General features: G+C 52.3%; 5 protein-coding genes across 24 annotated transcripts; 1 reads left to right on the plus strand and 4 right to left on the minus strand.

Annotated features, from left to right (window-relative positions):
• Positions 1-6,641: 6,641 nt before the first annotated feature.
• Positions 6,642-21,932, minus strand: FANCG (FA complementation group G). 4 transcript variants are annotated; one of them, XR_005559839.1, is made up of 15 exons: positions 21,815-21,927; positions 21,658-21,721; positions 21,419-21,550; positions 21,145-21,338; positions 20,426-20,579; positions 19,698-19,828; positions 16,841-16,987; positions 16,212-16,375; positions 15,894-15,960; positions 14,117-14,469; positions 13,556-13,608; positions 9,786-9,953; positions 9,216-9,339; positions 7,454-7,948; positions 6,644-6,708 (listed from the first exon to the last, which is right to left on the minus strand). XR_005559839.1 is itself a non-coding variant. In XM_039369061.1 (14 exons), the coding sequence occupies exons 1-14, from the start codon at positions 21,887-21,889 to the stop codon at positions 7,837-7,839; spliced, it is 1,926 nt and encodes a 641-aa protein (XP_039224995.1). In that variant the 5' UTR covers positions 21,890-21,927; the 3' UTR covers positions 6,642-7,836. The 4 variants fall into 4 exon arrangements, 3 of the variants coding, with proteins under 3 accessions (XP_039224995.1, XP_039224994.1, XP_039224996.1); XM_039369061.1 differs by having other exon boundaries at positions 6,642-7,948; positions 13,568-13,608; XM_039369060.1 differs by having other exon boundaries at positions 6,642-7,948.
• Positions 21,933-23,887: 1,955 nt separating this feature from the next.
• PIGO (phosphatidylinositol glycan anchor biosynthesis class O) lies at positions 23,888-35,989 on the minus strand. Its single transcript, XM_039369047.1, has 10 exons — positions 35,422-35,989; positions 33,021-33,164; positions 32,150-32,273; positions 31,692-31,851; positions 31,193-31,366; positions 29,175-30,648; positions 27,825-28,028; positions 26,960-27,150; positions 25,931-26,001; positions 23,888-24,672 (listed from the first exon to the last, which is right to left on the minus strand). Exons 1-10 carry the CDS (start codon positions 35,939-35,941, stop codon positions 24,543-24,545), a joined length of 3,192 nt encoding a protein of 1,063 aa, XP_039224981.1. The 5' UTR covers positions 35,942-35,989; the 3' UTR covers positions 23,888-24,542.
• A 142-nt stretch (positions 35,990-36,131) lies between these two features.
• STOML2 (stomatin like 2) lies at positions 36,132-43,819 on the minus strand. Its single transcript, XM_039368982.1, has 10 exons — positions 43,663-43,819; positions 43,415-43,555; positions 41,376-41,475; positions 40,238-40,296; positions 39,875-39,976; positions 38,911-39,045; positions 38,393-38,537; positions 37,916-37,995; positions 37,126-37,254; positions 36,132-36,368 (listed from the first exon to the last, which is right to left on the minus strand). The coding sequence occupies exons 1-10, from the start codon at positions 43,717-43,719 to the stop codon at positions 36,231-36,233; spliced, it is 1,086 nt and encodes a 361-aa protein (XP_039224916.1). The 5' UTR covers positions 43,720-43,819; the 3' UTR covers positions 36,132-36,230.
• A 1,152-nt stretch (positions 43,820-44,971) lies between these two features.
• Positions 44,972-67,975, minus strand: FAM214B (family with sequence similarity 214 member B). Of its 10 annotated transcripts, none has more exons than XR_005559830.1 (10): positions 67,820-67,974; positions 53,248-53,465; positions 51,802-52,866; positions 49,652-49,710; positions 49,367-49,463; positions 48,979-49,137; positions 48,549-48,617; positions 48,011-48,201; positions 45,777-46,292; positions 44,972-45,734 (listed from the first exon to the last, which is right to left on the minus strand). XR_005559830.1 is itself a non-coding variant. In XM_039368975.1 (10 exons), exons 4-10 carry the CDS (start codon positions 52,774-52,776, stop codon positions 46,139-46,141), a joined length of 1,704 nt encoding a protein of 567 aa, XP_039224909.1. In that variant the 5' UTR covers positions 52,777-52,866; positions 53,248-53,465; positions 58,728-58,816; positions 67,820-67,971; the 3' UTR covers positions 44,972-46,138. The 10 variants fall into 10 exon arrangements, 9 of the variants coding, with proteins under 9 accessions (XP_039224909.1, XP_039224913.1, XP_039224906.1 ...); XM_039368975.1 differs by adding an exon at positions 58,728-58,816 and having other exon boundaries at positions 44,972-46,292; positions 67,820-67,971; XM_039368979.1 differs by having other exon boundaries at positions 44,972-46,292; positions 49,367-49,460.
• A 4,704-nt stretch (positions 67,976-72,679) lies between these two features.
• Positions 72,680-225,901, plus strand: UNC13B (unc-13 homolog B). Of its 8 annotated transcripts, XM_039369071.1 has the most exons (41): positions 73,096-73,272; positions 90,548-90,577; positions 92,412-92,511; positions 93,573-93,690; positions 96,250-96,373; positions 102,354-102,427; positions 105,322-105,379; positions 126,724-126,934; positions 127,703-127,828; positions 138,714-139,004; positions 140,358-140,448; positions 171,154-171,200; positions 172,993-173,071; positions 173,956-173,961; positions 174,508-174,582; positions 175,290-175,509; positions 178,800-179,027; positions 179,167-179,308; positions 189,870-190,039; positions 191,769-191,884; positions 192,950-193,113; positions 194,238-194,388; positions 194,942-195,010; positions 200,380-200,469; positions 202,880-203,014; positions 204,422-204,555; positions 205,196-205,281; positions 206,273-206,399; positions 210,440-210,536; positions 212,048-212,191; positions 212,299-212,376; positions 213,345-213,422; positions 217,542-217,630; positions 218,616-218,759; positions 219,737-219,860; positions 220,987-221,043; positions 222,315-222,395; positions 223,178-223,325; positions 224,099-224,191; positions 224,426-224,585; positions 224,960-225,901. In XM_039369071.1, the coding sequence occupies exons 1-41, from the start codon at positions 73,251-73,253 to the stop codon at positions 225,243-225,245; spliced, it is 4,863 nt and encodes a 1,620-aa protein (XP_039225005.1). In that variant the 5' UTR covers positions 73,096-73,250; the 3' UTR covers positions 225,246-225,901. The 8 variants fall into 8 exon arrangements, with proteins under 8 accessions (XP_039225001.1, XP_039225005.1, XP_039225006.1 ...); XM_039369072.1 differs by lacking the exon at positions 173,956-173,961; XM_039369073.1 differs by lacking the exon at positions 127,703-127,828.
• The last annotated feature ends 3,989 nt before the right edge of the window (positions 225,902-229,890 follow it).

The following is a 229,890-nucleotide window of genomic DNA, read 5'->3' on the forward strand; positions in this document are numbered from 1 at the left end:
TTCCGGCTAGCGACGCAACGCTGATTGGGGGGTACGTCGAAAAAACTCGCAGCCAATTGAAAAACGGAGAGATTGATTGGCACGACGGCACTCTTATGGAAATAAGCCCCTGTGCCAGAGTAGGATGAACCGGGCCGTGGACGACCCCGGAAGTAGTCCGCCAGCGTGGCATCATGACGTTGGGAAATTGGAAACCTGTTTCTGAGCATTTGCTGCTGGGAGGATGGGCCTTGTAGTCGCTCGCGTCTGAAGGCTGCCCAGGTGGTGGCAGATCCGATAGTGGGGCAGCCGTGGGAATCGCTGTCGCGGGTGGGCAGAGGAGAGGAGGCTGGCAGGGCGCTCCTTCGCCCACCTGGAGTCGGGCAGCCTCTTGCGCCGCCTTCTGCTCGTTCCTGAGCTGAATGAAAATTCCTCGTGACACATTAATAGGCGCCCAATGCCCCTAACTCAGGGGTAGGCAACCTTGGCTCTTTTATGACTCGTGGACTTCAACTTCCATTGCTGGCTCAGGAATTCTGGGAGTTGAAGTCCACGAGTCATAAAAGCCAAGGTTGCCTATCCCTGTTCTAACTCAATATTTCTCAATCTGGGCCATTTTAAGATGAGTGTGTGGGGAAAAGAATATTTTTTTTACAGAAACTGTAGAAGGGCATGCTAACCCTTGGAAGAAGACATTGTATATGTTTCTAATCTCATGAATTTTATTTAAGCATGGAAACTTTACGGATCAGAGGCCCCTGCTATGCTCAAAGCCAGTTTTAACTATAATTAGTTGTCATGATGGTTGTTTCAGAGATTAGCCCTCAGGAACTAATAGCTATAAAAGGTAATTTGTAAATAAGCGTAGGGAGTGATAGAATTTGAGGAATGGGAGATGTAATCGGGCGGGGAATAATGTGTTCACTTTAGGGCTAGGCGATTCGGATAGGTTGTGATGATTTGAGTACTCAGCTAATGAGGAAAAGGTGGTAAGTAAATTTGCGGCGGTGATAGGGAATATAAAGAAAGCATACAGATTTAAGGTGTCTACTGTACTTGTGAGTATGTGATACACCCTCTTTTCAAAGTAATAAAAAATAAAATAACATTGTTTTCTTTTGGAAGTTTTGGCTGGTGAATTGTTTATTCCAAATTAGACAATGAATTCTGGGAATTGAAGTCCACCCATCTTAAAATGGCCCAGGTTGAGAAACACTGCGTTCAAGTCTCCTTAGGGTCTCAAACAGCCAAGGCTAAATGTTACCTTATAATCATTGTCAGCTTCTTACATTGTTGGGAATTTGTTCACTCGTCTGAAGCACAAAGGATGTAGGCCTGTTTTTAGAAACAAACATACTATTGTCCCCCAGGAACAGGCCTGGATTCCCTGTTCATATATCCTTGCAGGAACGCAACAAGGAGATGGTGAGCTATATATAAGGTAGTCCTTGACTTAAGACAGCAGTTGGGACTGGAATTTTAAGTTGTAAGTTGAAGCACTCACATGACCAGACCCAATTTTATTGCCATTTTTATGGTGGTCATAATCCGAAACCATTCTCAGTCACAAATTGAGGTCATGTGACCACAGGCCAGTGCAACCTGTTGTAAATATGAGCTGATTGCCAAGCAGCCAAAATGCAGTCATGTGAAGGGGTGGCAACATTTTACAACAATTGGAAATGCTTTACAGGCCATAAAGCAACCTTGAGGCTGATTCTGAATGTTTTACCTGTATGATGGCAAACTATTCAATTGAAGGAACATGCTGCACTCTTTAGCAAATCACATTTATGTTGCACCTCTTCAAATAATAAAGAACCTTTCCTCTATTACTATTTATTAGGGTTGGTCACCCAGTTAGCCAAAAAATTTGACTTGATTTGGCATTTTTTGCCCATGTGTCAAATCCTTCCCAAAGACTTGGAATAAGCAGATGTTACTAAATTTATTGGCTACCCAACCCCAGTGGATTTGGACTGTAAATAATACAGTAATAATTCATTAAATTTATTTGCCATCCAACTCTCAAGTGTTTCTGGATAATTTACAATTGCTAAAAACAGTAAAAAAAAAAACCAAGATCAATGCAGAAAATAAAATTTAAAAAAAACCACAAGACATAAGGACAATGAGGCAGAGGGGAATGTAAAAGAAGAAAGGGGTATCAGCCAGATCTTTAAGCCCTTGAAATCTGAATAGAAGAGGATGCCTGTAAAGGTACACATTCTCAGAAAATAATGGCTTCTGGTATCTAACGGAAGGATTTAAGATGCAGAAGGTGAAGAATCCCTGCTCTAAGTCATCCATTAACTTTTTCAAAAGGACAAGTGAAACTAAAGCATCACTCCACCTACCGATCAACATTTCCGAGTGTCATTTGTGAAACAACTGCCAATTCCTCCAGGATTTCTGCCTGGAAAAAAAATAATTGCTCCCATAGGTGAAGGTGAAATCACCAGACATGTGACTACAATCTGGCTGTATTCACACCACATACTTAGCCTGACTAATAATGAAGTATTTTCTGATTTTGCACAGCATAAAGGTTGATATGTGGCTTTTGAAAACTTCCATTGAGTCCATCCCAAAGGAAACATTCTGGCTTTTACTTAACAATGCTTGCACAGAAAAAAAAAATCCTTTAATTCAGCATCTCTATTTGGACACTAATAATAGTGATGAATAAGACAGCAAAATATGGAAAGGGAGGCAGTTTGATGAACTCCATTCTTATTGGGAAAGAGGCTCAACTGAGCTGTAGTTTTGCTCCCAAATTTGCTTCTTGTATTAAGGTAATTCAGTGAACTTATTCTTCTGCCTGTTTGCATTCTCCAGAAAGAGCAACATTCAGGCTGCCTTTGTTTCTGTATCACTCTTGAGTCCCTGTGAAACATTTAGCTGGGAAACACTAGATCCGTGGTGGCGAATCTATGGCACGCGTGCCACAGATGGCACACAGAGCCCTCTCTGTGGGCGCGTGTGCGGTCGCCCCAGTCCTAGGCCTTCAGCTGGGTTTTATAAAACCTTTTCACTTTAGGCCTCCACCGTGTGCAACAACAAAAAAGTTTCAATCAATCAATTTCAACTTCTAGTGGAAAAAAAAAAGATCTCACAAAGTTGGAATTGATTGAACTTTTTAGTCCCAGTCTGCCGTTACTACCGCAGCCACGCCCACCTAATGGACCACACCCACCCGGCACCCGATGATACATAAGTGGGTTTGGGCTGCAGTTTGGGCATTCTAAAAGGTTCGACATCACTGCACTAGATGACCTGTGAGACCATTCCAAATTCTTCTATTATTTTCCCTTAACAAATGTAGGCCTGAAGCATCTTTTGTGTGCCTTGTTCAACAATTCTTGGTGGTTAAAGAAAGAATAGAATAGAATAGAATAGAATAGAATAGGATAATATAGAACAATGGTTCTCAACCTGTGGGTCGGGACCCCATTTGGGGTCGAATGACCATTTCACAGGGGTCGCCAAACAATGCAGTCCACTATTTTTTTCCCTTTTCCTTAGCTGTGCTACTCCCTTTTATTCTATTGGCTTTTGAGAGCCAATAGAATAGACTCTCTTGAATAGAGTCTAATTCTATTGGCTTTCAAAAGCCAATAGGAATTGTCCAGGCTGTCTCTGCCCTGCTGAGCCCGCCAAAAGTCCCAGTCTGCAAATGGTGCTGCACCAGTTGAGTAGTCCTCGATTTACGACCGGTTGAGTAGTCCTCGACTTACGACCGGTTGGGGGGGGGGTCGCAGCATTAAAAAGGTTGAGAACCACTGATATAGAATATAGGATATAGAATAGAAAATAGAATACAACAGTATTCTTTATTGGCCAAGTGTGATTGGACAATAAACATCAATAAAGAATGATGTTCTTTTACAAAACAAAAGTGTTTTTGTGCAGAGAGGAGGGCCAATAAAACAAAATCTAGCAAACTTGCATTTGGGAGAAATTAATTGGTCAGTCCTCTTTCCTGGGTGCCTATAGTGAATTTTTTCCTGCTATTTTGCAAATCCAGGTGCTCCTCAACTTATAACCACAAAGGAGTCCAAAATTTCTGTTATTAAGGAAATCAATTGTTAACTGAGTTTTATCCCATTTTACCTTTTTTTACAGCAGTTAAGTGAATCACTGCAGTTGTTAAGTGAATCTGGCTTCCCCATTGACTTTGCTTGTCAGGTTACAAATGGCCATCACGTGGCCCTGCGACACTGCAACTATCACAAAGATATGCCGGTTACCAAACACGTGAATTTTGATCACAATGTTTCAGTGGTTGTAAGTGTGAAAAATGGTCATAAGTCACTTTCTTCAATGCCTTTGCAACTTCACTAAATGAAGTCAAGGACTACCTGTACTAAGGCCAATCCCCAAGTTTTCCCCCAATTGTTACATGCAATTCCAGAATAACTTTGCTGCCCTTCATCTAGGATACTGTTTTCTTTCCATTGAACGGAGGGCTTGATCTACTGCAGCGTTTCTTAACCTCAGCAATGTAAAGATGGGCAGATGTCAATTCCCCAAGCAGCACCTTCACTGGGCCCGGTTCAAGCTGCCCACTTTTGTTTTGCTCTTTCCAGGGTGGCTGCATCAGGCTACTGATTTCCACCATAATTATTTGGCAGCTGAGAAAGCTACACACCTGTCCATGAAATGCATTAGGAATACAAGAAGCCTCCAAATTATATCCTTCAGATTTTCTTTTCTGTATATCTTGGGCTTAAGTCTTTTTTTAAATAAACATTGCTTGATTTTTTTTTTACCATTTCAGTTTGTTGAGGGGGGACCTATAGGGGTCTTTTTAACCAGGGTAACCCAACAGTGGCAACCTTTAAGACCCATGGTCTTCAATTCTCAGAATTCTCCAGCCAGCATAGGTGGTGAAGAGTTGAAGCCCACAGGTCTTAAAGTTGCCAGGTTTGGACTCCACGTTCTAAATTCTCTCTGTTGCCTCTAATTTAAATGCCAAGTCACGGGGATTAAGGAGAAAGGCAGAAAGAAAGGCAGCATCTGGATGCAAGCAAAGAGAGGAGATGTCTGCTTTTCCTCTAAGAGTCTCTGACTTTCCCGCTGCCTGGAATTCCCCTGCAAATAATTTCACCAGCCAAGATGACAACCGAACCCTTTCATTTTCTATTCTCTCCTTTCTGTGGGGCTTTTGCTCAAGCAAAAGTCAAGACTACACGAAATGAAAGCTAAAAGCCTGGTTTTGGCCAACCGGTGAAAGAATGGGTGTGGCTGCACCACCTCTTTGCCCCCATGAGCTTCATCAGCATGGCAGCAAGTGGTGAGAAAGAGAGAAGGGGAAGGGTCCCCCCAAGCCCCTGCCCCTCATCTGGCCTGCTGTAGGTTAAATGGATCTCTGGGCTTCTGAAGAGCAGCAGAGACAGAACTGGGGGTTGACTAGCCTCAGGTATCTCTTCATCTCCTTCGAATATGATGAACATCAACACTGAGAACGGGGGCTTTTGCATCCAACACAGCTTTTCCGAGAGGGGGGGGCACACAAAGAATACCAACTGTTGTTCAACAAACAAATACGGCTAATCCTCAACTTATGACCACAATTGAGCCCACGTTTTCTGTTGCTAAGCAAGACAGCTGTTAAGTGAATTTACCCCATTGTACAATCTTCTCACCACGGTTGTTAAGTGAATCACTGCAGCCGGTGAGTTAATAACAGGGGTGTTAAATGAATCTGGCTTTCCCATTGACTTTGCATATCGGAAGGTAGCAGAAGGGGATCACGTGACCCTGGGATGGTGGAACCGGCATAACTATGAACCGGTTGCCAAAGGGCCGAATTTTGATCATGTGACCATGGGGATGCTGCAAGGGTTAAGTATGAAAAATGACCGTTAAGTGCTGTTGTAACTTTAAATGGTCACTAAATGAACTGCTGCAAGTTCAACACAATCTGTAAGCAGCACTCTTCTTTTCTGACAGGAAACTGTTACTTACTGGGTGTTCTTTTAGCACAGTGGGGAGCAGATCCTTTAACAAGGGCTGCTTCTGAATTCAAATCTCCAGCAAAGACTCCCCTAAGCAATCCTTATCAGGTGGCCTTCCAGAACCGTCCTGAAAGTTATACCACTATTCAAGGGGAACAGTTCTTGCTACCAGGAAACGCCTTCTAATATTTACAGCAGGGATCTTCAAACTTGGCCCTTTTATGACTTGTGGACTCAACTCCCAGAATTCCTCAGCCAGGCACATGTGCCTGGCTGAGGAATTCTGGGAGTTGAAGTCCACAAGTCATAAAAGGACCGGGTTTGAAGACCCCCAATTTACAGAATCACAAAATTTAAGGAAATCTTGTTGTCAAATCTAGTACACAAATTCATTAAAACAGCATCCCCTCCAGATGAGGAGCCTGCATGATCACCGCCGGGCCTTCTGTGGCTGCTTGCTGCAGCTCACGTGCGTCATCCCTGGCCTCTGTTTCACCAGGTGGGCCTGGCTGTTGGCCCTTCCTTGCCATCCCATTCCCCCCCCCCCACTTTCCAGTTTACCCTGTAACCCTGGGACTCCTGGCAATTTTTCATGGAAGTATTAGGCAAGCACAATCCTCAGCTTTTCCATGATTAGTTAGTTGCTGCCATCTGCTGTTTGCCAGTCACTGATTAGGAAAAAAAGAGAACGAAGAGACATGATCAAACTGAAAATACACATCATGTATTGTATACGGAAAGGGGATAGGGAGGAAGAATCAGGTGGGATCTGAAAAAGAAAAAAATTAGGACAAATCAAAAAAAGCACTTCTATACACATTGTTCCCATTTTGACCTGGTGGCCACTAACTTGGATGAATGTAACAAGGGGTTAAACAAATCATGGAAGCCTATCAAGACCACTAATTTGGAAAACTTCACTCGTTTCCCTATATAGGAGGAGAGGCACTAGGAGAACAATACTGGTCAGGTAGATCTTGGCTTGATGTAAGGAGTAAATGTACAGTACTTACATTCCATTCATCATTCAGTTCTCAAGAGAGAGGAGAAATCTGTGGGAATTTGACTCTTTAATTTTTCAGCAAATATTGGGGCAACTGAAGGTTCCTATTACCACTCGAACGATCTTGAAAGGTGACTTAGAAAGGAAGCATTTGCATCCTCTGCCTGGGTGAAGGGGGCTACAGTCAGATCCCCAAATGGCCTAATTTGGTTTTTAACTCCTTTTAATCTTAACCAAGAAAGATCTCAGGAGGACTTCCATATTCAGGAATCTTCTTTCTTTGTGGTACATCTCGAAGTCTTGCTTTGTCTGCTACTTTAGAACAAGGGTCTCCAAACTTGGTAACTTTTAAGTCTTGTGGACTTCAACTCCCAGAATTCCCCAGCCAGCATGCACTGGCTGGGGAATTCTGGGAGTTGAAGTCCACAATTCTTAAAAAGTTGCCAAGTTTGGAGACGCCTGCTTTAGAACAACTCATTTTGCTCGATGTCCATATTTCAATGGGTCTCACCCCAGCAGGATGCCTATTTGAAGTTCTTCCTGGTCTTGATCCAGAAGCTCTGGAAACCGTTCCTCTGAACTGCTGCCCATTGAGGGTCACCCATTCTCCTCCATTACGAAGGGGAGCCACGTTCTCCGTGCCTGGGCCTCTTCTCCACTTCCCATTGAGCGTGAAGCCCTCCTGAGTCATACCAGTCAGCTCCATGAGCCAGAGCTCCTTGGCAGATATTTATGTGGGAGCCATTAAGAAAGGTCACCCCTCCCACTCCCCTGCCCCCGAGAACTCAAAACAGAAAGCATCATCTTCTTCCCACAAACTCTGGAGAAGCTCTTTCGAAAGGGAGAGAAGCAGCTGAGACGAAGGCTGGCAAGGGGAGAGAAGCCACCGCAATACTAAAGCGCCTGGCCGTTTTCCCCAAGGTGGCTTTTTATGTCCTTGGCAAAGGATTCCTTGTGAGGAAACTCCATCTGTTTCATGCACGATCTCAGGTATAGTGGGAAAGATCTGGAACACAAAAGGAGGGGCGGGAGGAGGAACGAAATTAGCAGGAGCTTGCGATGAGCAAAGATGGAAGCTCAGCCTGCCCCCCTTCACCCCCCCCCCCAAGCCTTCTGCTGTACAAACCACAAGGCCAAAGCCCGGAGAGAAGAGAGATGAAAGTTTCCTCTTCACCAGGTGGCTCTTCCTGTCAGGTGCAGGCTGCACTTCTGCAGCTGTTTATGCCCAGAATTACACAAGCACCAGCTGACAGCCAGAACACTTCACAAAAATGCCTTCATTTCACAACACACAGGCAGGCTTAACCACAGTTTCAACTGGGAAACTGTTACCATCTCAGATCAAGCCAGATTCAACAATGCTAGGGAATTCCTTGAAGCTTGCCCTCCCAATACATCACCCATCGACAGAGATCCAGGGATAAACCTTGTTTATATACCATTTAAAAAGATATACCCGAGAGTCTAGGAAAAAAATCAACAGCCCAGCAGACAGGCCCTCCAACAGTTGCCACTCAGATAAACTGGAAACTGGCAATAAACCCTAATCAAGGCACCACACCATCCCTAAACCTAGCAGGGCAAGCTACTCTACATAAACAGCCAGCAAATTCCTCCTCTGCCTTGCACCAATGATGTTACCAAGTCTGATCACGAAATGTCTGCAGGAAAACAACCAAGCTCAAAAAACCCAACAGTTCAACCTTTAGCTACAGGAGTTCTAACTTAGCTCAGGGGAGGCAGCACCCGGAATTTCCAGAAAGGGTTAGGAGTTTGGTGTAGTGGGGAAGGAGCTGGCCTAGAAACTGGGAGATGGTGAGTTTTAGTATCTGCCTTGGGCACGAAAGACAACCGGGTGACTTTGGGCCAGACCCTCTCTCTCAGCCCAACTACGTCACAGGGTTGTTGCTATGGGGAAAATAGGAGGAAGGAGTAGGATGTATGTTTGCTGCCCTGGGTTGCCTATATATACATAGGCACAATAAAAATAAATCTAATAATAAATAAAATGCTTTTTGTTTTAAGTTTTTTTCTTTGTCTGGGTCACCAGACAGAGTAGCAGAAAACCCCAGTAGAAAGGAAGTGTTTGTTTTGCGTATTTGTAGCCAGGAAGCAGAACTAGACCCAAACTGAATGCCGTTAAGGTGAGGAGAGAGAGAGAGAGAGAGAGAGAGAGAGAGAGAGAGAGAGAGAGAGAAAGAGAAAGAGAGAAAGACTGAAGGAACTTTCATAGATTGAGTTAACTTAGAGGGACAAACTCAAAGGACACACACCTTCCTGTGTTTTCCTCCATCGGACCAGATTCTGATGGGAGCTTAGGCCAGTGTGCAACCACCTCCTGCTTCCGGTCAAGTTTCCAGAGGGTATGTAATAAGTACAAGGTGGACGTGTGGCTGTCTATAAGACAAAAAGGAAGAGATTGTAGGAGAAGGGATGGCAGAACCTGGGGATGGAGTGAAAAGAGGGATCAGCCTAGAATCCCTACATGGCCATAAGCAGGCTACCCTTGAATTCTGCTGATCCAAGAAGATTCCTGTGAATAGGCATAAATAGCAATAAATCAGCTTAACTGGACCTTCATGTGTGGTCCTGGTCTTTCGTGCCTGACAGAGATATGATCACAACCGACCTCTTGGGTAACAGCTTCCTCTCATCCTCATGCTTACCTTGTCCAGGGTCTTTGCCATTTTCCCTGTCACGAACCCAGATTCTGTGGCCTTGGCCAAGTCCACCCCACCCCCCGGCACACACAGAAATGGCTTTTTTTGTGTAGTACATCCTCCTTGCCAGCCCAGTTAAATAGACCCTAACCTTTAAGAGCAGGAATTTAGTGCTGAAGGTACCTGGAGAGACCTGCAGGCTGTACTGAAAATCCATCAAGGCTTGTTTAAACTTCCCCAGCTCCAGAAATTGGATCCCTCTTCCCGTCAAGGCCAGGAGTCTGATTTGGGGGAGCTGCTCCACCTCCGGGATGGCTGTCTTCTCCCTTTCTGGTTCAGTTCTGCAGTTGCCTGGCAGAGAAAGAATGTCAACAATCCTTGCCCATGAACCCTCCCCCCCAAATATGACCCACCAAAACAAAGCCAATTCTTCCATTTTTCAAGGACTGTTGTGATTCCTCGCCAGCCAGTGGACCTGGCAGCTGAGTCTGGGGAATCAGAGGAGGAGGAGGAGGGGCCTGGAGTGACATCAGAGTCAGAGGAAGGCTCTGAGGAGCTCCAAGACTTACAGTCTGACAAGGAACCTGGGCCCTCTACTCGTGCTCAGGCTGAGACACAGCTGTGCTGGGAGTCTGAGTTGGACAGTGATGACTCACAGCTGGAAGATATCCAGGATGCACGTAAACAAGAGTCGGACAGAGGAATGCAATGGGGCGGTTCCAAAGGCAGGCATTAGGAAACTATGCCTTGGCTGCATAATAAAAGGGAAGGTGTGGGAAGTGCTGGTTGCTGAAGGCAACCGTTTGCGTTAAGGAATCGAGTTTTTGTGAACTGTGTTTGTTTGCCTTGGACATTTACTCGGGTCTGTAAATAATAAAAGGGGATTGGTTTTTTTCCTGCGGTTCCAGCCTGCTTGTTGGAAGAGGGGTTTCTCCTTGTGAGCTTAACAAAGACTCACGTAGGCTGGGTTAGAACAGGGACAGCCAGCTGCCAGATAAAGCCATGCCAGGGCAGAGTTGGCAAAAAGGAACTCCTTGCCCGAGTGAAAAGCACTGGAAGCAGAGACCTCTATACTGCCTAGCAGACCCCCCCCCTTTTTTTTTCATTTGAGGAAGTTCAGCACTAGGTAAATTGCACCCTGCACCTTGGTTGAAGGAACCAGCTGATGGCCGGTCTCCAAACCTGAAGAACTGACATCCCTCATTGAAATAAGGAGAAGACTCAGGGAATTAAGTTGTTTGCTTTAGATTCTGTGCCACCCGGGGCCATAATGGTGACGTATAAAAAAGGAGATGTAAATGCAGTCTGAAGTGATCCTGGGGAGATCCCAAAGGGAGCCATCATGAAAACAAAGTGGTAATTTTCAGAAGCCAGCAGGGTTGTCAGTTTTGGTTGTGCACTTCTCAGGTACATTGCACAGGTGTTACAGAGCTTGACTTTTTGTTTGGGAAAGACTGTCCATCAATAGCTCATCAAATTGGAGAGGAACAGCTCATCAGGTGAGGAACTACTCCTGGCTCCTCTGGGCTTCAATAGTTTAATAATTTAGTTGAAGGAGGAGAGGTTCGACAAATTTGCAGCTAACACAAAATTAGGGAGGATAGCTAATATCCGGAATGCAGAAATAAAATTCAAGACCAGGTTACCAGATTAGAACAAGATTCCACAAACTTTATAAACCGGGGGTTGTTTTTTATCACTCCCTCCTTTGTGACCTATTTCTCTGCTAGTTTGCATATGTACAAAGAAGATGAATGAATTTTTAAATTTTTTAAGGAAATAATAATAATAATAATAATAATAATAATAATAATAATGGTGGTGATGATGATGATGATGTTGGAGGTCATCTAGTCCAACCCCCTGCTCAGGCAGGAAACCTATACCATTTCGGACAAATGGCTGTCCAGTCTTCTTAACAACTTCCAGTGTTGGAGCATTCACTGTTTCTGGAGGCAAGTTGTTCCACTGGTTAATTGTTCTGTCAGGAAGTTTCTCCTTAATTCTAGGTTGCTTCTCTCCTTGGTTAATTTCCATCCGTTGCTTCTTGTCCTGCCTTCAGAAGCTTTGGAAAATAGCTTGACTCACTCTTCTTTGTGGCAATCTCTGAGATATTGGAACACTGCCATCATGTCCCCCCTCGTCCTTCTCTTCATTAAACTAGACCTACCCAATTCCAGCAATTTGGTTAGAGGCTCCATGGAAAAGCTTTCTTCTTCCTCTCTAACCAGAAAGGTAGCAAAACTGTGGCTGTAGGGATTTTTTGTTTGCTTGTTTTTATTTATACAGTTATTTGTAGACCAGCCAGCTCCCAAAGGGTTAGGGTTTATAGCACTGTACAATACTGTATAGCACTGTACAATACTAATGAAGCCGAGGTGGCGCAGCAGTTAGAGTGCAGTACTGCAGGCCACTTTAGCTGACTGTGTTCAGCAGGTCAGCGGTTCAAATCTCACCGGCTCAAGGTTGACTCAGCCTTCCATCCTTCCGAGGTAGGTAAAATGAGGACCCAGATTGTTGGGGGCAATGTAAATAAATATATACATTGCTTACTGGTGTACACCGCTTAGAGAGTGCTTGCACTTAAAGCGGTATATAAGTCTCATAAATAAATAAATAAATAAATACAAATACAGCAATTAAAAACCACCAACAATCTGACTAGCTAGTTAATACAGCCCAATGTTATCAGCACCCAAACCCTCTGCAGAATAAAAAGGGTTTTAAGGTTGTCCTAAAAAACGTTTGGGAGTATTATCTGGGGAAGCAGGCACCCCAAAGGCAAAGCCAGCCACCCAAAAGGGGAAAGGGAGAGAACTGATTTCTGCTTTGGTCACACCCCACACCCAAATTATATTTAAGAAGGTTCCAGAGAATTGGAACAGATTCACAGAAAGGCAACCAAATTTAGGGGAGCTGAAATAAACCCATGAAGAGAGGCTGAAGGAAATAGGCACACTTGACTTTGAGAAGACTTTTAGAACAATTAATCAGCGGAACAACCTGCCTCCAGAAACTGTGAATGCTCCAATACTGGAAGTCTTTAAGAAGAGATTGGATAGCCATTTGTCTGAAATGGTATAGGGTTTCCTGCCTGAGCAGAGGGTTGGACTAGATGACCTCCAAGGTCCCTTCCAACTACTACTACTACTACTTATTATTATTGTTGTTGTTGTTGCTGTTATAAGACAAGACAGAGAAGGGAAATGCCAACACCCTTCAAAGACAAGTGGTCCTCATTTAATAACCACCTGTTCAATGATTATTCAAACTTACAATTAGGTCATCATTATGACCAGTCCTCGGAGTTCCAGCTGCCACAGTGTTGCTATGTTGATGTGATTGTGATGTGGCACTCGGTTTGTGAATACAACTTTGCCGCGAAGCATAGTCACACATTGATTGTGATTCCTGATATTCCCCACTGGCTTCCCACAAAGTCATTGGGGAAGCCGGCAGGAAATCAGAAGTCAACCATGTGAAGTTCTCATTCAACGATGATAACTGGAACGGTTATTGCTAAGCAGTGTGATCACATAACATCGCACTGGCAATTCCGGTCTGAATTGCTGTCATAAACTAAGAATTATTTATACATGAAAAAGTATCAGAAACGAAGGCCGAGACATTTCTTTGGTCTTCCCAGAGTGCACAACACATAGGATGGATTTAAGTGACAAGAAGGCAAATTCCAAATCATTGGTGGGGAAAACCCTAACAGCAGTTCAGTAATAGAACCAGAAATGGAAGGTTGTCTATTACTGGGTGGACCCAAATTTGGACTCTTATACTGAGTGGTATTTGTGTATGTGCGCGCATGTTCACTCATGGCATGGGTCAGCTAAACTGATCCCTTCAATCCTGTGATTCAGGATTGAAGACCATTTCCCCTGGAAAGGGCCTGCTGGAACCCAGAAAATCAAGTCAAGGAGGCAGAAGCAGGCAATGAATACCTCTGTCCATACCTGTGCTGACCAAATGGACTCTCAGGAGATCATTAAGACACCTGTTGGAGAAGGATTGAGGCGCCATTATTTCTGTGCTGCCAGAAGAATTTAGCCCCACATAGGGACAGAAAACCCTATTTTGCTGATAAAGCCCTATTCTGTTATTTTGAAAGAGGGCTATGAGCTTTCTTTTGCTACAGTGAGACGATGGATGGATTTCTTACTTCTCCTTTTGGAAACAGTTTCTACTTTTCAGCGATTCCAAAAGAGGCTAGAGGTTGGAAGGAAACCTTCACTATTTCTCTGGCTCTCGGTCACAAATAGCGCAAGCAGGGCAAGTAGAATCAAATGGAGGAAATCACATTCAAAATGTGGAGAATATTCAAAATATCATATACAGCTCTATTCCTCCTCGGGGGACTGTTCCTGACTCCACAAAATGAGGTTGCTGTATCCCATCAGCCTCTCCCCTCTAAACAATACCCAGCAGTGTAACAGTGCAGAAGAGAGAGACAAGCCCAGTCAAAGAGCCTGACTTGGATCAGGATCCACTCAGATTTCAGTTACCTGCTAAAGCTGTTTATGGCTTCCTTGGTTTCTCTCAGCTGGGCTCTTGCCCAGCCCTGGATCAAGTGGGCAGCTGCTTGCCAAAGGACACAGCGCAGGCTCTCTCTCTGCTCTTCCAGGACAGCAGCAGGAGATTTGGCCAAGGGGGACCTCTCCGCCCCTATGGCCTTCTCTTCAGAACTCAGGTCCAGCACAATGCGCAGCCTGGCCGGGATGAGCCTGCTTACGCGGGAGACCACCTCTTCGCACACCATGATGGCCTCCTGGTGCCTGGCTGCCTCCTCCAGAGCCGAGGCTGCTTCCAGGAAGACCTCTGGAATTCTGGGCATGGCCAGCTCACTGCACTGAGACACCTGGAAAAAAGAAAGCACACCCCATCCCACCCAGGGCAAATGAGTCCTGCTCCAGGAAGCAATATTCACAGGTGAGAGCGGAGATAATCACCTCCTCCCGAATTCAACCTTGGTGCAACAAATCCAGCCCAGCACCCTGACTGGAAGATCTTTTGGGGATTGCACCAAAAATAAAATGAAGATCCAGTAGTTGTTTTCACCCAAAGCTCAACAGCAGGATTCGTTTCTGCGCCCGCATTCTTCTGCCCACAACCGTAGGTGGCTTTTCTTTGCCTCTTCTCTTTTTAACACAGAGCTTACATGAGGGCACCAGAATCCCTGGGAAAGTTCAGTAATCACGGAGACCACATTTTAAATATCTCTGCACTTGTGAAGAAAAAAATTCAGGAGTCCTGTAGCCCTTTTCTAACTAGTCCTTGACTTACGAATGGTCCCTTAGCGACCACTCGAAGTTATGAACGACCTACCTGGGGCTAGCTATGATCCAGAGTTCCAACAGTCACACACAACCCACATGGACACATGACTGCACTTCAGCTTCTCGGCAGCCAGGGCCCTTTTATGGTTATTCCAGCACCACATGGTCATGTAACTGCATTTTATGATGGGTTTGCTGAAAACAGGCATTGACTCCTGGTTTTCGGCACACTGTGCCCAGGGCGAACCACTCATTTGCTTATTTACTGTGGCGTTCACTTACTGACCAGTTGCCTAAAATCATCCTGCTTTTACAACCATCATGAGTTATGACCATGATGGGCACGCTCCGTTATAGTCGTAACTTGAGGGTTATCTGTAGCATACTTTATTAAAAGGCATCAATTGTAGTGTCATGGTTCCGACTAATGGAACACTTCAAAGAACTTCCAGGCGTTGTTTATCCTAAAAGGTCTTTATTCATGTAACAAAGCCTTGGCATGGCATGTAGGATGCCAAGATCTGAAATCTCCTCCCCTGAGCACATATTTTGCTAGCATATTCCCTCCCTTAATTTACTATCATAAATCACAATCTCCAATCAGTTTGAAGGGCAAAGGTTCTAGTCCGTTTTTATAAGGCTGCCATTTCTTATCTTATTAAAAACAACGGGGGGAAACATTCTTCCTCCTCCCTCCAGCATCTTCTAATTCTAAGAGCAAAGCAAACTAAAGGAAAAGGCTGCCTCTATATATTGTCAAAGCAAAAAACATCCAATGTTTGCAGTGTTGACAGGTAGTTTGTGAGAACATGTGCCTTTCCATAAAACAAGTTGGTCGGAAAAGGTGCCACCAGGCTATCACGGCTCCCCCTCCTCCAACCCCTCCACCTGAAAGAGAAACTGAGGGTCAAGGGGGGGGGGGATAGTCACTGGAGTTGTTAACACATTCAAACTCTGTCTCCGTGAGGCATTCAAGCAAATATAACCCAAATGAGTTGCAACTCACCTGGGGAAGAAGTCCTTCCTGAAAGAGAGCCAGAAGGTCCAGGTAATGTTCTGCAGCCTCTGTTGCCCTGCAGGAGACACCCCCCCCACACACATCAGGAAACATCATCTCCGTGGCCTGCTGTCCTATCAGCCCAGGGACCCCTGCCCTACTCAGGCACGGACTGTGAGCCAGGAACAGTTTCCCTCCATTGGGCTCTCGCTGGGCTGTTGTTTTTCAAGGCACCTGGGACTTGGAAAGAAAAGGCTTCTCTCTTGAGAAACCGGGGCCAACATTTTCAGCCCAGCCCCAGGGGTCTGGGAGGAAGGAAGCCCTCACCTCTCTGCCTGCAAACATCTCTTGGCCAGCATATATTTCACTCCTGACGGGCAGCTTGGGGCAAGGAAAGCAGCCGGATGGCATCCGCTGGTGAGGAGCTCTGTTCGGATAAGGAAATGGAGGTTGTGGGACTCCAGGGTTACCTGTGGAGGACTCTCCAGAGCCTGGGAAGAGAAGAAAGAGGGTGAAGGAAAAACGCTGAATTCTGTAATGAACTTGGGCCTTGCTCAGGTTCAGCACTATGCTACTGAGCCCCAGCATGTTCCTGCTACCCTTCTCATTTTATCAAATTTATTAGAATCTGTTATTTCCCAATCTTGATCCCTTGAAGATCTGTGGGCTTCAACTCCCAGAAAAACTGGCTGGGGAATTCTGGGAGTTGAAGTCCATGCATGTTCAAGGGACCAAGGTTGGGAAACACTTTATTAGAAGAATGCAACATGCATCATTGAATCTGACAGATTCCAGGCAGCTTACAGCATTATAATAATAAAACACCCTGCTAACGTTTGCTGTAGCCTTTTCCCTCTTCCCAGCCTGACAGAAAGGAGAGTGGTGCAATCAGTTCCCCTCCTCCCTGGAGAAGGAAGGCGGAGAGGCCACCGCTGGGTCATCCTCTTGAGACCCACCTGACAAAGCAGCAGCAGAGCTTCCAGTTCTGCCTCTGTGAGCTCCAGTTGGTGGTATACGAGAGCGGCTTGGTACAAGGCTGGCAGGAAGGTGGAGTCCATCTCCAGGGCTTGCTTCAGATGGTGCAGCGCTGTGTGTGGCTTGCCCTGGAGATTCAAAAGAGTAAGAGGATTGAGGATCTGCTTCTCACCATAGAGCGTCTACACCAGTTGGGTTCACGCAACATATTAAACTGGAATAAAACAAGGCTCGGCAGTTGTGTCTCAGTGTTTTCAGAGAGCTGTTTGGAGCTGAAAGGATTTCTGGGAGTCACAACAAACTGTTCTGAGCTCAGTCAAGCCATCCTTGCTTGGATGGTCCACAGGGGGTTCCATAGGAGGGGAACTTCTGTAAAGAACACCCACCAATGGGGACCCTCCTATCATAAATGGGATATTCAGCAGATGCTCCCCCTCCTTATCCTATTTTGTAATCCAAAGACTGGAGTGATAAGCTGACTGGGAAGGACCAATACAAAGAGCAGTCAGTCAGGTTACATAACCAAGGATTCCTGGGTCTCTGTAGAAACATTCCAAGAACTAGGAACAAGTTGGAAGAACTGGAAGTGCTAATGAGGGGAGGCCAATAAAGGCAGTCCTCGACTTACAACAGTTTAGTGACCGCTTGAAGTTACAAAGAAAAATGTCATTTAAAAAGTGAATTTTGGTCATGTGAGCAAAATTCCAACACTTGGCAACTGACTCATACTTATCACGGTTACAGTGTCCCAGGGACATGTGATTCCAGTTTGCATCCTTCTGACAAGTAAAGTCAAAGTGGACATAGTGCAACTTCAGCAATGCATTGGACAAAATTCTACCAGAAAAAAGGTGAAATGTGATCCCATTACATGCAGAGTTAATGGGACAGTTATAGCCAGTAAGGGTTATATTTCATAATGGTAACAGTTATGAAGGCCACCTGAAGAGACTAGAAGCATTGGAAATGTGGATTTACAGGTGGCCGTTAAGTATAAGCTGGGTTGACAAGATCAGAAATGAGGTGATAAGACGCCTGGGAAAGCCAAGGGAAATCATCAAAACAATTAAAAAACGAAAATTAGAATATTTCGGACATGTGATGCGACACCCCAAAAAATAGGGCATATTCCATTTAATCCTCCAGGGAAAGACTGAAGGCAAACGAGGTCCAGGCAGAAGAAGAACATCGTGGCTTCAAAATCTAAAGGATTGGTTTGGACAAAACTCAGCAGCACTTTTTCGTGTGGCCGCTGATAAAAACAGGATCGCCAATGTCCGATAACGGATATGGCACAAGAAGAAGAAGAAGGTTATGAAAGTGGAAAGAGAAGTCAAATACTATATTTATATGGTTTGATTCTAAGCCCTGTACAGGTAATCCTTGGCGTACAGCAATTCATTTAGTGACTGTTCAAAGTTACAATGGCCCTGAAAAAAGGGACCTATGGCCATTTTTCACATGTATGACGATTGCAGCATCCCCATGGATCAAAATTCAGATGCTTGGCTGTTAACTCATATTTATGACGATTGCTGTGTCCCAGGGTCATGTAATCATTTTTTGCAACCTTGTGACAAGCAGTCAATGGAAAAGCCAGCTTCACTTAACAATAGTGTTACTAATTTAACAACTGCAGCGTTCACTTAACAAATGTGGCAAGAAAAGTTATAAAATGGGGCAAAACTCACTTAACAAATTTCTCACTCAGCAAGATAAATTTTGAGCTCAATTGTGGTCGTAAGTTGAGGATTAGACTTACAGCAGTTCATCTAGTGACCGTTCAAAGTTACAATGGCACCGAAAAAGGGACTTATGACCGTTTTTCACACTTACGACCATTGCAGCATCCCCATAGTCACATGATCAAAATTCAGACGCTTGGCAACTGACTCATATTTATGACGGTTGCAGTGTCCCAGGGTCACGTTATCCCCCTCTGCGACCTTCTGATAAGCAAAATCAGAATGGGGGAGCCTGATTCACTTAACAACCATGTGACTCACTTAAGAATTGCAGCGATTCCCTTAACCACTGTGGCAAGAAAAGTGATAAAATGGGACAAAATTCACTTAGCAACTGTCTCACTCAGCAACAGAAATTTTGGGCTCAGCTGTGATCGTAAGTCAAAGACTATCTGTACTTTTCCAAATATGTATGCATTACTTGAAAAAATACGAAGGTCTTCAACTGGTAGTGATAAAAACTGGCAATATGAACTTCAATGTAGACCAAGTTCTAGACCTCAATAGGATAACTCAGGGGTAGGCAACCTTGGCTCTTTTATGACTCGTGGACTTCAACTCCCAGAATTCCTGAGCCACCATGGCTGGCTCAGGAATTCTGGGAGCTGAAGTCCACGAGTCATAAAAGAGCCAAGGTTGCCTACTCCTGGGATAAATCAAGGTTGTGATGCAGGCAGATTATGTGCCATCAGGTCACTGTCAGTTCTCAATGTTTACATAGTTTTTCTTCGTGATAATCTGCCTCCTCCAATCTGGCCTTTCAACAATTCCCCCTTCGTTGCAGTAACTGAGTGCTTTCCGCCGAGTGCTGCTTCTCGTTCCCCCCATGTTTCCAAGCAACAGAGCAGTGGCTCTGCATTATGAGGAAGAGGATCTGATTGGCCCTCAAGGAAACTATCCCAACTCCAGCAGCTATTCAGCAGCATTACAAATTGCTCTCTTTTATTGGAAGTTATCTTGGACGGGCCTCTGTCAGGGACATTGTACAATACATTTTTGCACTAGTTGGTTTCCAAAGTCCCTTCCCATTCTTATATTTGATGATTCTCTGGCCTAGATTTGTTTTCATTTTATCCACATAATGTTCCCTTACTATTTTCCGGTAGCAGCTTCCCATTAAGGTGAAGATCTGGGCAAGGACCCGCTTAGAACATAGCCCAGATGCAGCCGCTTGGAGTAAGACAAGGGCATGGTGGGGGTTGTCAGATTCCAGCTCCTGAACACCTGGAATAAGCAAACAGGCATCAAAAAGTCTAATTTGATTCAATTTAATGTGTTGCTGCATGCTGAGATCTCTGTGCCAGTTATCTAAAGAGAACTACAGATAGTTCCTTGACTTACAACCTTTCATTTAGTTGTGACCTCTTGAAATTACAACAGCACTGAAAAAAGTGAGTTATGACCGTTTTTCACACTTACAACAGTTCCAGCACCCCCACGGTCACATGATCAAAATTTGGACACTTGGCAACTGACTCATATTTATGATTGGTTGCAGTGTCCCAGAGTCACGTGATCCCCATTTGTGACCTTCTGACAAGCAAAGTCCACGAGGAAGCCAGATTCACTTAACAAGTGTGTTACTAATTTAACAACTGCAAAGACTCCCTTGACAATTGGGACAAGCAAGGTCATAAAATGTGGCAAAGGTCATTTAACAAATGTTTTGCTTAGCAACAGAAATTTTGGATTCAATTGTGGTCGTAAGCGGAGGACTCTCTCTGAAACTACAAAAGTGTTACTGGCAAAAGGAACAGAAGGGCAAAGGTGAAAGTTCAAAGGATCATAAAGCCTGCAGAGAATGGAGGATCTCACATTTACCTTGCAAGAAGGCAGCTGAAGTCCACAGAGTCTCTTTCAAATCTGTGATGGTTTGCACCACCAGGGGGTCAGACTCTCCCATTTCATGGGGGTGCCACATCTGCAGCAGTGAAAGGAGCTCACTGTCACAACCAACACAAGAAGGGTCTGGGATCTGAAAAGGAAACAACAAAGAATTCCAAGCTGTGAAGATGGTCAGAGAGACAGCAACGCCGATCATGATATAATCAATTCGCTGAATCTAATGGGTGGATCTAGGGAAGCACTGAACGGGGCTGCATCGCACAGCCCAAAGAGAGAGAAGAGGGGGTCCTCATTACTTTTGTCATCCTTCTTGGTACCCACTTGTCTGCCATTCTGCCGCCTCCTACTTAGGCTGCTAGGGAAAAAATGGTCTGCTTTTACCAGAAGTTTGAGCTGACTGTTTGTCAAGGGATTTAATATCAGGCCAAGACTCATAAAGGTTGCAGAACAATAACAGTTTATCACAGTTATCCATGCCCCTCCCCACCACAAAGAAGGCCCTGTGGTATTCGGACTTGGCCTGTGGCCATCTTTTAATGCTGGATTCGAAGGCTAGTAAGGCATTTTTCTCAGTAATTCACCAGGTCCTGATTAGCTGCTACTCTAGTGTAAAGCTCCCACCTATCCCGGCTTTCCTTAGGGAAGAGGCAGCCAGGGTCGCAGCCCCAACACAACCTTCCCCTTCTCTTCCTCACCTGGGCACCGTTAAGGAGCAGCAGGAGATCCCGGGCTCTCTCCAGCTGGTGGCCGGCCAGCCACGACGCTGCCTGCAGAGCCGCCAGGTGCTGCAAGGGGGCCCGGAGCTCCTTGGGCGCGGCCTGCTGGAGGACCCTCGGCCAGAGTTCCCCACAATCGAGACCCTCTTCGGGCGCAGCGAAAGCTTCCAACACTGGCGGGAAGGAGGGAGGGGGGGCGTTGGCCAGGTCTCCCTTCCAGACCAGGAGACGCCCGGCCCGTTCCGCTTCTTACCTCGCCGGAGTCCCCGCTCGATCCAGGCCGAGGCGCGCTGGGGGCCGCCGCCGGGCGGGCGCATCTCGAAGGGCAGGGCGTTGCAGAGGATGGCCAGCTCCAAGGAAAGGCTCGGGAGGACAGCGGGGAGCCCTGCGGGGGGGGGGCACACCCGAAAGCTGAGGGGAAGGGGAAAGAGGGGGGTGCCGGGGAACACCCCAGCCTCCCCGTCGAGACCCCGCCCACCGCCTGTTTGCTACCTTGAATCTTCCTCAGCAGTTCCGCGAATTGCTGAGGTGGAGCCGAGCCGGGAGAGGGCGCCGCCTGCAACGGAAGCACCAGAGACCGCCTTAGTCCTACTAGGCCGAGCGCACGCCGCCCCCTCCCCCTGCCCCCCTCTCTCCCTCGGCCGCGCACCCTCCGCCAGCGCCGGGCCAGCCGGTCGTTCTCAGCCCGCCACAAGGCCCAGCACCCGTCACCGTCGCCCGCCATCACACACGCTAGGGCGCACGCTCCTACCGCGACGCCCGATTGGCCGGGACGCTTTCGTTGCCGAGGCAACACCGACCGGCGGCAAACTCGAGTACTGCAGGGGAGCCAATGGGCGGGTCCGCTCACGAGGCCTCAGCCAATGAGCAGCGCACGCCGGCCACGTGCATTTCCTCTTGGCTGAAGAGGCCAAAAAAGGGGACTCGGCCCCACCACCTCCCCTTTTACTCGAGGGGAGTAGGCATCGACCCCACCACCTCCCCTTTTACTCGAGGTTGCCGGGCAGGTCCTAAAGCCGACCTTTACTATGTTTATCTCCTAAATCAGGGGTGGCCACACTTGGTAACTTTAAGACTTGTGGACTTCAAATCCCAGAATTCCCCAGCCAGCATACTGCATAGCTGGCTGGGGAATTCTGGGCATTGAAGTCCATAAGTCTTACAGTTCCCAATCGTGGAGGCTCCTGTCCTAAGTTTATCCTTCAAGAATTCAGGGGAGACCTCCTTTGAAAAACTCGATTCTTTTGCACTCTTAAGGAGCAGCAGGTTTAATTCATCCAAATGTTGAAGGTAGCAGCAAAATGCTGGTGGGTTGTAAAAACGCCTTATTTGGGGGCTGAAAATGCACTTTTGCAGGGTCAGGCTGCCCAGGGTCAGGCTCTGCCCAAGCAGCCTGTGGTTTAAAGCAGGGGTCTTCAACCGTGGCAATTTTAAGACTTGTGGACTTCAAGTCCCAGAATTCCTCACTCAGCTTGCTGGCTGAGGAATTCTGGGAGTTGAAGTCCACAAGTTGCCAAGGTCGAAGACCCCTGCTTTAAAGCACCCATGGATTAGGAGGCCCTAATGACAAGAAGCATGCCGACCACTGCAGGGCTGGTGTTTAGCCATCTAATGAGCCACTCTAGAGAAATGTGTTAACTGTAAAAATAACATCTGCTTTCTGAACCATTATGCTTTTGTCTGTGGCTCATACATCCTGTGATCACCCCCCCCCCCCAATTATTTAGACTAGGAACATACCTGGCCTTTTCTGTAAGCTAAGAAGGAAATCATATCAGCCGCACAATATCATGCGGAGACAGTTTCTGGAATTTGCAGTCCATTTACTTCCTTGTGCTCGTCAGTTCAGTATCAAAATTCTAAATCCCCTCTCGTGACTTCTAGCATCCTTTTCGTGACAGCCATCAATAAAAATCTTGGGTAAACCCTCTGCTGAGCTGCCTTGGACTGGCAAGAGGCAGCAAGACACGGCAGCAGCAATCCCAAAGGGATTTCAGACACTGCTGCAGTTCAGAGCTCCACAGATCTCTTCCCAGGAAGATTTACATTCAATTTATAATGTAATAAAAATAATAGAATTAGTTAATCAGTATCCTACATCTTCCATAGAGCCACCTCTCCTTTCCATTTTGACTGCAGGAAGAATCCAAAAGGTTCTTTTTGCCACAAAGCAAATCCAGAAGAAGGGAAGGAGGGACAGGCGTTACAAAACCTGCCAACTCAAAAGGTGAGAAAGGGGCAGGTTCTCAGGGGGCATATGTGTGTGTGTGTCTCAGGGGGCATGTGTGTGTGTGTGTGTGTGTGTGTGTGTGTGTGTGTGTGTGTGAGAGAGAGAGAGAGAGAGAGAGAGAGAGAGAGAGAGAGAGAGGGAGAGGGAGATATGAGATACTCTCACCTGGGAGAGATTCTCTGGAGGTGCTCCAGACTGAAATCAGGCGTAGCTAAACGCTTTTCTCCCTGCGCTAGTCCAAAATAGAATCAGTATTCTAACTACCAGCCCCGGCTCAGTGGATCTAGGCAAGGAGAAGCTGAAATCGGTCAGGGATACTCAGCTCCATCAAAGAGCGTGTGGAAGAGCAAGTGAGAAGCTAGAGCACATCTGCTGCACAGAAACATCCAGCCAGGGCAGCAGGGAGTGGCACTCGTGGGGCAGAGAGACAACTGACTTGGCACACATGCAGCCTCTGATGTTTCTTCAATGAACCCCAGATCAGGCAAGTGGTTCCTTCTTAGCTCTCCAAGACCATATGAGCAGCCATTGAAGCTACTACTCCAATCTGAAAAGCTGTACTTTTATTTCAAAAAGCCAAATCCAAAACCTGGAACCCAGAATCTAGCATCTCAACTTGATAGCAGCAATGATCTCCAAATCCCTGGCCATTCAGCCTTCAAGCCTGGCCTTGTGTCTCAGAGCCCCTGAGCCAGGCGAAGCACCTTGCCCACCGCTTGGCCCTGCTGGAGCTTCCCTCCCCAGGACACTGTTCAGTACCAACCGGGCCTGGGACGCCCAGGGCTGCCAAACTGTCGCCAAGCCAGCCTGCTGCACACTCTCCTTCCGAGGTAGTTGCTGAATCCTCCAGAATTATAAAGAAAGAAAGAACTGCCACCCTGTCGTTCCCCACAACATGTCTGTGCGCCCCAGGCACCCGGCGTGCAGGAACCGAAAGTTCTCTTTGGTTTCATCTGGTGCTTCTTCCCATTCCTTGGCAAGTCTTGCCAGGGGGCCGTTCCGCTGCATCTGCCCGCCATTCATATGGTGCAACCAAGGTCCCCTCCTTTCTGCTGCTCCCAAAGTCTCTGTCCTTGGCAGAGAGAGGAAGCAGAGAGCATCTCCTCATTGCAAGCACTGACTCGACCGACTCCTTTGCACTGCTGCGCTATCTGGACTGCGCAAGGATGACCTGCTTGAACCACTTGCTGACAGCACAATCCACGCGCATCACCAGGCCAAGGCCCAGGAGGAGAAAGACGCAACTCACCACAAAGCCCACCGCTTCGAAGAGGAACCTGCCAGGGTGAAGAAAAGCACAGGGTGAGGTCATGGGAAGTAGGCAACCAATGCTCAGTGGGGCAGATCTCCCCACCAGCTCTCTCTGCAGGAAGCTCAGCAGTCTGTCCCTGAAGAGGACAGAACCTGGGGAAGGACACGGACTCCTCTGCGGTTGGGGGGGGGGGTCTGCGCTCAGGACAAATGGGGCCTCATCTCATCAAGCAAATGCCAAAGCCCCCAGGGCAGGGGGTAGGCAACCTCGGCTCTTTTATGACTCATGGATTTCAACTCCCAGAATTCCTGAGTCAGCTGACTCAGGAATTCTGGGAGTTGAAGTCCATGAGTCATAAAAGAGCCGAAGTTGCCTACCCCTGCCCCAGGGTATCCCCTGAAGTTCAGGTGCAAGAAATCAAGAGCCAAGATGTTCAAATGAGTACACATTTAATCCATGCTGCCTCTAAACAAGAACAACTGGTAAGAGTCAACTGAGTTCAAGGAGGGCTGGACTTAGCGAAGGGATGCCAAACTGATGACATGCTTGACCCCTCCCTCTCTCAAGCTCAGTCTGGTACTCTCCTACATCCTGTGTCTCAGGAAACCAGGCAACCTAAGTCAGGCATCCTGGGGCTGACATTACAGCCTCCCTGTTCTTTATCAATTCCCCGTTTCTTCTGCTTTTAGCTGCCTGAAGCTAACAAAGTTGGGTGTGCAGTAAAAGGAGAAATCTGGCAAAGCACAATACTGACTTCTGATCAGCTCAACTGCAACTCTTCCAGCCATCCACCCCGCCTCCAGCCCAAGCTCAGGAGTCCTATCCTGACTCTTCCCGTGTGGGTTTTTGGACTGGGAGGAGTTAGAGCAGTGGTTCTCAACCTTTTTAATGCCGCGACCCCCCAACCGGTCGTAAGTCGAGGACTACTCAACCGGTCGTAAGTCGAGGACTACTCAACTGGTGCAGCACCGTTTGCAGAATGGGACTTTTGGCGGGCTCAGCAGGGCAGAGATAGCCTGGACAATTCCTATTGGCTTTTGAAAGCCAATCGAATTAGACTCTATTCAAGAGAGTCTATTCCGATTGGCTTTCAAAAGCCAATAGAATAAAAGGGAGTAGCACAGCTAAGGAAAAGGGGGGGGGGAAATGGCAGACTGCGTTGTTTGGCGACCCCCGTGAAATGGTCGTTCGACCCCAAATGGGGTCCCGACCCACAGGTTGAGAACCCTGAGTTAGAGAAAGAGCTTCTCACCACGTGGCACCGACTTAGTGGGGGGACTTACTTTGGGGCAAAGACCTTCCACACCATCAGATGTCTCCTGAGAATCATGGCTGCCAAAACAGAAGCCAGAAGCTGTTGGGAGAAGAGAAGAGAGGGAAGTGGTTCAGTCCAGCCAGAAGAGGAGAGAGCTTGGTTACCGGCAAAACTAGCTGAGTGAAACAACTTTATGAGGGAACTCCAGAGGGATCTTCAGTAAGAGCTGCTGCAGCCAGCAAGGAAACAGGTGCCCTGTCCCTGGGTAGAAGCCTGCTGGCCTTCTCACACCTGAGCCAGCAACCTCGCAAAGGAAACATACGGAAGGGACAGAGAGCTTATATCTCCCCCCCCCCCCCCACAGCAGCTCTTCAGCAGGGCCAGCAGCCCTGGACTCAAGCAAGGGAGAACTAGAGACTGTTCAGGACAGAAGGGCCCTCTGGGAGACAGAGAGATCAAGGAAGGGCAGCCTCTGCCCAGAGAGGCTGGGTGTGGCTTTGCAGGGACAAAAGGAGGCCTCTCCCCTGTTACATCTACTCTGCCCACCAGGAGGGGAAGGCAGGGCACCTTGCAAGCCCCATCAATTAGGAACCGTCATCTGGTGGGGCACGAAAAAGGGGGTTCTCGGTGGTGCCTTTTTCTTTAAGGAACATTATTCCCCCCCCCCCAGGTACAGTTAGCCCATCACCTTGCTGCTTTTCCAAAAGCCCTAAAAACATGGCTTGGTGGGCAGGCCTGGGGACCCCGAATGGAGACCGAGCCGATCAAGTGGCTGATTAGATTGTGTGGCTGCTGCCGTTTATGAGTTTTTATTGTACGGCGGATTTTAAAAATTGGTAAGCCGCCCAGAGCCACCTGTGTGTAAGTTGGGAAGCTATATAAAGTTTAATAAATCAATAATGAACGTTCCTGATCTCCACTAAGTCACAAAATGGACATCCTGGTGGATCCACCGGTTGCAGATGAACCAGGTGAGGCTCCCGGGGGGGGACACCCGTTGCCACTGAATCCCCATCAACGCCTTCTCTCACGGTGGCTCTCATACATACACACAGACCTGAAGCCCCAAAATAAGCAGGTATCTGAGGCCCAGCTGCAGCAGGGCTGCTGAAAACCGCTCCGGCGCCTCCCGCAGCTTCATCTCCATCATCGGCTCCTCCCTGTCCTGCAGTCGCGTCTTTGGCCTCCCGGCCCCGGAGGTGCTGGCCTCACAGACAAAGGGCCACAGCAGAAGTAATGGGCAGCCAGCTACCTCGGGAGAAAGAGGATCACCAAGAGACGGGGACCAAAAGCCAGATTATACGGGCGCGTAAAAGAGAAACACACAGAGAGGCTGGCACACACACACACAGGGAGGGAATCAGGAAGCCCCTCTCCCCCTCCTCAGATGTGGGCCAAAGAGCTTCGAGAGACCAGATGCAGAGACCCTTCCTCTTTCTTCTGAAGGAGGGCCAAAGGGCAACTTTGACTCGCCATGGATGCAGAAAAGGCCTGTCCCCAAAAAGGACCCGAGCCCCCCCCCACACACTCTGCCAGGGCTCGTCTATTTATTTATTTATGAGACTTATATACCGCTTTAAGTGCAAGCACTCTCTAAGCGGTGTACACCAGTAAGCAATGTATATATATATTTACATTGCCCCCAACAATCTGGGTCCTCATTTTACCTACCCCGGAAGGATGGAAGGCTGAGTCAACCTTGAGCCGGTGAGATTTGAACCGCTGACCTGCTGAACACAGTCAGCTAAAGTGGCCTGCAGTACTGCACTTTAACTGCTGCGCCACCTCGGCTCTTTTGACTCCCACTGTCAGGTTGCCAGCCGTCGCCGCTGCCATTCACTCGGGAGCCCATTTCTCTCTCTGCTGGGCAAGAAGCCGGGCTGGGTCCCCGAGGCCATCTGAAAATCGAGCACGGAACTCACCTGCCAGGAGGATCTGAGAGGCAAAAGTGTTGGCCCCAACGAGGAACGCAGGCAGCAGATTGGTGGCGTGTCCCTGCTGGAACCCCACGAAGGCCGCGTTCCAGTGGATGGCGGGGAAGACGGGCTGATGGCCAGTGGCGTAGAAAAACTGGGCGGCAGCAAGAGCCCAAGCAACCAGGGCTTCCCACGGCACCACAAAGGGGTCTGAGGAGGAGGAAGAGGAACACTAGCGAGAGCCCAGGAGCCCACGCACCCCAAAGCACTGCTCTCCTTGCTAAGGAACACAGCGCACAGCCCCCCCCCACACACACGGAGAGAGTTCAGTAGGAGATTCACATCCCTCTTGTTCCTGCCTCCCAGAGGCACAGCAGCATCTACGGCAGTGGTTCTCAACCTTTTTAATGCTGCGACCCCCAACTGGTCGTAAGTCGAGGAGTACTCAACTGGTGCAGCACCGTTTGCAGAATGGGACTTTTGGCGGGCTCAGCAGGGCAATATTCTATTGGCTTTTGAAAGCCAATAGAATTAGACTCTATTCAAGAGAGTCTATTCTATTGGCTTTCAAAAGCCAATAGAATAAAAGGGAGTAGCACAGCTAAGGGGAAAAAAATGGCGGACTGCGTTGTTTGGCGACCCCCGTGAAATGGTCATTCAACCCCAAATGGGGTCCCGACCCACAGGCTGAGAACCACTGATCTACGGTTTCTGCTCACAGCCCAGTGGCTGTTGCTAAATCTTTGTGCATTGCAGATCCGGCTGATCCGAGGGCTGCCAGGCCTAAAAGCCCCGCTAAGAACCTCTCTAGTAGGCCGGAGTTCTAGCTGCCTTTAAAAGGGCTCCCTTAGCTTGCTAGAAGCGTTCGGGGGGGGGGGGCATTACTGGGCCTCTAGCTACTCTCTCCTGCTTTTCCTTTAAAAAGTCTCCAGGATTGCACCAAGCAAGGGAGATTGTGCTCACGACAGGTAATATCCACCGTCACCTTCCCTGCCTCACCTGACTGGTTGCCAAGTATTTCTCAGGTACAATTCAAGATGCTGGTTTAGCCTTAAAATCCTACAGCGCTTACAAACCAGCTATGACGCTGTTTAACTCTTTATGAACCTGCCCCGAGGATAAAGCTGGACTTGCTTCCCCAGCTCTGTCTGTCTGTCAGGCAGAGACGACAACCCCTTTTTTGCAGGCCGGACCCCCAGCCCTGTTGGCCTCCTTTCCCGGGGCTTCTCTTAAGCTGAGACTCCCAGCTTCCGCTACTCTGAACTGAGTTTAACTGCGTCTCGAGAATGTGCTTTGCTTTTGGACGATTCCTTTCAGGCCCTCCGGCCAAGGCCGAGCCAGAATTCCCTGACTCACCCGAGTCTGCAGAGAGGGCCCTGGCACAGGCGTGCATCCACAGCAGGGCGAAGGCCTCCACGAACAGCAGGAGGAAGGCCAGGCTGAGCCGTTCCGTGTGCAGAGTCATCAGAAGGAAGCCCAGCAGGGCCAGGCTGATGAGCAAGGCGGCCGAATAGACGCTGCCCAGCCCGTAGGCGACCACCGTGGCCCTGCAACCACCGGGCGTTTCCTCCAGCCGGCTTTTCAGAGACTCCTGGATCCGGCGGTCCAGCTGGGGGATCAAGGCCTCGGAGGTGGAGGACATGAGGGGTGGCTCTTGGCTGCCTTCCAGAAAGACGGTCATGGGCTTCCACAAAACCAGGAGCAGCCCCGCCATCACCAAGACGTAAATCCCGCGGGGGAAGGCCTCCAAAGCCAGCTGGGCCCAGGCGTGGCGTTTGATCAGCATCTCTTCGGCGCCAGAGGTGATGGCCCAGTAACCGGCCAGGGTCAGGGCCAGGAGTGGGAATCCCCACCGCACAAAAAGGACCAGGGCGCAGGAGCTGTTCAGGTTGCCGTAATGGCGCAGCCAGCAGCGGGTGCCCCACACCAGACTCGCCACCGCCCCCACACACAGCCCGTAATAGAGGTTCTTGGTCCTCGGTTCCTGCACGCTGGAGAGGGGCCCCAAAATGGAGGCAGTCTGGCAAACAGGGGTCTCCTCGCGGCACTTCTGGAAAAGCCCTGAGAGCCGTGCACACACCACGACAACGCCCAAGGTGGCCAGCAGCTGCCAGCACAGCAGAGAGCCGTCCAGCCTGCCCTTCCACTGCAGCTTCAGAGCCTCCAGCAGCACCAGGGAGGTGAGCAGGAAGGGCACCACCTGTCCCTCCGCCACGACAAAGCTGTCCGAAAGCATGGCTGCGCAACGCAGGAACAGGATGCCCAGGGGCAGCCCCGCCCAGAGCCTCGGCTTCAGCCTGAAACCCTCCAACGGGGGGCAAAGGCCAGCCGTATGCAGGGCTGGGGGGCGCCTGGTCCAGCAATGCCAGAAGAAGCCCAGTTGGGAAGTCGCCGCCCCCCCGGAGGACAGCATAAGGAGGTCAGCTCTGGCCCCCCTGAAGACGTGAGCCAGCCCCAGGAGGGTCACCCCCGCCAACCCCCAGAGCAGGGGGTAGAGGAAGAAGTGGCGGTAGGAGAAGTCCAGGCGAGTGGCCACCTGGGAGGCCACGTAGCACAGCAGGCAGGAGGAGGTCAAGAGGGCGCAGCCGGCCACCATGCAGCCGGGATGGAAGCGGGCCCAGGACTCGGCACACACGGCCCGGGCCTCCTGCAGGTACTGCTGGAAACGTGTCCGGAGCCCCTCCATCTGCGGCAGGACCAGAGAAGCCTCCTGGGCCAAGAGGCGCTCGTGCTCCTCCGTGGCGGAGCGAAAGAGATGCTGAAGGTGCTGCAGTTTCTCCGCCGGGAGGTCCTGAGCGGCCTCTGCATAGGAGTGCAGAAAGCGGTCCACCTGCCCAGGCAAAAAGATCAGTCACTCAGATCACTGGAAGGCTGCTTCAGCAAGGTGGGGAGGGGGGCACTTCACTAAGGGCCTCCCAAGCAGCTCAGCATGGCCTCCGAAGCCTCAGCCTCTCAGCCTCGTGGCTGCCAGACCAGCTGTATCTTCTGTGCTGTGAGGGGCAACTGGAGATGCCACTGTGCCTCTGGGAGGCAGGACAAGGGGAGCGTGAATCCCCTGGTTCCCCTGCTGAACTCTCTCCGAGTGGGGTCCTTTGGGCTGTCTTAATAGCACTTAGCAATAGCACTGAGACTTATACATCGCTTCACAGTGCTTCACAGCCCTCTCTAAGAGGTTTACAGAGTCAACATATTGACCCCAACAATCTGGGTCCTCATTTTACTGACCTTGGAAGGATGGAAGGCTGAGTCAATCTCCAGCTGGTCAGGATCAAACTCCTGGCAGCGGGCAGAGTTAGCCTGCAATGCTACCTTCTAACCATTGCACCAAGACCTCACTTTTGAAGGCCCCCCCATGGGAGGGGATCCACTCTTACCTGCCTGGCATTGATGTTGTAGGCTGCCAGCTGGGCACGGAGCGAGGCAGCTGCATCCCCCTCACTTGCAAAGAGATCAGCCATCACTTCCCCAATGTTGCTATACGGCACTGGCACCCCCAACAAGAGAGCCAAGGTCGGCACCAGGTTCACCTGTGGGACCGTCTGGGGCTCCTGAGGAGGAATGGGGAACAAGCAATGGGGCAAAGATGGAAGATCCCCGGGAAACCACCCAGTTTTTCATCCAGCCTTTTGTCAGGGATCAGCCACCTGGCGCTGCCTGCCGGAGGTGTGGCTGCTGACCTTGATGATTCCATCAACACCACCAACGCAAGGAATTCTGGAAGCACCTAGAAGACTGCAGGTAATCTGCCCTTGCCCAAGGACACACCTTATCGCAGCCCAGGGGTTGTCCTTTCTCCCAGATGTCCCACACCAGGGAGTGCCAGGTCTGTTTTGGCAGGGCTGCTCATGCTGGCCAGGTGCCCTTCTGGCTCACCTCAGGGGGAAGGTCCCGGAAAAGCGGAGCCTTGCTGTACACAAAGAGAGCCGCGTCGAGTTCCTCCTCACTGTCTCCACCGTGGTCCCCGGTCGCTGTCATGCCGTGGTCCCCTGCCACCAGGAGGAGCGTGTCATTTCCCAGGTGGTCAACCAGTGAACTGTCCATCAACAATATAGAACTTAAGCTACACCCTCTTGGCCAGCACCAGCATGAAACAGACTGGTGGAAATAGTCAACTTGCACTTTTAGAAGCCACACCAGAAGCAACGGGGCTTCAGCTGGGGCTGGATGGTTTGTGTCCTGAGCTGCTGCTCTACCCTGCACTAGATGAGGGCACCCAGTAGAAAAGCTGCCTGCCATTCTGCCACGTGAGGCTGAGGACAGGAGGGACAGCCATCCTGGGGGGGGGGGTGGCAGGGGGGAGGGCTTCCCCTCCAGTTCCGGTTCCAACTCACCTGAGCATCTCATCCATCTGGGAGAGCTTCTTGGCCATTTCAGGGTGATCTGGTCCATGTTTGTGACCGCAGTGATCCACACCCAAAAAATGGGCAATAAGTAGATCCCACTCGCCATCATCCACTGTGCCACAGGAAAGAGGGGAGAGAGGTCAAAGGTGAAAAGGAGCGCTGCATTTTAGGGAGGGCTGGAAGGAAGAACAGAGGCCGCTTGGAGCCTTCCCTCCATTGCAGTGCAATAGCAGGGTATGGATTCAACTAGGCAAGGTACCAGGAAGAGGATGGCAAAACACGAGAGGGGAGGGGAAAGAACTACATCTGCAGTCCCCAATCCCCAGATAGTGGCCCAATGCCAGGCTCTGGCCCGTTCAGAAGCCAGCTGTGGAAGTGGCGGGTGAGCGTGCACAGGCAACTCCACTTGTGCGGGCAGAGGAACCAGCACAGTTCCATTTATGCAAGCGAGGGGTGCATGTGCTCACTGCTTGCTCAAATGGAGTTGCGCGTGTGCTCGCATGGAACCATCCCCTCTGCCCTTCCCCCCCACTCCCCGCCGTCCACAAAGCCAGAAAGATTGGCAACTGCTGAGCTGAATGGAAAGAGAACCAAGGGCAGTTGAGGCTGAGATTCCCTTTCCCTGTTCTTATTTGTGAAACTCACAGAAATCTGATTGTCGGCTTTGGGTTTATTGTTAAAATATATGCCATTTGGCCACCATCGCTGGTTATGTTACGGAAGCAATTAAAAAGCATTTTCTTAACAAAACCCAGGTCACTTTCTAGCTGGAGAGATCCCGCTCCCCAGAGTTGGCCTTCCATTCTGACTCCAACTTCACTCATCCCCCATTCTCCCACCCAGGACCAGACCTGCTCACCTGTCTGGTACAAATGCTGCAAAATGCCGTTGTCCACTGTGTGCAGATCTTTCACGTTAAAAGAAGGGAAGAAGTGGGCCCGGTGGAAGGCCTGGGGGAAGAGGCCGTCCCAGGTATCGTCCCCCATGAAGACCACTTTTTTCCCTGAAAGAGGAGGGGGGACGTTGGCAGAGGTACGGAGAAGGGGGGTTCACAGCATGGCAACCAGCAGGTGGCAATACACTCCTAAGCATAAAATCTGCTGCTGCTCCAGCATCACCACCATTCCAGGAGGCTTCATTCCTGCTTTTTCCAAGGGCAGTAGTTCTCAACCTGTGGGTCGGGACCCCATTTGGGGTCAAACGACCATTTCATGGGGGTTGCCAAACAACGCAGTCCGCCATTTTTTTCCCCTTTTCCTTAGCTGTGCCACTCCCTTTTATTCTATTGGCTTTTGAAAGCCAATAGAATAGACTCTCTTGAATTGAGTCTAATTCTATTGGCTTTCAAAAGCCAATAGGAGTTGTCCAGGCTGTCTCTGCCCTGCTGAGCCCGCCAAAAGTCCCATTCTGCAAACGGTGCTGCACCAATTGAGTAGTCCTCGACTTATGACCGGTTGAGTAGTCCTCGACTTACAACCGGTTGGGGGTCGCGGCATTAAAAAGGTTGAGAACCACTGTCCAAGGGGGTCTCTCTTTCTCAGGGTTAGGGTTAGGATTGGAATGGGATGGAATAGATGACCTGTGAGACCATTCCTAATTCTTTCTTCTTTTATTTTCCCTCAACAAATGTAGGCCTGAAGCATCTTTTGTGTGTCTTGTTCAACAGTTCTTGGTGGTTAATTAAAGTACATCTGGAAGGATAGGATAGGATAGGGAATAGAATGGAATGGAATGGAATGGGGAACAGAATAGAATAGAATAAGGAATAGAATAGAATGGAATGGAATAGAGTACAGTAGAAAAGAATAAGGAATAGAATAGAATAAGGAATAGAATAGAATAAGGAATAGAATAGAATAGAATAGAATAGAATAGAATAGAATAGAATAGAATAGAATAGAGACAAGAGTTGGGATGGACCTTGGAGGTCTTCTAGTCCAACCCCCTGCCCAGGCAAGAAACCCTATACAAATGGTTGTCCAGTCTCTCCTTGAAAACCTGCAGTGTTTAAGAAGAGATTGGACAACCATTTGTCTGAAGTGGTATACGATATAGAGCAGGGGTAGGCAACCTCGGCTCTTTTATGACTCATGGACTTCAACCCAGCTATGCTGACTCAGGAATTCTGGGAGTTCAAGTCCATGAATCATAAAAGAGCCGAGGTTGCCTACCCCTGGTATAGGGTCTACTCACACCCCGAGTCCAAAGTTTGGGGTGGGTGGGTGGGCTGAGGGATCAACAGCTAGATTTCCCAGCCAAAATGAACACCGTTTATGTCTGACAGGCTTTTTAGATTGATATGACTGTGTGAACCACTGAGCCATGCCGAACGTCCAAGATTTCTGAGGAAATAACATCTTTTCAGTCATGATACGTAGGGGGGGAAAAAGCCTAGAAACACACTCCGTTCTCCTTGAGGTGGTGGGACTGGTACACCGTCCTGACTTTCTACCCAACATCAAAGTGCTCAAAGGTCCTAGCACAGGGGTTTTCAACCTGTGGCACGTGGATCCCCGGGGGGGGGGCATAATGTCATCACAGGGGGATCCACCAAAGCTTGGAGAAATGTTATGATTTAAATCTTAAGTGTTGGAGATCCATGGCCATGGTCCATGGCCACAAAAGGTATTTAAAGGGGGTCCATGGTGAAGAAAAGGTTGAGGAACACTGTCCTAGAACAATCTCGGGGAAGGGGAGACCACCCCTCAAGTCAAACGTGCAGGGGTGGATCCCAGAGCCTCAGATCATGGGCCAAAGGTGGAATGGCACAGCCCAACCACCAATCAAATCCCTTTGCCCCAGAGGGAGGCCGTCTTTCAGGTTGCTGGGCCGGTTCTGCCTTAGAGCCTGAAGGGTCGCCTGGAAGGGATGGGAGGTCACTGGGGTTAGCTGATACCTGGAGGGGGCTCTTGCTCAGCTTAGGACCAAGAGCTCGACCAGCCCAGATCCGTCGCAGAAAGGAGACACGAGCGAGGACTGGAGAAGGGAAAACGAACGCTTGGGGGCTGCTCAAAGAGCAGAGACTGGACGCCGGGCGAGGAGGGCACCTTCAGGAGGGGGAAGTCGGAGGGGGGGGTCTTTCCAGGGTAACTAGTAGCAGCGAATAGGAGATCCCCGCCCGCCCATAAAGAAGCGTTTGCGACTCTCGCGAAAGCAGCAGGCGAGGCTGAGCGAGGGCAAAGGAGCCTGGGCAGATTTCAGCCTTCCTTCAAGAGGACTAGCGCCTCACCGAGCCGCCTCCCCCCCCCCCGGCTTCCCACCATTGCTGGCCAGCTGCCAGAGCAGGTTGTCCTCGCGGATGGCGTAGGAGGCGAAGTTGCTGCCGGCGTCCACGAAGGTGGGTAGCGAACCGGTGGTCAGCGCCTTCAGCCGCTGCATCGTGGTGCTCGGCGGGTCGGCACGGAAGCGGTAGAGGCGGCCGTGGCGGGGCTGCTGGAGAGCCAGGCGGTGCAGGACTCCCAGCCGGTCCTCGAAGGGTCGCGGCGGGCCAGCCGAGGGGTCTGGCCGGGGCCGCGCGAAGTCGAAGCGCAGCGCGTCAATCAGCACCAGCGCCGCCCGGGCGAAGCGCGCCGGCAGCCAGCAGGGGCTCCGAAGCGGGCGGGCGGGCAGCGGAGGACCGCCCGGCGGTAGCGCACAGTCACTGCGATAGCCCAGCTCCAGCCGCACCAGGAGGAAGCCGCCGGCGAAGAGCGCCAGCGCCGAACAAAGCAGCAACCCGACCCAGGCCACCAGCAGTAGCCCCGCCGCCGCCGAAGACACCGCCACCCGCCTCCCCGGCATCCTGCGCCCTTGGCTCACGCCCGCCCGCCGGAAAGGGCACGGCGGCCGGAAGAGGGCGAGAGGGCAGGCGGAGCGGCCGGAGGGCGCCCTCTTCCGGCGGGAGGAGTCAAGGGCGCCGCCGCTTCACCAGGAAAAGCCCCCCCCCCCCGCGATCCCAGACGCGCCCCCCTTTGCTGCTGCCGACACAGACTCTGCCATCTCCTTTTTATTGCAACATGATTCAATCCAATAAGAAAATAAACAGGGGTGCATCCGGGGCTCCTTGGGGGCCAGTCCTTGGGGGCTCCGGCTAGCTGGTGCTTGACTGCTCCAATTCCTCATAGCTGGTGCTGGGAGGCTTCTGTGCCAACCGGGGAGGGTCAGTGGGGCCCTCCAGGCTCTCGGGAGGCTCCTGAGTCTTGGTCAGGGAGGAGTAGATGGTCAGGGCCTGCGGAAGAAGAAAGGAAGGGGGTCCATCACCAAGGATGCCGTGTGTGTGTGTGTGTGTGTCTGTGTGTGTTGTGTCTGTCCCACCCCAGTTGCTGAGCCCCCCAGGAGGTGTAGGCCCTTCCTTGGGGGAGTTGCTGCTCCTTCCCCACCCCAAAAGAGCCTTGGAGACCGTCTGCAGACTCTTAAAAAAGCTGCAAAGCGTGCAAGCCCACCTCAGTCCTTTGGGGCTCCAAAGAAGCCTCTTGGCCTTGGCCCCACCTAATCCTGGGGTCTTGCTCACCCCACAGGGCCCTTTCCCCCATCTATTACAGAGCTTACTGGGTGTTGCAACTGCCATCCAGCGGTCATCCCAACCTCTGCAGTCAGCCAGCCGGCTCCCCCTTTCTCCACCCCCCATCCCTTCTCCAGCCAGGCTGCCCCTGCTATCTCCAAGACAGAGGCTGCCAGGGCCTCTGAGACACCATCTCCAGGGCTGGGAAACTTACTCCCTCTTCCTAACTCCCACGCCAAAAGAGAGCTCCCAAGACTGGCTGCAGCAGATATACCCAAAATCAAGAGCCTCCCTGCTGAGGTAGCCTTGATTTCTAGTGCCTCCCCACCCCAGGGCAGCTGGCTCTGTTGTTCTGCAGTTATGGCTGGGGCTTCCCTCCCGCTACCTGCCAGACCCACATATCCCACCCTCCACCTGCCCAGAGTTCCCGCCCATGCTGCAGCCTGCGTATCCCAGGCCCCCGGCTCTTGTGCTCCAGACTGACCTGGGCGACCATACTGGTCACGTCTCCAGTGCTGGTGGGCAGGAGGATGGTGTTGGACTCTTTCGCCAGCTGGGAGAACGCCTGTACGTACTGCTCAGCCACCGATAGGGAAGCCGCCATGTTGCCATTCTGAGAGGAGGGCAAGAAGCATGAGCCAAAGGCCGCTGGAGCGGGCTCTGGGGGGAGGGAGGGAGGGAGGGAGGGCCTTCCTGGCCTTCTCCCACCCAGCCTTTCAGAGAAAAGCCATCCTTTGGCTCTTAACAGGAATCTTTCTTTCCCTTCCTCGCCCAAAGCAGAATAAACAGGCCCCTCCTGACTCCACCAACCAGTGTCATTCAGCCACTTTTTCATTTCTGCCCAGTGGACTGCTCTGCTTGGGCACCAGGAAGGGGGTCTGCATGCCTGGTGAGCGGAGATGAACGGAAGAGGGCCTCCAACCGGGCAATATGCAGGCCTCCCCCCCCCATGGTCAGTGGGCCGACATCACCACAACAATCCTGTGAAGTGGGTTGGGCTGAGAGAGGGAGAGTGGCGGGACTTGAACTCTTGATCTCTGGTTTTCTAGTCTGGTACCTTAACCACTAGACCAAAACACTCTCTTTAGAACCCGGGGTCTCCAACAGAGACAGACCTCCCAACTCTCTTCGCCTCTCATGAACACGGACTTGCCTCCAGCAAGCAGCCCAGCCCCACACAAAGGCTTGCTTGGAGCCCCTCTTCAGTTGCAAAGAGGGGCAGCCCCTCCCCCAACATGGCCAACACCTTTTTCCTCCCTCTTCCCCACTATCACCTGCTGGGTCAGAGCCATGCTCAGAAGTCCGATGGCCTCGGCCTTGGCTTGGGCCTTCACCAGGATGGCGCTGGCCTCCCCTGAAAGAGAGACCGCCCATGGAGTTTTGAGGTGGCCCACCTCAAGGTCGGCTCTGCCAGCAGATGCCTCACCCACCCCCTCAGCTGCTTTCCTCCCCAGAGAAGAGTGGATGCAGAGAAGGGGAGGGAGGAGGCCTGGGTCTTCCATGAACCAAGGGCAGCCCCCTTGCTCCAGGCTGCCTGGAAGGAGTCTTTAGTTGAAGTGCCAGGCCTCCCTCGAAGAAGGCCGGGACCTTCAGCATCTGTGCTTGCCCCAAAGACGTCTCTTTCTGGGCTCCCATTCCCTCAGTGCTTCTGACCCACCCATGCCAGATATGGGCACCCCACATGGCAGAGGAAAACACTCGTGCTTTGGGCCAAGCCTCCTTGCCGCGAGCCGTTTCTGAGCTCTCCGTACCAGAAGCCTGGTTGATCCGCTCTGTCTTCTCAGCCTCTGAAGCCAGGATCTGGGCCTGCTTCTTCCCCTCAGCCACGTTGATGGCTGATTCTCGCATCCCTTCGGACTCCAAGACGGTGGCCCTTTTGCGCCTCTCGGCCTCCACCTAAGAGCAACAGGGGGCCTTTTAGTAGGGATCCCCTCGCCTCTTGGCAAAAGGGCCTGGCTGGCTGCACAAGGAACCCCCAGGCCAGGACTGCAGGAGTTCAGCTGTTGCTGCTGCCCTGGGGCTTAGAAGGCATTGCTCCCCTCTCTGAAAGTCCCGAGCCCCAAACCCTGTGCAAAGACAGGGCCAAGCCAGATCAGGGAGCCCACTCCTTTTTGGACAGATGACCTGCATCGACTTCATTTCAGCAACAGCCAGCCAGTTGATAAAAGGAGACCCATCAGAATGAAGAAAGGCAAGTACCAAGCGGCTCCACAGCCCAAGGACGGTGCTGCCTAGAAAGGCTTCATTTACCCAGGAATGCCACACTGACCTGCATCTGCATGGACTCCTTCACCCGGGGGGGCACGTGGATGTCCTTGATTTCGTAGCGCAGGCACCGGATGCCCCAGTAGTCCGAGGCCTGGTTGATGGAGTCCACAATGCTGGAATTGAGGGATTCACGCTCCTGGACGGAACAAGGGTGGAGTCAGAGAGTCCAGCAAGGGCAGAGCAGAAAGGCAACCCTGGAACCTATGGGGTTCCTTGGCCCAGCCCAGCTCAGGCCCACCGAACCTATGGACCAGAAGCAGCCAGTGTGTGCAATTGGGCAGATGAAGCATCTCAGCGTGGATTCTGCAATCACCCTCCACATTCTTCAGAAGTTGCTGAGCTGCCCCTCTTTGGCTTTTGCCTCAATAGGTTTGTTTAGTCAAAGGAAAAGGCCAGGTAACTCTCTTCAATCAAACACCCTGCGCATTGACAGCTATCTGGTTAACCTAGATTATTTATATAAAATCCTGGGGAGGCCGCCCCTGTGTCAGGTCTGCCATCTTCAGCATACCTCACTTAGCTGGCATTCTGCCATAAAATGGGGGAGGATGGGGTAAGATTGGGGAGGTAGAAGGGGAGAATGACAGGGCGACAGGAACCAGAGGTGTCAATCCAGAACACACTGGCGGCTGATCAAGCACGGCCAAAACTCCAGCAAAGAGGCGCCAAACCTCAAAACCGTTCCCCAAACATTTAATTCGAACATTATTGGACACTGACAGACTGGTCAAGGGCCAGGGGAGAGGGAAAAACGCAGGCTTTGCACGGGAATATTCAGATCCAGCTTTGCTTATGCTGTAATGGTTTGACTTTAGTAAACCTTTCACTTCACAAATGGAGTTGAGGGTCTTTCTTTCCTAAATGTCCAAGTCGGGACAAGCCTGACACTCTGCTCTTCTCTTGTCCGCTATTAAACAGTACATAGAGTGTGTGTGGGGGGGTCTTCCTTCTCTTCTGTTGCTTACCCGGAAAACTTTATCCAGGGAGAGCTTGCCCAGCTCGGATCGCATGGTAGTCTGGGCAAGCTGAGTGACAGCATACTCGGGATCCTCCACCCCATAGCTAGCCTAGAGGAGGAAGAGGGACATCGGATGGAAGGAACCGGGAAATAGGTGAATTTCTTCCAGGCCAGGCAGAAAGGCCAGACCCACAATCAAGGGAAAAGGCCTTGACTTTCTGAGCCCGATGTCGTCCTGGCCCTAGAGAACATCAACCCAAAAGAGATCCATCTGCCAAACCTCCCAAATCCACTGAGGAAAAGCAGTTCTGAGAGCCCCACACAGCCACTGAAAACAGTCCCCGTTCTGTGTGGAGCTTCTGCTTGGTACCTTGTAAGGATTCATGATGCGCAGGTAGAGAACCCCATCGATCTGGAGGGTCACGTTATCTGCAAAGACGCAGGAATTCTTTCAGCGGAAGCAAAGGCAACTTTTATCATCTATACAGCAAAGCTTTAGGGAAGGCCCAGATGCCAGAAAGCAATCCAGCACTTGGACCGCTAACACAAGGCTCCTGCTTTTTCAACCTAAACAAAGAACAAAAGACCCCACAAGCATCAAACGTCCAAGGCACTGGGCTAAAGGCCCAGGGCAAGTGGAGTCCAGCTGCCCGTGGAGCGGACGGCCCTGACCCGTTTCTGCTCTTATGTTTAGTCCAAGGACATCAGCGGCCCTGTGAACACCCCCAGCTTTCTGCTTTGTCATTCCAAAGGGGGTTTTAAAGTCATTGCATGCGGCCTTGAATAATTTCAATTGGGCAGCCCCGAATTATTATCATTGCCACAATGTTTTTTGTCAGAGTTTGGACAGCTCATCCTGGAAAACTTCAGTGTTTTTATGCTCCAACAGGGGCTACGAAACCAGACTGACAAGTACCAGGCAGTCCTTGACTTACGACCACAACTAAGCCCAAACATTTCTGCTGGTAAGCTGGGCAGTTGTTAAATGAGTCTTGCCCCATTTTACAACCTTTCTTGTCACAATTGTTAAGCCAATCACTACAGCTGCCAAGTGAATCGCACGGTCGTAAAGCGAATCCGTGCCCCCCCCCCGACTTTGGTTGTCGGAAGCCAACCAGAAAGGTCACAAAAGGGGACCCCAGGACTCTGCAACTGTCATAAATACAAGCCAGCCACCAAGTGTCCCAATTTTGATCACGTATATCCTGTAATGGTTGTTAACTGTGAAAAACGGTCCCAAGTCACATTTTTCAGTGTTGTTGGAATGTTGAATGGTCACCAAATGAACCGTTGTAGGTCGAAGACCACCTGCACTGAGTGTGACCCGTTCCGTGGTGCACCCTTTCCCTGAAGGAACTAATGGAGCCGGCAAACCAAAAGAATCAAGGCTGCCTCAATTCAGTTGGGCTGATCTCTGAACGCACAGCAGACCGGCCCCTTCCTTCCCCCCCACTCCCCAGGGCTTCTGGTCCCCCAGCTCCAACTGTCCCCCAGTCGGGCCCTCTCACCATGGGTAACAGCCGACTGCTCTGGCACGTTGATGACAATTTCCTTGAGGCTCTGGACATAGCGGATGCGGTCTAGGAGTGGGATGAGGAAATTCAGTCCCTGGCAAGGATCAGCAAAGGACAAGAATCATCCTTTTCTCTATCTATAATCATCTCAGGCTGTCCAACAATCACAGCATCACAAGGTTGGAGGGAGCCAGGCAAAAGCCTGTCTAAACTCTGCTAGAAAACCTCACGATGAAACAGCCACCACCAAGGTCATCTAGTCCAGGGGTCCCCAACCCCCCGGGCTGTGGACTGGTACCGGGCCACGGCATGCCAGAAACCGGGCTGTGCAAACAAGCAAAATCCCATCCATGGGATGCAGGCAGTAGATGAAACCACACCCCCTCCGGTCCACTGAAAAACCTCTCTCCACGGAACCAGTCCCTGGTGTCCCAAAGGTTGGGGACCTCTGATCTAGTCTAAGCCTCTGTAATATGCTGCAAAACCAAACAGACCCTCCTTAAAGAGCCTGTTGTCCGGCCTCTTCTTAAAACCCTCCAGGCTGCTGTCAGCCCTTGGGAAAAGCAGCTGCAGCCAGGCAGAAATGCTTCCCACCCTCTTCCCCAAGGCTTGGCTCACCCCTCGTCCTTTGCCCCGAAGTGTACAATCTGAGAAAGCTGAGATTAGCTGGGCTCATTTATTCCCCACACTATTTATACTCACAAGCATCTGCAGTGACATCCAACTGTCTGGCTAATTGAGCCACACTCTGGCATTTTGTTAGGAACATGCTCAAGTCCATAGGCAGCTCACCTCCACCAGCACCACCCTCAATTGACAAAGATAAACCTAGCTCCAACTTTTTCTGGCTATGTGGGAGGAAAAGGAGTACAGGCAGTCCTCGACTTACAACAGTCATTTAGTGACCGTTCAACATTACAATGGCACTGAAAAAACTGACCATAAGTTTTTCACACTTATGACTGTTGCAGCATTACCATGGTCACATGATTTACATTCAGATGCTTGACACCTGACTCGTATTTATGATAGTTGCAGTGTCCCAGGGTCACGTGATCCCCTTTTGTGACCTTCTGACAAGCCAAATCAAAGGGGAAGCCAGATTCACTTAACAACCATGTTGCTGACTTAACAACTGCAGGGATTCATTTAACAAATGTGGCAAGAAAAGTCATAAAATGACAAAACTCATTTAACAAATTTCTTGCTTAATAAATGGTGGGCTCAGTTGTGGTCGTAAGTTGAGGACTACCTGTAAGAAGACAGCAAGCAGATGAGGAAGTGGCATGCCATCTCTGAGCATGGAACGTGAAAGCAAAATGGCTGCCAGGACCCCAAGCTCTCCTAAACAGCTCTTTGTACTGGACTCCTGCCTGGAGGCTCAGCTGGAGTGTTCAATGGCAACATGGCGCTTTCCCTGCCCCCATAGGGGGAGGGGGAGGCCCCAGAGCAGGCGACCAGAGCCGGACAGCCACCATGCTGAGGCAGCATCTGATCCTAACAAGTGTAAGAACGTTTGGAGGGAGGCAAAAGCTGAAGGCCCCTTCATGGGCTGGGAGACCTGTTCGCTTGAAGGACGGAGTATTATTTATGTGGCTGCACCAGCTTGCGAGGCTCAGCAGGGCAGAGGCAGCCCATAGCAACGACCCATTGTTGTGGGACGAAGCCTCGCGCTCCCTTCCCCCCTAGCCCAGCCTCCCTGGACTAGAAGGCATCCGGGAGGCCTTCCCGCGATTGCCGGGGCGGGGGGGGGGCTCAGAGGGCTGTTGCTGTTGCTACGAGCTGAAAAGCACGCCCAGCAGGGCCCGATCCTCCGGCCCAGCGACCAGGGGGCTCAGCAGAGGACCGCTGGGGACCACACTGTACAAGCGGCCGGGGCTCGCAAGAGACAGAGATCTTCAGGCAGAGCCGAGCGCCGTTTCGCTGGGGAGCCTCCTCCCGACCCCAGGCCGGCCGTGGCAATGGTGCCCGACTAGATGCCCTCCGGGGATCTCCCCAGCACAAACACACACCCACTGCCCCGCGGCTCTTACCGGCTCGAGGATGCGGTGGAAGCGGCCCATGCGCTCCACCACCCAGGCCTCCTGCTGCGGCACGAAGAGCACCATCGTGTTCATGGGCAGCCCCGAGGCGCTCCTCCGCGGCGACGATCCAGGACCCGCCCGACGGGCGCCCTGCAAGGACCACCAGGGAGAGGCTGGGGAGGCGCGGGGGAAAGGGCCCGACCCGCCCACTCAGCGCTCACCTCCCCAGCATCCCCTGCCCCTGCCCGCCCGCCCACCTCCCGCAGCAGGAGCCGCAGGCCGGAGAACCCGCGCGCCGTCCGCAGCGCCAGCATCGTGACACCCGCCCTCCCTGCGCCGGTTCGCTGCTCCAAGGCCTCCGCCGCGCTTCCGCTTCCGGGAAGAAACCCGCCCGGGCGCCAGACCGCCCCTTCTGTTTTCTCAACCAATGGGACGTCGGCCGCTTGGTTCCTCCCGTTACACTCCGGAGAGGAAACCGTTCCGCGTGGCCACTGGTTCCGCCCCGCAAAAGAGCCCGGCGTCCCTCCGGACGAAACTCCCAGGAGCCTCCGGCGCCCCAGAGATTTCCGGCGCTTCCGCAACGCAGCGCCTCCGCGGCTCGCCATCGCAAGCCTCTCCGGAGCGGCGCCCGTCAGAGGTCCGACAGCAGCGAAGAAAGCCCGGGCGGGCAGAGCCACCGAAGGGTCCGAGAGGGAGGGATGCAGCCAGGCTGGCCAACGGAAACGTGGGCCGCATTCCCGGTTTCAATGCAGGCGAAAATCAAAACTAGCGCCTCCCCAGAAACGCCTCTTGTCCCACAGGGTCTCTCAGCGGGAGGAAATGCGACTGCCAAGCACCGGATTTACAGGCCGGAGCCCTCCAGGCCTGCTTTCCTCCAAGAAAGCCCACGCGTGATGTTGGCCGTCTTTCCCATTAAAGAACCCTCCTCCCTTTGCCCTTTTGGCAGATGCTTCCATGTAGTTGCACAGCCGCCCTTTAACCCACTTTGATCGCTCAGAAGAGTCTCCCATGAATGGATGGGTGAAGCCCAAAGAATTGCAGCACTTAAGACTTATATACCGCTTCAGTGCTCTGCAGCCCTTTCTAAGCTGTTTACAGAGTCAGCCTGTTGATCCCAACAACCTGGGTCCTCATTTTACCGACCTCCGAAGAACACAGCTGAGTCAACTTTGAGCCCCATCAGGATCAAACTCCTGGCTGTGGGCAGTTTGCCTACAATGCTGCATTCTAACCACTGTGCCACAATGACTCTCTTTCTCCAGTTGCTTCTCACCTGGAAAATTGCACACTCTGATACGGCATGGCACTTTCCTTCCCACACTAGCCAGTCTGGCCCAACTCCTGCTGTTATAAAGAGTGAGGCTTCCTTAAGGAATTTGGCCAACAAGAGAGTTCAATAAATCTCTCATGTGTCACTGGCGACTGTCCTCCAATTGAAATGGGCTGATTTCTCCCCCCCCCAAAAATCAGGTCACCCACCAGTCCCAATCAGCTCAACTGTCTCATTTCAGCCCGATCCCATTCAGTGGAATCAGACCCTCTTGAAAATATCAAGGCAGGCAGACATTTTTTTCCAAACACACATTTATAGATCTTTTTCTGTTTCAAAAAAAAAAAAAAGGAAAGAGAAGCGAGAAAGTATGCCATACATTTCTGCCTGTCTCTCTTTCTTTCCTTTTAAATATAAATATTTTCAAGTCTCTGTAATTGTAGCCCCTTTCATCACACCTGCTCCCTGTTGAGAGAACAATGTAGGAGATGCAACCCAAACCAAAATACCAGGAGAACATAATGCTTGGGGCAACAGGGAGCAGAACTGTCCCTCAAAAGAGGCCTGGGCTTCACAGCAAGGCTTCCTTTCTTCTAAACTGGTGCAGCTCCAACTAGGACAGATTCAAAGCTATCCATGGACCCCTCAAAACAACTCCTGCCTTACTATCTCCAGCTTGGTTGGTGCCCTCGGCAGAAGCACCACACGGGTGGTGATAGTTCAGTTCACAAAGCAAAAACTTACACTGATTCACAAACCTTACTTCATACCTCCAGAGTTTATCTCTGTCTGAATTCTCTTTGGGTCACACACGCACCATGTGTGGACCAGAACTGGGGGCTGAGAGGCCAGCATGAGCCTCTGTAGGTGACCCAAGGACCTAGCGGTGTACAGCTGGTCCAGGGGAAGAGGAGGGCGCCTGAAGCAGCAGTCAGGAGGAAAGACACCCCCTCTCCTTGGAGTGTTACAGCTTTCATGGCTTCCTGGGAAAGGGGAGCAGCCCTTGCACGGCTGTCTTCAACTCCCTTCTCCAAGCTAGCTTGGATGGGGCTCCAATGCCTCTCCTGCGTGGTGATCTAACTCGATTCCTAAAAACAGCACCTCCCCCATGAAGTCCCTGGAGACAAAGACCACCTCCCAGTTCTGCACATGCTTTTGCGTGGCCCAGACACCTAGGCACCCTGCCCGCCTACCAAAGCCAGCAGGAGCCCATTCCCTGTGGCAACCTGCCCCCCTTCTTCTTCCCTTTCTGCCCAGCCTCCTGCACAGAATTGTACCAGCCACCAAAACAAGAGGTTGAGATATGCTGCATTTGTGATCCTGGCTGGGCTGGATCCAATGACTGAAACACAGCTCTGGGAAAGGCCTGGCTCTCCCTGCTCCAGTTGCACGGAAGCGTCTCCAACCGCCCCCCCCTCGCCCCATCTCTGCTTGGGCAAAGTGCTGCTTCCCGACTCCCTCCTTCAAGCCCGGGGGGAATAGCAGGGGTTGCGGGGCAGTTCCGTGAAAGACTTCAGCTCGTAAGGGATCCCAGAGTCCATCTCGATAGACTTGCGCGAGAAGAGTAGCCGGATGTTATCGTGCAGGTAGATCTTCCCCGACTTGGAACTGTGGAACCTGGGAAGGGAAACCAGAGACTCTTCAAATGGGCCTGTGGGGTGGGGAGATCCAAGGCTGTTGCTCCGGGGTGGGGGGGTCCATTTGGGAACCAAGGCATATTTGCCTGCAAGGGGGGTGGGTGGAGAGAACCTGGGCAGCCAGCACAATACTCTGTACAGACCTCAACTAACAACAGTTCATTTAGTGACCATTCAACGTTACAATGGCACTGAGAAAGTGACATAACCATTTTTTTTACACTTATGACTATTGCAGTATCCCCATGGTCACGTGATCAAAATCCGGATGCCTGGCAACTGGTTCATATTTATGACGGTCGCAGTGTCCCTGGGTCATGTGACCCTTCTTTTGTGGCCTTCTGACAAGCCAAGTCAACGGGGAAGCCAGATTCACTTAACGACTGTCTTACTACCTTAACAATGGCAGTGATTCACTTAACAACCGGGCAAAGAGAGGTCGTAAAATGGGGCAAAATTCACTTAACAATTTTCTCGCTGAGCAACAGAAATTTTTGGCTCAGTTGTGGTTGTTAAGTCAAGGACTACTTGCATATAAGCTTAGGGCCCAGTTAGAAGAACTGCCTGAGGCCAGGCAATGGGCTGAACTGCTGTATCCCTATCCAGCTGCTGCCCAGAGACCCCCAGTGAGGGAAACTTGCAATCAGACACAAGGGAAATAACAGCTCCTCCAGCATCTAGTCTGTGAGCAAAGAGCAATGAAAAGGGACGCAGCCCTAAGATAATGCTTGTGGGTCGTTCTGAACCAGTTAATCCTGGTTCATTGGATAAGGGCGCAACTGACTGGTTTAGGCAACTCAGAAGGAAAAAGACAGAGGAGGTTCTGCCAAGGGGTGGCATGATCCCATGCCCTGCTTTCCAGGCCCACTTTCATCTGGGCAGCGCAAAGAGCCCAATTCTCCACTTTCCCAACCAGGTCTCTGAGCTGATCCGTAACAAGGAGACCCAAATCAGCCTGAAGAACGGCTGCACAGGAAAGACACACCCCTCCCCCAGTCTTTCTCGGCTGCTTCACCATGCCACGGTCCCGGAGCCCACCAGTGTGGTTCAGGTTAGTTTTATTTATTTGTTTGTTTTGTTTATTTTGTTTAGGAAATTTGTCGGCCATCTCGTATCCGATGACTCTGGGCAGCTTGTTCTAAAATGAATGCTAAACCACATCCAAAATAAGCCCAACCATCAGCTCAGGTGGGGCACAGAATGTTTGTACTGCTGCCTCCAAAGGAGCCCAGAATCAAACCTAGGTGCAAAAGATGGCTGACTCTCTGCTAGTATTCGAATCCACCTCTGAATGCACCTGCGCGAACCCAGAACAGGCGCTGATATATGGCTAAATCTGGCCTCTCTCTCTGCCAACACCTGCCTCCTGCTTTCCCACTCCCCAACCCCAAATCTGGGAGAGGGTTTGGGGGTGTTTTCTTGGTGGCAAGCCACAGTGGGACGGGGTGGGCTGGAAGAGTGAAACAAATGCAGCGGAATCCACCAATCCCCTCCCTCCCTCCCACTCCCTGGGCCACAAATGAAAAAGGCCGCATTTGCCCTCCTTATGCCCAAGCTGGGGGCAGTGACCGCTGTCGGACAGCCGTGGGGCCATGAGAAAGAGCTGAGAACCACTCCGAGCACAGGAGGTTCAGGCCCTGCTTGCCCAGTCCTCAGCGAAGCCCCAGAGGCAGCCCCGCTCGGCTCCCCCGTCCTCACCTCAGGTGCATCAGGTAGCAGAGGACCCGCTTGGGCTGCTCTGCAAGATCCGAAGCGGAGGCCTCCCCCTTGCCCACCGGCACCAGGAAGATGCGATGGCGCAAGAAGGTGACGTGGTTGGCAGGCATGTCATGGAAGTCGTAGGTCACCAGGAACATCTTGACCACCGTCTTATTGGGGTTGAATAAGGTCTGGAACGGGAGAGGAGTCAGTGGGGAGGGAAGGAGGGGAGGCCGGCAGCGGCTCGTGGGTCTTGCCGACCGAGGAAGGAAGAAAGACAGGAGCTGCCGTGACATGGTTGGGAGTGGGGCTCTTCGCCCAGTCTCCCCCTGCCATGCCTTCCGTCCTCACCCCACTCTCTCTGCTCTGCTCTCTTTTCTCTGTAGAGAAAAGGAGAGGAGGAGGGGAGGGGAGGGGAGGAGAAGAGGGAAGGAAGAGGAGGAGGGGAGAACAAAGGGAGAGGAGAGCCAGGCTGGCCCCAGCTCCAGGCTATTCCCCACAAGCCAGAGTGCCCTTCTTTCCTCCCACCGCCACTCACCACTTGGATGGTGCCCGTCCTGGGGATGCTGTAGCCCTTCTTTCCCAAGGCTTCCAAATCAATGACTCCCTACGGCACAAAGTAGGCACGAGGACATCGTCAGAAAAGGCGGGATGTGGCCGGTTGCCACATGAAATTCCCTTGGGGAGCCCCTTGCTGGTGGAATGGGGGGGGAGGGCTGGAGGAAGCCCATCGTGAGCTGGGTGCTCCTACAGCAGATTGCCTTCCCTGGGCCAGCCCCCAGCACGCCTCCCCCCCCTCCCCAAGTCTCTGGCATTTGTTCAACCGTCTGCACAGACCCTGCGGGATCTTGAAGAAGGGCAGGAGAGACCGCTGCCAGCTGCCTGCCTGCTCACCTCCACCCTTCCCAGAGCAAATGCGGGGCTGGTTTGGGGCTCGCCTCCCAGCCCTCCTCCCAGCAGCCACTCACTAGAAATGGGGAGGGGGCGTTGTGCTCGGCTATGTCGAAGTAGGTGACCTCCACTGGCAGGGTGGCGTGCTGCGGGCAATAGGATCCGCTGGCCCCGATCTCTGCGGTGAAGCCTTCGATCCGGCCGGAGGGTGGGAAACGCCCCTTCAGCATCGACTCCTGCCAGGAGGGAGGGGGCGCCGTTTTCAGGAGACGGGGAGCTTGACCAGGATCCCCCCCCCCCAATTTCCCAACGAGGACCAAGCTTTTCTCAGCTCAGCCCCCTTGGCAGAAAGGAGGGAGCCAGCCCACAGCTTCGTGTTCGCGTGGGACATTAACGGTCCTACAGGGAGTGGTAGGTCAGGCCACACTTGAGGCCTCCCCAGACCTGCTCAAGGACCTCGGTTACCTCAAAATTCCCCAGAAGGGCGTGGCTGATAGAGGTGGTGGGGGGCCGCCGGCCCACGAGAGCCCTTCCCGGGCTGCTGCGCAGTTGCCTCCTCCTGCTTGGGGCAGAAGGGAAGTTTCACTCCAGGGGGGCCTCCTCCAGCCCCTCCTGACCCCTGCTTGGAGGGCCACATGGGCAGCCTTGGGGAGCTCCGTGGACAGGCCCCAGGGCCGTCCCACCTTGCTGCAGAGTTTGGAGGCTGCCGTGGGCTCTCTGCCTCAAAAGTGGGGAAGGGGGGGGACTCACGGTTTGAGGTGCAGCCCCGTTTTCAACTGAGAAGCGCCGGTCCTGCTGCTTGCTGAGCCCTGCACCGGGGAGACCGGAAGGGGAGGTCAGATCCTGCCGCTCTACCCAAAGCCCCTGCCTCCAATCCAGGACCCCCTCTGGAGCAGATCGCTCTTCCTGGGAGCAGCTGGGCACTTACAGCTCCATCGCCCCGTTGAGAGGTGAGGAAGAGAGACAGCCCACACGGCATCCCACACGGGTCACCTCTTGGAAGCCAGTCTAGCCTTGGGAAGGAGGCTGCTTTTCAACCTGCCCACCCAGCCAGCCAGCCAGTCTTCCAGAACCAGCACCATCTGATGGACCCATCTGACAGCTGCTCTGCTGAAAGACCAGTTGAGTTAAACCGGCGCTTCTCAATCTCAGCCCCTTGGAAGATTCATGGACTGACTCCCAGACGGTTGGGAAATTCTGGGAGCTGAAGTCCACACATTTTTGAGCGGCTGAGGTTGAGAAACGCTGAATTATCCCCATTCCCCCAGAAAGCCTTAGGGCAGGGGTAGGGAACCTTGGCTCTTTTATGACTTGTGGACTTCAACTCCCAGAATTCCTGAGTCAGCATGGCTGGTTCAGGAATTCTGGGTATTGAAGTCCACATAAAAGAGCCAAGGTTGCCTACTCCTGGCTTAGGGACATCTGAAACTTCTCCTCTTCCCACAGCAGGGCTGGTTCAGGAGGACAAAAAAGCCACAAGCTCCAGCAGAGAAGAGGGATGGGCCAGGGAACAAGGCTGCTGAGGACTGCCTGAGTGGGAACCTCAACTCAGGGTCTGTTTGTAACAAAGCATCTTCTGCAGCCTTGGCTGCTCGTCAGACTCGAAAGGCCAGGCCCAAACATGAAGGTTCAGTTAAAGTGATTTATTGCTAAAGCCCATGCATAGGACTCTCCTCAACTTAAGAATCAGCAACTGGTAAGAGTGAGATAAGGATCCATGGGATTCAAAGGGGGTTGGACTGCTTATGACTACAGTAGGGATTCTAGGTAGATTCCTCTTTTCACTCCGCCCTCAGGTTCTGCCACTCCTTCTCCTACACTGCTACCGATATGAAAGCAGGCTATTTGGGGTATCCTCTCTTGGCCCCGATCACCCAAACTGGGCTAGCAGCAGTCTGAGCACTGGTGACACCCAGGAACAGGAGTGCAGCTACCAAGCAGCTTCCGGTTGGTTTGACCCTTTACCGGGATCACCCACTGCAATTAGATTCTCATTCATTCTTTCTTTCATTCATTCATTCATTCACTCACTCATTCTCTCTCTCTCCCTCCCTTTCTCTCTCCCTCTCTCCCTCCCTCTCTCTCCCCCCTCCCTCTCTTACAATTATTTTTCTACTATACGTTAAAGTCCCTGCTTTTTATTCAGATTTTTTAATTGCATAGGAGTGTATCTGTCAACAGCCAATTAGACTGCAGTGGGGTAGAAGTGCAGTAAATATGTAAACTGGAGGCCATGCATTCTCCCGCATCTGGGAGAAAACGGAATGTCTGCCCCTCTCAGGAGAGATCCCAGAACTCAAGGGTGGGGAGGGGGGGAGAAAGAGCAAAGTGGCAGGGGGAAACGGAGCTGGGGGATGAGGAGGGGGAGGCTTCCTTTGCTTCCAGGACAAAAGGAGAGAGAGACATCTAGCACAACGGGTCCTCAACCTCCGGGCTGCAGCCAGTTTGGAAATGGGCCACACAAGAGGCAGGCGAGTGCGTAGATGCGCGCAGCTCCATTTGCGCAAGAGGCGCACATGCACTAATGGAGCGCGAGATCATGCGGGTGACTGCCACTCGCACGGAATCATCCCCTGCCCCCTCCCCCACTGCTCTGCCAAGCCGGAAAGTTCGGGGACCGCTGTCTAGCAGGATTTACTCAAAAGGCTGGGAAAGCCCAGGTGCTCCTGCCGCTTACAGAGGCTGGCTCCAATTAGCGGGCTGGGAACCCTCTTTTCAGCTCTAAGCGAGGCTCCTTTGCAGGACTGCAGGGAGTGCCCGAACTCGGGGCCCTGCCAGCAAGATGGCACCCCTTGGACACCACAAAAAGGCAGCTCTTCCCCTAGACTACAGCTCCTCACCCCCCCCCCCCGTCGGTTTTGGGAGACAAATGGTGCCCCCTCCCTGCCCCAGTTCCTCACCTTGGCTGCTGGAAGCAGGTGGTTCCAGAAAGGGGCGCCCTTGGCATCGGTGCTGCGGCAGGAGGCTGGCACTGTGGGAGAACACAGGGCCCTCCTTTTGCGTGCTGGTAGGAGGCTCTCTTCCTCCACGCCGTCGGCCGCCCTTCCTTCAACTGAGGGCAGCAGCTTCCTCTTGGCCGGGCAGCTGGTAGGGCCACCTGCCGAGAGCTGGCCGCTGGAGCAGGGCGTCTTCTCGGCCGAGCAGAGCCCGTTGGTGCCCAAGCTGGGGGCCTCCGGTGGAGTATTGGGTGCCTGGGCCTCCAGGGATGGCTGTCCTGGCGGGGAGGATGGGGGTGCAGGACTGTGCAAATCGTGACTGTGTGGGAAACGGGGGCCCCCGTTCTCTTCTGGCCTGGAGTCCGTGGCGGGCTGCTCCCCCCACACGACGGGGACCGAGTCTCTCATGTGCAAAGTGGTGCAAAGCCTGCCAGGCGCCGGCAGCCCCCAGCTTCCGTGCTGGCCGGGACTGGCCTCCTGTCGGTGCTCTACCACTCGCAGGCCGCTGTGGGAGAAGTGCTGGGCGGCGCCCCCCAGGGCCAGCTCATCCACCAGGAGCCCGTCCTCAATGGCCTCCTCCTCCTCCTCCTCCTCCGTGCCCCAGTGGGCCCTCTTGGCATCCCTCTCGGCGCTCTCGGCCACCCACCGGGGCTCCAGGCAGCCCCGCTTGACCGGCTGCCGTCGGGGGCCCCTCTGCTGCGGTAGGGCAGGGCCGCTGCCCCGGGGAGAAAAGATGGAGACCTGGTAGACCTTCTGGCTTCCCAGCTCTGGCGGACTGCAGCCCATCTGGAGGCCATGATGCTTCCAGGGCTGTTGCTGCTGCTGCTCCTCCTCCTCTTCCTCTTCCTCCTCCTCTTGCTGCTGCTGCTGCTCCTGCTCCTGGCTCAGGCCTGTGCTTGGCTGGCGGGGTGGTCCAGGCTCAGCTGTGAGGTGCCTCATGGGGCTGAGCGGGAGGACCGGCTCTAAAGTGCCGTGTGGTCAGGGCGTCCGGCCGAGTCCCCTGCTAGGAAGCGGGCTGCACAGCCACATCTGAAAGGAGGAGGAGAGAAGGCGGGGTTAAGCAAAGCCCCGATGGCCCCTCTCTGCCATTCCCCCCCCCCCAAGGATGCTTCTCTAGGCCAGAAGCAGGAGCCCTCACCCTGCCCTCCAAGGGGCAGCCCCAGACCCATGGATTTTTCCTCCAGACAGCCTTTCTCAGCTGAAGGCTGCTGCACCTCTGGGGAGCCAATTCTGGGGTCCTGTCCCTCCCCAGTTAGCCAAACCCCAAGGGGAGGGGGTGTTTTGATACCAGGACACCCTCCAAGCTGAGGGGCCAAGGCTTTCCTGACCCTCCAGCCCTATTGCAAAGGTCCACAGCACCACTCACAGTTTGCTCCTCCCCTTGAAGAGGTGCCACCACTGCTCACTCACCCCACTGTGCGGGGTCCCGTCCCCTGACCGGCGTGTTCTCCTGCTGCAGCAGCCGATGGTGACTAGTGAAGCTGATTGGGGACACCTGCCAGCCTGGCACTCCCCAGAAGCGGCGCGGCTGTCGGGGGATGGTTCCCACCATCACGGGCTCCGGGTCAGTTCTGTCCGCAGAGCACCACAACGTCCCCCCAGGCCAACAAAGCAACTGGGCAGCAGCCCTGGGGAGAGAGGATAGAAAGTCCGCCTGTAGCCTCTTCAAGAGGGAGGGGTCCAAGAGGGGAGGTCAGAGAACACTCCTGGCAGGGGGAGCGGGAGGGAGAAGGAGAAGAAGGGGTCTCTGGACCTCCTTAATAAGGAGGGGGTGACCAGGGATCTTCAAACCAGAGAAGGATTCTCTGGTCAATCCACAAATGTGTCCACCTAAATCCACCGGTGGCTTCAGGAATGAAGGATTTCTTAAAGGAGGAACACATTTCCTCTGTAAAGGAGTGGCTTGTGCTTCATCTGGGAAACATCTGAACTGCCCGTGGAAAACCTAAATTGGTCGTTTCAGCGATCTGCCTCAGGAGTCTCCAAACTTCAACATGGCTGGCTGGGGAATTCTGGGAGTTGGAAGTCCACAAATCTTATTAAAGTTGCCAGGTTTGGAGACCCCTGATCTAAATGCTGATTCCCAGGTCCTCTTTTCACCCATCCCTCCCTCCCACTCACCCACCCACCCACCCGGCCTCATCATCCCTGCAAGGACCAGAGAAAGGAGAGCCTGACTACCACAGATCGGCAGGGGTGTTCTCCTCTGGGTGGACTCTCTTCTAATTGCCCCCCCCCAAACACCCTCCCTACAGATACACAAAGGTTGTGTCCAGACAACATTGGAATCAAGAACCGGCAGCCTCAAAACCACATGGGCATGAAGTCCGCAAGTCTCAAAGTTTGAAGACCCCTGCTCTAGAGTCTAGACCAGGGGTCCTCAACCGTGGCAACTTTAAGCCTTGTGGACTTCAACTCCCAGAATTCCTCAGCCAGCCATTCCAGCTTTGCTGGCTGAGGAATTCTGGGAGTTGAAGTCCACAAGGCTTAAAAGTTGCCAAGGTTGAGGACCCCTGGTCTACACCACCCTGGAGGACCACAAGCAAATCACCATCAATGGCAGCCACAGAGCAGACCAACAAGAGCTGCTGCCAGAGGTCTGAGCATCTTCCTCACAGAGGCCTGTGTGGCTTCCAGCACAGGGGCTCTTGTTTCCAGGAGTCCCAGGCAGGAGCCCACCTGCCCTCCCACTGCCCCCCAAATAGTTACCCAGGCCATCTGCTGGTGCAGGCCTAGTGTCAGGGGAGGAGAAGGCCACCCAGAGGCTGCTCCAGCTTCCACCTTCCCTGGACAGATCCATTCAGCCCTGGTCACCATGACACCCCACCCCCTGCACCTCCCCTGGGCTGAGCCAGCCAATGGCAACCCAGTATGTAAATCAACCAGGCAATAAGAGAATGGCTGGGGGGAGCAGAGGTGTGGGGCAGGCAGGGGAGGCCAAAGCTGGGGACAGGACTTTGTTTCCAAAGTCCCTCGGAGGGTAGTCAAGGAGAAGCTGCCTCCCTAGAGCAGGAAGAGGGACCCTGCCCTCCAGACACCTGGGGCCTCCTCCAGCCTTCTTCCAAGGACGCCACTGCCACGACTCACATGAATGTCCCTGTGCGTGACCCTGATTGAACTGGGGGAGGATGGCAGGGAAGATGGCCGCCTCCTCATCCTCATTCCTCCTCCTCCTATGCAGCAACCGCAGCACAGTCAAGGTGTTCTGTGTTCAACTGCCCATCTCTCAACTCTGCTGTGCTGTGCACTAGGGCAGAGGTCTCCAACCTTTTGGGCACCAGAGGCTGATTCCATAGAGAGAAGTTTTTCCACGGACCAGAGGGTGCGTGGTTTTGTGTGCTGCCTGCATCCCACGGATGGGGCTTTTGCTTATTTGTGTGGACCAGTTGCTGGCATGCCACGGCCCAGTACTGGTCCACGGACCGAGAGTTCGGAACCCCTGCACTAGGGGACCTAAGCGATTGCCAGCATCACCAGAGTGGGCTTAGGAGAACTCGCCGTGGCCAACTCACCACGGCTAATTCACTGTGGCCAACTCAACACAGGACAACTTACCACCGGACAATTCCATGCGGGATAACTCAACACAATCAATGTTACCACCACTGTTCCATTTGTGTCAGTGGAAATAATGTCAAAGAAATAGTGGCAGATAACATTTATCACGCTGAGTTATCCCGCATGGAATTGTCTCACAGCAAACTGTCCTGACGCGAATTGGCTGTGGCAAGATGGCCATGGCCGCGATGAGTTGTCCCGTTCAGGACCAGCCAGAGCAGAACCCAGGCAGCAGCTAAGAGTAAAGAAAGAGGAGAGAGGAGAGAACTGGGGTTAATACAGAGCAGGGTGTGAAAAGGGCTAGACTGCTGCTGCTGGGAGACACACCAGCCCTCTTGGGTATGCTGGAGGCAAGATCGCCCTGGGGACCGTGGGCTGAAGGAGAGAGAGGAAAAAAGCTGAGCTGCTGCTGAAAAAAGAAACAGAAGCTTCTGCCCGTGGGCTGTGCCGCCCCAATGCAAAAGGTGAGGGAGATGCCAGGCCCAGAATTTCCCAGGAAAAGGGTTGAGCCAGGAATAAAGACCCAGAGACCCATCTCAGATGAAAGGGGGGGGGTGTCCAGGCAGCTGCCTGAAAGCCCCAATAACGAAGCTGAAACTTTAAACAGCATCCCTGGCGAAGATCCGGATGCCTCTCAGATTGGAGGTAGACAAATGAGACCGATGGCTAGACCTGTCCCCAAAGAGGCCGGCCGCTCACCGGGCAAAATGCTGACCTCCTCAGGTCCCAAACACCTGAGAGCAACTGAACTGCAAAACGATGAGATGCTCACATCTGGCATCTCCCCCCCCCCCACCCGGCAGAGCGGTGCCCTCCCCAAGCTGCTGTCCTTTGATAACGGCAGGAGGAGGCCCCACAGCCACCACTTTTACGCCCTTCTTAGCTACCCAGAGGAAAGAGACCCAGCGCATCTCCCGCTGTCCAGGAAGCTACTGCAGCCTCTTGAAACTTGCTGTTGCAAGAAACTGGGTTGCAGGAACTGGGTAAGTCTACTCTAATGAAGAGAAGGGCAGGGGTAGGCAACCCAAAACACTCAAAGAGCCATTTGGACCCGTTTCCCACCAAAAACAAAACACTGGGAGCCACAAAACCCTTTTGATATCTAAAATGAAACTAACACTGCATATATCCTTTTTTACCTTTATTATAAGTGTGCGTGCGTGTGTGTGTGTGTGTGTGTGTGTAAATAATAAAGGTAAAAAAGGATCTATGCAGTATTATCTTCATTTTAGATGTCAGAAGGGTGTCTCTCTCTGTCTCTCTCTGTATCTGTCTCTGTCTCTCTCTTTCCCTCTCTCTCCGATTTGCTGCTCACCTGGCAAGCTGGCTTCAAGCTGTTCTCCAACAAGCCCAGAGGTAGGCAACCTGGGCTCTTTTATGACTCATGGACTTCAACTCCCAGAATTCCTGAGTCAGCATAGCTGGGCTAGCTAGCTCTCTCCTGCCCTTCCTGCTTCCTGCAGAGACGCAGCAAAGGGAGGAGCTCTGCCCAATAAGCTTTTCAGCTCCTCAGAGAACACTGTGAGTCCACTCTCTTTTTTACTCACACACACACACACAGAGAGAGAGAGAGAGAGAGAGAGAGAGAGAGAGAGAGAGAGAGAGAGAGAAGCAGGGAAGCGCAAGTGCCTATCTTTGTCTCTGTCTCTCTCTGCAAATGGCAGAGGAGGCTGGGAGCCGCATGGGAAGGCTCAAAGAGCCACATGCGGCTCCGGAGCTGCGGGTTGCCGACCTGTGGACTAGGGGGTTGTCACAGACAGGAGGGGCTCAGCCCACTCTCCTGAAGGCAGGGCAAGAAGCAATGGATGGAAGCTAATCAAGGAGAGAAGCAACCTAGAACCAAGGAGAAATTTCCTGACAGTGAAGACAATCAACCAGTGGAACAGCTTGCCTCCAGAAGTTGTGGGTGTTCCAGCACTGGAAACTTTCAAGAGACTGGACAATCATTTGTCCGGAGATGCTAAAGGGTCTCCTACTTGAGCAGAGGGTTGGACTAGAAGACCTCCGAGATCCCTCCCAACTCTGTTATTTTGTTCTCAGAAGCCCCAGATCTCCGCTCCTAGAGGATTAGCCCTACAGACCCTTAATTTTTTAACAGAAATTAATTTGGTGCCATTTTTCTGGTCAGGCTTACCCAAAACAGTAAGAACACAGCAATCCTAGAAGAGCTCCATGCAACTGAAAGGTATTAAATGGACCTGAATCCAGCCCTTCCAAAGGCCCCCCCCCCCAGGAAGCAACCGGAAAAAGACCACCAAGGACCAGCAAGATTGGCATTCCCAGAGAGGCTTTAAGGCCTCCTTAAAAGGGCAAAAGAAACAGCAGACTTCCCATCGCACAACTCCTCTGCCAATGGACATCTGCTGGACCCAAGCCCAACCTTCTGGCCCCTGACCCAGAGCGCCCCCCCCCTCCGTTGGCAGCAGGTCAAGGCCACGTGAGGAGGGATGTACAGGCCCCTCCTTTGCTCTGCCAAAGCTCAGTTAGCAGCACGGACCACCTAGAGCAGGGTCCCCAGTACCTGGCCTGGCATGCCAGCAACTGGTCTGCACAAAAAAGCAAAGCCCCATCCATGGTATGCAGGCAGCACACAAAACCACACTCTCCGGTTCACGGAAAAACCTTTTACCATGGAACCAGTCCCTGGTGCCCAAAAGGTTGGGGATCTCTGGCATACAGTTTTGGGGAGAGAAACATTCTTCCCCCAGGTCAAGGGTAGGCAACCTTGGCTCTTTTATGACTTGTGGACTTCAACTCCCAGAATTCCTGAGCCAGCCATGTTGAGGGGAAAGGGTTTCCAAGTTGAGCCATGCTGGCTCAGGAATTCTGGGAGTTGAAGTCTACGAGTCATAAAAGAGCCAAGGTTGCCTACTCCTGCCCCAAGTAAACCAAAGCAAACAGACCAATCAAATGCAACATTATTTTCCAATGGACCAATAGGAAATGCCTTTGCAGCATTTACAATTTTCTTTTGGATCTGTTTATGAAATGAAATGTATATGTGCCATTGCAAACTTCAGGCCTTATTCTACCAACATGAAAAAGAAATCCAAGATTTTCACTGGGATTAAAAAAAAAGAAAGCACTGAGTAGCTTAAGATATTTCTTCAGGTTGATATTCCCCTTCAGTCATTAAACTCCCTGGTGGGCCTTCTCTTCCCAGTACCCTCCAGAGATGGTTCCCATAATCCCCAGTCACCGTGGGGATGACACTCTGGGGAAGCTGAGGCACAACCAGCAAAGAGCTAACATCCCCCACTAGGCAATTCAAACATTAAGGAATCATTGTAAATTAAACAATTTAATAAGTTAACAAATGTGTTATGGATTACTCAGCTTCGAGAAAACATCTGCTCCAGCACTGTCTGTTTCCATTCCAGGGGTGCGCACCACCCGAGAGCCCGTCGTTCCTTGGGGGACCCTAAAAAGCACAGGACGATGGCTGGTTCGGCTCTCCCCTCCCTTCAGCCTTTCCGTCTCCCTCCCCCCTTCCAAGATCGGCCCCCTCTGCAAACCCAGAGGAGAGTATCACTGCCGGCCAAATGGCAGCCGGACTCTGCTGCTAATCTGCAACCTGAGTCAGCAAACTACACCTCCCAGCCTGCTCCTCTTCCAGAATGCAGAGCAGTGCATGCTGGGATTTCTACTCCTCCTGATTCTCCCAAGGATGAGTGCGTGTCCTGGCTTAACCCCAGCAGTGCTCAGCTGGCCCCGAGCGCATTACATTACGGGTGAGAGGAAGGCTGAACACGCTTCTCCTCCCCACAGCCGCCCCCACACTCGGGCCCTCCCGCCAGGCAGGCTCAGGGAGAGTGATGCCAGTGATGATTCCCAGATGCGAGGCAGCGCCTTCCCCAGCAGAGGCATAGAGCCCTTGGAAGCATTTGCTCCGCTGGGGGAATCCAGCAGCCCCAGGTGCGCAGGTCATCCAGCTCTCCCCCCACACCAAATAGCAAAAGCTTAACCAGCAATCTAAGCTACGTAGCCCAACCCCCAATTCAAAAATACCTCGGCAGCACAAGGAAAAGCAGAGGCAGAAATCAAAGGGGCTTGTGTGCAGATGCATAAGTCCAGAGTCAGGAATGCTGGAACAGAAAAGCATCTCCTGCCCCCCCTCCCCATGGTTGGCCAAGTGCCCAGAGACCCCCAAGGAGCACCCAGGCCTGCTGCAGCGGCATCACTTGGCGATTGTTTGGCGATTGTCCCCTGCTGGGAGCCTCGTCCTTGGGTGACCCTGCAGTGGCTGAGCCCAGGACAAGCAGGAGGGCCGCGTCAGCATCTCACAAGATTTGCGGGGAGGGGGGAGCACCTTCTGAAGTAGCAGAGGCTCTGGGGACAAGATGCAGGTAAAAGAGGAGCTTCGTTTTGGGACCACCGTTTATCTCTGAGTGACTGGTGGGGTGATACTTGCCTCCGATGCTGATTAGGACAAAATTTGGTTTCATTCTGCCAAAGTCTACACTTAACAGACTCAATGGAGCTGGTAGCATAATTCTCTAGTTTTATACTTAATGGTTGCCTCCTTCCAGCACAATGAAAAAAACCCACTTTTTAATTTGTCGATGGAGACTCTCAATCATCCACGTCATGCTTGTCTCAAAAGACAACTGGAATTGTTGCCTTTTTTTTCCTTGAAAACATTTCGCTTCTCATCCAAGAATCTTGGTTCAAATAAGAAGCGAAGCATCTTCAGGGGGAAAAAATTAAAGTCTAGTTTTTCTATGGAGATTCTCAAGTCATGGCTGTCCCAAAGGTGTTTTCTCAAAAGGCAGCTGGACTTTGTTCTTCCTTGAAGAAGTTTTGCTTCTCATCCAAGAAGCTTCTTCAGCTTCTTGGATGAGAAGATCCAAGCAGGAGCTACAAGACCGCACAGCAGCAACGGCCACCCATGGGTAGGCAACCTTGGCTCTTTTATGACTCGTGAACTTCAGCTCCCAGAATTCCTGAGCCAGCATGGCTCAGCTTGGAAACCTCTCCCTTTCCCCTCAGCATAGCTGGCTCAGGAATTCTGGGAGTTGAAGTCCACGAGTCATAAAAGAGCCAAGGTTGCCTACCTCTGGCCTAGTGAAATGAAAGCCCATCAGGTGACGGGGAGTCAGAAACAATGGGACAACCGGAAAGGCACGGCTTCTGGAAGCACTGGGGGCCACACCCAGGTTCTTCAAGGCCTCCATACTTGCTTGTTTTTATCTGCAACCACAGTCACACCCCACGGGAACCAGAACTCTGAATCAGCTGCCTCAGCCTTCCTATTCTAAATTGCCAAAGATGGAAGATACTTCCACATTTTGTTTGTGTCAGAAACCAGTGACCCAAACCAGGAATACTCCTGTGTTTTTTCCTTTTAACAAGCCAGTCAGAAACCACGTTTGCTTTCAGCTTCCAGTTCTTGACTTATGGGAAAAATTGAACCAGAAATGTTGGCTTCATGACACAATAAAGAGACCACAAAAATTCAACCCTGGGATACGAATATTCTCCTCTATACATGCAGAAATATCCTCAATGGCTTCTGCCGGCGAGAAGTACATGGAGATTATTCACACCGACTGATGTGCTAACAGGCGGGTTCCACTCTTAGTGACCACACAGATAGATTTTCTTCATGGTGATCGATCCCCAGCCTGGTTCTTCAGGTCTTGCAGGGGTGCCCCATCACCCCTGTAATCGTCCATCTGCCTTCATGCTGGTGGCCACGTTCTTCTCTCTCCTTTCATCATTCTGAGGAGGCAAGAGTGACCTCCAGACAGTGGTGGGATTCAAATATGTGAACAACTGGTTCTCTGTGTGGATGCTGCTTCCAGAAGTCCATTCTGGGCCTAGGCAACAAAAAATTAGCTACCGGTTCTACCGAAGTGGTGCGAACCGGCTGAATCCCACCACTGCCTCCAGGTCTTTGAGGACATGCTGTGTGGCCTTGGCGGCACAGACAGGTCTGATCCAGGCCAGGAATCCCATCTCCAGGAAGACAAGCTATAGAACCACGCAATTCCTTCGCCCAGGAAAGCATTTGGAATCCGCTCCCAGGCTCAGTACATGACTGCAGAAAACTCTCCAGAGGTGTTTGGTGAGAGGGATCCTGTCCTCTGAGCCCCCCCCCTTCCATGAGGGCTCCCCAGCACGCAACTGAGGCATGGAAGAGCCAAGCTGGCAAAGGACACTCAACGCAATCTGGCGTTCCCCGAGAGGAACTGATTGCCTGACAAACATTAGCCAAATTCCTAATACTCAGGCCTGAGTCAGAAGTCAAGCAAGGAGCCAGGTATCCTCTGATACCTCCATGTAATGACAAAAGCCCCAAAACCAGGAAAGGAGGTCTCCAGGGCGTATGCAAATAGAGTCACCTTGTGGCAAGCAAATTTAATAAATAGATAAAATAAAACACAGAAAAATAAGAAATTGTAGCTCCCTTCATTTCCCTTCTGCCAAAGAAATGAAACAAGGAAATGGCTTTGCCTGTGAGGTATCAGCTCCCCAGGCAGAAAATGTACAAGATCCGCAGTCCAGCAGCAGCCCTACTGGGCAGGGAATGAGCTCCTCCCACACACCCCCACACACCCCAAAATAGATCAGCCTAACCCTTTAAAAACATGAAGGAGCATCTGAAAGGGCAGCTGCACCAGAAGCAGCCTCTTCCGGCTCACCCCCAGCATCTCACTTCCTGCTCACCCCCAGCCTAGAAAGCAGAGGCACCCTCTGTACCATTTTCAATTACAAACCCCAGCCCCTTCCCTGCAACTGAGTCTGCCAGCTGCCCAGTCCATGCCAGAAGCAGCAGCCAGGCTAAGTGGCCAGAGTCTGCCTGGGCAGCATCACCACGAGCAGCTCAGGGTCCCAGGCAGAAGGGCAGGAAGAGGCTCCTCCAGCCCGCGAACAGCCCTCTCCCCTATCCCATCCCAACACAGCAGGGCACATCCCAAATCCCAGTGCTGGGCTTGGCGTGGCTCGGTCAGGAGCACCGCCGGAACTCTCTTCATGCAGCTGCTCCCAACCAAGAGCAAGGCTTCCGCCCAGGGCCTCGCTGCCCAGACTGGCTTCTGGGGGCAGGGCTGGCGGTTCCTGCTTCCTTGCTGACACAAGGCTTCTGTACCAGCTGGGCCTCCTCCCTGCCTGCCAGCTGACTCACCTACAGCTGGGCTGCCACCAGGAATGCCACAGGCGCTTGCAGAAAAAGCAGGGAGCCCCTGGTGCCCCAACCACTGACTCCCAGCATCAGCAGATGCAAGGGACCCCCCCCCTTACAGGAAGCCAGACTGAGGGGTTTGAGGTGTGACAAGCCCCCCCCCCCCAGAGGAGAAGGGAAGCAGGAGACAAGCACAAAGGCAGGTGGCTCAGACACTACCACCCCGCAAGAACTGATGGTCTCACAGTCCCCAGCAGGGTGGGAATCCCACAGAACCAAGAAAAGAGCCCAGCAGAGAAAAAGGCTGGCCAGGCATGGGTGGTGGTCAGACTGCCTTGGAGAGCCACAGGAAGCAGCCAGCTCAGCTAAGCCTGGCAGAAGGGGGGAGGGGATTGCATTCAGACTGTCTCTGAAGGAGGGGCAGGGAGAACGGCTGGGAGGGGGAGAACTGGTACTCCCCCTCCCCTCCCAGCTGGCTGTGATCTTCCTCTTCAGGGTCAGCTATTAAAAGGAATCCCTCAGTGTGTGTGGGGGGGGGGTGTTGAGGGGTAAGAGCCAGTTTTTTCTCCTCCTCCATGGCATCTATGGAAATTGGGAGCAATGGGGATAGAGCATGCACCCCTTCTCTGTGGGGAGTGGGAAGGCCCTCTGCAGACCCTGCCCGGGAAAGCAGTTGCCAATCACCCCACCCCCGCCAGTCTGTCACTGGGAGGTCTTCTGGCTCCTCTGGGACTGCCCCCCCCAAGCAGGTGCCAAGAGTTGGGCAGCCAATGGCTACACAACCAGCCCGGTGGAAGCAACTTACAACCCTGGCCAGCCCTTCCTCTCCCCCAGGAGGGCACAAAGTCCAGGCTGCAGAGAAGGGAGGAGAAAGCAACCCCCGCGTCCCCTCCCTTCAGCCATTCCAGCCGCTGCCCAAGTCCAAAAGGCTCTCCTGCGGCCGGCGACGGGGGAAGGGGAATAATGTCGCGCCATTGAAGAGGCGGCGAATGGACGCCAGCTACAAAGCCCCCCAAGAGCCCCCTCCCGCCTTGCACTGCATGCCGACTTCGGCCCTTGCAAGGGGGGCGGCATTCCAGGTCCCCACGAGCTCCCCAGCCCGGCCACGTCAGGAGGCCCATAGAAGGGGGGGGAGGATGGGCTCCGTCCAGAGGAAGCCCCCCTCCCTTGCCCCCCAAGCCCCCCTCCGGTCCAGCAGCCAAGCGGGGGCCTCGCCCGCAGGACGATCAGCGCGAGCCCACCTGGCGCGGCCCAGCCTCTCCCCTAGAACCCCCCCCCTCGCTGGCGTCCAATTGGAAGCCCCCCTCCTGCTGGGGGCTAGGTCGCCCCCTCCGTCGCGGTGGGGACTCAGCCGAGCCAGGCCGCTCAAATATTGCGGCCCCCTCCCCCCCCCAACCTGGCTGCCTGCTTGCCCGATCGGCGGCGGTGAAGAGCAGCCCCTCCCGCCCCCCCGGGAACGAGACCCCCTCCTCTGCCCAGCCGCTCACCTCAGTCGCATCGCGAAGCAGCCGCCCCGCCGGCCGCCCCCGCTAACCGAATCGGGGAGGGCCGCCTGGGCCGGGCTGCCGGGCCCGACCCGTCTCCGCCCCGCCGATGGCCGGCCCAGCCGGCCCGCCCCTGGCCACGCCCCCGGTTCCCGCACGCCGGTCGGTCGCTGCTCAGAGCCGCGGCTGAGAGAGCCCGGCGCGCTTCTGCTGGAGTCCTCTTCCGCTGAGCCGCGCAACTCTTTCGCCCCCCCTCCCCTCTGCTGGGGGCGCCGCTGGCCCCGGTTGGCGCAACTGAGCCGAACCGAGTCGAGCGACGCGTGAGCACACCTGGCGGGCGAGCTATAGGCCGGGAAGAAATGACGGCCGGGCCAGCGGATTTCCCGACAGCCCTGCCCAGCCACTGGGGTGCACCACAAACCCCATGCTCCCCAGCCCAGAGAGTGAGCGAGCAAATCTTCGTAGCATTGTACACATGACTCTGAAGGCTATGTTACTGAACCCCCCCCCATCCGTCTCTGCAAAATCGCAGGGGGGGGGGAGAGAATAGGGGCGCTGCCTCCTCCCACCCGCTCCTGCGCATAAGCCAAGCCTGAGGGAAGGGGGGGGGGACAGGAGACAATCAACCCAGCAAAAGCCCATTTGGGTACCCAGGAAGGAGGGGCTCTCCCGAATTGGGCAGCCCAAGGGGAAACTGAGTTGGGGGCGTCTGGGGGGGGGGACTGCTTGTGTGGTCACAACCCTGTGACCTCAGGGAATGGGGCTGTCCCCCCTCCCCACAGCCATCCTGCCAGGCTTTTGTCCTTGCAAGCTAGCAGGGTTGCCATAGTGACTCCCCCTCCCCTGCCTCAGTGCACTGCCCTCCCGCCTTTGTTTTGGCAGCTGCAGGCAGCCACTCGGCCCTTCTCCGCCCTGCCCATGGACTGGAGCCATCCACAGCTGGCTCCTGGGGGGGGGAATCCAGCGGCTTGGAGGGGGCACTTGTGGGAGTGTCCACATGCTGAAGGGCGCCCTGGAATCGGAGACCCCTTTGGACACCAAGCAAACCCCTTATCAGATGCCCCTTCCTCAGAGGCAAGCTGGCCTCTAGCAGGTTCTTACCCCCTTGGACAATTGACCCCACTCCCCCCACTCACCCAGGCGGAGGATCAGGATGGGACTTAGCCCAGCTTGTGGGAGTTCATGCCACAGCTTGGGAATGGGAACAATGTCAAAGGACCCCCTGCGTCCAGCTGCCCGTTGGAGCGGGGTTGCTTACACACCTAATGATGCAGGGTTCCCTGAATTTACCTGGTTGCCACAAACTGGTCAACCACATTTTCGACTGAGAGATTGTGCAAATTCAGCCGGGAAGAGTGTATAAAGTTTCGTCACTTGCATTTCCTCCACAGGCCAAGCTAACCACCCTGCGCTTCTACCGGGCCTCTTCAGCTCTCCTGTCTTAAAGTCCACCAGGGTCCAAAAGGCATGCACCCCCCTGCCCGCTGTGGCCATCTTGGTCCTTCCACCCCTTGGGGGGGAAATTGCCTGAAAGACTACACCAGTCGTTCCCCCCCCCATAGCTCACTGGACTCTTACCAATCAAGGTGCCAGGCTAGGAGATGCCAAGGCCACTTTAACTTTTCCGTGATGGGTAGGAGATAAACTTGTATTTAATTTTTCTTCACGGTTTCCTCTCAGGTTCCCTATCTGCACAGAGTTCACCAGCAGCTTTTGGTGGGGCTCTAAGGCCACGTGGCCAGGAGGATAAAGTGACCAAGCCATTTTTCTTCCTTGTAAAGAAGATGTACGTGTAGAGAGGTTACAGCTATGCCTGTCCCAGCTAATTATACTCCACTTGGCTGAAGGACAAGCCATACCAGAGCTGTTGCCTGTGTGCCTCACCTCTGGACCCCTTCATATTTGCACATAAGTTCTGTAAACACGCAAGTTCAAGAGTGTGTGTGTGTGTGTGTGTATGCGCCTGTGTGTAAATCCAGACTTCCCGTAACAGAAGCCTGTAAAGGTTGCACAAAAGTGGTTTTAGTTTCTGGCATTTCAGAACAGAAGGCTGGGGAAGCCCCTTCTCTGGGCAGCTGCTGCCACTTGGCCTTCTCCTCTTCTGGATCCCTGGGACTTTGGCTCCCACCACCCCACAGCCTGTCGGTTGAGGCTGGGAGGCCAGTCCAGGCCTCTGACGAGGACTATCGCTGCTTTCTCCAGACCCCTGCAGGCAAATATGCTCACCCAGATGGTCAGCAGCCTCTGGTGCCAGGGCCTGCCAGGCAAGGGGTGTTTGTGTAAGAAGCTGCAACAACCTTTTCCTCCATGTGGAATGAGGACTCATATAGGGGTGGGGGATGGGAACTCACAGGCTCTTTGGAACATCAAGAACCCCCAGGGGAATACTGGGTTGGCAAAGGGGCTTCCTAGCCCTTCTACAACCTCCCCAGAGGCCCCCAATGTCAGCGCTGACTTTTTGCAGCAGAGCCAATGGCTCTCCCACAAGGCTGTTAAAAGGCCTCCAATTCAAGCCAGTTCCTCCCCCTCCCGATGCCCCCCTCCCCATCCTGCTCAACTGGAAGGATGAGCAAAGGGATGGCAAGGAGGGAAGCCCGAAGGCAGCTGATTGAGGAAGCCAAAGCTTCAGGGATCAGCTTGGGGGAGGGGGAGGGGGAGGAGAGGCTAGCTGCCCAACAACCTTGGACAAGCAAATTCCCTCCCCCACTTCTGCCTTTTTCAGGAGCGTCACAGACAGTCTTGGCACCGGGTGTTCCAAAATGAGTGGCTCTAGCATTCCACCATCCCGCTGACCACCATGGCAAAGATGGTATGTCTCCCTGCAGAAAGAAGCTGGCTGAGCCTCCGGACCCCCACCAGCTCCGCTGGCATCTCCTCTGCCCAGCAGGGGAATGCTCTGGCCCCTCAGACACACCCTGGAAAGCCTTGCAGAGCAAATATAGTGCCCGCATGGCCACCAACACTACCCCCTGGTGCTGACTCACTCAGGGGCCTATTCTCAGGCAGGCCAAGGAGCAGCTGGTGGGCAAGGCTTCCCCCACTCCCTGCCTGTCAGGGGATGCTCCGTGGCCCCACCTAAGGCAGGCAAGTTCTGGCAGGGCAGCGTCTTGGCACTCTGGCTCCAGCAGACCTACTGGTGAAGGACATTGCAACTGGCAGCTTGTGCTGCCCCCTGCCCTTCCACCATTTCTTTATTTTGTATCTGAAGAGGCTCTCTCAAAGCCAGGCCAACTGAGCCCCCATTCCTCAACTAGCCTTGGGGGCGGGGGAACCAAGTCAGATGGAGAAAGAAGCTCGGGGGCTTCCAGGGTTTCCTGGGCACAACACGGAAGCCATTCTCTTGGGCTTCTTTCAGGCCTTCTTCGTGGGCCCGGCCGAGCTCCAATCAGGCCTCACTCAACAGGCTCAGATCAGCCCAGGTGGGAGAGTAACGCTGCCCTCCCCCCCGCCCGCAGGAGAAGGTGAATTCCCTCCTCCCTCCCTGAATTTGCCCCCCCCCGACCCTTGTCCGCCTTTTGCCTGCTCTCGGGGCAGCCCCTCTTCCCTGGGGGTCGGGACCACCCCTTCCTTTGCTGTCCCCTCACTGACTGACACACACACACACACACACACACAGCCCGCCCCCCTCCGCCCAACCCTCAAAGCTCCCCGGGGGGGGCCGAAGTGGCGGTGGAAGGAGGCAGCTGCTGCCGGGAGCTGAGCAGGGCGAAAGGCGACCCGGGAGGAGGCCGCACCGCGCCCGGCCCGTGCAGGAGAAGATCCTCCCCGTCTGGAGGGGCCGCGGGGAAGATCGCGAGCAGCGGCGCCCGCGCCTTACCTGCAGGCCGGGCTTTCCGCCGCCACTGCCGCCGCCCGCGCCCTGCTCCGCGCCGGCCGGGAGAGGCTCCGGGGCGCTTCCCGTGGGGACTGAGGGGTCCGGCAGGCGTGGCGCCCCCTTTCCCCGAAGCAGCTTCCGGGCCCTGCGAGGCTCCGCCCTCCCCGGCGCGTATTGGCTCTCAGGGCGAGCCCCGGAGCCCCCGATGGCCAATGGGCGGGCGCGGCGGCTGTGGCCACGCCTTCTCCACGTGCAGGACCTTGGTGACAGCGGGGAGGGGGAGGGGCGTGGCCGGGATCAGACTTCTCCGCCAGGGATCCTGGGAATTGTAGTGCCCGCCTCCCCTCCGAACCGGCGAGGTGGGGGAAGGCCGTCCGCCTGCTGGCCTCCCTTCTTCCTGCCCGGCTCTTGGAGAGCGAGTGGGCCGGGGAGGCGCCGACCCTGGAAGCTGCAGGGACTCGAGAGCTGTCCTTTCCAACTTCGGGCCTTGGGGTTTCCGGGTGGTCTCCCATCCAAGGATTAATGGACCAGGTTCTGCTTAGCTTCCCAGGGGTGGGAGCTGAGGTTTTCTGGGGAACCAGAGCTGAATAGCAAGCTGGAAACAAAAGAGGCAACCCACCTTCATGAATTTGCTTTCATCCAGTCCCTGTGGCTGGCAGAGGGTTTGGATACACCCCAGGCAAGATGGGGCAATGACCTCAGTAGCCAAGAGGCAGCACAAACAAACACACATACCCAACAAATGAATGCCCCCCCCCCTGCTTTTCCCAGTTATCTTTTCCCTCCTGGGCTCTCCAACAGCTGTGTGGGTCCCAAGCAGCCCCTTTAAATCAGAGTGAACTTGGCCCTGTCCAGAGCTTTTGGAGCTGAAGCTTTTCCAGCTGCATATGTTGGGAAAGAATTCCCCCCCCCCCAGCAAGCACCTTCAGGGCAGGAAGAAGAGCAGACTCAGTTCAGGCACGGGATCCAAGCCAAGGCACATCCTTTGTAAAAAGTTAAGACGGCGGCCTCTACACTGCCATCAAAGCTACACCAGTTTTCTGGTATGCCTTGCCCATAAAACACAGGCAGAGCTTCGGTTGTATTGTTGTGGACTGTGCCTGCTGACATCCCTGCACAGAAGCCTGTTTTCCCCAGTCCAGCTTGCAAAGGATGCCTTTCTCAGATGGGGAGAAATGTTCAATGGACATAAAAGCACAATAAACAAGACAAAATATAAGTTACCTTTTAGTGAGCAGTTTCCTGGCCTGCCAGGCACGAAAGACCAGGTCCACACATGAAGGTCCAGTTAAACTGATTTATTGCTAATTATGGCTATGTACAGGAATCTTCTGGGGTGGAGGTGTTTTTACAGGTGTAAAAACACGCAGACACGCGAATGGGGCCAGGCACACATAGGGCTGTGATTGCGCATGTGACACAAACAGGGGCCACAAGTGCCCGTGTGATGCTCAGGCAATGCTAGCACCCACGCAGTGCCGCAATGCTAGCGTGAGTGGGGATGTTGCGCTTGCAGCAACAAAGCACCGGCACGATGCCACGATGCTAGCACGAGTGAGGGTGCGCTCATGGCAACGCTAGTGCCCATGTGATGCTCATGATGCTAGTGGCCATGTGATGCCATGACACTAGCGTGAGTGGGGGTATGCAAGTATGCAGCCATGCATGCACTCAGCAGCCACTCACGAGGCCAGTGGCCAAGAGCCCACAGCCTGGTAGTGGGCCCAGACCACAGGTTGGTGGCCCCTGTTCTAGACTGATCCCTCTTTTTATTCCGCCCCAGGCTCTGCCACTCCTTTCCCTATACTGCTACAACCTTGGCAGACCATGTGAAGAGTCCTTGCTCTCTTTTCATAAAAGCCCCATAAAGGGACTAGTTGCGTCAGGCCTCTGCTGCAATCTGTTGGTCTTTGTTTTATAAGGCTGGACAAAGAAAGGAACCACCCCTGAATTTGATCCATCTCCCTGACATAATAAGAAATTATAATTTCTGAGCACTTCCCAAAGTGGAACCGTTGGGCTTCACCAGGAAGAATTCTATGATCAACATTAAAAATTCAGGAAGGGAGCTGCTGCTCTCTTGTGGCCAATCACCAGAGTTTCTTCAAACAAAGCTTCCAAACAGAGTAATACAATAAATAACAAGTAGAACTGTGACTCAGCTGGTTTGTGATTTCCTGAATAAATCACAAGTGCCTGAGTTAACAGAAAACTGTAACCGTAAGTTCCAGCTTAGCAACATCCCCGCAGCAGAGTTTGCACAGCATGCCCAAGCCAAACCAAACCAACTGACTCAAGTGTAGAACGTTTAATCAGTTTTGGGCCACACATTTTAGGAAGGACATTGAGAAGCTGGAACATTTCCAGAGGAGGACAATCCAGACGATCTGGAAGGAAAAATGGATGGAAAAGGGTTAGAACGAAGTGATGGGCAGGCTCCCCTTGCTTCCCAGAGCTTAAAGTTTCAGACTCCTTGCTGAAGGCGGGAGAGCTTCTCCAACCAGGAAGGCCAACCCAGACTACAACCAGCCATGTTGTTGCTGCAAGGCGCGCACACCAACACACACACACACACATACACAAATACATACACACACAGTGGCTCTTCTGCCAGGGATAGCCTTCCTTCCTGGGCCAAAGTGTCTTTGCTTGCCGGAGGGTGAGAGAAGAACCTTTGGGGAGAGCTCCTTTCACAGGCTGACCTCTAAGGCAAAGTGACAACTGACAGCGCCCCCTCCCCTTCCTCTTGCCTAGTTTCTTTGGGAGCCTCTTGGGGCTGGCAGTCACTTGACCAGCCCAAACAACCTTCCAGCTCCTGCAGGAGACCTGAAATCGCACTTCCTGTTCATTCAGGCACAGGAAAGACAGCCGGGGGCCTTGGCTCCCCTTCCAAGCCCCAAGAAGATGCTTCAGGATGAAAACAGGCAGAGGAAAAGTCGGGGCAGGGAGGAAGCATCCCACTGCTTTGGCAGGTGCCTCAGCCTGGTTGAGTCAGGCAGTCCTTTGGCTCAGATGCTTCCAAGCCCTTTGGAAGCCCAGCATTACCCTGACGTGGTGACACTTAGTGCCATGCTTCATGTGACTTTGCAAAAAAACTACTGGTTATAAACCCAATTTACGAACTGCAATAACTTCATTCACAACCCGCTGTACCCAAAACCATTGCCTTCTGATGCCCAGGCACTGAGTGGGCTACAAGTTGGCATTTGCCGCACCACAAAATTTGAGAAACGCCTGCGATGTCTAGATAAAGTTGACCACTTGAAAGTGGACTTACTTATTTTTTTGCCCAACCCAAACACCCATGAAATCTTTAGTGCCATTTAAGGGGAAGTGGATGGATTGTCTTAAAGAGCACCGAGCCTCTGCTCTCTGTCTTTTGGGGCTCTGCTTAGTGTGGCCCTCCTGTTTGTAACTGAGTTTATGGCTCAGCAAAAGGTGGGGAACCACTCTCCCCAAAAGACTGCTAGGTGAAGAGCAGTTTTAGGAGGGATCTTCTCTAATGGATCCCATTTGTGATCACAGCTCCCTGGAATCTTCTTCTCTTTGAGAGGCTCTTAGGGGCCAGGTCAGAGAGTAGGATTGGGGCTACAGCTTCAAAGCCTACAGATGCTGGCTGTCTTGTCAACGCTTCAGCACCTGAGTCTGTTTGCTGTGACCCACCAAGGAAGCTGCCTTAATCCTTAGCCGAGGGAGGGGCCGTTCTTCAGCACAAAGACGTTCACAGTCCACCATAAGACAAATAGCAGGTGAGGATAAGAGGAAACCCGTGAGTAGTTTGATTTTAGGATTTTGTGGCCACCTGAGCTAGGTTTTACATAAAGGTTCTCAAATAAATACTCTGGAGTTGCAGAAATTATTATCACCCTCCCCCCCCACACACACACAAACAGCCCAAGAATAGGGGTCTCCAAATCTGTCAACTTTAGGACTTGTGGACAACTCCTAGAATTCCTCAGCCAGCATGAAGTCCACAAGTCCTAAAGTTGCCAGGTTTGGAGAACCCTGCCCTAAAATGAAAAGAGTCAGGCACTTGGGGGTTCCAGAGGGGAACCATTGCCAGTTTTGCACCCCCCTTGCAGTACTGACTGAGCTCAGCTCCTCCTGGCTCTAAACCAGTGGTTCTCAACCTGTCGGGCGGGACCCCATTTGGAGTCGAAAGACCATTTCACAGGGGTCGCCAAACAACGCAGTCCGCCATTTTTTTCCCCTTAGCTGTGCTACTCCCTTTTTTTCTATTGGCTTTTGAAAGCCAATAGAATAGAGTCTCTTGAATAGAGTCTAATTCTATTGGCTTTCAAAAGCCAATAGGAATTGTCCAGGCTGTCTCTGCCCTGCTGAGCCCGCCAAAAGTCCCATTCTGCAAACGGTGCTGCACCAGTTGAGTAGTCCTCGACTTACAACCGGTTGAGTAGTCCTCAACTTACAACCTGTTGGGGGGGTCACGGCATTAAAAAGGTTGAGAACCACTGCTCTAAACAATGGCCGTACCACATGGGTCATCTTGCTGGCAGTCTGTGCCAGTGGAACCAGACATCAGGGCAGGGCAGCCCAGGAGGCCCCTCCCTCGAGAATTCCCAGACAGGAGGTTCCAGAGATTGTGGGCAACCACGTGAAGGCAGCGAACCGGGCGCCCCCGAAGGCCTCGCTCCTTTCCTCCAGGCAGCGGGCCAGTTGCGGGGCTCCAGCCTTGAAAGGCCGGCTGATCCGCCCCCCCGCCCTGGGCCCACATAACCCCTCCCGGCAACGCGCGGGCGGTGCCAGGGGGCGTGGCGGGAGGGCCGCTCGGGGCTCCTCCCCTCTTCCTCCACTGCCCCACCCCTGCTTGGCTACCTGGGCCGTCCTCGCCGCCCGTCCTCCTGCCGGAGGGGATCCCTTCTTAGGCAGGGATTGCATTCCAGCCGCTTTTCCCGTTGGCCTTCCTCCCAACCGGGGCGGCGCAGCCAACGGCCGGGAAGAGGCGGCCACAGCGGCTGCTTCCCCCGCGGGCGGCGTCAGGCGGCCGCGGAGCGGACGAACCCAGCCGGCCCGCCAGAGGGTCCCTAGGGAGGGTCCCCAGAACCGAAACACGCGGCTGTGGGCGGGGATCCTCCGGCGCCGGAGCCCCAACGGGCACGAAAGAGTCCCTCTGGGCACACACAGAGAGCCGCCCGCCCAGGAGCCCCCGGCCGGCAAGCCCCGCCCCGCCTCTGGGGGCGTGTCCGGAGACGGCGGCCTCTCTGCCGGGCGCCAATTGGCCGCGGCCACGCCCCGCCCAGACGGCCGCCGTGTCTCTCTCTCCCCCCCCCCCGCGCTGTGTCCGCGGCGTCGCCGGTAGCGACGGGGTCTCCCGCGCGGCGCCCGAGGGGTCGGCCCCGGCCTGGCCGGCGGGCGTGAGAAACGCGGACGCGGCCGGGAGGAAGCAGCGGTCCTCCTCGCCCCGCCGGGCGGCACCATGTCCCTGCTCTGCGTCCGAGGTGAGTTGGCCGGCCGGCGAGGGGCCTCCGGGCGTGATGTGGGGTCCCACGGGGCCCTTAGTTCCGTGAGTCTCGCGGGGGTGGGGCGGGGGGCGCTGCGGGTGCGCCCGAGAAGCTCCGCCGCGGGCGCCCCTTTCCTCGGGCAGCCTCCCCGGGATTTCCCTCCCGCCGCCGGTGAAGCGGTACCGGGGGGGGGGCGGCGCTGGCTGCTTTTCCTTCGCGTCTGTCGGGGCGGGGGCTGCGGCCCCGCCCTGGACCACCCTCCCGCCGGTAGAGGGATCCGGGTTCGCCCCTGGAGCAGACACGCGGATGGCTAAACCTAATGGCGCGAAGTTGGGGAGGCTACGGATCCAGGAAGGAAAGATGGAGAGAAGGATGGAGGGAGGGAGCGCTGCTATCGGTGGCTAAAAGGAGAAAAAGTGCCGGGAAGCGCAGGGCTGTCTTCCCGTAGGGAAGGCGTGATGGGAGCCGCTCTCGGTGGGGCTGATGAAAAGCTGGGGTGGGGGGTGGGTGCTCGTCGCCTTTGCAGGGGCTGAGGGGGGAATATTCGCAGCAACCGAGCCCGGGGATTAACCGGCAGGCACCTGCCTGGAGTGTTTGTGGCGGGAGGGGGAAATCTTCCTCGTCCTATCCGGACCCCCAACCCTTAGGGCAGAGGAGCAACAATTGCCTCCCCCTGGAAGTTATGGGGCAGGGGGGTCAAGGCCCACTCAAGACCAAAATCGCCACCTGAGATGGGCGATTTCCGCTTCTCCAACCGGCCCCGTAGAGCGCCCGACCAAGGGAAAGGCAGCTTAGGAGATGCCCGGCTGCTGGGAGGCAGCCTCAGGTCAGCTGGGCCAGAGTTTGGTGGGCTGCCTTGGGGGTGGGGTGGGGGGGATCGTAAGTGTTGGGAAAGCCCCTACTGAGAAGCTGATCCTGGATGAGGGAGAAGGGAGGGGGTCCCGGTTCTGCCCTGCAAAAGGTTGCTCGAAGAACTGGCTGTTTTGGCTGGTGAGAGCCAACATAATCTCCCTTGCATTAGACAGTAGTCAAATATCCTGGTGATTATTTGCTTGCATTAAAACTGGCAGCAGTTGAAAATGCCTGCTGCCTGCCTGAGCTGACAGCAGCTCCCGCTCCTTCTCCATCTGGGTCTTCCCTTGGTTGCTCTGGCCAGGAATTTGTGTGAGGGTCAGTCAGAAAGCGGTCCGGAGCCTTAACCGTCACACAATCTGGAGTTGAACCCATTGCGTGGGACCAAGGAAGCCTGGTGAATTTGAAGCCCTTCTTTCGAAGGCTGGAAGGGAAATTCTGAAGCAGCAGAGACGTTTCTCATTCTGGGGATTTGGTTTTCTAGCAAAAAAAACTCCTTGGTCTAAGAGGTCTTTGGCCTGATTGCCTGTGGGGGGCTTCGGGGTTCCCGCTGCCAGGCTCCTATCAGGTTTCTCTTGGAAATGACCCCCCCCCCAAGAATCTTTGAATTCAGCTCAGCCGTTGGGAGAACTTTGAAACATTAATATGACCCCCAGGGAGGAGTTTGGGAGTCCTGTGGAAAGGAAGCCTTTAGGTGTTCATTTTTCATTTATCCCTGCCTCAGTGCTTAAGGTAGAGGTCAAGCAGTGAGGTCCTTCCCTCTCTTTTTTTTCTCCTCATGTGGTGCAGAGAGGGTGGTTTGTCTTTTGAGGAGAGGGACGTGGTTTAGGACAGTGTTTCCCAAACTTGACAATTTTAAGGCATGAGGACTTCAACTCCCAGAATTCCACATGCCTTAAAATTGTCAAGTTTGGGAAACACTGGTTAAGGAAATAGCTGCCAGCCCAGCTCCCTGGGCCACTTCCTTCCGTCCTGGAAGGACTTACAGGGCCTTGCTAAGCAGTGGGGTCGAGGGGACCAGCTGGCCTCGTCTTCTCTCCTGCACGGCGGGTTGCAGAGGCGGCAGGCTGGGGCTCTCCTGGCGCTTGGACATGGGTCTCAGGATCAGCACCAAGGGGACGCTGACCCAGCTAGGAGCTTGGTGGGCTGCCTTTGGGCTTAGCAGTCTTCCAAGAGAGCCCCGTGCCCAGGACCTGTCTTTGGGTCACGGGGAAGAAGGGCGGAACACCTGGTGGCTGGCGGTTTCATTTCTTTTACCTTTTTAAAAGCCTGATTCTGGGGAACCAGCCCCAAACTCTCCCCCCTCTCCCCATTGCCACCTTTTCCAGCTTGAAAGTTTCATTGGAGAAGCTGGCACTGGAGGTTCTAATCCAAGAGGGTCACTTGGGGGGGGGGACAGATTTTTCTGATAGGGAGACTGGCCGGTAGGAAGGTCTGCCCCTCCCTAGCGCCTCGGGATGGGAAGGCCTCTCCCACTGCGACCCTTTGGAGATGGCCCAGGCCCCTATCTGACAGACAGGATTCCCTCCCACTGGCTGAGTTAAGCAGATCTCTTTATTACATCATATCTCTGAAATGAGCGGCAGTGTCTTTTGAAATGTTAATAAAGTGTTCTCGGTAATCCTCTTTGAAGCGGGGGGGGGGTTTCTGACCTTGTACCATTCCGACAGGCAGAGATTTTTTAAATGTAAAAGTAAAATTTTCAGATAGAAGGAAGTTGGCCCCTGTGGAAGCGCCACCCCCCCCCCCAAAAAAAAACCAATCCTTGTCCTTTGCAGGAGGCCACTCCTGAAATCGACACCCTCCCGCTCAGGAGAACAAGGAATCCCTTGTAGAGAGGGTGGCTCTCCTACCCCCAGGGGGAGAAGGCAGGGCAGGATCCTTCTGAAGAAGGGAGAAGCTCAGAGTAGGAGAAAGCGGGTTTTCTTAGACTTTATCTATGGAGACTCAACCATCCAGGGTCACTGTTCGCCCAAAGGTGCTTTTTCTAAAAGGCAACTGGACTTATTTGGTTTGTTCTTTGAAAATGTTCTGCTTCTCATCCAAGAAGCTTCTTCTGAGGAAGTTCAAAGAAAAAAAAACAAGGGTTCTGTCCGACTTCTCCCCCCCCTTTTTTTCCCCATGGAAACAGCTGTTCAGCTGTGGAACAGGCTACCTGAGAAGGGGGTGGCCTGTCATCCTTGGAGAAGTTTTAAGTGGAGGCAGCAACCGTGGATCCCCACACTAAGCAGGAGGTTGGACAAGAATGATGGAGAGCCCTCCCAAGCCTTCTAAAGTTCCATTGTTTTTCAACCTTGACAATTTTAAGGCACGTGGACTTCAACTCCCAGCCAGCAATCTTCTAGTCCAGTGTTTCTCAACCTTGACAATTTTAAGGCATGTGGACTTCAACTCTCAGATTTCCACAGCCAGCATTGCTGGCTGTGGAATTCTGGGACTTGAAGTCCACATGCCTTAAAATTGTCAAGGTTGAGAAACACTGTTCTAGTCCAATCCCCTGCTCAAGCAGGAGAGTCTATACCATTTTAGGCAAATGGATAGCCAATCTCTTCTTAAAAACCTCCAGGGATGGAAGACCCACAACTTCTGGAGGCAGGTCATTTCATTGGTTAATTGTTCTCACTGACAGGAAAATTCTAAGTTGCTTCTTGCTTTGGTTAGTTTCCATCCATTGTTTCTCTTCTTGCCTTTTGGTGCTTTGGAGAATAGGTTGACCCCCCTCTTCTTTGTGACAGCCCCTCAAATACTGGAACATTGCTATCATGTCACCCCAGTCCTTCTTTTCATTAAACTACTAGAGACAAACCCAATTCCTGCAGCTGTTCTTTGCATGTTTTAGCCTCCAGCCTTCTAACCATCTTTGTTCATAGAACAGAACAGAACAGAATAGAATAGAACAGAACAGAATAGAACAACAGGGTTGGAAGGGAACTTGTAGGTCATATAGTCCAACCCCCTGCCCAAGCAGGAATCCCTACACCATTTCTGACAGATGGCAGTCCAGTCTTTTCTTGAAAGCTTCCCATGATGAAGCTCCCACAACTTCTGAAGGCAAACTGTTCCGTTGGTTGATTGTTCTCACTGTCAGAAAATTTCTCCTTATCTCTAGGTTGAATCTCTCCTTGATCAGCTTCCACCCATTATTCCTTGTCTGGCCTTCAGGTGCTTTGTAAATAGGTTGACCCCCCCCCTCCTCTCTGTGACAGCCCCTCAAATATTGGAACACTGCTATCATGTCACTCCTAAGTCCTTCTTTTCACTAGACTAGCCATGCCCAGTTTTTGCAACCGTTCTTCATATGTTTTAGCCTCCAGTCCCCTAATCATCTTTGTTGCTCTTCTCTGCACTTTTTCTAGAATCTCAACATCTTTTTTATAGTGTGGAGACCAAAATTGTTTGCAGCATTCTAGGTTTAGTCTTACTAAGGCTTTACAGAGTAGTGTTAGTACCTCATGTGATCTTGATTGAATCCCTCTGTTAATGCAACTTAGGATTGCATTGGCTTTTTTGGCTGTTGGTTCATATTTAATTGATTGTCCACTAAGACTCCAAGATCCCTCTCACAGTTACTGCTATTAAGCCTGGTTTCACTCATTTTTTTTTTTTTTTGAGACTCTAGAAAGAATGCAGAGAAGAGCAGCAAAGATTAGTCTCCCCCTCCTGACCAGTAGTTTATTTCTTTTATATATTTAGAAATTACCTATCTACATCTCAGAGAGTTTCATTTCTGCAAATTCAGGTGTGTTTGTCCATCTTCCCATAATTGTGATAGTTGTGGAATAATATGAGGAATACCAGACTCTCTTTTATTTTAAAAATCACAGACTGCAGCAACATGTAATTATCAGGAAAAAGCTTTTTCCTTCAGCATCAGAACACGCCGTGCTAAGAATTTCAAATCTTGCTCCACTAACAGCATTTTATATCGAATCCCCATTCTGAATCCCTGTTCATTTCTGAAATTACTCTTTTCATTCTGCTTTGGAAAAAGTGCAAAGAGCAATTAAGATGATTAAAGGGCCTGGTGACTAAAACAAAGAATGGTTGCAGGAACTGGGTATTGCCAGTCTGGAAAAAAAAAAGAATTAGGTGGGATATGATAGAGTCTTCCAATATTAGAGGGGCTGCTACTGTATGTAAGGGAGTCATTTACTGTAGTCCTTAAGAAAATTATATGGCCCCACTTCCTTAAGAGCTCTGCCTGGCTTATAAAGATATTGTAAAAAAATACCCATAAAAGCAGCGTTACCATGGAAAGAAAAACAGGAACACCCAAACATTTTATAAGGCCTGAGTTGATAGTTCTTAAACTTCAAACTGCATGGAGGGGCAGGTCTGCCTCAATACCGCTGCAAGTTAGTCCAGGGTCCATTGTAGCAGCAGCCAAATGTGGGTCGGTACTGAAGTGGTCTGTGGTGGGGCCTGCAAGTTGCCCCCTTGAAGGGCAATCCAGAGAGGAAGCAGCAGGCCTCAGGGGAACTGGGGTCCCTGCCTGTGGGGGCCCAGGACGGTCACAGGAGGGCTGAGCAGCAGAGGTTTTCCAGGGGGGCCCTACTGGGCCCCAACCTAGCCAGCTGCCTTAGAGTTGCTTGCTGTAGGTCACTCCTGCCAGGATGTGAAGTGACAGAGAAAGGGGTCTTTTCCCAGAAGAGGAAGGGTCTGAACGGCTGTGATGGAATTGTGCAGATAGGATGGGGTGTAAGCTGGACCCTTCGTGGCAGCTGGTCCAGGAGATGCTCTCCCCTTTCCTAAAGCCTCTGTGCTTAATCTGAATTAAACACAAGAACAAGCCAGGATAAGCAAGAGCTGGAAGAGAATCTAAGGCTATTACAGGTAGTCCTTGACTAGGGGTATGCAGCCTTGGCTCTTTTATGACTCGTGGACTTCAACTCCCAGAATTCCTGAGCCAGCCATGCTGAGGGGAAAGGGAGAGGTTTCCAAGCTGAGCCATGCTGGCTCAGGGATTCTGGGAGTTGAAGTCCACGAGTCATAAAAGAGCCAAGGTTGCCTACCCCTGTCCTTGACATACAACAGTTTGTCTAGTGACCATTCAAAGTTACAACGACACTGGAAAAAAGACTCTTTTTTTTTAATTAAAATTTTTTAAAATTTTACAATAAAATTCCCTTCCCCAAACCCTCCCAACCCACCCCAATACCCTCCCCCCATCTTCCCAGAGCTGAATACAGGCTTAATTAAAACTTAAAAGAAAAAATTTAAACACCAATAAACCATAAACAAATTTGATTATAGTCATTAAACAAATTATAAAATACTTTAACACCAATATATATAGACTGAAAAAAAGACTCTTATGAATGGTTTTCGTAGTTAGTTGCTGCGTCCCCCTGGTCACGTAATCAAAATTCAGACACTGGCCAACTAACTCGTATTTATGACAGTTGCAGTGTTCGAGGCTGTGATCCCCTTTTGGGACCTGTTGGGAAGCCAGATTCACTTAATGACTGTGTTGCTAATTTAAGAACTGCAGTGATTTAACTAATTAACTAATTTGGCAAGAAAAGTCATAAAATGGGGCAAACTCGCTCAACAAATTTCTTACTTAACAACATGAATGTTGGGCTCAATTGTGGTTGTACGTTGAGGACCACCTGCAGTTGCTGAAAAGGAAGAGATGGGGGCTTCACTAACAGCCCTCGTCCGAAGTCGGCTTTGGGGGTTTTCAAGTTGAAGGTCCTTCAATGCTTGGAGCTTTACTGCCTCTAGTTATAGCAGAAAGAAGCTTCGGAGCCAGCCTGGTCCATCCCTGAGCTTGGTTCTGGGCAGGCCCTGGGCCCGAGGCCCCTCTCCCACTGTGGACTTGGTTCCTCATCTGGGCTGGAGCCTTGTGCAACAGCAGCCAGGGGAGACCGGGACTGGGCGCTTTTCCTTCAGAGATATTGGTCCCCATGGATGCCGACATGTGAGAAACAGCTGAGAGACACCCTGGGCCAAGGGTAGGCAACCTCGGCTCTTTTATGACTCGTGGACTTCAACTCCCAGATTCCTGAGCCAGCATGGCTCAGCTTGGAAACCTCTCCCTTTCCCCTCAGCATGGGTGGCTCAGGAATTCTGGGAGTTGAAGTCCACGAGTCATAAAAGAGCCAAGGTTGTCTACCCCTGCCCTGGGCATTTCTGTGCCGGTTCCAAGATGAGCTGCTCTTTTGGATCTGGGGGCTATAGGGAGTTCTCGACTTACAACGGTTCATTTAATGACCGTTCAAAGTTACAACGGCACTGGAAAAAGAGTCTTATGACCAGTTTTCACACCGATGACCATTGCAGCATCCCCTCGGTCATGTGATCAAAATCCAGACGCTTGGCAACTGGTTCATATTTAAGATGGTCATAGTGTCCCCGGGTCACATGATCCCCTTTTGCGACCTTCTGGCAAGCAGAGTCAATGGGGAAAGCCGGATTCACTTAACAACCATGTTATTAAGTTAACAACTGCAGTGGTTTCACTTAGCAACTGAGGCAAGAAAGGGGCAATATTCACTTAACAACTGTCCCACTTAGCCACAGAAATTTTGGGCTCCATTGTGGTCGTAAGTCAAGGACTACCGATAATCGTCCCTGTTTGACAGCAGCAGGATGGTGGCTGGCACAGTTGCAGGGGTGGTGGTGGTGGTGGTGGAAGGGAAGACTGTGGCGCAGGGGCTAGAGAGGAGTCGAAGCAAGCTTACCTGTAAGGAGCCTGGATCCCGATCAGTGTAAGATCAGTTTCAGCTGAGCACGCTTGATCTTTAATCTAGTCAGCTTCAGATCTGGATCTAATTAGCTCTGGCTTGCACCATTTGTCTAGGAACCTGGCCAGCTGGAGTGTTGCTGTGTGTCAGTTGGTTCTGAAGGAGAGAATCCCGAGTTCCCCCCCAGACGCACCCCCTCCCCATGGCTGGACCTCTCCATGAGAGCAAAGCAGCTCTTCTGCCCCCCCCCCTTCAGTGGAATTTCCCCTGCAAGCAGCTCAGGTGGGCGAGGCTGAGGCAGGCTGCATACCTATTAGTAGTCCTGAAGGGCTCTTGGGGGAGGGAAGCATGCCTGGAATGCCCACCTGGTGAATCTCAGGTGTGATGCAAACACTAGGTTACCTAGTGACTGTTGCAGCTTACCTGGAAAAAGGGAGTTAAGATGTTCCAAATTCTGATAGTTCCCCCCCCCCTCCGTCACCTGACCACAGTCAGGTGCATTTACAGCCACTTTCAGTTTCTGCAGCCACACGACTGCATTTTGTAGTTGTTTTGCTGAAAACCAGATGTACTGTTTTTCAGCAAAATCACTCTGTAGCAATCAATGGGTTCATTGACCAGCCACTTAATTGTAAAAAGTTCAATGAGTGGGTGACTTTTACCCCCCAAGAGTGAGGAACCTTCTTGACAAGCAGCCGCCGAAGGAGGGGCAGAGAGCAGCAAGATATTTGAGCAGGGGTATCCAAACTTGGCAACTTCAAGAGCTGTGGACCTCAACTGCCAGAACTAATCAGTCATTCAATCAGAATGGAGCTGGAAGGGACCTTGGAGGTCTTCTAGTCCAACTCCCTGCTCAAGCAGGATTACCCTATACCAGGGGTAGGCAACCTTGGTTCTTTTATGACTCTTGGACTTCAACTCCCAGCTGGCTCAGGAATTCTGGGAGTTGAAGTCCACGAGTCATAAAAGAGCCAAGGTGCCTACCCCTGCCCTATACCATTTCAGACAAATGGCTATCCAGTCTCTTTTTAAAAACTTCCAGTGTTGGAGCACCCACAGCTTCTGATGGGAAGCAGGTAATTGTCCTCGCTGTCAGGAAGTTTCTCCTTAATTCCAGATTGTTTCTCTCCTTGATTGGTTTCCATCCAGTTGCTTCTTGTCCTGCCTTCAGGCGCTTTGGAGAACCGGTTGAGCCCCTCCTCTTGGTGGCAGCTCCTCAAATATTGGAAGACTGCTATCATGTCCCCGCTAGTCCTTCTTTTCTCTAGACTAGCCATACCCAATTGCTGCAACCATTCTTTTTTTTTTTTTATTGAGAATTTTTAAAAGTTTTTACAAATAACAAAAAAAGAACAATAACAAACAAAAACAAAAACAAAACAACCCTCACCCAACCCCTCCCAAACCACCCCTCCATCCCCCCCCCCGAGCTTCCCAGAGCTGAATATAGGCTTAATTAAAATTTTAAAAAACCTAAACAAATTTTAACAACTTATAAAATAGTTAATAATAAAATATATATGACATAAACATTAAAAAGAAAAAATACTTAAAAAGAAAAAAAAAGAAAAAAGAAAGAAAAAAGAAAAGAAATAGGAAAAAGAAAAAAACGAAAAAAGAGAAAACAATCTATAAAATATCAAAAATTATATACAAGTTATAAAAAAGCTAAATGATATTTTTTTATATCCAATTTATGTTGTATAAAATTTATCCATTTTTCCCATACAGCAAAGAATTCCTCTTGCGATTACAATCGCAACCATTCTTCATATGTTTTAGTCTCCAGACTTTTAATCATCTTAGGAACTTTTCTCTGCACTTTTTCCAAAGTCTCAACATCTTTTTTTTTTTGTATAGATTTTATTAGTTTTTATAGAGTTGGGAATAAGGTGGGGTCGGGGTTGGGATTTAGGCTAGGGTTAGGAGTAGGGTTAGGGTTGGGGTTGGGGTTTTTCCAAATAACATTCTCGATATTTAGCAAACAGCATAATGTCTGGGTTCATATCTTTAACAAACAAGAATAATAGTTAATTATCATAATATGTTAATCACTCAATAGCCTTATTCTTGCTAATATATATTCAAAATTACATATTCTCTCTAACTCATTTTTCTAGCCATTGATAGAAATTATCCCATGTTCTAAAGTACAAAGTCTCAACATCTTTTTTGTAATGTGACCAAAACCGCGTGCAATATTCCAAGTGTGGTCTTACTAAGGTTTAATAAAGTGGTACTAATACTTGACGTGATTTTGATTCTGTGCCCCTGTTTATCCAAGGATTGTATTAGCAATTCTTGTGGACTTCAACTCCCAGAATTCCCAGCCAGTGTTGCTGGGGTACCCCCCCCCCAGCGGCCCCTTCTAGTTTCCCTGTCCCGTCTGCACTGTCTTCCTGGTGCTTGTCCAGGAAGACGCGGGCTGTTTGCTCAAGGGCTTGCAAACAATGTCTTTGCCTGCGTCATCCTTGGCTCAGTTGCACGAATGCAAACAAACAGGGATTTGCAGCAGATGGGAGCCGTTGGATTTGCTGCGTGGCATCTCTCCAGCCAGGTGGGCAGGTGGACTCCCTGGGCGTGAATGGCCCTCCGTCCATCCAGGGAGGCCGAGCGTGACATTAATGGGCTCTCCTCCCGCCTTTGAATGCCTGGGCACCAAAAGGGAGCTTTGCCTCCCCCCCCCCCCCAAGGATAAAGAATACTTAACCACCTTCAGAAAACTCTGATTTCTTTGAGGAATACCAAGTACTAGAAATCTTGATAGTTAAACTTCCTCCTGCAGGTAGTCCTCGTGACTGCAATTCAGACTAAGATATCTGTTGCTAAGACAGGCGATTGTTAAATGAGTCACAACTGATTTTAGCAAACTTTTTCACCAGGCTCGTTAAGAAATGAACACCCTTATTAAGTAAATCTCATGGGTTTTTTAAAAAATTGCATTTAAAATAGTGACAAAAGAAAAAAAGATAAACATAAGAAACAAGGCACGAAAAAAAATACAGGTAATCCTCGACTTACGACCACAATTGAGCCCACTGTTGTTAAGCGAAACATTTGTTTTGTCCCATTTTATGACCTTTCTTGCCACAGTTCTTAAGTGAATCACTGCAGTTGTTAAGGCTGCTGGAATTGGGTATGTCTAGTTTAATGAAGAGAAGGACGAGAGGGGACATGATAGCAGTCTTCCAGTATCTCAGGGGCTGCCCCAAAGAAGAGGGAGTCAAGCTATTTTCCAAGGCTCCTGAAGGCAGGACAAGAAGCAACGGGTGGAAACTAAGCAAGGAGAGAAGCAACCTAGAACTAAGGAGAAACTTCCTGACAGAACAATTAACCAGTGGAACAACCTGCCTCCAGAAGCGGTGAATGCTCCAACACTGGAAGGTTTTTTTTTTTTTTTATTGAAAATTTTTATAAATTTAACAAAAGAGTAACAATACAAGAACAAAAAACAACATGACAAAACAAAACCCCCCTTCCCCAACCCCCCCCAAAACGCCCCCCTCCCCCCCTGAGCTTCCCAGAGCAGAATATAGGCTTAGTTAAAAAAGAATTAAAAAAGTTATATAGAAAAAAGAGAATACAACACTAATATATATATATAAGAGTTATAAAAAGCTATGTAATATTTTTTTATATCCAGTTTAAGTTGTATAAATTTTATCCATTTATCCCAAACAGCAAGAAATTTCTCTTGCGTTTGTTCCTTTAAAAAAGCCGAAATCTTTGCCATTTCCGCCAGATAAGACACTTTAAGGAACCATTCCTGCAATGTAGGCAAAGATTCCTTCTTCCAGTATTGTCCTACTAACAGCCTTGTGGCTATACACTGGAAGTTTTTAAGAAGAGACTGGACAGCCATTTGTCTGAAATGGTGTAGGCTTTCCTGCCTGAGCAGGGAGTTGGACTAGATGACCTCCAAGGTCCCTTCCAACTTTATTATTATTATTATTATTATTATTATTATTATTATTATTATTATTATTATTATTATTATTATTATTATTATGTAAGTAACAGACAACGGTTCTTCTCTTACCAAGAATCCAAAAGGAGCCAAGAAGTTGTGGGTGCTCCATCACAGGAGGCTTTCAAAAATATTGGAGCGGGATAGTACAAGGTCTCCTGCCTTGGTCAGAGGGCTGGACTAGTCCAGGGGTCCCCAACCCCCAGTCCATGCACCAGTACTGGGCCATGGCATGCCAGCAACGGATCCACACAAACAAGCAAAGTCCCGTCTGCAGGATGCAGGCAGCACACAAAACCATGCCCCCTCCAGTCTGCAGAAAAACCTCTCTCCACGTTACTGGTCCCTGGTGCCCAAAAGGTTGTGGACTTCTGGACTAGAAGACCTTCCAGGTCTCTTCTGGCACTAGGATTCTATGTTGTGTGTTCTACATGTATATTGATGGCTTCTAGGATTTAATTCTTGACAATCGATAACCTTGATGTGGCTCCAGAATCCTCCCTCATTAATTGGTAATTGCATTTTTACAGAAATATTCTTGGAATCGAGAAACCCCATAGAAATTTTCTAAACAACGATTTTATTTTCTGAAAATACTTGACTCTCTTGAATAGAGTCTAATTCTATTGGCTTTCAAAAGCCAATAGGAATTGTCCAGGCTGTCTCTGCCCTATTAAGCCCGCCAAAAGTCCCATTCTGCAAACGGTGCTGCACCAGTTGAGTAGTCCTCGACTTATGACCAGTTTAGTCCTCAACTTACGACCGGTTGGGGGGTCGCGGCATTAAAAAGGTTGAGAACCACTGTTCTAGAGTCTCCACATCTTATTTATATCCTGGCGTACTTGTGATCTCACCAAGGCCTTATAAAGTGGTACTGACACTTCATATGATCTTGATTCTATCCCTCTGTGAACGCAGTCTAGAACCGTGCTGGCTTTTTTGGCAGCTGCCGCACGCTGCTGGCTCATATTTAAGTGAGGTCTCTCCAAGGTCCCTCTCACAGTTACTGCTGTTGAGCCGGGTACGCCACAGATGTGCAAGAAAAAGAAACTGGCTCTGACTTCATATGGGTAAAGGGCTGGATGGTTGGAGCAAGGGCCAACGTGGTGAAAGAGGAGAAAGGAAGATCAAGGGAGCTGCAGACCAATCAGTCGGACACTGAAAGCTGAGAAAATTCTGTCGTTCCCCCCCCCCCCCCATGGCAGACCTGGATTTTGTTTGGCCTGAGACAGAGGGACAGAGAAGCTCTGAGGGGCTTTCAAGGTTGATGGCGGTCCTCCGTAGGTAGACCGGGCAAAGGAATGGACGCCGCACAATTGGCTCTTGAGGGTAGAATACCTGGTCCCACATCTGTTGTGGCAGCTGGCCCAATCTGGCAGCCAGGCTGGAGCTGCTGAGAACCTGGCTCAGAGGCCATCAGGGACATCGCAGGCCTGTGGGTTGGACCGGGGCCTTGAACCCTCCTCCATCCCAAACACAGGCAGTGGCAGAACACCTCCAGATGGCTGCCCCAGTTCTCCCCCCTCCCCATGAAAATGCCCCCAGGAGCCGAGCTTGCTTTGAAGGAGGCCTGACTTAACTGTCACCTCCAAACAAGGATAGGTTGGCATGTTCCTCTTAACTGCCACTTCAGACCTGAGACGTGGGCACCCAGCATGGCACCCGAGCTTCTGAGGGGAGGAGAGCCTCTTGCTGTGCAGGCAGGATCCCCTGGGAGCTTCTTTGGGCCACTCCGGCTGCTGGACTCGATGGGCAGGGCTCTGGGGTCCCGCAGGGCACGGTTTAGGTGCTGAGGTTTCTGGGCTCGGCCCTTGGCCAGGCGCAGCTTCCCTGGAATTGGTGAAAGGGTGAGAAGTAGCCCAGAGGGAAGTTTGGGCCGGGAATCGTCAACTGCCAGTCCAGATATTTTGCCGACATGGCCAGTGCTGGGTGAGGAGGCTGCAGGGCTTCCTTTGGCCCTGTTCTCTAGGCCGAATTGCATAATGATTGCCCTCCCACCCGCCACTGCAGGAGCCTCCCCTGGCTTAGGGCAGGAGGCTGGCAGGGCTGTGTGATGGGGCTTCTCCACCCTGCTCCAGGCAGAAGGAAATGGGCAGAACCTCCCGAGCAGGCTCTGCAAATCAAGGCCAGGTTTAGGATGCCGTGGCTGACCATCTGCTCCTTCCTTCCTTCCTTCCTTCCTTCCTTCCTTCCTTCCTTCCTTCCTTCCTTCCTTCCTTCCTTCCTTCCTTCCTTCCTTCCTTCCTTCCTTCCTTCTTGTCAAGGCGTCCTCTTTGGTGCCCAAGAAAGAGCCGACAAACAGGAACGATTGACAAACGGTTGGCCTTTTAATCCATACAATAATAAAGTTAGCACTGGGAGTGAATTGCTCCCATTGCTTTACATAGGCTCCGCGCCCTAGTCCCACCCTCCCACCCACAAGCCAGCATCCAGTCTGTGGGGAACAAAACCAATCAGCAGGGGCGTCACCCCCCCCCCCCGTTCTGGCCGTTGTGGACTCCAGCCCCTCTACAGCGTTCCAGAAAACACAGCAAGTTGAGCTCCTTTTCCCCCTCGCTGCCGTCTCCCGTCGTGCGCTCCTTCCCCCCGTATGTCTTGGCCGCTTGGCTGTCTGGACGGGCAAGGCGCTGGTCCATGGGCCTCACCCGCTGCACCGGGGCTTTCCTGTTGGACCGGCAAGACACTGGTCTGTGGGCATCGCCCGTTACCGGCGGCTGCGGTAACGTCCCTTGCGGCCGGCAGTCGGCAAAGTTCCCCAGCCCTCGGCTGAGAGTGGTCCACAGTGCAGCGACGAACCCCGGTGTCCATTGGCCATGTATCGTTCCAGCCTGCACCTATCAGCTGAGAGGAGGGTCAGCGGGAACAGCAGCGTTGGGGCAGGTGGCCCCCCCCCCGCCGGCAAGTGTCAACCCTGCGGGGCATTCGGTGACAGTCCTGGCCATGGCGAGGGCCTACGGGGCGGTGGTGGTACAGTAACCTGCTTCCATCCGCCCATACATGTCGGTTCCCTGGGGCTTGACCCTTCCTCCCTTCCTTCCTTCCTTCCTTCCTTCCTTCCTTCCTTCCTTCCTTCCTTCCTTCCTTCCTTCCTTCCTTCCTTCCTTCCTTCCTTGTAGTTGCATCCACTGTCTTTCGTCAAGCAGAGCTGGAAAGGAGCCAGAGGCAGCACACGGGCCAGACTGGATGCCCAGCAGCCTCGCCTGCTCACTGTCCTTGCTCCCCCCCTCCCGCTTCCTGGAGAATGGGACAAAACAGCAGCTGTGGGGTGGAGAATGTGACGGGTCAGGTCTGGTGGTGGCACTGAGGGGCCCAGAGGGTTCAGGCTGCAGCACACTCTGCCCTGGTGCCTTTCCTCCCAGCACAAAATGTTGGCATAAGCCAGGGGTAGGCAACCTTGGCTCTTTTATGACTCGTGGACTTCAATTCCCAGAATTCCTGAGCCAGCATGGCTCAGCTTGGAAACTTCTCCCTTTCCCCTCAGCATGGCTGGCTCAGGAATTCTGGGAGTTGAAGTCCACGAGTCATAAAAGAGCCAAGGTTGCCTACCCCTGGCATTAGCCATCTTGTGATGTCAGGCCTTCTGTTACTGCTTCCCCAAGCTGGTACCCTCCGAACATGCCAGACCGCACAGTTGCCACGAGGGTTCCCTGGCAGGCCCTTTTCCTGAAACCTTCCTTGGTGCTTTTGCAGCTCACAGGCTCTGTCCGGAGAGTCTTGCCTCCGGCAGCCTTGTGGCACCCTGGCGCACAGTGCCAGGCACACCCGCTGCCCTTCCTCCCCCCCCTCAGGGCGCCTGCTACTGTTCTCCCCTCCTTCCTGGTGGCTCTGCCAAGCTCGCCTCGGAGGCCACAGCCTGCCTTCTTCCCTCCCTCCCCGCCTCTCCGCCGTGCCCCCAGGGGGAATTGATCCTGCCAGCCTACCTGAAAGGACACCAGGTGCAGCGCCGCCCTTGTCCGCCACCTGATGCCCTCCTGAAGCCTGCCAAGTCCTCCCCGTTTGTGTCTGTGTCTCTGTGTGTGTCTTGTGTGTGTGTGTGTGTGCGGCAGGAGGCTGGGGATTAGATTGCTCTCAGTTAAGCTGATCAAAAAGCCTTGCCACTGGCTGGAGGGTGCTGGGGACACGCACATCTGGAGCTGTGCTCTCTTGAGAGTCTGACTCTCTTCCAGACTCCCCCCCCCCCCGCCTCTCCCACTGGCCTAAATGTGAAGAAAGTGCCCAGGACCAGCAGGGGGTGGGGCGCTGCCTCCCCCAGACCCCAAAGCAATTCCACCCCAGTGCAAGGGGTGATCCCTGTTGTTTCCTTCCAGAGAAACTTGGCTTTTTAATCAAGGAAATGAGAAGGTTCCTCACAGGAAGCTACTTATTTATTTATTTATTTATTTATTTATGAGACTTATATACCACTTTAAGTGCAAGCACACTCTCTAAGCGGTGTACACCAGTAAGCAATGTATATATATATATATTTACATTGCCCCCAACAATCTGGGTCCTCATTTTACCTACCCTGGAAGGATGGAAGGCTGAGTCAACCTTGAGCCGGTGAGATTTGAACCGCTGACCTGCTGAACACAGTCAGCTAAAGTGGCCTGCAGTACTGCACTCTAACTGCTGCGCCACCTCGGCTCTTAGATGGCTGGCCTGGAAGAGGGCGAGCCCTGGAGCCCTGGTCAGTGGGCCCTCTGCCTCCTGCCCTTTCCCACTGCCTGCTAGAGAAGGCATTGGGGTGGGAGCAGATTGCTTCCCCTCCCTCACCCCTCCCGCTGGACCAGAATTGCCCTTTGGGGGCTTCTGGGGCTGGGGGGGGGGCACCAGAGTAGCCCCTCTGGCTTGCCTGGTGATAATGGTAGAAATGGCTGTTCTTCACCAGGAGGAGAGATGCACCTCTCCATGCCAGAAACCACAGAGCGATGGCAGTCATGTACTCTGTGTGTGTGAGAGAGAGAGAGAGAGGGAGGGAGAGAGAGGGAGGGGGAGGGACAGAGGGAGGGAGAGAGGGAGGGGGAGAGAGGGAGGGAGAGAGGAAGAGAGAGGGAGGGGAAGGGAGAGGGAGAGGGAGGGAGGGAAGGAGAGAGGGAAAAAGGAAGAGGGAGGAAGGAGGGAGGGAGGGAGGGAGGGAGAGGAAGAGAGGGGAAGGGAGAGGGAGGGAGGAGAGAGGGAAAGAGGAAGGGGGAGGGAGGGAGAGGAAGAGAGGGAGGGAAGGGAGAGGAAGGGAGGGAGGAGAGAGGGAAAGAGGAAGGGGGAGGGAGAGGGAGGGAGGAGGGAGGGAGGGAGAGAGAGGGAGGGGAAGGGAGAGGGAGTGAGGAAGGGGAGGGAGAGGGAGGGAGATATATATTTGTATTTTCCACAGAGGAAAAACAATACAAATTTTAAGTTAAAGGTAAGAGAAAGAAAAATTAATAGAAAAAGTGAAAAAGAAAAAGAGATAGAAAAGAAGGAACAATAAAGAAATGGCTTCCGATCTGCTTAACAGCCGTTATAAGTCAATATTTTGTCCCCCCCCCCAAGGTTACCCTAAAGTTCCCTTCTCTCCAAATCTGCCATTTCCCCACTTTTTCTGGAGGGAGTCGGGGAAGAGGTGAAAGAGGATCTTGTCAGCCAGACGCTTTTGTGCCAGGGATGAGGCCGGAGGACAGCTTGGGGGCAGGGGTGTGTGTGTGTGTGTATGTTCTTCCTCCTTTCTCCTTCCAGTGGTGGACACCCAAAGAGGAAATGTGTTCTAGAATGGACTGATGGAACCTGTGCTCTCTTTTTCTTTCCACAGTGAAGAAAGCAAAGCTCCAGGGACCCCCAGGTAGGTGCACGTTGGCTTTGGGGTGGGCGCTCACGTGGGGTTTACCTTCTCTCCCTGTCTCGATGAGGCGTCTTCTGGCATGGGCTCCCTGCACCCTCAGATAGGTGGGGTAGGAGATGCCAAGGTAGAGCCTGGCGCTCTTCCGGCCTCTCCTTTAGGGCCCTCCTGGAACAGCCTCCCTCTGGAAGTGGGACCGGCCTCTGTGGGGCTGCCCACGGGAAGCTGGTTGGGATGGTCCTTCCAGAAGGCTTTCGAGGGATCGGATTTGTGATCTCTGTATTGTTTACTCTACGGGTTAACTGCTCCGTGTGGTTTTTCGTGCTGTGCTGTTACGCTTGTGCGTCTGAAGATCTGGCAGCAAACAGGTTTAGCAAATAAACTGCAGAACTTAAGCTTGGCCCCTGGAAAGCTTCCAAAGATTGAATTCTCAGGCCTTCTTCAAGCTCCTTTCAGCGGCCCTCCGGCCGTCCCTCGGTGGAAGTTGAAGTCTTTCAGCGTCTGCCTGTCTGCTGGCCTCTCGGCGAGGAGACCTGGGGGGGGGGTATTGGTGCCAACCTCTTGGGCAAAGAGAAGGCTCAAGAGAACTCCAGCCCATGGAAGAGAGGTCTGGCCTTGCTTGTGTTTTCAAAACCTAGCTGGGCAGTGAGGAGAAAGTTCTCACCTTAGACCAGGGGTGGGCAACCTTGGCTCTTTTATGACTCGTGGACTTCAGCTCCCAGAATTCCTGAGCCAGCCGTGCTGAGGGGAAAAGGAGAGGTTTCCAAGCTCAGCCATGCTGGCTCAGGAATTCTGGGAGTTGAAGCCCACTGGAGGAAAATGAAGAGGGAGGGAAGAGCTTTTCTTAAGGCCTACCAGCAGCAATCAGGACAAGAAAGCATGGCTGCCTTTCCTGCCCTTTGCATCCGGAGAACGCTGGCCAGCCCTACTTAAGGTGGCCCCATTCCCTCTGAGGTAACTTTAATGACTATGGTGAGGGTGAGGTTCTAAGTCTCACCATCCCGTGATGTGCCGCTTAGTGATGCCAGTGGTGGTCATTAAGCGAGGACTTCCTGCAGATGTTGAATAAGACCCTACAAAACAGGTCTCCGGCTGGCTGTCTCCTCCTCCACCAGCAGCTGGGACGAGCCCCGGGGAAGGAGCAGAGCCCCTGCAACCTTTCCATCTGCTCCCAGTCCCTAAGCCTTCCCAGAAGGGTCACCTGGTTGTTGGTATTAGAATCTGCTGAGGGAGCCGGAGGAGAGCAGAGCCAGAGCGAATGTGCACATACACGTACACGTGCACACACATACGCACACAGACCACCCTGAAGTGTGACTGATTTCCTCTCCATACTGTAACCAGGCCTCAAAGTTGACTGAAAGAGGTCTAGGCCAGTGATGTCCGACCTTGAAAACTTTAAGACCTGTGGACTTCAACTCCCAGCTGGCTGGGGAATTCTGGGAGTTGAAGTCCACAGGTCTTAAAGTTGCCAAGGTTGGACAGCCCTGATTTAGATGATCAGTTTCCTGCAGATCACCTACCAAAAGGCAAGCTTGGAGACTTAAATTTATATAGTTTGAATTTATTAAATTAATAATTTATTAAATTTATATAATTCTGTTGGATCCGGCGGTTGCCTCTTCTCAGGACTTTCTCAGCCTTCCCTAATCCACACAAACCCTTTTCTGATAATTGAGGTCGAAGGGAAAAAAGCTTGTGGCAATTTTAACCAGAGTTGTTCTTCTGAAGGGCCATTTGTCAATTTTTTTTGGGGGGGGAGTGGTGGTGTCAGTTTTGTGTTGGCAAAGAGTTAACCGATATTGGTCTCATAAAAAAATAATCTTTCTCTGTCCAGATAAATTCAACACCTACGTAACCCTGAAGGTCCAAAATGTCAAGAGCACCACAGTTGCCGTTCGTGGGGCCCAGCCATGTTGGGAGCAGGACTTTCTCTTGTAAGTGAAGCACCAAGGGACCAGTTCCTCCCCCCCCCCCACATACATGGGTCTTTCATGCACCCAGGCCTTTCCTGACAGTGGATCTGTTCAGGTGGATTCCTGCCCATCCTGCGCCGAGAAACCTGGATCTGGACACCTTTGGAAGCAGAATCGGACTTTCCCCGAGTGTCTCTCAACAACAGGCTAGGCAACCTTGGCTCTCTTATGACTCGTGGACTTCAACTCCCAGAATTCCTGAGCCAGCATGGCTCAGCTTGGAAACCTCCCTGTCCCCTCAGCATGGCTGGCTCAGGAATTCTGGGAGTTGGAGTCCACGAGTCATAAAAGAGCCAAGCTTGCCTAACCCTGGCCTAGTCTATTAAGCCTGACAGGAGTAGATTATCAGAAACTGGTAGGCCTAGTCCACGGGTAGGCAGCCTTAGCTCTTTTCTGACTCGTGGATTTCAACTCCCAGAATTCCTGAGCCAGCCATGCTGAGGGGACAGGGAGAGGTTTCCAAGCTGAGCCATGCTGGCTCAGGAATTCTGGGAATTGAAGTCCACGAGTCTTAAGAGAGCTAAGGTTGCCTACCCCTGGGCTAGGCAAATCTTGTGTCCGCATCTGAATTTGTTCCATTTTATATAATTAACTGAGTTGCAACTCAGTTCTAGTGGAGCAAACGTGTGGGCTTTAAAACGAACAGCCTTAAATCGATGTGATTGTTTTTGGCTAGAGAGTCAAAACCAAGAGCTTTTTTGCCTTTCTAGAAACTCTGACACTTTTCCACGGAGAATGGTTGTCATCAGCCTTGCCTAGGAAGCCTTGGATTGCTGGATGTAGAGCGGCCTCTAGTGGCCAAGGAGCATCAGCGCAGGGCCGGGTCTTCCCTTTCCTTGGGCCTAGCCAGGGTTTCCCAAAGAGGCATGTCCGGAGTTGACCTTTGCCTGCAGGGAGCGCCCCGTGGTCCAGATGGGCATTTTGGGGGACACTCCCAGGTGAGGAGTTCATTCTCCCCCCCCCCCCAGATTGCTGACATCTCTCTCTTCTCTCCCTTCCTCCCCCCCTCTCGGCCTTTGCAGCGAGATCAGCCGACTAGACCTGGGCCTGATTGTGGAAGTGTGGAACAAAGGGCTGATCTGGGACACCATGTTGGGCACGGCTTGGATCGCCCTGGAGACCGTCCGGCAGTCAGATGAGGTCAGTCGCTCTCCCAGCCCAATTCCTTTGAGCCAGTCTCCTCTCTTCCGAGTCCAGGGTTAATTGTTCTCTTCTACAAGTAGCCCAGCAACGGTTTGCAATCCCTCACAGCCCCACAACTTCTCGATGAGGCTTGTGAGCTGCTCTCCCCCACCCTCCTTGATCCTCTCCAGACCTCCCTTGTACCCTTGCACACCCCTTGCACAACCCTGCATCTCCCTTGCACCCCCTCACACCCTCCCTGACCTTTGCCATGCCTCCCTCACACCCCTGTGCCCCCGTGCTTCCTTCCCCTGCCTCCTGCACAAAATTCCACCCCTTACCATGCCTCCCTGGCACCCTCCCATGCCCCCACGCAGCCTCACAGCCTCCCCCTAAGCTTTACTGTACCTCTTTTGCAGCCCAACACATTCCCCATGTTAGCTTCCCCACGCCTCTCACATGGACCTCGCACATCGCCTCCCCCCCAACCTCACTGCGCCTCCCTCAGTGCACCTCTCCCACTGCAGCACTGTGCCTCCACCCCCCCCCAAGCAGGAGCCACCTACCTGCTTGCTGCCCTGGGATTTGCAACTTCCTGCCAGCTTTTCCCCCCACTGACTTGGTTGTGGGGAGCCGGCAGGAAATTGCCTCGCTTAATGTCCATGGGAACAACGGAAATTCCTGCCCCAATTGCTGCCCTAAATTGAGGACTCTCTGTATCCAAATTCATTTTGATGGTAAAAATAAGGCAGTTATTCCCCAGCTACTAAGACAAAGATAAAACTACATATACTGTATATTTTTTTTTGGAGGGGGGGAGGGAATAGCACTACTATAGCCAGTGCCCTTAGACCAGGGGTGTCAAACTCAATTTCATTGAGGGCCACATCAGCATTGCGGTTGTGCTCGGGGGTGGGTGGGCGGGGGTGTGTGGCCAGGGTGGGTGTGGCCTACTGGGTGGGTGTGGATGGAGTGGGTGTGGCCTACTGGGTGGGCATGGCCAGCTCTACATTGTTCGCGTCAAGGGTGCCTGTGGGGGCCTGGGCAGGAGTGGGACAGATCTGAGGGTCTCTGGCAGAAGGGGGTGGGACCAGGGTAAGTGCCAAGACATGGTCCACTGGAGGAACCTGCTGAAACCCCTCCCCCAGAGCCCATCAAGCGGGATATGTGAAATAGGCGAGGGCCATTTGCTGGCCACTTCCAGGCGATGGTGCATTTCTTCATTCCTCACAAAGGGTGACACCTCCCCAGCATGCACCCAGGGGGTGGGGCTGACGCGGCAGGGGCTGGTTCCTCGCTGTTTCCAGACGGCCTTGTGGAGCTAAGACTGAATGTGTTTCAGCATAGATGGCCACCACAAAATTGTACATTGGCTCCCGGCTGGCCTGGGCCAGGGCCAAGGCAGCGGGGGCCGTTCCCTCACTGTTTCCAGGATGGCTTCGCGGGCCACATGAAACCACTTCACGGGCCGTATCCGGCCCCCGGGCCTTGTGTTTGACATGTCTGCCTTAGACTTATATACCGCTTCATACTGCTGTACAGCCCTCTCTAAGCGGTTTACTTACTCAGCCTACAGGCCAGGATTACCTGTATTTGACTGAAGCAGCCCCCCTTCCTTCCCTTCTCCAGATTCGATTAAATCTGGTCTCTCCCGGCTGCCTGAGTCATTTAAGATACGTGCAGTTCCGACTTCTTGCAAGCTCTTTTCTTGTGGGTTCCCCTCCTGAGTGAAGGGGAGCAGGGGAAGGAGGTGCTGGGAAGGGCACCCCTTTCTCAACCCTTTTTCACATGGGTTGGTCAGGGGTCCCAAAGGTGCTTTTTCCAAAAGATAACTGGACTTTCTTGTTTTTTTCCCCCCCTTTGGAAACGTTTCGCTTCTCATCCGAGAAGCTTCTTCAGTTCTAACTGACTGGTGGAGGACGGAAGGAGTCAGTTCAGTTCTTCCATTCATTTCTTAAATGAAAAGTGAAACGTTTTCCAAGGAGAAAACCCCCTCCCAAGAAAATCCAGTTGCTTTTTGGAAAAAAAAAAAACACATCTTTGGGACAACCATGACCTGGATCAGTGGTTCTCAACCTGTGGGTCTGGACCCCATTTGGGGTCGAACGAACATTTCACAGGGGTCGCCAAACGAGGCTGTCCTCCATTTTTCCCCCCTTTTCTTTGGCCACGCCCCTGGCGCCCGGTGATGTATAAGTGGTTGGGGGTCACCACAACATGGGGAACTGTATTATGGGGTTGCGGCATTAGAAAGGTTGAGAACCACTGATCTGGATCATAGACGTTGGTCAGATAGTTTTTCCCACAGATTAAACATAGTGAATTTTAATGGCCTTCCAAGGATGGAGAAGATCTCCATGGCCTGGGGAAGATGTCTCGTTCCAGCCTTGGAGTGGGAGAGGACATCCGGACAGCGGCTGGCAGGGTACCGAACGGTCGGCCAATCCGAGGGGCTTCCCTGGTCCCGTCCGTTCTCTCACGAGACCAGCTTTCTCTGGGCCTTTGGTGCCTGCTGGCTTCTGGCCTTCCGAGTCTGCTGAAGGAGCGCCTCTCACGCCAGCCTTTTCCTCACTCCAGGAAGGTCCTGGGGAGTGGTCCACCCTGGAGGCAGAGGTTCTGATGAACGGCCAGGAGGTCTGTGGCACCAAAAACCCGACGCAGCATCAGATTTTGCTGGACACAAGATTTGAGTTGCCTTTTGGTGAGTGTGGCTTGAGTTTTTTCCTCTTCCTGGGGTCCTCCTCCACCATCAGGGTGGGCATTTAGTGGCAGGTTCCTTTCTAGGACTAAACTCCATTGAAAGAGCCATAAAGGGCAGAGGTAATAGTAATAGTAGTAAAGTTGGAAGGGACCTTGGAGGTCATCTAGTCCAACCCCCTGCTCAGGCAGGAAACCCTACACCATTTCAGAAAAATGGCTGTCCAGACTCTTCTTAAAAACTTCCAGTGTTGGAGCATTCACCGCTTCTGGAGGCAGGTTGTTCCACTGGTTAATTGTTCTAACTGTCAGGAAGTTTCTCCTTAGTTCTAGGTTGCTTCTCTCCTTGATTAGTTTCCACCCGTTGCTTCTTGTCCTGCCTTCAGGCGCTTTGGAAAATAGCTTGACACCCTCTTCTTTGTGGCAGCCCCTGAGATATTGGAACACTGCTATCATGTCCCCCCTTATCCTTCTCTTCGTTAAACTAGACATACCCAATTCTAGCAACCGTTCCTTATATGTTTTAGCCTCCAGTCCCCTAATCATCTTTGTTGCTCTTCTCTGTACTCTTTCTAGAGTCAGCAGAAGCTTCCCAATCCCTACAGCAAGGCTTTTCAACCAGTGGTACAGGTACCACCTGTGGTACATTGGCACCTGGCAAGTGGTACGCGACCCTCCTAGAAAAGTAGTGGGGGAGGGGAATGAGCTGAACTGGTGGCAGCACCGCACAAGCCTGACCAAGAGATGGCTAGAGTTGCAGGGCTCAGAGGAAGCACCAGGATCAGCACCAGGTTCCAGCTGGAGCTCTGCACTGATCCTGGCACTTCTGCTGAGCCCAGAAGCGCCGATCAGCTGGAATGTTGCAGCATCTCCAGGGTCTTGTGATTTACATTCAGATGCTTGGCAATTGATTCATATTTATGACGGTCACAGTGTCCCAGGGTCATGTGAAGTGACCAAAACCTGCTGCAACCACCCAGCAGACAGGGGGAATAAAAACCAAACACCCCCTACCCTACCCCCACTGCCAATCCTCAACAGAAATGCTCAGAACAATGAAAACCTCGGACAGGAGGAAGAGCGCCACCGGGTGGGCAGGCAGGTGTCTTGCTCGGCTGTGGCTTGGGGGGCACTTTTTTCAGTGCCATTGTAACTTCAAACAGTCACTAAGCGAACTGTTGTAAGTTGAGGACTATCTGTACTTCATCACTTTTTTCCTTTTTTTTTTTTTTGGTCATCAAGTTTTTGACACCTTGCTAGGCGACTGGTGGTACTCGGATATTGCCATATCCTAAAAGTGGCACAATGGGTGAAAAAGTTGAAAAGCCCTGCCCTACAGATCCTTTTCTTCTGCTGCTTTCAGCAACTCATGCAAGAACAGGCAAGAACTAGAAAAATCCTCAAGAGAGGTTTCACTTTCCCAAAGGTTGAAGAAAGGAGAGGAATTGGCTCTTCTTGGTCTGGTCTTAAGTGAGAGGGGCTGGTTATAAAAATAAAAGCTGCGGGAATGTTGGGAAGACAGAACTAAATTACGTTGAGGTTTAAATGTCTATGCAGATTCTCAGTCACCCAGGTCAGAGCGCTGAGGACGAGATGACTACAAAGAATATAAATCAGTGGTTCTCAACCTTTTTAATGCCGTGACCCCCAACCGGTCGTAAGTCGAGGACTACCCAACCAGTCGTAAGTCAAGGACTTTCCCTGCCCGGGAGCGCCACGCATGCGTGGTGCCGCCCCCTGCACCGGCCGAGGCATAGCTGGCAAGCGGCAGAGACAGAGCAGGCCGACCACCAGCTGGGCCACCAGCTGGCCCAGCCCAAGGGAGGTAAGGCACCCACCGGAAAAGGGGACAGGGTTGCTTGGCGACCCCAGTGAAATGGTCGATCGACCCCAAATGGGGTCGCGACCCATAGGTTGAGAACCGCTGATAAAATCCTTCCACTCCCCACCAGTCAGTTGAAGAAGCTTCTTGCATGAGAAGCGAAAGGTTTTCAGAGGAAAAAAAAAAATCAAGAAAGTCCAGTTGCCTTTTGGAAAAAAAAAAAAAACGTCTTTCAGTTATTTTCAGAAAATTACGGAATAAGAGATTGAACCAAAATCACGTGCGCGCGCGCGCGCACACACACACACACACACACACACACACACACTAGGTTTCAGGAGAGCCACTTTCAGCAAATTTAGCCAGATCTCTTGGGTAGAAATCCTCCCGGTGAAGGATGTCTGAGAGAGCCGGAAAATTCTCAGGAATAAGATGCTGGAAATGCCCCCTTGTGAGAAGAAAGTGGGGAGGGTGGCTTAATAAAATCTTGGTGAAGGGTGCATAGGAATTGAAGGTAAGGAGGTGCATCAGCAAATGGGAAATATTTGTAGAAAGAAGAAGGGAGAGGCTGGGGCACAACTGGAGCAGATGCTCATGAGAGAAGATAAAGGCAAGGGAAAAAAGGATATTTTGGCTGGATCAGTAGTCCAAGGTAGAAAAAGTTTTTCTTGTTATTTTATTAAATTTGTATTGTGTATAGGTTTTGTAATATTTTATCTTTTACTAATGTAAACCGCACAGAGTTACCTTTTGGTAAAATGGGTGGTCGATAAATAAACAAATAAAGAAGGAAGGGGGGAAGGAAGGAGGGAGGAAGGGAGGGAAGGAAGGAAGGAAGGAAGGAAGGAAGGAAGGAAGGAAGGAAAGAGGAAGGAGGGAAGGAAGGAAAGGAAGGAAGGAAAGAGGAAGGAGGGAGGGAGGGAAGGAAGGAAGGAAGGAAGGAGGAAGGAGGGAGGGAAGGAAGGAAAGGAAGGAAGGAAGGAAAGAGGAAGGAGGGAGGGAAGGAAGGAAGGAAGGAAAGAGGAAGGAGGGAGGGAAGGAAGGAAGGAAGGAAGGAAGGAAGGAAGGAAGGAAGGAAGGAAGGAAGGATGTGGATCTGCTGCCAGGAAGACCTGGTTGGAGGTGAACAAGGAAGGGGCAAAGAGCAGAGCTGCTGCTTCCCTGGGTCTTCTCCCCCAAGAGTCCAGATGGAGCTGGGCAGAATCGCCAGGAGGGACCTGGAAACAAGAGAGTTAGGAGCCCCTGGATGGCTTGAAGGAGATGAAGCCTCCAAGCCAGGTTGTCCAGGGGTCTTGAAGGAGCTCGTGGGGGCCATCGCGGAGCCCCCTCCCCGTTTGTAGAATGCAGGAGGTTGGGGGGGGGGGACTGTTTTTATTGTCAACAGCAAGCAGCCAGGCAAAACTGCTGAATGGCTCATGAAGCCATTGATTTGTGAGAATCCAGGGAAGAAGCCAGCACGGGTTAACCAAGCTGGCCTCCTGCTCCAGCTGGTGACAGGAAGGCGGAGGGCAGGGTGGATCTTAACTTTGGCAAAGCTTCCAGTAAATCCTGATAGAAAAGATCACCACCTGGGCTGCCCTGCCATTGCGTGGATACATTGCCAGTTGAACAGCCTGGAGGCCTCGGGAGGTAAACTCTGGCTGTGTGTTCCGGACCCTGGGTTGCCCAGCGCATGTTTGAATCGGGGCCGCGTAGCTGATAAATCTGTTCAGATTCACTGAGGGCTGTACCAGAATTCAGGAGGATCTTGACCAGCTGGAAAAACGGGCGGGAGTCAGCGGGCTGACCTAGATGAACCAGCCATGCCAAATCCTACCACCAATCAATCAGAATAGAGCTGGAAGGGACCTTGGAGGTCTTCTAGTCCAACCCCCGGCTCAAGCAGGGGACCCTATACCATTTCAGACAGGTGGCGGTCCAGTCTCTTCTTGAAAATCTCCAGCGATGGAGGACCCATGATTTCCGGAGGCAAGCTGTTCCACTGGTTAATTGTTCTCACCATTAGGAAGTTTCTCCTTAGTTCCAGGTTGCTTCTCTCCTTGATTAGCTTCCATCCGTTGTTTCGTGTCTTGCCTTCAGGCGCTTTGGAGAATAACTCGACCCCCTCTTCTTTGTGGCAGCCTTTCAGAGGTTGGAAAGCTGCTATGTCCCCTGTGGTCCTTCTTTTCTCTGGACTGGCCATACCCAGTACCTTTAGGCAGGAAAAGTTGGAAAGTGCGCCTGGCAGCAGCGCCTGCAAACAGGATCCGTGTTTTAGTGGATCACAGGCTGTGTCGGAGCCACGAGGTTGATGCAGCTGTTAAAAAAAAGCATAACTCACCCTATATTACATCAACAGTTATGTAATAGCGAGATCAAGAGTAGCCATCACTCCTTCACCCTGCATTGGGGAGGCCACGTGTGGATCTTTGCCCCAGTTTGGGCACTGCCTTTGGGGCAGGACGTTGGCCAATTGGGGCCTGTCCAGAGAAAAGCAGCCCAGAGAAGACAGAGGGGGGTCCATGGAAGGAAAAGCTTGAGAGGAGCAAGATTGACTGATTGACCAATGAATTTACTTTCTTTTGTCCATAAGGGTCAGGGCTATCTGTTGGCGTGGATGTAGATGGCTTACAATATATGAAACTAAAAATCAGCCACAAAAATCACAATACAAACCACAGTAACCATTAAACATTGTGAATAAATCATTAAACTAAAAAAGCATTTTGTATCTGTTGGGTAGGTTGAGCCCGGAGAAGACTTCATAATTGGTGTGGAGCATCCGAAAGGGCTGTTTTGTCCAGGGTGGGCAGGGTTCAGGGTTCAAATTACAAGAAGGCTGATTTTGGTGGGGTGTTCATGCCAATTTCCCCGCAGTAAGAGTTGTTCAGCAGTGGAATGGACTCTCCCTCGTTAAATGTGTTTAAATAAAGGCCGGGTGGCCACTTGCTAGGAGGCTGCAGCAACGGATTCCTTCACCAGCCGGGGGTTAGACTAGATGATCTCCAGGATCGTTTCCAGTCTATGGTTCTGTGCTCTGCCAGTTTTTTACTAGGAAACGTACTATATAGGCAAGTTGTTAGCAGGAAAGAAGAGGCCTCTGAATCTGGAGTTTGTCTGCCCTGGAGTGCTGTGCTTTGCCTTGCTGTTTCTATTTCTGTCCTTTACCCCAGTAAAAAGTGTGGAGTTGCTGGTTTTGGAGTTCCACCTTCACTGTACCGATTCCAATGTCCGTTCCTGTTATGAACGCATCAAGCAAATAATTGCAGCTGCCACTGTTGCTGACGGCCGCCTCTGTCCGGAGGCAGCCCCTGGCCACCCCTGATCCTGCCTGGAGCCTGTGCTTGTGGGGACTTTCATTCTTCTGGCTCCTTGGCCTAAATGGGAGGTGGAAGGGAGCCTTTGTTAAGGCCAGGCTAGTGTGTGTGATGCCCAGGGCTCGTGGAGAAGGGAAGCGGCTGCTAACGGGGAGATTGGCAGGGGGCTGCCCAACATTTGGGGTGCCAAGAAATCTGCCCTTTGGGCCACAAAACTCCATGTCTGTGCCTGTGTGTGTGTGTGTATGAGAGAGAGAATGGTCTATGCTGCTTATCTATTTACATCTGTTAGCTTCTCAAAATACGGTTCCCAAGGCAACACGGAAGACTTTTACTTAAAATGTAAAATGCAACAACGCAGCCCAGTTTCCCATCACGGGCCAGAATGAACCTCAAGGAAAAGGTCCTGCTAACCAGAGACAGTCATTTAATCGGAAAAGCAGAAAGAAAGCAACTCCATAAGCCCCAAAATAAAAGATACTGGCCATGGTGAATGTGACCTTAAGAGGCTGGGGTGAATTCTGGTGCCAGAAAAGCCTCAGTGGAGATGAAAGGCCGTCTTCTCTGCCATGGAAGCCCCTTGACACCAACCGCCCCCCACCCCACCCCATGACCAGGTTCCCACCATCCGTCTGAGGGGACAGGCACCAGGCCTCGGAAGAGGCCTTGAACTCCTTCACCCATTTGCTCCCGCCGGCCATCCTTTCCGAGGACCGGCCTATGCCAAGACCCAGGTGCCAAGGCAGATCAGATGTAGGCTTGGCTGTGGGGTGGGAGGGAGCCAGGGGAATCTCCGGCAAGGGCTGGGCACCGGCCTGGTGGACCTTCCCTCCATTCAAGGTTGGTGCCTCTTTGCTCCTCTGCAGACATTCCCGAAGAAGAAGCCAAATACTGGACCAAGAAGCTGAAGCAGATGAACTCGCTGGAGGAAGAGGAAGAGGTGGGTCTCTTGCTGAGCTTCCTGGAAGTCCTCTAATGTTGGGAGCTAAACTGGCTAGCCAGACTCTTATTAGAGGACTTGCCGCTGGGCCAGGGGTGCACTCCCCCCTGGGGGCACAGTGGTTAAAGTGCAGTGTTGCAGGCAAACTCTGCCGACTGCCAGCAGTTCAATCCTGACGGTGCTTAAGGTTGACTCAGCCTTCCATCCTTCCCAGGTCAGTAAAATGAGGACCCAGATTGTTGCGGGTGACAGGCTGACTCTATAAACTTCCTGGGGGGGGGAGTGCTGTAAAACACTGTGGAGCTGTATATAAGCCTAAGTCAGTGGTTCTCAACCTTTTTAATGCTGCGACCCCCCCCCCCAACCGGTCGTAAGTCGAGGACTACCCAACCAGTCGTAAGTCGAGGACTACCCAACCGGTTGTAAGTCGAGGACTACCCAACCGGTTGTAAGTCGAGGACTTTCCCTGCCCGGGAGCGCCGCGCATGCATGGTGCCACCCCCTGCGCCGGCCGAGGCGTAGCTGGCAAGGGGCAGCGACGGCGCAGGGCGTCCACCAGCTGGGCCAGCCCAAGGGAGGTAAGGCACCCGCCGGGCCCCACGTGCGCCAGCAACCCTCCCTGCGCCCGCCGGCCTCCCACCTCCCACCCCTGGCCCTCTTTTACTTACATTTTTAGTAGTTGCTCGGCAGGAAGGGGTGGAAACTTCCAGACAGCTTGCAGCACCGTTTGCAGACTGGGACTTTTGGCGGGCTCAGCAGGGCAGAGACAGCCTGGACAATTCCTATTGGCTTTTGAAAGCCAATAGAATTAGACTCTATTCAAGAGAGTCTATTCTATTGGCTTTCAAAAGCCAATAGAATAAAAGGGAGTAGCACAGCTAAGGAAAAGGGGGAAAAAATGGCGGACTGCGTTGTTTGGCAACCCCCGTGAAATGGTCATTTGACCCCAAATGGGGTTGCGACCCACAGGTTGAGAACCGCTGGCCTAAGTGATATACAGTAGCTGTTCCCCTGGAGACCTCAGGAAGGTGCTGACGTGATGATAGCCCAAGTTAATTAAACCCAGGAAGTTGGGTGGGAGTCCTCGGCCTTGTGTGCTTTCCCCTGGGGCAGAGTGGACCCCCTGGGCCAGCTCCCCCCTCCCAGGGTTGGAGAGTCTAAGCATGGGGCAGAATGACAAAGGCATTGTTGACAGGCAGCCCCCTGCCCTGGTGGTGGGGCTGGAATGCAGGCCTTCGCGAGGTCAGGCCTGAGCCCATCTGCGCATGGTGCAAAAGAGGCTCCCCTTTTTCAAAATATGCGCCAGGCACTTTTTGCAAGAATGTAGGTCATAGTCAGGAGCCCATAATTACACTGCAACAATCGCATGAGTAATTCGAAAAACCGTTTTGGTATATAACCGCTGAGCAAAATATATGGAACTCAGTTAAGTCTCAAGACAGATTGCAGTTAATAGAGTTAATTTGCCTTTTGTGGCTTGTTGATCTTTGTATAACAGTGCAAACTCTCTCTATGATGAGCGGGGTTTTTTTTCCCCTCCGTTGTGCTGTTCTATAATTTTGGCCGTTTAACCGCATCCTGTTTCAGAAAGAATACAAAGGAATCCCGATCCAAGGAGACCGAACCTTGCAGTGTAGCTCCTGGGTGATTGGCCAGGGGGTGATGGTGAGGGTAGGGGGGGGGCTTATTTTGTGGGGGAAGGTCGCCAAGCAGGGGAAGTTTGTGGGGGCCGGTGGCAGATGCTGGCTCAGTGGATGGCCCTGTGGCAGGGGTGGCCGCCTGTGGGGTGCCAGGGCTGCTTGTGGTGCTCCTGCAGGGGTGAGATGGGCAGGGCTGGGCATGCCCAGGTGTGAAGATCCTGCCCTTTCCCTTACATATACAGGCAGTCCTCCACTTACAACCATTCATTTAGTGACCGTTCAAAGTAACAACAGCACCAAAAAGAGGGACTTAAGACCGCTTTTCACATCCGTTGCGGCATCCCCACAGTCACGCGATCACAATCTCGGACACTTGACGGCCGACTCATATTTATGAGGGTCGCAGGGTCTTGAGGCGGTGTGATCCCCTTTTGCAACAGTGGGGAAGCCAGATTGCATTTAGCAACCATATCACTAACGGAACAATTGCAGCAGTTCTACACTTAAGAACTGTGGCAAGAAAGGTCATAAAAAGGGACAAAGTTCAGTTAACAATTGCCTTGCTTAGCAACAGAAATTTTGGGTCCTGAGTCAAGGACTACCTGTACTTTAGGCCCAAAAAATGGACGATACTTTTTTTTTTTTTTTTTTTGAAGATGTTAGAGGACTTTTTGGGTGCCTGGAGAGAGAGAGGCTGAAGGTCTCCCATAATATTATTTATCAAAAACAGGTGGCTGCCGTACTAAGAGCAGCCCAGGACAGTGTTATAAGGGAAAGAACAAGGCTCCCTGGAGGAGAATAAAACATTCCCCCCACCACCACCACCGTAGGTCTTTCTTTCTTTCTTTCTTTCTTTCTTTCTTTCTTTCTTTCTTTCTTTCTTTCTTTCTTTCTTTCTTTCTTTCTGTTTTATGCTGCCCATCTCCTCTATAAAGTAGCTCTGGACAGTTTACGAGGATGCCACGTAACCCTGGCTTCGCTCTTTTGGGCTGCCGGGGAGCAGGCTCCGTGGTGCAAAGGGAAAGCATTGCTCAGCCAGCTGGAGAGAGACTTCCTGGCCAACTCCGGAGGCCGGCCAAGTGTGGTGCTTCTCCCCACCAGCGGGAGGTGGCATTGGCAGGTGCTGTTGCTTCTGTAGCTCTGGCAGCCCCCGAAGGTGGCTCTGTGGCGGGTGGTTGAGGTGCCACAGCCGGACCCTGAAGAGCTTCCTCTGCCCTTACATTCTCCCTCCCTCCCTCTCCCTCTCTCTCTCAGCCGTCTCCCACCGAAGATGACCAGAAGCAGCTGATGCCCCCTGCAGCCTCCCAGTGTTGTAAGTGAGGATCCTGTTTTTTCCTATTATTTACGACATTGTAATTTAACTTGGCTCCCAGCGACTTTGGGGGGGGGCTAACAAGGAAAACATAAAAAGCAAGAAACAGCGAGAAGCCAAATGAAAGAATAAAAGATGAGAAGAAGGAACAAAAAAAGAGAAAGAAATAAGGCCACCTCATCTGTAGGGTGCTCCTGTCACCCTCCTCTGTAGCCTGGACAGAGACGGGCCTTCAAGGTCCTTCAAAGCACCAGCAGTGGCGGGGTGGGTAAGGGTGGGGGCGTCTTTTGAATGATAGGGAACCCCATTCCAGAGGGCAGAGAGGGCGTCCTTCCGGGGTTCCAATAGACGACCTTGTTTAATTGAGGGGACCTGGAGCCGTCCTCTCCTGCTGGATCTAACAGGGTGTATCGATGCAAATGGGGGGAAGACCTCCCTTGAATATCTGGGCCCCGTGAAGGCCTCTGCAGGTAGGGGCCAGCAGCCGGGAGCAAGTGGCACAGTGCAGCTTGCAAAGCAAAGGGGTTGCCTGGGCATAGCAGGGCATGCCCGGATTCATGGCAGGTGGGTGATTCATGCTGCTGACTTTGCAGCATCTGGGAACCCTGGAAAAAGTCTTGGAGCTGGGTACTTTTTTGGGGGAGGGGGCATCATGCTCAGTAATTGCCTGAAGCAGAGAAGTGGGTGGTCTTTGGGTGGGTGGAGCTGTGGTTTGCTGTGTTGACCTGCAGGAGATGGAACAGGGCGCCCTCTGGTGGGGATGCTGGAATCAAGATGCAGCCCTAGGGGGTCTGCCCTTCTCTTAGGCTCTTTGATGACTCATGGACTTCAACTCCCAGAATTCCTGAGCCAGCATGGCTCAGCTTGGAAACCTCTCCCTTTCCCCTCAGCATGGCTGGCTCAGGAATTCTGGGAGTTGAAGTCCACGAGTCATAAAAGAGCCAAGGTTGCCTACCCATCTTACAGAGACTTGGGGAGAGCAGCTGCTCCCATTTCCTCTCTTCTCCTGAAGAAAATTAGCCTGAAGTTGCACCCTGAAATTCACTGTAGCAAAGTGGGGATATTTGCAGGTGGAAATGGGTTGCTTTGCCTCTGGGAGGTCTCCCCCGTGCCTTTTTGTTCTTCTTTGAGAGCAAATACCTCAAATTTGCAACATGGAAAACTGGCCATCTTGGGGCTGGGATGGCCATATCCACGGCCCGTGGGTTGGCCATCCCTATCCTAAAGCTTTCAAGGGGCTGAAGAGAGCCATGCTTGTATGTTGCAGGAGGAGCCTGGGGGGGGGGCTCCTGCTTAGCTCCTGCTGCTGAAACAGAAAACAGGCAGGCCTTGGTTGTAAAGAAAATGGGCAGAGCTGGAATTGTCCCAGCCAAGGGAGGTGACCAACGGACGCTGGACTCTTCTGCTGGACGGCTGGAGCCTGGGCCATTTAGACAGCTCCTTCTTCTCTTAGTGCTAATCCACTAAGCCAATTAGGGGCTTTTTCAAAGAAGTTCACAGTAGGGACTTTTAATTACTGTCAGAGGGGATAGGCAGGCCAATTACGCAGAAGCTTAATCACTTTCCCTTCAATAGGCCCAAAGTGTTTCTCAGGATCTCCTTAAAATCTCATCTCCGGTCTTGGAAGGAAAGGGAGCTGGGATGTGTGGAGGAGCCAAAGGCCTTCCCGGCTGAGGGGGTCAATCCTGGGGGCTTCGTGAGCCGTGCTCACGAAAGAGCTGCAGGGAAGCAGCTTCTTCTGTCTGATCTCCTTGAGTCCTTCTTGGACAGGGCTGGGCAGTTGTGGCCCCTTTAGAGCCAGCCCCAATGGCCAGTCTCAGTTCTCCTCTTGCAAAGAAATTCAGCCAAGTGCCGGGTCCAGGCACCGCTCGGACGTCTGGTCATGCGGAAGACCCAGAAAGAAGCAGGCTGGAATCTGGATTGGTCCTGATCACCCAGAACCCCAGACAGGTTCTCCCGAGTGCTGCTGCAGATCCTCCCGGGCAAGCCCGGGGAGGCCCAGCAAGACCCCCAATTCTTCCATAGATTTCCTCCATCTGCGAAGGGCAAAGGCCGGAAGGGCTCCTTAGATGGAGATGCTGAACGAAGAAGCAGTTCAGGAGGGCTGTAGGTACTGAGAAAGAAAATGGGGGGGGGCTGTTGATGCATGAAGTTTTCTGAAGTGCAAGGAACCAAAAGACAGGTTAAAAAGAAAAGAAAAGGCAGGGAACTGAAGCAGAGTACCAAGAGGTAGCTTGATTGAGGGGGAAGGGGTCAGGAAGGCCAAGGCTCAGGCTGAGCTGAGGCTTTCAAGACCCCCCCCCCCCAAAAATAACAAGAAAGGCACGGCTGCCTTTCGCAAATCGGAGGCTCTGTGTCCTTCCAATCCTCTTCCATGGGAAAGAAGGTTTCATCCTCTACCATTGGGAGATGGATTAGGGCATGTATTTCTCATGCATATAGATCTCAATCTTTGCCAGTACCGAAACATATCACAGCACATTCCACACGCAGCGTGGCCGCATCAGCGGCCTGGTCTACGCAAGCTTCGGTTGAAGAAATTTGTAGGTCTTCTCCCTCTTCAAGATGTCCTGAAAGTTGTTAAGCAGTAGGCAGCCTCCATCTTGGAGACCTCGAAGTGCCCCCTCCCATCAGGGACCCCATGCTTACTCCCTCCCTACCCCCAGGCCTGGCAGTGAGATGAAAAGAAGGGCCAGGGGTGACAGGATAGCAGTCTTCCAATATTCCAAAGAAGAGGGGGTCAACCAAGAATCCTGGTGGCGCGAGATGCAGTATGGCAGGCAATCTCTGCCCACAACCAGGAGTTTGATCCATCCTTCTGAGGTCAGTTAAAACGAGAACCCAGATTGTTGGGAGCAAGACGGTGACTCTGTAAACTGCTTAGAAAGGGCTGGAAAGCACTGTGAAGCGGTATATAAGTCTTAAGTGCGATTGCTGTTCTCCAAAGCATCTGAAGGCAGGTACAAGAAGCGCCGGGTGAAAACTAATAAGGAGAGACGCAACCTGGAATTAAGGAGAAATTTCCTGACAATTAGAAAAATTAACCAGCGGAAAGTCTTGCCCTCAGAAGCTGTGGGTGCTCCATCACTGGAAGCTTTTAAGAAGAGACTGGACAGCCATTTGTCCTGAAAGGTATAGGGCAGTGGTTCTCAACCTATGGGCGGGACCTCATTTGGGGTCGAATGACCATTTCACGGGGGTCGCCAAACAACGCAGTCCACCATTTTCCCCCCCTTTTCCTTAGCTGTGCTACTCCCTTTTATTCTATTGGCTTTTGAAAGCCAATAGAATAGACTCTCTTGAATAGAGTCTAATTCTATTGGCTTTCAAAAGCCAATAGGAATTGTCCAGGCTGTCTCTGCCCTGCTGAGCCCGCCAAAAGTCCCATTCTGCAAACGGTGCTGCACCAGTTGAGTAGTCCTCGACTTACGACCGGTTGAGTAGTCCTCGACTTACGACCGGTTGGGGGTCGCGGCATTAAAAAGGTTGAGAACCACTGGTATAGGGTTTCCTGCCTGAGCTGGACTAGAAGATCTCCAAGGTCCCTTCCAACTCTGTTATTCTCCTCAGGGGCTACAGAGAAGTGGGGCCTTTCTGCCTGGCTCTCCATGCTGTGATACTTGTAGGAGAAGGAGTTGCCTTCTCTTCCCCCTTTCTGGCTCTGTTTTTCATCTCCGTTGGAGCACTAATCAATGAGGAGATCTTTATAAACATCCCTCCACACACACACACATACACACTCCTTCCCTTCTCCCGTCAAAGCCGTTCTGAGGAATGGCTCCGATTGCTTGCCGCCTGCGTTGTCCGCATGGGGACTGGCTGGGCTGGCGTCTGTTTGCATTTGACGCTCAGTTTGAGCAAATGAGCAAATCTGCTGCTTCGCCTTTGAAGGAAGCCTCTTCCTCATTTGGAAGGCTGGGGTTTCCTCTTCAGACTTATTCCCCAGCTTCTGTTATGATCCCTGGTGACTCATTCTCCTCACGAAAGGCTGTCTTCTTGAATTACTTCTTCCCAAGGCAGGAGGAAGAGGCTTTGCCCTAGCACAGTGGTTCTCAACCTGTGGGTCGAGACCCCATTTGGGGTCGAATGACCATTTCACGGAGGTCGCCAAACAACGCAGTCCGCCATTTCCCCCCCCCCCCTTTTTCTTAGCTGTGCTACTCCCTTTTATTCTATTGGCTTTTGAAAACCAATAGAATAGACTCTCTTGAATAGAGTCTAATTCTATTGGCTTTCAAAAGCCAATAGGAATTGTCCAGGCTGACTCTGCCCTGCTGAGCCCGCCAAAAGTCCCATTCTGCAAACGGTGCTGCACCAGTTGAGTAGTCCTCGACTTACGACCGGTTGAGTAGTCCTCAACTTATGACCGGTTGGGGGGTCGCGGCATTAAAAAGGTTGAGAACCTCCTGAGACCCCAGCAGGAGTTGGGCCAAAATTAGGGAGACGGAGTGGGGAATTGTCGCTCATTAACCTCTTGGGTGTGGTGTCCTCCTGGGATATCCCCAAAGCTCTCCGCGCAGCCTTCTTGGCCCAGTCAGATGGAAGAGGAAGCGCCACATTTTTTTCAGGAGCAAAATGTCCCACCTCTCGCGTTGGGATATGACATTAGTAGAAGATTCCCAAATGACTCTGCAGGAGGGGGTCCCAAATGAATCTCTCTGGTCCTGCAGTCTGGCGAAGTGATGCTAAAGGCTCCGGAATGATTTGGAGAAAGGAGGCCAAGAGGAGAGCCTTGGTGGAGCCCTTCCCTTGCTCAAGCAGCCATCCAGGTCATCTGACCTGACGGTCACCTAGCCTCTCCTTGGGACATCCCAGGGAAGAGCACCCACTGCCATCATATATGTCCAGCTGCCATTCTTTTTAGGATGTTTTTGTTTTCCAGTTTGAATCTGCCTTCCTGTACTTTAACATCCATTGTTCTGGGTCCTGCACAATGGAACTGGTGAGGGCCAGCCTCCGTCTTCTGGCTTATATCACCCTCTAGTTTCCTCTTTTGAAGTCTGAATCTTCCCAGGCCCCTCCGTCTATGCTTCTAGCCCCATAATCGACCCTTTTCTGAGCTTGTCCAGGGGTCCAAGCCCTTCTTAAAGTGGGCTTTACTGAAGAACAGAAGACTCCAGGGGAGATCTGTTCCAAGCAGAACAAAATGGAATAACTGTTGGCCACAACGTGGAGAATGTATCTGTTTTGCTGATAATTTGCAGCACTAACACAGGCAATCCTCATTTAGCAACCATAATAGAGTCCGGCAACCTAGTTGTTAACCGAAGCAATCTTTAAGTGAAACCGGACAGTGCTTCTGATCCGACTTCAGCTCTTCCTTTGCTTTGCAGATCTGAGAAAAACCACACATGTGAGGATTGGTCGCCAAGTTAGCTGCTTATTACCACTCTAACTGCAAACGGTTACTGCATGTGACAGTTGCTAAATGACAAATGGTTTCATAATTCATTCCAAGTTCATTAAGCAACAGTTTATGCGAGACATTCTCAGTTCTCCATCTGCACAGCGGAGCTTTGACTGCTATGTGAAGCACTTTGCATTTTCCTGTTAAATAAATCTCATTGTATTACTTTTATCCTACTTCTCTAACCTATCCAGATCATTTTGAATTTCTTTTGTCTTTAGTTACTCCTCCCAATTCCTGTTGTCTGATAATGTGATAATGACTCTATCTATCTCTTCCTCCGGGTCATTAATAGTTAAAGAGAAGAGAACCCAGGACGGATCTGCTGGGGGGGGGGTCCATTTGAGATGTCCTTTCAGATGAAGGGAGCCCTCAGTGGACACTCCTAAAGAAGAACTTTAGTTCCAGCTATCTAGCCAATTAATTGTGATGTCATCCAGCCCACACTCAACCTAGCTTGCTAATTAGGTTGTCTTGAGGCACTTTATCAAATACTTTGCTGAAATTAAGGTACATTACTTGTTGAGCATTTGGTCAATCTACTAAGATCCCCCTGGAGTTAAAGTTAGTCTTGCTCCAATCCATGTTGACTTCAGTTAATGGCCTCGTTCTTTTCCAGATATTTCCAGGTTCTGCCCCAGGATTTTCTCAAGTCTTGATGTCCAGCTGATTGGTCTGCAGCTCCCTGGATCTTCCTTTCTCCTCTTTCAGGACAGGGACCACGTTGGCCCTTGCTCTAGCCATCCAGGACTTTGAAGTCAGAGCCAGTTTCTTTCTGTTGCACACCTGTAGCATATCTGGGTCAATAGCAGCAACTATGAGAGGGACCTTGGAGTCCTAGTGGACAATCACTTCAATATGAGCCAGCAGTGTGCGGCAGCTGCCCAAAAAAGCCAACACAGTCTTAGGCTGCATTCATAGAGGGAGAGAATCAAGGTCATGTGAAGTGTTAATACCACTTTATAACGCCTTGGTAATGCCACACTTAGACCGCATCTAATTTTCGTCGCCACAATACAAAAAAGATGTTGAAACTCTGGAAACAATGCAGAGAAGAGCAACAAAGATGATCAGGGGACTGGAGGCTAAAATATACGAAGAACAGTTGCAGGATTTGGGTACCTCTAGAGAAAAGAAGGACTAGGAGAGACATGATAGCAGTCTTCCAATATTTGAGGGTCTCCAACAAGGAAGAGGGGGTCAAACTATTCTCCAGAGCACCTGAAGGCAGGACAGGAAGCAATGGATGGAAACATGAAGGAGAGAAATAACCTAAAACTGAGAAATTTTCTGACAGAACAATTAATGAGTGGAACAGCTTCCCTCCAGAAGTTGCTCCATCCCTGGAGGTATTCAAGAAGAGTTTGGACAATCAACATTTGTCTGAAATGGTATGGGCTCTGCTGCTTGGGCAGGGGGATGGGCTAGAAGACCTCCAAGGTCCCTTCCAATTTTGTTCTGTTACGGTGGGTGCAAGTGTGGCAACGTCTGCCTCTGAAGCCAAAGTCAGGGTCCTGTCCCTTTTCTGTTGATGGTTGCCTCATTCCTTCAGCAGCTACTGAGGCGAAAGCTCTACTTGGCTCCTGTTGGGGGAGAGGACAGGAAGCGCCTGGCAGGTTTGGATTTATGGGCTGCTATGTTGGCAGCGAAGATGACATTGGGCACCCCAGGAGCCTGGCCGGGAAATGCCTTCAGTAAGATCAGACCTGCAGCACAGAAAGAGAAGTAGCTGTGTTGGTCTTTTTAATTGGGGTTTCCAGCTTGATAAGGGGGATTGTTCCTGGCATGCCACCAGAGAGATGAAGCCCTCTGGGACAATCTTTGGAGTATGACACTGATGTTGCTCCGTTTGGAGAAGACACACAGCGTCTGCCTCACATGGACTCTTTTCTTGCTGACGGGCCCAGACGTTGATCACCCAACATGGCTCTGCCTGAAAGACAAGAACCAGGGTTGAAAGGGCAGTTGGGGCGCCCCTGCTAGGTAAATGGTGGGGGATGGAGCAAAGTCTGTTTGGGTCTACTAGGAATCCTCCCTCCCTCCCTCTCTGCCTGTCTCCATTTTCAGTGAACGGACACAAAAGGACCTCATGAGCTCCGTGGCCTCACATGACCTTGGTTCTCTCCCTCTATGAATGCAGCCTAGGACTGTGTTGGCTTTTTTTGGCGGCTGCCGCACACTGCTGGCTCATATTGAAGTGATTGTCCACTAGGACTCCAAGGTCCCTCTCACTGTTGCTGCTATTGATCCAGATATGCTACAGGTGTGCAACAGAAAGAAACTGGCTCTGACTTCATACAGGTAAAGTCCTTAGTGTTTCTCAACCTTGACCATTTTAAGGCATGTGGACTTCAACTCCCAGAATTCCACAGCCAGCATTGCTGGCTGTGGAATTCTGGGAGTTGAAGTCCACATGCCTTAAAATGGTCAAGGTTGAGAAACACTGCCTTAGCTGCAGAATGCTTGAACTGAGTCCAGCTGCCCCTTTTCCTGGCTGTCACAGCTAACGAATCGGCTTCCATTTAATCTGTGAAGTTATTTTTTTTCTGTGAGTTCCGGCCTCTAATCCAACTTCCATCAACACATTAGATGAAGGTTGGGGGAGAGCAAAATCCTTCAAAAAATTAATGATGCAGAGCTTCCCTCTCTGCCCCATCCCAGGTTCCCCAAGTCTTGGTCCAGCACCCTGGGATGGCCTGGTCAGTCCTCAAAGCACCCCGCTTTCTGGTGGGTCCTCAGGAAGACTTTAAGTTGATGGCCTGGCTTAGCCCATAAAAGATCCGTCTTGAATTTCTGGTTACCTTCCTACTGGTTCAAAATGAATTACAGTTGATCCTTCAAATGTGGACAGTGGTTGAGGGCACCTCCAGCTCAGCTTGGTATCCTCTGATGAGTGTTGAATCCAAAGATGGGGATTATGCCGTTCAGACAAAACAAGTCACAAACTGCTTTCAGTGAAACCGCTTTGATGCCGGAGTCTCTGTTTTTAAAAGAAACTTAACCATTGTTAGGCTGACAATCCATCTTCTCTTCCCAATGCGTCTTCGCCTCCTTTCTTGCACCTTAACTGCTCTGATGAGGGGAGTTAATAATAATCGTGCCACCAGTTCAAGCTGTTCTCCTCACTTTTTCTTTTTTTTTTTATTTCTGGAGTGTATTTTAAACAAACAAATGCAGAGAACCTTGTTTGCCAGCTAGGAAGAGAAAAACCAAACAAAAAATAATAGCAGAGCAATGACTCTTTCTTTCTGTATTAGCTTAAATCCCCCCCCCCTTTCACTACGTGGGGATAGGCTCCCTCTTCCAATGTTTGCCTGTAATAAGTCCCACATGGAGTGGGGCATGACCCCCCCCCCCAAGTGAGTGCCAGTGGCTGAGGGTGGAGTGGACTGAATCCCAGCCCAGCACCTCATCCTGCTGGCTGCCTTAAGGTGGACCTCAGGGTCTAGGGGGAGGAATCACTGCCCCATCTAGCTCTCTGTCCATCTATCTTTGTTCTTGGCTTTCAAAAAAGGGAACTGTTTGCTACCTTCCCTTCTTTGCCACCCTTTGTAATTTCAAAAAGTTTATAGGCTGATATCAAAATAAAAGAGTTGGAAGGGACCTTGGAGGTTTTCTAGTCCAATTCCCTACTCAAGCAGGAGACCCGATACCATTTCACAAGTGGCTGTCCCGTCTCTTCTTGAAAACCCCCAGAGATGGAGCACCCACAACTTCTGAAGGCAAGACATTCCACTGGTTAATTGTCCTCTTGATTAGGAAATTTCTCCTTAAATCTAGGTTGCTTCTCTCCTTGATTAGTTTCCATCTGTTGCTTATTGTCCTCCCCTTAAGTGCTTTGGAGCAGGGGTCCCCAATCACCGGTCCGTAGACCAGAACTGGGCTGCAGCATGCCAGCAACCGGTCCGCACAAACAAGCAAAATCCCGTCCACGAGATGCAGGCAGCACACAAAACCACGCACCCTCTGGTCCACGGAAAAACGTCTCTCCGCGGAACCGCTCCCTGGTGCCCCAAAAGTTGGGAAACTCTACTTTGGAGAACAGCTTAACCACCTCTTCTCTGTGACAGCCCCTCAGATATTGGAACCCTGCTGAGATGTCACCCCTTCTTTTTATTAAACTAGACATACCCAGTTTCTGCAGTTGTTCTTAATATCATCTTGATGCTATCCCTCTGTTGACTCAGCTTAGGAGTGTGTTAGCCAGCAGTGGTCTGCAGGCTCATACTTAAGTGATTGTCCATGGTGTTCACATCGCCTTGGTCGGGTAGGTAACCTTGGCTCTTTTATGACTTGTGGACTTCAACTCCCAGAATTCCTGAGTCAGCATGGCAGCATGCTGGCTCGGGAATTCTGGGGAAGTCCACGAGTCATAAAAGAGCCAAGGTTGCCTACTCCTGGCCTTGGTCATCTTAATATTCAAGATTTTCCAGATATATCTCTTTGGGTCGTCCTTCCTTTCAGCTGAGAAAGTAGGATCCTGTGTATTTCCCATTATCAGCATTTTGACTTGCTGTGTTGATGCCAGCCCTGCCATTCCTACATTAACTTATCTAGCAAACAGAAGTTAAGCAGATAACTGCAACCCTTAACCAGGGGGCTCTTTCACAAGACCGTTTTTCGATTTCCCGGGTGAGCTGAAAAGTCGCTGACCTATTTTGCCTGCTCAGTCGCTTCTTTCTGCTGAATTTGTCGGAGTTAAGCCACTGATTTTTCAGAAAGCCTTTTTTAACACCCCCCCCCCTTTCAGGGTTGCTCATCTCAATTAGCAGGTGTGGTGTATTGGGTAAAACATCTGCCTTTTTTCTTCTGCAGCTGTTCAAAAACTGTCCTGGCCGTCCTTGGCACGTTCCCGTCTCACTCTTCTTGTTCTTTGAAATGTTCAAAAATCCCATTATACGTGTTTTGTAAGCTGGAAGCTCATCTTGGGAAAAGCAGCAATGGGAACTCCAGAGAAGAGGAAATAGTAACCATTTGGGGGGGGAGGAAAAGCAGATGTGGACTTGTTGCTGCTGACATGGAAGCAGAAGGGGGGGGGCTGCGAGGGTCAGCCTGGCTGCCCCTCAGCTGATGAAATCCCCACTCATGAAACGGGGGGAGGAGGAGAAGTTTGAATTGATGGGGTACATTTTCTGCCCCGCTGGCAGGGTTGCTTTGATTGGGGTTCCTGCCCTGGGCAGAAGTTGGATGCAGAGGCATCCAGGCCTCTTCTGGCTCAAGAAAGGGACCCCAAAGCAAAAAAAAAAACCCACCCCACCATCCTATTTCCTTGGCTTGTAATCATTTAGAAACGAGTCACAGCTGCCCCCCCCCCAATGCTTGGACAAACTCACTAAAAACCAAGCACAAACGTTGCAAGTGAAATCTCAGAAGGTGCTTGTAAGAGTGTTGCTTAATTGCAAGGATGGTAATTAGGGGCCTGGGGGCTCCCTTTGGGAAATTCCACCACCAGATGGGGTGGGGGGATTAGATCTGAAGGCACAGCAGGACCATTTCTGGAGCAGGGCAGGCTCCGCTTTTGAAGGCGCTCCAGCCCCGAGGCGGTTTTCAGGAACTGCAGGGATGAAGGGGGGGGGGGAAAGGGAGGGAGGGGGCCCAGTATCCTCTGGGACCACCCGTCTCTTTGAAGATGAAAGAGAAGCTGGGCCAGGAAAGGGGGTGGGGGTGTTTGCTCTGATCCAGAGGAGGATGTGGCTCCGTGGACCTGCCGTATCAAAACTTCACACTCCTAGCTGGCTGGGTCCTTACCGGCTGCCAAGCCAAAACCCAGAATTGGCCCAGAGGCTGGCCCTGACCTACGGCCCATTCACACGTCTTGTACTTACCAACTGATCAAATGAGAACCAGGAGAACAGACAAAAGTGTGCCTAAAGCAGGGGTTCTCAACCTTGGCAACTTTTAAGACTTGTGGACTTCAATTCCCAGAATTCCTCAGCCAGCAAAGCTGGCTGAGGAATTCTGGGAGTTGAAGTCCACAAGTCTTAAAGTTGCCAAGGTTGAGAACCTAACAGAGTTGGAAGGGACCTTGGAGGTCTTCTAGTCCAGCCCCCTGCTCAGGCAGGAAACCCTATACCGATTCAGACAAAGGGCCGTCCAGTCTCTTCTTAAAAACGTCCACTGTTGGGGCACCCACAACTTTTGGGGGCATGTCAGCATTTGACTTACTGCCAGCCTTCAGTTATCTAAGAAGGTTGCTGAAAAAAGCCTTACCGTTAAACATGAAATTAAACATGTTTATTTCTTTGTTTTAATTTTATCCAGTGACTGTATTTAATCAAGTGCCCTTCTCATTGCTTTTCTTTTTCTGTACTTTCCCCCCCCCCCATTTCTGTTTTTGCTTCCCTGTGTTGCCTGCAGGCACCTGGAGCTATTTCAGCTGGGGAGATCAGAGTATGTAACGGCTTCCTTCCTTCCTTCCTTCCTTCCTTCCTTCCTTCCTTCCTTCCTTCCTTCCTTTCCTCCCTCCCTCCCTCCCTCTTGCTGGCCCTGTAGCTGCCCAGGATCCAGGCTGGGGGTATGTGGCAGATTCATGCACCAGGGGAAGAGGGGCCAGAGCTGATCAGCACTCATTATCTGGGCTTTGTTAATTTCGCACTGGGGTCAGGATGCCCATGGAAGGGGAGAGGAGGAGCTGCCTCTCCCTGTTACCATCTTGGGTATCTTTGTTCCTAGAAATGCAAGTCTTGGCCCTTCCGAGTGAACCGGACAGGAAACACGACTAGATGGGCTAAATTTACTTTATTGTAAGGCTACAATACCAGGGTCCTACCACCAATTTTAACTGCCTGAACCACCTCTGGTAGTTCCCTCGTCCCCCCCCCCCCTGCCATCCATCTTGCCAGGTGGAGCCACTGCCCTCTCCCACCTCCTCCGGGCCCTCTGCCATGCCTGAGTTTTCCCCTGGGGAATCCCCGGGTGGGTGGGGGCCGATACTGGTCTGGAGAGGAGGAACAAGGCGATGGTTACATGGCAAGATGTTACAAGATGCTTTAGACTTTGTTGGCTAGTTTATAATTTGCCTGCTAGAAGGAAGACTTCAAAAGTGACTCCGGCTTGATTTAAAATGTCCCAATGTTGGTGGTGTCTTGAGAACGGTGCAGTTTCTGTGCAGCTGGACGACTCCTTCACCTCTCCTGTTTAGGAGGAGTGAAAATGCCAAAGGGAGGCAGATGGTATTTCTAATAAATCTGAGGAGGGGGGGAGGAGGGGCTTGGGAGCTCCTGTGACCCAGTCAGATCTTTCTGTTTGTAGAGGCTCTCCCCATGGCATGGAGCAATAGGTTGCTATTGGTTTATGCTTTTTATTAAAAGAGTTTTTAGATAAATAAAAAACAAATGCAGAAATATTTAAAGAAAACAGAAAAGAAATACAGAGAAAAAGAAAGAAAGGAAAGAAAGAAAGAAAGAAGCATCTTCTGGCCTTTAAAGCAATTAGAAACTCGTTCATTATCCTTCCTCTTTCCTTAACATTACAGTAATCCCTTCAGTTCTTTTTCAGTCATCGAAGGCAGAAATCACTCTTGTGCTTTTCAGCAAAAAGTCCATCAGAGGTTTCCAATCTTTTACAAATACATCACTGTTTTATCCCTGACTAAAGAGATTAGTTTTGCCATTTCTGCTAAAATCACAGTCCTTTCCTCCTCTGTGGGTGTTCTGATATTTCTCCATCTCTGTGCAGGTAATAATCATGCTGCAGTTACCATACATAAAATCAGTCTTCCATAAGTCTTTTCTTATTGGCTGTCCATAAATCTCAATAAGAAAAAAAAAATGTCTGGTTTCAGTCTGGCAATCCAAGGATATGTTGCCTGTAAAGTGGTGGTATGACAAGGTGAACTGAGTGCAGATTGTGTTTTATGTTGTGGTTTTTAAATGCTTTTTAATTATTTTTGTGGATATCTTTTTGGTTATTTTGTTGTACTGTTTTCTGTCTGGGCTCCTTGGTGCTCTCCGAGCTTGGTGGTTTTCTTGCAGACGTTTCATTACCCAATGAGGTAACATCATCAGCGTTAAAGGGAGAGGGGTTTGCTCTCTTTTTTATGTTTTTAACTTTCTACATCGTTCAGCCACAGGTGAGATGGCCAGCTATATAAATTTAACAAACAAAGGACATCTAAAGCCCTTTGATGGAAGTGAGATATTTCCGAAACTTATAACACCTCTCTCACTGAAAAAAAGGAAGAACATAGGGAGGTAGTGGCTTTTGCTGTCTCCGAGGTCAGGAAATATATAAATTTGAGGGCCTCGTTTAGGAAGGCAAATATAATCTCATAACAAAAAAAGGCCTGGGGTTCCCATGATTGGAGGTAACGTTGCAGTTACCTGAAAAGAACTCCCGGGAAAGAGAGGGTGCCTTGTGTGTTAGAATCACCTGCAGCTGCTCAAAAGTCTAAGCCAGGGGTCTCCAGACCTGACAACGTGAAGTCTGGTGTGTTTCAGCTCCCAGAATTCCCCAGCCAGCAGGGCAGTTGAAGTCCACAGGTCTTAAAAGTTGCCAGGTTTGGCAACCCCTGGTCTAAGGGGACGACCTTAGCCATTTGGTATAAAGCAGTGGTTCTCAACCTTTTTAATGCCGCAACCCCCAACCGGTCATAAGTCGAGGACTACCCAACTGGTCATAAGTCGAGGACTTTCCCTGACCGGGAGCGCCGCACATGCATGGTGCCGCCCCCTGCGCCGGCCGAGGCGTAGCTGGCAAGCGGAAGAGACAGAGCAGGCTGACCACTGGCTGGGCCACCAGCTGGCCCAGCCCAAGAGAGGTAAGGCACCCACTGGGCCCCACGCGCACCAGCAACCCTCCCTGCGCCCGCCGGCCTCCCACCTCCCACCCCTGGCCCTCTTTTACTTACATTTTTAGTAGTTGCTTAGCAGGGAGGGGTGGAAACTTCCAGACAGCTCGCCTTTGCTGCAGACAACTTGCAGCACCGTTTGCAGAATGGGACTTTTGACGGGCTCAGCAGGGCAGAGACAGCCTGGACAATTCCTATTGGCTTTTGAAAGCCAATAGAATTAGACTCTATTCAAGAGAGTCTATTCTATTGGCTTTCAAAAGCCAATAGAATAAAAGGGAGTAGCACAGCTAAGGAAAAGGAGGGAAAAAATGGTGGACTGCATTTTTGGGCGACCCCCGTGAAATGGTTGTTCGACCCCAAATGGGGTCCCGACCCACAGGTTGAGAACCGCTGGTATAAAGCAACTGCCTTAAAATAAATGTAGGGGTGAGTCCACAAGCAGTCCTGTCCTGCTATTACCCGCCCACCCAATCAAGGAGAAGTGGGTAGTGTTTCCAACAACAAATTGCAGGTCTTTAAAGTCCTCCATCGTCACTCCATCATTCCTCTTTGAAAGAGCTGCAGTTATTATCCCCAGCACGTGCTATAAAATTATGTATTGATGATATTTAACTCTGGATCAGTTGTCAAAAATATATAATGGAATTTCAAATATTTGTTGGAAGTGCAGTTAAATTGAGGATACATATTTTAATCTTTGATGGACATGTAGGAAAACTAGAAAATTTTAAGATCGAATATTATTTTGATTCACAAGCTCTTAAAGATACATCTCAGTTGGTTTTCCTTCTGATATTAATGGACAAGCATGTCTATGGAGATTCTCTGTCATCCAGGTCACGGTTGTCCCAAAGGTGCTTTTTCAAGAGGCAACTGGACTTTCTTGTTGTTGTTTTTGAAGACGTTTTGCTTCCTATCCAAGAAGCTTCTTCAGCTCTGACTGGATGGAGGGGAATGGAAGGATTTATACTCCTTGCAGACAGCTGGTCATTTGCCTTCTTTTTGAGAGTCCACAATGTCCAGCTGTCTGCATGGAGTATCAATCCTTCCATTCCCCTCCATCCAGTCAGAGCTGAAGAAGCTTCTTGGATGAGAAGTGAAACATCTTCAAAGTAAAACAAGGAAGTCCAGTTGCCTCGAGAAAAAAAGCACCTTCAGGTCTGCCAAGCATGGGCTTTCCAGGATAATTCAGGACTTCTTCTACTAACAGTTTTCTTATTCAGAGGATGGAGGAAGGAACAACGTCATCAGCTACCAAGGAAGACTTAGTTGACACAGTAGAAGTAAATGAAAGTAAAGATCCAGTAATGGCAGGAGCTGGGGCTATCTCGCCTAACAAAGAGAAGGACTAGGGGTGACACGATAGTGGTCTTCCAGAATTTGAGGGGCTGCCACAAAGAAGAGGAGAGGTCAACCTATTCCCCAAAGCACCTGAAGGCGGAGCAAGAAGCAAAGGGTGGAAACTAATCAAGGAGAGAAACAATCTAGAACAGTGATGAGCCGAGGTGGTGCAGCAGTTAGAGTGCAGTACTGCAGGCCACTTTAGCTGACTGTGTTCAGCAGGTCAGCGGTTCAAATCTCACCGGCTCAAGGTTGACTCAGCCTTCCATCCTTCCGGGATAGGTAAAATGAGGACCCAGATTGTTGGGGGCAATGTAATATATATATATACATTGCTTACTGGTGTACACCGCTTAGAGAGTGCTTACACTTAAAGCGGTATATAAGTCTCATAAAATAAAATAAATAAAAATAAACGGCGAACCTTTTAGAGACCGAGTGCCCAAACTGCAACCCAAACCCCACTTATTTATCGCTGGGTGCCAGGTGGGCGTGGCCTATTGGATGGGTGTGGCTGTAGTCATGGCAGACTGGGTGGATATGGTCAAGGTGGGTGTGGTTACCTTGATATTGCTCGTGGGAGGGATGCCTGTTGGGGCCGGGCAGGGTTGGGGGAGATCCAGGGGGTTTCTGGCAGGTAGGGCAGTGGGCAGAAGGCTTGTCCTGCAGGGTGAGGCGAGGCAGGGCGGGGGTGCCATTGTCGCAGGGCAAGGTGAGGCAGGGGTCGGGGTGGCTGCTGCCTGACATCATTGGGCCCTGCACACAGAGGCCAGTGAGCACATGGGGGCCGACAGTGTCTGTCAGCAGCCACAGCCTGCCGGACCCTCAACTGGCGCACTCTGGAGCTCCACACCCCACCCCCAACAGTTCAGAAAAGCCACCTCTGAGCTGGACGGCCGGCTGACAACTGAGGAGGTGATGCAGTGGGTCGTGCCCAGGAAAAGGAGAGTATGCGAGGCCAGGAGGGATGGGACGGGGGGGGAGGGAAACCAGCCATGCTGGGATGCATCTGGCCACATGGGATCTCAGAGTGGCAGGCAGCTGGTTGAAGAGAGACGGTTGCCATCTCCAGGGCATGGTGTGCGTGCCCACAGAGAGGGCTCTGAGTGCCGCCTCTGGCACGCGTGCCATAGGTTCGCCACCACTGATCTAGAACTAAGGAGAAACTTCCTGAGAGTAAGAACAATTAATCAGTGAAACGGCTTCCCTCCAGAAGTTGTGGGTGCTGTAACGTTGGAGGTTTTAAGAAAGAGACTGGACGGCCACTCATCTGAAATAGTAGAGGGCCTCCTGCTCAAGCAAGGGGTTGGACTGGAAGACCTCCAAGGTCCCTTCCAACTTTATTATTCTGTTAATGCTAGAATTCTTGATTTTAAGGGAACAGAATTTCAGAGAAACGGGGGGGTGGGGGTGGTGTTAAAAAAGAGCAATTATTCTACAGTAGGAAAAACAAATAAAAAAAGGATCACAGAAGGAGTAGGAGTTCCTAAAATAAGATGATATTGAAAAAAACAGTTCCAGTTGGGGGAAAAATTGTAGGCAGAAAAATCAGCTAATAAGGCTTCAGAAAAAGGTTCGGAAAAAAAAAAAAAAAGACGTAGGAGATGAAAATAGGGGCAGCTCAGAAATGTAGAAAGCTAAAGCTCAAAATATGATGAGTTTTAGAATTAAAAAAGAATTAAGGAAACCTTGACGAACCAGAAAAGCGTTCTTGTCCTTAAAAAGAGGGAGAAGGAGAATCTCCAGTACAACCAATTTGATTTCAACCCCAAAGAAAATTCCAGAAATGGTAATAAAGAGGTCACTCTGCAACCACCTTGAAAAATTAATCAGAAGTCAACATGGATTTGTGAAAGAACAGGTGTTGCTAAACTAATTTAGACTATTCTTTTTTTAATCGGGTCGCTTCCTTTTTAGATTGAAGGTATGTTGTGGATATAATTCATCTTGATTGCGATGAAGCACCGAATAAAATACCTCAGCATGTTCTGATTAACAGCTGAGGCAGCCCAAGAAGGTTAAGACAGCATAGCAGAGCTGGCTTGAAAATAATAATTATCAACATCCCAGGCTTATCCACCACCTTTCCTCAGGGTAAAGTGAAGCTCTGCATGGGGTGCCACAGGATTCCGTCCCGAGGCCTCTTTTTTCAATATTTTTATTAATGATTTGGATGAAGAGGCAAAGGAGATGCTTACCAGCCTCCCAGATGACACAGATTTGAGTGGGTTAATCAATCCCCTGCATCTCGTATAATAGAACGAGACAGAATCATAGAGCTGGAAGGGACCTCGGAGGTCTTCTAGTCCAACCCCTTGCTCAAGCAGAAGATCCTATACCAGGGGTAGGCAACCTTGGCTCTTTTATGACTCGTGGACTTCAACTCCCAGAATTCCATGGCTCAGCTTGGAAACCTTTCCCTTTCCCCTCAGCATGGCTGGCTCAGGAATTCTGGGAGTTGAAGTCCACGAGTCATAAAAGAACCAAGGTTGCCTACCCCTGTCCTATACCGTTCCAGACAAATGGCTGTCCAATCTCTTCTTAAAAGCCTCCAACGATGGAGCACCCACAACTTCTGGAGACGAGCTATTCATTGATTAATTGTTCTCAATGTCAGGAATTTCTCCTTAATTCCAGGTTGTTTCTCTCCTTAATGAGTTTCCATCCGTTGCTTCTGGTCTTGCCTTCAAGTGCTTTGGAGAATAGGTTGACCCCATCTTTGTGGCAGCCCCTCAGATATTGGAAGGCTGCTATCATGTCTCGCCTAGTCCTTCCTTTTCACTGACTAGACATACCCAATTCTTGCAACCATTCGTCCTATATATTAGTCCCCTAATCATCTTTGTTGTTCTTCTCTGCACTCTTTCCAGAGTCTGAACTCTTAGATGAGTCTCTAAATCAGTGATGCCGAACCTTTTAGAGACCGAGTGCCCAAACTGCAACCCAAAACCCACTTACGCATCGTCGGGTGCCGGGTTGGTGTGACCCATTGGGTGGGCGTGGCCCATTGAATGGGTGTGACCCATTGGGTGGGCGTGGCTGCGGTGATAACAGCAGACTGGGTGGGACTAAAAAGGTCAATCAAACAATTCCAACTTTGCAAGATCTTTTTTTTTCCACGAGAAGTTGAAATTGACTGATTGAACCTTTTTTTTTTTTTGTACATGTGGCCGTGGCTTAAAGCGAAAAAGTTTCATAAAACCCAGCTGAAGGCATAGGACTGGGGCGATGGCACAGTGCCCAAAGAGAGGGCTCTGAGTGCCGCCTCTGGCACCTGTGCCATAGGTTCGCCACCACTGCTCTAAATGATCTTGAGTGAATAGAGAAATGAACTGAAAAAGGCAATATGAAATTTTAATACAGACAAGCTCAAAGCATTTCACTTAGGGGAAAAAAGAAATGTACAGATAAACAGGGGAATATCAAAATTATTGATAGTAGATGGGGAAAAAATATATTAGGAATTCACTGCAGATTGAACCAGGAGCCAGCAATATGAGGCTGTGGCACAAAGTGCTAGCTGCAATTCTTGGTTAAATCAAGACCCAATTTCTAAATCAAAGAAAATAATTGCTTGCTTTCTCCTCCTTTGGTCAAACTCTACTTTGAGTGTTGTGTGCAGCTTTCAGACCCTGACTGCGGGATTCAGACAGGCTTCAGAGAAGAGCGGGCAGTATTATTTATTTGACTAAATAAATAAATAATAACGATGCAGTAACTTTATTTCCTTTGAAGGGAGAGTGAAGGAACTGGAAAGTTTTCATCCGTAGAGAACGAGTGGGGAACGATGGCTCTTTTAAGACCTGTGTACTTCAACTCCCAGAATTCCCTAGCTAGCATAGCTAACAGGCATAGCTGGCTGGGGAATTCTGGGAGTTGAAGTACACAGGTCTTAAAATTGCCAAGGTTGGACACCCTGATCTAGAGGAAATGCCCAGCAGGAAATAGGATAACATGTTTCAAATATCCTGAAGGATATCGTAGGAAAGGACAGAGTAGACCTTTTCTGCAACATACCTGAGTGGGAGTCATAAAATAATGCCTTTAAAATGCAGGAAGCAAATTTGAGGGAATGTTGGGAAAATCACCCTAACCCAAGAGCATTTTGCCAATAGAATGCCTGGCCAGGAAAGATGGTGGGCTTCCATTCGCTGCGGCTAGAGGGACAGCCCTCGTTAAAGAGAGTTTCCCAAACTGAGCAGAAGGTGGACTAGATGGCCCTTTAGTGGCCCTCTCCGAAGTGGTGGGACATTCTCTGGGACCCGGCTCATTCGCCATCAACCTGATAAAAGAAACGCTGCATTTTGAGTGGGGGGGGGGAAGAGTCCTGAATGTCACTGAAGCGGATCTCAAATTTAAATTTCTCGAATCAGATCCTCTCAGCGGCTCTTCATTCACGCATTTGAAGAGTTCGCGTTTGGGGAGGGCGGCCCGTTCGATGTAAAAATATTCATGCAATAATGATATTCTTGCTGGAAGGAGCTGCCTTCATGTATCAAAAAATAATAATAATTCCCTTTGTGTAAATCTGGAAATTTCCAGGCAGTGAAAATGGCCCCTCCGGTGGGAAGCTCATTAAAAGCGCTCCTTTCCAGGCTGCTCCCCTCCTTAGTGTGGACAATCAAATTACTTCAAGGGGCTCCTTTGAAGTCAGCCGCCTCCCCCTCCCCCGCCTGCCTTTGAATCCCATATAAGGACGCCTCTCTTACCTCAGGGAGGCCAAGAAGCGGTTCTTCTCCTTTCCGTAGAATTAAATCAGTCAAGGGAGACCGAACATGCTAGGAATCTCGCTTCTCTCTGCATATAAGGAACGGAGAACTTTTACCCAAACATTGTTTTAACCTGCTTAAGACCAAAGAGGCAGGGGGGAGGGGGGGGGCTGCCCCAGCATGCAAGATGGAGGGGAAGGGGCCAAACGCTTCACACCCCAAAGTCTCCCCTGAGCTGGCCAGGTGGCTCTGGACCTCTCCCCATCCTGGACCTGAACTGATCTGAAATGTATGGTTGTTCCCTCCTTGCTAAGAGGAGAGGCTGGAGTCATTTTGATTTCTTCTCCAGCCTCCTCCTCCTCCTCCCCTCCCCAGCAGTGGGGCTGCCTGAAGGGCCCCTCTTTAGCAACCCCACTCCCCATGGAGGAGCAGGCAGACCCTCCAACCCACCACCTGTCCCGCCTGGCCAGAGCTGCTCTCAGCTGGGGCTGGTGGGCCATCCTAGTCCCGAGGGCTGAGGGGCAGCGGTGGAGCAAGGGGGCTTGACAGTGCTGAAAAACTTCAGAGACGAAGTGTCTATGGAGATTCTCAGTTATCCAGGTCATGGTTGTCCCAAAGGTGCTTCTTCAAGAGGAAGTTCCCCACCGTCCGGTCAGAGCTGAAGAAGCTTCTTGGATGAGAAGGGAAACATCTTCAAAGAAAAACAAGCAAGTCCAGTTGCCTCAAGAAAAAAAGCACCTTTGGGACACCCAGAGAGGCAGGAAGCCAGCCAAACACCCTGCCCACTCATGCTTCTCCTTCTGTACAGGAGCCAGCCCAGCAGCCCCCTCCCCTCTGCCGTACCCCACTTTTTGCTCAGAATAAAGCCAGCCATGCCTTTGCCAAGGGTCCCACTCGATATAATCAAGATGTGGAATTGGCAGCAAATTCTGCAGCACAGAGAAGGCCCCGAGGGCGCCATCTTAGCCCCTCCAACTTCCCAGATAAAGAGTGCCTATGCTTCACTCTGAAACAGTTTGGGGTGCGTGCACGTGTGTGTCCCATTTTGAGTTGGATCCAAGGCCCTGGCTGTGACCCAACATCTTGTGTCTCGCAGCTTCGGAAGGCCACGAGAGTGCCGTGGACGACCGGGACAGCGACTACCGCAGCGAGACCAGCGCCAGCCTCCCCCCTGCCTACTGCACCACCTCCCAGCCCAACATTTCGACACACCAGTTCCGGGGGGCTTCCCGTCTGCAGCAGCAGGGAGTCTGCGTGGAGCCCCTCCGTGGCTATGCCTCGGACTACCAGGAGCGGACAGGCATAAGGTGGGTGCTCTTTGGGAGCGGTTTTCGAAACAGCCAAGGAGCCCTTCCTAATATTCTGGCTCAAGTGATCTGCCAGAAGAAGGATGTTTTGTGGGCGAGGACCAGACACTAAGGATGTTCTTGGAGTTAAAGTTTTCTGCCTTGCCCACCCTCCTGCCCTTTGCAGGCTGCCTGAGTGCCCTTCGAGTGGTGTCAGCAAATCGAGGTTGGGGGGGGGGTCTTTTCCTTTCCTTTCACAGTGGGAGGATCCCCTCCTCTTCTTGCAGAAGCCTCAAGAGAGGCAACTCATATTGTTCAGGAGCCCCATAACTCTTGTCCTTTGGGGGTCTGGAGAATGAAGAAGGTGGAAAATTCTCCCCGTCAACTTCCAAATATCTTGTTAGGGCAATTCCCATTTCAGTAACATGCAAGTGTTAGGGAGAATTATGAAATAATGTTCACACTTAGCGTAGAGGGTGGAAAGGTCCAAGTGGATCTGAGAAGCTTCACACAACAGCATCCTCTGGATGTGATTCTCACGGGGAAAGGAGCGAGCGAGCGAGCCGCCGTTCCACATCCCAAGACCTGCTGCCCCTCACAGCCCCAGTCTGTAAGATGGGTCTGGTCCCTGACTGGCCTCGGAGTCTGGTGGGCGCCGTCAGGGCCCCGCTCTGCAGCTGGTCTGTCCTGCAGTTACGTCCACGTCCTGTGGTGCTGCCCCTGAGCGCTCTCAATGTTTTTCGCTGCTTTCTGTGCTTCCTGTCCCCACCTCGGCTCGGCCTTCTGAAGAAGATACGGCAGCATAGACTCGACTGGGAGTGGCCGGACCGACCTAGAATCCGGATCGCATTCCAGCCAAGTGACCAGTCGCCAGCTGTCCCTAGAAAGCCGGCACTCCTTAGAGTTGTCAGATAGGTGGGTGGTGCTGCCGCAGCCGCAGCTTCCATGTCGTGTGTCCTGTGGCATGGCTGTGCTTGGTGGGGTGGGACGGTGGTGGTCGTGAGCTGTCCTTGTGGTTGCATGGCCTCATTGTTCTGTTGAAAGGCTGCTAGTGTAACAGTGCTGCTCCTGCAGGATTTCTTTGGGGTTCTGCCTTGGGGGTCCAAGTAGGTCTACAACAACTCACCACAGTACAACTTGCCAGAGTTACACTAATATCAAAGAAATAGAATAGAATAATTAAAGAAAGGATGCCAAAGGAGGAACAAAATGAAACGTGAATGACAAAAATTAAAATAATCTTTAACTAATTTAAATAATTAAATTGAATTATTGAATTGTCCCGCGATGAGTTGGCCGTGGCGAGTTGTGCCATTCCTGATCCAAGTGGCCAAACATTGAATGACCCCTTCGAATAGCGGCCTTAATTCAGCACAGATGGTTTATTCATCTTAGGCTTAGTTTAATAAATTAAATAGTGTGCTTTACTATTAAAATATCTTAAGTAGTGCATTACAGATACTGAATTGTGACAGTCTGAAGGCTACTGCAATTGGACTAATGATTTTTGTGGATAGCTTGAGAGGTCTCGCTGCTCATCCAAGCAGCTTCATCAGTCAGAGCAAGCCAGTTGGGCAGAAAGTTGTTGGAATGTACCAACTCCTACTATGATTTGTGATAGGTTGTTTTTTTTATAGACACTTTTAATATGCCACTGTATTTAATAAATGCTTCTAAGTAATATATCACCGTGGTTATTCTGTTGAATTGCTGTACTGGTAGTCCTGGAGTTACAACTGTAGTTGGCCCTGCTCATTGCAGTCATAATTCTTGGTGGCTATAAAACGGGGCAGCCACCTGACCAACCCAATGATACCACCACCTGTGTCATAGCGGTCATTAAGCGAATCAGTTCTTTGCCACAGGGCAGAAACAACTGCTCCGTTTTGGCAAAACCACCATAAATGTGTTCAGGTGTGTGTGGGATGCTGCAAAGATCTGTAAATGTGGCCTGGTTGTCAAGTGACCGAAGGGGGAGGGGGCGACAACTGTCGGAACATTGAATCCAGTTCATAAGCAGCCTCCAGGTAGGTCTGTCGGAACTTCCAGCCATCACTGAGCGACCCGCCATTAGTCAGGGACTTCCCATAACATGCCTTGCTCAGTCACTCCATTGAGCCCCCCCAGCCTGGTCATAATAAAGTGGGTGCTTTCTAAACATGAAACAAGGTTAGAATTGAATGTACATGTTTTAATTATTTCATATTTGTTTATTTTTCATTCCTAAAAGTTCACGTGTTTATATGTTAAAGATTTTTTTCCATCTTTCTTGCCTTTTCCTTTCTCCCCCCTCTCTTCTCCCCCCCCTTTTGCATTACCAGTCAAGGATCTTTGATTAGCAGTGGGAAAGTCAGGATTATTCCTTTTGACCATGGTCTTGACCAAGAAGAATGTGTTGAGGACTATGACGAATTAGGCAAACAGTTAATAGAAGATTTTCTAGAAAAAAGGGCTAGAAATTGGCAGGAGATAAGGAGGCCTCGGTTCTCCAAACAGGGGCACGGTAGCCGTCTGAAAAACTCCAGGTCCTCACCCAAGGTTTGCGTGGAATTAGAACGTCTCAGTGCTCTTTCCTATCCAGCGGCGTACGATACCATAGACAGGAGAAGAAAAAAGAAACGGAGAGACAATGAAGAGTGTGAGTGGAGAAGGCCTCAAATCAATGGGAGGCTGAGTCTTCCCCACGAAACTGTCATTTCTGCAAGCACCATGAAAAGAAGAACCAAACTTGACGCAGATTACGATGACTTTGATCTGTATAGCAGCAACCCCGGTGAAGTTGGGGCACAGCAGCCTGGGTGTTGGGATTTGCTCCCCTCCGGAAAGACCTTCCTGGTCCAAAGCAGCTGGTTCTCGGACGGCCGAGAGAGAAGCCACGACCCTCAGCCAGGCCGTTTTGCGGGCGAAGATCCGCTGCACCCAGAAGAGGCAGACGGTTGTTTTCAGCCGTCTGGAGATCTTGAGGAACTGGAAGGCAGCAGCTGGTCTGAAGATCTTCGGGGCTCTCCTGCTTCAGACGAGGAAGGGAAGGAGGAAATGGCCCAAGTGTCCCGAGGCTGGTATGAGCCCACGTGTGGCTCTCTCAAGGAACATGGGGCCTTCTTGCCTGTCCAAGCCCCATCAGAGGGAGACCTCAGTGCGGTGGACGAGTTGCAGTGCTTGGTGGAGACAGTGTCCGAATACCTGGCCGAAAAGGAGGAAGAGATTAGCAGTTGGGAAGCCCTTCCAAAGCAGGAAAGCAGGAATCAGGGCCTCCCTGTCCAGGTGGCAGAGGAGATGTCTCAGGCAGAGCAGGCCAAAGCAGCCCCTGCTGCGGAGGAGAAGAGCGACAGCCGAGGAGAGGTGTTATCGGACTTTCTCGGGGTGAAAGACACTGCCCAGTCCTTCTTCAGCTTCCTTACGGGGAAAGTGAGCTCTGGAAAGACGCTCCTCACGTCCTCTGTGGAGAAGTTCGTATCTTCAACGGCTGAAACGGCAGATGCCCCTGCGAGGGACTCCTCAAACCAACCTCATCCGGATGTGAAGGTGGAAAGCAGGCCTGATCTCGGCTTGCCTGAAGAAGGGCCAGCTTCCCTCCCCGAGCAGAGTTGTGGAAAAGTTGCTGGTCCTCCCAGCGTGAGTCTCCCAGAAACCTCTGACGGGGATGACAAGGCCTCTCCGGCTCCCCCAGTCCTGGATTGTCCTGCAGATGACGCCGAGAGCCAGTCGGCCTTTCAGAAGACCAGTGCGGCTGTGAATTCTCTCTTCGGCATGTTTGGCTCTTTAAAAATATTGGCGGAAAAGAAGGAGCCAAAGAAAGAGACCAGGAAAGAAGGAACAACCATAGCGGCTGAACTGTTGGCTGCAAGTGGAGCTGAGGCCGAGAAGCCTGGTGAAGAGGGCACAAAGCCCAGAGGCTACTCCCTGGAAACAAGGAAGGAGGAACCAGCAGCTGACCCCACGGGGGGCCTGGCACCCCCCATCTCCAGCTCCTCTGCTGACGTTAGCCTGAACGCGGGTTTTGATGGCACGGCTGTTCCCAGGGGGCCAGTGGAGTCTCCCAAAGTCCCCTGCCCCTCATCACAGCTGGATAAGGCAGATCAGGGAATCCCTCTGGAGCCTTTAGCCATCCAGCCTCCTGAGGACAAGCCGCAGGAAGGGCCGCAGGAGGCCATCACTCAGCCTTCAGAACAAAGAGAATCTCCCATCAATTTTTTTAGTCCTCTTAAAAAATGCTTCAGCCTGTTGCCACTTTCTGCTCCTGCTGACCTCCCGGCCAAAGAGGCGTCCTTGAGTGTGGGGAAACAGTGCAAGTCCGAAGACAATGTCAAAAAAGCGAGTCCCGCCAGCAGTAGAGCTCCCTTCCCGTTCCCTGAGAAGCTGCAGGTTTCCTTTTTGAGCAGCTTCAACTTATCCGACAAACCGCAGGAAAATAAGGAAAAAACAGGATTCTTCTCTTCATTCTTAAAAGTTGCTTCGGCTGAAAACGCAGAAGCTGCCAAAGAGGGACATCTGGGGAGCAATTCAGAGGGTCTCCAGGCTTCTTCCTCAAAGTCTCCACCAGAGAATAAAGAGGAGCTGAAGGGGGAACTGGAAACTGATCCTTTGGGACCAGAAAGTGGCCGTCAGGACAAGGTGGTGGCTGCAGGCACTTCGGAAAGTGCGGAGGGCAGACGTGGCCACAGTGACCCAAGCAATCATGATCTAAAGGGTGTCCCAGGCAGAGAAGGGGCAGCAGCAGCAGTCACAGCCGCCTCCCAAGGTGGATCTGGCCTGGATCTGGTAGGAGAAAAATCAGAGGCTGCTAGTGGAGTCGGCAGGGTCAAGATTCTGGATGATGCTCAGGAGGGTTTCTTTTCGGGACTTTTCCGCTCTTCTCTGGCTGGCAGTTTATCTTCCAAGGAAGGACAAAATGCTCAAGACAGCACAGACAGCCAGAAGGACCGTCCACCTGGTTTGCTTTCTGGATTATTCAGATTCGGTTCAGGTGAAAACACCTCTCCGAGTAAGGTGGACAAACCAAATCTGAGATTTTTGGGTGGTTTGGGGCAGATCTTTGAAAAGACTGTGGAGGAGACTAATTCCAAAGTGGGGGATTCTCAAGTGGCACCCCAAACTCAAGAAGGCACCAGGGACCAAGAGGCTGCAGGCAGCTTCCTAATAAACTTCTTACACCAGGCAAAAGAGAAGGTTGAAGAGAGAGTGGCCCAAACTCCCAAGATGAAGGCCGGTTTGCCTAGCACAAGCAAGGAATCCATTGCCCTCCATGAAGGATCCCTCTCTCTGAATAATTCTCAGAAGAAGACAGATTTATCAACAAAACCAGTCCTTTCTCGAAAAAATACAGAATCGCACATTCATCCAGGGCTTCTCCATGAAAAGTTGGATGGACTTCTCAGATGTTCCTCACAGAATGCCAGCTTGCTCAGCTGGTCAGGAGAATCTCCCGCTTCAGAGGAGATCAGGATAGGCTCCACCTTGGATGGTGATTATGACCCCAGGAGTTATCCAGCAAAGATGGTTCAGACTTCTGTGCCTCTTTATTACATCTTAAAACAGAATCCCGTCTCTTGGGATGAGGTTCTGACCTGGTCAGACTCTGGCAACAAAGTAATGAATTTGTGTAAAAGAGATGGGAATACCAATCCAATCGATTGGAGATCAAGTGAGAATTTTGATCCACCAGTGACCAATTTTAATGCTGTGTCATGTAGATCACCTGATTTTTGTCTGGGGGAAAACGAAATGTGGGCAACTCATTATTTGAATGGAAGTCTTTCTCCACACACGTTCAACTGCTTTCTGGAAGATGGGCCAATAGATTTAAGTTATTCCTCTGCTTATGATGCTAATATGTGGACCATAATTGATCAGGAGCCCATGAATATGGATGACCTATGGCTGTGCCACTGTCAGGAGTACCTGGATTGGCTGATGCCGCTGCTGCAGGGAGTGTGGTGGCCGTCAGAAGATGGTGATTATGGTTATTACATATATACCGATGGTCAGTATGTTTATTCTCTACTCACTGATTCTACAGGGCAGTATATTTACCTCTGCACTCCTGACCTTTGCACCCATCCGGACAGCTGGGACTATGAACTCAAGTCCTCTTTGCAAAGGGTTGTGATGGAAGGGGACATGGTTTCCGTTTGTGGCTTCAAAGTGCCTCTTGAAGATGAGTTATTTTGGTCTGCCGAAGAGGAAGAGTTGGATGATTATTTTGTAAACAAACCTCTTGATTTGTCTGTAGCTTTTCAAAGAAGGGACAAGTTTATGAACGTAGAGACCTTTTCTCAAATGTTTGAGGAATCTGCTTACTACCAGAAAGAGAAGCCTTTAGATTTCTCAGGCTACAGGCTTCTGAAACCTAATAAGGTGGGCTTTAGGCCTGAGGAGAAGAGGGAAGGGTCTGTAGAAGATGCGCCGTTTGACCTCCGGGCACATTTAAGGATCGCCTCTGGTGGGGGGCTAAAGGAGGAATTCCAACCCAAGTTGCTAGATGTGGCCCCTAGGACTTCTGTTTCAGAAAGCGGGCAGACCAGACTACCTGGCCTTCAAATCTTTAAAGCTGCTACCAGGTCTGATCTCCCACCAGTGTCTCTTGCCAAAGCACAGATGGCTGAAGAAGATAAGAAGACCACAAGCAACAAGGTCACCTCTTGGCTTTCCTCTTTGGGTGGGCTGATGGGTCAGGGTTCGGGGAAAGGCGAGATGCTGGAGGACACGGCAGAGAAGGACCAAGGCCCACAGTCAAAGTTTCCTGCAAAGGAAGCCATGTCTGGAACACCACCCAGGAAGAAGGGACAACTTCAACCAGAACCCCTGCCTGTTTCCACTGAGATTGCTCCATCTCCTCCCCGGAAGAGAGCTCCCCTACGGAGATCCACCTCTCAGTTCAGCCAGGGTCTCACGTCCGACCCATTAACCCAACCAGACAGCAATGCTAAGGCAGCTTTAGGGTCTCTGGCAGAGCCTGAAAACAGTTGGGTAGTCCTGGGCCAAATAGCTGCTAAGGCCAAGGAGACTCTTTCTAAGAGTGACCTCAAAACAGATAGCCCCGGAGAAGTCCCACCGGTCCCTACAGAATCAGGATTCCTCGGTTTCATTAAAATGCAGGGAAGCAAGTCTCCATCGCCACCTTCACCCACCTCTCTGCCAAGTCTGGTGAAAAAGGAAAGCCAGAGCAAGGCAGAGCTCCCAGGTGCTCCGTCCTTCTTCGGCTCGATCAAAGACTTTTTCACCAAAGAGCCAGCCCACTCACCATCTGATACCCCTGTCCCACCACTGAATAACGGGCAGATATCCCAAGAACTTGTTTGGGAACCCACTAAGGGTCCTGCTTCTGAGGTGGATGTCTCTTCAGAGCCACCTGGGGCAGATATTGCCGAGAAAGAGCTCTCCTCTAAGGAACAGGCCCACAAAAAGGCTGGAGAGGAAATGGGCAGGGTCAAGGAAGTGCCTCCTGCCAGGACTGAGCAGGCAGCCAACTTGCACCTGAGTCCTGGAATAGGGAGGCGCAGCCCACCACCGGAAGAGGGAGGCCTGCTCAGGAGCTTCTCTGGGTTGCTGGGGGACTCAGCAGCAAGGAAGTCCAGTTCCCTGAACACCAGCCAGTCCTTCTTGATGGGCAAAGAGCCCCAGGGAATCCAGCTAGAGAAGGAACCTGGGTTCAGACTCCCCTTTGGCTTGTCCCAAGCTACACCTCCAAAACCTCAGCAGACAGCCAGCAGCTGGGATATCTTCTCTCTTTTCCCTGCCTCCAAGAAAGCCCCGAGCCCTGACCCAACCCCAGCCCCGGCCCCTGTCCAGACCGCAAAAGGTCCAGAGATGGAAGGTTTGTTCAAGATCCCCTTCTCTGCCAAGAAAGGGCTTCTGGACAGCTCCAGCTTCAGCTTGTTCAGTTGGGCCTCTTTCCGCCCTGAAGAACCACCAGCTGCTCCTGACAAAGGTCCCCTCCCCAAGCCACCTCCATTGCAAGGAAAGGAGGAGCCACTCCTGGGGCCATCTGCTTCTGCTGATGCTGGCCTTGGAATAGCCAGGAAACCACCCTTGGAGGAGAAGGAGGCCATCTCCAGTGTTAGAGATGCTGTGCTGGGCAAGCAGGAAGCCCGTGACTTGCAGAGCAGGGCAGGTGAAGGGGCTGAGAAGGCCGGGGAATGTGCCTCGGCAGAGCAACTTACGGACAGCCCATCTCTCAGTGATGCAAAGGAAGAAGACCAGCCAGTACAGCTTGATCCTGTCTGTGAAGGTCCTGAAATCCAGAAGGATGGGACTTTCTCCCCTCCAGAAGTTCCAGAACAGCTGCCCCAGAGCTCAACTGAGTGGGATGAGAGGAGGGTGTCTTTGCTTGAGAAGGAAGCTGTTCCTCCTCCAGAATACTCCGGTTCTGTTTGTGTTCAGACATCAGTGGCCCAAAGGACAGCTGCTCTCCGTGACTTGGGCCAGGAGGTAGTACCAGAGCCCCTGCAAGGATTTGGCCTTCCTTCCCATGCTGGAGCCCAGCAGGCTCAGGGCCAGAAGCCTCTCCCCACGGTCCCCCTTGGGGAGCCAGATGGGTTGAAGATGCCTGAAGAATCTGTGAGTAACAAGTCTGTCCTAGAGTGCTCAATGGAAAAATTTTCAAGTTTCTTCACCAGAATCAAACCCACGAAAACTTTCTCCGATTTTTTGGGCTGCCCACTCCCAGCTCCAGATGCTCCTGGTTTGCAGAAGAAGAGCGCCTCCTTTTTCGGCAGCACGTTCCAGCCAAGCGGGCCTTCCTCAACATTCGCAAGCGGCACCTTTGGTTTTTCTAAAGGAGGAGTGGAGCAGCCTCCTTCGAAGGCTTCTGTGCCCTGGAAACCTCCCCAGGTGGATTCTGAGGTGAAGGAAGCGACAGGTTCAGTTCCAGGGAAAGACCTTCTCATCCGGGAAGACGAAGCATCTAGAGAGGAGGGTTCAGAAGAAAGCCGCTTGGGGAAACAGCAAATCAAGAGTCCTCGAGGGGCGCTGCTAGAGACGGAGGCCAGAAGTGTCTTGAAGGAAAATGGTCTGTTGAACCTGGCAGGAGAAAATTCCACAGGAACTCTCAAAATGGACCTGGAAATGGAAGCCGATCAAAAGCTGGACAATTGCCAAGAGCCGGTGCCAAACACCCTGGATACCTTGAGCTCAGAGAAGAGCCGAGGCTCTGAAGTGGGGCAAGTGGACTTCCTAACCTCTGAGGAAATGAGGGATGCTGATAGGTGCCGTCAAGATCTCAACAAGGGGGTTGCGGCAGAATCAGCTGCGATGCTGGCAGATGAGGCTGACCTTCCTACTCAAAAGCAACTGAATCTAGAATCCCAAACTGGCAACCTTCCTATTGGCCAGGAAGGTTGGGAAAACACACCTGTGCTGGAAGCCAAGAGGGAAGACAACGTGAGCCAGTCAGGCTTGGATATTGTCGCTATGTCTGAATACGCAGCCGTGAAGGCTCAAGCGCAGGGTGATACTGGTCCACCAAATGGACGTGAGAACATAGGTGTGGAACCCGGAGCGGTTCTGAATGAGACCCCTGATTTGCACCATGATGGTGTGGACGGTATCCACAGCAGGGAATCTGTCCCAGGTGAGGAAGAAGAGGAGGTTCCATCCCCTCGTGAGAAACCTTTCAAAGCTGAGGCCTTGAGAAGCGCCATGGATCATGGGCCTGCCGGTTCCCCTGCTGCAGAGGTCAGCAGCACCACGTCTGTATTTGAGATGTTAAGTCGGTCCCCTTGGCCCAAATTCGGCTTTGGGTCTTCAACCAGCAGCATGAAACCGATGGGCTCCTTCTTCTCCCCCCCTTCAGCGAGCAAGACCGGTGCTGAGCCCGGTCTCGGGTCCGGCTTGAGCAGCGTGTCTTCCGTTCTGTTTGGTGGAGGAAGCGAGGAGAAAGTGGAGAAAGCCGGCAGCATCCAAGAGACGGTGTTTGGGAGGAAGCTGGACTTCTCCCTTCCTTGGCAGAAAGGCCCAAAGGAAAAGGAGAGCCAGAAGGGATCGGAGGCGCCACTGAAACCTTCCTCCAAGCCAGAAGCCCTGTCAAGTGGTCCATCCCGTCTGATGCCCAATGCACCGCAGCCCTCATGTAGAGCCGAGCAGGCATTGATTGGCCCCAAGGACAGTGCAGACCACTTGGGGGATCCAGTGCCCGAGTCCAGCCTTCCATCCATGGAGGTGGACAGTTCAGGCGAGCAGTTCCTAGAGGCCAGAACTGTTCTTGCTGAGGCTGAGCCTGGCCGAGGCCTGGAAGTTGCAGGTAAAGAGCAGGAAGAGGATCTGAGGGCCGTTCCCAATGGCCCTCCTGCCCCGACCTTGGAAAAAGAAGCAGAAGACACGGCCTCTGTTCCTAGTCCATCAGAGCAGAAGAAGGACAGCGTCGCTTGCCCACAGGCTGGGCCACGGCTGGTGGAGGAGAGCAGCCCACGACACCCGCTTGAGCACAGGCCAGTAGCAGATGCAGCCAATAAATGGAGGCGGCCGGTCCATTTATGAGCCAAGAGCCATAGTCAGAGGCCTCTGACCCCTCCCTCTGGCCCCCTTGATGCTGACGGGGAGTGAGGGGTGACCTCTAGCCCCGGCTTGTCCCTCTCCCTGCCCCCTCCCTCCCTCCCTTTCCTTCGCTTTGGGTGCTCCCCCTTTGTGTGTTGGCGAACAGCTTTGAACGTGGATTTTGTTTTGTTCAGTCTTTACAGACCTGAGAGTGGGGAGGGGGTTTCTGAGAACAGCCCACCCCACAGCTCCCACTCGCCAGAAGAGGCTTTTCGAAAATCCTGCTGTGGAAGGATAACTCTGCCCTTCTGTAGAGGGCTGAATTAGGGAATGTAAAATGCTCACAGGTGGATTGGGAGCTGCAAATGCTGTCTTGGGACACCCCCACCCCTCCCATCCCAGCTGCCATCCATGCTGCTTTTCCTCATGGCTGCCCAGCTGTGAGAGGCCAGCATGGCTGAGCAGTAGCTCTGCGAGGCCTTGTGATGGAGGGGCCAAGGGGATCGGGCCGGGCATCGCAGGGGTCTCTGGTCTTCCCCGAGGGCTTCAGGGGTGTGAGCTAATCACTTCTGGGCCCATCAAGAGCTGCTGGCGCTGCTGGGCTGGGCGGTTTCTGCTCTGCCCGCCCACAAGCAGCTCCCTGCCTCCCGTAGCTGTGTGGATAAATCCTGTGGATCTCCCAAGGTCAGCCCCCACCCGCCGCTTGGATCCTGCGCAGCCCCTTCGTCTGCTCTCTTCCCCTTCTCCGCTTCCCTCCACCTTGCTAGCTGCAGCCCTGTCTTTTCCAGACCGCCAGGCTGGAAAGAATCCAGATTGGTCGATGTTCGGACTAGCCAACTCCAAGCACCATTATGCACAGCCCTCCCGCCCCCCGTGTTGTCCATTCTGTTACCCTGGATGTTGGCAGTCCCTTCTTCCGGTTGGGAATGAAGGAAGCCCTGGGAATCAGCTCAGGAGCCCCTTGGCTGACCTGGTCTGCAGGGAAGTAGAAAGACTTGGGGCGGGGGGGGTGGAATCCTCCTGCTGAGTCAGCAATTCAGCATAGGGGAAGTGGGCCTGGACTGCCTGGGTGGGGGAGATGGGAGACCCCCATTTCTGGGCGGCAGATCAGAGGGAGAAGCTTCAAAGCCTCAACATTCAGCAGATGTCCCGGAATTGGGAAGCCCTGCAGACTCTCTACCGGATGGGGAATGAGGACAGATGTGTTTGGTAGCCAGCCCTGCTCGCCCCCCCCCCCAACTGCTTCTCCATTCCTTGGCTGCCCACCCTTCGGGCTCCCCAAGTTCTGCACACTCACCTGCTTCCTCTCTCTCTTTTCCCCCGCCAGTCCTGCCAGCAGTAGCAAGTTCGGCTCCTCCGGCAACGTCAGCCGGGGCAGCTCTCAGCTGAGCGAGCAGGAGCAGGGCAGCCCCCCTGGCTCGGAGCAGGAGGAAGAACTCCCAGAAGGGGGGTCTGTAGCTTTGACCCTGCGGGACGTCCAGGAGCCCCTGAGCGAGCTGGCCAAGTGCCAGGAAGCGAGCCGAGAAGGAGAAGAAGAGGAGGTCAAAGAACGTGGGCGCGCTCAGCCCCCAGGAGAAGGAGAGGACATCCCCAAAGCTGCTCCGGAACCCCCAAAGAGGTAGGAAATTCTGCCTGCTGCGTGCCCTGGGTCCAGGGTATCCGAGGAGCTGTCTTGCTCCATGGGATTAGCCTGCCCCATTCAATCCAGGGCCTGCTGTGGACCCTACGGGCCAAGGAATTTTGGCTGGAGTGGGTGTCCAGGAAAAGGACCTTTTCTGCTGTGGTCCTGGCCTGGTAGAACACTCTGCCACCAGAAGTGAGATCAAAACCTGATTTTGCTGGTTGGCTTGGAGCTCCAATTGGGGGGGGGGGCGGTGCTCACCACTGGAAGCAGTTGACAAGTTGATCTCATCCCCGTTTCCCCCCTTCTCCTTGGTTCTAGATTTTAATATAGCACAGTAGTTTTAATTTTAATCATTTCTACATTTATCTTTTTACTGATTGCAAAGCCAGAGTTGCCTTAGGTGAGAGAGGCAACATATAAACATACGAAGAGAAGCAACCTAGAACTAAGGAGAAACTTCCTGACAGTGAGAACAATTAACCAGTGGAACAACCTGCCTCCAGAAGCAGTGTTGGAGAATTCACAACTTCTGGAAGCAGTTGTTCCATTGGTTAATTGTTCTCACTGTCAGGAAGTTTCTTAGTTCTAGATTGCTTCTCTCTTTGATGAGTTTCCATCCATTGCTTCTTGTCCTGCGTTCAGGCGTTTTGGAGAATAGCTTGACTCCCTCTTCTTTGGGGCAGCCCCTGAGATATTGGAAGGCTATCATGTCCCCCCCATGTCCTTCTCTTCATTAAACTAGACCAGGGGTAGGCAACCTTGGCTCTTTTATAACTGGTGGACTTCCCAGAATTCCTGAGCCATCCATGCTGAGGGGAAAGGGAGAAGTTTCCAAGCTGAGCCATGCCGGCTCAGGAATTCTGGGAGTTGAAGTCCATCAGTCATAAAAGAGCCAAGGTTGCCTACCCCTGAACTAGACATACCCAATTCCAGCAACCGTTCCTTATATGTTTTAGTCTCCAGACCTCTAATCGTCTTTGTTGCTCTTCTCTGTACTCTTTCTAGAGTCTCAACATCTTTTTTACATCGTGGTGACCAAAACTGGATGCAGTATTCCAAGTGTGGCCTTACCAAGGCATTGTAAAGTGGTATTAATACTTCACGTGATCTTGATTCTATCCCTCTGTTAATGCAGCCCAGCACTGTGTTGGCTTTTTTTGGCAGCTGCAGCACACTGCTGGCTCATATCTAGGTGATTGTCCACTAGGACTCCGAGATCCCTGTGCCAATAGTGTAAATATGCAATACAAGTTTGAACCCCTCTAATTCCAGTTTTCTCAATTTAAAGAAAATACGCACTTTCGCGTTAGCTCTTCTTCATTCTTTGTGTTCTTCGTTTCTTGCCAGCCTCCTGGATGAAAATGAGTCTCCCCTGTTTGCTCCTGCAAGAGCCCATTGGATCCGAGCTATCACCAAAGTCCGGCTCCAGTTTCAGGAGGTAAAGCCTTTTTTCCTCCTCCCTCCATTTCTTTCCGTAAAGAATCGGGTGTGTGTGTGTCTTTCTTTGAAGGCTTTTTTGGTGGTCCAAGAAGCAACTTGGGCTTGAGAAGCTGGGAAGCCTTTAGTGGCTGAGGCCAAAGGTCTTTCCTCAGCCCTGGGATGCCCAGTCTGTAGGAAGACTTGATTCTTCCAAAGGATCAAGACCTCAGAGGGGAATCTGCATTTCGGGGCATCCCAGTGGATCCCAGATGTGCAAACAGAACCTGCGCTGGACACGTGCGTGCTTTTGGGGCACTACTTCAGAAGAAGCTCCAGTTTTGTGTAGAGGAGGCTGGCTGGGGAATTCTGGAAGTTGAAATCCAGAAGTCTTAAAGTGGCCACGGTTTGACACCCTGGTGTAGACATCAATCTGTGGGATTCCTGAAAAATTGCTTTGGACCGGGGCCAAGGTTTCCTCTACAAGCAGCCATGCGGTGCTTCTGTGGCACTCAGATCAAAAAACGGGCGTCTGCTGCTCCAAGCACCCACCCACCCACTTTGTCCGCCAGCCACCTCTTGAGCTGCACTGAAGGAGCTTCTTCACATGTTGGGAAATGCAAGTTCTTTGGAAAACTGTGTTGATGCAAAAGTTGTCAAAGCAAGACCTTGTGGGTTTGGTCGGCGCTGACTTTGGAAAAAGTCTGGTTTAAATAATGTACACAGGATTATATTTAAAGCACCAATGACCCCCCCAAGGGGCTCAGGGGCTCCCCTCCCGCAAGAGGCTGCCCTTCCACCTAGTTTTGGCAAAGGAATCGTTTTGCTTGAGTCGATCACCGCAATCTCTCTTGTGGGGAAGAGAGGCGGGAGATGCCCGTAGAACTTAGTGGGCTTTTCAGGCCTCTTAAACCGGGGCTGCTGGTGTCCCTGAGAAGAGGGTGATGCAGGAGTTGGGGCATCGTAAGGGGGGGGGGGTAAGACCGAAGCTGATGGTGGGATGCTGAGCGGACACCTCCCTCTGACCTGAGAGGTAAACCTGGGCATGACAGAGACCCCAATGGTGACTGCTGAGCTTTGTAGTGGCTTTGCTTCTTCTTCTTCCATGCATATTTGGCTTCTAGTCCCACACCAGGCATTTTATGATTTACCGTCATGAAAAGAGCCTCTTTTGAGATCTCTGGAAGAGGCAGTGGCCACCCTGTGGCTGCTTTTTCTGTCTCTTCCTGTCTCAGAGACGTCTATTGTAAGGGCCAGCATGAAAGGATGCGCCAAAGCGTCCCTTGCGAGGACAATATACTCGGGCACAAAGCTTCCAGCATCACGGAAAGGCTGCGGGGAAAGGAAGGAAGGGCCCCCCTCCCCCATTTTTTAATATTTAGGCCAACATGACTATAACTTTTCTTTATTCTTCTCAGAAATCAGGTGAGGATTTTCCAGCAGTCTACCCTGCTCACGTAGACGGCTCACCAATAATGAGCTTTGCGCAGTTTGGGATTAGCTTTCTGTACAAACTCACCCCGCGAATTAAATCTGCTCACCGCGAGGAATAGTGTTGCGTCTCCCCGACGCCAGAAGGAAATGCTCTGTGGTTGTTGGGTGGGTTTATTATGGGGGGGGAGGTGAGAGAACACCCCCCCCCCATCTTCTTCCTAAGGCTGTTGAGCTGGCAAAGAGGCTTCGGAATGAAGAAAATGCACTGCGGTGGGAATTGTGTGGCCACCTGGTTGTGACTATGACTGTATTGGACTAGGTAGCCTTTAGAGGGCCCTCCTTTCCAGTGGCCTCTTTCCTCCCCCAGTTTCCTATTTCCGGTGACTTGTAACATCTGGTGGTCTCTTGCTTGGAAGAAAGGCTGTGTGTGTGTCCAGTGTGTATGTGTGTTTGTCATCCATCGGACATCTCTCCACTTCCAGACCGACTTCTCAGAGGCCCCAGCGGCTCTGCCTGCTTTCTGACCTCCTTTTTCCATCTTCCTGCTAGTCTCTATCCTGGTTTGATTCTCTCAGAATTGGGGGGGGGTCCCCTTTCACCAGATTTCTTCCTCGTCTCCCATTTGCCCCCCAGACTGGCTGGGCATTCCCCCCCCCCCATCCATCAGAGGCTGGGGTAGGGACTGTCCAGGACAGAGCATTTTGCTGATCAGGCCCTAAAGGAAGAGTCGGGCCTTCTGCTCTTCCATACCTTTAATCATTCCTGTTTTGACATTTTGTTTTTAATGTTTCCCAAAATGGGCAATTAGTTTAAGGCAGAAGTAGACAACCTGGGCTCTTTTATGACTCGTGGACTTCAACTCCCAGAAGTCCTGAGCCAGCCATGTTGAGGGAAAAGGGAGAGGCTTCCAAGCTGAGCCATGTTGGCACAGGAATTCTGGGAGTTGAAGTCCATGAGCCATAAAAGAGCCAAGGTTCCCTACCCCTGGCTGAAGGCGATCCGTTGCCGCAAACTTTCCTTTCTTGCGTGCTGAAATGGTATACAATGAGTTTTAGGTGCAATTGTGCTTATCTAGCCTATGTTTATCACTGGTTCTGGGTTCATTCAGTAACCAAGGTAGAAAAGTGGTAATTAGCATGACTGTGCCCTGTGGTGTTCTGCCCCCCCCCCATGCATCCTTCCATTATCAAAGGATGTATTTTGGAGGGGAGTTTCCTACCAGGAAGGCTGTTCCTGCTCAAGTGGGCCAGCTGTGACTATGGGGTGGAGGGCCGGAAAGGGAAGACCCTCGTTTGGGGTGGGGATCAATCAGGCAAAGGAAGGGACGCCTCAGTTCCTGCTGTTCTCCTGCCGTGGCCCTTGCGCATTCAGGGAACACCCTCTCTGTATTCAGGTGGGCTGACCCACTGGGGTTGGCACCTAACACAATGCACCATCAATGAACCTGGCAGATTGGATTTGTCCTGCCTGTCATCAAAAACCCTAAGCAAAGGTAATCAGAGTCTGTCTGCTCTGCGAATGCACCTGCCAGGCCTTTAGCTGACTTGGTTGTCAGTTCATTGCCTTGTTGGTGCTGGTTGTGTGAATCCACCAACCATTAGCTAAGTGGGAGAAGCCGGGCTTCTGTCCTGCCCACGAAGGGATTTAATGTGGAATGATGAACAATCACTAGAATAATGATGTGTCTGCATAATTACTGGAATAGTGCTGTGTTAGTAGTATGTGACTAACCTAATGTGCATTGCACTTGGATACAATGTATGTAGCAAACTCGCCATTGTATACCCGTGAGAAACAAACCCAATGTATTACAATGTGCATTCCTTTGTTCCTGAGAAAAAGAAAGTATAAAACTGAAGTCTGAACGGAGATTGACAAGCATGTGGGGGAGTCCCCCTTAGGCCTCTGCCCTGGGGGTGGGTCTGGCTGCACCTGGAAAGCCTGCTCACACAAGACTTGTTACAAACAGGGTGTGTGTTGACAAAGATGTGCTGCCCGGGTTCACACATTGTGTTAAGTCATAAACCATGGTTCTCAGTTGACAGGGACGTGACTCATGGACTGTGGGGAATACAGCGTTGGCCTCCCTGTCCGTGGCATAAGATTGCTGCTTCCGGCACAAGAAGCTTTCTTAGAAATCTGTTGCATCTCAATTAAAGCCTGCTAAAAAAAAAGCTTCTGGTGTCCTGGCAGGTGCTCCTCCAGGTGCTGATGATCACCTTGGAAGGCTTCCGTGGCTATAGGGGGCTTGCTGCTTGCAGGGCAGCCAAGGATTCCGGCTCATCCCACCAGATCTGATAGGGTTATGGGCAGACTCCGGGTTCCCTCTCACTAATGCTCTGAGACCCGGGAAGCTGTTAAAACTTGGCTTTCCCTGCAAGCATTAAAGGGCCAGAGAGTCTTGGAGATACGGCTGTGTTTGTTGGGCTAAATGCTGCAGGATTGCAAGTTCTGGTTTCGTATCGGTTTACCCATCATGGTCACTGCCCAGCGTTATCTACTTAAGATGAGTACATAACTAAATAAGTAAATGTTCAACTAATTTGGGGGAGGTTAGGCACCAGGATTGTGCCAACTGGACTTTGGATGCCCAGAAAAGAGCCAGTTCAGATTTGGGAGCTGCCCAAAAGACGTTTGTTGCGCCCCAAAGGAGGGAGCCAGCCTTCAGATCCGCAGCAAAGGGACCACCTTGCAACGGAGACCTGTCCCAGCCTGCCCCCAGGAGGGGAGGAATCGGGCTGCACACGATGAATGCAGCTACTCTGAAAAGAAAACAGGAGGATCAGAGGGTTTTAGTAGAGAGGAAAATGTGCGATGATTACTCTGGAAGAAGAGTCTGACATCAAAACATGGCTGTCATTCTCTTGGAGCAAAAGAAGGCCTCTGGTCCGTCTGCAAGGGCCAGAGAGGCCTCCAGACCTGCCTGCATTCAAAGCTGCCACCTGCAGCCCATCCGGGAGCTTGTGGACAGAGCAGAGTTCGCAAGGATGCAAAAGAGCAGGTCCAGCCGGATCCTGCATGTGGTCCAGCTAGCGAGGGGGCATTTCTCCCCTTTTAATGGCTCCAGTGGCTGTCACAGAACCCACCCACCCCTTGTATTCCACTTGGTCATCAGCTCATTCCCACGAGGCTTCAGTCTGGCGAGGATTGGAAACTGGTGGGAGAAGAAGTTAGCAGGCAGCACCACAAAGCGCTTGGCTGAATCACCGCAAGCTTCCTCTGGCCTAATCCTACGCAGTGCACAGGCAGCCCAGCTCCGGCCTTCTTTGCTCCATTGCAGGCCTGCAAGCTGGGGAATCCACACATCTTAAGACAGCCCAGGCTGAGAGTCCCTGGCAGTTTTGTTCCAAATTGCTTTCCCGATCAACCTGCCCTTCACTTCCTTCTTTTTGATGCCTTTGTGAGCTCAGCCATGGCTGCTTTCCCAGGGAGGCCCGCCTTGACAGCATCCAGGGGGCTCATTGTTTCTGGCCCAGTGGGCTGAATGAGCCTCCTTGGCCAGGTGCTGCTACCTCAGCCAGACCTGGAGGGGGGGGGAGTTTGTCTTTGCAGCTCTACAAGGTTTTTCTTTCCCTTGGTTTCTGCTCGCCTTGGGCATTGGAGGCATTCACACTGTGCCATTGAGCGCCAACACCCACCTACCTCTTCCCACTTAGGAAAGACGGGTCTTGCGTAAGAGCGGATGATGCCCACCAGCCCTGGTGCCAACCAGGGAGGAGCTGGAGGGCCCCTAAGCTGGCTTCACAGAAAGTGGCTTTCTTGGCCAGAAAAGCAGTGCTGACAAGGAGCAAAGGAGAGACCATCCAAGCCCTTCACACAGAGGAGGCCAGGACAGCCAAGGAGGTCCTTGACTAAACACTGCCCCCCCCCCCCAATCTCTCAGAAACGGCCCAGCCCACAAAGTGGAGGATTGGGGAGGGATCAAGAAGTGCCGTGTCGTGGACCAGCTTTTTCCCCACTCATCTTTGGGCTCTCTGGAGGCTCTCGAGGTGGCTTCCAGATGACGGTGCCCCATGCAATCAAGGTGACAGGCAGAGTCCATCCCAGGACTGGCAACGGGTGGAGAAGACCAGACCTGGCCCCTTTGGAAGAGCCCAGGACCACAGGAGAACCCCTGCTGGAGCAGCCTCCTTCCATGCCGTGATGGGGAGGGGGCTCTGGGGCATTCAGTCCAGTGGGCTGAACCCTGGCAGGGGAGGAGGGGGCCCTTGGAAGGCAGAGTCGACCTCTGATTCTCCTCTAGCCGAGAAGCAGATCTCCCCCTCCCCCAATTATGCAATAGCAATCGGGCCCCAGCCCCCTCCTCAGAGTGTGGAGATCAAGTGCCGAAGAGTCCGGCCAGAGGGGGCGCTGCTCCACCAGCTCCCGGTGCCTCCTGCTCTGCCAGCCCACTGGCCCCCTTCTTTTCCGGAGGAGCTGCCTGCGCTCAGCTCCGCTGTTTTTGCCATGCAACAGCTAATAAGACAGAGGGATTAATTTGTTCCTGGGCGGGTGGGTGAGTGGGCAGGCAGGGGAGGGTGGAGCTGCTTTGGGCAGCCGGCGAGGCGAGGCAGCGGCACCCTGAGCACAGCAGTCGCTCCCTCCTCCTCCTTCCGAAGTCCGGCATCGAAGACAGCCTGAAGTTAACAGCTGCCCGGGAGCAGCCTGGCTCTTGAGCGGACGGCTGAGTCTGTTGCTTTGAAGGACCCTAGAGAGAGAGAAAGAGAGAGAGACGGGGGAGGGAGGGCTCTCCCGGGCTTGCCTGGGACTGGGGGGCAGCTGCCCCCCTCCCCGAAATGTGGCTGTTTTGGCAGCCTGGGAATGCAAAGGAGTTCAGCACCAAATGGATCAGGTTGTGCATCCTCTGTGTGGCCAGCAAGGGAGCCTCTTCTTTCTCTTTGATTGCCTGAATTTCCTTGGGGGTTTTCACGCGTCGGCTGTGAAGGTGAGTCCAGGCAGGGAGGGGGATGGATCTCCAGCAGGTCAGAGTTCTGCAGGAGACCCACGGAGGTCTCCAGGGTGGGGAGACGACCCTATCCCCGGAGAAGCTCCCCCATCTGTGTCTCCAAGGAGGAGCTGCTCCCTCGGGCATCCACCCAGATCCATGTCTGTCTTTTCCCGGCTGAGCGTCTGAAAGGTTCCTTGTGGAGAGTGTTTACTTTTGCTTTTTTGCTTTACTTGTGTTGGTCTGTTTTATTCCTAGTGATTTACATTCACACGTTCTGGTTTCAAATGAGCATTTTTAAGGGCTTGCTGTTCGGTGATTTCCCCCAAGAACAACTTCCACAAATTAAATGCAGGGGCTCTGAAACTGCCAAATCGAAATGCAGATATGTCCAACCCCGTCTTTTGGGGCTTCAGTCGTGCCCGAGGGAGCTTGAAAGCCCTTTGTTGGTGCTGGGGCTGCCTTGTCCCAAAGGGGCCGCGGGCCGTTCTCCCCCTCGTGCCTCAAGCAGGGGATCTCTGGGGTGACGGGGGGGGGGGCGCAGGGGCATCTCTGCTGGAGTTGGGTGAGCAAGCAGGGCATGGAGAGGAGGCCGGGGCTCTGGTGTCCCTCAAAGAGGCCAGTGCTTCTTGAAGAGCAGGGGCGGTGCCTGCCCATGGCGGTGCTGTGTTGCTGTTAGGATCCCCGGGCTGCTGATAAAGACCAGCCCAGCATCCCTCAGAGAGCGGGTGGGTCTCTTCCTCCATTCCCCAGCGCTCGGCCTGAGACTCTCAGCGCAAGGCAAACTTTAGTGTGTTTGGAGTGTGCAACTGAGTCCCCCAGCAGCCTGGCTGGCTGTTCTGCACAGGGGACCTCGGGTGACACCCAAAGTTGGCCATTGGCTTTTAAAAGGAGGCATTGGTGCCCTTTTCTGAGCAGCCTGTTGAAACAAGGAGCCCTTGAAGGGGGTTGGGTGGGGGGGTCAAGAGCTGCTGGAGAAGAGGGGGGTCTCAGGAGAACCGATGCCCTTTGCCCTCCCAGCCCTGTTGGCCTTCCCCAGGGCAGATTGCTTTGTCTGCTGGGACACTGAGACGGAGAGCCACTTAGATGGACCCGAAGAGTTTGATCCCAGACTTTGGCAGGCTGTGTTCGTACAACGTGCTTAACCATGTCTGCGCAGCGTGCTAAGTTTAGTTAGGATTAATCAGGGGCAGGGGAGTTTGAACACATTAATGGGAACCCACCGTCATTCTTCATACAGTAGTTGAGGATTCGGTCTTGAATCCAGGAAATAGGTCAGTTCGGTCACTGGGGTATCACTGGCGTGCATTCTGGATGTGTCGATTTGTTTAGCTTGAGGCTGCTTGCGTGGCCCAGAGCCAGGAGGTCAGTTAGCCAGAGGGCACCGGCTGAAGCCTGTGGCATGAGCTCAGCCTTTGGGCGTCAAATTGGATGCCCTTCCTGTGATCACTCATCCTTGTGGACCACCTGTTTTGCCGCTGCTACCCTGCTCTCACTGACTTGGGGACCACAGCTTTCATGGTCCCCAGCCAGGCCGGCCCCCACGGTCGGCGGGAGTCAGCTGGGGAAAGATTGAAGAGACACCAGGCTCAGGTTGGTTTGGTTCTGCTGGGCTCCCTTCGGTGCTGGAGAAATTCTGGGCAATGGGCGTCTGTGCCAGCTGGGCTCCCTTCAGTGGTGCTTCTTTTTCTTCTCCTCCTCCTCCTGCCTCTCCGCGTTTCCTTATTTGCATTCCTTGCACTTCCCCATCTTCCTGCAATCAAGATTAAGTCACCTTCCGCTGTAAATATTGTGACTTGAGCCCGTGTTCCCATAAAGCAGAATTCTCTCTGCCTTGAGTAGAAAATACTCCTTTTAATTATTTTCCCAGGTGAGAATTCTCAGTTTCTGAGTGTGTCTCAGGGTAGGCAGGCTGATTTTGTCAGCCTTGGAAGAAACCGCCTAGGAGGGCCGTCTGCTCATTTTTGGGGTCTTGCTTTGGGAAACGAGCGGCTTTGGGAAGGGGCCACAGGATGGAAAGGGCCACGTTTGGCCTCCACAGCTTGTGGGAAGGGCGGCCACTTGCGAGAACTGGGAGGCAGGAAGGACCAGGCATGTTTTCCAGGCACTTTTCCTTAAAAGACACTCGGTCCTCAGGAGCTGTGTGGAAAGTGTCGTGCGAGAATTTCCAGCAAGCATCAGTCAGCGTTGCAGCCTGTTGAGAAGAGCTGCCATGGCAACCCTCCCTTGGGCGGTCTCTGACACAGCCTTCCCTGAACCGGTGGCTGCAGGGGGTGAGTCTCAGGGTCCTCGGCATCCTGAGGGTCCCTTGTGTTGCAGCTCTAAGTGAAAGAAGACTGCCTTGCTGCCTTAGACCGAGCCTCAGCCAGAGGCCTCCAGGAGGCTTGGAGGCAGGGTCCAAGAAGCGAGGCCTCTCCCAAGGGACCACAGCAGGCTTGACCACCGGGATAAGTCCAACAGGATGATGCTTAGTGGTGACAAAATTAACACAAAAGGCTTTCTTGTTTTTGTTTTTCCTTTGGAAACGTTTCGCTTCTCATCCAAGAAGCTTCTTTAGCTCTTGAAGTTCTTGAATTGAAGAAGCTTCTTGTACGAGAAGCAAAATGTTTTCAAAGAACAAACCAAAGAAACTCCAGTTACCTTTTGGGAAAAAAAGCACCTTTGGGATAACCAATTGGACAGCTGGATGGTTGAGAATCTCCGTGGGCGTTGGGGGAAGGTTCAACTCCTCCAACTGGGGAGTAAATGTCAGATGGACCCGCTGGAAGCCTTTGCTTGGGAGCTGCAAAGGGGGAAGGGTTTAGGCCAGTGAGTGGACCACCAGCACGGAAGCAGGAGCTGAAAGGAGCAGGGTGTCCTTGGGGGTAAACGAACAGAACTAGGGCATCTGGACCCATTGACCTCTGTGCTGCATCTGTTGTGCTTGGAGTATGGACTTCGTGGGGACAGGGAGAAGCTGGAGTAGAGGAGAGTGACCAGCATGACAAGAGACTGGTAGAGTTGAAGCACCTTGGCAGGTTGACTTGAGCAAGAAGCCCAACGACCAGCGAGAAACCTCTTAAAGGCTGCCACAGGCAAGCAGGCGTAGAACTGACCTCTGCCTCAATCAAGAGCAGCACAAGGACCCTGGTTTGAGGCTGAAGGAGATCTGGAGGGAATTTTAAGAGGAATTTCTGCTTGGGAGGCCGTTGGCAAGTCTACCTAGAGCAGCAGCAGCAGCAGCACCTCCCCCTTGCTGGAGAGGGCCAGATGGGCTGATGGGTCTCAGTTTGGGTGGCTGAATGAATTCCTGCTCAGAGCTGGAGCTGAACTAGATGACTGTGGAGGTCCTGCAACTCCTTTCTGCCCATGTTGTCCCCCCCCACCCTTTTTATTTAGCACCTGTAGGCTAAAGGCAACCTCAGAGCTCTGTTGAGGGAGGGATTGCAGAGGAGAGCAGAGGAAAGGGGTTGTGCTGTCCTGCTGTGAACGTGCTTTTGGCATCCCCCGTCTGTTGGGCAGATGAATCTCTAAAAGGTCCCTTGTCCATTTCCCAAGTTGCTTAGTCTGCTTCCTCTGCCAGAACAGGATCCTCTGGAGTGCCACCCAGAAGGCCTTGCTTGGGGCTGGGGAAGAGCCAGAAAGAGGCCACCCTCTGAGGACCACCAGCTCCCTCAGTTGTGGTCTCCCCAAAAAGGAATCCGTTGTTTTTGTCCTTCGGTCAGAATGATGCTGTTTCTCCATTAACATGTCACTGTCTATCAAGCTTGGGCAGAGAGGAGAACGTGAAATTCCAGGCCAGAAAGGTGTGCTTGGTGCCTTGGGCCTGTCCTATCCTCCGAGGGTCCCCCTCAGCCCCTAGCATCTGCCTGGTGATTTGTGGTCTGCCTGGTTGGCTGAAGTGACCTCTTGATAGGGCAGCTGGCCTGCCAGCCTTGTGGGGCAGCTGCCTGGAGTCTCTTTCTTGGCCAGGCTTGGGGGGGGGGTCTGCCTTCAGGTGGTCTTATGCTTCCTGCAAGAGCGCATGGCTGCCCCTCCAGGAACTGCTCTGTCTTCCCCATGTCCCTGGGCTGGAGCTTCAGTTCTGTCAGGGCAGATGGGGAGCTGCATCTTGAGCCATACCCGACTCCATGTCCCTTCCCATGGCTGCCCCAAGGAATGGGCCGAGCGAGGTCAGCTGCTCTGGAGCTCAGCCCCTTAGAGAGGGATCAATTTCAGCCATTGGGCAGGCATGGCTGTTGGCTGGAAGGGCAGAAATAGCTGTAGGCACTCATTTCCCCCCCCTTCCCCATAACAAAAGGGCGGGAGGGAGCTGGAAGGCCAGGCTTGCTGTCTAGGGCAGGGGTAGGCAACCTTGGCTCTTTTATGACTCGTGGACTTCAACTCCCAGAATTCCTGAGCCAGCCAAGCTGGCTCAGGAGTTCTGGGAGTTGAAGTCCACGAGTCATAAAAGAGCCAAGGTTGCCTACCCTGGTCTACGGAAAGCAACTGGCTCCTGGCACATTCTGCACAGACCAGAGGCAGGAAAGAACAGCCCTTTGTGCTCCCAGGGCAAGCCCAGTCCTTCTCTGGAGAAGCATTCTGAGGCAGGTGGGCTCCGTCCTTTCAGCCCATAGAATAGAATAGAGCTGGAAGGGACCTTGGAGGTCTTCTAGTCCAGCCCCCTGCTCAAGCAGGAGAACCTATACCATTTCAGACACGATCAACCACAGGGAAATTGGCTGCATAGCTGAACACGGTCCAGTATGATAGCGGTCACCACAACTGGATAGAAAAGGAAAAAGGCAGCCAGACGTTGGGGTAACAGACAAACCTGCAGAAAATAGGATTAGAATACATTTATGGAGATTCTCAGTGCTTTTTCAAAAGGCAACGGGACTTTCTTGGTTTTTCTTTGAAAATGTTTCACTTCTCATCCAAAAAGCTTCTTCGGTTCCGAAGAGTCGATAGATAAGGAACACGACCACTGAAAGCCTTATCTACCTGTTGAAAACCAATTGAAGCCCCCAATTTATGCATTGACAAGTGCAGCATAGTGATCTGATGCTGCAAATCGTGTTCAAATATTCTCCCGGCCACCCCTTCTCAGGCAAAACAATTAAGGTGCCACAATTCTCAATAAATTCTAAATACTTAGGATACAATGAAGAACAGATCATCTAGCCCATGGGTGTCAAACTCTCCAAGTCACGTAACGATGTATCACAACTTTTTTTTTTGCATTGCTGGAGCTGGGGTGGGCGCGGCCTCTGTATATGCAACCGGCCCACGGACCGGCAGTTTGACACCCCTGATCTAGACCAACCCTGAGCATGATATTGTTATTATGATTGGCCATGTATTCGATCAGATGTTCAGACTGCATTTGGCATTTTTGTCCACCTATCGAGTCTTTCCCAAAGACTTGGGAGAGGCAGACGTTCTTCCACGATGTTAATTGTTAATTGCTGAATGTAGCCTGTTCCCAGTAAAATTGCCTTTTGCAATTGACTCATGTGAATTTGTCCGTGTCGATTGTGTTCAAGTGGTGTTCCAGATGTTTCGGGATTGCACCCAAGGCACCTGTCACTATTGGTGCTGCCTTTGCTTGCTTCTGCCACACTCGTTCTACTTCTGTTTGCATTTTGTGATCTTCAGTTCTTTCTCTTCTCTTCTGCTATATCCAGATACAGCCACATCCGCTATCCACTATTGTCTTTCTCATTGACAATTGTTAAATCTAGGGCGCTGTATGTCTGAATTTTAAACTCCCAGGGCAATTTAGCTTCTTCATTTTCTATGACATCCTCTATTTTATGGTCCCACCAGTTCTTGCTTGCAGGCAAATGATATTTCTTGCAGATCTTCCAGTGCACCATTGTTGCTACTTGGTCATGCCGTTGCTTGTAGTCAGACTGGGCGATCTTCTCGCAGCAACTCACTGGGTGATCCATTGTTTCTTCAGCTTCTTTGCACAGGCAGCACTTGCTGTCTGTTGCTGTCTTCTCAGTTCTGGCTTTGTATGCATTTGTCCTTAAGATTTGATCTTGTTCTGAATTTAGACCCTCAGTCTCTTTCTTCAACTTCTCTGCTTTTAGTTATTGCCAAGTCTTGTTGTTACCTGCTTGGGTTGCTGTTATTTTTAATGTACAAGCCCTGTAATGTTCTTGCCATGTCTCTTTTCTATTCTTCGTTCGGTCTTTTTTATGGACCAGGCTGGTCTCTCCAGCATTTAGTAAGCCTTCGTGGTGTCCTAGCTTCAGTGCTTAGATCAGTGGTTCTCAACCTGTGGGTCGGGACAACCATTTCACGGGGGTCGCCAAACAACGCAGTCCGCCATTTTTTCCCCCTTTTCCTTAGCTGTGCTACTCCCTTTTATTCTATTGGCTTTTGGAAGCCAATAGAATAGGCTCTCTTGAATAGAGTCTAATTCTATTGGCTTTCAAAAGCCAATAGGAATTGTCCAGGCTGTCTCTGCCCTGCTGAGCCCGCCCAAAGTCCCATTCTGCAAACAGTGCTGCACCAGTTGAGTAGTCCTCGACTTACGACCGGTTGAATAGTCCTCGACTTACGACCGGTTGGGGGGGGGTCGCGGCATTAAAAAGGTTGAGAACCACTGGCTTAGATGCTCAGTTCTTCTTCGTTTTGGCCCCTCTCGTTTTGTAGGGGTTTTTTACCCTTTCTGAGGAGAAGGTAGAGAGAGGTGCCCAGTCTTGGAACAAAAACCACCCAGTGGAGATGCTGCCTTCCTCTACCACCGATTCCCCCTGGTTTGCCTCTGCCGTCTGAGCTACTCCTGGCAAGGCTGTGGCTTCTTTACCCCTGGATAGACTTTTGCAGTTCTTCCAATTCTGCTTCTGTGAATTCTCTATTCTGTATTATATAAATCAGTGCTGATCTTGGCCTCTGTTTCTGGATGTTGCTCTACCCAGAATCATTGCATAATTTTCAGTTATCCTTTTCTTGCTGGATTTCATTTGTAATAATAGGCCTTTGTTTCGTTGTTTTCAGTGTGTGTGTATTTGTGACGGGAAAACACTTTTCCTTCCAATAATCCTGCAGCAGCTGCCCTGGTGGCTCATCCTGAAGCCCCTTTTCACCAATTATATATAAACTCCAACCCTCAGCGGGCGATAATTGATCTGGAACGGGTTTCTGTAAATTACCAGTTCTGGAAAGAACAACATCCACCATATTGTTTATGGGAAAGGCACTGGCTCTCTGATGAGATCTGCCCACTATTACAGGACTACAGAACAACAGAGTTGGAAGGGACCTTGGAGGTCTTCTAGTCCAACCCCCTGCTCAAGCAGGAGACCCTCTACCATTTCAGACAAATGCTTGCCCAATCTCTTCTTAAAAGCCTCTTGTGATGGAGCACCCACCCTCAACTTCTGGAGGCAAATCGTTCCCCTGGTTAATTGTTCTCACTGGATTGAACTGAGCAGGGTTGAACCTGTAACGTAGTTCTCATCTTTTTCAGAGCACACAAGTTTATATTTAATTTAAATAAAAATAGAATATATTTTTACTATTTTAATTTAGATAGCTGCCTGTGTCACATATGTGATTCTTGTTCGCTTTCAATAAAATTGTTGACAAAGTTGAAATACGGAATATAAAATAAAATACAAAGCAGCCGGCATCATCCAATTAGCTATAAACAAAGCCAGGAGATAAGTTCTCTTCTCTTCTCTTCTCTTCCTCTCCTCTCCTCTCCTCTCTTCTCTTCTCTTCTCTTCTCTTCTCTCTTCCTCTGTCTCTCTTCCTCTCTGTCTCTCTCCCTCTGTCTCTTCCTCTCTCTGTCTTCCTCCCTCCCCCCCATCTCTCTCTCTCTCTCTCTCTCTCTCTCTCTCTCTCTCTCTCTCTCTCTCTCTCTCTCTCACACACACACACACACACACACACAGAGTGGTTGTACGGACTCTTGTTTCAACCTCATCAGCAAAACAGTTTGCTGCTGGTCCATCACTGAACAGCTCTTAATGTTAGGAGATTCTTGCTGATGTTCACCTAAAATCTGCTCTCTTATCATTTAAAGCCCCCCCCCCCACTCCCTTGTTTTCTGGGATGACGGGAACAATTCTGCTCCGTCTTCTGTTTGACAGCCCTTCAGATGCTTGAAGACAGCTCTCACGTCTCCTCACAGCCCTGTCTTCTGCAAGCGCTTCCAACCTTTCCTCCTACGTTTTCCCTTTCAGGACACACCCTCCCCCTTCCTTCTCCTTTCGTTTTGCTTTCCTCTGGACACCTTCCAGGTTAAAATGTGGCATGCAAAACTGAGTGCAGGATTCTGTTGTGGCCTGATCGCTGCAGACTAGAGAGAAGTGATGACAATGTACTTTTGTTATATTATTCTGTCGATGCAGCCAAGGATTGTGTCTGATTTTTTTTTTTTTTTTTGGCTAATGCTGTTGACTGACATTGAGCATTATCATCCTCCCGAGACAGCCAGATCCTCTTCAGCTGTTCTGCTGACTGAAGTCCTCTCTCTCCCCTTCTGGGTGTGTGACTTTGATTCTTCCTACTCAAATGTTCGACTCTGTAGTTCTCCCTGCTGAAATTTATCTGGCTGGTTTCTGTCTGTCCAGCCTGTCAGGGATGACCCGAATTTTGATTTACTCTCTTGTACTCTTCACCCTCCCGCATCATTGTGTCTTTCACAAATTAGGTAATCATATTTTATTCCCCCTCATCAGTTAACCATCTGTTGGCCACACGAAGCCCAAAATGGAGCCCTGCCAAACACCTCCCAGTATTCCTTGTTGGCTTCATGCAGAGTTATTGGCATGCTGTTGTTGGGTGCAAGTGATTAGCCAGTTCTGTGTCTATTTAATGGTAGCATTAAATGGTACCTAGCATTTTTGAATGGTATCTAGCAAAGGGTGGAAACAAATAAAAGAGAGAACTACCTTAGAAATAAGGAGAAATTGCCTGTCAGTGAGAACAATTAATCAGTCGAAGGGCTTGCCTTCAGAATTTGTGGGTGCTCCCTCACTGGAGGCTTTTAAGAAGAGACTGGGCAGCCACTTGTCTCAAATGATGTGGGATCTCCTGTATGGGGTTGGGCTTGAAGACCTCTAAGATCCCTTCCAGCTCTGTTATTCTGCTAATTAATCAGTGGAATGACTTGGCTTCAGAAGCTGTGGGCGTTCCATCACTGGAGGTCTTCAAGGAGAGACTGGACCACCATTTGACTGGGATGCCATAAGGTCCTCTGCCGTGGGCAAGGGGCTAGACTAGAAGACCTCCAAGGTCCCTTCCAACTCTATTATTCTGTTATCTAGACCAGAGGTCCCCAACCTTTTGGGCGCCAGGGACCGGTTCTGTGGAGAGAGGTTTTTCCATGGACCGGAGAGTACATGGTTTTGTGTGCTGCCTGCATCCCGTGGACAGGGTTTTGCTTGTTTGTGCGGACCGGTTGCTGACATGCCAAGGCCCAGTACTGGTCCATGACCGGGGGTTGGGGACCCCTGATCTAGACCACATTTTGTTACCTTTTTACTAGGATCTCATGGGAGACCTTGTTGCTGTCCACCACATTCCCCGGTCAGCTAAACATGGTTTAAAAAAGCAGATCTTGACAAACCACCCTGATTTCTGCCAAGTGGTTTCTCAAACAAATTTTGAGTCCAAAGAAGAGCAGAGATCTGAAATTATTCCAGCTAGTAACCAGAGATGAAATAAGGGCTCGATAATAATTCCTAAAGTGTGAAAAATGAAATCTACCTTTCCTGGCAGGCAGCCATAATTTATGGCTCAGAGAGGCTGACCCTGCCAAGAAAATGGCTGTGGGCAGATAGATTCATTTAAAATAATGCGAAGGAGTGAAAATAAGATGACACTTAAAAATATAACTTCCCTTGGAATTAAAATTCATCTTTATCGCATTTATCTCCTCTCCTGGTCAAAAGAATCCCTATCCATCTACCTAGATAATTGTTCCTTCTGAGCTTCAGATGGATCATTAGGGAAAGCTTTTTGGAAATTGTGTCACTGCGATGACCGAACAAACCAGCCTTTGCTTCAAGAGGGCAGAAGAACTCTGGAGTCCTCCCAATGCCTCAGTGAAACGCTGAGGTAAATGAAGTCTTAATAGAAAAGGATGTTTTTGGCTTATCTATAAAACATGAGGCACCGTCTGCATCTCTAAGGTTGTTATATTCTCCCTCATTTACTACAAGATCTTCGACAACATGGGGATTTCCCTCAGAGTCCCCACTGGGGAGAAAATGAAGCCATCTTTTTGTGAGGCGAGAAGGCAGGGCTGGGTCTGGGGGCTCCATTTGAAGGCCACAGGCAGCCCACAAAGGCCCCCTAATACTTCCATGGTTTTTGGCCAAATTGTAATGTGTTATTTGGTCAAAAAAGAAAACAGATAACAACATGACCAGAGAACGAGCTCTTCGCTCTACTTAATTCCTGATATTTCCTGGCCCCATCCCTCAGCCACCCTGTGGGAGCCTAGCCCCTGGCACTGCCCACAAGGGCTTAGGGCAAGAAAGCAGAGCCCTGCTAGAGATACAGGAAGGGTGCAGAATCGTCCACCACCCTTTGAATAACCAGCTTAGCCACCGGGCATTCAGACAGTAGTGGAAAGAGGGAAAGGCCTGGGCGAAGACCCCGGCAGCTGGCCTTCCTAAGGCCTGGGCCCTATCCTTAAAAAGATTTGCCGCACTGGAGCCTCTTACTTTATTTACTGCTGTTCCCATGAAAAGTGACTCTGAGCAAGAGCTGGTCCAGGATTCAGTGTCAAGCTCAGGAAATCCAGGCCATTCAGATGAATAAATAGGTTTATTGCAAGCTAATGCTCTCTACAAGAATCTGAACTACTAACGCTTAAAGCAAACGGGCGGCAAATAAGAGTCAATGGAATTCAAAGCAGGCTGGACTCAGATCAGGTGCTTGGCCCTCCTCCCTCCAGCTCAGCCTGGCCATCTCCTCCATCCAGTGGACTAGAGATGGGGGACCAAGTGGCCTTTGGGAATGCAGGGGGGACCAGTTTCAGAGACAAGCACTAGCAGGCATGCTCCCCCTCACAGCACAGGGGCGCAATGTGGCAGATGGATAAAGAAGTCTTGGGAATGTTCTGCAGGCATAAATGTGTATGATGGAAGCCCTCCATAACCTTCTGCATGTGTCGCTCTGTTGCTTCCCTTTCTGTCACTTTCTCAGGTAGCTGTGAAGCCCTGAGGCCAGAGGCATACTGGCAATGATGCGTGAAGGTAAAGGTCTATTTGGGCAGGGGTTTCCAACCTTGGCAACTTCAAGACTTGTGGACTTCAATTCTGCCTGGGGAATTCTGCAAGTTGAAGTCCACAAGTCTTAAAGTTGCCAAGGTTGGACACACCTGTGCCCGAGGACACACCTGTGTGGACCAGAAAGGACCTTGTGAAGCAGCTGCCAGTTGGGATAAAGGCCAAACGCTTCCTGGATGCTGGGCTGGGTTCAGCTGAGTCCCCAGACCTCCTTGGAGGGGAAGGGTTGTTTGAGTGCTTTCTGGTTTGGTTGCAGGCTGGGATTTGGGGTAGAGGTGGCCTGGGTGTCCCTTCGGATGGGGGGGAACTGCTTTTGTTCTTGGCCAATCACAAATTTGGGAGGGGAGGAACCCCAGTTCTGTTGGGATTGATGTTCCCCAAGTGAAGATGAGCTCCTTGCAAAGCTATGCATCATTCTGTTTCTCACATGGATAGGAAGATTTAGGGAGGAGACCCCCAAAGGCTGTTGTCACTAAGTTGGTCCCATTTGGCTCTGTTTCTCAACCGGTATCCAGGAGTCATTTGTTCTCTGGGAACTGAATGAGTGTACGAGAGTTAAAGATCTGAAGATCTCCCTGAAAAAGCAGTCGAACAGTTTAGGGGTTCTCTGGGGTGTGGTGTTGCTTTGAGAAAATTAACCGGCTACTCTTGACCAGTCTACTGTCCTTTTACTGTAATCCAAAGTGCTTAGAAGCTCAAGCAAATGCAGAAGGCAGCGACCAAACTCACGCCTGGAATGTGTGTTTTGTTGACTAGGTGATGTTCATCTCCTATCAGTTGCGCAAGCCAGCCGCTCTCTTGCTCATGGTGACTCACGTCTTAGTCACCTTCCCTTTGGAGCATTGTAACGTGCCGTGCATGGGGCTGCCCTTGAGCAGCAGTCATAAGCTAGAGCTGGCCCCAAACGTGGTGATGTGGGCAGCTTTTGGCACTGTTCGCTGCAGCCATGCGACACTGCCATTCCACGCGCTGCAGTGGCTTCTGGGTATGAGTTGAGGTGTCAGTTGCCATCTACAAAACAGGACCAGGGCCAGGACGTTTGCGGAGCTGCCTTTTTCCCTCTGCTCCTGCTCACCCCACCAGGTGTAGCAGGGAGGGTGTACTATTAACATTGTCACCTGTGGGATCCGGGAGCTGTGCCACCCACCCCACCCCCGAAATATGGATCTCTGACCCTTTCAGCCTTTCCTAAGCCTCTGAAGCTTTGCTGTCTCTCTTAGTTTTGCCTAGAAGTTAGACTGGCCCTGTTGTTGCTGGTGTAGTTTTACAACTGCAAGGTATCATTTACCTTGGGCACGGTGGGTTACCCAATTGTTGGGTTCCTCATCTTGAGATGCCACCCAGTCACTGTTGTGAGATATGTGGCCATGTAAATTATTAACATAAATAAAACAAGGTGTCCCTAGATGAAGGGATTCCGCCTCTTATAGCCATAGGAATGCACACTATTAGCATACTATTGTTTAAGTATAGTGCTAACGTCTTGTTAATGCCTCACTGCGCTGCGTGCATTACTGTTTCTGCCACTTTCATTTCATTTTCTTGCTATGACCCCTGCAAAGTCAGCTGCCTTGAGCTATTTTGGTGATTGAGGCGGGGGCACACTGGACCTGTCGATCAGCCTATCAGTCAAGGAGCTTGTTCTTGGGAAGCCACCAGAAAGGCTGCCACGGCCCCTTTTGTGAATGCTGTCGTGGGAGACCTGCTCCTGGGGACCCTTAGATTCAATGCTCTTTGATGCCCGAACGTTTTTGAACGTGTCCAATTGGAACTTATAGAATCTATGTTATTTGAAAAGCAACCTGAATATAGAAATACATCTATCCGTATCTCTATATGTGTGTCTGTGTGTGTGTGTGTGTGTGTGTGTGTAGGACAGGATTTGGTGAGGGCTGCACAGAGCATTCAGATTAGAACTCGGCTGATTCTGTGCCAGCCAGAGTTGATACAACAAAAAGGATTTCCTCACTTGGACTCATCCCCAGACCCTCATCCTTCGGGGGCTCTCTTTCATATTTGAGGTGGGGGAAACAGGAAGGGAGGGGGAGGAAGACGAATGCCTTTGGCTGACCTTCGTGGATCTCACTCGGCAGGCAAGGAGGATTTTCTGGGTTCCTTTAACTTACTCGCAGTCAGTGCCCCGAAGGGACAAAGAGGAGTCCTGTTCCCTGGGAAAACTGGAGGCTCTCCTGATCATCTGGGGTGCAGTTGAGGCCTCCTAGGACCGCCCTCCTGGAAGGAGAAATGGCAGCACCCGAAGCAACCGTCCAAACGCTAGTGCTCAGAGTAGGGTATCTGGCAGGGAAAAACATCATCGGCAGAACTGGTGCTTAGAGTTGTAACTCAGACCCCAGCCTTGGCAGTGAGAAAGAAAAGGTTCCTCTCCAGAGGTGGGCAAAGGAGGATGAGGCTTTGAAGGGCCACCCCCACTGAGTGACTGCAGGAGTTCAGCTGAAGCAAACAGCCCTTTGATGCTTCAGGATACTTACTTGTCTAATGGATGCAGATTTGGGTGACTCTGTGGTCAACGCTGTTTTGTGTGTGTGTGTGTGTGTGTGTGTGTGTGTGTGTGTGTGTGTGTGTGTGTGTGTTCTCTCCCCTGACCAGCATCCCATGTTTCTGTCCCTTTTCTCGACAGCCTTGTTCTGGGCCGTGTGAACCTCTGCCCAGCAGGGAGGGGCTCAGCCCTCAGCTGCTCTGTAGCCTTCTGGAAGAGAGAGCGAGAACCAGGCTGGCCTCTGATTATGCCCGTTAGCAGAAGAGAGGATTGCCTCTGTGTCGGAAAACTTTGCTGCTCTGAGACTCTTCCCAGCTGGGCAGCTGGCCCAGAAGCTGGTTTGCCAGCTCTTTGGGAAGATGAAGAAGCTCCTCCCAGCCGTGCCCCGGGAGCTCCCCCTGGGCCAGAAGCAATACCCCCTGCTCCCCTTAATGGAGACGGAAGTAGCCCCCTTGGCCTGCCAGCTCCCGAGGGAGGCCCCCAGCATGGGCATCCCTGATGGCCTGGAGAGGAACTGTGGCTGCAGGGAGGCCAGTCAAGATGAGGTCGAGACCCGGCCATGCCAGGATGGGTGTGCCAAGGCCTCCTGCAGGAAGGAGCCCCAGGCGCCAGCCTTGATGGATCCCGGGCTGCTGGGCAAGAGCCCCGTAATGCTGGGTATTGGCATGGGGTGCAGGGCAGCTGCCAAGGACGATCCTCTTCTGCTAGGTAAGCCCACCTGCCCCGACCGGACCAGAGACCGCTCTGCCGACGTCATTGATTACATTGTGAAAGAGCTGCAAGGAATCAGCCGCATTCAGACCGAGATTGCGGAACTTCAACAGCATCTCACCTTGATCAAGGGGTCGGTGGACGAAGTGTCCACCTGTGTGGACTCCGTCTTGAGCGAAATCGAGGGCCTGCAGAGCAGCGGCGGGACCGCCAGCAAAACCTCCACCATGCTGAGAGGCCCAGAGACCTTTGTTGGAGCCCCCACCAAGGAGCCAGTGTTATACTTTTACGGCATCCCTGAACAGGAGGGGGAGAACACGAAGGAAATTGTCTGCCGTTTCCTCTCCGAGTATCATTGCTTCAACGGTCTCCAGCGCAGCAAGAACATCAAAGAGGCTTACAGATGGGGGGCGTCCATGGGGGTCCCATTCACACCTCGCCCCGCTGTTGTGAAACTTGCCACGGCCGAGCACCGGGACTTCATTCTCCAGAAGTCCATCCTCTTGCAGAACGCAGGAATAACCATTGCTGAGCAGCACGGCCCAGTGAGTCTCAGCGGGCAGCTGGGTATGTTGCCATCCTCTGGCCTGAGACCCCAGCCCTGGGACATCCCCAACCCTCAGGGAGAAGGAGGGAGGAAGGACGGGGATGGTCAGCTCCAGAAGGACTCCTGCCAGCGCCAGAAGCAGAGCTGCCTAGGTGAGAGGGCCAGCTTGCCACAAAAGTCTACTTTAGCGAAGAAGAGCAGCTTAATTTCTGAACTTGAGGAAAAGATGGGGAGGGTTGTACAAATCATCAGCAGCAGCGAGCAGACTTTGCACAAAAACCACTCTTCCTCCAGCATCTCCGAAGCCCCCCAAAAGCTACTGGAGGTCTCAAAAAACCACATGGGGAAGTCCTGGCCTTTGGGGGAACTCTTAAATCTCAGGGGCTTGGAGGCTGCTCTGGAGAAAGGAAGAGACCACGGCTCAGCGGCTGATAATGCAACCAAGGACCCCTCCTCTTCCTCCTCCTCCTCCTCCTCCCCCACAGGTGTGGGCAAAGCAGGAGGGCTGGTTCCAGGGGCGAGGGAGACCGTCTGTGAGGATAGTCCTGAGCAGGTCAATCTCCAGGAGGAGGAAGAAGAGGAGGAGGAGGCACCCCGCAAGGGCGTGATCCTACCAGGCTGTGAGGCAGCCATGCACAAGTCGACGGGGAGCAGCGAGACCCTCAAGGACATGATGGAGATTGACCTGAATGAGCAGGATCCCACCGATCACGTCTTCCGGGATGTCTTGGAGAACTCCCAGTTTTTCCTGGAGCATTCCCAGGGCAACGTTGACCTGGTGGACATGAGGTTCTACACCAACAAGCTGGGGAAGGCACTCAGCCACTTCAGGTCCGCCCTGCAGGTGGTCTTCCACAAGCTGGAGACGGCCGACTCGGAGGTTGTCCTCGGAAGTGACCACGGCTTCCCGGTGGCCAGTGAGCCACACTCGGAGGCCCACACCAGCACGGAGACCTCTGCCGAGAGCCCGCCCAGCCTGTCTTCTGAGAGCCAAGCCAACACGGCCGTGAGCAGCGACAGTATGGGACCCCCGCAGAAGCCCCTCCCTAATGACTCCCCCTTTGCTGACGAGGTTCCTATCCTTCCTGCGGTGGCCCCCCCGGACTCCGGGAGTTGTGCACATCAGCCCTTCCCCGCTGAGCCTTCCCAGCTGCCTGCCCCGGCGGACCCCCCTGGGCAGAGACCCCCCCTCAGCCTTGAGAAGGTGTGTGCAGAGACCATTTACTTGAACAAGTGCATCAACAATTTCAAAAATGTCCTGAAGGAGAAAAGGCAAATGCGCCGGAGGTGCTTGAAGGAGCTGCCCCAGGACCCGAGCTGGACTTCTGCCGAGGAGATGCCTGCAGGTACAGGGGCCCCCTTTGAGACCCCCCCCCCAAAATGCGTTCCTCCCTCCTGGGCAGCTTCTTCTGTGAAGCGTCTTGCAAGTGGGTAAGAGGGAGCTGAAGAGTTGCCCACAAGCACAAAAACGACTTTTAGACAAATGCAGAAACCAGAGCGGTCTGTCCGAGGAAGCTGCTGGCCCTTTTCATCCGTGGCAGATGAAATAGAGCCTTTGCAGCCCCATCACAAGGCCCAAAAATGGCACGACGTCTTGGCGGGGGGGGGGCTGCAGTTGGCTGGTTGGGGAAATCCAGCCATTTTGGGGTGCCCAAAATGCTTCTGTCTCCAGACACGTTTGACGAATAGCCTCCTTTCCTCTCCCTGCCGTGGTGTCCCCGGAGGGCCCCTGGGTTCTGTCCCAGACCAAACTGGCGTGGCCTGGGCCTCAGCCGGAGGTTCCCCAAGGAGGCTGGAGGGAGAAAGGTCCCCTCATGCCTAGCAGCTGGCAGCCAGTGCATGGGGGTGCTTGAGATGTGGATCGCAGCCTCTCTGCTGCTTTGGCCAGGAGGAAAGGTGTGGACAGAGAGGTGGAAGGAGACTTGGCCTTGGAAGACCCACCAGGGATGAGGATGGGGACCGGGAGGAGCTGCATCCACTTCGCCTCTTTGCTGAACTGGTGTGGCCCCTGCCCAGAGCCCTTCCTGCCGTGGACGCTTTCCTTGGCAGTCTTGGAAGAGGGGAGGGTGTGGGTGTCCCAAGTGCCCCCTGGTTGCTTGTTTCCATAACGAAGAAGGGAGTCCCCGGCTACCCGGATGGCACAAAATGGCCTGGAAAGGAGCCAAGGGAACATTCCCCCCCTCCCCACCCGGTTTGGTTCCCACAACTTTTCAGGGAAAAGCTGTGCTGGACCCAGGAGGCTCACTGCAGGCCCCATAGACTGTAGAGCAGTGGTTCTCAACCTGTGGGTCGGGACCCCATTTGGGGTCGAACGACCATTTCATGGGGGTCGCCAAACAACGCAGTCCGCCATTTTCCCCCCCTTTTCCTTAGCTGTGCTACTCCCTTTTATTCTATTGGCTTTTGAAAGCCAATAGAACAGACTCTCTTGAATAGAGCCTAATTCTTTTGGCTTTCAAAAGCCAATAGGAATTGTCCAGGCTGTCTCTGCCTTGCTGAGCCCGCCAAAAGTCCCATTCTGCAAACGGTGCTGCCCCAGTTGAGTAGTCCTCGACTTACGACCGGTTGAGTAGTCCTCGACTTACAACCGGTTGGGGGGGGTCGCGGCATTAAAAAGGTTGAGAACCACTGCTGTAGAGATTTGAGGGTGCTGCCATTGGCAGGGAGAGGGTTCAGGAACTCTGCCCTTGATGCTGTGCCCAGCCCGGAGCCTAGAAAAGCAGGGAAGTGTTGCAGAGCGTTCCCAGCTCCTCCTAAATCCGGGGACCTTAAAATACCTGCCAGAGTTAGAGGTTCGTGAAAAGGCTTTTCTTTGATCAACCGTGGGGGTGTACACGGGCTGGAGGGGGGAGCCTTAGCAGCCGAGACTCCTGTTAGAAGCCCTCTCTTCCCCGATCATCCTGTGGCTGGGAGACGAGCATAATGTCATCCATCCATCCATCCATCCATCCATTTCCCATTTTGAAAGAGAGAAATCCCTTCCCATGAAGTCTGAGGCCCGCCCAACAGCTCTTGACGTAGGCCAGTGTTTCCCAAACTTGACAATTTTAAGGCATGAGGACTTCAACTCCCAGAATTTCACAGCCAGCACAGGCAGATGTGATCCCTGCTAAAAAAGCCACAGAAGCAAAGAGCTGCTGAGCCTCTTGTTCCTCAGGATGTCTGACACGTAAACAGCAGCCGCTTATTCTCTCTGGGCTGTCCGAGCTCCTCAGGCCGTGTCCGCAGCCTTGGACATGCTGGGCCGTGCTTGATTCTGGGAGAGCTCCCAGCTGCCTGCTCGTTTTCCCACATGGTGAAGACTGATTAGGAATGACAGGGAAACCGGGGTTGGCGTGTGTGCGGTTGGCCCAGCACGTTTTTCTCATCGTCCTCGCCAAGAGCAGGATTGGTTTCTCCGCCGATTTCTTTCCGGGTCTTTTGAGTCAAGCCAGTTTCCGGACTTAGATTTGAGTTGCTGGCTGAGAAAGATGGGAAGGTCTACCGTGAGACACCTGGAACCCAAACACTTCCCCCAAAGTTGGGAAACTCTGCATTGTGGGAGGGGAGTTAGCCTGGGGAGAGCAGGGGCAGGTGGAGGGAAGAGGCAGGCCCAAAGCACCACGGATTTTCCCCCCAAATGCAAAGAGCTCGATTGCCCCACGTTGGTGGATTCAGGGCTTTCAGATGTTTGCTGAGAAATTGTCCTTTTGTGGTCACCAAAAGTTTTGTGTTTTCCCCTGGGCAGGCCTGGCCAAGGTTTCTCTTCTGTTGCCGCTTTGTGTGAGGGTCAGACTCTTTTGACGTATCAGCTGCTTTGTCCTTCTTGGATTAATCCTATTGCCTCTTTGCCTTGTTGCAGGCCAAGCACATCCTGAGGGTCCTGAGGGCTCTCTGAGCTTGGTTGTTTTCTTGCAGACGTTTCATGACCCAACTAGGGAACATCATCAGTGCTAGAAGGGAGTGGGGTTTCCAGGGAGGAGGAGGACTGTGGGGTCCTTAGTGCTTTCTGAGCATGGTGGTTTCCTTGCAGACATTTCATGACTGCTGGACTAGATGACCTCCAAGTCCCTTCCAACTTTACTATTATTATTATTATTAACTAGGGCAGGGGTAGGCAACCTTGGCTCTTTTATGACTCGTGGACTTCAATTCCCAGAATTGAATTCAATTGATTTGAATTGAATTCAGGAATTCTGGGAGTTGAAGTCCACGAGTCATAAAAGAGCCAAGGTTGCCTACCTCTGAACTAGGGAATGTTGTCAGTGCTAGCGATCATCATAATCAGACTAGCACAGTAGTTTGGATAATGTGACCTCTGCAAGAAAGCCACCAAACTCAGAGAGCACCAAGTACCCCAGAGGTTAACTCTGAGCTACAAGTATTCTCTTTTATTGCTTCCTGGGGTGGTTTGGCAATAGGCCATTATGCTAAAGGGATATCCTTCAATTTGCTATTATGGATGCAGATTCTTCTCCTTGCGGGAAACGTTCCTCAGCCGTATTTGCTTTCAGGAGTATGAAGTATTTGGTCATATTGGTGGTGTCCTGGAGGGCTTGGGCATCTCGTGGACTTGATGGCCACAAATCAGGGGGTCTTCTGGTGTCTGGTTCAGGTGAAGCTTGGGAAGGAGAGGAAGACGGAGAGAGAGCAAATAACTTGAGGGAGCCCTGGCCAGAGTCAACCAAACAGCTGTCCCAAAGGTGCTTTTTTTCTCTCAAAGGCGTTCAGTTCTGACTGAATGGTGGGAAATGGAAGGATTTATATTACTTGCAGTCGTTCTTCCATTCCTCAGCATTCAGTCAGAACTGAAGAAGCTTCTTGGTTGAGAAGCGAAACATCTTCGAGAAAAAAACCCAAGAAAGTCCAAGTTGCCTTTTGAAAAAGCATCTTTGGGACAACCATATCTTGGAGGATTGAGAATCTCCATAGATCAGTGGTTCTCAACCTGTGGGTCGGGACCCCATTTGGGGTCGAACGACCATTTCACGGGGGTCGCCAAACAACGCAGTCCACCATTTTCCCCCCTTTTCCTTAGCTGTGCTACTCCCTTTTATTCTATTGGCTTTTGAAAGCCAATAGAATAGACTCTCTTGAATAGAGTCTAATTCTATTGGCTTTCAAAAGCCAATAGGAATTGTCCAGGCTGTCTCTGCCCTGCTGAGCCCACCAAAAGTCCCATTCTGCAAACGGTGCTGCACCAGTTGAGTAGTCCTCGACTTACGACCGGTTGAGTAGTCCTCGACTTACGACCGGTTGGGGTCACGGCATTAAAACGGTTGAGAACCACTGCCATAGATATTCAGCCAAACATCCCCATCCTGGACAGGGTGAAGAGCCATGTGTTCCCTCAAATAGGCCCTTTGACAAAAGATTTATTTCTCAGGCTACTTTGAAGGCCAGGATCTCTGCAGGTAAAAGCAAAGAGTTTTGCATGGATTTGTTATTGTTTGCTAAAGTTCATTCTTAGAGCTTCTAACTTTGACATCCGTTTCAGGTTTTTTTATTTTGTGATGTAGACCCCACAGAGCCAGTCTGGAGCTGGGTGACACCAAAATCAAATCAGTCAGTTTGTGAAAGTTGACTCTTGAGCTGCACACAAAGAAGAGCAGCCAGAGGGACAGAAAGGCCCAGTGGAACAGAGCACTAGCCAAAACATCTCTTCACAACTCATCACCTGCCATCAAACCACGATCCAAAGCCTCATTGACATCAGTTTCAGACCCTTCCAGAATGCTGGGTGAGGGGAGCGGGGGGGAGGGGTTGATCTTATGTTCAGGCATAACACAACTATTTGGACTTTCTATTAGTTATGATATCAGACCCTAAACCGGGGGTAGGCAACCTTGGCTCTTTTATGACTCGTGGACTTCAATTCCCAGAATTCCTGAGCCAGCATGGCTCGGCTTGGAAACCTCTCCCTGTGCCCTCAGCATGGCTGGCTCAGGAATTCTGGGAGTTGAAGTCCACGAGTTATAAAAGAGCCCAGGGTGCCTACCCCTGCCCTAAACCAAGCAACTATAGCAACTTTATGACCGGTGGACTTCAACTCCCAGAATTCCTGAGCCAGTCACGCTGGGTCGGGAATTCTGGGAGTTGAAGTCCCCAGGTCCTCAGTTATGAATTGCCCTCCCCTGCCCTAAACCTTCCTGTGGGTCACCACTGCCTCCCTAGAGTCTTCCATACTGCGAGAAGCCCCCCTCCCCCAGCCTCGCTCAGGGGCTTCTCCGCCCTATGGTTACTGACGGGTTTGGGATGGGGGAGACTCACCCCATGCCAGGGCTTGATTGGGATCCCTGGTCCAGAGTCAAGGAATGGGATGGTTTGGGGTAGTGATCTCACGCTTCTAGGAGAAGGATTTGGTTCTGCTTGTTGCTATCCAGTAGTAAAGTTGTTTTTTGTAATGCGAAGCAACAATAAGGAATGTTTTTACTGAAAGGCAAGCAGAATCTGCATTGAAAACATGGGCCCAGCCTCTCAGCCACCCATTTGCCAGCCTCCCTGGCCACTGCAACTCCACCAGCTGGCCCTCCCCACCCAGAGGGGGATTCTGGGTTGACATTCAGGGGGTTGGGGGCAACGCGGCCGTGCAAGTTTGCTCCACTCGCCAAACTTCACCCGTAACCGATATATGTCCTACTAACCATGTTTACTCTCCTTTCCTGTCTGCTTTTTCCTCCTCCTTTGCAGAGAGAAGTAGAGGAGAACTTCAGGTTATTGACTCTCCTTTGTGTGTTTCTGACTGACTCTGGTGTGTGTCGTTCTTGCATGTCCCTTTGAGTTGCTTTGGCTGAGGCTTGATGTGTTTGGGGAGGGTTGGCATGTGCCGGCTTCTAGAGGCATGGCTGATCCGGACAGAGGAGAGACCTTGTGGCGCCTTGGCCTGAAGGAGCAGCCAAGGGCCGATTCCTAGCCGTGATCCCTGGGTGACCTCCCCCCCCCCAAGCCCAGTTCGCAAAGAGGACAAGGTTGCTGCATGACACAGAAAGGCTGGGGGGGGGGAGCCAGGTGGCCTTCAGGGCTCTGTAGAGCTGGGGATTCTCTTCCGGGCCTGCTTCTCTGCACCGTCCTGGAAGGAATCTGCTGGAAAGACCACCACATGCTCCTTATTTAAAGATACGAAGAAAGAAATATAAACATCAGTGGTCTGAAAGAAGAGCACTTGTTTCTTTGCAGTGCTCTCTGGCAAATGAGCAAAAGCATGTGCTGCTTCTTGGAAAGGCTGAAGAAAGAGGATTGTATGAACCCCTTGCCCCAGCTGTGGGGGGGGGTGTGGATTTCTCACTTTCCGGCATGAGAAAAATCTGTGGGTACAAAGAGACACCCCACTGCCCAGCAGGGCTGCCATTTGCACCGAGGTCCCCTTTTATTTGCAGAGGCAGCTGATGCCCCGAAGCCCCGTTCTATAGGAGATCCTTCACATTCCTTGTTTGGTTCTCTTTGCAGTCAGGAATTGATGTAAGGCTTGGTGCTCCTTAGGCCCCCTGACCCCGTTGCCCCCAGGAGACGAGAGTTGCAGGAGATCCACATTCGTGGGTGGCGGAGAAATCAGAGAGAATGTCCCGGTTCACCTGCCACTGGAGCCACAAAGGAACAGCTGGAAACGGGAAAAAAGAGACCAGCCACTCCAGCTTATGTTGCCTCTATTATTCTTTTCTTTCCTGAAGGGCTAAAGGCACACAGGGTTTGTACAGTGCCAGCCAAACTCAGAAATGCAGGCACAAATGTTTTGGCCTCAGCTATGAATGGGAGGGTCTTTTTCACTCCTGTCTTCGGCAGGGGGTGGGAGGGAGCTCCTCGATCAAAGGATGGACTTTTTGCTGGCAGCTAAAACCTTTCAAAGCAATAATCCTCCTGTTTTGCTAGAATCTCTTTCCTGCTGGACATAAAATGGGCAGAACGGTATCTGGAAGGTGGCCATCGGTGGGAGGGGGGACCCGTGGTCTTAAACAAACGAGAAAGGCTGGGGTAATTTACTGCAAATTGGATTATCTCGGGTCAGGCCAAGTACAACGAAGCCATCGAAGGCCATTTGCTCTCTGGGATGGAGATGTTGGCAGTGGCTCAGATTATGTCCAGCAGAAAGTCAAGCGGATCTGGATCTGCAGCCAGTGGTGGACGAGACCGCTGGAGGCCAAATTGGGGTGGGGGTGGGTTGCCAATGATGGGAGGGGCGCCTCACCACCCAAGGAAGAAGAAAGCTGATTTATGTTGCTAGCTGTCCTGTCTCCTTTGCTGCCTCGGTGGAAGCGCAAGGTGGAGACGGTTGTGCGAAGTCTTAAAACAGGGAACAAGGAGTGAGGCAGTGCACGGTCTGTCGTTATTTTGGGAGCCCGTTGTGAGCTGGCTGTGTGGGTATGGGAGGGGCTCACACTGAGGCTGGGGGGGGGGTCGCTTTGACCGTCCCTCTTTCTGATAGCTTCCCAGCCAGCTCCTCTTTAGCAGCAGAAGCAGCAGCAATTTCTGTGCTTTTTTAGACAGACGCTGCTCGGAGGGGTGTTCAAACTTGGCCCCTTTAAGACTTGTGGACTTCCAGAAAAGTTGAAGTGGGGGAATTCTGGGAGATGAAGTCCATGGATCTCAGAGTTTGCCAAGGTTGGACACCCCAGTGAAGGGAATTGCACATCCTCTTGGTCCCGGGGAGGGGAAGAAGAGGAGCCCCCCTCCAGCCCCTCTCCTCTAGAAGCTAGAGAGCCTCTCCTCAGCCCTGCCTAGGGCCAGCTGGGGTCTGCAGAGGAAGGGCAGACTCGGGAGGATGTCTCTGGCGGGGTTTCTGTGCCAGGAAAAGACAGGCTCTGCCGGTGACCGTGAAGAGGACCTCTCTTGCTGCTCGGAGTGGGTGTCCAGGGCTGCTCTGGAGGGTGACCGGCTGCTGAATCCCCCGGCCGTTGCCTGCCACATAAAGCCCCTGGAGCTCAGAGTCTGCCCAGGCCTGGACTCCCAGTTTCCACCATCTTGGGTGAGGCCTCAGGGCTCACCTGGGCCTCTGCCAGCGCCCCGCAGCCCTTCCTGAAGACGCTTGCAGGTGCCACTCTGGCTGCGGGTGCAAGAGACTGGCTGGAGAGGCAAGGGCCCTTGGCAAAGAGGGGGCCACTGGGGGGCTTCAGTGGAGGTATGTGGTGTCCCCGCCTTGGTCTTACCAACCTGGGTGAAAGGTTTGCACTTGGCAGGCTGAGATTGTAGAAGAAAGTTTCCCCTTTCCCTCCCCCCCCCAGGTTGTACCGAACAGGCTGTGTTTCCCTCGTGTCCACACCGGTGTCTCCCATCAGCCCCTGCTCCCCCCCCCATCCCTGCTGTGGACCGCTGGCCAGGGAGCCCCTGCCTGTGTTTTTATGCATGGATCTCCTCCTTGAGTGCGTCCCTTCAACTTGCTGGATGGGAAGTAATTCTGTCGTTTTCTCTCTTTTCCATCATTGAAGGGTTCGGAGGATGGCAGCCCCTCAAAGTCTCCATGGTTCAAAGGAGGGTGAGTAGCCTTGGAGGCCCCTGCAGCACTCGCTTGCTCTCTCTCTCTTTCTCTCTCTCTTTCTCTCTCTACACAGAACTGCTCTTTCCATGGGGCATCTTTCCTTCCTTCCTCCCTCCCTCCCTCCCTCCCCCCTCCCTCCCATCCATCCATCCATCTTTCCTGCACCAGTTCCTAACCCCTTCCTCCCTTCCTCCCTCCCTCCCATCCCTCCTTCCCTCCCATCCATTCATCCATCCATATTTCCTGCACCGCAACTCCTAACCCCTTCCTCCCTCCCTCCCTCCCATCCCTCCTTCCCTCCCATCCATCCATTCATCCATCCATCCATCCATCTTTCCTGCACAGCAGCTCCTAACCCCTTCATTCTTTCCTTCCTCCCTCCCATCCCTCCCATCCATCCATCCACCCATCCATCTTTCCTGCACCGCTGCTCCTGACCCCTTCCTCCCTCCCTCCCTCCCATCCCTCCTTCCCTCCCTCCCATCCATCCATCCATTCATCCATCCATCTTTCCTGCACAGCAGCTCCTAACCCCTTCCTTCCTTCCTTCCTCCCTCCCTCCCTCCCTCCCATCCATCCATCCATCCTTTCCTGCACCGCAGCTCCTAACCCCTTCCTTCCTCCCTCCCTCCCTCCCTCCCATCCATCCATCCATCCATCCATCCTTTCCTGCACCGCAGCTCCTAACCCCTCCCTCCCATCCCTCCCTCCCTCCCATCCACCCATCCATCCACCCACCCATCCATCCATCCATCCATCCATCCATCCATCCATCCTTTCCTGCACCGCTGCTCCTGACCCCAGGCCTTGGAAGATTTTGAAGCCGGGCTCCCCCTCAGCAGAGCGCTCGCACTCCCCTTCTTTCCAGCCTGACTTGGGGTGCTGCCAGGAGAGAGGCGGAGAAGCCCCCCCTTTTCAGGCTGTTTGATTTTCCGTGTGTGAATATACTCGGAGAGAGCCAGATGGCTTTGATCGGCAACATTTGAATTCGCTGCTGCTGCTTGTGCACAACTGTTGTGTGGTAGTGGGGGGGGGGCCCCGAGGGAATAGGGGGCACAGCAGCTCCCAACGTGGACTGAGACTGATCCAGGCAGGGGGTGAAGGAGAAGGGGAAGGGGCCGATCTCTGGGCCCGGCCCTCCCCACAGACTGCAGGAGCCCTGAGCTGGCTCTGCCATTCAGGAAGGAGCTTAATATAGCTGCCATGGGGGGGGGGAGGGCTGACTTTGAGCAGAGGGCAAAGAAGGCCCCCTTCAGGGTTCTGGAGGATACCACGGTTGGGGAGGGGGGTCTTTGAGGGGATCTTATAAGATGCCAACATTTTAGTCTTGAAAGGGCAGCTGGGGGACACCCTGTGCCTCCCTCCCTGGTAAATCTGGGCAGGTCACAGCTCGGCCAGCCTCTTCTGGGGGAAGTGGAGAGCAGCCCTGGTTTAACAAGGCATGTGTGTGTGGGAGGGAGTTTGAGGGGCCTTTGAGAGCCGCAGGCTGAAGGCTCTTTCTGTGTCCAGACCCACAGAGGCTCTTGCCATATTTATTTATTTATTGTTTTATTGTCATATTATTGTTTTAATTTTGTACGCCGCCCTGAGTCCCTTGGGATTGGCCGGCATATAAATTTTAGAAATAAATAAATATCCCAATCCTCTCTTGCCTTGGCCACCTATGTTCCTGGATGCCATGGGGGCTCTCCCATTCACCCCGCTCCCTTCATGGCCAGGGAGCGTCTGGCTGGGTTTCTGCAACATCCCCCTTGCCCGCCCTAACGCCCTCCATCCCTGTTGCTTCTAGGCCAGCGGGTGGCCTGTACGGCATCGACAGCATGCCTGACCTACGGCAGAAGAAGCCGCTTCCGCTCGTCAGTGACCTGGTGAGAGGACCTCCTCGGTCACAGTATGGCCCCCACCCCAGCTTTGGGCTACGGGTTGCCGTGCACCATAGCGGCAGCATTTCCCCCGGAACACAGACGGACGTTCTGCTGGTTGGAGGGGGGGGTGAGGGGTGGAGAGGCACTTCCCCGTCCTACTCTCGAGTAGCAAAGAGAGGGGCAGGCAGCAAGGGAAAGCGCCTTTGGGGCCTCCCACAGCTCTGTTGACTGCTCAGCGTGCCCTTAGGGTTGTGGGGCACGGGGACGGGGAGGGGGGGGGCTGGGACAACTTTGCTGTTCCTGGGTAACTCATTTCCCCCCCCCCCACTCAAGTTCTTTTGAGTGTGAGAATGTGGAGCCTTCATCCACAAAAAAGCCACTCTTGTGACCCGAAATGTGACAAAGAAAAGAAATGGGGGTCTGTGGTCCCATCTAGTTTTGGGGTCTTGAGAATACCCCCCTCCCCCCAACTGCAGCCTCTTTTCCCAGTGAAAGCGGGGGGGGGGAGAGATTTGGGACAAGAGGTGATGGGCCAGAAACAGCCCCACGTCAGGAAAATGGGATGGGGAGGGGGCCTTTGGAGCGTATTTTTGTGGGGGAGGGAAGGTTTCCCTCTGTACTTCCAGGTGGCAGAGTTAAAAAAGCCGGGGTGGGGGTGGGGGGGTGTTCCAGCTGTGGGGAAGCAAATAGGAGGAGGGAGGTGGGGAGCCTCTGCCCACCCTTCTGTGGGGCTAGGGTGGGGTGGCCAGAGTGGCTGCAAGCCTTGGGGGTGGTCCTGGGGCTTGCTGAGGGGCCCCTTGGTTGGGGTCCGGTAGCTGAGGGCAGGGTGGCATTAGTGGCATTAATGTGTTCTGCTTCTCTTGGACGCTGGCGCTTCCCTCCCGCAGGCCATGGTAAGTAAGCGGAGAGGAACATCCAGCTTCCTTCACCGAAGGGGTGTTCTCCCCCCCACACACACACTTTTCTGGAGTGCCTTGTGGCCCGTACGCCTCCTGGCAGTGGGGGACTTGCCCCTGATGGCCTCGATGCTTCCAGCCTGCTGACTGCTTGGCTCCTGCCTTCCTGGACTGGCCGACTCGCCCTGGGGGGAGGAGGAGGAAGAAGGCCTGGGTGAGGCACAGCCGGGGCCCTCCAGGCATTGGCAGTCTCTCCCAGCAGATGGCCAGTCCAGCCAAGGGCTCCAGGACAGGGCATCTTCCCTTCTCCTTCCCACCTGAGACCCTCCACAGGTGGGAGAGCTGGGGAAGGCCCCCAGGTGGGGGCCGAGAGATCCTCGGGGGGAAAGGGAAGAATAGTGATGGCGGTTGAGGGCTGAGGGGATGGGGCAGGCAGGGGAGGAGGGCTCAGATGGTTCTCTCTTGAGGGGCTTCCATGCCCAAGAGACACCTCCCCAAAGAAGTGTGCCCTCTGAGGCCCCCAATAACTGATTCCTTTTCCAGTCGCTGGTGCAGTCACGAAAGGCGGGCATCACTTCAGCCATGTCCACTCGGACGTCTCTCAAGGATGAAGAGCTGGTAAGGCCGGAGAGCAACTGGGCCAGGCCAGGAGGGGGAGGGAGGAAGGGGAGGTCCTGAGCCCGGGGAGGGGGGATCCTCTGAGGCTATCCCTGAGGTGCATCACCCCGAGGCAGCTACCCTCCCTCCCTCCCTGGCAGATGAGCAGAGCTGAGAGTGGGAACCTTTCAGCTACACAAAAGCCATTTCAGGTGCCCTCAAAGCAAGTGGGGGAGGTGTGTTGGGGCTCTTTGTTTATGCGAGACCACAGTGCTCAGGAGAGATGCTTGCTAGAACAGTGTTTCTCAACCTTGACCATTTTAAGGCATGTGGACTTCAACTCCCAGAATTCCACAGCCAGCATTGCTGGCTGTGGAATTCTGGGAGTTGAAGTCCACATGCCTTAAAATGGTCAAGGTTGAGAAACACTGTGCTAGAAGATGTGAGCCCACTCCTGCCCCTCCTTTGGGAAGGCCCTGGAGCTGGGGAGCCGTGGGGGGGGGGACCGAAGGAGTCAAGGGGGGTCGTGTTAGGCCCTGGCTGGGCATGCCAAGGGGCATGTTATCCTACCTAGGCTGGACTCTGCAGAAACCTCCCGGTAGTTTGCAAATGGAGGTCTGGGGTCTGCTCCAGGTATAGCCATCTCACATCCCCAGGATTGGGGGGGGGGATTTCTCTCCTCTCCCTGAGAAAAAGGGGTTTCTTTCTTGAACTCTTTTTTGTTTCAGAAATCACACGTGTACAAGAAGACCCTCCAAGCCTTAATCTACCCCATCTCCTGCACCACACCCCATAAGTTTGAGGTGTGGACCGCCACAACCCCCACCTACTGCTACGAGTGCGAGGGGCTCCTGTGGGGCATCGCACGCCAAGGGATGCGCTGTACGGAATGTGGGGTCAAGTGCCACGAAAAGTGCCAAGACCTGCTCAATGCCGACTGTCTGCAGAGTGAGTGGCGCTCCCTTTCCAGGCAGGGGGAGGGAGGTTGAGACCCCCAGGCTCTTGTGTGGCCTCTCCAAGCGACGAGGGGAGAGGGCCTTTCTTGAGCTGTGGCTGGCCAAAGGACCACGAAGGACTATTTTTGCGCCCTAACACAGATCCCAAACCCTCCAGGGTGCCACAATATGTTGGCATCCCCTTCAGCTTGCTGTTCCTGCTGTCTGCAAAGAACTGCTGGTGTTGTTTGAAGTAGAACTTCCTCCTGTCCCCCCCCCCTTCTGAGGAAGGAGAAGGAAAGGAGGGAGGGAAGAACAGAAGGGAAGGAAGGAGAAGAGAAGGAAGGGAGGGAAGGAGAAGGAAAGGAAAAGGGAAGGAAGGGAAAGAGGGAGGGAAGGAAGGGAAGGGAAGGAAGAAAGGAGAAGAGAAGGAAGGGAAGGAGAAGGAAAGGAGGGAGGTAAAGAAGGACAGAAGGGAAGGAAGAAGAAGAGAAGGAGGGAGGGAGGGAAGGAAGGACAGAAGGGAAGGAAGAAGAAGAGGAGGGAGGGAGGGAAGGAAAGAAGGGAAGGAAGGAAGAGAGAGAAGGAATTTTGTTAAATAAAATAAAATGGAGCACTTGGAGATAAGCCTGGATGCACCGCTAGTGAAGGACAAGTCATGTCCGAAGGGAGGAGGCTGACTTCCACACCCTCCCGGCTGAGGACCAGGGTCTGCCCCTTTATCCGCACTGGCAGCTCCTTCCCTATTGTGTGGTGAGGAGATGCCCAAGCGGAGAGATTCCCAGCTCCACAGAGGCAGAAATTCCGGGAGACGGGAGAAAAGGCGGCTTTCTCAGTCAGGGATCCGGTCCGAGAATTTAAGAGGAGAGCATGACCAAAGATGGAAGAGGGGGATCCTCTAGGAAACTGAATCGCGGGGTTCTGCTCATGCACCCCAACCCCTCTTCATGGCAGGCCGGGTTCTTCTGTCTCTCTCGGCCTTCATTGTCCCTTCGGAAGGGCCCTCATGGGGGAGGGGCTGAGGGGGTTGGCCTAAGCCCAGGGAGACCTGGGTGCAAAGCCCCTCCCTGCCATGGAAGATCTGCCCCCCCCCTCACTTTTGCTCAGTTCAGCCCGCGCCCCCTCCTCCCACACCCACTCCCGTTGGAGCAAGGCCAAGCCACGGAAGAAAGCCTGGCAGCCCCGCAGCTTGGGGGGCTCCCTGTGAGGAAGAGGAGGCCGGGTGCTTCTGGACTGGGTGGGCCCAGGAGGGGCCTGTGCCAAGCCGGGAAGCCCAGCTCGGGGCCCTCCGTGGGAGGGGAGGGGGCCCACCTTCCTTTTTTGGCAGCCGGGGTGCCGCGTGTGGAAGCGGTGATTAAAGCGCAGCCTCGACAGGTGCCCGTTTCCTCAGAGTCCCTCTGTCAAGAAATGTTGGCACAGCAGCCTCGGTGCCAGAGAAGACGGGTTTTATTTTAAGTGGCAAAGCCTATTTTCAGTTCCAAGAACAAATCATACGCAGGCCTTACCCTCCCACCCAGCAGATGTCCTCCATACCTCCATACGGGGGGGAGAGGCAAACTTTCTGAAGGAGCTGCGGGGCTTCCCTTCTCGCTGGAGGGAGACGGGCCTGGCCACCTGGACGCTTCTCCAGGGATGGCGGCCCGTGAGCTGCCAGGCAGGACCCAGCAGGGGCCTTTCCTTTTGGGAGACGGGCGCCCGGCTCTCTCCGGCCGGGAATCCTCCAGCTCTCTCTTGCCCCAGCCAGCCACCTCCTTCCCATGGCTTCTCAGCAGAGCAACCCCTGGGAGAAGACTGCTCAGCCCAGCAGCACGGCCCTCACCCTCCATAATGCACATCTCCCTGCAACCTGTCTGTGGCCCCTGCAGGCTCACCTGGGCTTCCCAGCACACACCTGCGGCCCTCACTGGGCTGCCCTTCCATCCTGCATCCCTTCCAAGCCTCTGCACCATCCACCTGCCTCCCTCCCCCGTTCTTGCTTGAACGACCCACACGATCCTGAAGTTGTAATGGCAGCTTGGACTGCTGGGATTCGGTGAATCAGAACAGAGCTGGAAGGGGACCTTGGAGGTCATGTAGCCCAACCCCCTGCTCAAGCAGGAGACCTTTTGCCATTGTAGTCAAATGGCTGTCCGGTCTCTTCTTGAAAACCTCCAGTGTTGGAGCACCCACAACTTCTGAAGGCAACTTCTACTGATTAAGTGTCCTCCCTGTCAGGAAGTTTCTCCTTAGTTCTAGGTTTCCTTCCCTCCTGGGTGAATTCCCATCCGTTGCTTCTCGTCCTGCCTTCTGGTGCTCTGGAGCAGGAGTCCCCAACCCCCTGTCCCGTGGACCAGCACTGGGCCACAACATATCAGCAACTGGGCCGCACTAACAAGCAAAGCCCCATCCGTGGGATGCAGGCAACACACAAAATCATGCCCTTTCTGATCCATGGAAGGGATCACAGTCCCTGGTGCCCAAAAGGTTGGGGGGTCTCTGCTTTGGAGAACAGCTTGATACCCCCCCCAGGCCAGCCCTCCAGTACTGGAATAAGGTGGCCATCTTGTCCCCAGGGATTTAAGGGTTAAGAATGGAGGCCTTTGAACTATGGTGCTGGAGAAGACTCCTGCGAGTCCCCTGGACTGCAAGGCGTTCAAACTGGTCAGTCCTAGAAGAGATCAACCCCGACTGCTCTTTAGAAGGCCAGACCCTGAAGTTGAAACTCAAGTACTTTGGCCACCTAATGAGAAGGAAGGACTCACTGGAGAAGAGCCTAATGCTGGGAAAGATGGAGGGCAATAGAAGAAGGGGACGACAGAGAATGAGATGACTGGATGGAGTCACTGAAGCAATAGGCGTGAACTTAAATAGACTCCAGAAGATGGTAGAGGACAGGAAGGCCTGGAGGAATGTTGTCCATGGGGTCGCGATGGGTCAGACACAACTTCGCAATTAACAACAACAACAACAACATTGCTGACCCTAAGCAATGCAGTCACCTGACACTGCACTTTGCAACCGCATTGCTTAGCGACCACAGTCCTGGTCCCAGTTGCCATTGCAACCTGGAGGATCACTCACCTCCCCCCTCCCCTGGAGCCCAGGTAACCAGGCAGGGTCTCTTTGGAGGGCTTTGCCAGCCCCCTCTCCCTTCTCTGGGCCAAAATGCCTCTTATCCAGGTGTTCCCCGAGTGTGGCTCTTCCTTCCCCCCCCCCCCCCAAGGTCATCCCCACATCCCATTCCAACTGGACAGAGGAGCAGATGCAGTGCAGACAGGCCAGTCCCGGTGACCCCGCCACACCCCTCTCCTCCCCCCTCCGCAGGAGCCGCCGAAAAGTGCTCCAAGCACGGTGCCGAGGATCGGACCCAAAACATCATCATGGCGATGAAGGACCGTATGAAGATCCGGGAGCGGAACAAGCCGGAGATTTTTGACCTGATCCGGGACGTCTTCGGGGAGAACAAGGTGACCCACGGGCAGCAGATCAAGGCGGTGAAGCAGAGCGTCCTGGATGGGACCTCCAAGTGGTCAGCCAAAATCACCATCACAGGTGAGGGAAGAAGCAGAGCCCTGGGGGTGGGGGAGGAGGGCAGCCCTCCTGAAGCTTGCCCCAGAGCCATGGACTCTGCTTCTGGGAAATTTCCTGGCCTCCCCCTCACCTCTTCTCTTCCTCCCCCCCCACCCGGCAGTGGTTTGTGCCCAAGGCCTGCAAGCCAAGGACAAGACCGGCTCCAGCGACCCCTATGTGACCGTCCAGGTGGGCAAAACAAAGAAGAGGACCAAGACCATTTTTGGGAATCTGAACCCCGTTTGGGAGGAGAAGTTCCATTTGTAAGTATCCCCGGCCTCGGTGCTGCTTCAGGTACTCCATATAAAAACATGGGGGTATTTGTACAGAGGGGCTGTTGCTCGGCACTGGGAAGAGGGGAAGTCAGGAGCGACCCCTGCCCCCCGTCGTGTGTTTCAAGCACCTGTCATGCTTCCGAAAGGAAGCAGCTTTTCAAAGAACTTTGAGGCTTATTCCTCTAAAAGAATCTTTTATTATTCTGCATAGTTTCGGCACTAACAAAGTTAAGCCAAAAACTGAATCCTCCCCCACCCGTAACAAAGCATAACTCACTCCTTCATTTTACAGTCATCAATCACATTCTCCAATTAATGTGAAGTGTGAAGTGCCCCTCCCTTTGCAGCTGGGCTGACCTTGGCCACACTGTGCTCAGACATTGTTATGATTAGCTAGCATATTTTCCCATCCACCAGACTATTACTTTAACTCTAGAAGTGCTATGCAGGCTAAATAAAACAGGTCTGCTTCTTCATATATGGCAAGCAAGAACATCCCATGTTAGCAGTCTTGACAGCAACAGGTTGCACGTAGATGTCTTTACTCCTCAGATTTATGTGGCCACCCAAATCCCAGAAGGGATCCATCCATGGCTTCTCACCCAACTGAGGCTCCCTGAAAGGAAGGCCTCCTTCCCACCTCCCAAGCAAGGACCCTGTGTAGGGAAGGCAGGGGGTCCTTGGACCCAGACTCTGAGGCTCCTCAGCAGGGCAGGAGGGCCGTTCTGGGGTGACCCCCGTGAGTTGTGTGCCTGGAGCCTTCCCCTCCATCTCCCGCCTGCAGCTCCTTCTCTGGAAGAAACGAACGGAACGGGCACGTTTCTCCTCTTCCTTCTGCTCCCTGCACCTGGCTGGCCCCCCTCAGAGCCTCAGCCAAGCCCAAGGCAGCTGCCAGGAAGTGTGTGCCCAAGAGGAAGGGCAGGAGGCGGAAGGCTGGCTGTGGGTGATCAAACCTGCCCTGAATGGCGCTCAGGGGGTGCCTGTGATTCAGGAAGCAGCCCTGCCGTCTTTCCAGGGACTAGGCCAGCCAGTTCGGCTGCTCCATGCAGGTGTTCTTTGGAGCGTTGGCTCTCTTCCTGCCTTTTTCCTCCAGAGGCATATAATCAGCAGCTGATTGCTCTGGCAGAGATCGGAGCCCCTGGGCTCTCTTCCTGGAGGTGGCAAATAAGGGAGGCGATGTAATTAGGATAATGAACCCTCATTATGCCAAGAAGGGCCGAGATGGCATGGCTGGGGATGGCAGGGCTGCATCAGGGGCCCTCCATGCAATGATCCTTAGAGAGTTTTCTGGCCTTTTGGAGCCAAGAGTGAAGTTTGGCACCAGTGTGTTGCACGTGGTGGGAAAATTCCTGTCTGCACGCACAAATAATGGAATTGTTACTAGCAGGGACTGATAAGGGGAAGCAATTGAATGAGAGTGTCCAAACAGCGTCATTAGCTGTGAAAAAGGCCAACAGCGCATTGGGTATCACAAGAAACGGTGTTGAAAATAAACATACTGAAAATAGAGGTGCCGATATTAGGATGACCTTGCATAAAGCAGTGGTGCGACCACATCTGGAACATTGTGCACAGTTCCAGGGCCCCACCTCAGAAGGAACATTGTGGAGCTGGAGAAGATTCCTTGCAGGGAAGGCAGCTTCCTCGGAGGAAAGTGGGGACATTGGAGGCTTTGGGCTCTGGAAGGGTGAACGAGAGGGGACAGGATGGAAGGGATTGAAGGAAGTGGAGAAAAGAGAAACTATGTTGAAATGGTTGGAAACTGATCAAAGGGAAGCAACCTGGAATTAAGGAGAAACTTCCTGACAGTGAGGACAATTAACCAGTGGAACAGCTTGCCTCCAGAAATCGTGGGTGCTCCATCACTGGAGATTTTTAAGAGGAGGCTGAACAGTCACTTGTCTGAGATGGTATAGCAGTGGTTCTCAACCTTTTTAATGCTGTGACCCCCAACCGGTCGTAAGTCAAGGACTACTCAACCGGTTGTAAGTCGAGAGCTACTCAACTGGTTCAGCACCGTTTGCAGAATGGGACCTTTGGCGGGCTCAGCAGGGCAGAGACAGCCTGGACAATTCCTATTGGCTTTTGAAAGCCAATAGAATTAGACTCTATTCAAGAAATAAAAGGGAATAGCACAGCTAAGAAAAAGGGGGAAAAAAATGGCGGACTGCGTTGTTTGGTAACCCCCGTGAAATGGTCATTTGACCCCAAATGGGGTCCCGACCCACAGGTTGAGAACCACTGTGGTATAGGTTCTCCTGCTCGAGCAGGGGGCTGGACTAGAAGACCTCCAAGGTCCCTTCCAGCTCTATTCTATTCATATGCTAGCTAAGAGGATCCGGGGGTGGCTAGAGCAGCTTCCTCAGAGGAAAGGTGGGGGGACGTTGGGGGGCTTTGGGCCCTGAAAAGAGGTGAACGAGAAGGGTCGGCATGGAGGTGTGTGGAATTATGGACGGTGTGGATAAAGCGGGCCAGGAGAAACAGCCCACCATGGTATTGAATCATGGAAGAATCAGGCTGGAAAAAAGAGAATAGTTTTTGTACAAGGTGGAACTTTGTTATATGGTGGCTCCTAGCTTGGCTGGCTTCAAAAAAAAAAAAAAAAAGGCTGAATGAATTTGGAGAGGTCCTGGGGGTCAATGGTTGCCAGCATTGATGGCCATGGAGCTCTTCTGGAGGCATCTGCTGGAGATTAGTGGGCTTCCTTCTGCTGTCAGTTGGCTCCTGAGAGGACAGACTGATGGACAAGATAGGCCAAGCACGTGATCCGGCTGGAGGAACAGCTTAGTAGTTCTTACATACTGCATGCAAGTTCACAAAACAGTAGAAGTGGAGAGCGGCTTGAAGTGTTATTAGGACGTTATTAGGAACCATGAGGAGAGGTTGGCCTTTGGGATATCAGAGCTATACAAACTGGCTGTTTCTTTGATTTGTTTGTTTTCCAAATAATGAGAGAGAGAAATACTGTTATTATCCTTTATTACATGTGCAGGCATTGTAATACGATACAAACTCCAATTTCCTACGATACAAAATCTGATTTCAGAGCCGTGTACCAGCATTATGGGGCTTGGAGTCCAGCCTCAAAAAGAGAGGGGAGGTGGCGGCCTTTTTGTCTCAATGCATTGAAAGCTCCAAATTGCCCCGCTGAGTAAAACAAAATCTCTTCACATGGGACGCTCAGAGATAAACCGATGTGGTTTTAATCTAAGCTGCCAAGGCTGCTTCAAATGCCCCAGGTGCCTCTGTCCCCAGCCTGGGGGGGGACTTCTACTCTGATGTCCAGGCTTGTTGGCCATGTTCTGTTTCTACAAGTAGTTGTGGGAGAGGAAGATGACAAAGGTGCAGCGGTTGGTGGAGGGAAGAGGGGAGAGTGAAAGGGGGGGGGAAGATGGGGTTAGAAGCAACAGAACGTAGGATCTGCAGATGGTGAATACTTCTTCCATTTGTACAGTAATGTTAGTTACCTCTGATGTCTTAACTTAAAATGATCAACTAAACAACTAAACAACCAAAGCTTTCCAGGGGAAGAAACTCCAAAACCCAATCTGGGAAAAAGCCATGGCAAAATGCTTGTGCCTCGTTTCCGAAGGACAGATGAGTTTTCATAGGGTCTGAAGTAAAGGACCAAATGACTTTTCTATCCGGCAGCAAATTGTCACATGTCTGCTCCAAAATGTGTCAGCCTTACCAGGTAGACCTGTCAGGAGACACAACCAGCTGAGCTAATTCTATTTTATTGCAAAGCAAAATGGACAGAATCTTGCAAGTCTGAAAGTGTGGTTTCCTTCCTCTTCCTTTATATCCTGAGAAATTGGAGAGTGTCTCTTCTGAGCCCCTTGCCCTGCTCAGTATCCAGCTCTGAGGCTAAGCTGTCTCTTTGCTGCATGTTCCCCTGGCCTTCTGTCTGCTTCCAGTCTTTCTCCTAAGCTCGTTCCCGTGTACCACTGCAAGGAGAGGCATCTGGCCCTTTGCATCCCTCAGGCAGGGGAAGGTAGGAGGGGACCCGGTGCAGATAAAATACCTGTTGAAGTGTTTAAAGGTGCAGGAGAACAAACAAATCTGTCCCCAGGCTATACGGCCTGCCGAAAGGGAGGGTAGTGTGGATCCTTCTGCTGATGGGGATGCAAGGAAACATGAAGCAAAGTCCTTGGTAGGCAACGCTTCTTTCAGATCTTCAAGGAAGCACAGAGGCGCACACGGAGAGGGAAATGTTCAGAGAAGGCAAGATGAGAGAGCAGCCCTTGGAAGGCTAATAGGGAGAGGGAGAGAATGCGGGAAGAAGGCCCCCAAAGAGGCCCTATTAGGGCTCCTCCGTCTGATTGTTCCTTTGAGGGAGCAGAGAGCCATGAAAGGGCTGTTTCCGGAGGGAGAAAGGCCCGTTATCCCCGTCTAATGGGAGTACATTGTAAAGAATGACAGAACTGGAATCACAGTATAATAGGCTGACATTCTACCAATTTGAGAAACGGGGGCAGGTGTCAGTCTGAAAAAGAAGCAGATTGTGAGCGCATCAAGGGAAAGGGAAAGATTTAGACTGATATTAAGAGTTAAGAAGACCTGGGGAGCATCAGGCAGCTTGCTCAGGGGACCCTCAGTTGACACGGGAGGCGGGGGTGAGCAAAGGTAGCAAATTGGCCTTGCAGGGGGGGGGGTTGCTCTGATCAGCAAGAAGTTCAGAGACAGCTGCTAAGAAAAACAACTGGGGAGTAGAAAGGCAGATGTGGAAAGCACAGCTGGAGAGTGGGAGAAACTCCTGGGCTCCAGGCTATTGCTGACAACAGGTCAAGGTGGCAAGCACCTGGTTCCACCATCACTGAGAGTTACCCTTCCTCAGTAGTGCCTGGTAGCGCAGTTCCCCCTCAGAGATTTGGCCAGGACCCCATCGAGGAGAGTCACAAGCGATAAAGAAAATGGCTGGCCAGGATCTTTCCTGGGTGGGTGCCAGAACTGGAGGGCTGCCTAGCATTTTAACCATTCCACCAGGCTCCCACCAGACCTCCATGGCAGAGCTGTTGGGGGTGGTGGTGTCTGGCTTGGGAGAGGGGAGGGGGATCATCCGATCAGCATCTCTCCCCCATCACCTCTTGTTCTGAGCTTTAGCTCTTCTGAGAGGCCCCCCCTCCCCTCTCTGGAGATGGTTCTCTCTTCCTGTCAGAGCGCTCTGCCTGTGGGTTTCCTGGCCAAGATTTCCCTCGCTTTTCCTCCCGATGGGAATCACTGGCTCGTTCGGTTTGCTCATGTGGCAAGATTTCCCTTTGTGCCTCTTTAGGGTTGGAACCGTTGGATTGAAGCTCTTCCCGTGAACCAGCCTTTGTTCTTTGATTGGTTCTCCTCTAGATGCCACAGATTCAAGGGCAATAAGGTCACCTTCCCCGGGTGTCAGTTGCCTTCTCTTCTTTGGCCGATTCCTAGGTTATGTCCAGGATAGCAGCACCCTTTGCTCTTTCTTCCACTTTCTGACAGATGAAGTTGTCATCCAGTGAGGACCAGAATGAGTTGGGCTTCTGACTCTCAGCAGATGCCGGGATAATTGCCCCTCCCCCCCCTTTACCACTCTTGCATGCCTCTCTGATAGCCTTTCTGCTCATCTGATGCAGAAAGACCTGGCCTGTATCTTCTGCCTGCCCAGATGGTCCATAGTAACCTCCTTCGGCGGGATCCCGTATAGGTTTTCTTTCTCCTCTTTTACTCCTGCCCAAAGGCTTTCAACAGGGTCTATGCTCTGATTCCCAAACATCAGTGCAATGTCAGAGGCCATTTCTATGGGGCCCCACAGAGTTTGAAAAGCAGCCCAAAGGCTGGCCTGCTGGGGTTGGGGCAGGGCTACGGAGATGTGTGCCGGGGCCCCAGTCCTAAAACCCGTCTCATTGGGGAATTTTGTGCGTCATCAGGTCAGTGTGTGGACTCCCAGTAACCCCTTGACAAAACTGCCTCCAGAATATAAGAGAACAATCATGCTAAACCCCAGACTGCGGGAGACATTGTAGTTATCTGGATCTGACAAGGAAGATGAGGGAGTCAGCAAAGATTTCCCGAGGTCTCCAGTGTAGATAACAATCCAGCTGGCCTGCGGGGTGTGATTGTGCGCCAACATCGATTATCTGCTGCAGGGAAGCCTCCCTCCTTTCCTCCTGAATTCTTCACAAGGGATTAAGGGGGCTGGAAGACCTTCCAGAATCTTCCCATCACAGCCGTTCCTCTCCCAAGTCTGCAGCAGTGAAACTAAAGGGCGGACAAGAGGGGGTCTCTCTTCCATTTTGCTAGCACACACACACACACACCACAGCTCGGGTGGGGAGGTGGATGTCCTTCCCCCAAATGTATTTATTTAAACAGTCTGCATGGCCAACTCCCTCATCTAGGATCAGCCCACAGGTCAGGGCTGCTCTTGGGTAGCCAGGCTGGTGGGGACACATCCTGGGGAATCCCTGTTGAAGAGGAGGAGAAGGTTGGCCTATGCAGTCAAATACAGGCAGTCGGTCGACTTGCAACACTTTGTCTAGTGACCATTAAAAGTTACAACAGCATTGAAAAAAGTGTGACCATTTTTCACACTTACGACCTTTGCCGCATCCCCATGGTCACGTGATCAAAATTCGGATGCTTTTGCCAGCTGGCTCATATTTACGACGGTTGCGGTATCCCGGGGTCGTGTGATCCCTTTTTGTGACCTTCTGAGAAGCAAAGCCAATGGGGAATCTAGGTCCGTTTAACCACCGGGTTACTAACTTATCAACTGCAGTGATTCACTTAACAACTGAGGCAAGGAAAGTCGTAAAAAGGGGCAAAGCTTACTTAACAAATGTCCCACTTAACAACAGAAATTTTGGGCTCAGTTGTGGTCATACGTCGAGGACTACCTGTGCTGAAGCAATTGGGGAAATCTTCGGGCCGCCCTTCAAGCGCACTAAAACCCGCTTCATTCCTGTCAGAAACAGTGGCAGTCTGGCGGCCTTGTGAGTCTGTGGGCTCAGGTTGCCCCCCCTCCCCCCAATCTTTTAAATATGTTTTAAGCATAAAATGGCCGAATTGGGGCCACAAGTGCCAGGTGGCCAGGAGGAGCAGGGCCGGAAGGCCAAATGGAAAGAATGTTCCAGAAAAGCCGTAGGAGTCTGGAGGGGGCAGAGGCCCACCTGGGCCAGGGTCTTGGAGGAGTCGGACGGGGCCTCCTCAGCTGCAAGTCTGGCAGGGGGAAGGCAGGGCAGGGCTGGTGGGCAGCATGGGGGAGGCGCCCCTTGTTTGGGCACCGCTCTGATTGACAAGGCTCAGCACATTGTGCATGACCCACTTTCTGACTTTCTTCCTCGTGTTATTTGGGTTGCTTGGCAACAGGCAGCGCCTTCATTAAAAAGCCAGCGAGGGCCGCCGCTGAGACATGGCCTCCCTGCTGCGTGGCCACAAAGCAGCCAGCTTCCACCTGGCCTCTCCGCCTCTCACTTTGGAAGTAGCCAGCCTCCCTCAGCCCCAGGGAGGCACGGAGAGTGTCTCCCACACAGGAAGCACCAGGCTGTGGCTTTCTCTCCAGGTGCATCCCAGGAAGCAGCCACACGAGCAGAGTTTTCCCAGGGGCTCATTTTTTGTATGGACTAACACGCAGCCATGAGGTTTTCTCTTTCACCTTCTCCACGTTTCTGCTAAGGTCATGCCGAAGCAGCCACCAGGTTTAGGTCCAGGATGGTGCAGAGGGAGAAATGTTGGTTTACGGCCGGGAGGCCTTCAGCCCCTGAAGCTCCCTGAGTGACGTCAGCCCAACACCCCCCCCCCCAGGGTTTGATGAAAAAGAGTTGCCCAAGGACCTTAGGACTCTACAGAGGTGGGGTAACTGAAAATAAGAGAACAGAGTTGGAAGGGACCTTGTAGGTCATCTAGTCCAACCCCCTGCTCAAGCAGGAGACTCTATCCCATTTCTGACAGATGGCAGTCCAGTCTCTTCTTGAAAGCTTCCAGTGATGAAGCTCCCACAACTTCTGAAGGCAACTTCTGTTCCACTGGTTGATTGTTCTCACCGTCAGAAAGTTTTTACTTACTTCTGGGTTCAATCTCTTTGATCAGTTTCCACCCATTCTTCCTTGTCTGGCCTTCGGATGCTTTGGAAAATAAGTTGACCCCCTGTTCTTTGTGGCAGCTCCTCAAATACTGGACGACTGCTATCATGTCACCCCTGGTTCTTCACTAGACTAGCCATGCCCAGTTCTTGCAACCATTCTTCATAGCTTTCAGCCTTCAAGCCCTTAATCATCTTTGTTGCTCTTCTCTGCACTCTTTCTAGATCTAGAGTCTCAACATTTTTCTTTTTTTAAAAAAAAAAGATTTTATTGATTTTTTAATACAATTCAAAAGTACTTATTCAACAAACGTCTGAGTTTATCATTCACTAAGACAAATTGAATTCCTAATCCCTTATTCTTTTCTCCAGCCGTTGATAAAATAAGTGCCAAGTTTGAAAATATTCTGTTTCTTCTTTTTCTTTCAACCTCAAAGTAAGTCTGCCCATTTCCGCACAATCTAGTATTTTTTTAATTATTTCTTCCTCTGGTGGTATTTCTTCATTTTTCCACTATTGTGCGAAAATGATTCTTTACCACATGTAAAATCAAGTATATACTTTGTTTGTCAAGCTTTTCTGGCATTATACCTAATCTAAAAAGTTCAGGTTTAAAATCTACATGTTTTCCCAACATCTTTTCTAGCCAAGTATGTATTTTTGTCCAATATCTCTTTTTAACACGTCCACCATACATGATAATAAGTACCTGACGTGATTACATTTCCAACATCTATCTGACATATTTTTAAACATTTTTGCTAGTCTTGCTAGTGGCAAGTGCTATCTTAAAACATTTTATATACGTTTTCTTTGTAAGAGGTTGACATTGTCAATTTATAATTTCTTTCCCACAAGTTTTGCCATTTCTCTAAATCTATATTGTATCCAAAATTCTTTTCCCATGTTATCATTGTTTCTTTTACTTCTTCATTTTCCATTTTCAAATTCAATTAAAAGTTATACATTTTCTTAATTAGTTTCTCATCAGAGGTTAATAATACCTGATCAAACAAGGTGTCAATGCTGCTAACATTGGATGTTCCCGCTTTGACAACTGATGCAAATGCAGCCATTTTCTCTATTCCTTTAACATGCTTTTTCTTTTAGAAATCAGGTGCAACAGAGGGGGGGGGGTGAGTGGGATATAAGCTCAGCTAGCCATAATAATAACGCTGCTGTGGGAACCCCAAGATAAGCTGATAATGTTGAATGTGATTTATGACAGTTTATTTGGGGTGGGAATTGCCCTTTGTTACTTTGTATCAGAGGGAAGGGAGTTTAGTTTTTGGGTTCAACTATGTAGTGCCAATACTTTGCTTCCCCGAATAAAAGATTCTTTAAGGAAAACAATAATCGAAGTTCTTTTGAAGAGTTTCATCTATCGGAACCATGACACAAGGTCTGTTCTTTATAAAATCCGTGCAGTTTAACATCTTTGTCATATCTCACTTGCATTTGTAAATATTGAATTGAAAATGTTACAAGAAGCTAAGGGAAATGGAGGTTTTGGCTTGCCAGAATATTATCAAGCAATCAGTATTAACATGGGTAAAAGAATGGATAACTCTTAGAAATAAAAGATTGTGGTACTTGGAGGGACATGACTTACAACTCGGTTGACACACTTTTTTATGGTATGGGAAAAATAAAATTCATAAACATTTTCAAAACCACTATATTAGAAATGCATTATTACTAACATGGGAAAAAAATAAAATGTAAAATATACTTGAAAATTCCAGGAGCTCAACAGTGGAAGCATTTGTACATCCACATTTAGTCAGTCTTGAGAAAATATGGACATATAAAGATATTCTAAACTCTGAAGGGAATTTAAAATCTAAAGAGATGGAAAATCAGGGTATTGATCTATCTTGGTGGGCATATTAACATTTTTTCCCCTATCATGGCAATCAAAACTGGATGCAGTATTCCAGGTGTGGCCTTACTACTACTTTATAGAGCTGTATTAGTACCTCACATGGCCCTGATTCAGTCCCTCTGTTAGTGCAGCCTAGGATGGCATTGACTTTTCTGCCAGCTGTCATACACTGCTGGCTCATATTTAAGTGATTTGTCCATTAGGACTCCAAGGTCCTTCTCACAGTTACTGCCATTGAGCCAAGTTTCACCTAATCTGTACTTGTACTTTTGGTTTTTCTTGCCTAAGTGTAAGACTTTACTTTTCTCTACATCGAATTGAGAAGTCTTACACTTCGGAAAACTTCGCCCTTCCCTGTTGCTAGTTGTTATTCCCCACTGCTTGGGGCCCTCCAAGCACAGTTTGGGGCCTTTGCAACCTGCCCCCTCCCACTCTCCAAAAAGTGGGGTTCTAAGACCCGAGAAGAGACAGCCCGCTGAGCCTGGAGGGGCCTGGATTGCTTGGGGCCTATGCTGGGGGGATGTACGTTGCCTCCTTGCCTGTGGCTGCCTTGGGACCTGGGCAGAAAAAAGCACAGACCTTGCTCTCTCCCACCCCCACCCCTTTGGCCTTTGCAGTGAGTGCCATAACTCCTCTGACCGGATCAAAGTGCGGGTCTGGGATGAAGACGATGACATCAAGTCCCGGGTCAAGCAGCGGCTCAAGCGGGAGTCAGATGACTTTTTGGGGCAGACCATCATTGAAGTCCGGACGCTGAGCGGAGAGATGGACGTCTGGTACAACCTGGGTGAGTCCCTCCTGTCCGCAGGAGTTTCGGGCAGGGGGCAGGAGTCGAGAGCTTGGCAGAAGAGCACTGTGGGAATCCTGTGGGATGGTGGGGTCTGGGGAGGGCAGGGTGCTTCCAGGGAGGCAGCCTGGAGGAAATTGGGGTGGCCTAGCCAACAAAAGTACGTATAGTCAAGGCTATGGTTTCCTCAGTTGCAATGTATAGCTGTGAAAGTTGGACCATAAGAAAGGCTGAGCGCCAAAGAATGGAGGGCTTTGAACTATGGTGCTGGAGAAGACTCCTGCGAGTCCCCTGGACAGCAAGGCGATCAAACCGGTCAGTCCTAGAGGAGATCAACCCTGACTGCTCTTTAGAAGGCCAGATCCTGAAGTTGAAACTCAAGTACTTTGGCCACCTAATGAGAAGGAAGGACTCACTGGAGAAGAGCCTAATGCTGGGGAAGATTGAAGGCAAGAGAAGAAAGGGATGACAGAGAATGAGGTGGCTGGATGGAGTCACTGAAGCAATAGGCGTGAGTTCAATGGACTCCAGAAGATGGTAGAGGACAGGAAGGCTTGGAGGAACGTTGTCCATGAGATCGCGATGGGTCAGACATGACTTTGCAACTAACAACAACAACAAGCTGAGAAGGACAGAAGGGGAGTTTGGGGCGTCGGAGGAGGCAGAGTCCAGTTCTGGGAGGGTGAAGTTGCCCCCCCCACACACACAACTCATCAAAAAAACTCCTAACCCAGACCTCAGGGGGAGAAATCTGCTGGCAGGAGTCAGAAAAGCAGCTTGGCTGGGCTGAGGCAGCAGAAAGTTTTCAAGGAGAAGAAAGGGGAGGGTCTCATTCAGAAAAGAAAAGTGAATACTACTCGGGCCTCAGAGAATGTGGCCCCAGAAAGGCCCCCTTGCAAACCAGATCTGTAGCCAAAGTAAGGGGGTGGAGGAAAGAGACTGGCAACCTTGGAATCCCTGTCCTTTTCAAAACCCTTTTGGGCCTCAGTGCCATCTGCTTATCACTGCTCAGGAGCCCTCCAGAAGCACTTTGGTTGAGGGTCTTGATGAAAAATATGTGTGCTGAGAAACCTACCTTGGAAAATGAGGAGCGAGTTTAACATTTTGGGCAGAACTGCTAAATTCCAGCCAGGGAAGTGCCTCTCTCCAACCCGATGTCCTTCAGACATCCTGCAGGCCAGCAGCTCTGCCTCATCCGAAGACCCCTGCTTGGGAAATGGGAGTGGAGCTCTCCTCCTTTTCTTTTGGAAAAGAAAGAGGGCCTGCAGCCTCCTTCAGACCGCTGTTGTGGTGGCCCATCCAGGCCCCTCTCCTGGCCTCCTTGGGGTCTCTGGGTGGGAAGAGGTGGGGTCTGTCCCCTCAGCAGGTGCAGATGGACCAGGAGGGTCTGCCATGCACATCGTCCTGTCCCAGTCCTCCGAAGGCAAGCTGGAGATGGTGGTGGTGGAGGAGCTACCACTTCTGTGGGACCCACTCAAGCCTCATAGCAATGAGGCCACAGGGGCACAACACCCCTTTTGGCCGCATCTTCTGCCCCTCTTTTACCTGAGGACAGACTGGGTAGCCTGGAGCCCATGTGCCACTGGCTGCCAACAGGTCTGCAGAGCCAGCCTGGTCTCCTGAAAGGGGGAGAGAGTAGCTGCGTGGGCGGCCAGTCTGCCTTCCATCACTCTTGGCTGCTGGAGGGCCCCGGCTGGCAGGGATGAGAACGTGGGGCTCTTCCTTCTAGAAAAAAGGACGGACAAATCTGCCGTCTCAGGCGCCATTCGACTGCAGATCAGCGTGGAGATCAAAGGCGAAGAGAAGGTGGCTCCTTATCACATCCAGTACACCTGCCTTCACGAGGTAGGCATGGCGGCCGGCTGAGCTCTGCTGCCCAAGAGGAGGCCCACACGGTCAACCCCCTTTGCTGAAGATGCTCCCTCCACTTTAGAGAATTCGGGCCCCAGGCTTTATCCCCCTTGGCTTATTGCAACTTCAGTGAGGGAAGAGTTGGCTGAGCAGCCTGGGGGCTTCTCTTAATGCGAACTCCACTCTGGTGGTTTTGGCCCTTCAACCGGTTGTGGCTTATCTTTCCCAGAAAAAGGAGGTTGGCCAGTTTTAAAGTACAGAGACGTAGCTTTATACAGAAGTAGCCTCACACCCGTGGTAAGCAATAAGGAAGAGGAGATTCTGGCGGAGGAAGGACAGAGATGTTCTGAAGGTACTGATGAAAGAGAGTATCTGCAGCTCAGGGTTGAGATGAGGGGTCCTTGGTGTTCTTTGAGCTTGGTGGTTTTCTAGCAGGCACTTCATGACCCAAACCACGGTAGGTAACATCATCAGTGCTAGTGGTCATCGTCCTCAGACTAGCACTGATGATGTTACTCAGTTTGGCTAATGAGAAGCCCCAAGCTCAGAAACTACCAAGGATCCCTCATGTTCTGAAGTTCAGAGAGAAAGCTGGGCAGCGTCCAACGGAGGCCAGTTTTGTGTATTGAAAGAAAGTCTGGCTGAAAATTGTCCATTTTCATCCTTGCCTCCTCTCCCTCCCCCCCCCATGCATCTGTTTAATAGCCAGAGCTCAGCAGCAGATGAAACCCACCCTGGAGCCAGACCAGCTAGGAGCTCACAGAGCTTCCAGTCAGCTGGGTGTCATGGGGACACCCGAAAAGTAGGGGGTTAGTCATGGCTGGCAAAGCCACACGAGTGGCTCTAGTGACAACCTAGAAGTGGCAGCAGACTCAGAAAGCTGAGAACCGCAGAGGGTTAAAGAGCAGAACCCACACCTGGGCTGGGCTGAGGGAAGGGAGGGTCTCCAGGTATTCCTTCCAGCACCTGAATCTGGGTGTGAGTCTGCTCCCCCCCCCCTGCTTTGGGTGGGTCCTTTCCTGAGACCCTCTTGGGGATGGCTGCGGGTTTCCCTTCCAGAACCTCTTCCACCACCTGACGGACGTCCAAGGAAACGGGGTGGTGAAGGTCCCCGATGCCAAAGGGGACGACGCCTGGAAGGTTTACTTTGAGGAGACTGGCCAGGAGATTGTGGACGAGTTCGCCATGCGCTACGGGATCGAGTCCATCTACCAAGCCATGACGTGAGTCCCCGGTTACACCCAGGCCTCTCCTCTCCTCTCCTCTCCTGTTAGACCCAGATATGCCGCCTGCGCCAAGCGGCTTTACCAGCCTCCGAGGGACGGGCTCAGCATCGGTGCAGCCAAGCCAGTCCGGGGCGGGTGGAGATCCCCAAACTCTGGGGAGAGTTGTCAAAGATTCTTGAGCTCTGATGATGAAGGGCCCGGCTCCAGACGACCCTTCCTGGGGGGTGGGCCCCCCAAAGCTGAACAAGATGAACCGGGGGGGGGGAGAGAGACTCTGCGCTGTTGTTGGGTGCCAGGAGCAGGTGGCAGGATTCAGCTGCCTGATGGGGTCTGCAGAGCCCCTTAATTTCTTTGGCTCCTCCTGCCATCCTCAAGAAGGAAGCAGCCTCCGCGTTTGGGTGTTCTCCCTTCTTGGCTCCCCAGAAAGGAAGGGCTAAGAGAAGAAAGCCAGAATCCCCAACATGGGTTCGCTAGCATTTGGGCTGGGGGGGAGGGGGGGGTTATTGGAAGTCAGCACAAAACAAGATGAACCAGGGAAGGTGGTGCTTGGAAAGGAATCATCGCCTTGCAAAATCGATCAGGAGGGAGCTTGTCCTCCGTAACAGAGCTGGCCCTTCCAGGTGAGCGAAGGCAGGACTGAGAATAGGAGCTCTCTTGGGCCACTCTGGGGTCCCCGTCCTGGGGAGGGAGGTGCTGAGCCATCTCTGCTTTTGCCTGGGCCTCTGGCAAGAGAAGGCTTTGCTCTGAGGCTCTGGGCTTGGTCTCCCCACCGTTGGGAACACCTGGAAGGTGCCGCTTTTGCACAGTGTCCAAGAGGGGGTAGAATTGGAGCAGGGGGTGGGCTTTGCTGGGGGGGGGTGTCTCACTCCAGAGCTTTCTTTCACGTCAGCAGCAGCAGAAGCTGTCAGAGTTGCTGCCTGCAGGTGTCAGATGGCCTTGGTGCTCGCTGACTTTGGGGTGGTCTCCAATGGCTCTGTGGGTCGGGGAGGGGAGGAGCAGTTAGCTAAGGACAGAGAGATCCGGGAGCCATTTGAGGAAGGGCCCGGCGTTCCTGCTTCCTTGCCCCGGGGCTTCCTCTGCCTGACCCCCCCCCCATTACCTCTGCTTCCCCCCCCCCGCAGGCATTTTGCATGTCTTTCGTCAAAATACATGTGTCCCGGAGTGCCGGCCGTGATGAGTACCTTGCTGGCCAACATCAATGCTCACTATGCCCACACTGCGGCCTCCACCCAGGTCTCCGCCTCTGATCGCTTCTCGGCCTCAAACTTTGGGGTGAGTCTCCCCAGCCGGTTTCTGGGCCCAGCCCACAGTTCAGCATCCACCTGGCTTTCTTTCCGGGGATGGGAAGAACTCATGGGCTGCTTCTGCTCACAAGGGTTGTGGAGCAGTGTGCTGTTGTAGTGCCAGAGGGGCTCTTTTAATTAGTGAGTGGGCCGGCAATGAAATGGATCCCGGGTGATGTCTGAACAGCTCAGAAAGCCTGCCAAGTTGAGCAGACAAGGAAGCCACCAGCCCTTCTTTGAGATACAGAAAATACATTTTAAGCTCGCCAGGGTTGCTTGGGAGTAGGACAGCCCCACACTTTTCTGTGGTTGAATTTGGCAACGTGACCTGCTGGAGGGGCAGATGCTCCTCAAGAAAAACCTCGGCCTTTCAACCTGCAGAGAGACGGGTCGTATAGGTGGAGTTGAATCCCCCCTTGAATTGGCTAATGTTTCCATCTCACTGGCGACCCCCCCAGAGCTGCAGGAAAGAAAGGCCTTCCCGAGAAATATCAGGAGAAATCCTTTTTGACCCCTGCCCTCTTTTCTCTTGCTGCCGACAGAAAGAACGATTTGTGAAACTGCTGGACCAGCTGCACAATTCCCTCCGGATTGACCTCTCCATGTACAGGGTAGGTGCTGCACCTGGAATATTGCGTTTGTCCATAGGGTTTGGGCAAAGCCTGACTTGGCTTTAAGGCCTCGTGGCCCCTCTGGCAGCGAGGGGGCATGATCCCTGGACTGGCCAGGGCGGGCCCGGAGTTGGGCACTTGGGCTCCCAGCAGCCCCCAGCCTCAACTGCATACAGGGTGGAGTTCTGCGTATTTCTCCAAAGTGATGGGCTTTTGATCTGGGTAAAAGAGGCAGACGGAATATTTATCTGCATTATACAAATGACTCAGGATACCTAACAGGTATCCCACCTCCCCCCACTCCGTCGCTACACTCCCCATGTCTCCTTGGTTTTAATACTTGATTTTAACTTCTTATTTTTTCTAACTGTATATATAATAGTAAGCTGCCCAGATAAATAAATTTTGTAAATAAATACATTTTATAGATCAGTGATGGTGAACCTTTTAGAGATTGAGTGCCCAAAAACCGCCCCCGCCCGTCCACTCTACCCCCGCCCCAGCCCACCCCCGCTCTGCCCCCTGCCCTGCCTGCAGGGCCACCCACTGCCTCCACGGCCCACTGCAGATCGCCCAGGTGGCCCAGCAGCACCATGGTGGCCACGCCCTCCGCCCACGTCCCGCAGCATCATCTGCGTGCAATGGGGTGGGAGGGCAGAGTCTTGTCCCCGCTGCCTGGCTGCCATGTCCTTGGCTGTGCTGCTCTGTGCAGGCCATGCCCAGGGGCAACCCTCCTCCAGAGGGGCTGCTGGTGACGGGGGGTCTGCAGGGGAGGGGGGGCTGGGGCAACGGCGTGTGTGCCCACAGAGAGGGCTCTTGAGTGCCACCTCTGGTAGACGTACCATAGGTTTGCCACCACTGTTATAGATAAATAAAATAAATGAACAAAACAAAGCAAAGCAAAATAAACAGAGTAAGGGTGGGCAACATTGGGGTGGATTCTGGTCTCCTGGAGACCTTTCAGCGGCCATCCAGGAACAGCCTGGGGAAGAGCAGGGTTGAAATCCTGCAGCCTCTCTATCAAGAAAGAAATGGGGTTCAGAAGCAGACCACAACTATTCCTACGTGTCACCTCCCCCTCCCCCAGGGCCCTAAATCAGACTGGTTTTGATGGTGGCCGGGATCCAGAGGCCCCTGGGTCTGCCTTCCAGGGGAGACTAACCAAGGCCATTCTTAACTGGATTTGCCAAGTCCGTGTAAGCAGCATCTCTCTTTTTTTTTTAATAAGTTGTGGGAATATTGCTTGCGTGCACGTGCGGTCATGCATGTGCTCTTCAGTAGGAATGGAATGCTTATCCAATTTGCAGATGACCTAGAAGACAGAAAAAAGTAAAATTCAAAATGGTCTCAGTACGCTAACGAAACAAGCTGCAAGTAGCACACCGTAATGAAATTCAACAGAGACAAATGCTAACATCTCGCCTTAGGGAAGAGAAGCCTGCGCTGTCAGAGAATAGGGTCACCTGGCCCACTGACAGTTGTTGCGCAGAAGATCCTACGCCAGGAACCTGCCTGCAAAATTTGGAAGTGGGATGTGGTGGACTGCGAAATGCAGTGTGAGGCGGCTACAAATGAGCCAGCACCATAAAGGGGTATTCTCCCCCACCCTGGAAAGGAACTGTCCCACTTTATTCCACTTTGGCCAAGAGTCCCGTGTCCACTTAAAAGAAGAGCCCAGAAAAACTGGAAAAGGTCCAGGGAAGGGCAGCGAGTCCGATCACAGAAACTCTGCTCTGTGTGGAGAGAGGGAAGGAACGGGAAGTTGAGCTTGGAGAAATGGCAGCTGAGGAGGAATATGACCGCTGCTCACCGTTGTTTTTTAAAAGACAGGCCAGAACAAGCTGCTTGTTTGTGACAAGCAGCCTCAGGAGCTGAATAGCACTGTAGGGGTGTGTTGGTTAAGGGGGGGGGAGGGTGTCTGTGATGGAGGCATCAGCTGGAGAAACATCAGGCATGGGCCTCCAGGCCGCTGGAGAACGTCAGTCTTGGGGGATGGAGAGCGAGAGAATCTCAGCGTCAAATTCTGGGTGTTGCCTGCGCCCGGAGCCGTTGAGCCGCTATGGAGGAGATCACTGATCCACTGTGCAGATCAGCCCTTCTGAGGCAATGGCAGCAGTTGGTGTTGGTGGCAAGAGTGGACCTTGCTGGTTTTGTGATGGTGGAGATGGGGACTTGTGGTGCAATGGTGGCCACAAGTAGCTGAGTGGACACCAAGAAAAATGGAGCATGGTAAGGGAGGACAGAGGTTGAGGTCGGACTAGAGTTGGTGTAGGTAGGAACCGACTGGTTCTTCTCTTGGTGCAGAGACCCTCCCTGCAACCTACTGGAGTCCATGGAGAAGGGGGTGGAGGCCGTGGCCCCACTAAATGACTGGTCCCTTGAGAGCAAGTTTCCAATTGAGGCGGAGGGTTTATAGGAGGTGGGTCAGGGGGGCTCTGGGACAGGCTGGAACTTCTCGGTTGTGGGAAGAGGAGGTGTGGCGGGTTGTGGTGATCCACCCATGGAGAGAGCCTATTTGGTGGTTTGGTTCTAGTTCTGTCTTCCAGAACTGCCTCCTCCTTATGGACTCAGTCTCAATGCCTGACCGCTGGTCAACCTGTTTGGTCAACCTGAGATAAATCTCTCCTCGTGGGTGATCTTTTGACGGATGAAAGGCCCGGCCTGGCACTAAGAGCCGGGCGTTCACTGAGTTGAGTGTGCCCCTTTAGAAGATGTGCACACTCTGAGTGACCCAGAGCAGAGCCTGTATTAAGTCATTAAATGAATTGTTGCAGTCATTAAATGAACTGTTGTAAGTCAAGGACTACCCGTACAGTGTCCAGAGAGTTTTAAGTTTGTTGTACAATGATTGGGAAGGTTAATAAGTACAGTAAATAGAAAAATACTAAATACTGGAATCTATACTAAAACTAAACTGCTTACTGGAAGCACTAAGAATGAAGCTAAAGCTTAGATACTTTAGACACAGAAAAAAAAAGCAAGAGTCATTGGAGAAGATCCTATGACTTGGAAAAAAATGTAAGGCAACTGAAAAAGATACTACGGCTGATGACTCAAGCAGGAGCTTATGAGAACTCAAGTAAAACAAGTTACAGACAATCGTGGTGAAACGATGTCACAAAGAATCAGAAGAGGCTGAATACATGAGCACCAACACTGGAAATTTTTAAGAAGAGACTGGACAACCATTTGTCTGAAAGAATCTAGGGCAGTGATGGCGAACCTTTTAGAGACCGAGTGCCCAAACTGCAACCCAAAACCCATTTATGTATCGTTGAGGGCCAGGTGGGTGTGGCCAGTTGGGTGGGTATGGCCCATTGGATGGGCGTGGCTGCGGTGATAACGGCAGACTGGGTGGGACTAAAAAGTTCACACAATCCATTCCAACTTTGCAAGATCTTTTTTTTTCCCCCCCGCAAGAAGTTGAAATTGATTGATTGAACCTTTTTTTTTTTTTTTTGGTACACAGAGGTGGAGGCCTAAAGCAAAAAGGTTTTATAAAACCCAGCTGAAGGCCTAGGACTGGGGTGACGGCGCGCGTGCCCACAGAGAGGGTTCTGAGTGCCGCCTCTGGCACCCGTGCCATAGATACGCCACCACTGCTATAGGGTTTCCTGCCTGAGCAGGGGGTTGGACTAGAAGACCTCCAAGGTCCCTTCCAACTCTGTTGTTCTGTTCTGTTAAGGACTACAGCCTGGCCATAAGAGTAGGAAAACCCCTGTGGCAGGAGGACCTGGCGCCTCTTCAAGAGGGAAGGATCAGAGGGGCATCTTATTCTAGGCCTCTGTTGGGTACCCTCACTCTCAGTTAGGCTCTGGCTGGACTGAATCACCGGACCTCTTCTTTCTCCGTTCCCCACCCTCACCCCATCTTTGCTAGGGAAATACGGGGCACACCCGCTCAGAATTGCAGGCATCCTGCTGTTTGAATTCGTGGTCAGGGAAAGTGCTTTAATGCTCGGATAAAAGGCTTCTTCCTTCGACCGCTTGCACTAGTAATTGGATGTAAGCGCTAGTGCAGCTCGGCCCAATTAAGCCTTGTTTGTAATGATAAAAGTATTGAATGAGGGAGCTCTTGATTGATCTCCCCCAACCGGCTGGGTCTCAGGTAGCAAAGGGAGAAAAGGCTTTTGCCACCAATAATCTTCACACTCTGCGGGAAGGATGTTCTCTCTCTCTCTCTCTCTCTCTCTGGAAGAGCGGCTAGTTTGCTGCTTTGGAAGAGGCAGTCCAACCCCAGCTGCCCTTGTCAGCCCCTGGCTGGGCTTCATCTTGCCTGAAATGACTTGGATGCGACCCCTCCCCTGCCTTCCCTCTTGGACCAGGACCGAGGGCTGGTTCCCCTGGGGCTCCGTGGTGCTGGCGTGCATCTTTGGGGGGACACGGTCAGGGGTGCCTGGCTTTTGGCCAGCATTGGTAAGGGGGGGGAACTCAAAAAGTGTCTCACTTAGCAACAGAAATGTTGGGCTCAATTACGGTCATAAGTCAAGGGCCACCTGTAAATGGCCTTTGTACACCTATGTGCAGGTTCTTGAAATGCTGATCCAGGGGTGCTGCGAGAAAATCTGACACCCTAAAAGCCCATAAATGACATCCTTAAAAACAAGGTGTGTGTGTGTGTGTGTGTGTGTGTGTGTGTGTGTGTTAGTTATTCATTAAAGAATAACCGGGTGTGGAGGGATTGGAACAACACAGTAAACTGAGCGTGTTAATAGATCAAGGGAATTAAAGTGACACCTAAAATATAAGAAGCTTGTCCAAGGGAGTGAATATGGCAAGAGTCGTTGGAAGTAATGTTTGCATTTATTGAGGCATGGAAGTAGAAAAATCAGATCGCCCGGCATTTAGGTGCCAAAATGTTTCCTGCTGAAGTTTTCTGTTGTGAGACAGTCATCGAGCAGAAGAAAGGAGCTCAGGAATTCTGGTGGGGACAGAGTGACTTTTTCTCTGTCCTCCCCCCCCACCCACTTGAGGCAAGATTTTCACACCTTCCCCATAACTTAGGAGTGACCCAGGTATCAAAGGTGTGTGTGTGTGTGTGTGTGTGTGTGTGTGTGTGTGTGTGTGTGTGTGTGTGTGTGTACCAGTAGAGGAAGCATATCTCATCACGGGAAGGTTCAAACCAGCATGGTTCTTCTCCCCCTTGCTGCTCTGTAGGTGGGAGAAGGAAGAGCAAATGCTGGACCCCCGGGCTAGTCTGCTCCAGCTCCCCTCCCGTAGGGCCCCTCCCCAGCCTTTCAACCATGGCTTCTTCTGGGATTCAGCCCGTCCTGCTGCAGCCGCGCTGCCCCCCCTCCCAGGAGCAGGCTTGGTGGGTTCCTCACAGGGGATCCCAGGCCTTGAAAATCCCCACTGTGTCCCTGTCTGCAGAACAACTTCCCCGCCAGCAGCCGGGAGCGTCTGCAGGACCTCAAGTCCACCGTGGACCTGCTGACCAGCATCACCTTTTTCCGAATGAAGGTAGGACTATTCTTTCAGATTCTTGGGGCCCCAGATCTTTAGGGTTCAAATTCCCCGCACCACAGGTCCTTCGTGGAATTTGAAAGCTGGGGAGGGGAGGGAGAGGAGTTTCCTGACTTTGGGGCCTCTGCCTGGGCGGAGGGGGGGTCTGCTTGTGGGAAGCCTCCCCTGCCATCTTCCTTCTGCTGCCGCTGGTGTGCCTCTCTTAGCCCTCCCAGCTCCTGCCACCCCAGTCGGTCCCGCAAGGGAGGGCAAAGCCGAGACCTGAAAGGGAGCAGGAAAGAGAGAGCCCCCTGTTTTTTCCTTGCTGATGTGGGTCTGTGTGTGCTCCCCCCCCCCCTCCAAAATTCAGAGGCTGCCTTGGCCATACCAGCCAGTCAGCCGCCTCTGCTGTGCCCCATACATGGCGGAGCGTGAAGAACTAAGGCAGACATGTCAAACACAAGGCTCGGGGGCCGGATGGGGCCCGCGAAGTGGTTTCATGTGGCCCGCGAAGCCATCCTGGAAACAGTGAGGGAATGGCCCCCGCTGCCTTGGCCCTGGCCCAGGCCGGCCGGGAGCCAGTGTACAATTTTGTGGTGGCCATCTATGCTGAAACGCATTCAGTCTTAGCTCCACAAGACCGTCTGGAAACAGCGAGGAACCAGCCCCTGTCACGTTGGCTCCGCCCCCTGGGTGCATGCTGGGGAGGTGTCACCCTTTGTGAGGAATGAAGAAATGGACCATGCCTTGGTGTTTGCCCTGGTCCCACCCCCTTCTGCCAGAGACCCTCAGATCTGTCCCACTCCTGCCCAGGCCCCCACAGGCACCCTTGACACGAACCACCCAGCAGGCCACACCCTCCCAGGCCACAGCTCCCCCCCCCCAGGGCAACCGCAATGCTGATGCGGCCCTCAATGAAATTGAGTTTGACACCCCTGTCCTAAGGGATCCCGTGTGTGTTCCTCCTCACCCATCCCTCTTTAAGCAGCCGTGATTTCAACGTTGGTGCTTTTTGAAGGACAGGAGATGGTTCTTTCTTGAGTCTTCTCCTCCTCTGTTCCTGCACAGAAACGCCCCTTATCCCACTGCAGCCTTGTCTGTTTTTCTGTTTGTGGAGAGACCCCATTTCAATTCCCTCCAGCGCTGAGATGTGATCCCCTCACCCCTCCCCATCCATGAAAGAAAGGAAGAAATCGCCGCAGAAGACTTAGCCTAATCCTCTCTCTCTCTCCCCCCCCCCATCTCCCTGGACTTCCCTTCACGTCCAGCAGCACGAACTCTGCAAATCCAGCAAGAAATCCCTCTTTTGCCGTGGTCAGCCTGCTGCCGCTTTTATTCCCTGGCAATCGGGCGATGAGCTTGCCCCCGGCACTGGCAGGCTGCCAAACTGCTCGCCTGCCAATTAGTGGAACTGTGGCAGGGAGGGGGCACCTCTGGGGGCAGGACGAGAGCCAGGAACAAGACAGCTCACCTTAGACTGAGGAGGAGACGCTGCCTCTCCCCAGCAGAGGCGGCTGATTGCCTGTGAAATTTGTGTTTGTCTCTTTTCAATTAATAGGAAGCCTGTGAAATGATTTCTGACAAGCCAAACTATTCACAGTCCCTCTGTCAGGAAGGGGCACGGAGCCTTGTTTGCTCCTGGAACATTTCCCCCCCCCCTCCTCCACCAAACTGTCAAGTTGGCTTTGTAGAGCAGGCATCTGGATATATTTAATGCAACCCCCGTGGCCTTCTTCAGCTTCTGCTTTCTGAAGATCACCCCTGGAAGGGCTGAAAAGTCCTCTCCGGTGGACTCGGTCCAAAGAGGTTGTCTGGCAGAGCCTCGCCGAGTCATTTCACCTGTGGACAGCAGGCCGAAGACTTTCCCATCCCAAAGAGGAAGGGAGGATGGGAACTGGCAATGAGGTGAAGGGTTGCTCTGCATCCACCTTGCCCCTTGAGATAGTGCCCCATGCCCTGGTGTCCTCAGGGGGACTTGTCCTAGAAGAGACCTCCAAGTCTCTTCAACCCCATAACTCTATGATATTATCACCCATTTGGAGGGGGGGTCCAGGGTGAAGAAGACTTTTAGGATATAACGATGGGCCTTCTGGAGCTTGAAGGCGCCTAGAGTGGAACCCTCCCCATGTGTGGCAGAGGAATGTGGTGGTGGGAGTGGGCCCCTCCCTGCAAGACGCTTTTGGACCAAAGTCCTGCAAGGATCAAGTCTTGAGCTAAGCCCTGGGAGGAACTCCTTTCGGCCTCTCCTGGTCCAGACTTTGCATCCAGATGTGGCTCTCGGCTCCCTTTAGAGGTGCTTCCACGGGAGTCCAAGGGAGAATGTGGTGCCCTGAGGAGCAGGGCTGCACAGAGGAGAGGTCAGAAGGGAAATGAGAGGCCAGGCCCTCCTCAGGGGTTCTCCTCACCTCCTTTCCCACTATCTCCCCAGGTCCAGGAGCTGCAGAGCCCCCCACGTGCCAGTCAGGTGGTCAAGGGCTGCGTCAAGGCCTGCCTCAACTCCACCTATGAGTACATCTTCAACAACTGCCACGAGTTGTACAGCCAGGAGTATCATATGGACTCAGTACGTAAGCGTGTGTGTGTGTGTGTGTGTGTGTGTGTGTGTGTGTGTGTGTATGTGTTGGGGCAGATGGATGAGCCAGGCTGTCTTGAGGGGAGGAGAGACTAACCCCCACCCAAATCCCTGAGGTAGGAAAGGGACCCTTTTGGTCTGCATAATGTGGCAGTATCAGAAGAAGGACAGAGTCCTGGTGGCGCAGAGGTTAGGGTGCAGGGCTTCAGGCTGACTCTGCGTTCCCACTGCCAGCAGTTCGATCCTGACCAGCTCAAGGTTGACTCCACCTTCCATCTTTCCGAGGTTGGTAAAATGAGGACCCAGATTGTTGGGGCCTATATAGGCTGAGTCTGTAAACCGCTTAGAGAGGGAAGTAAAGCAGTGTGAAGCAGTATATAAGTCTAAAGCAGTGGTTCTCAACCTGTGGGTCGGGACCCCATTTGGGGTCGAACAACCATTTCACGGGGGTCGCCAAACAACGCAGTCCGCCATTTTTCCCCCCCTTTTCCTTAGCTGTGCTACTCCCTTTTATTCTATTGGCTTTTGAAAGCCAATAGAAGAGACTCTCTTGAATAGAGTCTAATTCTATTGGCTTTCAAAAGCCCATAGGAATTGTCCAGGGCTGTCTCTGCCCTGCTGAGCCCGCCAAAAGTCCCATTCTGCCAACGGTGCTGCACCAGCTGAGTAGTCCTCGACTTACGACCGGTTGAGTAGTCCTCGACTTACGACCGGTTGGGGGTCGCAGCATTAAAAAGGTTGAGAACCACTGCTCTAAAGGCTACTGTTATTTCTATTGCTTTCTATCTCTCTCCCTCTCTCTCTCTCTCTCTTTCTCTCTCTCCCTCCCTCCCTCCTCTCCCTCTCGTTCTATAAGATCCATGGGGGCCCAATGGTTAGAATGCAGTATTACAGGCAAACTGCTCACAGAGTTCAATCATGACCAGCCTGAGGTCGACTTAGCCTTCCATCCTTCCGAGGTCACTAAAAAGAGGACTCACATTGTTGAGGGCAAGATGCTATGTCTGTAAATTGCTTAGAGAGGCCGCTAAAGCTCTATGAAGCAATATACAAGTCTTAGAGAGGCCTCTAAAGCTCTATGAAGTGGTATACAAGTCTAAGTGCTCTTACTATTCTCATTAATCCTAGCATAGTAAGGCTGACCCTCAAAAAGCAAAGGGAGAATCTAGCCAAGAAGGGATTCTCCTGAATAAAGAGTCCCAAACAAGAGGGGGAGGGGGCTGCTTCCTTCTGCAGCAGAGCAGCTTCTCTGCTCAAACGGCCTCTGCAGATCCCCTCACAGCCCCCAGTGGGGAGGGGGTTATGTGTGTGCGTGCGTGCGTGCGTGAATTTGGGGCTTTTCCCGGGGTAGGAGAAAAGGAGCGCCCTGGTCTGAGGAGTGCCCGTGGTCTCCCCCAGAACAAAGCGCAGGAGGTGCCTCCCGAGGAGCAGGGTCCCAGCGTCAAGAACCTGGACTTCTGGCCCAAGCTCATCACCTTGATCGTCTCCATCGTGGAGGAGGACAAGAACTCCTACGCCCCCGTCCTCAACCAGTAAGGGAAGCTCTCCTCGGCACAAAAACAGCCGGCCGGGGCTCTGCTGTCCGTCTGTCCGTGGTGTCCTTCCGCAGGGCCTGTCTATTGTCCGTCTGTGTCTGTCTGTCCGTCTGTGGAACAATAACTGTGTAGTTGAGATGGCGGCTTCCGGTTAGCGCCCAGGAGAGGGGTGAGAGCTGTTCCTCGGTCCGGTGCCCCTTCCCCCTCCTGCATGCCAAGGCCTGAGGCCCTGGGGCTGGGGGCTGCATGCACTCGCTGCAGTGGGGAAGCAGGGGCACGAGGGAAGCAGGTGGCCGTCCAGCCAGGCGGGCAGGAGCCGCCCCGGAGCAGTTCTGAAGAGGGCCTGTGCTGAGGGGCAGCTCCTGGGCGGGGGGGCACAGTAGCCACGCTGGCACCCTTTTGCCTGGTAGGGAAGACGCTGTGCACCAGGCGCATGGGAACCGAAAGCCTCAGGGATGCCCTGGGGGAAGCTGGGCAGGCAGCCCTTTTCTGGAGGACATCCGGCTCCGTTCTCTCTGGGCAGGGAGCAGCCCTGCACGGGGGGGGGGGAGGAGTTCCTCCTTTGCAGGGGGCCAGGACGTCCCCCCCCTCCCCAGGGCAAGGGGCATCCCTTGAACGCCTCCTCCCACTCCTGCAGGTTTCCCCAAGAACTTGCGGTGGGCAAGATAAGCGCGGAAGTCATGTGGAATCTTTTCGCTCAGGATATGAAATACGCCATGGAAGGTGAGTCCTCGGGCATCCTCTCGGCCGCCGGCAGCAAGGCCACGTTTTGTGGTGAGCTCCGCGGCTTTTGCCCGGTGCTGTTGATGAAAGGGTTAAGAATATCTGGATATTAAGGCTGTCCAAGTAGTGAGGGGAGCCTTTGGTCTAAGGCAGGGGTAGGCAACCTTGGCTCTTTTATGACTCGTGGACTTCAACTCCCAGAATTCCTGAGCCAGCATGGCTCAGCTTGGAAACCTCCCTTTCCCCTCAGCAGGACTGGCTCATGAATTCTGGGAGTTGAAGTCCACGAGTCATAAAAGAGCAAGGTTGCCTACCCCTGGTCTAAGGGAACATGGGAATGATGTCGGGACGGGTGGACCTCAACTTATGACCAGTCTCCAGAGTTACGAGCTATCTGAAAAGGGGGACTTTCCCAAATTGCCACAGTCGCCCTCTCTTGTGACCAAACTTTGGGCACTCAGCAGCCCAGCCACATTTACGGCCATTTGCTGTGTCCCACAGTCACATGACCGCTGTTTTACAGTGGATTTCCCGCAAAACAGCCCATGCTTCCAGTTTTCAGCAAAACTGCACCATAATGAGCCATGGGTGGCTTAGCAGTCGTGGTGTTTGCTCTTACAACCACGGTATTCGCCCTGATGACAACAGATTTCGCCCATCTTAGGGCTGCCCGTGATGGGGGAAGTGGCTTCAGATGGCTGCCTCCTCGGGACTGGAGAGGGGTGGGCTGGAAGTGGTGCTGTCAGACAGGTGGGGATCGTCCCCCAAAGAACACACCTCTCTTCAGCTCTGGACTTGCCAGACTGCAGAAACGGAGGCCCTGTTTTCTCCCCCCGCCTGGAGTGGCCAGGAATTATTCAGAGTTTGGGGTCCTGCACTGGACCTTCTGCTTGGCAGCTCTCTGGAACGGTGCCGTGGCAATGCACGTTGCCTCCTGACAGCCTGGTCACTCTCTGCCTTCCCTCTCTCCCCCCCCCCCACTTTCCTCCAGAGCATGAGAAGCAGCGGCTGTGCAGGAGCGCCGACTACATGAATCTGCACTTCAAGGTGAAGTGGCTTTATAACGAGTACCTCTGCAGCCTGCCAGCCTTCATGGGGATGGTGCCCGAGTACCCAGCGTGAGTTCCTTCTTGCCCTTCCCCAACTCTTCTCCCTCCCTCCTGGGACACTTTTGCAGCTGCTTCCAAGAGGGAGTGGGAGGAGGCCATCCTTTGCCTGGGTCTGGAGTCACGCCAGGAGCTTTGGGGAGACTGGCGAGCTGGGGATGCCAGGGCTAGCTTGTGGGGCTGCTTCCTCGGGGAGGGGTTTGCAGGAGGAGGAGAAGTGCGTTCAGGCCAGAGGGAGGAGCTGAAGAAGTGGCACGTGGGCTGCACGGGCTCCCTCTTGTCCAGAATGAGCAGGGGGCAGCCAGGAGGGCAGCAACCAGAAACACTTCTGGGGACCCCTTTGGGTGGCTGGCTGAGAATTCAGGACTCTCCGTGCCGGTTATCAGCATTAAGGCTCTTTGGAAGAAGCCCTGTTTCTCTCCAGACCCAGCCCTGCCTAGACTGTGCGTCTCCTCCCCCGGGTGGGTTTCCTCAGCAGCTGCTTGGGGACTCTGGCCTGCACCCCAGCACTGAAGATGGTTTCAGTTGTGCTTATGAGAATAACAAAATAACTGCGTAGCGTGGTCCTGCTGAGCCCTCGTCTTGGGCCTATGCTGCTCATCCACCCTTGTGTCAAGTCAGGAGTGTGGGTTGCAGTGCCCAGGACTTGGCACAAGGCATTTGGCTTGGATCTGTCACTGAACTGCTTGGCCTTGGCTGTGGGGCAATGTGGACCATTGTCCAGGCTGCCCCCCTGCACACCGAAAGGGGTCCCCGCATTAAGCATTACCAGCTATGCTCCTTGCTGAGGCCACTGTCGGGTGGGCTAAGGATTGGGCCCTAGAGGTGTCTCAGGGCCCCTCGGCTCTCCTGCGACCCTCCGTCTTGCCTGCCCCCTGCCTTTTACTGAGTGCCTGTCAGATGCCAAGGCACAGGCCCCGCTCACTTTTGCAGCTCCATCAGATACCAGAAATATTGGGATTAAGCACCAGAGGGCAGGGCAAGAAACAGTGGTTGGAAACTGATCAAAGAGAGAAGCAGCCTGGAATTAAGGAGAAAGTTCCTAACAGTGAGGACAATTAACCAGTGGAACAGCTTTGCCTTCAGACATCGTGGGCGCTCCATCACTGGAGGTTTTTAAGAAGAGACTGGACAGTCACTTGTCTGAGATGGTATAGGATAGGTTCTCCTGCTTGAGAAAGGGGCTGGACTAGAAGGCCTCCAAGGTCCCTTCCAGCTCTATTCTATTCCATTCCAATCCTATCCTATTCTATTCTATTCCATTCCAATCCTATTCTATTCTATTCTATTCTATTCTATTCCAATCCTATTCTATTCTATTCTATTCTATTTCCATTCCATTCTATTTCTATTTCTATTCCATTTCTATTCTATTCTGTTCTGTTCTATTCTATTCTATTCTATTTCCATTCCATTCTATTTCTATTTCTATTCCATTTCTATTCTATTCTATTCTATTCTATTTCCATTCCATTCTATTTCTATTTCTATTCCATTTCTATTCTATTCTATTCTATTTCTATTCTATTCTATTCCATTCTATTTCTATTTCTATTCCATTTCTATTCTATTTCTATTTCTATTCCATTCTATTTCTATTTCTATTCCATTTCTATTCTATTTCTATTCTATTTCTATCCTATCCTATCCTATTTTATTATTTGCTGCTCCTGTCCCTCTGACGGGAGGAAAAGCCCATCACAATCTAAGGATCCGCTTATCTTGCTCCCCCTCCTGGGGGGCACCAACTGGTAAAAAGATGAGGGGTTTTTAAAAGCCCCTTTCTTCCAGCGTCCAGGTCAGAGCAGGCGGGCAGAGGCCAGGTTTCAGGGAAGCCTCCCCTTGCAACAGTGCTCCGGGCACAGCTCCCTGCCCGGCTGAGCACGTCCCCCTTCCAGCGCCTTGTTGGAAGACTGTTTCTGGGGGGCTGAAGGGGGCCTTTTTCTTATCTAGGAGCCCAGCCAGCAGGCTGCTGTCTTCTGATCCTCAGGACAGCGGCTTTCCAAGCTGTGACAGACGTGTGTGCCCTGCCTTCCTCGGTTTTGGGCCCCAGAAGCGCTTCTCCCTTCCAACACAAACACAGGAAACGAGGGTTATTTCAGGCTGCTGGAGTAGTGTCTCTCACCTCCTTCTTCATCACCTTTGCACGTTTTAAGCAGCCCATAATTAGCACCAGGAGTATAAACTCTGCCACTGCTGCAGTTGGCCCAGGGCAGTCGTCAGCTGTCAGGAGCTGTCTGGGTCTGGGTTGGCTCCTTCCTTGTTGGCAAGCAATTTGTTTAGGTGGCACCGAAAGGCTGCGCCACTGGGGGGGGGGCAGGGGGCCAAGAGATGGTGGGGCTGCTCTCCTCTCTCCATCCTCCCAGCTGTCCTCTGGGAGGGGCGGGAAGGGAGAAGCAGGTGGGGGGGAGGCCAAGGGGGATGAGTGGGAAGGAGGGGCGGCAGTTGGGCTTTGAGGGGAGCTGGGGGGTAGGATGGGGGGGGGAACTGCTTCGTCTATCCCTAGGCAAGCTATCTGACCCTAGCCTAGCACTAATCCAACACCCCCTCCCCCTTTTTCCAACTTCACTTAATTGTGTTCCTGCCTCAGTTGATGATTCTTTTTAAAAACAGCATGTTGCATCTTTCTCTATGGATGAAATGTGTCCCTTTCTTTGTCTAAAAAAACCATCCTGTATAATTGGGGCCTGCGTGTGTGTGAACTGGTTGGTGCGGCCAGGAAAGGGCGCCTGGCACAGCGGCCTTTATCGGCCTCTGAGCCAGGGCTCCAGCATGCAGACGCAGACCCTGCTCTCAGCTCCCTTGTCTCTTCTCCAGCTGTGAGAGGAAAGGGGGAGGAGGGGAGAGAGATCTGCTTTATTTTCCTCCTCCCACAACCTTTTTTTTGGGGGGGGGATTTATTTTACACACAAACACACACACACACACACCATTCAAGGCCTGATCCTGCGTAGCCCCTTCATGAGCGGCCAGGCTCCATCAGGGCTTCCAGGCCAAGATGTATACATATTGGCAGGCTGGATCTCGGGCATCTCCATTAAAAGGGCCCCAGCCTCATTTGCGGGGGGGGGGGGGGTGTCTCCCTGTGCCCCAGGGAGTGAATGGGAAAGCCAGCTCCTCCCACTGGTGGCTGCTGCCCAGCCATTGCTACACACACACACCAAGCCTGGCACTTGGCCCTTTCCGCTCTTATGCTCTTGACTGGGGGCCAGTGGACAGAGACACCCGGGAGCCATGAAGCTCTGGGTGGGAGGGAGGTGTTTATCTATTTACAGGAAGTCCTTATGACTTATTGAGCCCAAAGTCATGAATAGTGACCGTATAAATATTTTTTAATGTAAAAACATTTTACAGCCTCTTTTCCGGTAAAACCGTCATAAATCACGGTCTGCGGGGACTGTGACTGTGGGTCACTGCAGGGGTCTGTAAATACGGGGCTGTTGCTGAGTGGCCAGGATGTGGTCACGTGACCAGGGGCGTGGATGTCGTAACTTTGAATCTTGAGTTGTAAGTCCAGTTTCCAGGGTCTGTCGTAACTTCAGATGGTCGCTAAGCGAAAGGCTGACCGTGATCAGCCCAGGAGCTGTAAAAGGAAACTTTTCAGAAAGGCGGCCGTTTCATTTTCCTGCCTGCAGGCAGCCAAGCCGAGGGGCAAGATAGGCGAGGGAAGTCGGGAGTCACCCCACATGTAGGTTCCCTTGGCTTTTTGGAGGGGGTGTGTCGCTTCAGGCTGGCTTCACACAAGGGAGGCCAGGAGGAAAGCCCTGGGGGGCAGGAACAGGAGCCCCCAAGGTCACGACAGGGCAAGGGAGGAAGGTGAGGCTGCTTGGGGACCTTGTGCTGGGAGGGGTTCCTCTTGGGAAGCAAAGGAGGACAGGAGGAAAATCCCTGGGAAAACAGCTGGGATGCATCTCGATTGAGGGGAGTGGATGGGGGGGGGGGTTTCCCCAAGAAGTGATCTTGGCTGCCTGGACAGTTGCCCAGGGTTGGTCCCAGACAGAGTGCAGAATTGCTCATGCAGGCCTCTCCCCCCCCCTCCCGCCCATCTGCAGCTGGTTCGAGCCCTTCGTGGTGCAGTGGCTGGACGAGAACGAAGAGGTCTCCCTGGAATTCCTGCACGGAGCTCTGGAGCGGGACAAGAAGGACGGGGTAGGTGGGGAAGGAGACCCTCCTTGGGTCCTGCAGCCCCTGGGTGGGAGGGGGCAACAGCCCCAGGCAGAACAGGTTGCAGTTGCTGAAGCTGAGAAAGACACGGCCACCCTTCCCCCCTCCACCCCTTTCCTGGGCAGAGGGTATTTCCGTTGTGCCAGCTTGGTCGCACCCACACATAACACACCCTGCCTGTCTTCCTGATAAGCAAATGGACGAATGGGATAGCCTCCGGTTAGCCTCTCGCATTGTGCTGAAGGAGAAGCCCCGGCCGCAGGGCTCCGTTCTCCTTGGTTTGAATTGTCCTGGCTCTGGTAAACTGGCATTTGGAGGGTGGCAGCAGCGGGTGCATGAATAGAAAGCAAAGGGGTGGGTGGCTCAGGATCAGAATTCTCATGAGGACACTTGGGTGGATGGGGGGCAAAGGCAAAGATGCGCGTTTCGATCTCTCACCGACTGTGCCAAGTTTCATCGGACCTGGATTTTCCAACCAGGGACTTCACCCAGGAGCTTCACATAGATGTGGGGAGGGCCCTGAAAAGGGGCTGTGCACTAGGCCTCCCCCCCCCTCGGCTGTAAGCTACCCAGAGTCACCAAGGTGATGAGAAAAGGCAGCATCTAAATATAACAAATAAACTGGGACCAGCCCCAGAGGGAGACCCAGCGTAGCACTGTGTCCTCCGCTTCCTGTCCCCCCAGACCAAGGATAGGCAACCTTGACTCTTTTATGACTCGTGGACTTCAACTCCCAGAATTCCTGAGCCAGCCATGCTGAGGGGAAAGGGAGAGGTTTCCAAGCTGAGCCATGCTGGCTCAGGAATTCTGGGAGTTGAAGTCCACGAGTCATAAAAGAGCCAAGGTTGCCTACCCCTGCCCTAGGCCCTAGCCAACTAGGAAGGACCTGGATCTCACCCACAGTGGCCCCACACCCAGCTTTGAGAAACCCGCCCACCTCCTCGGGAGTCACGGGGTCAAACTCTTCCCAGAAAAGAGTTAAGCCAGACTGAGCCTTAAGTCACCTCCGTGGGACTTGCCTCAGATGAGTCCAACTTGGAGCAGAGCTGAGTGACTTTATGGCTAGGTGTCTCTCACAATGACCCTGCAGATGAAGCTGTGGTCTCACTGTGCCCAGGAGAATCTGGGTCACCTTAGGGCCACAGGTGGCTTTCACAGGTGCGATAAGGGTGGGGAAATACACACATTCTGCTACCCTTCCTCCTGACCAGCTCCTGCTCAGTCAGCTCTCCAGCCATCTCTTCTCTAAGCACCTCTTTTATTTTGCCTTTTGGCCTAGTTGTGACTAGAGTTCAGGAACTGATTCTCACAGCACATTCAACTAAATGGAAAACTTTCTATATCTGCATTTGCCCTGCTGGAAAAGCTGGGTGGCTTTAATCCTGGTGGTGGGGTGTTTTGCTGGTTCATTGTTATGTGAACCCAGCCTTTCCAAATCCAGGTTGGCATGTTGGTAGATTCTCCCATACTGTGATTGTTCTCTGTTTGGGGTTTAGTTTCAACAAACGTCTGAGCACGCCCTCTTCTCCTGCTCGGTGGTTGATATCTTCACCCAGCTGAATCAGAGTTTTGAGATCATCAAGAAGCTGGAATGTCCTGATCCAGCCATTGTCGCTCGCTACATGCGACGTTTCGCCAAGGTACCATTCTCCACCACCACCCTTTGGTCTTTGCCAAAATGCCATCCAGGATGGTCCATTGTGCTGCTCCTCAGAAGGTTGAGTTAAGGTCTCTGATCTCCTTGTAGACCATCGGGAAGGTGCTGGTGCAGTATGCTGATGTTGTCTCCAAGATTTTCCAGAGTTTCTGCTCCAAGGAGAAGGTGGTAAGTACATGGCCTGACGGCCCAGGCACTGACCCGTCCAGGGAAGGGGCTGCCCTTTGGCCAGGAGGCAGCCAGCACGTCGTGGCACTAGCTGTAGGGCAATCAGCGGCTAGTGCTGTAAGAGACATGATCGGGGCAAAGTTATCTGGGCAGCTTCTCAAAGTCCTTCTCTGCTGGAGCAAAGTCTCCAACCAGCCTTTCTCCATCTGGAGAACTCCAAGGCTCTGGTCCCAGCGGACAGCTGTGGTGGTCCAGGGACCAGAGCAGCTTCCCTAGGCGGAAAGACTGTGATGTTGTGGGCTTTCTGGTCAATGAGAAAGGACTTGAGGGAAGTGTTCAGAACTGAACATGGGTCAAGTGAAGAAGCTGTTCTCCCTTTCCCACAAATATTGGAATATGGGATAGAATGAAACAGAATCCTGGGGTAAACAGGGTCAAGAAAAGGAAATCCTTTTTAGTGCAAGGTTAGATCAGGGTTGAAATTCACTATCTTAAGACGTGCTGGTGCCAGTCTGGCTGGCCTCAAGCAAGGGGTGGACCAGTGCAAGGAAGTCCTGGGCTCTTAGCCCTGAGGGCCACGGGATTGCCTCGGGAGTCATCTGCTGGGAGAGTTGGGGGGGGCTTCCTTGGGCAGCTCGATAGCCCGTGTGAGAGCAGAGACTTGACTGGGTGGGCCAGGGCTCCAATCCATTCTTGCAGTATATAAATGGACCCAGCCCAGAGCAAGAACCACAGACAATGTCCCTCTTGCTCCCGCATCATCCCTGGGACCAAGGAAGTAGAAATGGGTCTTTCGGTCTTCTGTTCATCCAGACCTTCTTTAGCAGTTGGGCTTCTTTGCTGCCCCAGATGGTGCTGGGGAAGGTGGCTGCTTGCAGGAAGGTGGCTGCTTGCAGGAAGGAACTGTGGATCTCTCTCTGCCTCCTTGAAATCTGATGGCCATTTGCCTTCCTTCCTCCCTCCCTCAGCCCTGCATCCTGATGAACAATGTCCAGCAGCTGAGGGTGCAGCTGGAAAAGATGTTTGAGGCCATGGGTGCTAAAGAGGTGAGTCCCTGGTTCCTCTTTGACTGGAAGGTGGGAGAGAGGGCCTTCTGTGGTGGCCAAGGCCATCAGTGTGTGGGGGGGAGGTTCCCTTATGGCAGCGGAAGGTCATCCTTGTTCTCAGCTGCCAGCCGAGATGGCCGCCTTCAGAAGATGAATGGAAGTCTTTGAGAGAGGCTGGGTGGGCTCTGCTCCCCTGCCTCCCGTTGCAGGAGGCTGTCTCTGCTGCCGTAGCGGGCATGGAAGAGGGCATGTGGGTGTCGTTCCATCTCTCCCTGGGATCTCATCCAGCCAACGGTCTCTCAGGTGGGGTGGACTTCAAAGGGAGCTTTCTCTGCTGCTTTGTGTGGTCAGTCAGGCAGAGCCCCTGAGAGCAGCCAGGCGTCTGTCGGTAACCCTGGAGCACGTCTCTATTGAATCCCCGCTCCTCTTGGGCCTTTACCTGCAGGGCCTTGAAATTCTACATGCTCCTGGGAGAGGGTTGCCCTGTCTGACCCACACACTCTTTGATCTTTCCCTTGCTGCCCATTTGGATAATCGTGGTTTTGTCCCTTGCCACAAGAACCATCTTTGGTTTTGAGCTCCCTCCTTTGTAGAGTCTTTTAGTCAGGCTGTCATGGTTCCGACTAATGAAACACTTCAAAGAACTTCCAGGCATGTTTATCCTAAAGCCTTTATTACCAGTGTTACAAACTGACGGCACATCATGGAGGTTTATGCCAGAATCTGAACTTCTCTTGCTGGCATCTAACTTTTCTTGCTAAACCCCTCCCTTATCTTGCAGTCACAAATCACATCTTCCAATTAGCCCAGAGGGCAGAGATTCCCTTCCCTTCCTTTTCCCAGGCTTTTGTTATTCCCCCTCCCTTTTCTCTGTCATCTGAATTAACTCTAAAAATACCAGACAGTTCTGCATATTTTGTCAAAGCAAGAATATTCAATATTAGCAGCGTTGACACAGGCATTTTTCTCAGATGCTGCAGAAACTGCCCCCCTTCCTCCAGAACAGCCGCCCTGGTGCTCCCGCTGAGTGCGTTGCATGCCCTCTGCGTTGTGGGTAGACAGGCAGGCCCAGGCTTGCACTGGCACAGGTACTTGTATCAGAGGAAGGAAACCAGTGAATATCTAGGAAGGCCACGTAGCAACTTTGGTAGCAACAGGGGTGGGAAGGAACGTCTCCGTGCCTGGTCTCTGGGTTTTCGACAGTAAGAGAAGGAGACCAGCTTTCATAACTACATGGATGAGACCCCTGGAAACCATTGTCCCACCCAGTCTTGGGCACGAAGCCAGCTGGGTGCCTTGGTCCGGCCCTCCCAGTCAGCCCCCAGGAGGAAGATGGCCAGGGCAAACCACTTTGGAGAAGTCCTGCCAGGAAAACTGCAGGAGTTGTGCAGGTGGTCACTTGGAGTCAAGGCTGACTGGGAGACACACAGTTTGTGTCTTTATTTTTTATGTGCCTAGATAAAAACTCCTCAGGTGGATGGGAGAGGGAGGTTTGGGAGTCTCTGCATGGCCACCAGAAGCCTCTGGTCACTTTGCTGATTCCTTTCTCACGGACATGTTGGTCAGCTTTTCCAAAAGCGACGGCTGCGTAACGGGCACAAGGCAGGCAGGGCTGCGTCGCAATGCGCCTGCAAGCAGTGTGCCCTGACACTCTGCTTCTGTGGCCGCCACATTAGCGGGTATGTGATTTGTCTGTTTTTTGTGGCTGGACCAAGCCCTCCGGACCTCAAGGGTGGAGCTTTTGTTCCAATCCAGCCTTTCCTGCTCATTCCCCCTTTGGGGAGGAAAAATTGGGGAAGGGTCCCCTCCCCTCCTCTTGGCTCCTGGCTGATGGATGAGTCGGTGGCAGCTGAGAATGGAGTCACTGGCTCTTAAACTGAACTGAAGGAAGAACACACACACACACACACACACACCAAAGTTAGTGAAAATTCCCCATTTCAAGGCAAGGAAGGAGGCCCGGCTAAGGACCTCCGGTTCTTCCCAGCCCCATCTGGAGATTTCCCAGTCGACGCACCTGCAGGACATCTGCAGACACACCTGCCTGTAGAGGCAAACATATTTTCCCGTGTTAGAGTTAGTGACATCTAAATTAGATTTGTTTGGACTGAATTATTACTGATAAAGAGGTTGCCCATAAAATAAGAAATCTGGTCACAAAACAGATCGATGCATAAATGATAAAACAGCTGCTTCCTCTCGCCTCCCACTCTTGTCCAGAAACACGCAAGAGCCCACAGACACCACAAAAATCAGTGGGGGACAAACACAGGTGAAGGCGGAGTCAGAGGAAAAGAAGGGATGAGGAAGGTGGGCAAGGGCCCCTCCCCAGATGGTCCTAAGCCAGCAATCTCATCCTGCACCCATCTGTTGCCAAGGAAGGGGGGGGGAGAAGCACCCCTCCTGCCCCAAAGAGGGTGGCTTGTAGCTTTCACTTCGCAATCCCGTCTGTGGGAGAGGAGGTGATGCAAAAACTGACACCGATTTCAATATAAACAGAGCTGGCATTGGACGAATAAGGTGGCTGGAATTATAGCATTAGGGCGTCTCTGCCTCTTGAATGCTCTGGCCCCCTTCAGAGCTGGAGGCCCTGGGTCCAGCCCAGTTTGCTGGGGGGGGGGGAACGGAGGCAGAGGAGGCGAAGTGACCGGAAGTGAGGAAGGAGAGCAGCCCCATCGAAGCCCGTTACAAAGACCCCCAATTTATTGGGGAAGCAGCAAGAGCAGATTTCTGTCCCTGGCTTTCCTCAACAGCTTCTCTTCTTACCTACCCTCTCCCCGCAACTCTTTCCCCCCCCCCCCAGCCTTGTTTCCGTGCACCTTCCCCAGTAGGATCCCAGAGGTGAATCTGATGAAACACACTCACACACACACACACACACCCCTGAATGGAGCTGCTCTCCTGCTCTGCAGGAAAGTCATTAGTGCCTAAAGTCATTATTGCCCTTCTCCTCCCCGTCCCAATGTTCAAGGGAAATTTTAAGGAATGTGCACTGCGTGAGGCTGGTCAGGCGCTGCCTGGGTGCAGCTCTCGCCTAGATCCGTGCATGCTTATGGGCCTGGGATCCTTCCCTCGTGAGGGTCCCTGCCCAGTCTGAGTGCAAATGAGCCGCGAAGCTGTGAAATTCAGCTCTGCTGCTCTTCTTTGCCTCCTGGCTCTCCTGCAGGGCCTCTAGCAAAGGGTCTTGAGGAGCTGAGTGCAAGCAGAGAGGAGGTGATGCCTGGCTTTGCTCACAGCTCCTCCCTCGGTCTTGACGCTCAATACTGTCCACAGGCAGCAAAAAGGAAGCCAGAGGGTATCTTTGTCCTGAGGGGGGGTGCCCCTGTGCCTGCTTGCCCCTGGGCAGCATGGTCTTCCCCAGGGCCCCCAGCAGCATCACAGCAAGGCTACGTTGCTTCATCCAAATGGTTGAAAGAAGCCCCAGCACGGCCAATCTCTTCCGGCCCTCCTTGGAGTGGGCAGTCTGCCCTGCCCTGCCCTGCTGCTTGTGACCATGCAAGCCAGGCCCAGGCTGTCTTCACACAGCAAGACCCTGGAGCTGGGTTTCACCACAGGCTGGCCCAAATCAATAAGCCACATTATGCAGAAATGTGACAGTCCAGTTCTGGCTCTCGGGCCTTGGCGCTTAGGAAGTCCGGCGCCACGCAAAGACTCCCAGGGCTTGTTCCGGGTCAGGTGGGAGAGGGCCCTATCAGCTGAGCGGTACTGAGGTTCCAGATCCTTTGTGGGGCCCCAGCTTTGGGGCTAAGAGGAGGCTGGACAGCCCTGCTCTGAAATGCAGGGAAGTCCTGCAAGGATGCGGGTGCCTGAGAGCTATAGAGGAAGGGGTTGTTCTTTTCATAGCAGAGTTGGGAAAGGGGCATCATCAAGATGGACTGAACTCTGACACATACATACATATCCCGTCTTGCCTGCACTCCTAGTCTGGTAGCAGGCGAGGGCACCCTGGTAGGGCAATGGAGAGTTCTCCAGCCTCACTCGCCACTCTTAGCTGCTGATGGCCTCAATGCCACACCGGCCTGTTCCTGGCGGGGAGTAGTCCTCCAGCCCCACCGCTTGGTCCGGTGCCCAAGGAGGCCGGGCCCCTGTTGCCAAATGCAACCTTGCTCTTTTTTGCAGCTGGACCCCGAGGCCAGTGACTCCTTGAAGGAACTGCAGGTGAAGCTGAACAACGTGCTGGACGAGCTCAGCACCACCTTCGGAAACAGGTGGGCTTCTCCCCCCCACCGCGAGGCCCCCTCCCTCTGTCTGGCCTGGCACCGAGCAGGAGGAGGAAACACAGAGCCCCCAAAGAAGAATTTGTGGCGGATTCTGATTTTTTGCTGTTTTTGCATCTTGTGAACCCGCCCCCCCCCCCAAAGTGGACTGATTTGCATTTGGCTCTTGCAGCACAATGAAAATGTGACTTCTGAACTGTGAAATCCGTCTGGATTTCTTAGTGTTGGATTTTGTCACCAAAAAAAAAAAAAAAAAGTAAGATCCAGGTGTCCCTGCGGGTTTTCCTCCACTAGTTGTGACTAACTTTAGCGGGTGGCGCTCATCTCCGTTTCTTAAGCCAAAGAGCCAGTATTGTCCGGAGATGTTTCAGCTATCATGTGGCCAACTTGACATCACGCCACAGCACAGCGTACGCTGAAACACGGAACGCTGATACATTTTTTATATGGCTTATATGTGCTACCTATTGATCTACCTGCATATATTTACGTGGTTTTGAACTGCAGGAGCTGGCCCCGGAGACGGTGGCTCACTCCGTTCTGCAGCAGCTGGGTCTCAGATGATAAATTCGTAGACCTTTAACCATCTAAGATTCAATGTCTTAATCACTGACCACCACGAGTGATTTCCCTGAGAGTTGGGGGCTGGGAGAGCACAAGCTAAATCTGAAGGGAGATTCTCCCCCCCCCCCCCGACTCAGATGTGGGTCAAGGGGATGGCAGGCATCCGCCTACGTGAGGCCTGGCAAGTGGAGTCGCAAGGGCCACACTCTGTGCCAGAGTCCGGCCCAGAAGGAAGGAGATTTCCTGGCAGGGGGTGTGTGTATCTTCTGGCCTTGCAGTCTCCCAGGCCTTGACGTGGAAGAAGGCCCAGCCCTTCTGGGTGGAGGAGGGGCCACATGGAGAGCCCACTCTGTCCTGAAGCTGGCAGCCGTGAGCTGGGCTGGGAGCGACAGTGCCCTCCTCTTGTGCTCAGTTTCCAGCCCCGCATTGAGGAGTGTGTGAAGCAGATGTCGGAGATCCTATGCCAGGTGAAAGGGGCCGGGAACAGCGCCCCCAACCCAGTGGCCCAAGATGCGGACAATGTGCTGAGGCCCCTGATGGACTTCCTGGATGGAAAGTAAGGACGCGGGCGAGAGCCTCTTGGAGGGGCTCCGGGGCCACAGCTAGGGGGTGAGGCCCTCAGGAAGCGGGTCCTCCATGTGGCTCTTGTAGGTCAATCTGCTCCCTCCGTAGCAGCCTTTGTCCCAGCCGAGGGCAGGAAGGAGGGAGCAGCCTAGGCCAGGGGTAGGCAATCTTGGCTCTTCTATGACTTGTAGACTTCAACTCCCAGAATTCCTCAGCCATCATGGCTCGACATGGAAACCTCTCCCTTTCCCCTCAGCATGGCTGGCTCAGGAATTCTGGGAGTTGAAGTCCACGAGTCATTAAAGAGCCAAGGTTGCCTACCTCTGGCCTGGGCCTAGGCTGCTTTATGACTCGTGGACCAACTCCCAGAATTCCTGAGCCAGCCTGGCTCAGCTTGGAAACCTCTCCCTTTTCCCTCAGCATGGCTGGCTCAGGAATTCTGGGAGTTGAAGTCCACAAGTCATAAAAGAGCCAAGGCTACCTACCCGTGGACTAGGCCTACCAATTTCTGATAATCTACTCCTGTCAGGCTTAATAGACTAGGCCAGGGGTAGGCCACCTTGGCTCTTTTATGACTCGTGGACGTCAACTCCCAACATGGCTCAGCTTGGAAACCTCTCCCTTTCCCCTCAGCATGGTTGGCTCAGGAATTCTGGGAGTTGAAGTCCACGAGTCATAAAAGAGCCAAGGTTGCCTACCTCTGCTCTGGGGAGACCTGGGTGCCTGTTGGACCCCTCCCTTGGACCTGCGACAAAGGGCCAAAGGTTAGACCCCTGCTAGATCCCCCATCAGCCCATCTTGGCCCATTTGCAGAGCCTGAAGGTCCCTGCGTGGCACGCCAACCTTCAGCGCATGGCAGACATCAAGGGCTCCCTGAGAGCATATAGTCCAGCCCCTGCTTAGGGCTGAGGCCGGACTAAGGCTTTCAAGACTTACATCTCACCCCCTGCACCCCCTTTCTCCCCACAGCCTGACCCTCTTTGCAAATGTCTGTGAGAAGACTGTGCTGAAGCGGCTGCTGAAGGATCTGTGGCGGGTTGTGATGGACACCCTGGAGAGGCTGATTGTGCTGCCTCCCCTCACGGATCACACTGTGAGTTCCCCTCCCGGTTCCTTACCCCCCCTCCCCCCAGCTCCCTGTCTGGAGCAGGCTCGACCCTGGAGCTCTGGAGAAGAGGTTGTGGGGCCAGAGCTGCCAGTGTCCTTTGGAGCTAACCAACCATGGGCCCTTCCCAGTGGGGACCTCGGGGTGCTGCAGCTCCCACTGAGTTGGAGGCCAGGAGGGCCTAGCAGGGAGCCTTCTGCAAAGTCCCCTTTCCCAATCGGAGTGTTTTTCTAAGCTTCGAAAACCTTAGTTTTAACAAATAATGCATTTAAGATTTGTAGTATAGAACATACATAAAATTTTTGAAGAAGAAAACATCATCTGTCAATTATATGGTGTGGGCTAGGGGTAGGCCACCTTGGCTCTTTTATGACTCGTGGACTTCAATTCCCAGAATTCCTGAGCCAGGATGGCTCAGCTTGGAAACCTCTCCCTTTTCCCTCAGAATGGCTGGCTCAGGAATTCTGGGAGTTGAAGTCCACGAGTCATAAAAGAGCCAAGGTGGCCTACCCCTGGTAGGGAGAAAACCCTACACTGAACCCAGGAAAAAGAAAAGGGGGGAAAACTGTAAAACAAAAATTAAAAACCTAAACAACTATAGAGAACTCTCCCTGGATGAAGTTCATAGTATTCCAAAATGTTTAAAATCATTCTTAGGTTGTTTTTTATTTCCGCTCCTCCCATTTGCACATAAGGGGGAAACTCTTTCTTAAAGCTGAAAAGTCGGCACAAATTCTGTTTCTTTCTTCACTGTCTTGATTCCATTTCCACTTTCGACCCAAGAACAAAGCCGGCTCCATACGAATCGCTGGGCCTAATCCAGCCAGTCCTTCAGGCCAGGATGGCAGGGCCACCCTTGCGGGGGCCTGAAGCACAAGGGAGGGTGAAAAGCTCCTAGAGGAGGAGGGTGTGACTCCTCCCAGAGTTTGGTTCCCCCCTCCAAGAAGCTCCAAAGACCAAACAGCGGTTCCTGGTTCCATCAACCAGGGGGGAGGCTCTTGGGGCAACTTGCATCTAGCTGAGGATTGCTCGTGTCCAGGGCAGACGCCGCGTTTCGCTCACCGTCAAATTTTTAATCTTTTTTCTTCTGTCTTCTCTTGCTCGTCCTCCCCAGGGGACCCAGCTGATTTTCAGTGCTGCTAAAGAACTGGGCCATTTATCCAAGCTGAAGGTATTAGGTGGGGGGGGGAACAGAGCAGCTCACACAATGCATGCCCTCCCCCAGCCTCTCCCCGTGTCCTCAGCCTTGCACAAGAGCCTCGTGTCGCATGTCTGGCAGAGCATGTTCATCCCAGGTTCTCCACTTCCAATCCAGACCCAAGCTGGCTGGGGGAGAGTTGACTTTTCATACTGTCTCGCCTCCAGCATCGTCCCAGCCCAAGGGAGACCCCTGAACCACCCTTGCCCCACGTGCTTGGGTGGGTGTTGGCCTTCAGCAGGGAAAACAGGGCCTGGGGGAATCAGCAAGAGGGGGCTTGGTAGGCCGAGGCCTTCTCCAAGGACTGGAGGGGAGGGGCTGGGAATGGAGAGGGCCTCAGCACCAACTCTCCTGAGATGGAGGGGGGAATCCCTGCAGGTCCCTGAGGTCTCCAGCTGCCTCTTCTCCCAAGGGGTCCTCCGAGCAGCCTTGAGGGAACTTGGTGCAGCCATCCCAGCAGGCAGCCTCAGAGCGATAGCCCTGGGGAGGGTGGGGGGGAGGGCTGATCCCTGTTCTGATGTCCGCACGCCATGACTGGGCTCTTGAGGTGGGACTGGGTGGCCTCTCTTGGGGTACCAGTGGCTCCCATTCTCTGGGAGGCTTCGTCTCGGCTCAGGAGATCCGCAGCAGAAACCAGCAGCACAGCAGTTGTGCTCTTTTGGACACGACCCCCAGGTCTCAGGAGTGACCGCCTGCTGGGGTCCCTTGCCAAGAGGGGGAAGCAGAGAACCCACTGGGGAGGGGGAAGAGGAGTCAGGCCAAGTGGGAGAGGGCGGTTAGACTTCTCTGGGCTGGAGAATCCCACCAGTGCAGGCTGAGATTTGGCGGCCATGATCAGTTGTGGCCCAAGCAGCTTCCAAGGAAACACAGAAAAAAAGTGGACGGTGCCCTCCGTCATCTCCTGGGCTTCCGTCGGTGATGGCCTCCCCCAAGCTCAGGGACAGCTTGGCTCCTGCAGGGTTTGGCCCCGAGAGGGAAGCATCAGCAGTGAGTGGCAGAACGTGTTTCCTCAGTTTCCCCAGTTTCCTCTCATTGTGCGTGTGGGTGTCTGGAGGAAGACCCCTCCCAGCCGCTGCTTGCGCTGCTTGTACTTCCACCAGCTAATTGTGCCCTACGTCCGCTGCTCCTGCTTCTCTTCCCCCCCCCCTTCCTAGCCTGTTAACTGCATTACCTTGGCCCCCAACAAGCCCCTGGGGTGGGCGCCCATTCCCCATCCCTGCTCACTCAGCGGGTTTCCCTTTTAGGATCACATGGTCCGGGAGGAAACGCGGAGCCTGACCCCCAGGCAGTGCGATGTGCTGGAACTGGCGCTGGACACGATTAAAGTGAGTCTCTTCACTCACTCACACACTGTCCTTAGAGCGGGCAAAGCCCAGCAACCAGCCCAAAGCAGGAGGGGGGGCGGACAGACAGACGGGTGGACGAACGGACAGGTGGGTGGATGGATAATGGGTAAATGACTGAATGGATGGATGGAAAAATGGATGGATGGATAGATAAACGGATGGATGGATGGACGGACAGACGGACGGATGGATGGATAAACGGATGGATGGATGCATGCATGGATGGATGGATGGATAAACGGATGGATGGATGGATGGATGGATGGATGGGTGGGTGGAGCAGCCTTGACTTACAGCACGTGGCCAAAGACAGGTCTAAATCAGGCAATACTCCCTGTCGTCCCATTAAAAATGCTGTAGTGGAATCTAAGTTGGAACGGAAAGAATCGTTCAGAATAATAACTATTATTATTACCACTGCTTCATCTGAAAGTTGCAGAGTTGCCTTCCTTGAAGGTTTGACCCTGGCAAAGAGGAAGGGCTAGAAGGGGAAGGGTCTGCCAAGGGCCTGGAATCCAGCAGGACCATCTCCTGGGAACTGAATGGGGGGGGGGAACCACAATGGCCAAGGGAATGGGGGTGACAGCCCCCTTGGTGGCCCTTACAGTCTATGGCAGCAGTGGGAGGGGGTGGTTCATGGGCTCACTCAAGGTGGTTCAGGGCCAGAAGGGGCTGTCCCACAGAGGGGCCTTTGTTCTGGGCGCTTCTTGCATTGTGGACGTGACATTTTTTGTCTGCCTTTTATTCCCCCCCCCCCCCAGCAATACTTCCATGCCGGGGGGAACGGGCTGAAGAAGGCCTTCCTGGAGAAGAGCTCGGAGCTGCAGTCGCTGCGCTATGCCCTCTCCCTCTACACCCAGACCACCGACACCCTCATCAAGACCTTCGTGCAGACCCAGACAGCACAAGGTTCGTGTGTGTGTGTGTGTGTGTGTGTGTGTGTGTGTGTGTGTGTGTGTGAGAGAGAGAGAGAGAGAGAGAGAGAGAGAGAGAGAGAGAGAGAGAGAGAGAGAGACTTGTTGCAATGCTGGCCCCCACCCCATCTACGAACAGCTTCCCGTGTTGGCCACATTCACGGAGCAGCTGAACCCCCAGATGTGTTTGGAGACTGGGGGAGACACAGGCTGGTCTGCAGTGGGGCGAGTCGTGTCGAGGGATTGGGGGGAGGGGGTTCCAAGAGGATGTGCCTCCTCCAGCTCTGCTGTGCAGCAGCTGGAACGGCAGTGACCATCCTGAAATCACAGGGTGGCTTTGCCCGGGAAGCAGTTGAGGATTGTCTGGAGCAGAAATACCCCTTCTGATCAAGTCCCTGGGCCCTGTCTTCTGCAGCACCCAAGCAAAAGGGCTCAGGGGCTGAGCAGCCTCAGCTCAGTTCAAGACAGGCAGGATGGTTCTCCCCTCCGTCCTCCCTGCCTCTGAGAAACTAGCCTCCCACAGAAGCCTGATGAAAGCCTGGCTTCAGGCAGGGGAGCATGGAATGACATTCAGTTGGGCTGAGCCCTGAGGGGGGAGCCAAAGCCCTCCACTTAGTCCCCATGCCCCCTCCTTTGGGCAGTAGCATCTTCTGCTCATCATCCCCAACCACCACTTCAGGAAGGTGCCTCAGCCTCCGGGAGGGGCAGCCCTGTGCAGACAGCCCCCCCAGTGGCCAGCAAGTCCATTGTTTCTTCCCCTCCTCCCAGGCTCCGTAGCAGAGGACCCTGTGGGCGAAGTCTCCATCCAGGTGGACCTCTACACGCACCCAGGCAGCGGGGAGCATAAGGTCACCGTGAAAGGTAACCAGGTGGCATCTTAGCCGATGGCATCTAGGCATCCTTGCCTGCCAGGAAGGGCCCTGCCACCAGCAGGATGAATGGGGGGCAGGTATTGCTCATGAATATCTCTCACTCCAGAATGAGGTGTCCTTTGCTCAGTGTGGGGGGCCACAGTCCCCCCATTATGTAGGGCATGGGGGAACATCCTGACCGGGATGGGGGAGGCCTCACCCCTGTCTCTTTTTGTTCCCACAGTGGTGGCTGCCAACGACTTAAAGTGGCAAACCACCGGCATGTTTCGCCCCTTCGTGGAGGTCACCATGATTGGGCCACACCAAAGTGACAAGAAGCGGAAATTCACCACCAAGTCCAAGAGCAACAACTGGGCTCCAAAGTACAATGAAACATTCCACTTGTAAGTCCCCCGGCCTCTTTCCTGGGGGGGGAGGGGGTCTCTGCTTCCTCTGTGGCTGGGCACATTTTTTCACCTCCGTGGGGTGCCCCACCTGCGCCCTGATCTGCCCCCTCATTCAGTGCCCTGATCCTTCCCAGGCAGCAGTTGTGGGATCTGCTCCGGACACTCTGCCCCCCTCCCTTCTTTGATCTCATGTCTTCCTGAAAGATTCTCCTTCTGCAGTCATATTACAGCCCCCTCCCAAGAGGCAGGAGGGCCCCTCCCCAGGGATGAAGGACCCAGCCAGAGGCTCTGCTCAGAGGGGCAGAGCCCCGCTGCCTCCCCTGCCCGCCTGCTGTCGCTCGGCTGACCCTCTCTTGCTTTCTCCCCTGCAGCGTCCTGGGCAATGAGGACGGGCCGGATGCCTACGAGCTGCAGGTCTGCCTGAAGGACTACTGCTTTGCCCGCGAGGACCGGGTCCTGGGCATCGCCGTGCTGCAGCTCCGGGAGGTGGTGGAGAAGGGCAGCTGCGCCTGCGGGTGCCCGCTGGGCCGGAGGATCCACATGGACGAGACGGGGATGACCATTCTGAGGATCCTCTCACAAAGGACCAACGACGAAGTGGCCAAGGAGTTTGTCAAGCTCAAGTCCGAGTCCCGCTCCCTGGAAGAAGGGAGATGATCCCGGTCTCCGTCTCGGACTGCTTGGACCAGACACGCGGAGCAGCACCCCTTCCCCCGGGGCACCCCAGGTGGAGCTTGGGGGGGACTGTGAAACCTTCCTTGTCAAAGGAGTCTCTGGAATGGATCGGAGGGGGGGGGGCATGACCCCTTCCTGCTTCAGCAGCTGTGCACAAGGAAGGGGGGTCACATGCGCCCGCCAGAGGGAGGGGCAAGCGACCGGCCGGCAGGAAGACCCAGCCCCCACATTCCCTCCACTTGGGCGAGCCGCAGGCAGGGAGGGAGGGGGCTCCTGAGCCAGCTGAGCCTTGACCAGGCAGTGACGAGGGTCTCAGAGTCTGGGAAGGATGCTTGCCTGGAGAGGCCAGTGGAAGGGACCCCAGTGGGCCGTTGGCACCTCGCTGGTCGCCGTGGGGCGCAAGGAGGGAGCGTGCCTGGCGCAAGCTCTGCTCTCCTCCAGTGTGGGTGAGGATGAGGAGGGGCTTCCCTTTTTCTCTTGACGTTGTACAGCTTCATGGTCTTTCTCAGAATGCTTCTAGATGCTGCTTAGCTGTCGTGGGCGAGTGTGATTCAAAAATGCTGTCGCAAATTTTTAATCCCGTTGAATGTGCCACCGTTGCAGGAAGTGTAGCCTTTAATAAAGGAACATTAGCGGCATTCGCACCTGTTGCTTTTGGTTGGGCTGGCCCACCTGCCACTGGGAGTGTGTGGCCCTCGGGCATTGGAGGGGTTGGTTCTGACATTGCCCCAAAGCCTTTTGGCACAGGAGCTGCCAAGAAACCCCAGGGGAAGCTGTTGAGTTTGCACTGGCCAGCTCTGAAGATGGCTGCAGCCTCTCTCACCCACCATCTGAAGCCCAAATGCACCCCGTCCTTATGCATAACTCTGGGGCACCTTCCTGTGGGAGATGCAGCTGGCACTGGTCCTCAGTCACTGCTGGTGCCCTGCCTGGAAACAGGCCTTGTGCTAGGGCACATCAGGATCACTTAGCCAGTCAGACAGCTCTGTGCTTCTGCCTAGTGCAGTTCCTGGAAGGCCTAGAGGCTCTGGAGGCTTTGCCCTCCTGGGGCGCCTCTTGGGAATAGTGAGTGAAGGTTCAGAGCCCAGAATCAGCTGGCAGTTTCCATCCTGCGCCTTGAGATGGGTTGAGCCAGGCTGTTCAGTCGGAGCAGAGTGGAACTCGGAGTAGAAGAGAGGTCCAGGGGTCAGCTAGATGATCTCTTGGCTGGTCTGGGGCTTTGTGGCCCCAGAAGGGTCGGTGGATGAAGCTTTAAGTGAGGGTTTTTATTTGTTTAAAACGTCTGTATAGCCACTGGAGTTAAAACCAAACTGGGTGGCCGAGAGCCCAGCAGTAATAATAAACAGAACTATAAAAAGAAAATGAAAACCCAAAACAGAAAAACCTCCCCCCCCCTTCTCATCCTGCCCTGAATTTGCCCCATCCTCGCGCCTGAAGGTGGCCTGAGCTCTGTTGCCCCAGGAGAGCCAGGGCCTGTTGGCATCACTGATGCCCGAATTTCCTAGCACTCCTCCCCAAGTGAGGCTACCTTTGGGGTGTGAGAAGGCCGATGCTTCGCGGAGAGGGTCTTGGCCGCTGCTGCCCCTTCATGTTGGATCCTTTTCCAGCCTCTTTGGCTCCTCTAAGGCTCCAGTCGCTGAGGCTGCAAACAGAGGTGGGGGTTTTCCCCCTGGGCACCCCAAGCTCCTGCACAAGAGAAGCAGGCGATGCCAGGGAAGGAGGGGGGGGCCCACAGCCGCCATGCTTGATCAAGTCGCAGGGGGGTCACAGCAGCCCACTCTGAAAGTCGGTTAGCTACCTTGGCCTCCTCTGGTTGCTTCCCAGCTGCAGAGTCTTCCCGACCCCCTCTTCAGTCAGAGAGCTTTTTTGTTCCCTCCTTAAGGTAAGTCTTCCCCACCTGTGAACTTTGTCAACACACAGTTTTCAAGAAATTATACAGCACTTAGAACCCCGTGTCGATGTTGCTAGTTTCTCTGGGGAGGAGATATCACTACAGAGATCCCCCCCCTTTTGTCCTCCCCAATGAGGGGGGAGTGTGGGAGAGGGGCTTCTGCGGGATTCCTCGCTAGGCAGCTGCTCTGACCAATCCAGCAAAGCAGCCAAAAGAGGCTTAAATCTCCAGTTGGCTCCATGGCCCCCAAAGGGGGGTTTCCTTGGGGTGCAGTCTTGGCATGCTCTGCAGCCCAGGCCATCGCCAAGCAGTGGCAGGGGAGGGCCGGGGGGGGGACTCCCTTTAACTTTGCCTCAAACTGCAACCAATGCTGGAAAAGCTGGGAATTCTGTTGGGGTGTGCGGATGGAAATGTGTCTCCAGTCCTTCCGTAATCCGTTCCAAGATAGGAGGGGACGGCCATTCCTCCCAGCCAGCAAGCAGCAATAAGGCCTTAGGGCAGGGGTAGGCAACCCTGGCTCTTTTATGACTCGAGGACTTCAACGTCCAGAATTCCTGAGCCAGCATGGCTCAGCTTGGAAACCTCTCCCCTTTCCCCTCAGCTGGCTGGCTAAGGAATTCTGGGAGTTGAAGTCCACGAGTCATAAAAGAGCCAAGGCTGCCTACCCGTGGACTAGGCCTACCTGTTTCTGATAATCTACTCCTGTCAGGCTTAATAGACTAGGCCAGGGGTAGGCCACCTTGGCTCTTTTATGACTGGTGGACTTCAACTCCCAGAATTCCTGAGCCAGCATGGCTCAGCTTGGAAACCTCTCCCTTTCCCCTCAGCATGGCTGGCTCAGGAATTCTGGGAGTTGAAGTCCACGAGTCATAAAAGAGCCAAGGCTGCCTACCCGTGGACTAGGCCTACCTGCTTCTGATAATCTACTCCTGTCAGGCTTAATAGACTAGGCCAGGGGTAGGCCACCTTGGCTCTTTTATGACTGGTGGACTTCAACTCCCAGAATTCCTGAGCCAGCATGGCTCAGCTTGGAAACTTCTCCCTTTCCCCTCAGCATGGCTGGCTCAGGAATTCTGGGAGTTGAAGTCCACGAGTCATAAAAGAGCCAAGGCTGCCTATCCCTGCCTTAGGGCATGGCCACTTGGGGAGAATGCCAAGATTCCTCCTCAGGATGGTGGCAAGGAGGAAGAGGGGAAAACTGGTAGCTGTCCTCTTCCCAGCCAGCCAGGGCCCTCTGGCACAGCCCCTGAGCTGTGGGAACTCCCGCATCAGAGCCCCAGAGCAGGGGGGGGGGCATTCCAGAGGCGGATGGGGCTCTCTGGGCATTTGCAGAGGGAGTCTGAAGCATGCCAAGTGCTGATCTTCTCCGGTCTCAGGTTTGGCCCTACTGCCAAGCACCAGCCCAAATAAAACATTGCAAATCCTCTGTTAATGCACAATTCCCGTGGCTCCCATTGACTTTGCTGGTCAGCAGCTGGCAGTGAAGGTCGCAGAGGGCAAATGTGTGGCAGCTGTGGGAACGTTGCAACACGCAGAACTTCAAGGATTGGTTGTAGATACCCCCTGCTTGGTGCCGCTGTGCGTTCAGTTGGTTGCTGAACCGGTGGCCCTAGAGCGAGGATCACCTGCAAACAGGTGAGGAGAGGGAACCTCTGAGCTCTTGGAAGGTTTGAACAAGAGAGATTCAAGAGCCCAGCAGGATTCCCACCCCTGCCAGGCAGGCCCGTTTTCCTTTTCAGGGCTGCCCCCAGCTGGAGGAGAGCTTTAATTTCTGTGCAGCTTGAAATGAGGCCTATGACTCCGTCTCCCCAGCTTGCTGACCGCTCTTGTCTGAGACGTAATCGGCCAGGAGGGCCCCGACAGTCTCTAGGGATAATCATCTGGCAGCCCCAGAAAGTGCAGACGTGGCTGCATCTTATCAGGGACAGACAGCCCCACTGCAGTCCCTGTTGAAGAAGCAAGGGAGGCCGAGGGGCCTAGGTGCCACTGAGGCCCAATGAGGCTTCAGCCATTGCTGGCAGAAGCCCAGGCCAGCTCCGGCCATGCGGCCTCAGCCAGGCCTCTTACCACAGGCAGCGGCAGCCCCAACCAAGCCAGGCGTGACATTCTCTCTGCTGCTGTGGGACATTGCAGGGGCACTGGCCAGCATGGGGTGGTCAGGTAGTCCCCATAGAATCAACTTGTGAAGGAGGCCAAAGGATTTGGGGGGGGGCTCTCAAGGGGGTCTCATGTCTAGCCTTTCCACGTGTTTTCCCACCTGCTGGGGCTGCCCTTGGCTGAATCAACAGTCTCTCACCAGGCCTGTCCACTCCTGCATTCACTGGCCACAAACTCACCCAAGGCAGAGAGTGCTGATCATCATCTTTACTGCAGCCACTGTCTCAATACCGGCCCCCCAGCCCCTCATGCTCCCCCTATCCTCCTCCTCTGGAGGGTCTCTTGCTTGGCTGCTGAGATTCTCCCCCCTCCACTTGCTCCAGACTGGTGAACGTGGGGTGTGTCGTGAGGAGTGCCCCCCTAGAATCTTTACATTTCTCCGGTGGGTCCTCCAGGGTGGCAGATCAGAGAAGCTGAGCTGAGGTCTGTTGTGGGACCCCTCGACCGGGGGGGGGGTTCATTTGTCCGGGGCAATGAAGACCCTGATCTCCAGTGGGCAATTGGGGCTCCCCCCCCCGCTTCTCTCAGAATTCGCTCTCTTGAAGTGCATAAGTTCAGCCTCCCCCCCCCCCCATCGCA

Source organism: Crotalus tigris, unplaced genomic scaffold (genome assembly GCF_016545835.1).
Source record: "Crotalus tigris isolate CLP2741 ecotype Arizona unplaced genomic scaffold, ASM1654583v1 scf7180000020963.25688851:1431469, whole genome shotgun sequence".
NCBI lineage: Eukaryota > Metazoa > Chordata > Lepidosauria > Squamata > Viperidae > Crotalus > Crotalus tigris.

Bases quoted from the DNA above. Each gene is read 5' to 3' on its own strand.
- PIGO (XM_039369047.1), bottom strand. From the start codon at position 35,941: ATGCCGGGGAGGCGGGTGGCGGTGTCTTCGGCGGCGGCGGGGCTACTG. The intron at 30,649-31,192 runs GTAAGAGTGGAT...TTGCCTGGGCAG, and splicing joins ACAACATCAATGCCAGGCAG to GTGGACCGCTTTCTGCACTC. The intron at 27,151-27,824 runs GTGAGTTCCGTG...CTCCCGAGGTAG, and splicing joins CTCTCAGATCCTCCTGGCAG to CTGGCTGCCCATTACTTCTG.
- STOML2 (XM_039368982.1), bottom strand. From the start codon at position 43,719: ATGCTGGCGCTGCGGACGGCGCGCGGGTTCTCCGGCCTGCGGCTCCTG. The intron at 39,977-40,237 runs GTACCAAGCAGA...TTCCTCCTCTAG, and splicing joins GCATCATGAATCCTTACAAG to GCTAGCTATGGGGTGGAGGA. The intron at 37,255-37,915 runs GTGATAGTGGGG...CCCTCCTCTCAG, and splicing joins GCATGGCTCTGACCCAGCAG to AATGGCAACATGGCGGCTTC.
- FANCG (XM_039369060.1), bottom strand. From the start codon at position 21,889: ATGGCGGGCGACGGTGACGGGTGCTGGGCCTTGTGGCGGGCTGAGAAC. The intron at 19,829-20,425 runs GTAAATGTGAGA...TGCTTATTCCAG, and splicing joins TTCAGCTGCCTTCTTGCAAG to GTGTTCAGGAGCTGGAATCT. The intron at 16,988-19,697 runs GTAAGGGAACAT...TTGAATCTCCAG, and splicing joins GAAGCTGCTACCGGAAAATA to GGCAAGCCACACACAGCGCT.
- FAM214B (XM_039368972.1), bottom strand. From the start codon at position 52,776: ATGAGGCACCTCACAGCTGAGCCTGGACCACCCCGCCAGCCAAGCACA. The intron at 49,711-51,801 runs GTGAGGAACTGG...TCCCCGGTGCAG, and splicing joins ACCTGCTTCCAGCAGCCAAG to GGCTCAGCAAGCAGCAGGAC. The intron at 48,202-48,548 runs GTGAGTGGCGGT...CTCCCGTTCCAG, and splicing joins GGACGGGCACCATCCAAGTG to ACCTTATTCAACCCCAATAA.
- UNC13B (XM_039369067.1), top strand. From the start codon at position 73,251: ATGTCCCTGCTCTGCGTCCGAG. The intron at 93,691-96,249 runs GTCAGTCGCTCT...TCCTCACTCCAG, and splicing joins CCGTCCGGCAGTCAGATGAG to GAAGGTCCTGGGGAGTGGTC. The intron at 127,829-129,234 runs GTGGGTGGTGCT...TTGCATTACCAG, and splicing joins TCCTTAGAGTTGTCAGATAG to TCAAGGATCTTTGATTAGCA.